Here is a 288,358-nt window from a genome sequence, read left to right as displayed (position 1 = left end):
CAGCTTCTCCGCTTCCTTTTGGGGAAACAGCTGCAGAGGATGTTTGGAGTCGAGAGGGCTTAGCTCGCATCCAGACACTCTCAAGATGGTTTCAAGGATTAAGGGACTTTTCTTAAAGCCCTGAGGACTGCAGAGTGTGAAAATGTTTGAGCAGTCAAGTCGCGAGAAGAAAGCCAAAGCCTGCAGCTACTGGCAACTTTCGAAAAAAAAACTTGTAATGGTAGTTATAGCAAAATGTAAAACCAATTTCACAACAAAAAATGAATTTTCAACACCAGAAAAATGCTCTATTCAAGTGCTGGTCTGTGTGACAGGAGTGAATGTTGCTCTCAATTGTAGCCTGAAGCCAAAAAGTGTATAACTTAAAGGCTATGTGCACTTTTCCTCCCTAGAGTCAAATATTTGAGTACACTTCAGACACTTTCTCACAGCAGAAGGAAGGTTTCTATGTGATAAATATCCTACCTGATCTCCACGCTTAAGGCCAACTTCTGCTGCCTTGCTCCCGGGCTCCACGGCATCGATGAAGACGCGGAAACCTTTCTCCTGACCTCCGAGGAGGGTGAAGGCCAGCGGAGAGTCCCTGGACGGCTTGGTCAGCGTCACCAGCCGCGGCTTGGCTTTAGCAGCACACGCTATGTTTAACAGTCTGAGGTGCCCACACATTTTCTGGAAGACAAAGAGGACACAGATGTAAGGAAAGTGCAATACATGGCATATTTGAAGTACATTTATTGAGTAATTAATGTGTAGGTTTTTTATACTTACTTCTTTCTCCAGATTGTTTTCAAACTCTTCCAGAAATTGAGTCATGGCAAGGTCACCCTCAAAGTCATTGAAGTGATTGTTTACCCACAGCAAGACTACCCGTGTAACCTGGAGGGATCACATGATCAGCACGGGTCAATAAACTGTTTACTGGTGGATTGATAGTTCATGCATTATATAGTTAACATCTGGACCTAAAATGTTTATGGTTCATGGAATATCTTTGCTAATGTGTGCCGGAGTACCTTTATTTTCATGCAAGCTATCAATTACTCAATGTGTGTGTTTTCAGGATATACACTCCATTTTTTCTTTACATCAGATATTCTATCAATCATTAATATTTGAGTTATGTCATCAGTTCATGAAGATTATCTCCCGTACCTTGTCCCTGAGGCTGGGGTCGTGGAACCACTCCAGGAGCTTCCTGCCCACGACCATGGGGCTGGAGAGGAAGGTCCTGTAGGTCAACAGGAAGTCCTCGATGTAGGTGGGGTCCACTACTGAGTGTTCCTCCACCAGGTGCATGGTGAGACGCTCCGATGTGCCCTGAGATTCAAAATAATGGTTTTATTTCTTTAGATTCCTTTTATTGTCACTACACAGAGTACAGCGGCATTCCCGATGGTGCAATCACACATAACGGACAGTATAAGTATCATTTTGATAATACAAGCTAGTGACTGTAAATTGGACCTATGATACATTGAACAGTACGCTTACAAAACAATACAACATTACCATACAAATACAAGAACAATACGTTCAAGGCAGTAACGAATGTAAAAAAGTCAATAAGTAACTTATTGCAAATGTATTTATCGGTGCAGTTGATGATTACAAAACAAAAAATAAATATGTGTTCTATAAAAAACAATCTTTCAAGCAAATTGGCGAGTACGTATCTGTTAGAATATCTAGCTGTCATTATTTGGTTGGCTGTTGAGTGACACTCCAATTTTAAATGGAAAATGTGAATTTGCTGAGCCTTGACGTGTTACCTTGATGACGATGTGTCCTTTCCTGGTGCCGGTTCGGTCTAGCTCGCGGTGCTCCTTCACCATGACGATCTCCCCTTCCTCCTCCACCTTCTGCATGTTCTTCTCCACCTGGTTGAGGATGCAGCAGTAGTCCTGCTGGGCTATGCACACAAACTGGAGCAGAGTGATAAAACACAGAGTTAGAGACGGGATGGAACATTTGACACAAACTATATGTATCCTACATGCTTTACAGTATTGGAGTTGTGTATAGTTTAAACATGTATATTACTGAAACAACATCTTCATTAATGGAAAATGACTACAACCGATAGATTACAAATGTATTCTACATAGCAACTAAACGATTGATGAATTATGAAAACAATGGCTTTTGCTGATTGGGATGAAACACTTTCTAATCCCAACCACTGAGTTCATCTCCTGACGATTAAATGGACAAATCAGTGTGTGTACTTTCACTACTCAGCACTGTTTTCCCATTGAACACATGATGCCAATAACGTGATCTTGCTCTTTAGATATTCTATTTCAAAATGGTTGTTGCTCACATTTAAGGGGAAGCCCTCGCCAAAAGCAAATTATAATATCATGAGTGCAAACATTGTCTGCATACACTGGATCACAGTGGGATTTAATATCATAAGATATACGACTTTGCCCACTGAGATGCAGATGAAATGGACTTTCTAACTGTGTGGTACCGTGCAGGATCGTTACGCTCCTACCTGGCAGTCGTCCACCTTGGTCTTCATCACGCCCTTCATGTACTCCTTCTCCATGGTGGGTGACACCCCGAAGCTGTTCCCCATACACAGGATCTCTGTGCGGCCCTCGGGGTACGTCACCTCCACCGAGCCGTTCAGGATCACCGACCACGAGTCCAGCTGGAGCGCAAACACAACATTATATTAGAACAAAGAACAGAATCAGTTCAGTTTTATTCCCAACAGCTGGTGTCACTTAACGAGTCAAAGTTATTTATCACAAAGAACCAGATGCACTAACTAGAACGGGACAGATGGTTTTTACTTCCCTTAGAGTGATACAGAAAAACAGGGATTGTTTAGAGCGGTCCTGCAAAACACGACTAGAATATGAAGATGACACTCGAAGCACGGCTACGAGAGAGAGTGAACTATAACTATTACTTATACTCTATACTTTACTTAAAGTACAATTTTAAGGTACTTTACATTCATAATTTCCAGTCTCTGATTGGTTATACTTCTACTCAACTACAATTAAGAGGCACATATTGTACTTTTTATTATATATTTGACAACATAATTTACTCATTACTTTTTAAAAATGGTTAGAGACCGCTCTATCTTTATATTCAAGTGATATAATATAAATATTCAGAAAAGGATATTTTTAATAATTGTACTTAATGTATATTTTGAAGCTTGTACTTTCACTTTAGTAACATTTTGAATGCAGGCATTTTACATGTGGCAGAGTATTTCTAAAATAGGGTATTACTATTTTGACTATAGTAAAATATTTGAGTACTTTGTCCACCTCTGGTTACAGGTAACACGTGCTTTATTGAAGTGGATAAATATCTAATTTCTTATCCTTTTGAGTATAATATAAAATAAGGATGTTTTGATGAATTCCTGAATAGCTGACATTTCACAGATTCCCCTCTTTCCCCCCGACAGCAACAATATGCTCGCTGAACCCTGCATTCTCTGTGACCGGACATTTACTGAAGTAGCTTTAAAGGAAAGGTCTGCTCTCTATTGTTGAGTGCATCATAGAAAGAAAAAAAAAAGCCAAATCGTCTTGAATGAAATTCCTGTCGTGTCTTGCCCAGACCGAGAGAGAATAAGTGATGCCTGCTTTAGTCGCCTGAGGGACTCTACATCAGGCCTGGCACTACAATGCGGGTTGTCAAGCATTCACATTTAATAGAGCAGATTAAATGGAAGATGAACGATTTGCTGGCGTGAAGGGGTGAGACTAGGGTTGAGTTCCCCGAGAGACACGAACACATATATAAATATAACTCAAGGCAAGTCACACGACAGGGCTTATGTTAGGGCTGCTCGATTATGGCAAAACTCATAATCTCGATTATTTGGGTCAATAATTGATATCACGATTATTAAAAACGATTATCCATTTACTTTGAAAACATCAATTTATTGGAGAAACAAAATTTGAACAGTATGTTTTTAACAGTTTATTACCCGAACTTTAAGTATAATTCAACTGAAAAACCAAAAAAAATAATGGTTTTATTTCGATTACGTTGTTTTCGTAATCGTTGCAAGCCATAATCGTAATTGCGATTAAAATACGATTAATTGAGCAGCCCTAGCTTATGTGTGCATGCACCAACACACACCTCCTCTCCATCATTGAGAACGATGGTGCCGGCGCGCTCCACCACAGCAAACACCATGACGGCGCACAGCTCCCTCCTCACTGACATCGTCATGTTGGCGAACGCTGGCAGCTGATGCATGAACTCCAGTAATTGCTCTGCACAGAGGAGAGACACAGAGGAAGTGAAGGACGATGAGAAATAATAAGAGTCTTAATACACAGAGGAGAGAAAGAGCACAGGCAGCCCTCAGTTTGAGCCAAGAAGGCACGAGCATCAACACGGATAATCACTACAGTGAAAGCCAACAGAGGAATCATTATCTGGTGCACATAAAACCAAATATCAATCCCATTGATATACACTTTCAAGGCGAGCCAGGAATAATCGCTGACTCCTCACTCAATGACCTCTGTTATTAAGTACACTGCTCCAAACAAAACTTCTCAGTTACTTTGGAGTTGGAAAAGGCTTGTGTGAGACAAAGGTGACTCGCTGTCAAAAACACATTGACAGTTTTGTTACTGCATATTTGTTTCATTAGCTCATAACAAAACAGTACAAATCAACAGCTTTACATTCCTTAATTTTCATTCACGGTGATTTCAATGATGTATTATATTTATATCAAAAAGGTATTTTATCATTCTCCAGGAAGTAACCATGCAGATGTCATTTTCTTTACATAGTTTGCAGCATTGAAATAAATATGCTTAAGGTTGCAAATGCAGTTATTCATTATCTGTATATAGGTCTCAACTTTAATAGACTTTTTCCTTTTATCTACACTGTATCTTTGCTGCTGATTTGCTATTAAATGTCCCTGCTGCAGGACATATGAAGGATTCCTGATTCTGATGATCTCAGTAACTGCTTTTGTCTTCACTTATTCAATCAGAAATAACTTGAAAAACAACCACCAATATCTTGTTTTATTTGACCTACAAACGATGTATTTGGTTCACTATTGATTATGACAAAGAAAGCTTCACATGCAATGTCTGTCGTTTTTGCTGACTCGATGAATCAATTATTCACATACTCGTTACTCAGGATAATCCGTGGATTTCACAGTGAGCAGTTTTCACAGTGACATGTTCTCTCAGTAGAAAGTTATTTTAATGAAAACTGTCACAGTGAGATTTGTGGAACAAAGAGCGCATCCCAAAAGACAAGTTGCTGTTCATTTCTTTCTTCTCAAATGTTGTATCCATTGTTTCAAGCTGCATATACTCAATTATTTATCCTGTCCTTTGTACTGGAGCGGTGGCACATATTTCAAAGCAGGCACGGCACATCAAACCAAAACTTCTGTACTGTATATGTGCACGGTTAGAAAGTAAGAAAGAATGCTGGGTATTTCGGTGAAGAGCATTAATAGTCGGTATTTCACTGGGTGTGTCGCCGAGGAAAAAGCTATATGTTATATATATATATAATGTAGGGCGCGAGACATTCTGCAGCACCCTACATTGGGGTCTAAAGTAGGAAAATACCCCTTTCTCTTCTTCTACTAACCAAAGCAGCCGTCTGGCGTTCTGGCTGACCTGTGCTTGGCATGGCAACAGCCTCGTGTGTGAAGCTGCGGATGCTCTGAAACTTTAATGTGCTGGGAGAGGTGAGGCGAGAGGATGTGCCGGAGTGACCTAGAAAAGCCTGGCGGCGAAGGGAGGGGTGTACCGCGGGGGGATCAGCGGGAGGGAGGGGGGGAGAACGGTTGGCACTCTGAGCATCATCCTCCCCCAGTCCACATCTGTAGCTCTGACCGTGTGAGCTTGTTTTCCTATCATTATCATTGGAGTTGAGTCATAGCTTTACGGGATATGATACTGCAGGCTTGATGAGGCTTTCAGAATGATTTGAAAGCGTACATCTCAAATGAGAGCGAAACAGGCTTCAGAGAAATGGAGATTTATGGTGACCGATTAAAAGAAAAAAGGAGGAGGGTGTGGCTTTTACACTGCGCTGAATTCATCTCAAATTGGGACAAGGAGAACTGTCCCAGCTGGGAAGAACACCGCCGGTGCAGATATCTTTAAAAAACACATTTTCAGGCATGCACAAAAAATAGATTGGGTGTTTTTAAAGGAAACACCGCATGGCAAACTAACTATAGTGCTACTGGAAAGCCTCATATAAACACTGTTGTTCGTGTTTTTTTCAGGTGCTCACCTATGTCATCGTCAGTTCTGTCCATGGGGTCTTTCTCCAGACAGTCCCGCACGATGTCCCTACTCATGAGGGGGTCCGACGCTCGCTCGATGTCCTCCTCATCGTCGTCTTCCTCGGAGTCCACAGCGGTCTCTGGCAAGCCGCTGAGGTCCATGTCGCCTTGTTCGTTTTCTGTGGCCTAGAAACAGCAAACACAAAAGAAAGGAGTCAGACATCTGAGATCAAAGTTCATCAAGGTGAGGGATTCGTTTTTTTCCATTCAACATCAGCAGTTGGGAAAACTACAGTCAATACACATATCAGCAAAGATCAGACGTCAATCTGTAGCCACGGCTTGGAGTGAGTCACTGAAGCACGTACAAACAATGCTCGGACAAACAATGCTTCAGATTGTCAGATAGACGCCTGAAAAGTGAATATAATAATGGGAGTTGCTGACTAAGCCAGTGAGCCAACTCGTGTTCATTTCAGAGAAAACACATTTGTAAACAGCCAAAAACAACAACTCAGTTTTAGAACGACAAAGAAACTGAGATCTCATATGCAAACACACTCACATTGCTGAAATCATTATACAGTACACACATCTGCTGTAACACTTCCAACAGATAGCATAAATAAAAAAAGACCCTCTGTAAATCTGTTGCAGATTTGACCCAGTTATTGAAATGCATTGTACGTGTTCAGTACCACAGTGAGAGAGAAAGACAGGCGTCAACACTGCACACCACAAAGTGTGCTATGCACAGTAACAAGCTCATTATCTCCCAACTTTCCTCTCCTCTCGCTCCCCTCAGCAAACTCCACAGCCTGCCTCGAAGTCACATCCTGTTCTTTGAAAGCACAAGATGAAATGTGTGCGGAGATGAGGACAATTAACCGAGATGAGGAGCGAAATAAATAACTTGTGCAGGAGTGATACTAACCGAGTCCCTCTGCAATCATCAAAGGAACCATTTCTTTAAACGACAGAAGGGCCGTATCGCCTGGTTCCTGCAACACGGCATTAACCAAAGCGGTTGAAGAAAGTACAACAAAGCATGAGTCGAGCTGCACCGCCACAGGGCAACATGACAACCTTCTCACCTGAATATAACGCCCAACGTCAAGCTTCTTAACAGAAAGAGAAGAAAATGTTGCCTTTACAAACTGTCCGCAAAATCCCAGAGCCAGACGCATCTTCACCTCCCAGTCTGGCAGCCTGCTTTTAATTTCTCAGAGCGCAGAGTCCAGGTCCTTCACAGAAACCCCTACATGATTTCCCCTCAAACGCCATGTGCAAAAGACTCATCAATGATTCACGCCAGTGTCTGAGTGGCCATCAGGGCGTCACCGGTGCACACGCCCTGATGGGTGGAGCCAAAGATCACAGAATAAGTAAGTATACAATACAAGCATCGCATCTTATCTCAAAATATAATAGGTGGATGCAGTGAAATAGTGTTAAAATGGCTGGGATAAACACTGACTTCAAAGGTGTGAACATGGAGGGACCTCTTACATACATTTGAATAGTATTCCCTGAGCACCCTTTGTCCCGAAACTACAGAGAGTTACATATTCATGTCCCATTTTCCACAGACGGACAGAGGACACTGTAGACAGGTTCACCACACAGCCAGTTTAATAGGAAACTGAAATGAGGTTTTGTATTTTCCTTCTAAACAGTATCATCTATAACACGCGGGCTGCATATACAGGTGTTGTATCTGTGCACAGGCTCGTTCTCGTGTCATATATGCATCAAAAATCCATGAATGTGCAGTAGGCATTACAAGACAGTGTGCAAGTCAGGTGTTGTTAATATTTCATCAGGGCTATTCTTGGATCAATGCTTACAAAGTCCTTCTGAAGGACCAACTTCATGATTTATTCAGAAAACAGAGCGCCATGTTGTCAGTGACGAGAGAGAATTGTGGAGATTAGAGCAGCTGTGGGGACTGGTGGTTAAACTATGTAACGCTCCTCATTAATAATCTGCCTCACCGATATGCACACTAACTCGAAAATTAAAACATAACCGCGTCATTATTTGTGCCGTCGACTCCCTGTGGTCTCAAGTGAAAAGACAAGGGCTCTGTTTTTTCAGAAAACACCTCCAGTGAAGACCACACACATTGCTCTTCTTCTACTAGGACACACACATAGTTTGAAACCCTGCAGGGTGCTAAGCTAACTGAAGCTAATGTGTAAAGTTGCCTAAAGCAAACAGTTAGGGGAGTCATGTGGGGACCCCAGGACAGTAAGAGTAACGCAAATCCTTTTCTACATTCTTAATGTTTAGGCATTTAGATTTGGTGTGCTGGTTATTAGTAGTCTAAAAGTTAGGGAGGGGGATCGTGAGAAGAAGCCCTGAATCCTGACTGATAAAAGTAAAAGTAAAAGAATATAAAACAAACTATATTTAATGTCTTCATCCTCATTACAGAAGTAGTGCTGCAGCAACTGCAAGCAAGATCAATCAGAGAGGGCAGGAGATGATTCAAAGGAGAGGGAAATGGAAACATTATGTATCATAGCCCACAGACACAGTAATACAACAAAAGTGACAAGGTCCTAAGCAAAAATAAACTGCTTTTTTAAATGAATATATTTTAAATGATCGTTTGATTTAGTTACCAGCCAAAAATAAATCTTTAAGATGAAAATACCAAGTTATACTGCAAATCCTCAAATGTGGGGTTATCATGGCAGCAAACGTTATGCGTCCTTTTGAAACACCTCTGAAATCACTCAAACCATTCAAAGACACTTGCATACCGATCCTTTAATAGGTACGACAGTTGTAGCCAAAGCACACAGTAAGCCACCAGTGAGCCGCGCTGAGGAGTTTGATCACAAGAGAAGGAGCGATAATGACATTGAGATTGATACACAAGTGAAGGCAAGGTGTTCGAGCAAGGTGTCGGGGTATACATAGCACTGAGAGAGAGAGAGAGAGAGAGAGAGAGAGAGAGAGAGAGAGAGAGAGAGAGAGAGAGAGAGAGAGAGAGAGAGAGAGCAGGTGCTGCTACAGGTAGATTAAAGGCTGTTAGAGTGGGGATCCAGCGAAGGAGGGTTGAGAGACTAGGAAGGAAACCACACAGTGTGTTTCAGAGAAAGTGAAATCAAGAGACACACTGAGCAGATGGCTGTAAGAGCGAGATCACAGAGCGAGGACAGAAGAGCCACACACACACACACACACACACACACACACACACACACACACACACACACACACACACACACACACACACACACACACACACACACACACACACACACACACACACACACACACACACCACACACACACACACACACACACACACACACACACACACACACACACACACACACACACACACACACACACACACCAAAGTGACTCTGACTGCCGCCCCTGTGCACAGTCACACAAATAGGAGCACAGCAGGTGACAGCGTGACGAGCCAATAGGGTGCGCACTGTGTGTTAAGAGGATTATTCGCAGGGTTTGGGGCACGTTCGCAGTCATGAGGTGTGTGTATGTTCATTTGGTCTTATTAACCACCTGAGGAAAGGGTAAGGTTGCTCAAATATGTGTACATCTTATTTATTCACTTAAATTATATTTATTAAAAGCTCCTTAGAACACAAGATGGTGTGTCTCATCTCCCTGGGAGGGCTGTCTTTCTGCTTTGAGATGCTGAGAGCAGAGCTGGAGGCCGGATGGAGGCGGGACCACCCGTTGAGAAGTGACAACGTCCTATTAGTGTCTCAGAGAGTCTGCCAAGCGTTTACTTTCTTTCCAGAATGTTTGTGTCCTACTTAATGAGACTGACCTGTGTTCCCAGAGGTATTTTTGTCATTTCAGCAAGGAGAGTCTCACCATCTTGGAATAATATGAGCTGGGCTTTAGTTCAACCTTCTTACTTAAAGTGGACCTATCATGCTATAATTGAAACATATATTGTAGGGCCATACCTATATAAAACATGTCTGTGAAGTTTTTTTTTCAAAATACCAAACAGATCATGCATTTTAGCCATGCCTCATTTCGCTCCATTTGCTTTTTTCCAGCCCTGTTTTTGCAAGGGCTGATTCTGTGACTACAGCGCCACTTACAGGCCTGGCATATGTACTACAGCGTCTCCAGCGCTTTCGAACGGTCTCTCATTCCCCTGATAGGTGGAGAGTTGCCCATATAGGCGGAGCACCCCTTTTCTGACATCAGGAAAATTCAAATAATAATCAGCTCCGTTGCAGCCCCGTTTTGAGAGATTTGGGTATGGAGGAAAAGAGAGCGGGTTGTGTTTTCTGACACTTGGTGAGTTCCCTGACACACCGGGGACACATATTCATGTATAAAAGACGTACAAAACTGCATTTTGCATGATAGGTCCCCTTTAATTTATCCACAAAAATAAGGTTAGAAACATCAGTGTTTTTATTTAATGTCCTTGGTAACGTGGCTTAGTTAGTGTCTGTGTAAATATATATAATACATATTTTATTATAGAAATCTAAAGCTAGCAGCTTGTTAGCTTAGCATTAGCACAAAGACTGGACAAGGCTCAGTGCAATGCTAACAAAATGTCCTATTAGCAGCACTACAGCTAATTTATAAGCAAGCTATATTTAGTCGGTTTAATTTGTAATGTTAAATGTTGATGTATCTCAGATAACCTAAGCTAAGCCAAACCGTTGTTGACAGAGGATTAATTTGTACTCTACAGACATGAGTAAAATCAAATGTACTTCCAGCTAGATACGTATGGAAATAAAATCAGCCAGAGAACGACGACCTTAGCCAGTTTATTCTCACATAAACTAACACACCTACTGCACTATTTATCCATGGGGGGGTCCAACCTGGGGATCCAGCCCCAATGGGGGGGCGTCCTTACCTGATAAATGTCTGACAGGCTGCTGCTTCCAGAGTCGCTGGTGATACTACATCCTGAGTGGCTGGAGGACACGCGGGTCACCTGTGGGTGCAAGCCGTCGGCCAGGTGAAGTCTGCTGAAGTCTGCGGGGAGCTGCACGTACACGGACACACACACACACAACATACACACAGATGGTCAGTATCAGCCAGCTCTGCAGCCACCGCTGGGGACTCGCGCTAACACTCGCGCTGGACGCTAGCCAAGTAGAGACACACTCAGCGACCTTCATTTTGTGTGAAGATATATTAGGTACTACATGGAAGTTATTATATTTCCCTTCGTTTATTACTCATTTGAAAGTGGACAAAGAGTCATTTTGATTAACTAAACAGTGTTTTTTTAAAGATTATATTGTATTTTTTGCCTTGGGTTTATACACAGACTCCTACTAATATTGTCCCTTTAATTATAATTAGAAAATACACTCATATTAGAGAAGATTGTCTTTACTCCACAGCTGTGATAATGCAATGTTAACGGAACAAAAGAATAACAATTAGTCCCACCGCAAGAGCTCAACTCTACATATAATTGATTATCAAAGCAAAGAAGATGTTAATTAAATCATCGGACTTACTAAGAATCAGAAGCTTTTATCAAGTTGAACACAAAATAGGAGCGAATAAAAAATGTAAAGGCATTATATGTCATCTAACATGTCTCCTTAAAGTCTTATTGTCGAAGTGAGATAATAACAATTCAAATGACATATTGCAGCTCCTAATACTTGTGTAATCAGTGGAACTTCTTAATATGAAGATATAAACCAAAAGGAAGCGCTGCCTACATCAAGGATGAAATACCCTCATTAAAGAAACTCTCATAACCTAAATAAGCACGAGGCAGTAATGGGGGAAGCCCCTCTGAGTTATTCATAGTGTATAAAGTAACAGAAAGCTGTGCTGTAATTAGCCACAGTGTACATGAGCCAACCCACTTTCTCTATGCAGATGACCCTACAATGTCAAATAGATCAGAAAGAAACCCCCTGCTGGTGGTTTACGATGATTAGAAGAACAAACTTAATGTAAACAACCATGTTTGAGGGTTATTTGAAGTACTGTATTTATATGTAGAGTAATAAAGGCCAACTATATTTTTTTTATAAGAGTATTTTCCACTTTTTCTGTTTTATATAATTAAAAGTTGGCGTTATGACTGTTTAAAACAAGGACATGTTTAACTATTTCCTGACACATTATCGACAAAGTGCTTATCACTTAACTGAGAACAAAATCCCCAAAATATAACAGTTATATTTAGTTAGTAAAATCAACATTTTAAAGAGGTTATAGGTACTTTTTCCACCTTCATTTAAATGATTAAATTAACCCTCCTGTTGTCTTCTTTACTACTTTGACACATTTCCCGCTCTTATGTGCCCATCCCCCAATATGGATCACACCTGGCACACGCAATACATGTTCAAAGTCTATTCTTTGTATATTTACTGCAGTTTTTCATGTACCAGTAGTCTGATACAATATGTACAGTTTGAAAGAGTGTTAAATGAAATTTGGTGATGATTAACGGTGTTTGTGTTAATGTAATAGCAGTTAAAACAGGACCGGTCAAATTTTACCGCGAACACCAAAGTAAGGGGGGGGGGAACGAAGACAATAGGAGGGTTAAATCATACCCATAATGATATTATTATTATTATTATTATTATTATTATGACTTAATCTCAGTATTAAGCTGTCTAAAGTCTCATATTAAATATAATAATGTGGTATCTGTAAATATTATGGTTAACATGTCATTTAAATGAATTAAATATGTGGTTTTATGTGCAGAACATAGTGTTGTCAAATGAAGCTCATGACATCTGACTGGAAAGCCACAGGGTGAATTATGAATTTAATCAAACTGTGTCAACCGGTTCATAGAGCCTATATATGTGAATATTTCATGGCTAAATGTTTTATTTACAAATATATATTTGATACTCAGCAGGGATACGGCCCAGAGCCACTTTACACTCGACTTCTGGCTGCAGCGGATCATCAATATTAAATTCTTTACACCCTAAAAGTCAAATGTGGCTGATTTATCTGGGTTGCTGCATTCATCATATGATATCAGAGAGTGAGTTCAACAGTATATTTACAGGCTGTTTGATTTCAGATCGTGGATCGTATAAAAGGATTTTGACTTATTTGAAATGTTTCTTCTAGATAGCAAAAACTTAACCCAGCTCTGATAGTAGATAAAAGCCAGACTATAAATGTCATTCGAAAATACTGAACTCTTCTCCAATAAATCCTGATTTGACACAGGAAAGATTGTGCAGTCAGTAGCCAGGCTTTTAAAATGTCCTAACGGAGGTAATTAGTTTCTCTGAAGAAAAGTCATCTGGGTGTCAGTGTCATCTGCGTCCAAATGCACTTACGCTGTAAATAACAACACTGCCTCAGATATTCCGTTTTTTGGGGAAAACAGACTCAACAGCGGCGACACTATGAAGTCTCACTTGGATGACAAATGGAACAGATCGGAGAGAAAACACATCTCGGGAAGTTAATTTGCAAGTCAATGGGTTTGAGGCATGATCTGCTCTTGAGCGAGAGAACGTCACAGCTTCTGAAGCGCTCGTCGGTTTAATTAAAAGAGCTTTGGAAAAATGGGGGGGGGGGGGGGGGTGGGGGGGGGGGGGGGGGGGAAGTGTTTTTGCTGGGAGAGATATCACAGAGAAAGTAGTAACAAAAATCTCAATATTCATGATTTTCCCTTTGAGAGAGAAAACTGAAGAGGTGTAGTGGCACTGAATTGATTTGGAAGAAGGTGTGACGAGATATTTGGAGAGCTTTCTGAAGAAGATAAAATAAGACTCACAAAGTGTCACTGACAGAGAGTGAGAGGCAGCTCCTGCAGCCCTGAGGTGTGATGTGACTTCACTGTGTCAAAGATTGCGATCACTTTTAATTATCTGCCTGGCTGCACTAACCAAAATGGTCGACCGGAGGGCCAGTCAGTCAGTCCCCCCCCCCCCTCCTCGTCTGAACGCCTCCAGCTGACTTCCCTGTTATTATTACCGGCCGGGCATTATTGTGTGAGGGTGACCAATCTCTTTGTCTGTGTGTAACTGCGGTGATAAAGCCTCATCACATTTCCTTCTGATGACTTTCGGGAGCAAAAGAGATTATGGTGCGGTTTATCACGGTCTGTTTGAGCTACGACTCACAATTTATATGTATTACTGGACATCAGTAAGCCCGCTGTGGCTTTGAGGCTTCATCTTTATTGGGAGAGGGACTACTAAAGCATTATTGGGTTTGTTGACAATAACACAAGTATTGAATAGCAGCGTTATCCCTTGTGGATAAAGAAGAATAAAGACTACCCTCCTGCACAATGAAAAAACAAACCTCAACGTCAATAAAATAGCTAATTTATTAACATATTTTAAACAATTTGGGTGCACTTTCAATGATTATAAGTGCACTGTGGGTTAAATTAATTAAACATTCTCATTATTGAGAGTACAATACGTGGTCATGTTGACTGTGAAGCCATATCGACTTGGTCTACATGTCAATAATAATATTCCCACTGGTTTCCACAACCAGCCAGAAAGGTCCCACCTCCTCCAAACAAATGAACGACAAACCCCACCCCCTTTAAGAGGGAGAGATAAAGGGAGGGCAGGGAAGCAGGATAAAGGGAGAGGATAATAAACACCTAATCCTTTCTCTCCACTCATTTAGGTCATCTGTCTGTCGCCCAATAAGCCAGGGTCCATTCAGTCTATAAGCATGTGGGCCAATGACCTCCTGCCAATGGCATGCAAGAGACTGAGCAAAGGAGGATGCCAGTACAATAATAATGACACACAGTCATGACTATTTTCCAATCTGCAGGACAAGGACACGCGTGTTCAGTGCGTCATTAACCCCGATCCAACTGGAGAGCACGCTTTTGTTTAAATCTATGAGTGATACGCTCACAATCAACCATAGCATTAACATGTGATCATGCTCCTACCTTGTCAGCCTTTCTGCACAGCTATGCTCCGAAATCAGTGCTCTCTGGCGACCGAATGAAGCGAGCTCTGCAGAACCGCGAGCCGAAATACGTACAATCAGCTGTCACCGGAGGATTAGGAAGCTCGAGCCACAACACTCCCCTCTGCCTACATGTGAGCAGATGTGGCGCTCCCTTAAATTACACTGTAGACCTAATGACCTAGATTGCTGGGTGGAAGCCCTTGGTGGCTCTCAATCTCTTTACTGCCTTCATATGCTGGGGGGGAATCTGTGCTGCTGCACTACATGTCCAATATTGGGGTTGGACAAGCTCCGACAAGCAACCATGGATGGTGTAAAAAAAATATTGAGATGTTTGAAAAACACCTTCGCCTTTGCACTGAAGGGAGTAACAATTCAATTGTTGGTTTACAAGGTTTGAATTATTGAGCAAAACATAATACCACAATGATTTCCAGAATCAAGCAGATAAAAGCGCCTGACGCTCTGCTGCTACTTGTGGGCTCAACTCTATCAACTTGTTAAGAAATGGAGATCTGCCAATGTCGGAAGGCTGAAGGATAGCAGAAACATCCCAGAATCTCCCATGTCCATGGTGGCAGCGTCTCTCTTTCCTGAGCCCATCGGATCAAGAGATTAAAACCCCTTTTGGCGGGGGTGTCTGATGAAATGGGCCTGATATGCTCTCTGGGCTTTCCCCTCCAGTGGCAGCTCCACCAGTCAGGGCCACAGAAACCAGCAGTCAGACACGAGAGGATGATTACCTACGATGGGGTATGCAGTCCACTAAATACTATCTTGCTATGTTATAATAATTGTTGTACCAGATGTACTTGAAGTAAGCTTTTCCTGCCTAACGAAGGTTGGTGGATGTGCGACAAATCTCCAGAAAGTGTGTTTGTTTACTTTGTGTTTATATCAAATCATGTTTTTAGCATGGTTCTAAAGAACTGTGTTAAATTATTGGCAGAGAGAAGGGTCTTAGTTAGTTGCCCCTTGTCACCATATATATTTGATTTGTTATCCAAGCCCAGCACAGCTAACACATTAGCACTGATGTCTTTTTACGTACACTATTTCAATTAAATGCTCAAAGATATGCATCATAGGCCAAGCAATCAACGCAAGATAAAGCAATATATGTTCATAAAAACCTAATACATCAAGTGTACTATGAAGAGGAACGTCAACGTGTGCCTTGTTGCAGTAAAGATAAAATGCAGAATGGAAATGGAAGGTCTCTAGGGGAAAGATAAGCAAATGGGGAATTACACTATGTGGCAGCCACTGGTCATGAGCTGGTGATGCTATTACTGTAATACGATCCGCTGGCTGATATTGACTCTACCCATGGTGGGTTTCCTGCTGGGCTAAATAAACATTTGTTTAAGCCTCTATTAGTATGATAAAAACATTAAAAAAAACCTATGAAGAGCCAGGCAGAACGGATACAGATGGAAAGGGAGATCTGTCCCTTTAAAATAATAGACAGCGTTATTAAGTTATGCCTTGAATACAGCAGCTAACGTACACATGCTGAAAGACCTTTATACAATGAGGTCATCTTGATATTTCACTAATGTTATCAAGGTTTGATCAAATGTACTTTAACTTGCTGGCTTATGTGCTTTCTTCGTCTAATTCTGAGGGGCCTGTTGGTCGGGCTTTCAGGATATTGAAGCTGTGGAAATGATTTGAATGCGTATAAGTGTTGAATTAGCATACAAGCTACTTCAGGAAACGTGCTGTTTTGCTATTCCTTGTCAAAGGTTTTTACCATATGATACGTATCTTAGGATATTCTTTAGCATGTAGTGGCTACTCATTGGCTGAGTGCTTGTGCTAGTTTTCTAGAAAACCAGTCAAATCAATGCTTAATGACCAACTTAAAGAAAGTATTACTAAATGAAACCGCACATACTGAAGACTAGATTATTACAATCATACTGTATGGGGGGTCCTTCCTACAACCTCAAGAGTTGTAAGGGGAAATATTACTATCCACATCTGATAATAGGCTTTGGGTACATATTGCAAATACAAATCACCATAGAATTTATACGCATAACATCTTTAAACACAATGTTAAAATCAGATGGTTAAATATGCATATTCTACGGTGTTGTAATAAAAGAAACCTCTAAGAAAGAGATTCTTAGAAGACCAGGAACCCATGAAGGCCTCTGAGAAAAGCTGCACACACAAAGAGGGTAAGATATGTCATAAAACATGGCACATCTGACTATCCTAGGAATATTAAGATGATTCTTCATGCATCATCTTTCCTGTGCAACCGTCCATCAGGATGCTTTACAGCCCTGCCTCTGAGTGTGTGTGTGTGTGTGTGTGTGTGTGTGGTCTCGACGTGTGAGTGATGCCAGCAGCGCTGACAGCAGATCAATCCGTTCACCATTCAAGTTCAGATCAGCTCAGCCCTCCGTCTGCAGGACCTGCCTCCAGCACCACGGACAGCGCCACCATCTGCAGCCTCAACACACCAGACTACTTCAGCTGGTGAGGCTAAAAACACTAAATATGCCTCAAACATATCAACTGTCTGTCGACTTTCTGTTTTAAAGCCACATATGTTTGCATCATGAAAGTGCTTTCAGGTAAAAAGAGCTCCTAGGGGGTTAATAGGTGGGGTAACTGCATTTAGGGGAAGCTTCATCGCTGCACACATGACATCACCTCCTATTAAAGCCCCCTGATATATTACTTATACAGATTTATCTCCAATGCATATATATATTCGACACCTGGTGTGATTAATTTAACAGGCTCATCTTAGGACCTACAATCACATATTGTCATCGGAGTGCGTCGTAAAACATAACGAGGGCGCAGATGTTGGTCGTTAAACATACAAACATGTGTACCGCTGGATGTGTGTGTGCCAAGGGAGAAAGCATTATCCATGATGAATATGCACGCGTCAATAAGATGATAAGTGTGATTATTAGCCACATATTAACCTGGTTGTCGTATTTGTTTTCATTTCTAAACAAAACTAGTTTTTTACGAGAATGAACTACGCCTATTTGATCGATAGTGTGTGTGCGTGTGTCTGCGTGCGTGAATGACAGCAAGCACATGGCGGCCGTTTCTAGTTCAACACACTGACACACATCTTTGACTCGGTATTAACCAGCCTCTGTCCTTGGCCTGCCCGGCGTTCATTCATCTTGTGGAGGCTCGATAGAAATCCGATGCCCATGCCGGTAATCATATCTAGAGGGTCATAAATGAAGGGGGGGGGGGGGGTAAGATAAAATAAAAAAAGACGGAGCGAAGCCGTCGATAGGCTACTTACCGGGGTTTTATCTTGCTGGCTCGGGACTCCATTGCTGTCTGATGCCGCTAATGGTTTCATACTGAACAAATGTGGCTATAATCTAGCATCCCCGGACCGGCTATGCTTCAGAGCGGAGCCCCATCTTCCTCCAAGCCGCCTGCCCTCCCCCTCCCTCGGCTTGACAGTGTTGGGAGTATCCGCTGTTCCCTGGCCTGATTACACTCTCCAAAGCAACACCAGACACACAGCCTCCCCGCTGCTTCCCACAGAAATATCTCAGAGCAGAAAAAAATATCCTTTTTTTATCCAAGCAACGGCAGGTTTTTCTCTCCGCGCTCTTGACAATCACATCTCCAGCCGGAGAGCAGCGCCGATAATAAAGCCAAAAGAAAAGAAAAAGATGAGAAAAATGGCTGACAACACTTTCACTCACGTTTGCTCTCTCCGCCTTTCTCCCCTCCTTCTCCCGAAAGTAAAAACACGGGGAAAAAACGCGCGCATACAAACGCCTTTATGCACCATTAGATGATGTGAAGACCGAGGCGCCTCCACCGGGTAACGTTAGAGCCAGCGGTTTGTTTGTAAGGGGGGGGCGGGTGTGTGTGTATGTGTGTCAGAGGGGGGGGGGGGGGGGGGGGGGAGTAGTGGGGAGTAAGGACCTCCTCCCTGCCAGACAGTGATGCTGTAAGAGCAGAAACACTGTGGCTGTGCCCCGAGTGCAGACAGAGAGATGAAAAGAAGGGCGGATGAGAATAAAATGTAAGTGAAGAGGAGGAGGAGGATAAAAGAGATAAAGACACAAAGCGCAGGAGAGAGGTGGGAGGAAGAGATTCAGATATGGTAGATGGAGATGGATGGAGGGGCACATCAGTGCGGGTATAATGCCATTATCACGCTCACTTCGGCACAAGACCGAGGCTGCAGCCGGTTGGCATAGTAACGCAGTGAAGGAAAGCTATTTCCTGGGCGGGGAGACAGAAGCACTTCCTCTGGAGAGAGTGAGTAAGAGACAGATGCAGGAAGAAGGGAGTATAGCATCATGTGATAAGAGGAGTAACATATGTAAACACTAGAGGGGAGAGAGAAAAGAGGAGAGGCAGTTACGGAGGGAGACAGAGAGAGGAGTAAAAGACGGGGAGAGAGTATAGTATAATGTGTTGAGAGAAATAGTTGAATATGTACACAGAAGACGAAAGGAGTAAAAGAGGGATAATCTGTAACTATTATGATACTCATTCAATCGTTTCCAATGCAACATATTCTCTGATTCCAGCCTTTCTAAAATAGAGGATTTGCTTCTTTCCTTTTAATATTCCATTGCAAATGTGATATGTTTGGGTTATTGGGAAAAAACAAGATATTTGAACATGTCACACTCGTCTCTGGGAAGTTATGATGAACGAATAACCGATAAACCAGACCACTGAGGTGCACATTGTTCAATAAGGACAATAGTCGTTGCAGCCCAAACTGGCAGCAATGATGTCACTGTCACTCAGCTGGTGTAGCCATGGCAACTGTGAGCACAAGCCTCCTCCCCCCCCCCCCCCCTACACACCCTCCAGGGCTTTCAGTTGCTGTGGCGACGGAAGCAGAGACATGGCAAAATGGAGGGTAGGCGTGCGTGTGTGTGTGTGTGTGTGTGTGTGTGTGTGTGTGTGTGTGTGTGTGTGTGTAGTGTGTACAAGAGCAGGGACAGTAGAAGTGGCAATAGACTTCCACTTCACCTTCACTCAGCTGTAGTGCAAAGAGCAGCAGCGTCACCAACCAATAAACAACATGCATCTTGGCTTTGTGAGAGCAAGAAGGACAAATATAGTGTGTGTGTGTGTGTGTGTGTGTGTGTGTGTGTGTGTGTGTGTGTGTGTGTGTGTGTGTGTGTGTGTGTGTGTGTGTGTGTGTGTGTGTGCTCAGGTGGCAGGGCATGCCTCTTGAGACTCTGGATGTGGGATGCACAGCAGGGCCGGTATGAAGTCCCCTGAGACAGAGACATGAGGACATCACAGGGAACAATGGGGGGTTTAAAGGAGACACGGAGACAATAGAGCGGCTGCAGTTCATATTCACATCGCTCAATAATCAGCAGTTCACTTCACAACCAAGACACACCAATGAATTGATGAATACCAACTAGAGCTGTCATCATTGACGCATCATAGCAAATTGTCACACCCTAAAACATTTGCTGTCATTTTGTTGTCATGTCATTTTTCTAAAATGTTGACAATTATTTTCTGCTGTCTTTTTAAATTGCTGTTATTTTCTTGTCATTTTTTTGTTTGGAAAAATCAGGTCAATTCCTTCTAGTGCAAATAAATAAATACTTTACAGTTTAAGAAATATAAACAATTGTTTTAGTATTAAAGCATCTATTCCTACTACTACGATGACAATTTGTCACGTTTAAAAAAATCTCAAAAGTGACTGAAATTAGCTTTTTTTAAATATATTTCATATTTTATATACTTTTTTGATTGTATATTCATCAAATATAGCTTAAAAGACAAACAATAGTGATAATAATGCTAATAATGGGCAGCTCTACGTGATGTATATTCATGCGCGAGCATCGAGATGCAGAATCTCAACAACATCTGGCTGTAATTTTGCAAAGAAATGTACAGAAAACAGCATTCAAACTCCCACAAAGATACAACTAAATGTGATTATTGCACAAAAAACAATAATCCAATCAAACCAATGAAGCATTCGACACAGATGTTTCGATGTATGCAGACGACTAAGGCTGGACCTTTTTGTTGTTCTGAATATAAAGAGCTTGGCTGCTCTCCCTCAGACAAAGCCCAGAAAGCAGCGCACTGCTTACTGGTTTGTTGGAGCCGCTCCAGTCAAAGTACTGGGGGAGCTGAGTGGGAGGGGGGGGGGGGGGCTGGAGACCCGGTATGACATCACCTCTCCCGCCGCCAGCCATGATGTAATGTATCACAACAACAAAAAAGCTCAGGTGCTTCTCTGTGCAGCCCGTTCATTAACATCTCAAACAAACGCTTTGGGGGGGGGGGGCATCATTACATCAGCGGCAATGGGGTGGCGTCTGGGGGATATCAGACCTTCCTGCCCAACCCCCCCCCACTCTTAAAGCTTTGAACTAACAAGCCAATAATCTCTCTTTTTACTGACTAATCACAAGCTAAAGGGAGCGAGGCAGGGGAGCATCGATCGTACAGGAGTGCGACAGTGACGTGAAACACACCAATGAGAATAACAATAATGCACTGGTGCTCAATAGCTGTGTGCTAAATGCATGAGTTGGAGAGAGGGGGGGGGGGGGGGGTCCTCTGCCATTTGTAAACAGTCTGTGAACCCTGCGTGGCTTCAATTGTTCCATGCATGTGTAGGGTTGGCCATGTCGTGGTGTTTGACTTGCTGGTGCGTAACATTAGAGCCATAAAAACCTCATTACGCTGCAGGATGAAACACCCGTGCACCCACACATGATACACACACACACACACACACACACACACACACACACACACACACACACACACACACACACACACACACACACACACACACACACACACACACACACACACACACACACACACACACACACACACACACACACACACACACACACACACACACACACACACACACACACACACACACACACACACACACACACACACACACACACACACACACACACACACACACACACACACACACACACACACACACACAATGCTTCAAGGGTGATAACAGAGAAACTCATTACATGGAAACATCTGCCATCCGCCTCCTTTAACTCCTTAATTCAAGTCTTTGGAATGTAATATTCTGAGGAAAATACAGTGCAAGGAAATCAGTTCACATTTCAAGCATTTTGATTAAATAAGAGCAGAGCAGCACACAACCAGCAGAGCGATGTCATAACACAGCTGAGATCAAAACAGTATTTTAGCATGGACAAAAAAGCCTGAATAAAAACACTCTGAAATACGTCAGACAAATTCTCCCGCAAAGAAGCCGACACACTCGGTCACATCTGAACCGCATGTCTGAGGCCCATTTCCTCACCCAGTATTTCAGTTCCTCACCCACATGTTGGTCATCATTAATATGCCTCATACACAGCTCAAAAGCAAGATACCACAGTTGGGTTTAATGATGGATTGGCAGATGATGTATACACAGAGTGGAGAAATGCTTTGGTGTTCTCTTTAAACTCACATTGATCAGAATTATATATATATAAGTCTTTGCAGCAAGAACACAGCGGTCTGACGTCTGATATCACGGTTAAAGTGATTAAAAGCATGTGTTACATGTAGCTCTGGGTGTGGTGTGGATAAAGGTGATTTTCTTTACACTTTAAGAACTGGTGGCAAGTCTATTTCTGTAAGTCTTTAACATATTGTCAGAATTATGCAGAGAAATAAAAAATATATATACTTTTCTTACAACGGCACTGTAGGTTCGAGCAAAAGTAACCCAAACAAAAACACATGTTATATTTGTTAGGGACATCTTTAAGCTGTATATTATGAATATTCGGGGCACTGAGTATGCACAGTATTATATATGGGAAACATGAAGTACAGTAAGTTCATGCAAATGAAGAGATATGTCACCAAGTGTAACTAAAGCATGCATTTTATGGATCGAAGATGAACGAGATATATAGGTCACGAACACACAGGTCATTCTTGATGGTAGGATCCATACAGTTTTGGTCTTCTCATGGGACGATGACAACGAGTGAAAAAGCCTGCTTCTTAATGGAATTTGATTGTGATGCATAGGAGATTTTTTTTACCCAAGAGACATTAGGGAAACAAAAACATAATCTGACAGCGTGTAGAAACAACCAGCCAGAATCTAACTAACTAAATAAAAAATACAAACTCAATCATCACCAGACAATAAAACACCTAGACCTTCCTTGACTTGCAATGAGAGAGCATGTCGTTTTTCAGTATTTCACTCGGGAATACGCAACCTGGCTATTATAGGATCAAACTCGACATGCTCTGATGTATTGATCCGTGTCCATCTCTGCTCCCTGCATGTGTGTGAGAGCCAGCAGCAGCAGGAAGAGGAAACACAGCCCTCCTGCCTGCCAGCTCGCTGCATTAATCCTTGAAGTCGGTCCCATTACGACGGCTCTAAATAGCATTGATATAACGAGGAAGATGATCTAATAAAGAGACTACATTTTCGTAGCTGCTACAGCCCCTGGGATTATTTCATTTAGCGTCACCTGCACGCTGCTCTGGAAATCATTTGGCAGAAACACAGGCAGCCAGGCTCGTTTCAAAGATCACACTTGTAGGTTCAGGGGGGGCGAAACATCTGCGTGCCCCTGCACCCGCTGCAAGGTGCATCAATCAGAATGAAAAGTGGAGCTCTTGGAGAATAAGTGGCAAAGTAAGATTGTTGGCAAGTGAGTGGGATGATGAGTAGCTAGATGCTTCCGGATAGAGTTATAGACTAACTTATGAACTGGAAGTATTTAGCAATGCTAGTGGGGCTGTGGAGGAGTAGTCAGCGACTGGAACAGAGTTTCTCATTCATGTTTCTTGCACAATGTTCCCATGTATCTGCTTTACATATCAGAAAGGAAATGTGAGCTGAATGGTAACACCAGCTTCTCACATCGACAATGCTACTGTTTTGCAGGTAACATTTTAAGTGGGACACAAATATCCCTTGCGAATTTCACAGGAATCCATTCATTAGCTAACATATTTAGATGGGACAAAGTGAAGAACATACCCATGCTAAAGTCTTCTAAAAGCACAACTGGGTTAAGTCAAACTAAATGTTGTTTCTATTCCTGAAGATATGTGGCCAATGGAGACAAAATGACATTATTGTAAGATTTGCGTCGCCTCTCAAACACCATACATGATGAAACCCAATCACACGAGAGGCTTTTTCCCACAAACAAAAGCCTCATTGAGCCAGAATGTAATGTGTCAAAGTCTCTTAACCCTTGTGTTGTGTTCGAAAGCTGTTACCGTTCGTGGTGTTCGCGGGTCAATTTGGACCCATGATTTATTTCAGTCCAAAACACTCAAAAAGAATGACTATCATTCAATATAGTTTTAACTTATTATGCATTCATAACCGTACAATCCTGTTGTAATGTTATGGCCCAAAACACATTACACCACATAGTGCAAACGTGCATGTGTGTGTTCAGGTTCAAGTGTTAGTGTACATATACTTTGAGAAAGGTCGAGTTCCCGTGGGGGGAGGGGGGCAGAGGGAGGGGAGACCAGGTGCATGTTGCGAAAAATTATTGTTACAGTGGATGAAGGGGGGGCGGGGGAGGGGTGTCTAAAGTCAAAGATGAATCTTGATTGGGCCAAATTTGACCTCGAGTCACCCACAACAATTCTGCTGGGTCTCCCCAGACCCGAACACCAAATGATACACTTTTCTTTTAAGAGACCTTCAGACTTGGCTAAAATTGTCCAAATCAGTTTTGTAGTGTTTATATAGCTGTTGTGGAGGATATCATGAAGCCTTGTTCCGATAAAAAAAACTAGAGCGTAGTTATTATATCATTGTAACTTGAAACGGGTCACGGGGGACCCGAACACAACATAAGGGTTAAATACACAACCACGAAGGCAACATGTAATATCAGACTAAAATAACAACTCCTTATTGCAAAAATATCCATTGTCTTTTTAGACAATAGAGTCTTTCTTCAGGTTTGAAACTGCTTCTGAAGATGAACTTGATGGAAGGTGCTTTCAGGTACAAATGGATATCTGGTTGAGCAATAACAGCTCATGTAGAATCTGATGTGTTCATTGATTTCCTCTTTTACAGCTCAACACTTGACGTCAGAGCACGGTACATCATGGCCAATATGTTTTAGAGAAATCATATATAATCTGTGTTCAAGACTACCGTTTCAAACTGAACCACCAAACCACTGATTACAGCCTCTCATGTTCTTAATCTTTCTCTACATTAAGATGCATCCATCAGCCAACATGAAGCAAGACAGTTCTACAAATCTTATTTTTAGACTCATACAAACATATTTGAACCCTTACTTTACCAGCAGAAAGAGACTTGGTAATAATACAAGTATCTCCTCCATCATCCACTATTGTCTAACAGCTGCTCAACACTGAACAGATCCAACAGCTCCGCTCAGAGAGATTTTGATCATGACACAAACAACAAAAACAGCGTACTTTGTTATCCGCCCCATGCAGGCTCATTACCATCCAAATAAATGTCATCTGTCAAGCCCTTTTTGAAAATACTCAGCTTTGAAAAAAGTCTTTGAATGTCAAAACTGACATGAAAAGCAAATCAAATGTCAGTAAGCGTGTTCTGTAACAGCGGTTGAGAAATGAACCACAGCCGGTTTGTAAATGAGTGGCTGGTGTTTCCGTCATTTGCACAAGGCACGCTTTTCATCTGCGTTATCTAGTGTGAGCACTCCCAAAAGTATCTTTCTATTTCCGTCAAAGTCTGATATTTGGCTATGAATAACTACAAACACACATTTCACTTTTATTATCTGCGCAGGGAAAGAGACAATTGGCTGCTCCATTCAACAAACAAAGAAAAACACACTAAAACTGGAATTTTGTTGATCTTTTTTTACATTGTTCACCAATTTTAATAATCTAAAAGCCAAAATAGTTAGTCATGTTGTCATTTTATTGATTGATTCGTCTGTCATTTCTACGCAAAATGCCAATCATTCACTGCTTCCAGCTTATTGAAACCACAGCTCATTTATAATAGTTGTGTTTCTCACACACACACACACACACACACACACACACACACACACACACACACACACACACACACACACACACACACACACACACACACACACACACACACACACACACACACACACACACACACACACACACACACACACACACACACACACACACACACACACACACACACACACACACACACACACACACACACACACACACACACACACACACACACACACACACACACACACACACACACACACACACACACACACACACACACACACACACACACACACACACACACACACAACACACACACACACACACACACACACACACACACACACACACACACACACACACACACACACGTTGAAATGCAGGAGGTGTACAATGAACCGAGCGGTCGCTACACAATGTCTTTTGAAAACTGCAGCTTTTGTATCCGTGCACAGCTGAAGCGGAGCAGCTTGTCACAAAGGACGGCTCTAAAAATAGGCGCTTGGCTTTTTCTGCGGGCGAGATTGGCAGGTTGGTTCTCTCCGCTCTCCTTTTTCTCCCCAGGTCTGACTGCTCAACACCTTGAGCTCTGATCTTTTTCCAACCTCTCTCGTCGTCTTGCATTTCTGCTTGGACACAGCTGTGGTGAAATACTGAGATGTGATATAAATCCTCCAGGAGGGGGAACAGTGATACTATGTTTACATGCCGCACACATGGCAGATTCATCTTTAAATAATACTTATTGCATTTCATTATAAGTTAACACTTTAACGTTACCATCAGTAAGGCAAGACCCAACAGAACCACACAGCAGGGATAATACAAATAATCCATGAAGCAGAAAGACAGTCAATACCATTATGAAGCCCATCAGCCGGGAGGCACAGTGTTTGAGATATGATGCACCGCCTCAATCGGCTAAATTGTCCCCATTATCTCAGTTTACGGGCCCATAAGCTGCAGCAGAGCGATGTTTATCATTTCTCTGTCGTCACTCGGGGACGTGATGAAGTCCATTTTCGACCGAGCATGCTCAATCTTTAGATCAAAAGCAGGATAATGTGTGTGGAAGCAAAAAAAATAGCAATTTTCTCAGTGTTCAACAGAATTCAGTTCATGATGCTGTTGTGGTAATGCAGTGCGAGTGCTTCCCTCTTCCTCTTTATCAGCACACACACCAACACATGGAAGGTATTCATTAAGGGAGGCTACAGATACAACACATGGAGGAGAGGAGGTAGATACAACCCAGCAGCAGGAGCACCAACACAGACAGCTAGAGAACACACACTCACAGACACAGCTAACACATCATTGTTAATAGATAGAGTACCTGGGGTTTATTGCATCCCTGGGAGCCAGGTTAAAGGAGAAAGCCATGAAAAGAAGCAGAGGAGATGAAAGTTATCAAAGGTGCCACTTGCCAGTCGAGGATGTGAGAAAAAGCAGGTGAAAGCATCACAAGAGGTGTTACGATCGAGCGCTCTGCACCAAGCCGAGAGAAAAGTCAACGTTAGACAGAGTGTGATGTGAAATGTTTATCGTATAAAGATTCCTAAAACTTGCTGTGAGAATAGAAAAGACATACCCTATGGCAGATTCAACTTGTTTTAATGTTTCAAGTGTATTTGTACAGACATGCAAAAGACTATCTCCTCCGTTTTGCAAAATACTCTTTCATTGTTCAGGGTCTCAGCAGATTAATGCATTTTCAAGGTGAGATTTCAACTTTCTCATTGCCAAGGACAGGTAGGGAACACAAACACACACACATTATTATTCTGGCTCACACACACATCCTTTCTTTCGGCATGCCTGCAGATTGCTGAGCACTCCTGAATCTCCTCATTACCACTGCGGGACATCTTTAACCTCTAAAGAGACAATACGACTCCAATTATAAGGTGCTATGTGTTGTGGTTTTAAACACCATGTTATCTATTTTTAAATTAACTTTAAAACCGTTGGCACAATTAGCTCAAACACATAGTAGGGGCTTGGACTGTGAGCCGTAGGGTCGGCGGTTCAAGTCCCCGAACAGACCTAAATATGGAGTGTGGACTGCTACTTGGAGATGTTCCAGTTCACCTCCTGCCCTGCCGTGGTGCCCTTGAGCAAGGCACCGGACAACCCCCTTCGCCCCCCCCTACTCCCATTTCTCCCCGGGCGCTGTACAATAGCTGCCCACTGGCTCCTTGTACTAGTATGGGTTAAATGCAGAGGCCAAATGTCACTGTGTGTGCTGTGTGCTCTGCATGTGTGACTGACCACTAAAGAGGGGTTTCATCCCTCCCATTCTATCTATTCTATCTAGTAGCATGGTGGAGACGCTCTGAGCGTTCAATGTATGTATCTTAATATATAATCATAAACTTATCCTGTTTTCTACATTAAATGAAATAATGGCCAATGGTTATCAAAGCAGAGATTTCTAGATTGAAGAAAAGATACTTGAATTCAAACTCACATAAAGCAAGACAGCAGCAGTTTAAACTGATAATAGAAATGCTACGCCTCACAGGCAGGACGAGCTACCTCTATATAACGTATTATTGAATAACACAGCTAGATATTTTGGGAAATAAAAGTAGATGAGAAGCAATACGATAATAAACTGCAGCCAGAAGCCAGTTAGCTTAGCGTAGCACAAATAATGGAAACAGCTCAGACCTGTAAAACAAATGATTACTTTTACATCTTCCTAGGAATTGAAAAAGAAAAACATGATTTAGAGTGGTTTCCTTTCATACCCTTGGACAGTCTGTTTTTCATGTCTTTACACTAAGATTAACTAGTTTGTTAATGGCTCCAGTTAAATATGGTATATCGATCTTCTCATTTAACTGGCAGTAACATCTTATGAGTGTTTTTCCCAACATATTGAGCATGTTATTCAATAGCTAGCGAGTGGTATACATCTTGTCGCCTAGCACGAAACACAATAAGTGCTTCTCATGTTGTTTTGATGTACACTTTGTTAATTGCAAATTTGATACAAATGGAGTTCATTTCTAAGCCCTAAGATCAGGTAAGCTTAGATACAATGGGTCTTACGTTCATATGAAAAGAAGCTTTGCTATACATACACAGTACAACCCTGTGGAGACTGGCGATCTTACCTTTCAATTATGTTGGTTTCTCAGAGTCGTCTCTAACTTAACATTGTATATCTATGAGTTTCCAACATAATTCCTCACAAGAGAAAGTGATTCTTGTCTGCAATAAGTCCCCTTTCATATATAACTTAAGGCAATTAAGGAGTATTCAGGAGATGAGTGAGCAATGCCAGTGTCAAGGGCACTCCAGCAGAGCCAGGGTCGCTAATGGGCACGTTGGCGTTAGCGGGGATTAAACATGTGACCTTCTGATTACAGGCCGGCCTCGCTAACCACCGGGCTGCCGGGTGGAGGGAAGGAGTAAAAGGACTATTGATTGTCTGACTTCTGCTGCTTGTGTAATTATAGAACAGCTGTTTGGAGCCTTGAATGCCCTACTGGACGCCGAGTAAACCCAGAAGGGGGAATATTACTCAGAGTTTGGATCTGAGGAGGAGTCTTAAAGCAAGCAGAGGAGAGGGGGAATGGAGGACAAAGGGTAGAGGAGATTTTGGATATTATCATAATTTGTGATGGATAAAATCAGGAGTGTAGCGTTCAGTAAACATGAGGCCGCCACATCAACATTTCATTTCAAACTGAGTGACAGGACAAAGACATTAAGGGAGTAAATCATCGTGTGTGTGTGTGTGTGTGTGTGTGTGTGTGTGTGTGTGTGTGTGTGTGTGTGTGTGTGTGTGTGTGTGTGTGTGTGTGTGTGTGTGTTGCCAGAAATAACTGGTGTCCATCCTAAACAAGGCGCCCAAGTGTAAAGGCGCTGCTCTGAGCACACAGGAGAGACATGTGTTGAATTATAAACACTGTCCTCTTTCACCGCCCTGATTCATACAGGACACTACTACGGAAACTAAATATATTTGTACACGTCGTAATCCTTTAAATAATGTACATCTTTGCTTCTAATGGGGACAAAATACAAATTTAAGCTCAAACTGACAGCTCTGTTCCTTTTTCAGGCTTTTAGATGAGACATCCCTCTAGTCAAATGTGACAATATATATCCCTTTTTACAAGAAGAAGAGCAAGAGAAGGCATATGTAGATGATTGGGATTATGTTAATGTGATATCGAAGAGAAAAACATCTTACATTATACGTTAAATCAAAAGCTTTCAATGTTTAATGGTAGCTGCGGTCTTTGACTCTGAGAATAAATCTGACAAGTGCGTAAGAAGTGAAGCCAAGAACTGTCATCCTATACCTCAGAAATATCGCACCGGTCAGTCTGTTCCGCTCTTTGGGAAGAACACTAATGCACGCTCCGACACAAGAGGCCTGCTTTATTGTAATGAGGCACAAACAAGACAGAAGCTTAGGTACAACTTCTGACCCGAGTTGTGCATAAACTTAAATCACATTGACAACACTGATTGACAGAGGGTGGGTGTTGTGCTCATTGACTGATGTTAACCCAAATGCCAAAAACAACTCAAAGACAATTAACAATGTTGAGTGCAGGATTAAAATGGGGTATACTCTTCCTGTGCCAAAGTGACATCAATATATATGTTACAATACTTTAGGAGTTGTTTTTAAGGCATTCTATGGGAATGCTAAGTCTTACATCCACATTTGTATTAGACTATCCCTCAACCACTTCGATGTCACCCTTACATGATATAGACAGGATGGATATTTTAGTCAATATTAATAGTGAAAATGACATCATGCTTTGTTAGAAAGTAGCTGACATGAGCACAAATAAAAAAGGAAATGAAAGTAACATTTTCTCTCTCATTCATCAAAATGGACAGATGACCTAAGGGTATACTTAAAAAAAAAGAAAACTAGAATTAAATTGCCCTCCCTAACCTCTCAGCTAGTATCATTTAAATCTCTCTGTATGTCCTTTAATGGTGAGGCTACTTTTACATGTTACTTGTTAGACGCTTTTATCCAAAGCGACTTACATACTCAATACTGTGGAAAATCCCCACAGGAGCAATTTGGGGTGAAGTGTCTCAGGGACACAACAACATGCTGACTGCAGTGGGGTTTGAACCTGTGATCCCCTGATCCCAACACCAACGCACTAGACCACTGCCCCACAGTCTCCCTCTCTCTACTTAAACTAACTGTTATGAAACGCTGCTACATTAATCAAGACTGATTGTTTCCTTATCTAACATACATGATATTCTCTTTCAAGTGTTAGTAATTATTAAACAGATCATGAGTACTCAAGACCAGACTCATTATGTACACGTTCCAGAAATAACTTGCATTTAGTTTGAACCCTGAGAGCGAGTATAGGGGCCGGGGTGTGTGTGTGTGTGTGTGTGTGTGTGTGTGTGTGTGTGTGTGTGTGTGTGTGTGTGTGTGTGTGTGTGTGTGTGTGTGTGTGTGTGTGTGTGTGTGTGTGTCAGCACTCGCAGTGGGAGTTCCCTTGCTGGGTTACAATTACATTTATATTTTAGGGTGTTAAGCCGGCACTCCAGAGCCGCTCACAATGACTGAGCATGCTGTGTGTGTTGCTCAAGAACACACAGCTGTTTACACACACTCTGCGCTCTACAGGGATCGAACCCACGACCTTGGCGTTAAAGAACAATCTCTCACGAACAATGAAGGCCACTCAGAGCATAAGCTATTTCAGGGTTTGATGCATTACTGAGGATGAGTGCTTGGCATTGGTATGTCATGTCTCATCGACTCACGAAGCAGCACTAAGTCGTTAAATAAAATGTTTTACACTTTCCAATAACAATAATCACATCTGAAACAACATAATCGTCAAACAGCTAACCATTTAGCATGTCTCTTTAATGGCTTTTGACTTAGTGGTAGGAATAACTGCAGTAAAGCTCTAATCACGTCATTAAAACGCTGAATGTTAGTAATTAAGGTCTTCAAATGCAGCAAAGTTAAGTGGTGAAAGCATATCTCCTTAAGTACTTTATCAAATATGCAGCATTGTTACCGAATACACCACCAACAGTATCATTATAACCACTTTAACAGCTACTAACAATAAAATGCTACCTATGCTTCAGTTATAATTAAATATAAAAATATATAACTCTTACAGAAGCATCATTAGTACATTTCATTTGGAGATATTTTCCTGGATAGTACTATTTTATAATACAGTTGTACTGGTATAGTAGTGTTTTGAGCCCGGGTGTGAATAGTTTGACTGGAATAAAAGACCGTCATCCATCACTGCAGAAAAGTATCATGTTCTTCCAGCATCATCTTGTCTGTAACAAAGTCAAATCCACTATTTGAGATAAAAAAATAACTTAATAACGAGTCTGCCGCATTATATTAACCAGCAGAAATGAAATAACAATTTGATAAGTGATTAAAAGTCAGTTATCAAATCACTGGTTCCAGACTTGTGGACCAAACAATCAAAAACAAAGTGATTATTAATACAAATAATCATCTCAGCCCTAAGTTACACAGACTTTCTCACATTTAAAGAGCTTTGAAACCTCATGATAAGTGGCGTGTTTTCGTAGCTCGCCTTCCCCTTCACAGGAGTGACTAAGCTGAATAAAAACCTTGCCTGCCGGAGAGATCTCCTTCCTTCAATCCCCAAGTTTCTCCTCGGTGCATTTCTCACCTCATAAATACGCCTCGGGGTAGGATGGAGGAAAAAACTGAGCGGTGCCTGGCATTCTGAATGCAGGCGATTAGCGTGCTATGTCAGCTTATAGCATCCGCCCAGATTCAGCTTCTCTGTGGCTCTGTCAGAAGCAGAGGAAGCGGCGCGCTGCACTCTTGTTAAGTTAGCTCCCTTCCCTTTACTGTACTTCTAAGTGCACTCGAGCACAGCCCATTTGGGATTGCTGGTTGCCATGGCATCCCTCCATCCTTCCCACAGGAGCGGTACTACAGTGAGGAGAGGAGACGTCGGGCCATGCGAAAGTTCAGTGCAGTCCTTTGAAACGAAAACACAGCGAGGCTAAATTTAGGAATCAGGGTGGGGCTGAGGGGAGGACGACTCTTGCCGCATTTTCCCTTTTTAAGCGCGAGTGTTTCACAGTGGCAGAAACCCCCGTGGGAACGTCAGGAATGAGGAGAATGCAGGAAATACTGTGTGTAACTAATGCATGCTGGGTATATGCATCATTAAAATGCAGCATTTAAATGTATGTATGTATGTGACGGGACTACGGATGGAAATTAGCTCAAAGCTCAAATCCGGGTCATTTACATTTGAAAGCATTATTTTGTTTAAAATGTTCATTAATGTGCATTGTCCCGGTTCAAATACACGATTAAATGAAATGAAAATGAAAATGTTTTGCTTCCTATTCCCAGGGAAAGAAAGGAAAGAGGAGAGAGCCTGGTAACTCCTCCTCTGCTGGAGTCAAATCCTTTCACAGTTAGTCAAAACTACTACAAACCATATTCCAGTTTTCCACTATCCTCAGAAATAAAGAGTTTGGTCATCTGTCCAGCATTTAAAACACTGAAACAGCATTTCATTAGAAGATTTGTTGTATTATAAGAACCGTTACAGGCATCTCTACTGTTATGTAAATGAGGGCTTATAAGAATAGAACAGCTGTAAGACTTGTAAAAGTAGGCACTATCAGACTCCCACATTGTTGTTTTTGTCTCATATCTCTGTTCTTCCTCGTCCATTTTTACTTTCTACGTTGTTTTTATGAAAAAAGACAACAATGAAATCACCAAGTGTGGGGGAAACTTCTGAAGCAATCGGAGTCAGGACTCAGAGACACGAGGAGAGCTGGAGCTTTGATGGCAAACACTGACGGTTAATTTGGAGCTTCGGCCGGACACATGTCACGGGCCACGAGTTGATCACACGGTTGAGATGCCACAATCAATTCTGAAGAGCCCTCCTGTAGCTCCAGGTTTTAACTAGTTCAGAGTGTAATAATCAACATTCTTCAATAGATAGACTAAACAGCTGAGGACACTGAATCACATTTGTTGTCGCTTATGGCTCGAGGTCATCTACACCCCGAGAAGGATGTGTTCCAAGTGTCCCACAACAATAACTATCTCTGACTGAGAGTTGCCCGGTCACAAACTGGTAACATGAACAATATGCTAGGGCAGCCCCTCCTTAAGGGGGATAGCGGCTGCTCAAGGTTGGTCAGCTGCGTCAGAGGGCGAAGGAGGACATGCAGGGCAAATTATTCCCCAACACCAAGTACTGTAATTTTTCCTAATCTCGAGGTGGGAAGCCTCTCCATGACAAATCACTACTATTTGACTACAGTACTTCCTCTTCTCTTAGTTAAATGATCATCAAATGGCAACACTCATTTCAGAAAACGATTCTCCAGGACACAGTTTACCTGGATACAAGGGACTATAACTATTTGCAGCTGGAATTTGCTGAAAGATATCAACGTAATGTCATCATGTATGTGTTGTGGTGCAAACGCTGAACATCAAAGCCCAAAGACATCTTGAAAAAACAGCTGACAACCATCAGAAGCACAAACACACATGATCAAAGACACACACATACAGCACAGAATAACTTCACACATTCAACACAGGAGCGTAGATCGACACACTGAAGCCAGCGGAAGCTACCAGCATTGGTGTAGCAGCTTCAGTTGTGCATAGGATGGGTAAAACAACAATTAAACACCACAGGGGAAACAGCTCAGAGCAAAGATTAGGAAAACAGGCTCGACATCACACAGACGGGGACAAGGGGGGCCTTTTTTCCCCGGGACACAAGACACCAAAACACAACAACCACGGGTCAGCTCGGGCCAGCAGAGAACACACAGAGTTGTTGTAACAGGGAACACACACATTCTGCTACCATCTGAAGCACAGCGGGCTCAGAAGCGGAGATTGACACAGGAACTAGAGCAACACACTGCGGTCCTCTGCAGCGAGGGGGGGGGGGAACACGAGCGCAACTCACCGTGTGATACCCCCGGGCTATGGGCGGCTTTCCGGTGGGATACGGATCCACGGTGTCGATGATCGTCTGCCGCTCCCCTTTCTGGTTGATCTTCCGGAAGCGCCGACGGGACTGTCTGTGCGAGGCTTGTCGCTGAAAGTACTCCTCATTTTCATCCATATAGTCCACCTGGAGAAGATAGTGAGGAAGTGAGAGTCTTCATTTTCATTCACGCTCTTCCTCTTTCAAAACACACACTCAGAAGCCTAGAAAAACCCCACCCTCCTATACTCCATCTCTGATTCCTCCCACCACCACCTCTTCCTCCTCCTCTTCCCTGCCTCCCGCTCCTCTCATTGCGTACAAATAGAAGTGTGTGTGGGCTGCTCGATGCACACCTACGTCAAAGGGTGCTCACAATGCAAAAAGAGAGACGGAGGGAGGAAGAGAGGGAGGAATCTGGAGAGATGGGGATTTAAGTGATTGACAATACTTTGATAAACAGAGATGGAGTAAAAGACAACTTTCCTCCCTGCCTCTGCTTAAAGTATCCACAATGAAATGACAAAATCCATGTTTGTATTTGTATTGAATCAAAAGGGGCAAAAATAACATGTTCTAAGTGGAAACTAGCTTAGGATACCCCAACATAACAGGCAGTGAAGTTATATTCAACAGTTTTCTAAAGTGTTTTCGGGATAAATGGGACCACTTTGTCGCCGGGCGGATTGAGGGTCACGCTGGAACGACATATTTAAGTTGTTCCTTCTTCTTGGACTCATTCCTCCTCCCGCTCTCAATCGCTGCGGCTTCACATTTCACAGCACTCAGCCTTTGGGATTACACCACCGAAATCTCCCGCTGCCGTACCAACTGCTGCCATGACAACGGCAGGGGAGCCGAGTGTGAGTGAGCGCATAAGTGTGATTGTGTGTCTAATTGCAAATGTGGGCAATGTGTGTGTGTGTGTGTGTGTGTGTGTGTGTGTGTGTGTGTGTGTGTGTGTGTACAGTACGGACACGTGACTGGCTTATTTTTCTTTTGACGTCTCTTTGCTCGTGTTTGGAACAGCATCTTCCTCTCTGTGCGTCTATTTCCCAGCAGAAACCCTCCTCAGTAATTACAGGGCGGGCTGGCACCTATTATAGAAAAAGGGGTAAGGCCAGAGAGTGTCTGCAGCGAGCGGAGCAAAGGGTGTTATTACCGAGGGGTTTGACAGTGTCTGATACAGGCTAGGTTAACACAAGCCCCCCCATCTACAGACACACAGCAATTGACAGGATGTGCTGTGGCTGCAGCAGTGTCGTTATTATATACTATCAAGCAAGCGTTATGTCTTGAAAAAAGATAGCAAGGCGGAGTATTTGTGTGTTCTATAAATTGTGGAGAGTAAGATGCATGTGTGATTTTACGGTGGTAGTTTAACATGAAAGAACTGAATCCACATTAGTACTTTAGCGTTGGCAAAAGGGTCCGTTAGCAATGAGAATGGCGTCACGACGAATTAGCTTAATGTACCAGATTTTGCGTTGTTTTCTGGCTTAAGTTGTCAAAACATTTGCACAGCTTTGATCACTGCCCCCTCAACACACCTTGTATGCAACAACATAGGCATTATGTTATCCCTATATGTTCCTCTTTCAAGATGGATCGGATTTGTTTAAGTTATGATAATTGTAAGTGTTCACAAATCGATGATATTTATTCTGCTTATACTGTGTATTTGTGAGGATCATTCTCAACCATTCAGTTTGTAAGTGTGGAAGAGGATGATTTTAAATAGTATAAAGGTTAGATAGGACAAGCATTTCCCTGGAGATATAACAATTAGATGCTTAATCATTTAGTTGATCAAAAGAAAAACAATATGCTATACTTTATCAATAATCATATATCTGAATGTAGCTTCTTTGTTCTGAAGATTGGCTGCTTTTAGCTGTCCTGTGATTTCAAACTAAATATTTCTAGGTGTTTTTACTGTTGTTTGGGGGACGCTGTGGCGCAGTGGGTTAGTGTGTTGGTGTTCAACAGGTTCAAAACTTACTGCATGTCGTTGTGTCCCTGGGCAAGACACTCCACCCCAAATTGCTTCTGTGGGGATTGTCCACAGTATTAAGTATGTAAGTTGCTTTGGATAAAAGCGTCTAACAAGTGACATGTAATATTGTTTGAACTAAACAGGCTTTAGCAAATTGGGATGGACATTTTCTCTATTTTCTAACTTTTTTGTACAGATTTTTTGAGGCAACCAGTGCCTTATCTACGTGACAGTGTTGAAAGGGGGAGACAATATGCAATGCATTGATTGATGGGGAAAATGATCTTTAAATTTCAGTTCTATGTGTCCCTGGGATTTGAAAATCCTTCATACCAAGTGACATGATCTCCTCACAGGGAAAAATACCAGTAGTATTCTGCATTAAAAGTAATTTAAAATAACTGAAGAAGGCTTTCTGAGGAAAAAAGGGAAACGTCTTGAAATAAAACTCTGATCCAGTTCAGATTCAACTCTCTAAAGTTGCTCTCCTGTCAGTTTTTAGCCTGCATTTGTAATCGTTTCACCATCTGACTTAGTGTGTCATCTTATAAACAGTTAGTATACTTTAGATTTATTTTCTCGCAGCACAGCAGCTGTTTTGAATTTGCACAAAGATGATTTTGTCTGTAGCGTGCCGCTGCCCTTTAGCACCAACTCCTCATCAGAGCTGCATCTGTCGTGATGTGCCGGCCTCAGACTGTTCTGCTGAACAGATGAATGAGACGGGAATGATTTGTTCTAGACAACTTCCAATGTGAGCCAACTTTTTGATTCGCCATAAAACTGGGTCAGCGCTGGAGCTGGTCTCCATTAAAGGCAGTTAAATTCAGCTGTGCTTTAAGGCTGCGATGAAATGTCAATAAGAGGCACTTTGTACAGAACATCACAGGATCTATGATTCACAAAGGTACAGCTCATCCTTAACACAAGAAGGAATTCACAATCAATAATTATTCAGTGTGATAACATCAGAGGCAACTGCTGGTTTACATTAAAGCCAGAATAAGGGTTTTAGATGACAGGTTAATGCAATGTACTTCTTTGGATATAAAGTTCCAGATGACATTGTAAAGGCAGCAAGGAACACTTTGCTTTCAAAAATACGAAAGAGGTGTTAGGATGTGGTTTATACAATGATAGATAATTATCATTTGGGTGTGAAAAGCCTGGATACAAATAAAAATGACTGTTCTATTAAGCGTTTTTGACACTTGTGTGCTAAAAGTGTGAATAATGGGACTCACCACAATCATCTCTGAGGGTTCCAGGACGATGCACTCACATCCACGTCGCAGGCTGCCTGCTGATCGCTTCCCAAAACTGAAGGGAAAAAATAAATGAAAAACATGATTAGAAAAACATGAATTAAGACGTCAATGTCAGTTAAGAGCGGAGCAGTTCAATATGACTTACACTCAGTAAATGTATGTTTCTTTAGAGTTTGAATCTAAAGAGGACAGACAGATCCTTTACCGTCTATAGGTGAGTCTCTGCATGACATTTTAAATGTGTAGCAGGGATTTCGGGATAAAATGTTGAACAGAGCCACATTGAATGGACAGTTCCTCCTTTCAGCGAGACCACTCCCACGTGAAGGGAAACACTCGCCTCTGGAAAAGTCCACTCTCATGACGTCACCGTTTTTACAGTACAAATCTCTTCTAATGAAGGAGAGGGAAGCCGGGGAGTATTAAAAGCAGCGGAGACCAAAATGTCTCAAAGAAGGGCAGCAGCCATGGAAAGTCTGAGCAAGAGGAGATCCAACGTGTGGGTTTGGTGAAGAACGCAGCCTTTGTCCAGCAGCCTTCTCCATGCACACACACAAGGACTTCCTTGTTTGTTAGATTTACCATCTTTGGTTCAGAATATGACCCATAATTCAGTGGTTTGCTGATCATTTTAAAAGATAAACTCAAGTGACTCAAATAGGAACAGACAGCTGTCGAGTTTTTTATTTTTTTATTTAGAGTGACCAGCAGTGAGTGAGACATTTATCTTTAAAATGAACATTGAGGCAAGTGGCCTGGAGGCTTAAACATTTTCATTTATTTAAAGTGTTTTACAGCTGTAAGCATTATCACACATACAATGGAACAAGCAATGCAACAATAGCCTCTGGGAACATTATACAACTTTTTCATTTTCATCAAATAGCTTATCAAGTAATTGAGAAAATAACAAATTGATTAATTATTAAACAACTGTTTCAATTTATATTGAGTTTTATTTATCAATTATTTTAAGTCTTTGTTTCATTAGCCTTTTCTTGTTTTGTTACATTATCTAATTTGGCGTGCAACTATTTAATGCAATTTGTGGATGTCATGTTGTGCTCTGACAAGTTGCTTATAGTTGTCTTTTAAAAAGACAATTAATTTAGTAAATAAGCATTTGATAATAATACAACATTGTAATCCTCATTTTTAGAATAATCTATTGCAGTAACTTGCTTGCTTTTTGTTTGTATTCATGAACTGGGCCTTTAGAAGCAGACCTCACTGCTGTGTGGCTAAAAAGTGCTCCGTGCTAACAGTGGAGTGGGCAGTGAGTCTTAAGGGGCCGACACACCAAACTGACAACAAAGAACACGTCCCGACGGAACCCGACTGTTGTGTCGCCTCGCGTCTCTGCGTCTTGGCCAACCGTCGCACTGGAACACACCGCAAAGACTTCAGCCGACGGCCAAGTAGCACGTACGAACTGCGCATGCGTGAGTGTCAATAACTCTCCTTACCAGCAGGTGGCGGTAGTGTGTGTTCGTCATTCAAAAGAGGCAACTGGAAGACGCATTGATAACCGAGAGAAGAAGAACAGACTGCGTGATATAAACAAACAACAAATAGCGTACGTTCCATTTTCACTGTACATCGAGAAGCTCACGGGGCTTTCCCGAACCTGAGTCGAGAGCTGGAGTTAAATGAAATCTCAGATTTGCCTTCTTGATAGTTTGTTTGGGTCCCTCACTTTCGTTTAGCTTCTCATGCACTGATTCGCTAGCTGAACAGCCAATCAGAGTCATTTCTTTGGCCGACGGCCTTTAGCCGACAGCCTCCCGATTCAACATGTTGAATCGGCGGCGGAAGGTGTCGGCACGGCCGAAAAGACACGACTGGGCGGGACACACCAATCTGAGTAGGGCGACAGGACGCTCATCGACGGCCAGACACCTATCGACATCGTGGTGTGTAAGGACCTTTAGTGTAGTGCAACCTGCATGGAGGTTGTGAAGGTGGCAGCTCTCATCAATCACACCGACATGTTCAGACCTCAAGCGCAGCGTGGTGTAAATACTGTGGAGGCCGGGCTTGTGGCTACATGTTGGGGGTTCTGCGTGGTCAGACAGGTATTAACACCAGCCCACTGCAAAGAAATGCCGATACTCCACCTGCCACTTTGACAAAGAGCTAAAATTATCATTGCGGACCCTTTTATTTTCTAAAAAGTGGTGTTTAGCTTGCTCTGCTTTTCTCTTTCTGCCTCCCTTCACAGTGAAGCCTTTGTTGGGTTGTTGAGTTTTTTCCTCTATTGTCAGCCTTTCTGTTGTTTCTCTGCCAGGGCTGCACTTTTACTTGACTAATTTGTCAACTTTCTGATGGCTGTTAAACAACAGTTTGTCAGAAGAGTCCACACGATAATTGCTGCTGAGAAGCATAAACTCTATCAAAGACTATACTCTAGTCTAGTGACAGGACAAAGAGAGCTCAGTGCATACGGGCAGTTATGAGGTAAATGCTGATGGCTGCTGTTTGCTTTGCCTGAGTTTCAGTTTAATGCTTTTTACTCTGCTCGTATCCCCGACATACGCACAAGCCTGAATCCCACCACGGGGCCAAAACAGAGCTTCAGCTTGCAGAGCTTACTCAGTATTTTCTCTCATAAGAAGACAAACGTTGTAATTATTTTGCAACTGCGAAGATGATTTGTCAGCTGGGCAGCGGCTTCACAGAATGGAGAGCATTTGATCTGCTTTCACAGACATTTGGAGTCGGTACCAGCTTTGGATCCCGTTGAGCCTCCCTTGGCTCGCTCTGCTTTGGTGAATGATGTGATGGCAGCCCATTACGCGTCACCAAACACGTTAGGCCACTAAATGCAAACACCAAAGTGACATGTTCAATCATGTCCCTCCATTACATTCCTGACATTATTAATCCGACCCTCCATTTTGAAGGAGGTGAATGCCAGTGGCAACGTGAGATATTAAAGAAGGGATTATGGAAGTGGAGAGTGAGGGGGCGGGAGGCTTTTCTAACACAAACGTGTCTTGTTTGGAGATTAAAGACTCCACTGCTCTATGATTAGTGCTGAACAAATATCAAGTAGATCTGCTGTGTGGGTGAATTGGTATCAGACATTTCATATGAAAATAAACATTTGATTATTCTACTAAATGCTTGGTTGGATGGGGATCTTTTTTGACCTAAAGCAAATATTGAATTTTCATTAGCTCTACTTATGATGCCAAAGTGTGTGTGCACAATTTTCTCGCTATTTATAATTCAGCGCTTAGGAATTCTGGTTCACAAGTTTGATATGAAGTTTGTGCGTTTTTCCCCTGAGAACTAGAGTGTGTGCTGGCTGACATACTTACAAAACCAGATAAGCCAAAGATAGGAAATGTGCCAGATGGCTGAACAGGTATGCAACTCATTTATAACAGAGAACAGCACTGAGCAAACATTATCGCTACACAAAAATGCTGTTTTATGTGCTGCGTTGTTTTATATATGAAAAATCTTCACAATACTTAACTTTGTTGTCACTTCAATTTACCCTGCAGAAGCTATCACAACTACAACAGACAACATAAGGTACATACATACATAACGTTGTAACATATCTTGAGAGTAAAACCCTAAAATCCCTCATCAAAGAAGAAACAAGCCACACATTTTAAATGACTACGTTTGCATTTTAAGAAGTATGTTATATGATGTTCCAAATTACTTTTTGTACCGCAGCGAAAAGCCACTTTAAAGTCAAATTGGAGTTTCCTTAATGATCAGTGTCTGACTTTTAAATAACATTGAAAACATCCAAGTGATAATCATGACTGGGAAACATATTCAAATTGTGACTGATCTGAAACACAGACAACTTTCCCATACCATAATGGTGATGAAACTCTCCCTTTAAAGGGCGGTTTTGACCATAATGCAATGGGGTGGGTTAGCACCTGTTACTCAAATACAACAAGGTAACATGATCATATTTTTTCTGTCGGCATTAGAAAAATATATTTGCAGGAATGTCTTCTTTGAGAGCCTGAATTGGTGTTTCAATTAACATTACTTTCTATCAATTAAACTTCCTTTGCAGGCACAGTATAATATGAAAATGTTATATCACAAGTGTCCTGGCCTAAAGTATTGGTTGGTTCAAAACATCATCCCAATAATCCAAATGCTTAAATCTCCTTAAATGGTAGCATCATTGTTGTTAGTGATAATCCCTTTTTAGTGAAAAATAAACTGATTAATTTACACAAGTTAATCACAATTAAATCTTATATTGTCCTATCCCATTCCTATTTGCATAGATCATTTCAAACAAGCTGTTTAACAAGTTAGTAGCCAGATAGTATAGTGCTCTCTTTTCGTGTTTTAAAGGCTACAATGCAGTAATGTGTTATCAATATTGTAGCGTTTTAAACAATGAGATCGTGAGTAATGTGGACATAATGGCTGAGTTGGTAAATAATAAAACAGTAATGATAAGGTAAATTACGTTAAGGTAGTTGTCTAAATACATTGGGATATTCGATGTTTCTCCATATTGCTCAGCCCTATCACTATCCTTTGTATATGTGCTGTATCAGTATCAGACAATGTGCATGAGCTGGTTTCAGACAGGCTGCCAGCATTTCATTTTAAAATGAGACCCTGAAGCTCTGTCTCAGTGGACTGACTGACGTCTCCCCTCCCTCAGCGGCCTTGCATTCCCCTCCCGTTACACAACGAGGCCGGGGCGTCTGGAATGTCATTCCACATGCATCACCAGCCTTTCACTCTGCGAGCCCCGCAGCCCCCCGCCAAAGCCTCAGATCCACTCTGGACCAGTGCGTAAAAACCCTAATCTGCACCCCTGGTCTGAGCTGGAGGAGGAGGGTGGCGGGAAGGAGGCTCCGTACTCTGTTAATCCGTTTAACTGAGTAAGTGGTGAGAGGGAACACCGGCTTTTTTAACCCACCAGATCCTTAAGAAGGACAAAGATTAAACTCTGTGGTTATGCAAGAGATTAGACTCAGAGAGAAGCGGAGGTCATGGCAGAAGAGAGAGGATGTCTCGATGAAAACAGCGTCCAGGATTGAAGGGTTTACCAACATCCCCTCTGAGCTGCAGCTGACCATCCACCCACCTCAGAAACATAAACAGAATTCCTCATATCACACACTCACACCCTGAACCTTTGCCCTAACACTTCTGAAATAGAAGCTGACACCGATGCCAAGAATGTGCGAATGACTCCTGACTTTAGCTTCCCAAAATACAACTTCACTGGCATCTTACCGGCAAAGAGAGAAGGGCACTGACGCAGAGTTTTAAAGAGAGAGTGACTAGGCTCAAAACTTTTCCAACACTTATAAATCAATCAGCTACACCTGCCTCTAAAGCATTTCTCGCACATTCTCCCCACAGCAGGAGCTCTATTTTTGTTTTGTTTTCAAAGAGCACACACCCCTTTTATTGGCGGCACACGCTGCACACCGACAAGATCCAAAATAACATCAAAGTCGTGTTTAGCATTCCCGACGTGAAGCTTTTACTGCAACCAGCTCCCGTCTCTGAGACGAGACAGATTTTTTACTTACAGCCAAAAACACAGGAGTTTCTCAGCACAGCTTTTAAAGAGCCAGATACAGGAGGAGTAAAGTCTGGACACTCACCCCGACTCTCCAAACTGCTCCCGGAGTGACACCGCCAACAGATAAGATATAAGATCCTTTCTTCCCAAATATCCCCCCGCTGTTAGTCCACAGTGAGCATGGTCCAGACACTTTGCTGCGACTGCGGCATATCGTCCTGCGCACACCCAAGTGTTGCTGACTGAGAACAGGAGTGTGTGGCTCAGAAAGTGTGTGTGTGGATCAGCTTCAGCCCAAAGGCTCTGCCCCCTTTCTCTCTCCCCTCTTGCTCTCTCTGTGCAATGTAGTGCGTTGACTACAGCACGCATTCCAGCGTACGACTCAATTTCTGCTACTGAGGTGTGTGTGTGTGTGTGTGTGTGTGTGTGTGTGTGTGTGTGTGTGTGTGTGTGTGTGTGTTTTGGAGGGGTTGAAAGCACATGTCCTCCTTTCAAAGTGAGTCATGAACATATTTACTCATGACTTCTGAAGAACTAAATGAAGTTTGTAATTTTTGAATCAACTGAAATGTCTTTATAATAATGAGTCATTTTTTTGTAACTTAAAGAAGACAAGTCCAGCTGATCGTTCACACAAAATAAAACTATCAGCATACTTTCCAATTAAAGTCACGCCTGTCGAAGATAAAAAGAAAATTTAAAAATAGTTCCCATAGATCTCTTTCAGATTTGGAGGCCATCTAGCTACCTTGTTCTTACCGAGTTTAAAGGCAACTTCATACATGTTTAGATGATTGACCATAGTTTGTTTGAGGAAGCTCAAAACACAGCTCACAGGATGTAATGAGTAGGTAGCATCCAGGAAGAGGGATTAGGCTTTACATTTCTTAACTTAAATAAACATTACTATGGAAACTCTTCCCGAACGCTAATTGAAGAGTTGTTGATTGAACATAATTGTGTTTCACTTATGTCCAAACTTTCTATAAAAGCGGTGGGAAGCAAAACGGGCACAACAGACTTCTGACTTCTATTCTTTAATTAGCTCCAACAATCCTGGATCCTAGAATTCCCACAATGCAACTTGATAGCTTAATTGAACAGCTCTGTCAAATACTTGAAATGCTTTCAAACTCATTGGCCCCAATTTATAAATTGCAGAATTTCTATTAAAAAAAAATAACCAAAGCTAAAATAACCCTGACGACTCACAAACAAAACAGAAGACATTATTAGTTGTACATGAGAAAAGCTCATAACAAAACTGACCTCTGACCTCTCTTTAAAGGAGCCTAGTTGCATATAATTCGATGTCAGTACCATTGATTGTTTTTACAGAGTGAGCCAGTGAAATGTGTCAATGGCCTTATTACTCAGGTACCAGCACCCATGTGAGTTGGCAACAACAAGCTATTTTTAAATGTTTTTATCTCAAAAGAGGTAAACTATTATCAAGGCCTGCGTCACACAATCAGTTTTGAAACGTGATTATAGACATATTTCATAACCTCTTCGGTTTTTCTGTCTGAGAAGCAAAAAAAAACAACATTTGCAGTTATAGGAAGTTCTGTTTTTATCCTTGTGAGGAGTAAAAATAACCTGAAATAAGTGAAAGTAATGTTATTTTATCCATTTAAGGAGTGGAAATCAAGTCTGTTATCGTCTGTCAGCTTCCACAGAGCACAGTGTATGAGAAATACTGAAAAGGGAAGAGTGAGATCTGTGTTTGCGTGATTACAGAATAAATTATAGCTGGATCACTTTGTCATCTACAGTCACAGATGAGTCTCTCTGGGCTGCTGCAGGCTGTCAACACATGAGTTGATGCTTTACTGACCTTTCTCCCAGCAGTTCACACAAACAAAAACGATGAGGGCGACATTCCTCGGTTAACTTGAACCCCGGCTGCCGATCTGAGCTGATTCAGTTGAGAGTTGTGGTTCTGGGAGCCAATATAAGGCGGGTTATCAGGAAACTGTTCGGAGAATGACCGGAGGTTCAATCCTGACAGCAGCCAGCTGATAGTGGTAATTAATGTAGGCAGCAGGGAGGAGGGAGGAGGGGAAGTTAAAAACTGACTGAGGTTAATAAAGTGTATCATTGTGGAAGTAACGAGTTCCACTCTGTGGGATGTTGAAACTGCAGCTACAAATATTTCAACATGTTCATTACAGTGTGGTTAATAATGATCCATTCACATTTATGTTGCCGAGTCGCTACTACTCACATGCTTTAACAAAATACAGTTCAGTCCAATTGATAAAAAAAATGGCTAAAAAGTTGCAGAGAACTAGAGTTGCAGCATCAACACATCTCATCATAGATATATCGATTTTTTTTTTTATAATAACAAGTGACTGACTCATACACAAATGTTGACGAATTTTAAATGCAGAAAACCACACTTATTTTAAATCAACTTAAACATTCACCAGCTACTTAGTAATTATTTATCTAATATATCATTCCAATAACTTGTATAGACTCGTATTGCACTATTCCACTTTTTTTTAAAGAAAAAACATTTTTCTTTTTGTATTACTTTTAATATAATATATTTTAATATTGGTTACTAGTGTCTGCTTATCTGTATTATTGTGTTGCATTATTGGAGAAGCCTGTGACCTAAGAACGACATAATTACTCTGTAGCTATGTTAGTTTGACAATAAAGAACCTTGAACCTTGAGAGGCCTTATTATACATGTTGGGGTTTTAACTTTCCTGTAGTGTGTTGTATAGGTTTGTGTGCATGTTAATGGTCTGCAAAGGCTAGAATCCCAAAGTTCCCTCGAGTGGGAGTTTATGCAACAACATATATCTTGACTTACGTGTCAGATATGTTTTGCCTCATTTTACCTAGTTAGACAGCCTCATGTTCTGTGACATATGCCAACAGGAGCACAGTGTGTTCTTAAACTGTAAAACATGGTCAAGTTAAAGAGTCATGATACCTTATTTAACTTCATCGCACAGAAAGCAGACCAAATCAATCATACGGCTTCTTGAGTCACCCTGTGCACACATTTGAATGTATACAAAGCACAAATAGTATGCAAAAGACAAAAGCTACCTTCAATCAAAAAGGACTATGAATGATTCAAGCTTCGTTCATAAAACTGTTATCACATACATAAACATTTGTTGTCGATGCTGCAAGGTGGAACAGTAAATGTGCTTCTGGATGCTTTACTGGTGTGAGCAACAAAAGATGGCGGGCAGCGATTGGCTCGAGTCCAACAATACTCAATAATGATTCATTATCATGTAGCCTGACCCTGGTGTGATTGACAGATTTCCTTTAATCACTTGTTTTACACAGCACGTGTTTATACATGCTTTAAATCTGTGCCACACGCTTTACTAAGATGTATTTATGTGGGTTGTATTTGATTTCACGCTGGCCTCTGGGTTAAATAAAGCACACAGCTCCTTCACTGAGTCACTCCTCTTCCCCTGGATCACATCTCACTACAGCGACCTCCGAGGGGAAGCAAGCAGAGCGAGAGAGAAGCACTGAGTGAACGATGGAGGCGTATCAGGTTTTCAACCGTGTTGCCAGAGCAGATATGAGAAGCCATTTCTGGGTAGGGCCTGTCTGAAACCCAATTCCAGCACATCTTTAAAAGCTTCAGGAAGTCCCGCTGGACTCCATTCAGTTCCTCGTGTCACAACCAATTTCCGCTTCCAGCCATTTTGTCCTCGCTATCTTTGTCGCTATGGCCATTATGAAAGATTGGCAGAAAACAATTCCAAGTATGAAGGAAGAACATGTTGAAAAATAAACTGAAAGAGACGTCTGGTAGTTTTGAGATGATACAATAGTGAAGGCTGTGAATGTTGGAAAAGTCTCAACGTGTAATAAACCAGTCAAAATTCAAACATGTCACTTCTGTGAAAACAATGGAACACCTGTTGGAGCAGAAGTGTGACGGATATGCCTTCTGCTGTGACTTCACATGGCTTCCAGTTCAATTGAATGCATTGTGCTGGTTTCAGACAGGCTGCCAGCATCTCATTTCCAAACGACACCCTGAAGCCCTGTCTCAGTGGACTGACTGACTTTAAAAAAAAAGTGTTGAGCACTGTTGTTTGAAAAACTGTCATACAACCACTGTTCAATAATGAGTGATGTTAATGCTGATTGTGCTGGTTTCAGACAGGCTGCCAGCATCTCATTTCCAAACGACACCCTGAAGCTCTGTCTCAGGGTGTCTGTATTACAATGCAGAAGACCATGACAAATGTAATCAGAATGTGTCCTTTTGAATGTTAAAATGGACCTATCATGCTATTTATAGGCAATAGCATAGGTCTCAGATATATTAAAATATATAAAACACACATGTCTATGAAGTGTTTTGTTAAAAATACCAAACAGATCACCCATTCTAGCCATGCCTCATATCCCTCTATTTCACTTCCTGTTTCAAAAGTGCTGATTTGGGGTATAAAGCTTTAAAAAATAAAATATTGATAAAAAAAGGAGAGGGCTGAGCTGCCGTGATGAAACGCCATATCATGGATTATCAAGGATTATTTCTGAAACAGTATGGAGCTCAAAGGCTTTCTCTCTTGCCGGTTATACCACAAGGTGAGTTCCTTTTCATTTCCTGCTTCTTCACACACATGCTCTCCAGTACAGGTTAGCTCTGAGTGTTAGCGATGCTAATGTAAACATGCACCGACCATATTACGTCCAAAACAGTCGGGCATTGTTTCTGATAGCAACGTTTCTGATAGGGCCGTGGGTATAAAGCCAGCCTACATTTCCGATATTATGTCATATCGGACGCAAATCTGGATCAGCTCTATTGTAACCCCGTTATTAGAGATTTGGGTACGGAAGAAAAAAGAGAGAGGGTTTTATTTTCTGACGCTGCGTGAGTTCCCTGACACACCGGGGACACATTTTTATGTATAAAATACATCAAAAAGTGCATTTTGCATGATAGGTCCCCTTTAAAAAAAATTATTTTCATCCCCAGGGTTATGCAGTAGATGTTGTTTTTTTCTCTCTGGGGCTGGCAGAGCTAAGATTATAGTACCCTGCAAGACTGAGTTTAATGAGTCTTTAAATGTGCAAGCTGTGCAGTGTTCACATACTCCACGATGGTTAGGTTTAGGCCATTACAACTATTTGGTTAGGATGTATTTTGTAAAGATTGGAGAACAAAAAATCATGTAAGAATCAGGAGTGTTAAATTGTCAATCGCATCGTCAGAATCACCGTTCATTACAATGTTACGAAAAGAGCACAGTCATGATTAAAGGCAAGTTTTGATAAATGTTGGATACGGGATGTCAACATTGTACGCCCCACCAAACATCCTGCATCCTGCTAAAACAACACCATGTTACTTCGACCTCTGCTTCTGAGAGAGGAAGGTCGATATGCATCACAAGAGGTCATGGAAAATACAAAAGTTCACGAGGCAGTTACAAAATGTACATACAGTGCAGCCTCAGTGAATACATTCAAATAAAGGTTACATAGACTTCTAACTTTTGGTGGGAAGTAACTAAGTACATTTACTTACTTATCCAAGCACATATGGTACCTGTGTAATTTTACTCCACAAATGTTCTAATGGAAATAATGTACTTTAAACTTCACTACATTTATTTTACAGCTTTAGTTACTGTATAATCAATGCAGGATTTCCACTTGTAATGGAATATTTTGAAAGTATATTATTAGTACTTTTACTTAAATAAAATATCTGAATACTTTCTCCAGCACGGCTTCAAACTGATATACATGTCTTCAATCAGTTTGCATCTTGTTTTACTATGTAAAGTTATCCTGCTTTATATTGAGGTTTTTGCTAATATCATGCTCAATGTACATTTCGTGCATCATGTGTTTAATTTCATGCAGTGACATAAACAGGACAGTCTTGTGCAGTCCAGAAAAAGTGAGCTAATTATAAAGCATACAGTATGGTCTCATGCAGCAGGGTGGACAGGCTGCCTTGCAACTTATGCTTAGTAAACATTTTCAGAGCCCTCTCGTCCCCTGTGACTGCGGCCAGGCATTAGCTTTAATCTGCCAATACCTGCAAATCCCCGGCATCCCACACACATTCTCACCTTGGCAGAACTGAAAAGGTTATATTTAAGAGAGGAGCAGCTTTGTGGCACATTTCCGATCAAGGCTTTACATTTTGAATGCCGCCCACGTTCGTGTGAATCTGGAGAATGACCGCGGCCGACCCACCTCCCCCCCCCACACAGATCTGCTCCGAGAGCTAAAGTGCCGGCCCGAGTGGCCCGTAGGTGTGTGTTATGCAAGACTAATGGATGAAGAGATCATTGTATTCAAGACGCCCACAGTGATGGTTCATGTAACAGATCCGCTTGTGAAATCACAGCTTTTTAACATTTGGGTATTGGCTCTGGAGGTGCTGATCACTGCTGAGAGATCGAGAGGACAACATGCATCTTAAGTCCTCTAAAAGGTGTCATGGGTCATTAATATGCATGATGGGAGATGACCGTGTTGCAGTCAATCATGTGTTTCTTGGCAAACCCACTTTTTTTCCTTTTAAAGGGGATGTAAATATAAGTAAATCATGATGTTTAGAGTGATTATAGACACAATAAGAATATATTTTCCCTTTAATAATGATGAAAAAAACAATCAAAGTAACTCCGGGTTGCCTCAACCATACAAATGGTTTACTTTAAGCCCCTTTGTTCAGCATATAGAATCAATATCACACTTAAATATAATTGAATGCAACTAAAATGGTATTTTGAAGTATTTGAATCATTGTTTATGTACAGTAGTTGCAATTATAGCTTGTCACATTATTTGACTATATTTCCTGTATAATGGATAATCAGTTTTTTAACCAGCCTACACTTGCCCACAGGCGGACACGTTTATATCTACTTACAACTACGTTAAACTGTGTTATAAGCTAATTATTAGATCTTTATATACTGCTTATAAATGCTCAAAAGGGTGACATAATTGTTTTCCAATCAAAGACTTTTAATTGAAAGGTTCAGGTAAAAACTTCTGGTGTTATAATTTCTTAACGCTTTCTAAAGTGTTGGTAAAATGTATTTTTATAGTAGTAAATGTGTTCCGATGTAACATGTTTAAGCTTAATTGGAACATATTTCCTACAGAAGTTTGCTAACAGGACGTGTTGCTGCTCCTCGGGTTATTTCCACACTTTCCTGGGGAGCTGAGCATTTGCTTTGCTGTTTACTGTATACGGTATCTAAGCTCTCTTTTAACAAGTTTGCAGTGAATGTAATGATATTTTTACTTATTTATTTTCATGAATACATCTGCTCAATAGGAGAGATGTGTGTGGATGTGTGCAGCAGGTCAGCAGAGGAGCTTGTAATGCGGACTGCTGAGAGATGTGAGACTGCTTTGTTTTCTACAATTGCAGGTATTTGGTTTATAAGTGGCTGTTTTCCTGCTGCAACTCTTTGTTACTTAAGTGTGTGTTTTATGCTTCTTCCTTTATGTCCTCTTGTTCAGAAGTTTTCCCTTTGGCAGGCAAAGAGAGTATTTATGCTCCTGTGAAAGCCGAAACCATTTATGGTGCCTTTCAAAAAATGTAAGACATTAGCCCAATAGGCGCATTCACACTGCGGTACTTTTCCCACAAAGGTTCATGTGAACTCTTTTATCGCGTTCACACCAAAAAGAGCCGGTACTAAAATTAGTTCATGTGAACCTTTTTACCCCCTCGAAAGTCCCTGCTAGAGAGCAGGGACTTTCGAGCGGCTCTTTTGTGAGAAAAGAGCTATATTTCTGATTGGCTGAGCGGATTGCAAACCACGCCCCGCAAAACTCCCAAAAAGTTTTGTGAAGTCGCCATTTTATTATCCTCGCATTAGCATTATTAGCATTAGCATTAGCCCAGCGCAGAAACGCAGAGACTAACTTATGGCAACAGAAAATAAAACATGGGAGCGGTGGAGATGAGGAGGTGTCGGCGTTCTGGCGATTTACTCGGAAGGCTTCAGTAGAAGCTGCTGGGAGTCCCAGCAGCTTCTACTGAAGCCAGTCCCCAACTCCAGGGACTTCCGGCCGGGGACTTTGGGCGGCAGTAAACGCCTTGAAGTGGTTTGCGGCCTGCCAGTAAACCCAAAGCAGAAGAAGAAGAAGAAGTGACGTCAGCGGCTTCATTTGCCTAATCCACCCCCACGGACTTTTTCCAGTGTGAACGCGATCTGTACTTAGTTCATGAGAACTAAAGAGTTCTCATGAACTAAGTTCACATGAACCTTTGTGGGAAAAGTACCGCAGTGTGAATGCGCCTAATGTCTTTTCTTACCTGAGATAAGCAACTAGACTTATGGGAGTGGGATATCAGTTGTGCAAAATGAAATCCGGTGAAAATATTGGCTGCATGAAATATATATATGTTACTTTTCCAAATCATCATCAATATAGTTGGCAGCAGCGTTCACTTTCTCTTCTTCTGATAAAAAAGGAGTTATCAGATTAAAGCATTACATTTACATTACATTACATTGCATTTAGCTGACGCTTTTGTCCAAAGCGACTTACAATAAGTACATTCGACCAGGAAGACACAACCTTGAAGAAAACAGAATCATATAAGTATATCAGGTTTCATAGAGCCAAACATTTCAAGTGCTACTCAACTGGCTTTAGGTAATCCAGTCCTTTATTGGTATAAAAGTGCTTCGTTAATCGTTCTAACGCTCGAAGTGGAGTCGAAAGAGATGAGTTTTCAGTTTGCGCCGGAAGATGTGCAAGCTATTTGCCGTCCTGATGTCAATGGGGAGCTCATTCCACCATCTTGGAGCCAGGATAGCAAACCCACGTGTTTTCGCCGATGGGAACTTGGGTCCCCCTCGCAGCGAGGGCGCAGCGAGTCGTTTGGCTGATGCAGAGCGTAGTGCACGCGCTGGGGTGTACGGTTTAACCATGTCCTGGATGTAGGAAGGGCCAGATCCATTCGCAGCATGGTAAGCAAGTACCAGTGTCTTGAAGTGGATTCTAGCAGTTACCGGAAGCCAGTGAAGGGAGCGGAGGAGCGGAGTGGTGTGGGAGTATTTAGGAAGGTTGAAGACCAGACGAGCCGCTGCATTCTGGATGAGCTGCAGAGGTCGGATGGCACATGCAGGTAGACCAGCCAGGAGGGAGTTGCAGTAGTCTAGGCGTGAGATGACGAGAGCCTGGACCAGAACCTGAGTCGCTTTCTGAGTCAGCTGGGGACGTATCTTCCTGATGTTGTAAAGCGTGTATCTGCAGCAGCGGGTTGTAGCAGCGATGTTTGCAGTGAAGGACAGGTTGTTATCTAGGGTCACACCCAGATTCCTTGCTGTCTGAGTCGGGGAAACAACTGAGGTGCCGATGTTGATTGTCAGGTCAAGAGTTGGACAATCTTTTCCCGGGAGGAAGAGCAGCTCAGTCTTGTCAAGGTTGAGCTTGAGGTGGTGAGCAGACATCCACTGAGAGATGTCAGCTAGACAAGCAGAGATGCGTGCGACGACCTGGGTCTCTGAGCGGGGAAAGGACAGAATTAATTGGGTGTCGTCAGCGTAGCAGTGGTAAGAAAAACCATGCGGGCTAATGACTGATCCGAGCGAGTTTGTGTACAAGGAGAAGAGGAGGGGACCCGAGGAGCCCCGGCTACACGAGGACGATGACGAAAACGAAAACGGACCGCAATCGTTATCAAAAAGTCTTCCGTCCACACGCAACAAGCAACAGAAGTGCGTCCGTTCACACGAGACCGCTCGAAAGCGCTAGAGACGCTATAGTACATATGCCAGGCCAGTAAGTGGCGCTGTACTCCTGCACAAAAGCAGCAAAGAAGACTTCCCTCGCATGGTTGCCATGGTTGCCCTTCTGTTTATTCCCCGCTGTGGACGCTCTGGCTCTTTTTCTCCCTCCCGGAGGCAAGCGTTTGCTCCTGCTGTAATTCTCTCCGGTAGTTCACCAGCAGATGAAAAACACCCACCTCTCCGCCTCTTCCAAGGGACGAGGGGACCTTGCGGCAGTTTTTTTTTTCGCCGGTCAACATGTCCGTTAAAGTTTAAATCTTCCCGACACAATTAGAAAAGTGCCGGTCAGAGGTCTTCTTTGTTATTTATTGAACTTTAAAATAACGGGGCGAGGCGGGGCTATGGCTTTATCGTTATCAGGAAATTATCGTATAGGTGTAGACACGGAGCTGTTTGCCCCCCCAGAGCGTTTCGTTTGCAGATCTACCCACCTTGGGACCCGTTATCGTTATCGTTTTCTGCGTTTCCATGTCGGCCTCGTGTGGCCAAACCGTCTATCTGATAGTGAACTGTAGCAGATACGACCGTTATCGTCCTCGTTTAGCCGGGGCTTTACACTTCTGAGACAAGCAGGAGTGCCATTTGTTACTTGAACTCTGCAAACAATGTTTTAAAAGCCAATTTGAAAAGGAAACACTCCTGTTTACTCCTGGATAAGAGCATGGCGATAAGAGGGGAAATACAATTTATTTGAGATAGTAAACATTTAAATTAGCTCTCTCTTGGCAGTCTAAGATTAGCTCTTTATCTCCCCGTGAGACTGCTCTAAATTGGTTGTTGTTTCTCTCATGATTGTGCCAAGATCAACACAAACAACCCTGAGCCAAAATGGCCGATGCTCCTACCTGCTTCTGGGCAGGAACATGGACTCCTTGATGAAGACGGAGCCGGACAGCAGGATGTACCAGCAGCTCCCGACGTCGTCAGGGCTGGAGACACAAAGAGAAACACAATGAGGACAAATAATCACAGATTGCAGCAGAGATGGAGAAAATGCACTTAATCTGAGTTGAGTGAGGAATGTCTAAAGTTGGCAAGATGCAAGCCTAAATGTTCATCTCATCTATTTTGAGTATTAAATATGAACTCCTTTACGATTGTATTACATTTCGAAATACATCTTAGTAATGTAACGCAATCTTCATACTGTTACATCGTCTTAATTTCTGGTTTCCTTACACTTTTATGGTAATTATATGGTATATTGGAAACACAAAACAGTGTATGTGCAGGCCATGATACACACCGAACAACACTTAGTTTATTTATTGTTCAGTCAATTCCTAGAAAGTGTATCAAGAATTATGATAAGATTATTCATTTAAATATTGTTTTAAGCAAAAATGACAAGAGGACACTGGTTAAGGCTTATCAAATGTGAATGTCTACTAGAATGATTGGTTCTTTATGATTGTAAACCGAATATTTTTACACACATCCACTTGTATTTTGTGAAATGTTGATGAGCATCTTTGCTTATTATCTGACAAAACAGTATCTTTAAATGCAGAAAACCAGAGGATGTAACAATAATGCAATCCTCATTTATTGCAACCCAAATCTCTTTAATGGTGAGATGTTTTCTTTGTTATTGTCTTGCCCTACATGCGGACGCGCAAGTGCTGCGATGAAATGCATCAGTAATGAGAGATTTGATCACAGTGCCAAATACAGTGCACTTCTTAAAAACAAAGTATAAAGCAGAACACATGAGAAAGAAAATCACAGATAGAGAGGGAGAACTACAAATGAACCGAGGAATCATCAGTCATCCTCCCACACCCCGCTCAAACACAGACGAGGAAATTGGGCCTGGCAGACTCCGTAAACTCAGACTGACCTCCGCATTATGCTGCTGGCTGTCAGCTTCTTACAACATGACGAGTAAACAATCACATGTACACACTTCCACCACACTTCAGCAGCACTTTTGCCGATTTAATTTGGCGACCTTTTTTCAGGTTTTAGGGCATTATAGTGAGCCAGAAGCCTTATTAGGAAACATCAAAGACTCTTCTGAGGGGATAAACAACCCTGTCAGCGTTAATAAAGCACGCTGGTATTTAATAAATAATTTGTTTGGTTTATTTAAATGTATCTGTTTCATTACTTGCTCGTGTAGCTTATCTCAGGACTTGCATGTGTACCAGAGGGATTCAAAAGAGTTAATCTGACATGGCTGAGATTCAGAGTCTCCTCTGCTCTGAACATGCAGGATTACAGAGAGGTCATGTATGTTAACCTGCGGGAAAGCAAACAAATTGCTCTGTACACGGATAAAGAGGTTAATGCTTTCTTTCAAACACAACATATGCACTCTGTGAGCAGATCAGGTCAGATGTCACAGAGTGAACTGCTGGTGTTACACCAACACGCTCTGCAGTTTACCCACATGTTCTGCATGTCGGTAAATAACGTGTGATTTCTTCTTATTTCTTTAGACAAATAAATATATTGTTAACCAAAATAGGCTATATACAAAAATATTTCCAGCCACCGAACCCTCCAAAACATTTTAATAAATACAAAGTCAAAATAATACACATAAATGCTAAAAATCTAAATTATGTAATGCACATGAAAATCTCTTGAAAGGATTTAACGCTCAGTTACAAAGCTGGTTTACAAGAAGCTTTATATTATCTGGTCACATCTGTCGTACTTTCTCTACTAGGTTGCTCCAAGTTAATAGTAAAAGGATCATTTCTCCAAGGCAGGACATTGAGAGAAATTCTTTAAACACCGACTGATAGAACGTTTTCTGGGTTTGGTTCAATCGATGAATACTGTATGTTTCAATTCAAACCATGGATGTATAATAAGAACTGGATACAGCGTGGGAGGCGGGGCCTGGTTCATTCCTATGAGAGTTGCTCATTGGCGCATGAAGACAAAATGGCCCAACTTTTGAGAGAGCGAAACGTCACGAAAGTAATCATATAATCCGTTCTTTTTGTGCATCCATGGGTAAAGGTAAAACGCACGTAGTACTGAACACGTCACATGAACGTGCCGTGCGGCGCGGTCCCGTGGGTTAGATACGCGTTTATAATGCCGAAGAAAATAACTTTCAGAATAACGTTATTAGCACATTTTACAACTCGAGGACCGAATTTTTTTAATAAGGGCTATACAAACGTTTATACTGGGTAGTTAATTTAGTTTAAAAACAATTATCGTCTCTTTCCCAATATTAGTCAATGGGAAAAAGTATTTCCGGGCCCAGCGACTGATACGGAAGTGTGGTACCGCCGTGTGGCCACAACGAATATTTTCCTCAGAGTCCGGCGCACTTCCTGGGGGCTTGATTCAAACAGAGAAAAAATAATAAATAATATTTGTTTTTCTTGTTATTTGCGAGAGTTGAACAAATAAGGAGTATGTGTTTTAACTTCAAATCAGATTCATTGTGATTTCAACCTATCTTGGTTGTCGAACATCAACCATGCCCCCCTCTTACAGTAAAGAGGAAGAAGAAACCGAGAGAGGGAAGTATTCTCATGACCCATAATACCATCATTCTCCAGTGCTGGGAATTTAACATGAGTTTCGGCTGTGGTGGACAAAAATAGCCCCGTCAGTAATGAAAACTGCTCTCATTTTGCTCTGATGATTCGTAACAACTTTGGCTGAATTATGACTGTTTAAAGAGCTAGTATCTTCAGGCAGAACAAGCAAGTCACTTCAAACTGTTTGAGTCTTTATACGTAATTAAGCTAGGCTAACTGTCTGCTAAATATATTTACAGTATATATTAGGGCTGCACGATATACCGTGTCGTGACGATAATCGCGATATGCGCATGAGCGATGTATTCACATCATTTTTTTCTCGAGTGCGCTAGAATTTGAAAATACACAACCGGAAAAAATCTGCCCCTTCCTTCAGACTTCCTCACAGAGCCCCTCCTCCAACACACACGAACGCACACATGACCAATGAGGGCACGAGATAAGTTTGTGCCCAGATGGAAGGCTGACAGGCAGGTAGGCCATCCAGTTACTTTAGCCGGGCCGGCTCAGATGATTGGTCGTGCTTTTTACAGCGCTACGGCTTCCACAGATGAAATATTTTTATGTATTTATTGTCAAAGCATTTAATATATTCATTGCTATCGGGAAAGTGTTTCTGAAGTGAATTACCTACCCCAACTTTAAGTAGGCAAATTGACTCAAACACGTCATGTTACAATTATTTTGCTGCTTGCTACAAAAGGAAAACTTGCGAGGCTCTCATGTCAGGCGTACTTGAGTGAGTGACATGCAGGCTCTGCATGCACAGCAAACCACAATCAAATCTCCAAAGCAAACGGACCCGGTGATTACAGGTAAAAACACTGAATAAAGTAGTTTCATGTGTTTCTCAGCGCTGCTAACCGAGCTAGCTCAGCGTGTTGCTCTGATAACTTAAGATCCAGACGTCCGTGACTAAAATCCTTCATCCGGTTATATATAGTTAGAAAAAATACCAATTGTATAGCATTAAAGTTCAAGAAAGGATGGTTTGCGGACAAAAGAAACTGTCTTTTCTTCAATTCCTGTATTTTTTCATATCTTAATATATATCGCAAGGGGTAGTAGGCCTATATATAGTAAAGAGCTATCCAACTTCTCATAACTCAAGGTGAGAAAGTGTATTTCCGTAATATTGAACTACTTCTAAAATGGTAGAGGAAGAATCTTAAATGATTTTAAAAAGACAGAAAAAATAGAAACATTTGCAGTGTTGTCAGCGTGCTGCATCAGTTCAGCTTCACTTGATGGTGTGAAAACCCGCAATTATATTAACTATGAAAGCCAAGCATCGATTCAACTGGATGTTTCTCTTTGTGAAGCTTTCCTCTAAAAAAGGTGTATTTCCCTCGTCAAAGAGGAAGAAAAAAAGCATCCGCTCATCAAGCTGAAATCAGACGCTGTACTTAAAGGTGCTTTGGTGTTAATAAGGCAGCAGCTTGTGTGATTATCACAGAACATTTACACTTGGTCTGAGTGAGACTTTTTAATTGACACCAAGCGGAAAAAAATCAATGAGGAGTCAGACGTCAGCGAACTGGTTTTTGCTTACAGAAAGGTAAAGGTTGGGCAAGCTTATTTTACACAGACACATATATTCACACCCGGCACCGCCGTGCTGACTGAGTTTCTTTTCCTAATCACTGAGAACAAAGTCTCCCGCCTCCTTGCTCCTCTTCCTCCTACTCTCCGCACTTTTCTTGAAGAACTAATGAGGCTGCAGACAGCACACCCTACTGACACAAAATCCTCCAACAGCGTCCATCCTCCTTCTCCCTAGGCTGATCTCCATCCGCCTCCCTGCAGACCCGCTCCATCATCTCATGGTTCTGCTAGCGTTCAGAGATGACACGAATGAAATGCACAATTATCAATTACTGGCACGCAGATGCACGGAGCGAGGGGAGCACCGCAAATTAGAGGAGGAGAAGGAGGAAGAGAAGATACAACACCAGAAAAGAAGGATGGGAGAATGTTATGCGCCGCGGCAGCTCGACTGAACTGGGTCACGAGTACAGAAAGCGATCGTCAAACGCTAAACATCATCCACCAAAACCCCCCGGGAAGCCTTCAGCAGCGGGGTGTAGGGCTATAGAGAGTATGGAGGCAGTGGGAGGGGGTACAACGATGCAGGAAGGGTTATAGAATCTAAACATTTAAAGAAGTGAGAATAACATTTTCCCTAGAACCAAGAATTATGTTCAGAATGAAATGCCTTTTTCTCCATATGTGAAAATGTGTCACAATTTGCCATGTAGAGATTTGTCAGACAGACCTTTGACCTGTAACACTACATAAACTCTTTCTCATGATGTGTGCACAGGGTTTGGAGAGACATTAACATTGGAAAACCAAAAGAGGAGTCTATGACAACCGCATTCAGTGGCCCAATTTAAACAAGAAGCTAAAAATAAAACCGTTTTAATTTGTTAGTGTTGTGATGTGTCCACCGTGAAACTCTCGAGAGACTCTCAAAGCCACAATGGTGTCGTGACACTATGAAATAAAGCAATTATGCCAGTTTTGCAACCGTCCAATTGTCCTTAAACACATTTGTTTTGTTGGAGAGAAAAAAATCTGCTAAAAAAAGCTCAAGAGGCGGGTGGGAGAGGACAATGTGGATACTGCTTGGTGGGAGAGTGCAGTTGTGCATTTAAAAAAAAAAAAAAACGACATATTTTAAGTGACACTTTATACACTAAAGCTCAGCATCAAACCAGATCAGCATCATAGTCATACCCAAGCACTTCTTTAATTTACTAGACATGACAATAACGACAATCTGGAATAATAGGCATCTTCAGATACAATACAAGGTGACTTTTCTGTCAGTTTAACTCATTGAATTAGCTGTAATTCGAGATGCTGGTCACATAACTGATGTATACATGTCAGCACTGTTCATACGGCATGTCATATTATTATATTAGCTGACATGTCATTAGGATATGATGACTTTTCCGTTTCTATTTCATTTCAACTTCCTGAAGGCCAGACACTTCACACTGTCATGGGATACAGCAACCCATATGCTAATGTTGCTAGGGTTAGGCTAATGTTGCTACATCCAACTAAATACAAAAGGAAACAAGGGTATACTGAAATGTAAAGTCAGAGAACAACTGATATATTTAAACCAGGTGGGTTGCCACACCTCATTGTTGCTCTGGTGATCATTAGATACAGTACGTGTGTATTTTCGTTTCGCCTGGCAACAGCTTGTTTGACCTGACTTTGACATCTTCCTCTTTTAACAATCACTGACTCTCTCTGACTGTAAGGGTAACATGACATTAACACAGAGCGACGTGTGTAGGAGGTTTCATGCAGTTTTCATGAGAACACAGTAAAGTAACAAAAGAAAAGGGAAATATCTCTCAGTTTTTGTTCCTATAACAACAGACATTGAACATTGTTTGATAAGGCGGCTCACATTTACTTGAACGTAAAACTTTAACACTGAAATATACTACTACACAATGACACAGCTTACATTTTAAGACATGCAGGCTTGGCTTTAAATTCATAATTAGCAAGACATAAGAAAACATACAGAAACCGACTGTGTCAAATATACAACTGCAACTAACAATTACTTTCATAGTGGATTGACCTGCGTATTAGTCAAAAACTGTCGAAAAATTGCAATTCTTCCGACATCTTCAAATGTATGCGTTTTGTCAGACCAATGGTTTCAAATCTCAACATATTCAGTCTACTATCATACAAGAAAGAATATGCTGATTCATTTAACTGTCAAATTCACAGTTCTTTCAGCTCTAGTTGAAATATAAATACTTACACAATGTGACTCAGGTGCTCGTTGTTAGAAGAAAAAGGCTCCCAAACAAGCTAATTGTACAAGCTCAAGAGAAAAACTGGAGAAAAAAACACCATCGCATTGCAAATCCATAATCATGGGGTTTCCAGTTGGACCACACAGAGCAGCGGGGGTCGAAGGTCAAGGGTTTCTATGAAAGAGCTGACATGGAAGAGATTAAAGGGCGACCAGAAGGTACTAACCCTCCTCACCAGCCGATGGTGAATGTGCCAGGTCAGCCTCCATCTCAGGGCATTAGCTCTTTAATCTGTGGATGCTCGCACAGCATGGGATGTTTTCATGATATATTGAGTGTGACTGAGTTTGTGTGTGCGTGTGTGTGTGTGTGTGTGTGTGTGTGTGTATGTGTGTGTGTGTGTCAGTACTCTAGCAATCTAGAGCCGCAGGCAGGAGAAATTAGTAGTTTTATAACTATTACCCTTATCCTCCTATCATTGCTGCGGGACTGCCAACTGTCAGGGATAGCTAGTGAAACTGAGAGTGCGCGGGTCATTAACTGGGTCATTTGGAGCGATCGGAGTGCTTTTATCCAACATTACGGGTGTTTGTCGGAGCAGAAAAAACATTTATATAAAGACAGAATTTAGTTATGTGGGAGATTTTCTTCTGGGTGCAGTTTTTATTCTTAATTCATGGGAGGAATATCCAGAAGGAGGGCAGCCAAACTGTGAAATGTGGTTTAATTTGTACTTGAAGTACGGGCAGATATATCAAATCTCAGCCAAAGTCTTTAAAGCTGCGTTACAGTTAAGAGAAATCATTTTCCAAGCTTATTCAAGAGCCCGATGAAATCTACACTGGAAACAATTATTTGAATACCAAATACTTTTTTTAAATGTAAGGCATTAATGCATTGCAGTCGCTGATTTGATAGTAAACTACATTAATCCAGACTGTTGATTGGACAAAAAGTGATTTGGAGTCACAAATACCTCATGTTTAAGGATACCTTGATGGCCATTTTCTTTTCATTTTCAAATTGTTTAAAGACCAAAACATAAATCGGTCATTCAAAACAATATTCAGCAGATCACTAAATACAGGAAAATAACTAATTAGTTGCAGCATTTATAAAATAATGTTCTATGTATGGTCATTTGTGTTTTCTAAGGAGGTGCAGTCATTACTTTTTCATGCAGTGATAAGAGGCATTTGTTTTTGAATATTTTAGGCAGTCAATAACACCCAGTGTTATCTGATTATTTCATCTATTAAAAGGTTGTTCAACTGAATTTCCAGTAAATGTACCTTATCACAAGCAATATTTAGCAACACGGTGAATCACACATACTGTACTCCCACCCATGCTAATATCCTCCCTCAATTTTTTGGTGTCTTCCCTTCCCTTTACTTCCCAGATTAGGTGTATCAACACATTTTACCGCAACACATACAGTATGTCAGACACTTTAGTTATAAGGAAACTCCCTATGAACACAAATGTCCATTTACACATTAAGAAAAACTCTCTAAATGGTTATATTATCCTATATTTAAAAAAGGAAATTATCTATCTTTACAGCCATCTGACATATGACTCAATGTAAGAGCCATACCATTTTTACAACTTCATAGAGATACTACACAATTAAGTTCCCCCATTGACTTTTAAAGCCCTCGTTCGCCTGCAGATTATTGCTGTTGTTGTAAATAGACGGGGAAATGAAGACCGGCTGTTAAAAGCTTGTGTTTTCACCGGGAAGGTTGATTAAGATCTTGCACAAGAGGAAAGTCAATCTGATGTGCTGCTGTTTAACACCCAGCTCTTATCAGGGAGACTTTTAAATGGTTCACACATGCATGCACGCAATCACTCGTACGCATACAAAGACACAACTAGAAACTATGTCAGGACACTTGTAAGAATTAAATGAACCAATAAACCAAGAAGACAATAACCTGCTGTGTTCTGCTTTTGCCTCGAGGGACATTTAGTAAAGTACAGGACGTTTATTTCCTTGTTCTGTGTATATAAGAAGTTCATATATGGAGCAGGTCGATTGCATGTTTGTTCAGAGACAGTTGTCGCTTGTGGATGTGTCGTCACTGTAAGCAGAGACCGCAGATCAATACCCTTCACTGATAAACCAGACAATTACACAAAAACCCATTCAATTATTTTTTAATTACCAAATAAAATAAATGTTTCAGATTCACTGCTCTCCTTCTGCTCACAAGCACACTCATTACTTTGTAATGCTTTATTGCTTTCTCTCATTATCTAATTTTGGATAGTAGTAGATTAAATGACATTTTAAGGTTGTTCCAAATGAACGTTTTACACCTGAACCTTCCATAAAGATATTTGATTGGAGCTCAATATGTGGCGTCATACATCATCCTTAAAATAAATATGGAAACTCACGTTATTTGAATAAAGGGATTCATGAGATTGAATAACTTAATGTAGTTGTTTTGTTTTGTCTTATTTAATGAATATAACTTACAACAAGTCAGTGCGCAAGGCAAGCAGTAGAGCAAGCTTTTTTTTTAATGTAATGCTGAGTAAGGCGTCTGGAGTTCTCGGAAATGTTTCGATCAAAACTATCCTACCAACAACTTGGTATTTTACAATAATAACATAAGTGTAGCTTAATCCTTATCTGCATCTGTTCAGAGATACTGGGTTTCAACAGAATGAAATGAGATGCAAAAAGAAAGCGCAGCATTCGGATGTTGATTTAGAACTCGAGTGTGCACGTAATGAATGACGCTCGGAGGCTTTAAAACATTCAGTAAAGCCCTAATTAATGTCCCTGTTGCAACACTTTGTCAAGGAACACATTAGTGCCAAAGTGCAGCAGACTGCAGAGCAGTGAAGGTGAAGGAGCGTCAGCTGACGCAGCTTTGGCCCATGTGTTGGTCTGAGTGAGGTATTAGACTACGTCCACAGTAAGCTGTCTAAATCTGAAAACACTGCTTACGTGTGAAAATGATGTGCTGCCACTTCAGTGTTTCATTTTCATATTTACATTTTAGAGAGGAATCAGACGAGAACATCCTAGAATGTGCTTTAGTAACAATACCACTAAAAATGCAAATGCAGCTATAAGCTTGGATTTGTGTGTGTGTGTGTGTGTGTGTGTGTGTGTGTGTGTGTGTGTGTGTGTGTGGTCACTGGTCTAAGGGGCCTGAGGGAATCTTGTTGAAACTGGAGTCTATTATGCGACCATAGCTTAATCTGTATTCCTTTTGTTTAATCAGCTCCCACACCACCGATGAGCTTCTAATGAGGTGTTGAACACACAACACACACAACACACAACACACACACACACACACACACACACACACACACACACACACACACACACACACACACACACACACACACACACACACACACACACACACACACACACACACACACACACACACACACACACACACACACACACACACACACACACACACACACACACACACACACACACACACACACACACACACACACACACACACACACACACACACACACACACACACACAGTGGTCCCTTGAGAGGCTGATAACGTTAATTAACCGTCGTAACTCTCACCATGGGTGTTCGAGAGACGTCAACATGTGACAGAAGTCAAACCGTGTGTGTGCTCTGTGCTTACTACAGTTTAAAAAAAAACGTCCTAACACACTCCGAAGCTGTCAGGAATCTGTCAATACAGCTTTCCGATAACATGGACCTTTCACAGCAGCGAGCTCAAAGGAGGAAGCCTTGAACTCCTACTGACTAGCTGGTAGCATCGGAGGAAATGCTTTTAGGAGATTTTATAGCTTCCATTTTTCTTCTAGATTCAATCAGTAGACACTGACTTATTGAATCAAGCTGAGAATAGACTGGAAACCCTACGTTAAAGTAGAGTGGTTGGTTGTGAAAATGATACACACCTTGATAGAGGCATCGAATGACTGCTTCTGTGCTTTATGGACATTTGTTTTCATTAGAGTCACCCCGCTCGCTCTGCTGTGAGGACCCGGACGCCTCATCAATAACTCTGAGTAACGGCCCGGGCTAAAGTGTGCTTTGATCACACAGATTTGAAATATTGTTTCATAGGCCGCACCCTGCTGTTTTTCATGTGTGTCATACGCTGGTAGAGATGTAAGCGATTGACCGTATATCATCCATTTTTCTTTAAACACAGATACACACAGTTACAGGTTTGTGGTACTTACTAGTATAGCACTTCATTGGCCTCATGTCTCTCATAGCGCACCGTCTCACACATTATCCTGCAGGGACAGAGAAGAAGGAGGGGTGGTCAGAAAACAATAGGAGGGGAAATTAAATATGGTTGGTTGGTTTGCAATGTCACAAAAAATAAATAATTGAGATGAATAGACCCAGACATGACTTCAACAAGTAATAAATGCCATCGTTGAGAATTGCAGTCACATGAGTTAGACTAAGGTCAGACAAAAAATACTTGCACTTGACTTTAAAGAGGACATATTGTGCTAGTTTTAAGGTTGTATTAGTATGTATGCCTCCACTATGACATGTTCACATGCTTTAATGTTCAAACATTTTTCTCATACTGCCTGTGCTGCAGCACCCCAGTCTGCTCTGATTGGTTAGCTGGCCGGCTCTATTGTGATTGGTCCACCGCTTAGAGATGTCCCGCCCCTTAGTTTATCAATGCATTAAAGTGTTACCCGATAGAAGCGTGAGTTTTACATAGTGATGTCACAGAAGCAAAGAAATAAGGAGTATTTTATGCAAATATGGCATTACATTTTTCTAGATGTTTGTCATGGAAAGGCAACGTTTCTTTGCATTTGTGAGAATTATCCTTTAAACATGCTTTCAGTTTGGGTCAGAGAGTCATCTATTACATTTTTTTTTGCCCGTTTGATTTATTGTGTTTGTTTGTATTGGTGTTGTTGGCTATCATTTGTCTTTTTTTTAATCAATCATTTTAATTGTTTTTATGCAGCAGTGATGAAAGGTGAAGAGAGTTACTCATCCACTGACAGATTTTGAAGGTATGTTTTTGAATTTTAACAATTAGCTTACAAGACTTGTTTATGCATCTGCTCCCAGAAAGTAAACAAGTGCCATTTATCCCGGTCAGATAGACATACTTTGTGATAAGCTTTCTCTTCCTTAATTAGGCAAAAACTCTCTTTGTGCTTATGCTCTCATTTGTGAAATGCTTTGTTTTCCTTAGGAACAGGATGGATCGAAAGTAATCATAATTTAAAAGTAATATCATTATGCAAACAAGGATTTAACTATGTTTTATGACTATTATTTTAGGGTAAACCATTGTTAAGATGTTTCTAATGACAGATGTCTGATGTGCAAAGCCATTTCTCCTCCCTACATACAAAGTAATCCTCATCAGGCTATCCCAGTGAAACAAGTCAACTTTACAGACAGGCATACAGTAAACAGTAGCTGATTAAAAACACGGAAGGCTTTAAAAACAGCTGGGGGGTGGCCGTCATGTTGCAGCCCCCACCAGTGCACGTCGACGACAGAAAAAGAACAACAATCCCAGCTCTAAAAAACAAGTCGCTGAGAAAAAAGGACTGCAGCGGAAAAACAAGACATTCCTCCCAGACAAAATGTGGAAGAAAAAAGAACTAACATAATCCCATAGTTAGTGGGATCATAGCTGGCTGGGAATTGTATTGTTTTTTTTGTTTGGACAAGCAGAGTTGGCGGGAGTGGAGGATTGGTGTGTGGGACCATGGGGACATTCCTCAGGACCCAGAGGGGGGGGTGATGGGTTTCTGTAGGGTGGGAGGCCTGCGAGGGGTCACACAGAGGAATGTTCCAGCTCGCGGGTCATGTACCGCTACATTGTTCCGTCGCCAGTATAATCCACATGTATGCACACAAGGCATGGAACAGACTTCTGACATACAGTGTTTGGAAAGTCTGCGCCAGACAGAAAAGACCAGAAGGCCGGTGTGGTGACCGGAGAGCAGGGCGGTGTGTTTGGAGGGCAGAGCGGTGTTCACATCAGGGTAGTTTGAGTCAAATGTGAGGTTTTTATGTAAAGACACAAAAGTCCCTTTAGTCTTAATCCAAAAAATCTGTTTCGATAGAGATAGAATCTCAATATGTACCTCAACTTGCCTTTTACTGTCAGAAAGAAAGTCCTGATTGAGATGAACTTCTAACAGAAAGTAAAGAAAAAAAGCAAGAGCTATAACTAGAGCTGAAATGAAATCAAAGATTCAAAGGCTTGATTGTCATATGCACAATAGCTGCAGAATAGTTATTATATAATATAATAATAATAATCAACATCGATCTTATTCGCTGCTTTTGGTGTATTTTGTGGCAGAAGTACAGCGCCACTTACAGGCCCGGCATATGTATGTACTACTGCGTCTCCAGCGTTTGAGCGTTTTCGTGTGGACGGATACGTTTCTTGAGCCGTTTCTGTGTGGACGCACGGAAGACTTTTTTGAAAGAGACTAAGGTTTGTTTTCGTCTCCGTGTGGACGGGGCCATAGAGGGAAGACAATCGCTGTGTTTTCACACCTCAACAGCTCCTTTTGGTGTTAAATTGGTGTTAAATTTATTTAGTTTTACATATCATGGTAATGTATCCACACCTACATAAACCACAGACCTTGTCACTTTGTTATCCAGAAAATATATGGGCCTTACAAGCACAAACATAGTGGACTTTAACATTAATCATGCTTAAAGCGCACCCATCATGCTATTTTTAGGCAATAGCATAGGTCTCAGATATATTAAAATATATAAAAAACATGTCTATGAAGTGTTTTGCTCAAAATACCAAACAGATCACCCATTCTAGCCATGCCTCGTATCCCTCTATTTCACTTCCCGTTTCAAAAGTGCTGATTTTGGGTATAAAGCTTTAAAAAAGAAAAAATTGATAAAAAAAATACTGTCTAAACTAAATGCTGCCGTGATGAAACGCCATATCATGGATTATCAAGGATTATCTCTGAAACAGTATGGAGCTCAAAGGCTTTCTCTCTTGCCGGTTATACCACAAGGTGAGTTCCTTTTCATTTCCTGCTTCTTCACATACATGCTCTCCAGTACAGGTTAGCTCTGAGTGTTAGCGATGCTAATGTAAACACCGACCATATTACGTCCAAAACAGTCGGGCATTGTTTCTAATAGCCACTTTCTGATAGTGCCGTGGGTCCACATTTCCGATATTACGTCATATCGGACGCAAATCTGGATCAGCTCCGCTGTACCCCCGTATTTGGGTACAGAGGAAAAGAGAGAGGGTTTTATTTTCTGACGCTGCGTGAGTTCCCCGACACACCGGGGACACATGTTTATGTATAAAAGACATACAAAAGTGCATTTTGCATGAGAGGTCCCCTTTAAAATATATTTTTAGTGATCAGGAAGATATACTTTTATGTGCGCTAGTCACAGTAACAGCTGGTTCTTTATATTGTATGTCTTTTTAGCAGCATAATTGCTTTTCAGAGAGTGAAATTATTCCAGCCAACGAGTGGCTGCTGGATTAGAAAAGCAGACGACGTTTAGCAGCTCTTGGCTGGCGGCTCCCTGTTAATGCTGCACCCCTGACTACAACCGTTATGGAGCAGACACTGAGGAGTTGTCAGTGATTTAATTTGCATTTGAATTGAATGTGATTAGAATATCAAGCTCTCAATTATGGTTATTAGGTTCCGGTAATGTGTGCAGACACGAACCTCAGCTGGTGCTCCCGCAGGTTGGACAAGGCCTCCATCCCGTGGAGATACGAGTAGACGATCTCCAGGTCCTGAGGAACAGAGGAGAGCTGTTGTTAGACACAGAGGCTTAGAGATAAAGCTTTAAAGCCTCTACAATCAATACTTATATCCGCATTGTATGAAACGACAATGACTTTGTGTGAAACTGCTTCGATAAAACGTCCGAACAATACCAGCTCAGCAACAAAGACAGGGCTAGCAAATACCTGATGAGCATATTGGAAAATGTACCTGCTGAAAAGCAAGATATCTGATTGTAAATAGGCCACTGTTACTGCCACCATTTCCGTGTTAGAAGGTGATCATTATTACAATGTTATGTTTACAACTGGTTGGAAGGAAAACCACGTAGACAAAAGATCAGATTAAGACTTCACTTTTTTGCTGCAACAAAAACACTGTACTTTATATGTCGTAGCTGCTACATTGTACTGCCTTGTGGTAAATGCTTGTATGCTGCTCATGGTCTTTCTGTATATCATGTATTTCTGTTTGCCATGTATATAAATGTTCTGTTCATAAATGTTGTATGTGACGGGACTACGGATGGAAATTAGCTCAAAGTTAAAATCCGGCTCATTTACATTTCAAAGCATTATTTTGTTTAAAATGTTCATTAATGTGCATTGTCCCGGTTCAAATAAACGATTAAATGAAATGGAAATTATTATGTGGTTGCACTGGTTCTTAAAACGCTATTCATTGTGCAGTGGATACACTGGCCACTCACAGGACAGAAACCCATTCACAGACAGTGACGTTGATTTGTGCGACGGAGCATTGGATTAAAAGCAATAAAGCACCTCACAGAAAAAATAAAGGAAGTACACTGCACAACTAACCCCCCCCTTTCAATTACTCCATCAAATGACCCAGTGAGCGACTCTCAGATTGTTTGGCGTGAATCCAAGTCAGAGGTGAAACAAAGTGGCCCTCTCTGAGAGCTGGCAGCCAGTACAGCAACTTCACTGTGTGTGTGCACACTGGGGCACTGAATGTGTGTGTGTGTGTGTGTGTGTGTGTGTGTGTGTGTGTGTGTGTGTGTGTGTGTGTGTGTGTGTGTGTGTGTGTGTGTGTGTGTGTGTGTGTGTGTGTGTGTGTGTGTGTGTGTGTGTGTGTGTTGTGTGTGTGTTGTGTGTCTACTGGGATGTATTTGGAGGTAGATGTGGCGAGAGCACAGCGGACAGGTAACAGAGACTCTGTGTTAAAATCCCCGCCAGACACACACACAGACACACACATGAAACCACACAAAATGCCCACCCTGTGTCTGGGTTATGTTTCTAATGGAAGCAAACACAAACTAATTGAAAATTGTATTCAACTGTTGACCACAAAAGCTGAATAACGCTTTGTGTCTGCTGGTTTGGTGTCATATTAAAAGGAGACATTAATAAAACCACACCAGCGCTAAAAGCCTCAGTATTGTTCGTTTAGGCTGATTTAAAAAATGAACAATTAAAGAATGTCAATGAAATCTTGTTTTAGTCTCAAAATAATCCGTGATTCTGATGCAATATCGTATGCAATAAGACCATTTCTTATAAAACACAAATAGCATACTGAGTCTGGTTAGTTTAATATGTTTTAAAGTGTATCTTAGCATATCACACCCTACAAAGAAAGCATGAAAATCCGTGTAAATCTAATAATCAACCATCATGTGAGACATTACTACTATTTAACATCCTAATGACGCTACACGACTGACTCATGGTCCCTTGACGTCAGCACAAACTCTTCTAGTTATTTGGGTTTGGCCTTTATGGAGCGTACACAGAGAGAAAGGGTCCTCAGGGCCGCCTGGACGTTACATCACAGCGATATTCTCACTAACCATATCCTTATGTTCAGTGTCTGTGGTCAGAAACAGGAGCAGAGGAAATGTTCAGACTCATACTGCCACCTGCTGGGAGACCAGGAACTGCAGCCTGGGTTTACTGGGTTCATTTTGGATAAATGGCTCAGCACAATGAACACTCATGAGACACATTCCTGCTCAACTGCAAGTGGCAATTAAAAGGACAAATCAATTTATAAAAGGTTCAAAAGTATATGCAAACTATAGGAAAGTGAGCAATTACTCAATTATCAAGCTGGTGTTTCAGGTTTATAGTACAGTTTATTAACTTTATGCAGGGGTAGAGATGAAGCATTTTGATCACACTTACTTTATAGTCAGATAATCAACTGGCGACTATGTTGGTATTTATTACTTAGTCATATTTTAAAGCAAAAGTGAAAACAAGCAATTTAAAAGGCATCCAATTGGGATTTTGTGTCCATTATGATGAGCTTTATTTTTGCTATTTTCATATATATTTTAAATCACATGTATTAATTAGTGAGGAATACAATTGGCAAGTATATTCACAATTAATTTAACAGTGGAGACCCTCATTTACAAGCTTTTTTTGGCTGCTACAAACTCTGTCGAAATGGTAATTTATTTGTATCTTAAGGAAGTCATAGAACACTATAATAAAAGTAAACTCACTCTCCCTAAATCTAACCTAGAGCCTAATATGCAACTGTAAAGAAAACAGCACACATACATGAAGTAAAGTATACGGTGTGATACAAAGTGATTAATTTTTGAAATCCAGATCAACTTTCACTAGATGGAAGAAATTCCCTCCTTAAAGGTAGGGTAGGTAATTCACTTCAGAAATACTTGTTATATTCCATGGAATGGCCTACCAGTACCTGCCTGTCAGCCTTCCATCTCGTGCACAAACTTATCTCGTGCCCTCATTGGTCATGTGATCAAGGAAGTCTGAAGGAAGGGGCAGATTTGTTTCGGCTGCGTACTTTCAAATTGTAGCGCACTCGAGCTGGTTTCTCCATTCTTACTACCCTACCTAGCAGCAGGCATATAACAATGCAGACAGAAGGTCACCACTAGATGGCAGTGTTGCAGGTTTATTTTTTCCCTTTCCACAGTGACATCACTGTGAATAAAACAGCGCCACTCAAAAGCTGCCTCACAGGGAGAAAAGTATGCGAAACCATCAATTGTGGCTTCAGTCTCAAATATTTCAGATTGACTGTATGGAAAGAATGCAAAGGACCCCATCTTTTCCACTCCCGGGGCCAAGCATGTTCCCGTCTCATTTTCTTTCTTTTTCTCTTTCTGGCCTCTTTAAAGACGGAGCCAAACACAATCACCACAAAGTACACAGAGAGAGAACACAGGACTGTTTTAGGACATGGAACGGATTTTCAAATAACAACAAAATCGTCACAATTTAACTGAAAATTCAGCTTTTCTTTACTGGAATCTTTTTTTAAATTTATTCCAAAATAAAAATGTACACTTATACTATTTATTTTGTTGTTATAGTGTATGGTGGAAAGGAGCAGGGAGAAGAAAATCTTATTTTACCTGCCCCTTCAAAAAACTAAATTAAATAACCATAAAAAAGTCAAATAAAAGCAATATTCTTTACAAATACTCTTATTTCAAGTCACTTAAAAAAACAAGTCCTTATATGGACATCAACTCGCATCATCTCACAGCTGATTGTCATGTTTTTCCCTCTTAGTAGAGAGATCAAAAGCAGAGGGTCAATGCTTTCAACATCACTGCCTGCTCCATGTTCATTCACATCTTTCGCTGAGAGCGGTACCAACAGCTTCCCATAGAACACAAACAGGAAGTGAAGCGGGGAGCTGAAACTAGGACATGCTGATGAAGGCTGAAATTGTGCTCATTGTGTGTGTGTGCTGAATAAAGACAAAGCTTGTTCATTTTTTAAAACACTGCTCGCTTTAGGGGGGGGGGGGGGGTAGCTCAAAATCCCAGGCTAAACCAGTAACACCATCTAATCCGTCCTCCATCTTTCTCCAAACTAATCCTTCCAGGAACACAGGTGGCCCCCTCTGATGGAAAAACATACCGAGATGCTGCTCTTGATAAAACCATGTGGACACTTCAAAGCTGTTTGTGCAAAACTGTGAAAGACATTCCTCGCATACCACTTACATACTGTCAACCGTCTTTGTAAGTTTCCCGGGTTATTTCCTCGATGCAACACAACATGTCATCGCTTTACACGTGTACTCGGGACACAGATGGTAGCAGTGCAATGCAGCCAAACAAATGAAGGCATTTCCTCTCCAGTATACAAATGAAAAAGCAGACCCTGTCTTCTTCTGTTCGGGGCACGAAAACACAACAGACGTACTCCCTTTTCCAACCATTATGTTAGGGCCCCCGGAGGGAGAGGGAGCCGTGTTGGGCCCACTGCCAGTCTGTAGAGTGGCAAAGCATTCAGTGGGTAAAGAAAGGTCAAGGAAGTTGTAAAGTTTTCCTGTAAGTTGTTTATTGAGGCTTTTGAGAAAACAGAAGAGCCTCTGGTTTCAGTGTAAACATATTCAGTTTCACACAGAGAAAAGGAAAGATAAGTGAGCCAAAATGATACAAAAATAAACGAATGAACATTGACACAGAGTCTCTTTAAGAATTACAATATGTTCAACACTGTGCATGGCACCAACGATGCTAATGCTTAGGATTAGCTTGGGGTAGGGGCTGCAACTAACTTATTGTTTTCATAATCAAGTCATTTGCCGATTATTTTCTTGATAAGTCCGTTAAGCGGTTAATATATGAAATGGGAAAACATTGCAATCACAATTCCTAATAAGCTAATTCGATGTTTTCAATTAGCTGTTATCTGACCTATGTTATTAACCTTTAAATACTTGATATATTCCCATATATGACAAAGAGAAACAGCAAATAGAAGTGTTTGAGAAGCTGGAACGTATACATTGATTCATATATAATAAAATCAGCTGCCAGATATCTTTGAGTTAACCCTTGTGTTGTGTTCGAAAGCTGTTACCGTCCATGGTGTTCGCGGGTCAATTTTGACCCATGATTTATCTCAGTCCAAAACACTCAAAAAGAATGACCATCATCCAATATAGTTTTAACTACATCATAACTAACTTATTATGCATTCATAACCGTACAATCCTGTTTTTATTTGTATTTTATGGCCCCAAAACACATCACATATTTAAGTAAAACATGTGATTAAATTCACTCATATTTCCTATAGACAGTGGATCATTACGTTATCTGACTACAATAGACTAATATTAGAATACAATCTCCCCCCCAAGAAGTTTTAAATTATTGTTACAGCGGATGAAGGGGGTGGGGGAGGGGTGTCTAAAGACAAAGATGAATCTTGATAGGGCCAAATTTGACCCTGACTCACCCACAACAATTCTGCTGAGTCTCCCCAGACGCGAACACCAAATTATACACTTTTCTTTTTAGCCAAGTTCTTCAGACTTGGGTAAAATGGTCAAAATCTGTTTTGTAGTGTTTATATAGCTGTTGTGGAGGATATCATGAAGCCTTGTTCCGATACAAAAAACTAGAGCGTAGTTATTATATAATTTTAACTTGAAACGGGTCACCCAAACACAACATAAGGGTTAAGCAATGCATGGATTAATCAGCAGATAGCTGCAGCTCTAAATTTAAATCAAATAAAGAATAACTGAATTACATCTGATGTATCATTCTGGCATGTGACATTATCTGCAAATCGGTGATTCAGACACCTAAATGCCTTGTTTGTACCACTAAGATGGGGCTGCAATTGTCATCATTTCCTTTTTCATCAAATAGTTTGTCTATAAAATATATGAATGGTGACGTCTTTAAATGTCTTGTTTAGTCCGACCAACAGCAACATAAATGTATATATATTCAGCTTATAAGTCTGTGTAAAATGGTTGTAAATGCTTACATCATGCACCCTAAACTATGGTAAAGAAGAGCCTCTGCTTTTCTTATCTCCTATCACCACAGTGTCTCTATTTCAGATAGGAAGCTTTTCCTTTCACTGAGCCACAAATGGTCAATCCATGTATTCATCTGTCTCTGGCTGAGTGCAGATAGCAGACCTCTGCTAGCATCCATCAGCCGCTGCAGACAAACATCAAAGAAAGGGGGCTGCAACCTTTCACAAACAATGGCACACTGTGGGAGAATACACAAAGGAGTCTCAGGTGGGGAGGGGAGGAAGGACATTTCTGGTGACCTAAGCATCCTCTGTATCCCATTGATGATGAGATACCAATTATTTCAACACGTCCCTATATCTAGTTTGATTCAACAATAAATTCCACATCCGTCGTAAACAGAAACAGTGGATAGCATCATTATATAGAGCAGTATCTCAACGTTAATGTGTGTCAAGGGACTGAGGTTATGTTTTTATATCCGTATAGGAATGACCGATTAAGTGTTATAACCCCATAAAAGCAGACCCACGATGGCTGCTGCTCTCAGACAGTCCCCCGGTGGAATAAATCAATGATGGTGTCTCCTTTGTCGACAACACGCACATCTCCAGGCGTCTGCATTTGTGCAAGCAAGCCCTCGCTTATTCGACTACTGTCAAGGAAATCCTTCCATTGTGTTATCACAATAATGTTTGTTTCTCTCTGGTCGAGCTGCGAAACTTGTTGTACTTTCACTTTTAAAAATCCAGTATCATTCAAGTCTTTTATGTGGTAATCCCCCACAATTACTATAGGTGGGGGATTTCAGTGTGGACAGTTTCTTTAATGAGCATAATTTAACACTGTTTCATTCTCATTATAAATTGTGTTTGATAATATTAATACAGCACTTTGATTTAGGATATTTGAATATCTTAAGGCACGACTGTTGTCTTTTCCTGGTTTAAAAGGATGCATAAGAGTAAAGTGATGTAATTCCCCAAGTTGTATTTGTCTTAATAAGTCTTTATGTCCACGTTACTGATGATTATTTATAAAGAATAGTCAACCCTACCTACAATATTGTTATCAAGTGGTAGAAAATATTCAATATACTCCATATCGCCCAGTCCTACTTTAACATTATTTGTCAATTGTAAGAATACCCAGTGGTATAAACAAAAACACAGTTGTGATAGGCGTGTGGCGCAGTGGGATAAGTGCGTTGGTGTTGGGATCAGGGGAGCACAGGTTCAAACCCCACTGCAGTCAGCATGTCGTTGTGTCCCTGGGACACTTCACCCCAAATTGCTCGTGTGGGGATTGTCCACAGTATTGAGTATGCAAGTCGCTTTGGATAAAAGCGTCTAACAAGTAACATGTAATGCTACAATTATCAACTTATTTCACTATCAATTTCCTGATCCACTTAAAACAAAACTCTGTATGCAAACTCTATTGCTCGTCTTACAAAGCCGACAGAGAGAGATGAACACAGAGAGTGAGAAACCATCGGGCCTCCTGCTGTGAGGCATATGTACTTCTGTCAGCACAGCCGGGCGACTTGTAAAGAACTGAATGAGTTTTCACACCGAGTAACATCTCACTGGCAATTTGTGAAATTTGACACATTGTCATACTTCCTTCTGTCGGTGCTATGACGTTTGAAGGTTCAAATAAAACAAACTTCGGAGCATGATACACTTTCTATCATCAGTTTCTTGTATTGGAGAACAAATCAACTTTTCCTGGTGTGTAACCAATTTGAGTGGAACAGGAAAGTGCTGATAAAGTGCAGAAAACTCCAGAAAGTCTTGACTCGTCATTGAAAACAGTGCAGTGCAGTATTGACTACTGCAGTTTTCAAGAGGCTGCATTCAGGGAACAAGCTGCATCTTTCGGCTCATTACACCCTCACTGTCTAAGATGCTTACGACCTTGATCCCCGGCATTGAGAGAAGGAATGGCCGCTCTGATCACGGCACTTTGCGCGGGTGGGGGGTTAGTTGTCGTTCTGTTTCAGAAAATAGCTACGAAACGCACAAATGAATCCCCCGCGACTTGGGAGCGAGGACGACCTAGTTTTACAACAATTGCTCACTTGTCACTGCGGGGGAGCTTTTCGCTGCGTACCTTCACCCTCTGAACTCTACTGTGGCCGCTTCAAGGTTATAATCAAACAATGAGGCGTGGTATGCAGAAAAAAAAAGCTCATTAGGGGGGCATAAGCATGATTAAAGAGATCCAAGGATCATTTCTGTTTGAACTGTGGACGTGTGGTCTTTCTATAAGGACATTCTAATGCCTACTTTTCATTTTAAAGCTAATAACATGTTTCTATGGAAACAAATTCAGCCGTGTGTAATTAGTAAATCATATGTGGTTATTAAATCAGTCATTCATACAATTGTGAGCAGCCCCACAACACGCCGTGATCCAGAACGTTTCCTTTTGAAGTTTTGACCTTTCCAGGTTTGCCTTTCTACGCCACCGACCCCTCGTTCAGCCGTGCGCCGGTATTCCTGGATCCTGTTACCGTGACAGCGGAGGGGCCGTCTTGTGTGTCAGGCCGGGGTGAGGCTTGCATTCCTCAGATGACACTGCCTAGATAATGTCTCAGTGTCCATGCACACACACACCCACACACACGAGGCTCAAAGAGGCCATAGTGGCCGTGCCTCCCACCCCCTGCTGAGCTAACCTATGGAAGGTATGGCATACCAAGTGGAGGAGCCATGTGGGTCAACTATAAAGGACCGTGCATCTTGGGGGTCTGCAGGGACACAGGCAAGGTTGCAACTAATGACTATTTTAACAATCAAATTGTTCTTTCTAAAAAAAACACAATTCAACATTCTGGAACCTTGACACCTTTAAAGCACAAGTTACTCAGTTTACAATCGTATAAGAAAAAGCAGACATTACTTTAATATAGGAAACAATTATTGCTTGTGTGAACCTTTTATCATTTGTTAAATATAGACACTTATTATTCAGCATAAAAAAAATCTAACAGATAAACCAAAAATAGTTTGGTCCAGAAATGATATACATGTACGTGGTCAATAAAAGGTACACTCCACTTGAAATGATTACTCAATTATTGATTACTGATTTGTCGACCAACAGACAAGGAATACAATTAAAATACTTTTTTTATAAATTATTAAGGGATCTGTAACTTTCAAGCAAAAACCCCAAAACGTCTTTATTACTAGCTTCTCAGTTGGGATCATTTGATCCTTTTGTATTTCCTTCATGACAAATTGTAATTTAGTTTTGACAGGCGGTTAGACGAAACAAGTCATCTCAAGATGTCACCTTTGGGTATAGAAAATTGCAATGGTGACTATTTTCTAACATTTCATAGGTCACAATTAAGAAATGAAACCATCAGGAATGGGGCCATTATTTACCTGACAGCACATCAAAGCACACTGTCCCCAAGGTCCTCCCCAGGTTCATTAGGTGGAACTTCTAAATGTCATTTTCATTTCAAAAAGAAATAACCACAAAGGCCACACTGGACTTTACATGAAATGGAATGTCAGTCCTATCAACGTGGGGCAATTATTAAAGAGCATAAGGCTGGAATAACACTCTAAATTGAGTGTTTAAGTGTAATGAAGTGCAGTGTGTGAGGAGGTGAACAGCCTGCAGCCGCGTAGCGAGGGTAAACAGACAACTGGGAGTCAGACAGCTTGTGTTGAAGGTTAGAAGGTCATGTTGCCTACGGTGCAATATCTGCTAATGGCAATATATTGCATTATATTGTCTGTTCAGCACAAACGCCGCAGTGTGTCTGTATCCTCGTCCACCGCCCCCCTGAAGCAGACAAAACAGCAGCAACAGCAGTTTATCCCAAATGTGCACAACATTCATCACACACCTCAGGGGGGCGGCAGCATGAAGTTCCACCGCGTGCCACTGTGTGCATGTCTGTCTCTGTTTGTGTTAATATCGGTGTGTGCATTCCCTTGCCTTTGTTTGTACATTCCCCGTGTTAACAGGGTGGTCAGCAGCTGGGCTTGAATCTCTATTGACAGAGAGTGTGGGATCTGCTGGGTATTTGTATCCATTAGCTTGTGTGAGAGAGCAGGTGGAGGCTTTGTGGGCTACAACAAGGTCACACGGTGACGAGAGCGAGCGCTACGCCGCTAACTGTGAACGTCCCGGCCACATGTCGAGGTCTGAGCGACCGATTTTACAAAGACACAGCACGTGATGATAGTAAAGAGCTTTTCAGTCTCTTTTCTAAAACACTACATTAATTCCTTGGGACAGAAACGTGAACTGAAGGAAATCCTTCAGAGACCTCAAGTGTCATCAAATCTGGTTTTCATGCTGCTCACTGCAATTTATTTATATCTTGATGTGATGAAGAAAAGCATCAAGTATGTGTCTAAATCCTTTTGGAAAATTAACACAAATCTCCAATGTTTTGCCACCAGTAGGACTACTTTAAAACCGTAATGAATGAAGTTGGCACATAGTACACAAAGCTAATTAGCAGTCTTATTAGCATTAGGCACTTGGTGTTAGCCTAACAAGTTAAGCTAGCAGAGCACATGGCTCTGTCTCCTTCTTCATCAGATGCTGATTTAAGTGCTGCACAAACAATCACACATCCACTGCCACCTGCTCAGAAGGGTTTCAGAAGAAGATGGGAGTCTTCTGTGTCTACAGGAAGACGTCTAATGCAACCAGACCGCCTCCACTTTCACTTCTACACCTGCTTGATATAATGTATTGAGTAGAATTACACCTCTGAATGATTGTTGAAGTGGCTGTTGGAGGGGAACAACGTCGCAGTCACAGACAGAATTTAAAGGCACTTGGGAACGGCCATTTATTTCCCACCATGCTCAGGGCATAGTTACTGGCTGGAACAGGACTCAGGGAGGCATGTGAACGAGCTTAACAGCACCTACTTGAGCTGCCTGCCAATATAAAACCATCAAGAACCAAAACACACTCGGCCTCTTGAAGCATGCAAAGTAGTTGCATGCTAGACTGCAGAAGTAGCAGCAGATAGTGATTTATATGACTAAGTATTTTGTAGGCATTGTGCAGGAATTCAAGAGGATGTTGTTGAACAAAAAGTCTGCATGCCAATTTGTCTTAGCAGTAGGCATGTCCAAATGTAGGCTAAGGGTTAAGTGACCTCTTCAACCCATCTGCTTTGATCAGAGCTGCAACACAGATGCTGCTTTGGATGCATGTGTGTATCTTTAGTGCCACTTCAGAAGATACAATTGAGCAACCACACATCCAGCAGCTCCTTCTCAAGATAAAAACTGTGATAACTAAAGAGTCGGCGTGAGTATCATCGTGGCATGACGAGATATACGGTATCTTTCGCATGATAGGAATGTGTCGAGAAAAACATATTGCTTCCTATCTCACACTGATGGCAGGATGATAGTAAATCAGCACAAGCTAGTAAAAAACTACGCTTTTTTTTTCCAGGTGAGAACGTTTCACAATCCTCTTGCTGCACTAGGGCCCCCTGCCTTATCTCTGATGTGACGCAGACCCCTTCCTATCAGTGGTGATGGGAGGAAAAAGGCCTCTCTATTTCCGCAGAGTAACACAAATACCTGAGTCACTCTTGTACCTGAGGAGGAGAGTTGCTCTAAGTTACGGGGTAAGAGAGGAAATTATTTATGAGGAGAATGAAGTGGTCAGCACTAAGGGAGAGCTGCATTGTGCGCAGAACACTTTATTAATTCACTTAATAACAACAGTGTGATGTATAGAAAGAACGGCACAAGGGGAATAAGGGTGGTTTATTGCTTTGAGTATATGTACTGATTACTAATGCAGTAAACACAGTGAGGACACAATGCTGCACTCGCTGCTGTCCTTGAGGGTAAAAACAAGTTGTAAGAGTTTACTTTCCTGCATCCGTATGGTGCCATTTTATCTACATATTAGTGAGGCCACACTGATAGAGGATGTCACAGCGATCTAATTAACACTGAATAATATTTGCTGACTAGGTCACACCCCATAATACCAGGGTGCTGTCACATAGGGCAATAAGTCAAAGCTATCAACGGCTTTACAAGAATAAATTAAAGGATCGTGGATTAAACTGTGTGTGTGTGATGAGGAGATTTAAGTTGCTCTGATGCACCTGGTCACTGTTTGGTGCTCTGCTGCAGATAGTGTAAACTGGGTTTTTAGCTGCCTCCTTTTTGACCGCATGCTGTTCCCAAAAACAACGTTTATCAAGGAAGACACTGAACCAAAACAGTCACGTTGGGATTCGGAGAGTTAAACAATAAACTGAACCTCGCTATAAAGGTCAGTAAATCCTAGAGGATCTAGATTCAGGTCATAACTATCTATACTACTATATTCATCGCTATGAGTGACCCTTTGTCATTTGATACATAGCTTTTATAAAAATATTGATTTAAGTTGCTTTAAAAGGTGGAGTAGGCCTACCTGCCTGTCAGCCTTCCATCTGTGCACAAACTTATCTCGTGCCCTCATTGGTCATGTGCGCGTTTGTGTGTGTTGGAGGAGGGGCTCTGTAAGGAAGTCTGAAGGAACGTGCAGATTTTTTTCGGTTGCATACTTTCAAATTCTCGCGCACTCGAGCTCGTTTTCTCCATTCTTACCTACCCTACCTTTAAGTACAACTTTAAATATGAAATTAGTCAACTGTTCACGTCTACCTCGAACAAATCCCGGTGGTTTAGAAATCTTTAGTTTCTTTCTTCACCTTTCCATTTTGTTATCGCCAAAGTGCAATTAATCATGTACCCATCAGCTTTAAAACAGTTTGTTTTTGGATCTAATAAGTTAACAGTGAGATCCTTTATTCGTCTGGACAGACAAAAGACAACATTTTACACCAAATTATATGACAACCGCAGCTCTGACCACAGCCTCATTCAGAGCCAGCCACCGTACCAACTATAAGCACAGCCTGAGAGAAACATACTGCATCTACTACTGGTCTGCACAATTAATAATAATTATTCCTGTGTTAGGGTGTGAGTTTAGAAATGTAGCAATAAAGCAGTTACAAAAAACACACAAGATAGAGTGCTGTATTTCCACTGCATGGTAAACCAAAACCTAACTCCATTCTACTCTTTATTTTTAGGTTACCCATTAACAAAAGTCCTGGTAATATGTGCTACTTTTTTTTGGTACCACCTCATTCAAGGTTTGCAGATAGTAAAATAATCCAGTATCAGAAGGTGGAGTTAAAACATTGTAGATCACCGATTGGTCAGAGAAAAACGTGACACAGGACATCATACCTTTACCAAGCTGTATTTAAATAGCCAAGCTACCATCGATACTGTGTTTTGTTTTGTTCACTCAGAGAAGTGTTTGGTTGCCATTGAAATGATTCAGCAAGTCACGGCAGTTCCACGTGGCATAGTAACAGTAATCATCTGATAACCCTATCCCTACACTGAGGATGTACTATCCCTGAGCAAAACAAAGTATGTCATCTTGGGAATAATAAATGTTTCTCTTCTACTACAATGTGTTGAAAGCTGGTGCAATGACGCTTCACAATGATTAAAGGGGACAGTAGAAACAAAAAAATGAAGACTAATCATCATGATATGTTGGTAAGACCACAGTATTTATTTTAGCCATACAGTAAACAGGCAGCCACAACAATTGCTCAAAATTCAACGGTGGACTCAACCGATACTGGACACAAAGAGATCTCTCAGCTCCGTCATTGAACCTCATCGTAGCAGGTCTGTCCTCCGGGAACAAAGCCAACTGTCCGGCCAAATGAAACCCGCTCCATCTCGCTCAAACAAAGGCCTCAAAGAGGTGCAGCGCAACCATCACAAAGTTACGCAACATCATATAAAAGGTCAATTCATCATGGGAGCTCAAAGGGAAAACAAGGAGCAAAGGCAAGGGTGGAGAAAGTGGGGATGTGCTTTAAATCTTCCTGGGGCTTGCTTGGTGGCCTAAATGATCCAAAAATGCTATCTTCCCCCCTTTCTTCTGGCCAATTAACTTAAAGCTAAAGGCTTGAGGAGAGCTACTAATGAAATCCCCCCAGAGCTCCACAATGGGCGAAATAACACAGATTCCCAACTCTGCCTGGGTTCAATATTAAGCTGTGACTGCATCCATTTGATCGGTTCCCTTGGCCATTAATCCCATTGAAATATTTATGGAATTCCATAATCAATCTTTTTAAATCTGTGCTGCTTTCTCCTATGGGTTTCTGCACCAAGTAATTGCAGCATTACAATGCTCCTCTGGTTGCTAGGGAACAACCAGAGAAACCCTTTCAATACGAGGACTGCTTTCACAGGAGCCAGATTTCTCTTTGGGCCTCAAGGCCACACACTCTCTGGTCACCACAGGGACATTGGAGTTTGTTTTCTGGTTTGAAATCGTGTGTACAATCTGCTGTTACCAAGGGTGGAGAAAATGATGTTTTTCAAAAAGTTTCAGTGTAAAACAGTCTAGGGCTGCTCAATTAATCGTATTTTAAATCGCGATTACGATTATGGCTTGCAACGATTACGAAAACAACGTAATCGAAATAAAACGATTATTTTTTTATAATTATTTTTTTTTTTTTCAGTTGAATTATACTTAAAGTTCAGTGTAATCAACTGTTAAAAAATGGATGTTTTCAAAGTCAATGAATAATCACATTTAATAATCGCAATTACAATTATTGACCCAAATAATCGAGATCATTATTTTGGCCATAATCGAGCAGCCCTAAAACAGTCCCAGAGTGAAAGATGCAAGACATTGAGATAATGTTAACATATGTTGTCATGTCTGAAATATATCCTTTGTAAAAAATGTGCAGGTTTGTCCCTCTCAACTTGTACGTAAGCATGTACTAATCAGATGCTTTTGAGATTTTTGTTCCCATAAATGTGATGGTTTTCGTACCAAAACACCTCCACATCCTATTTTTTTAAGAAAAGGATGTGGACATCTTCTAATCATACAATGAAAAATGAAGAAATATTACCCATATGTCCATTATAAACTACAATCCTACTGCATTACACATGCAATTAGTATAGGCAAGTAACTTCATTTGCCACGTCAAAACAGGTGCAGGCGACCGAATTCAAACATGTTTCTTAATTAGAGATGACTTACTGTTTCCAATCTGGCAAAGTGGCACAGCAAATTCCTTAACTACTTTAAATGCAACCTTGGCAGTGGCAGTGGTCTCATGTTTGGAGAGGTTCCAGAGGATCTCTATCGGCACATGAACAGCATGTTCCCTCTGAGCTGGGAGCCAGCCAGCAGTCTTTGTTGGTATCGAGACAACATTGTCATCCTTGCTCTTTCATCATTTGCCATCACAATAGATGGGGATGGGGATGGGGATGGGGATGGGGAAGGGGATGGGGATGGGGATGGGGGGAGGTTGACCGCCTGCATGTGATAGGTGTGACTCCTCACCTTTTTGTATCAAAGGCTGTGAATGTCAAGCTGTGAATATTGCATCTAAAAGGGGACAACAACACTGTTGTGTTTTCCAAAGCAAGTGACAAAAATCCATTTGGTTAATGTGAGCTGATGATGTATCTGTTGAGCTGCCAGTTAAGGTCAGAACAGCGACTAAGAGATAGCGGGAAGTGAGAGCTACTTAAGCATATAAGGACAGATTCTCCTGCGGGAAAGTCATGTATAATCACTTCAAGTACACATTAATATCAGTTCTGAGTAAAGTGCAGTAGAGAGATCTTGAAGGACTGCGGAGAGTAGCACGACTCAGTAATTCATGACAGTGTTCTCGTGCATCTGAACCACATCGGTGCGCCCGGCTCGTCTCGTCTTGAATGGAAGTTTCCTGTTTACAGAGTTGCCTTATGATCCACCCAAGGCCTTTCACTCCACTCAGACTAAAATAGACCTAAGCTCCAGACAGACGGGGACTTCAGCCTATATCCTGAGGATGTTTTACAAAAGAAACATGGCGACCCATTGTGATTGTTATCTTTGGATAACAAGCTTGTCCCAAGTTAAGGTTTTCCCTTTCCTTGGCATCGCTTTTTCTACTCTTAAGGATACATGCCGCAGTTGTTTTTCCCTTACCGTGTCCTTCAACTTTTATTATGATCTTATTTATCTTGGTTCAATCTTCTTTAGTTTTGCAATAAACTGTAATGCAATTTGTATTTGCTAGTTACCGTTTGAGATGTATGGTGTTGTTGCCTGTATGTGGTAATTTTCTTTCAGAAAAATTAACCCATTTAAATGTCTTCAAAGTGCATGATCACAAATATAAAAAAGGGCCGTTTTGCCGAGCACTTGCAAGGTATTACATGACATTCCTATTAACAGCAAGTGTTAAAAATGTTAAACTTCTGAAATGTGGTTATTTTTAATGCAATTAGTTATACTGCTCCATAACATATATCTAGATGTTAGATTGTAACTCATGTGTTTTGGGGCTATAATAAAAGTCTTTGTTTAAAGACTTGGCATGAGTACAACTGCAGTTGGTACAATCTAACTAAAACAGCCATTCCCAGTGCAGCGACAAAATAATTGGTGTGATTTTAAGTGTTTTTGACAAGCAGAAGCTGGAAGTAACAGGCAGTCATTGTGTTGGGTCTGCACCACACTTGCAGCCGGGCCTATAGGGAAGCATGCATGAACGGCCTGCATCTTTCCCTCCAATTATAATCAAATACAGTCTTCATATCGCGCAATAATAAAAAAGCCACAGGCAGTCAGGCCTAACAGGTGGGCAGAGCGACAAAAGCATCACATGAACGCTGTCCCAATGTGAGTCACATATCTCGTGTGACATTTAACAGCACTTACAGACAGTGCTAAGTAAAATATACCGTAGAACATGGCACAATGAATATCCACATGGTGACAAATGTGTTTAAACAATTGTGTTAATCTGTCATAGGTCAATACTGCCAAGTCCACTCATGTTTTTCCACAAAATGATTGAATGACAAAACAACCATGAACAATGTAACCTTTAAAAGACTTTAAAATCCCTCTGAAAAATTTGTTTAACAATGTGTGAGTGGTAGTTTACTTTTCTTTTAATGGCAGTAAACTGAAATATTTGTATTCTCTAAGCGTAAAAAATGTGACATTTACAAAAGAGCTATACATTTGACGACTCATATTTGTATTATTAGAATGCTAAGCAAGAACAAAAGCCAAACTTAATTACGACAAAATAAAAAGCCACTGTCAAATTATTGTAACGTGTAAATTTAGGAACTTTTGTCAGTTACAATGGACTCATTTCCACTGAATGAGAAACACTTGAAAATGTAGATTTTTTTGGGGAGAAAATCTTTCCGTCAGCAGCCATTATTCTCTGTCCTAGGGTTGTATCATGTCTCATCATCTCAAATGTTCACGTCCCACATATACAGCAGTGTCTGATGCATCGGCAGTGATGAGCGACGCTTAACAACTAGTCACTTTTAACACAGAATCACATTAGCAATATGTATGATGCAATGATGATAGTCCATTTGATTCAATAATGCAGTGAAATGTCCCACTTTATTATGAAAATGTGGAGCTAAACACATGACTCAATCACAAATACTGCTATAAGGAGACTGCGCACACATTAGCCTCTCATGGGGTATTGTGTAAGCCTTTTCTTGAATGATTAATGTAAAGGGTTTGCTCTCAGCAGGAGCAGTTTGAGTGCGACGGAAATATCGGGCCATATGGGAAAACGCCTGGCAGAGGATGGCACTTTGAGGTCAACCGAGGCAATGTGTCAATTAGCCCGGTCAAGGTCTGAGGCGCCGGTGGACTAACGACGTTTAATAAATTATGCCGGGCTGTAACTGACATCACAGTATTTAGAGAGGAATTAGTGCTCGAATGGTGAGAGAACGAACACCACAATGTCACCAGAGTGAAATAAATGTCAAGTGGGCTAAAGGGCAAGGTTGCATCACAGAAATAAACGTGTTTCCACAGACCTTTCCTAGAGGTTGGATCATGAAAGATCTGGAAACACACACACACACACACAAGCTATCTGGTTTAAGAGAAGGATAGATCATCCCGATAATGTCAGACTGGCACCCAAGCGGTCTGAATGGTAACTGTTGTTTCAGTTCAAGCTAAGATAATTATCCCCTTCTTCCAAAAAGCACGAAGCAGGGGAGAAACTGTCAAACATTCCAGAGAGAATCAGATTACGTCCAGACCTTGGGTAATGAACCAACATTTTCCCTGATGGGCAACGGAGGGACAGAGGGCTGCAGAGTGGGAAACGTGACTAGCCGCAGGTTAGACAAACCCCCAGGGACCAATTACAAAGATAACGTTTCAACAAGACACCGATCTGCACCACTGTGTGCAGGAAGTGGAACAACAGCAGTCCTAATCACCGATTTATAAATGGGGGAAACATTGTTATAAGGGGCTATTTTCCCGGCTGTCCAACATGCTGCATGTTCCTACCTGCAGAACTCAATGTGCTGCTGCAGCAGTTTTCACTTTTGAGACAAGCACCCATTAGCAAAGACAGATGTTTCTGCTCAAACTTGCATTGTAATGAATCACCTCTTTTAGCTCTCAATGTGCGTTATCACCTGCCTACCACCACCACAGCTGTTAATAAACCACGGTTTGCACGAGGCATGACGGGACATATTAGGATCAAAGGTCCATCCGGCAAACAGTGGTATGAGTCAACATCACAGCTTGACACTGAGTCCTCAAAAACAAAAAAGTTAAATGATCCATTAAGTCAAAGATGCCTGTGAATAATGTGACTGATAATGTTATCAAACGTCTCCCATGATCCCCCACTTTCCCTTTACACACCAGCCCTACTCTGAAGTGTGCTTACACTGAACGGGGCGGTTCACTTTGCATACAGACACACCATTGGCTGGTGGGAGGAGATCACCTTTGTGGCTTCAATCTTAACAAGTGTGGCAATAAACCAATGTGTGAGTGAAACATCAACATAGCAGAAAGGAGGGGGAAGGAAAATGAAAAACAACACTACACATGTTTTGAATATTTGCAGGTGCATTAATATCTTAAGGGACTAGATTTGCAGCATTGGCAGAAACATAGAAACGGATACATGAGCAGCAAAATTACTTTAAGTGCAGTGGTGGAAGCTACCAATACCTCGCTGATGAATATTTGAAAGTCTTAGGTGAGCAGTCCCCCAGAGCATGGTGTTAATGAAGCTGGCTCTCTTTGCTGCAACTGGACAGATGCATAGAGCCACGATGCTAATGAAGCTGGCTCTGGTTAGGATGCAGATATACAGCGCTAATGCCTGATGAAACTCATAGTGAAAAAGTCTGCAATCTACGCATGAAAGCATTCATTTCTCCCTCTTTCCTCCCACAATGAAAGATTGAAAACATTCATTTTGTAAAAGGCTGTAAGCTCTCACTTATTAATCCTCATGTTAAATCTCCAAACACAATAGCATTATAATTGTGGGTATAAGCAGCCTTAGCAACAGCAGCAGTCATTCTGTGCCATTGTTACAAATACTGTAAACAAGTGTTAGCTGCGTGGTGAAGCCGTGTACTGCATGGGATTTAGAGATCGCTAATCACACAAATTAATCAGCTCTCCATCTGATCCACTGCATGTCTGAGCAGTGCCCCAAGAGGGAGGATTATACAGCAGATTGTTCACCAGAGTGAGCATGTAGTGCGTGGGACTAGGGGAAAATACAAATGCACCCAAAGAGGCTGCTTGTTGTTTACATCATTGACCATTTACCAGTATAGATTACAGAAAATGTATGCAGCATGTTTTTTCTTTATCGATCTTTTCTTGTAATGTGTCTTCCAAAAAGCTGGAATTTCCAACATCTCCTTTAGGAATGAAGCTCTTAACCAGTTGAGCCCCGAGCCTGTTTTTCAGGCCTCAGGCTCAAAAAGGACATTCCCAGAACAATTGACTATATCTTCACTTCTAAAAGGGGTAAATTAATAATCTTTTTTCTCAAAGCAATGATAAACCTGTGAGTTGGATGTAGAAAAGTCAAAATCAATATAGAACTTTTTTATTTTAAAGTAAATCCAGATTGAACATCGTAAAAAAAAATGTAATTATAGTGTCCGTCCAAAAAAAACCAACATTACTTATAGTGAAAACCACTGTGATGTCTGGTTTTGCTTCCCATGTCATGAATTCTGATCGCTCAGTGGTGATACTTATATGTCTGGAATCTGTGGAATCTCAGCTTGCTAATCAATATCTTGTTTGTGCAGATACGATAAGTAATAAGGGTATTTTACCTTGAGTTCTGTGCTAATTGCGTTAGCATTTTTTCGCTCAGGGCTAATTCTGAGCCTTTGTTATTACCCTTTTGTTTCGTTTAGCTAAACATGGTTAATATTGTCTAAAAGCTGAGTTTCTTCCCAATAAGTGAGTATGAGACATTCATAGTTTATTAAATGTTAAGAAGCCCTCAGATGCTGTTTCTTGATGTTGTGTTTTGCCCCCTCCCGCGGGGCCATGGGGTTTAACTGGTTAATGACAGCTGCAGGATGTAGCGTAACTCAATAGCAGTCGTGTAAATATCGCACGTCAGGAATGGTTTATTCTCTAAGCTCTGCAAGCAGCCAAGTGGGTCTCGGGCTAAGTTATGTAAAGACTGTGGTCGCTCGGTGGGATGAGGTCTACTGCCTTCTGCTGGGAAGGCCAATGGAATTTCTGGAGCCTTGAATCCAGAGCTGTTTTTCTTTGCTTTAAAAATATCTCAAGGAATGCGAAACATAAGGAACTCAAACATGCCTTTGACTTTATAATGTGTGGGATTCAGTGGCATGTACAGTGTGACCCTGCAGGCACTGTCCTGTTTCATCAGAAAATGTAAAGATCTGGGGGCATGTCATGCATCATGCAGACCGCCAAAGGGACCAGAGGTTTCAATCTAAACTGCACTAAAAGTGTACATGCAATCAAAACTAAAAGGGCATTCTTTCTCTATTTATAATCTTGCAAACGTACAGGAACGGAAGCTTCAACCCGATAAATGAAAGAAACTACAACATGAATCACACAACCTGGAGTGAGCCCTACATGTTGAAGATCAGAATATAAAAGCAGAAAGAAGAAAGCAGCTCAAAAGCCAGCATAGGGGTTCTCGATACACTTTTTTTTTTTTTTTATATAAACGGTGTTACTTCCTCTCCTCACCCTCTATTGTTTGAAAGGGAACACTGGTATGATTCTGCTGAAGGGTTTCATGTATACTCTTGCAAACTTGGCAAAATCACATACTTCCTCCTGAGGAAGTATCCGCCTTAAAAGCTTGTATTGTTTGGCAGTGAATTATTTTACACACACCTCAGAACACCTCATCTTAAGTTACTTCCACCGCAGGCACAGTTAAAACACATTTCACAACTATCTTGTCTTCTCAGCTCAACTTACAGGTTCACTGACAGTTCCTCGGTTATTATGTGATTTCTCTAAAAGAGAGAATGGTCTCTAAATGTTGCTTGGAGAAAACGGTAGCCGTGTGTGCCCTATTTTCTAAAACCTCAAATACCTGGAAAGATGAATAATTAAAGAGAGTAATCATTAGGTGCAGCCCTTCATTTCTAAAACAGGACTTAATGAGAAACTCTATTGAGTAGACAAAGCTCTCCTTATTCCAGTAGCCTCAATAGACCAGCATGCAATGCAGCCACCGATCCTCCCTGCAGATTTATAGTGCCATTCATATATGGAGTAAAATCAAGCAAGGAGGATGATATCCCAACTAAAACAACTCTAACGCAGCGTCCACACGGCGGCGTGCGTTGAAGCTTGCCGGTGGGCATGTCTGAAGCTCGACCAACAACCAATCACATGAATCTCCCGCCCCGGACACACAAGCACGCGGTTTGATTGGCTAGAGCTTGTACTGCCTTTTTATTTTTTACCTACTTGTTTGCCTGTCCTTGTTTGTCTACCCTCCCTCATACTGTAAAGCGTCTTTGAGTTGTGAAAAGCGCTATCTAAATAAAAAGCATTATTATTATTATTATATGATTTGATTGGCTGACGCTTCCGTCGAAGCTTCAAAAGTTGAACATTGCTCAACTTTTGAAGCGAGCAACACGAGCAAAGCGAAGGAACCACAATGCAGTTCAGCAAATCGTGACGTCACAGCATTCAAAGTGAATGGGCAGAAGCTTTGAAGCTTCAACGCACGTCGCCGTGTGGACGGGCCGTAAACCTATTTACTCAAACAACATCTGATTGTGGAAAACACAAGGAAACAAAGAATATTTACTTCAGAGTGTCTCAATCTCGGATGATTGAGACACTCTGCCCCTCCATGTGTGGTCGGCCCAGACCCTAGGGGTTTTAAATCTACACTTAAAACTCACTTCTTCTAATCAGAGCGGAGCACGACTCCTGACATTCCCCTGTGTGTGATCTTTATTTTTGTTGTTGTAATTTGTTGTCTTCTGCTTGCTATTGTGTTTTTATTGCATGTACAGCACTTTGGCTCGACCAAACTTTTTCTTTTTTATGTGTTATATAAATAAAACTTGATTTGATTTGATGGTGAAAAAGAATGTGACGTTTTAAACTACATCTATATTTCACGATTAAATATCAACCTACCTTATTCATCATCAGTATCAACATATCACAGCGGTAGAAATACTGCCGACATTGAAGCGCCTCGGCTTGGTTTTGTCCTCCGCTTCTGGTAAATCAAGCTTTGTGGGGTGAAGCCGCAGTTTGTTTAACTTACTCCAATCTCAGTGGTGCATTTAAACACAAACTACACCAGGATTGGTCTTTTCATTATTAGATTTCAGGGAGTCACAGGCACACAAACATCCTGCTGTATTCTAGTTTCTGGAATGCAAATGACTCCCAGCTTGTTTTTCACCACGATGTGACATTTATCCGTTCAATTAAACTGTAAAACAACTATGAATGCCATCTTCCTGCAGTAAAGGGGCCTCTCATATCATTTCAGATTCAACCTTTTCATCAGTTGCTCCCTGTACAGTCATAACAGTGGAGAATCGATCATTTTAATACAATATTCAATACCTTTTATGGCTCTACTGACCAGTGCTTTATTGCCATTACAATATGATGAGTGGAAATAAAAGCGTGATTCAAACGAGCCAATCAGGAGCTTTGCTGGTCTTCTGTGTGTGTGGGTATGTCGGTGCATTTGTTTCCTTTTCCCCTTCCTGAAAATCTTCCCCTGTATTTAAACGGGGAGGAATACGTCACTGTGACCGCGCTGAGTGTAACCACATCAGCCTGCACTCAGCCTCCACTTTAAACACTAGAATAACATGTGACATCACTTTACTTCTTGAAGGTTTGTACTGCAGAGCGCAAGCAAAATGGCAAAGGCAGCGCCTACATTTACATAATGGACGGGAGTTTTTGTGAGAGTAACAAAACCCAGGGTTGCCTGGGAAAATTACAGCATAACGACTCGAGTAGAAACAAATCTGTCCTGCCTCTTGAGCAATCTGGACTGTTTTTAAAATAGGTTCACATGCCTCTAACGCCCAGACACAAATAGGAAGACAGTCACTAAACAACACCCAGATCCAGAAAAGGAAAACAGGTTGTGGGGTTAAAGAGGTTTTGTTGTCAGGTCATTCTTCTGTTAGGAAAGCATCTTGACGCTTTTCCTCTTCCTGCTGCTCACACAGGACAGGATGCTGAGAGAGAGCAGCTCTGTGCCCATCAGTCATTTTACAACCTGAAGTAACTATTAACATGTCAGTATAGGGCTGCTCAATTAATCGTATTTTAATCGCTATTACGATTTTGGCGTGCTACGATTATGAAAACAACGTAATCGAAACAAAACGATTATTTTTGTATTGGTTTTTCAGTTGAATTATACTTCAAGTTCAGGGTAGTCAACTGTTAAAACATACTGTTCACTTTTTTTTCTCTCCAATAAATGTGTGTTTTCAAAGTAAATGGATAATCGTTTTTTAATAATCATGATATCAATTATTGACCCAAATAATCGAGGTTATGATTTTTGCCATAATCGAGCAGCCCTATGTCAGTATTTATAGTTTCAGTGCAAGTTAATATTGTTTTTATCTACAGCCAAAAAAAATTAAACTAAATGTGATTAAAAGTGGCAAAAAGCTACTTTCTCATATTGAAATGCAATATCGCCCAATTGCCCATTAAATGTCACTTTTGCTGGAAGTATGAATCTAGCATTTACTTATTTAAATGCAAGGAGATGTATGCATTAAGCAAACTGACTTTTTGTATAAAACACAGATTATTTGCTGTAATGAAAATTGCAGGTATTTCCCAGTTTCATCTTAAGTTAAGTGAATACTGTGTTCCTTTAGAATATTTTTAAAACAAATACCTTTTTACTAGGTCTGTTATGCTTGGCTCTTATATGTTTCTATTGAATGTTGTTCTGTGAGGCCACGGTTGTTGAAAAGGATTTGTTTATTTGAATGTTTGCTATTTTAGCTGGACCATTTAAGTCCTCACCGTTTGTATTTGAGTTTGAGTAACGACGGGTTAACGGCCTGGAAATTCAGATTTATTTTTCTCCCCAACAAGTCACTGAGGTCAAGAATATCCGGCCTAGATGGATTTGTTTTCACTCTCGTTCAGTACGGTCACCGCAGGCTTGTGCTGATCTCCTGTGAATAATATGTGGAAACAAAGTAGGCAGCTTGTCCCTGCAGATATGTGACTGTGAAGCCGGGTCACCTCAGCAGAGGACTGTTGTTGTTTGTGGCCTTTAGCTTCAACACCTGGCCAAACAAGAGGAGAGAGGACTGTTCTTAGTGCACATCAACACACACGCTAAAAGACAAAGGACTTACCTGTGCAGGTTTGTGTTCCTATAAGACTACAGAAAGTGATTTGAGACATTAATTACTGATTAAGTTGTTTCATAATCATGGTTCCTTATGACCCACAGTTAAATAAACTAATGCTGCATCTACAAATACGGTTCAAATCAGTTCAGTTTCGCCCAATGGACGACAGAAATGACAGCACATTTGCAGTCATAAATCAAATAAGGGACAACATGAACCAGCATTTCTCAAAGCACGCAGCACACACTATTCCAAGTGAAAAACAGAGTTCAAAGCGGAGTTTGGACGGCAACTAGCCCGACCCCCACCTCGTGACCTGACAAACAAACATGTCAGAGATACCACTTTCACACACACAGTCCTTACGTCACGGTTGATAGCGAACAAGCATTCTAGGGAAGAAACTATCATTAATGTTGGATTTGTTTAATAGCCAAACATTAATTTTCAGATTTAGAAAGAGGGTTTATTATTACAGATTATTTTATTCTGACTGACAGTCCAAATTGCTAAGGAAAGGAAAGGAACGCTTAAAATGTCAAGGTATGTTTGCAATGCTGTGGTGTCTAACAGAATCCACGGCCATATCTTTGATTGATTGAGTTAGAGGATCTGATAAACATGAGTGTGCGCTGCCTAAATATAGACTCATACTATCCGAGGCAGTTTCTCTGTCACTGTGTCGCCTGCAAATCTGATCATGTGTCCGATCTCCTGCAGTCTTTCTGAACAGAGAATACAAAGACCTCCCTAAGGGGAGACAGTGGGGAGAAGCTCTTTCAGATAAAACCCCCATGAACCCTCAGTGGATTGAGTCCACAATGATGAAATCCATTATCTGAACAGCACCATTGGGTAGAGATGTCTTTGTCTAAAGAATGTTGTAGTTGCACTGTCACGAATGTCTGTAATTACCCACAGTCATTTACTTTGAATGTGTAATACAGTGTGATACTGTACATGATGCTGCATTGTGGGAATATTAGCACTTTAAAACCATACTGTAATATTACAGCAATACTGTAATGTTACCATAGTGCTGCTGCATTGTGGGAATATTATCCTTTGGCGGGAAATGTAAACAGCACTTTAAAACTATACTGTAATATTACAGCAATACACAAATCATTGTAGTCATGATTAAAACGATTTTTGTTGAATAATAGATGTATACATTTTACAGATCTGAAAAAGGAGGTAAAGTCTAAAGGTCAAATATGTTGCTGAACTAACTCAATTGAAACCCCAAACCACAATACATGTTTAAAATGCTGATTTATTAAACGGGATGTTATAACCCCGAGATTTATGATTTAATTTCAAGATAAAAAATTAATTAGAAATTAAATTGCCATGCATGTTATCATATTTCATATCAGAACTGCAAAACTGTGCAGCGGTGCATTACAGAGCCCCCTCTGCGCTCCTGAATATCAGATTGCCTGCTTTGTACGCCGAGAGAAAAACACACTGCACTCCCAGTTACAGTCCAAATCCATGCAGAGGAAACTGACAAAACCAGTGTGAACACTAGCTGTCAAGTGGGCAGAAATTGAACCTGTCATGTGACAATAGGGCGAGGCAGAGGGTCAATCCCACTGTGGTCAGACTGGAGAGATAAAGACGGATCCTGCTAACCGTTAGCTAATCCCGACGGAGAGGCCCTGCCAACACCATTAGGATAAACAGAGTCAGGCACCACGGTCGCTAGACACTTGAAAAGAACACCGGAGAAGGTGCTGCTATTGAAAAACAACCACACAGTCACAATATATTCAACACCATGAAGATTAAAGTCGAAAAGACGTTGTTATTATGAACATGTCTCCTTGGTTTTACTGCAGAACAATCACAGAAGACAGGAATGTACTGCTTTTCAAAGCCAGGGCAAAAAGACTTATAGGGCAATATATTGATATTACATGGATATTGTAATATGAGACAAGATATCGTCTTAGGTTTTAAAGGCTGAATTACAGTTTAGTGATGGCATGTCCTTTTGGAATTGCGATTGTTTCTCTTTATCCACTAAGAAAGCACATAAAGTCAACCATAAAGTGTCATTGCAAATGAGTTTTTTAGTCAAAAGATATTGTGATATTTGGATGCAGTCGTGCATGTCTTTTTAGGGTACTAGACTTTTCGTGAAGGATTTTGAAACTCATTTAGTCAGTGTTCAAACTGTCCTAGTCTCCTCTCCATTCATTAATCATAGTTTCAAAGACTTCCTGATATAAATGTTATGCATATTGATACATCCTTGGTTCATACCATGTGTGCTCCAAGCCTCAGTATCTATAAATCAGATTATGTTCTAGATTAGAAATTCCGTCATGTTTGGAAAGTCTCACTAAAAGCATTCAGGCGTAGAAGACAGTGAAAGCCATGTGGATGTAATTGTCTCAGGATGTGCAGGTTTTATCACATGTCAGTTCTGAATCACATCCTCACTCATCTCAACAATAAAGAACACTGATAGGCTATTTCTAATTATTTAAAGGAACATATCATCAACACTACAACTATTTCCAACTGAGAAAATCACCAATTTGGCGGGAAACTAATCACATATGTAACTTCCACAACTGAATAAAATACAAGCAATTTCTTGTAAATCAATCAAAAATAAATTGGCAAATAACAAATGAGAATTAAAAAAAAAATGAATTCAGTCAAATTTCTCCCGGGCGACAACACGAACAAATAAGTTAATGTGAGGATTTGCTCAATCATATAATAATTGATTGATTGTGTTGAAGATTTTACTTTTATGACATTCCTTTTGGCCCAAAGAAGCTTTGAGGGGCATTTTTGTTTCATTTTGTATTTGATGGACACACGTGAGAATTTAAACTTCAGATTCATCAGAAATGATAACAAACCTTCAGACCTTAAACAGACTATAATGCTTTTAGATGAGCATTGCTATTACTGATGCCAACCAAATTCTTAGTGTCTCTGTTTCCATAACCATTATGGAATCTGCCACCGGTACAAATTATAGCCTGCACAAAGCTGTAAAGACCATGGGCTTGTACTGTTAACAAGCCGACGATGACACCATAATCGTTTCCTCAATGTCAAATAGACAGGCAGGCGGCTGTGCCACTAACTGTAGCCCACACTGGTTTAAGTGGTGGCCGATCGACTGTCCATTGTGTGTAAAGCCATGCTGAACATGCAGTGAAAGCAGGGCTCAAATAAAATGATTCCATCTCCACAACTAACCTGGATTTAGTGCATGTATCTGTAGCTGTTTATTGGAGGTCATGCAAAATGAGGTGCGTGTCTGTGAAACCACAGGATTGTAATGTTCAGAAGATAAATAACTCCACACAGAAACCTGATGTATAATGGGGACGGGACATTGTGCTCAGCTTTCAATTGTTGTCAACTAATTTCATTCTGCCCGTTGCATCTACACTGTCCCCTTTGCTGTAACACTGTGGGACAGAAAGGATGTCAGATTGTTTTCCTGAAAAACAAGAAATAAGAAAATACTATTTAATTATTTTTCACAGAACTTAATTAGACCAATTATGTGGTTCAGTAAATGCCAAAACTATACTAAAACTACCCCAAAGATAGTCTTAACCCCGACGACTTTCAAATGTGTGCAAAACCTTTTGATACAAATAATGAAGGGTAGGGTCTGTTTTTGGTATGCTAGTAAAGGCTATTAGCTAGGTTTGGATTAGCCTGTGTCTCTCATAAAAGCTACGTATTCACCATTTGTATGAATCATTTTTTTTGCACCAGCAAGTTTGGACTGCTTTTTACAACCTGCACACGTCTAAAATGCTAAAAGCAGGATGCACAAACACACTGCTGCAAGATTATCTTAGATTCCCACCAAGGCTCCAGCTCCTGTTATGTTAAGTAGTCTTGATTATCTCTGCTGATAGAGGGTTTAGCGGGATGTAGCCATACGTAACCCTTAATGACAACAGTTGCACACAGAAACACACTGTTGCAGGATGTACATACAATGTTGCAATGCCGTAAAGTAGCAGCACACCGCATACGAGCACTTTTACACCACATTCCATTAGTATAATACATCATTTCTTCTGACCTGTTGCGTCCTTTCAGCCGGATTCATCATCACAGCCTGCCGAAAGCTGTTATCCACATAGGACGCCATTGTTTTGGAAGACACCGTCTGCAGGATATTGAATTTCTTATCCTGTATAAGTGTTTATGAATATCCAGAGCCACGGATATAAACAAAATAAATGCCCCCCCCTCCCCTCCCCTTGCTGTCTTGGCTGTATTCTTGTCGCTTGTGATCCCAATGCTAGCGGATAAGCTGGGAGTGCCAGGCCACGACTGGAGCCAGACAGCCGACAGTCTCCTCGGGGTGTCTGTCTCTCTGTGCCCGAAACCGGCTGCCAACACCCGTCCCACCGGGAGGAAACTTCTCACAAAGCCGCAGCTCAAACTGTCTCTTTGGAGTTATTTTCTTAGTGCAGAAAATGTCCCTTTATCCAAGCCAGCGTTCATGAAAGCCATTCCTTGTCTCTTCAGCATTCTGCTAGCGACGGAAAGAAATTACGCACCAGCAAACACAAAAAAGTATGCTAACCGAAACTGCTAACCTGTCAGTAATACACCTAAGTCCATTTTGAGAGGTAGACCCGAGAGCACTCACTGAGAAATCCCATTATTTTAGCATTTTTAATGGAGCTAAAAGTGGAGATAGGTCCGCCGCCGCTGTGCTCTGTTGTATGCCACCATGGTGACTGACACAGCGGGGTAAAGCCGGACACAGTTTACGGTTAAACTTCCTGTAAAGATGTTCAAAATAAAACTCCAACGTGTTTGACGGTAATACAAAGAGACAATGAAAAGGACGCTGTATTTAGGGAGGGGTCTGAGGTAAATTAATATTCAGGTTATTGTTTTAGCTCCTCAAAATTGATTTATCTCTGCAATATAATTTCCTCTGCATGCATCAATAAATTCCCCGAGCTTGCAGTTTGTTATTGTTTTTTTAATGTATTTGTATTTTTTGTATGTCTTGTATATGTATATTTCATTGTTTGAGGAACCTGTGATCCAGGTTTTTCATTGCACCACTACACTGCAGCTCTGCATGACGTTAACAATCTTTACATGTTTGAATCTTTAAACCTTGAATAAAGCAAAATGTCATAATGAATGCATAACTATTGCTTTTTGTATTACATTAAATAGCCTATCAGATTACCTCCAAAAACTCAAATCAAAATCAAGGACAGATGCTCATTTTACAGTAGACGTCGATACGGCATGAAAGGCAGCTGTCCCTTCTGTGCACCGAGCATTATGATCTGTAGTACATTCCAATATTTAATTAGCTCAAAGCTCTTGATTCAGTGACTCCAAGGCAATACTGTCATTATATTTGCTTATTATATTGCTCGGTGTTCTCAATGAACTCATATCTTATTTTTAAGGCATAATCATTCCATTTCCTGTCCAGCTGTTGCTTTCTGTGTTTGACTTGACGGCGGTGTAGACACAAGGGGCGGCTCATGGGCGAGTCCATTTCACAAAAAAAGAAAAATGGAACAAAAGTAGGAATGGGAAGGGGGAGTGGAGTGTGGATAAGTGATGCTCTGCAACCACCTAGTGACCCAATGAGGTAATACACATTGATATGACTACAACTATGCATGCGATAATTATGTCTTTAAAAGAAAAACTAGTAATAGGCCTACTTATGCATTTTATCAAGATAAGATAACCGAATATCTTATAAATGTCCTTGCCGAGTTAATTGCATGTAAACTCATTATTGTGTGCCACAGACAAACACACTTTAATTGTACGGATAAACAATTCTGGCAGCTTTTTATCTCTATTTGTATCCACATCAATTATTTTTTAAATAACTCCACGACATCATAAGATAATGACACATACACTAAAGTGTTTCCACAGGGTTTTAAATGTAAGATTGTATTTTTTTAATCCCAGATGGAAAATGTAAAGCAGCTCAGGAAGGACACAAGAAGAATAAATACTTGTATTAATCCAGAGGCTAAGAAATAAGAAAACAGATGAATAGATACATACATAATTAATACACTATAATACCTTTGACTTACACGTGTTTAGGTCCAGGTATGAAAACACACAATGATATAACAAAATGTTTATTGTTGGGAGTGGCCTTCCCAAGGAGCTCCACAGAGTTTCTATACAATTTCACTTAATAAAAGTGAAACAAGTTATCAAATGAAGATCTCATAAAAAAAGCCCTAACTCTGTGTGATTTGTTTAAAAAGATACAAAGACACAGTCAAAAAGACACATTTATTGCGGATTAGCCATTACCAAAATACAGCTTTCCCCACTTTCCCCAGAAACAAATAAATGCCGTAGGACAGACATTTTGTAATGCATTGGTTTTAGTCTGGAGTTCTGTCAAACCACAAAAGGCATTCTTAGCTCAATGGTTGCGTGTCTGGGATGAAGTTAACATAATGATGATCCCATCATTGGGGAGGGGGGAGTGCCTTCTCCCAAGCTTTGTCTGAGGGAAATCTCACAGTCTGAGAATATGAATAGCCACAGACCAAGGCTATTTAGAATGCAGTTAATATAATGGGATTGTTCGCTATACTAAAAATAAAAGAGAGCTCTCTGATAAGATGTATGCAGTATTTATTCCTTTATCAATCTATTTCATTAAGTAATAGAGAGTAAATGTACATTAAAAGTGACATATATTTCATTAAGCTTGATCCAAAACCACTTAACTGGAAGAATCCTGCAAGTGCATTAGCTTCAAATAAGCGTATGGAAGTGTTTTCTTTTTTCAAATAGACATGCTTCAATAGCAGAAGCATACCGTTTTTATGATGTAACTAGGACACAACCAGTGACACCATGACAACCACTGGTTGCATGACAACCGACCATGACCCCATGGACAGAGCAGACCGCTGGGCTCGAGTTATCCCCAGAGGGCCCATTATATAGATGTATGTACAGACTGTAACTAAACTAAACAATGATGAAAAACAGTGAGGCAGCTGCAGGAGGGCCACAGCCTGGACAGAGGATGATCTTTACAGGTAGGAGAAACACGGAGAGCATGCACCTTTATTAGGTCGGTATTTTACAGTGCATTAGAGGAAGTAGATAGTGTGTATACAAAAAAAGCTGTCATTGATGTCATGACCACAATAGGATATTAGAGGGAATATTGTTAGACTGCCATACCCAGTTTACAGTAAGTTTGAAGACCTTCTTTTCAAACAATTCAAGGTCCAAAACGTATGGTCAATATCCAAGAAGTCATATTTTACTTTTGTTCTCATATCTTTTCTATATTTTTAGCAGCTCTCAATGTTCATGGCAAAGAAAATCTGAGAATAAGACATTGAAATGAACAAAGAAACACAAAAAGGGAACAAAAAGAAGATTTCAGGATATGAAAACTTGGTGGGATACTGCACACAGTTATGTAGATTTTTGTCAGTGTTCATGTGTCTGCTTACACTAATTGAAAAGTAAACCAGAGAGAGTGCATGTTTTAAAGAAAATACATTGATGCACTCTTTTTTCTTTCTTTCTTACACATATGTGACTGTAGAACCGTAACTGCGAGTAAAGGGTTAGGTTCATTTGGATATGTGTTCTTCTTTCCTCACATGTCCACTGTTTCTAACCAGGCCCAGATGGAATTGGAGACTACCGGCCGAGATCAAATTATTTCCCCCGGTACATCGGTGTGGGCGCCTCCTCAGCAGAGGCCACAGGTGACCTCAGGTACCTGTGCCGAGGTGCCACACATGCCCCCCCTCCCATGCCCAGGCAGGGCTATGTGGGGGAGGTGGGCTGGGGCCTGCAGTACAACCAGCTGCTGAACAGTGGGACGCTGCTCAGCAACATGCAAATTAAGGTACGGCTAAATCCACCATATGTGTCTTATGCAAATGACATGAAGAAGCATTATACTTCAGTTGTGCCACAAGGTCAGCATGACTTTGAGAATGGTTAAATATGATGCTGTATGCAGGACTGTAATTAATGCCTGGATAAACAGTAGAACAATACATCATTTCTGGATGACATTTAATGATTTTTGTTCATCACTCTATCTTTTCTCAACCGGGAATGTGCCTCTCCACTTTGGTTGTCAAAACTTAAAGAGTTATGATAAAGAAAACAGGAATAAATTAAACTAAACTGTCCTTCTTTCTGACAGAAAACTGAGTTACGGACAGCGTTGGAGGACAGAGTGTCTCACAGGTTCCAGAGCAGTCAGTAAGACAGCATTTGTAACATTGCACACGTTGACTTTCTCAGAATCGTATTACATGTGTGTGTGCTGTGTCGAATGGATAAGTGCGACCATCTCAGGTTTGCACTGCGTTGAGTGACTGCATTGTGGGTTATCTGCTTCCACATCCATAATGCAACACTTCCACTTTTGCAGGAACACACACCGCCTCAGGCAAACCATAATACATCAGCCAGAGAGACATGGACCCCACAAACACAAAAACTACCTGACAAAACACAAACATAACAACTCAAAACAATTTGAAAAAAACTATTATTTTCTTAAATAACCCAAACATAGCACAATTAAAACAGGATAATTCATTCTGTTTTGAAAGGGACCTTACGCTCATTTTCAAACAACAGTAATATCCAATTCAACTGTATTGTCATTGCACTAGTAACAAACTGCAATATGTGGATATTGCCTATAAATGTTGAATGCATCTCCTCTAACAAAATTCCATATATATTAGGGATGTAACGATATATCGAATATCGCGATATCACGTTAAATAAATGTCTCAATACCGTCGTGAGACTGACAAAATATATATATTTTAATATATATATATATTTTTTAAACCTTTATTCAACCAGATGGTCCCATTGAGATCATCAATCTCTTTTTCAAGGGAGACCTGTCCAACATGGCAGCAAGTAGGTTACAACATGAACAATAAAGGACATCGTATTTACAGGGCTACATGTACATACCTAGAGACATTGACAAGTACCAACAGTATATTTATATCTCGCCCTGTCAATGAGCCTCACCTTCTTGGCAAACACTGTATTGTTTTTTAAGTGGTGGAGAGACAATGCACAGTTTTACCCACTGCTGTCACCCATGGCCAAAGCATATCTCTCTGTCCCAACATCAGTACCAAGCAAGAGAGTTTTTTCCACAGCAGGGGATATTGTAAACACCCAAACATCCCAGCTTCTACCTGGAAATGTGGACTTGCTTATATTCCTAAAAGATAACCTTGATGATGGTGAGTGAGTGAGTTAGAGTTGAGTTACTTGAAAAACTAAAGTGAAACTTGATTTATTCTATTGCAGGGTCTGATTATTATATTTTTGACACTTTAAAATACTACCATCCTACTAAAATGCTGTACAAATCAGATTTATTATTTAATAAAGAAAAACAATTCAAGTAAAAAAAAAGAAATAATAATAATTAAAAGAAAAAAAATTCACATTTTTTTTCTTTATTTTTCAATATCGCGATAAATATCGTACTGTCGACTTTTTATCGCGATATTATCATACCGTGAGTTTTTGGTATCGTTACATCCCTAATATATATTAATTTGGATGTGACTAGCGTCCTTAATGTTGCTTTAGCTGCAGGCTTTGTTGCCATTGTCCCATCGAATCACAGAGACTTGAATAATCTATGCAAAGGTGCATTGAAGCAGGTCTGGAAGTCCTTTGACAAACTAAGAACTTACTCAGTCGTTAAATTAATTTCTCATCCTGTGTATGTGTATCAATGTTTCATTATTCAGTCATTTTGTTTGTCTATCTGTAATGAGCACAAGAGAGTAATGGAACCTCCAGATACTGCCAGGTTATGGATTCTTATTTTAGTGTCTGCATAAAGGGTTACTTCACCTCCAAAATGACCATTTGAATATTCATTACTCACATCGTATTACCTTAAAGAAACGCCTTTACAGTAAAGAAAGAAAATTAAAGTATACATAGGCTGCGTTTAACAGGCATTAGACTTCAATGGGTAAAACATGTTTGTACTCTCTAGATAAGACCAGATTCATTTTTTTAAATACCAAATACTATCTCTTAGATTTTGAGACAAGTAATATATGGAGTTACAGCAAAGGTATCATGTGTTTGGAAATAATAACAAGGCTCAGATATGTTCTGATGTATAAGAGAAGAACACAAATGAGGATATACTTTTAATGTCCCACTTGATATGCAGGCACAGCAACTTGTTAAAATGAAAAGAGATCCCACTGATGATAAGAGAAGAAAGTGATGAAGGCAACCAGCCCCAGCTTATACAGCTACTTATCCCATAGCAACTCTTGTGCAAAAGGAGCCGCCTGCTTCAAAGTGTTGGAGATGGTTGTGTGAGGATGTTTTATCAACAGCATGTGTCACAAAGGCTGCTTCATCCTAGCAATATACCCCGAAAGTATGCAGAGCCACACACAGCTACTCGAGGCGAAAACTTAAAGATATGGTCTGATAAATGATTTCCCCGGGGCTGGCATTGTGGGAGGTTGCAGCAATACTTCTGCTGCTAGTGATAGGAGAGACTGAAAGTGATACCAAGGCGCTCAAACCCAGCCAGTTCCTCTATAGCAGGGGTGTCAAACTCAATTTCATCGCGGGCTACATTAGCATTAAGGTCGCACTCAAAGGGCCGGTTGTAACTATATAAATATACATATATAATATATATATATAAAATAATGTATTATATTACATTATTACCTCTGAATTGGATTATTATCGGATAGAATAATGACTTAGTAATTAACTACGTCTGAAAGCAGAAGTCTAGGGCAAATAATTGCAAGTCTCTTCAGTGCGCATGTCAGAAAACGAGATGCATTGTGGGACATGTAGTTTATGGGCAACCTGTTTCTGTAAAGTGACATGTAACCGTATAATAAACGTATTATATTCTTTGCAAGCTCTTGCAGGGCCAAATAAAATGAAGTCGCGGGTCGGATTTGGCCCCCGGGCCTTGAGTTTGAGACCCCTGCTCTATAGAATGGAGGATGTCGATCTTCTTTCGACCGAAAAACTATTTAGATGGCAAGATGAATGTCTTTCCTCGACTAGGGAGACTCTCTTGTTGTTATGCCGCCTCATCTACATTGGCATCATAGTGCATTATAATTTATCAAACGAAACATTTCACACTTCTTATTGTTCTCTGAATAAATCTTTTACATTGAGCTTATTACAGTCAAGAATAAATAACAAACGTATGGTTTACGAAGAACAAAATGTCAGCAGATACAAACGAAATGACCCTAAAGAGACACCGAATGACCAAAAAGAGACAAAAAACAATCCAAAAAGACATAAAGTGATCTAAACTAGTACTAAAAAACACTAAGGAGACACAGAAGGACACTAAAGATATACACACAAGTACACTAAAGAGTAGAATAGACACAAAACAAGCTCAGCCTGCTATCAAAATATGTGATTACATTTACTTTTGCAATTTCTAAATGTCTTATCTAAAAGAACATATTTAGACTGGAAACGTTTCCTTTATCAGTCAGTCAGGATAAAGCTTTTTACAGTTAGCCCGCATGAGGATTGAGAACTGAGTGTATGGGACATTTAAGACTAAAAGGAATGTATCACCTTAACAAGTGATTCAAAACATATTAGCTCACAGTATCTCTCTTGCAAATCAATAGGTTGTTCATAACTCTTGGGTGTATTTTGAACAACTAAATGACTCTATAGGGACTTCCTTCTTCTTTAATATCTGATAGAACATTAAACAGATTGAAGAAATAACACGCCCTGTAGGTACATTACATTACATTACATTACATTGCATTTAGCTGACGCTTTTGTCCAAAGCGACTTACAATAAGTACATTCGACCAGGAAGACACAACCTTGAAGAAAACAGAATCATATAAGTATATCAGGTTTCATAGAGCCAAACATTTCAAGTGCTACTCAACTGGCTTTAGGTAATCCAGTCCTTTATTGGTATAAAAGTGCTTCGTTAATCGTTCTAACGCTCGAAGTGGAGTCGAAACATCCCATCACATTACATTACGTTACATTACATGTTGTTTGTTAGACCCTTTTATCCAAAGCGATTTATTCAGTACTGTGGACAATCTCCACCGGAGCAAGTTGGGGTGAAGTGTCTTGCCCAGGGACACAACGACATGCTGACTTCAGTGAGACTCAAACTTGCTATCCTCTGATTCGAAGTCCAGCACACTACCCACTGAGCCAAGGAACAGCCGCCTCAAAAATTCAGGAGTTGGACGGTATTCTGTACTCATGTTGACCACCCTCCCAAGTCACACACATGGCATCTTACCTCACACCACACTTCGCTCTGCCATGCTGGGAGGCGAACCAGCAACCCTCTGGTTGTTACACAGTCAATTTCCCTGAGTAAAATGGACTCAAATTGAAGAAAATGTGACTCTAAAAATATTACATTTGGTCCCAACCTATATAGAGTAAAATGTACTCTTTGTTCAGAGTTGTATTTTTACAGTTCATTTTACTCTATTATGTGCTTAGATTTGACTCTGCTTGATGGTTATTTACTCTATGTAGTGTATATTAAAAACAACTCTACTGCCATTTTACTCATAATAGAAGGTCATTTTACTCACAAATGAACGTCATTTCACTCCAAATAGAAGGTAATTTTACTTCAAATAGAAGGTCATTTTACTCAGAATAGAATAAATGAACCATAATGATCTTTATAATGAAAAAGGTCAATAAACCAAAGCGCTTAAATAACACGAGTGGGCGTGTGTGAAGCTGACCATTGAGCGGCCCGACCAAGCAAGGAGGCAGAGGCAGAGAGTTAAAATACAACCCGTGTGGGCATTTATTCATCGCTGTAGTTCATGATACACAGCCTCAATATGACTGTCTCACGTGAACACAGTCACCAGCAACAAGGACCTCACACACTAACAGGAAAACAGAACCTAAATACACACAGGACTAATCAAACCAACAAGACACAGGTGAGGGGGGAGGAGAAACACAGGGCACCAGGTGAACACAATCACCAGCAACAGACAAGATGGGAGGGGGAACACTTTTCAAACTACAACAGGAAACAGAGACAGACAAAGTAAAACATAGACAGATCGTGACAAATAGATGCATACATGACATAGATTCACATGCTTCCTGTGCAATGTTTTAGCGTGGAACAAAGTAATATACTTCGCCAATAATGAAGCTATATAATATAAGAGACCGAGACCTACGGCCCCAGAGATCACCTCCGTTACAGCGTGGTCATGGTTTGACTCCAATAGAATTGACTCTGCATTTTTTATCGCACTCTAGAAGCTATGAGTAATAAATACACTCCAAAATGATTAAATATCACTATTTCAGAGCAAAATAGTAATTACTCTGGAAAAAATACTCACCAATATTTCCTGTGTAGGCATCCATTTACCCCTTCAGCCAAAGACACCAGTACACATGTTGGTCATTGATGGATCTCGCCTCATTCATTTATATTACCGTGTCTATTTGTTTCCTCCCAGGAAAAACATGATGGATTACTCACTGCGAGTCAACACACAGTTCCATTAAGAGATTCAGACCTAACCGCAGCTGGCTTCTACGACCCAGGAGGACCTGGCTCTTAATAAGATGCGTCAAGTTTGATTAAAAATACTTTTAATCTCAGTAACATCAGGACTTTTCACCAGTTTCATTTCGCAGACCAATATTAAATCCAAGACTCATACTTTTCTTGCACGACTCTCACGTTAAGTTCAGTTAAACTTATTGTAGTTTCAGTACATCTGACAATGTAAACTGGCAAAAACAAGGGTTGAATGTTTGTCTATGTTTTGCCGATGTGCTCGAAGTAGTATTACATATCAGATGTGGCACTGCTTCCTAAAACAGATGATTCTTCTCTCCAACAATAACAGTATTGTTTATCAGAGGCACCTCTCAGAGCATCACAGATATATACTTGTTATTGTCTGTATGAGAAGCACCAGGTAATCCATCCCCACAGCTAAAGTAATCATATCCACTTATGTCTGGTGTAGATAACCGAGCAAATTCTGAGCCACATCAGAAAATCACCAATTTTCAAATAAAGAGCCAGAGACAGATATCCATATCTCGAGGTAGGCTGCAATTTGCAGACAATCCCATCTTCAATAGGCTGGGCTCAGTCTGAAGACTGCCTGAAGGCAAGTTGTGATTGCATTTTGTTGAGACGGAACATTGTATGCATTAACAAGAAAAGGTGTATCCCAGAAGGCTGAGTCGAAATCATCATAAACAAGAAGTGGATCCATAGGGGCTGCAGTTAATCCAGGACGCCTAAATCTGTTTTTCACTATTGGTCTAATCATATGGTTTGTTCGAAAAATGATGTCTTGTGGACAATAAACAAAGTAATATTCACTTATTGCATGTTTAATAAGTCTATACATTAGGTTAAACAAATTGTTTTTGACTCCAGTCATTCATCCAGTGTTTACAAGTAGGAGCAAATATCATCAGGTTAATTAAGAAAAGATCGTTGTGTGCATCATCTGTTTTTTTCATGCATTGAAATCACTGGATTAGCCACAATTAACTTTGTAGTGCCTGGTTTATAGTGTGAATAGCCCATTTATGTAATTGTGAATTTGTTCATTGCAATATATTGATGATATAGTAAATATTACGACAAGATACGAAAATACTTTAATGGTAAGATCAAGTCTGACATTTGACTTGCATCACAGCAGCTCCATGTGTAACATCAACATACACAAATGTCAAGACACAATACATGAAAAACAAACAACAAACATTTAACACATCACAATCACTCAATGACCCTTTAGCGTGCATTTGATCTGGGATTGACATAGTCTTACTGCAATTGAGGAAATGGTTAATGATCAATTTAAAATTGCAACTATTAACACTACTAGTAACAGTACAAGTCCACCGTAAAAAGTAAATTAAAGTGAAACTTAATATGAATTGTATTCTGCATTAGGCTACCGGAAGTTTCATTGAAAACCACATGCGTGCTCGCATGACAAAATGTTCCAAATATGCCATTTTTACATCAAAATGGCATATTTGGAAAAACAATTCTACTATTTGTGTTCTTGTATATCTGAATTTGTAACCCAAACAAACGCAGTAATGTATTTCGTTTCCTATCAATACTTGGAAATCCTGCAATGCACTTTTAACAGAATACCTTTAATTTGAAATGCGCTCAGCGGAAGTCATTGACTCCGCTGCTTCAGTACGCCGGCCGGAATTAGCCAAGTTAGCCGAAACAAGTGTCAGAAATCGCCCTGTCTTTAACATGTCTCACCCAGTACCATCTGAAAAGCCTGCGAACTCCGAAAACCCTCGTGTCTTCTTTGATGTAGACATTGGCGGAGAAAGAGGTCAGCCCATTTTCATTTTAATATTATTTAACAGCTTTTTTCTAAGGAGTAGTTTCACAATTGTCGTTAGCATTTGTTAGCTTAGCACAACTAGCTGTGGTGACTTGTAGAAACGGATGTATGCTAGTAGCTGCAAGAACAATAAACGTAACAGTTTACAGATGAAACACTCTCTAAAAATCGACATAAGTAGCTCGGTAATATTTAATATGAGCTAGCATGAACTTTGAATAAGATGACTGGTATTTAGAAAGCGAGATAGTGTATGAACCACGTGTGGTTGTGTTGTCTAGAATGACTGGTAAATGTAGCTTTTCTCAGCACTAGCTTTCCTGTTATACCACTGTAAGATAGCGTTATAGTCATATCAGTATGTTGTGTTTTATCATGCATGTAGGTAGCTTCATTCTAGCTCAAGTGTATTATCAAACTGGTTGCAGCCAACACATTAAAAACACCATTGAAGATACCTTTTACTTTAGCAAGAGCAGTAGCGGTTCTAGCTTTATGTGAGGGGCTCATTTAATGTGGCAAAAAAATACTTTTAGTTCAGTATAACAAGTATAGAGCACAATACATCGCCATATAACAACACGATTGGTATTTCAGTTACATAATGTGTGTTCATAACAATTAAAACACATAACCAGCAGCACCAGCACAATGATCACTGCAACACTATCACAAAGGGCCCCCTGTGGTTATAATGGAAACATATAATACATATGAATCTGAAATGGGCCTCTGCATAATGAGTACTTTTAGTTCCTTAAGTACTTGAGTAACATTTTGAATGGAGGACTTTATTCCTACACGATGTTAGTTCTACTTTTTTACTAAAAACCAACATATTCTGGTAAATGTAGTCTTTCTTAAAGTCAAGTTAGTGAAGTAAAGAAATGTTATAGTTTTAAAGTATTTGATAACTTAGTGCAGACTATACTGTAAGTTGTTTAGTCAATTACAATCTGTATTTTATTGTAACACTGCACTAATGTATTTATTTCTGTCCACAGCTGGCCGACTTGTTCTGGAGCTTTTTGCTGATATCGTCCCCAAAACTGCTGAAAACTTCCGGGCGCTCTGCACTGGAGAGAAAGGCATTGGCAAATCAACTGGAAAGCCTCTGCACTTCAAAGGATGCCCCTTCCACAGAAGTAAAATAGCCTTCCCAGCTGCACATCATGTGACATTTCAGATTGGAGGACAGGGCACTTTGGAACTTTAGTACACTCAGACATGTGAAAGTAGCTTTAAAGGACATCCAATGCATTAGGCGCTTTCACACGAAGTACTTTGCCGTACTTCGTTCCCAGAACTCTTTATTTCTGATGAACTAAAGAGCAGATCGCGTTCACACCGGAATAAGTTCCTGAGGGAGGATTAGGCAAATGACGCCGCTGACGTCACTTCTTCTTCTTCTGCTTTGGGTTTACTGGCAGGCCGCAAACAACTTCACGGCGTATACTGCCACCCGAAGTCCCCGGCCGGAAGTCCCCGGAGTTGGGGACTGGCTTCAGTAGAAGCTGCTGGGAGTCCCAGCAGCTTCTACTGAAGCCTTCCGAGTAAATCGCCAGAATACCGACACCTCCTCATCTCCACCACTCCCATGTTTTATTTTGTGTTGCCATAAGTTAGTCTTTCTCCGTTGGTGCGCTGGGCTAAAGCTAATGCTAATAATGCTAATGCCAGCAAATACAATGGCGGCTTCACAAAACTTTTCCGAGTTTTACTGGGCGTGGTTTGCAATCCGCTCAGCCAATCAGAAATGGGAACCTTTTTCTCCCATGAAAGTACCTGCTCTCCAGCAGGGACTGAAAAGGGGGTGAAAAGGTTCTCATGAACTAAGTTCTAGTTCCGGATTTTTTTGGTGTGAACACAACATTTCAAGAACTATCGGAACTATACTGGGAAAAGTACTCTATTTGGAGAATCTGTATTTCCTTTCTTATTATATCGAGAACAAGTAAAACTCAATTTTATAAGGAAGTCACAATAATGGAAAGTTGAACCGACAGGAAGCTGCTGCATATTGTCAAATAGGCACTTATTCATGCACATTATGGGACAGTATAGTATTTAGAATGGGTAGTAACTAACATGGTACTTGAAGTTTTAGGGAGCTATACATTCTACTGAAAATTAATCTGGCTATAAATTTGCTTTTGGCAGTCATCAAGAAATTCATGATCCAAGGAGGTGACTTCTCCAACCAGAATGGCACCGGGGGAGAGAGCATCTACGGAGAGAAGTTTGAGGATGAAAACTTCCACTACATTGTAAGTGACTTATCACCAGAATCCCCATTATCTGGGTTCACCACTGTAATACTTAGAGGGGTCTGTACTATTCCCCATCACTCTCATTTGAACTTTATTTAGTATTTTGGATATTAAACACTGCACATATGTCTCTAGGTTGGAGTATGCAGGGATCTTTTTTGCATATCTCTCTTAGTCTTCCTTATCTATTGTACAAAAAAAAAAAGGCATACAAATTAGTGAGTTTTTAAACTAACAGAAATAATCAAACACTCCTATCTTTTTTTTTTTTTTCTGTGTTTGAGAGTTACCTATCTTTTGCTTTTGTAATCATTTCCCTTTGTCTTTGCAGCATGACAAACCGGGTCTGCTCAGCATGGCCAACTCCGGGCCAGACACCAACGGCTCTCAGTTCTTCATCACCACCGTGGCCACTCCTCACTTAGATGGGAAGCATGTCGTCTTCGGACAGGTGCTAAAAGGGATGGGAATAGTCAAACTGCTGGAGTCACTCGACACCACGGAGGACGCCCCTGAAAAGGTACATTGTTTTAGTTAAAAATATATAAAGTTCAGCCTCCCGCCACTATGCCTGTCTGTCAGAGTGACTGAGTATAATCCAGTGGACGCTAAGATTGACCCGGCTTTAGGAAACAGGGATGCCCGAAAACAATGGACAACTTTGTGCCGAAAAGACCGGAACAAATAAATAAAAAATAAATAAATATATATATAGTATTTCCAAAATAATAACATTTGACAAAGCTGCCAATGCATACCTTTTGAAGACACTTGTTTTAACACCATGGTGAACTTGGTGTTCCTTCCAAGTGTGCTTTAGTTCGATTTTCTTTCTTCCATGTGAAGAAAAAAATCTTTAAATTGAAAATCTGCAGAGCACCTGGTTCAAATACAGAATGAGATATTAAAAAGAACGGTTTATAAATGTCAACGTTTTTCTTTTTTTGTAATATATTTTTTATTGACATTTGGCATCAAACCAGGGGGTCCGCGGGGTCTTACAAAGTATTAAAAGTTGATAAATCAATTTAGCGAAAATTAAGGCTATTAAACGGCATTTTCCAAGGTGTTACATTTTGTAGCTTGTTTTCAATAAGTATCTAAATGGTCCAAAGAGGTTGTATTCTATAGTCTGCCTGAATGTAATCATGGCGTAGGTGTGTAGTGTGATTCTGTGTAGTTTATTGATGGCATCCCGTTGGGTTTGACGTCATCTGAACAGGACATCGCACGCTCACTGCTTGATAGCGCGCGAAGGTCCGTTTACGCCGGTTGTTAAGCAACATCGTTATGGGGAAATGCAAGTCTGCGTCCAACTGGTTGGAAGATAAGGAGGAAGGACAATCAATACTGTATATAGTCAATGTGAGGTAAAGTGTGTCGCCAAGGTAACCGGTTAAAACTCAAAGTGGCGATGAGGTCTTAAAATGTATGGAAAGGGTCTTAAAAGGTCTTACATTTGACTTCAGGAGTCCTGCAGATACCCGGCAAACAATTAGTGTTTTCTCAATACATAGTAATTGTACATCTTAAGTTTGTCTGTCCGAAATGCCTTTTTCTTTTTTTGCACAAAGATCAAATAAAAACAGTAAAAAGTACGAACATTATGGAGTGATCAGGACTTCTGGCCGATGAGGTTTTACGAAATCAGTCCACTTTCTCCATCGTGACACAGATAGTTCCAGTTTGTGATTGACAGATGACGTTATCCTCTCCATTTTGTAAATGTCCATTGTAACATCCCACATAACGGTTTTAAATCCATAAACCCCAGCTCCCAAGCATGCATTGATATTGAAACGATGTTCCCTCACGTGACATGGGTTCATGACACTTTTCCGTCTAAAACTTCTGCTGATGTGTCCCTTTGCAGCCGTGCGTGATTGGAGACTGCGGCGAGCATAAGGAGGGGGACAGCTGGGGCGCGGAGTCAAGCGACGGATCAGGAGACACCCACCCTGAATTCCCAGAGGACTCCGACGTTGACTTTAAAGATGTGAGTATCGTGGGGTCTTTGATCTTCAAGGACACAGGTACACTCTGCCAGATCGGATCGGATGGCTCTGAGGGTCCCCGTTAAAGGCTTTTTGGGAAAAGTGCCTTATCCAAAATCAGATGGGAAAATGAATATTGAGATCCACGACGTGTTGGGCTTAACAAATACATTCAAGGGCTTGTCCCCAAAACGAGGGTTAATGGATTATTTCCACATCTCTCTTTGATTTGACCTCAAAGTGAAGTAGACTCAACGTTTTGTTTTTCTGTCCCGTCTCATTACGACTCTGTTTTCTTTCTCTTTGCTCTCAGGTGGACAAAGTTCTGTCTCTGGCTGAGGACGTTAAAAATATTGGAAACAACCTTTTCAAGAGTCAAGACTGGAAAGGTGCAATCAACAAGTATAGCAAGGCTCTCAGGTAATACACTGTGTGTGTGTGTGTGTGTGTGTGTGTGTGTGTGTGTGTGTTCCCAGTTGTCCCGCATTGCTATAAAAATGAACTTGAATCTCATGTGTTGCTACTGAAGACATGACTTTAAAAATGAGTCACAGGTATAAACATTAAATTGTAAAATGGCAGTGAATTCCTAAAGCCTTTGGCCACTATATTTTATAGCAAGCTTAGTCAAATTAGAGTAAAAAGCATTTGTTTAGGGATTATTTTTAGCCCCTGATTAGTGTATTAAAAAACCCCAAAAGTGCCGAGGATTATAGTTTGCTTTTCCAGGGTATTTTTGATTGGATTTGTTGCCATTAAGAAAAATATAGAACATGCCTTTAAACAGAAATGGTTATGTTTTCAGAGCTAAATCTGCTAAAGGAAGTGTGCTTCTTACATTTAAATACACTATCCACATGAAACAAGAAGAACCAACTGGAGGAATAGTGAGCAGAAATGACTTTGTGAATATGCATGCATATCTGCTGCTGGTGTCTCCCTAACCATGAGTGTGTGTTTGTCCCTGTGCAGGTACATGGAGGTGAGTGGAGATCTGCTGGAGGCGGGGGTGCAGAAGAAGCTGCAGCCCACTGCCCTCAGCTGCTTCCTCAACACCGCCGCCTGCTATCTGAAGATGGAGCAGTGGCAGGACGCTCAGGACAGCTGCAACGAGGTACAGTTGTTAAAGAGCGGTGAATCATTTGTTTTAACTGCAATATATCAAGTTTCAAGGATTTTATTGTCATTCGAACATAGCTACAGTGTAGTTATGACAAAGAAAAGAAAATATGATAGAGTAGTCTATATACAAGTAATTGGAATATTAATATATATAAGTTGCAAACAGATGAATGTTATGGATGTTCTTTCAAAAGTTCAGGTGTTTAACATTCTTAAGGCCTGTGGGATGAATCTGTCCCAGAGTGAAACTGATGAAACTATCCATTTACTACCTCCACAAAGGACATGGGGATTATGGTGTGTTTTATGGTCTGTTTGTTTGTCAGTAAGATGACAAAAAAACGACTGGCCTACGGAACTACTTCTTCAGTTTTCACTATCGGTAATATTGCCATATAGGGCATTAAAGGTGGGGTAGGTACATTTCTTCAGAAACACTTGGTCATGTGTGTGTTGGAGGAGGGGCTCTGTAAGGAAGTCTGAAGGAAGGGGCAGATTTTTTTCAGCTGCGTACTTTCAAATTCTAGCGCACTCGAGCGGGTGTCTCCATTAGGGTTAGGGTTACCTTTAAGCCTGCCTTTTTCAGAGTGTCCTTCTACGAGTATTATCTTTAAAGTTGACTTAATTTTTTTTCTCGAATGATAAAATCAACTTCGCAGAAATATGATTCAATGCACTTAAACATTTTGTTGCCTGGAGCCCACCTGCCTAATACGTTTTGGGGGAAGTATAATGAAGATTTAATATATAAAATAACTTGAATGGCAAAAATGTAATAGAACATTCAAGGAGGATCATTTCGGATGTTTTTCTGTTGTGTCTCACAGGCTCTCGGGCTGGACCAGGCGAGCACTAAGGCACTCTTCCGGAGGGCCCAGTCCTGGCAGGGGTTGAAGGAGAACAGCCAAGCCATGGTAACACATACACACACACACACACACGCACACACAGGATTAAAATAGCAGTTAAAAATGAAGATATCCTGCCCACTGACAGTTGAAAATGTACACAATGATGTATGTCTAAAAATATGGATTACTTGGTGTACAGCTTTACTAGCAACGGTTCTGTAATGTATCGTAGGTCTTTTTGGCATTGGGTGAGAACAATGCTCATTTCTTTCATTATGACATGCCCTGGTTTATACGAGATAAAACAGAATGCATTGGTTTTGCAGACAGTAATTATACGGGGGCATTCTGAGGTCACATTGACTCCCCCAATTGTTTTCTTCTCCTTTCAGATTGATCTGAAGAAAGCGCACGCAGTAGCTCCAGAAGACAAAGGTGGGGAATCAACATTTGTCTGTCTCTTCAGTCTTGATCAATTCCAAGAATGATGCAAACAATGTGCCGCCGTCTCCCACATTTTGCATATTTGTTTTGACATTTCATGCATATTCACGTGTATTATTCAAATTTAGTATGCGAGCTCATGAAGAAAAATAGTCCTAGGACCGCAAGAAAACATCCTGTCCTGATTTGATTTGATTGAGGGAATGAAGTAGCTGTGTTCTGTCTGAGCAGCATGCGACCGAAACATCATTATCTCAGGGTAGTTGCTCAAGAATAACAAACTTAGGAGTATGGCTGTATTCACTTCCTAGACTGAGAGGATTTGTCAAGCCAACAAAAGCCTGTGTACCCATTTTTTAAAAGAAAATACCTATTATTTATCTACTTTGATCTGAGAGTGACTCACGATAAAATGCTATCAGACGGTTGTTAAATGCAAGTACTTCACATAAACACAATGGCTGAGTCATTGTGATTTATCTTCCTCAAACAGTGTTTCAAGTTCTAAAGGAACTGAATATATTCCTTTTTATTAATGTGGCTATGTTCAATATTTACAGTTAAGCAGCTTAATGTATGGCTTTCTTTAGAGATAGATTGATGGGAGGACCAGGGCTCTCGACTAACTTTTTTTCACCATCCTCCCGAAATCCAATCTAAGCCGTTCCGAAATTAATGTGGACCGTCCCGAATTTAAAATATTAGTTTTTCTACATTATCATTAGTTAAAATCATTCAAAGTGACCTTTAACATCAATAAAACATCATACAAATCTAGATGATCATTCATCAACCTTTTTATTTGAGGAAATCAGTCAAACACAGAAACAAAGCCCAAATATATTTAAAAAACGAGAAAGTTACTCTAATATTGAATCCAATCAAGTCCCATCCAACACACTGTCCTGAAGACAGAACCCAGAGTAACCAGGATGAAACAGTCAGGAGACCTTTACAAAGTGCCCCGCCCCCTCGCACAGACGCCTGGATTGGAAAGATCGAAAATACATCGGACGCATTTTGTAGTCTTATTGCATATTAGAAACGGAGTTGGCGAAACTAAAACTGCGATATAATGTTTATGTAGCAATAAGACGTATATTTTTTAAATGTCTCCAGTACCATAACGTCGGAGCTTAACGGTACCACGTTCTTTAATAATTCCGGCCCGGGGCCCGTTTGATACCGGGGCTCGGTACCCATCCTACATGGGGAGAGGCGCGGCATATTGCTAAGGACTGAATGCGATGGAGAGTTCTCATTATTCGCGGACAGCTGTGCCGCTGGCTGTCGGTATACTACTCTCTCTGTGTGTGTGTGTGTATTTCGCGGGTTGCTAAATGTTTTGTGTGTGTTTGTTGACAAGGAGGTTTAATAACTGTGTGCTACACAAAACGTGCAGTCGGTTTCATTTTCATCGGCGTTCGCAGGGTATTTTTATTTTAACTCTCGTCCCAACTTTTTTTTTTATCCTCCCCGACCCTATTTTTTTCGACGACGGGACGCCCCTAAGCTCGAGCCCTGGGGAGGACATTGCCGCCAGAAAGTCATCTTGTATCATACTGTTAGATACGAGTTAGGGGAACAATTTGGAAGTGTTTCAACCCCCTAATATCTCAAAGCTGAGTGTACTGGGTGAAATTGAGCTCTTTGCAAATCTGCAGCTCCTTTCTGATATTTGAAGCAGCAGTTTATCGGCTGTTTGGAGATGTGTAAAAGCGAGCGATAAGTACGATTTACGCTCTCAATGTGCCTTAAAAAAAAATACTCCCCTCTGTCTCTCTCTTCACCCCTGTCTCTCCCCCATCTGTCTCTCCCCCCATCTGTATTTAAACGTGATGTGCAAAATGATTGCAAAGGTGAAAAGCAATGTTTGAAATCCCAGCACCAAAGATGAAACATAAGTCACTTTGATTTGTTGATCTAATCCAAAGTGTTTTCTTTTGGCAGCTATCAGCAAAGAGTTGAAGAGAGTTCAGCTGATTATCCAGCTGGAGAAGGAGAAGGAGAAGAAAATCTATGCCAAAATGTTTGCGTAAATACCTCGCCTAATGCAATGAATTCTCTTTCGCAACGTTTATCGATATTTGAATTCATGTGTGCGTGTGGAGCTGCACTCGGTCTGTCAGCAGGTGAAGTGTTTTCAGTTTGCAGGTCTGTTCATGTTTTCAAGCTGCCACATCTCAGCGTCTGTGTTGTTTTAAGGGAATAACTGTTGTAAGCTTCGACCTGTCTTAATACTGACACGTGTCCTCACTGTAATGAATAGTTTGAGCGTTAGTCTGATGCATGGCTGACTCCACTGCTCTGAAAAAGTGGGTTAACATCTATCACCGGCCCTCGTTCCAGGGAGTTCAGCAAAGCATTTACTGTATATGTTGTTTAGTTTCACGCTAAGGATTTTTGATACAGTGCCGTTAGCCACACAACCTACATCAACCTGTCTATTTATGTTTTTTACAGAGAATAAAACAAAAAGGACAAGAAGTCAAGTGCTTTATTCATTAGTGTGATATCATCGAATGATTTTATGTACAATACTGAGCAGATCAAATGCTGTCCAAATATTCCTGGAATAAATGCTGAATAAACCTGAATTTGAGAGCTGCTTGTTCATTTACAGAGGAAATATATTATTAGTTTGTTGGGTACCTCGTTTTAAAACACAATACGCACTTTCACACCGGAATACTTGTTCCGATAGTTCCTGGGATTTTACGTTCACACCAAAAAGAGAACTTGGTTCATGAGAACTTTCCCCCCCCTTTTCAGTCCCTGCTAGAGAGCTGGTTCTTTCCTGGGGAGAAAAAAGTTCCAATTGCTGATTGAATGGACAAATTGCAAACCACGCCCCGTAAAACTGAAAGGTTTTGTGAAGCCGCCATTGTATTTGCTGGAATTAGCATTATTAGCATTAGCCCCGCGCACCAACGGAGAGAGACTAACTTATGGCAACACAAAAGAAAACATGGGAGCGGTGGAGTCGCGTTCTGCCGATTTCTCGGAAGACTCCCCAACTCCGGGGACTTGGGGTGGCAGTATACGCCGTGAAGTTGTTTGCGGCCTGCCAGTAACCCCAAGCAGAAGAAGAAGAAGTGACGCCAGCGGCTTCATTTGCGTAATCTTCAGTCAGGGGACTTATTCCTGTGTGAACGCGATCTGCTCTTAGTTCCATGGGGGAACTAAGTGCTGGGATGTGAAAGCGGCTAAAGATCCACTTTATTGTAAAACTACTTTAAAATGCCCATATTGTTTTATAGCCGTTATGAAGCAACTGCAACGTTTGATCAAAGCTCAGTTTAATGGTCCTGTTTGGATGGATTTCACAACCAATGCCACATTTTAAATGTAATATAACTGCATAAATTAAGGATTTCTATGACAAAAAAGGCATTCATATTTCTAATATCCTTGCTTTTTGCAGATTTAATTTTTCATACCTTTTAAACCCAGTTATGTATTTACTTCCTGTTCCATAATTAGGCACATTCACCATCGCTGGCAAGTACTGCAGCCCTGGATGATACTTTACAGTCATCTTTCTAGACAAAAAAGGTTAAAAAAAACACGATGTTCACATCCCGTTGTAGGCTGGCCCTCCTCCGCCCTCAGGCACCACCCAGTTGATGTTCTGGCTCGGGTCCTTGATGTCACACGTCTTACAGTGGACACAGTTCTGAGCATTAATCTGAAGCCTCATCCCATCTCCAGTTTCCAGGGGAACATACTCGTACACACCTGGGGGGGAAGTAATGTAGTTAGATCGACAAATACAGAGAAAGACTGAAATATTCACGTTAGTTTGTGTCCCATAATCCCCTCTGTTTCAAAAGGGCTGATTCTCTGTGTTACTTTAGATGAGAATAAGGAGCCCCTCCCCACGCCCCTCAGAGAGATTTGGTTAAAAAGAACACAATAGTGCTCTAGGAGGAGATTCAGGTGATAAGGTGGGGGGGGGGGTTACCTTGGTTGCTGATTGGCTAATGGTTACACAAGACAACACATCGTTATGACATCATAAAGTGGCCAAAATCTGATCAGCTCATTTTCAGACAGGTTTTTATAGAAATGGATCAAAAAGAGAGAATCTTTTTTCCTGAAACTCTCAGCATCTCTTTCCACAGAGGGGACACATGTTGATGAAGAAGAGACGTGAAGAAGTGGATTTTGCATAATAGGTGACCTTCAAGGGAGTTATCAAATACTAATGACAATTTGCCCTTTTTAAAAGGTCAATACATTTCTGTTTTCATGATGCCAGGAATCAGAAGAACATACTTATTTCACTGAACATAAGTATCCTAAACCATGCTTACTGTAAGATGTAATAATTGTATTTATTTTACAAATACTTGCAATTGACCGTCAGGAACAATAAAACCATATAGTGTGAGAACTCTCAGCAGCAGCAGCGTGATGTGGACACAGCTGAGTTTCATCTTTTTAAAGCAGCCCTATTCTACTTGTTGGGGGTTTCCCTTTCCTGTAGGGTGTTATAAAGGTTGTTGTGCATGTGCAGTAAGTGGTCTGCAGGGCTAACTTCCCAAAGTTCCCTCCAACACACAGATATTAACCTGAAAATGAGCATAACCGGACCCCTTTAATGATTAAAACAATTGTCTCGATGTATTTTGTATTAAAAAGGTTTACAGGAATATAACCGGCTCTCATACGGCTGTGGATATTGATTGCATCATTGGTAAACGCTGCTCTCTTTTATACAGCCTAGTTATCTAATTATGCATAAAACTAGAGGTGCATTGTGTAGAGAAGTTAATTATATTAAAGAGACATTAATCTATAAAAGTCATTAAAACCGAAGCGCTTTATAAACACTATGCAGGTTAATTACCTACAGATTAGCCTGATGCTGGGTGGCGCACGACATGTGACTCTAAAGGAGGTTAATTAAATCAGGGATGAAACAGTGATCAAATCCTTTAGACTCTAAAGGGAGAGTATAATATTTAACGTTTATTTCATGTTAAAGGGATCAGCTGTCCCAAATTGCTGCTGCCAGAAAACAACAATGTCATTATTATAAAAGTTATTAACCTGAGAGTTTCTGCACTAAGTGCTTCCTGTTTTATTCCCACTCCCTCAGCTCTTTGTCACAAAGCATCTCTCTGCAGAGGCTTCTTCACCCCATGCTGCACATCATTAGGTTTTCACAGCGTTCAGAGAGAAAACCAGGTGTCTTTGTCCTCATCTGGAGACCTTGGATAAACCCGGTAAACACGTAAAGCTCAAATGTTTTTGATTTTTTGTTAACAACAATCAGCAGGTGTTCCACTTCAGTAGTTTCAGAAGAGCAGGGTGCGAGTGAGAGCTGTCATCTTCCCTTTACAAGCTTCAAGAATGTATTTATCGTGTGGTTTTGGAAATAAAAGTTTCATATTCTGAAAGCCAAGACTTAGTTTATTTAAAATCAAACAAAACACAGAACCCCGAAAAATATTTTTTTACGCAAATCCACGTTTATTTTGAAATGAGCCGTTGCGACTTCCGACGGGTCACATATGTGTGTGTATATATACATATTTGCACACATATTTTTATAAACATTTGTTTTTATATTTGGGATTGTGGGAAACGGTATTTTGTCTGTCTGTACACACAAACTGGAAGATTGACAATAAAGTTGACTTTGACTTATATGTATGTATATTGTGGTGTCAGTGTTACCTGCGGGGCAGAAGCGCTGCTCCGGCCCGTCGTAGATGGCCAGGTTCCTCTCCACCGGGACGCTGTCGTTCTTCAGGGTGAGGTGGGCGGGCTGGTCCCCCTCGTGGTTGGTGCCGCTCAGAGCCACAGAGGAGAGCAGGTCGAAGCTTATCTTCCCGTCGGGCTTGGGGTATTCGATGGGGGTGCACTCTTTAGCTGGTTTCAACTGGTCGGCGTCGAGGCCTGAGAGAGATGGAGCACTGCTGTTACCAAATGTGGATTTCCTCTGATAAACAACAGCATTAGAAATCTACACTGCTCCACTGCATGTGTGATATCCTTCATACATTCAAGTAAGGTCACTACACTGAGCTGGTGGTTCTTATAATGAAGTGTTGTAAAGGTTTGACTAAAGTTGCTGGGGTTGAGTCAAACTCTACAAAGGGTACATGTTACCGACGGGAAAACATACAGCACATGTCCCTCTTAACCAGTTCAATATTTCTGTATTTGTTACCTAGTAAATTAATACATTTGAACAAAAACACACAACATGTCTCTTTAAATGCAGACACAATAATATATTCTATAGTTGAATGATCAGTGAGTCCTATGTGAGTGAAAGGGTTTACGCAATATATATATAGTTCATGAAAAATAGTCCAACAAAAATAATATAATCCACAAAACTCCGTTCCAGGTTTTCTTAATCCAGTCCACGGTTATTCCAAAGCAATAATCCACACACCTAGAAGCAGCTGAAACTGGTTCTTTGCAATAAAGTTGTATAAAATAGACACAATTCAGGATAAGAAAACCCTCCATGTTTATTCTACTTTACTGCTGCCTTTGTCTCTTCATTACAGTAACTCTATCAAACAAGGACTATTTGACCACTGAGTGAAAATGTCCCGTTTGTAATTACTGCTTAATGTTCATTCATTTTTTATGTAATTTGTTGTTTAAAAATCTTTTTTTTTATTCGTTTATTCATGTAATAGCACTTGTTGCTGCTGTTTGGGCCAGGATTCCCCCTGAATCTAAATGTGAATTGTCCTGAGAAAACAAAGGAAAATACATTTCCTCTTAATATTTGTATTGTATGCTCCTTGTATGTGAAAACCTTTGTAGCAGTTAAGCTTTTGTATTATCTGCTACAACTTTCTGAGACTATAAACCTCTGATACAGGGGTTTTCAAAGTGTGGGAAGGTGAGCCTCCCCTCAGAGAACATAAGAACAGCCGCACCCCCCCTCCCAATTATTATTGCTATTATTATTATTATTATTGTTGTTGTTGCTATAATGCAGGGGTATTATTATCCAGTGGAATGCCCCTACCTACTGGCCTAGTTAAATCAAAGTGGCTGGGCAGTGGAGTTTTACTCACCGTCTTATTTGACTTTCTCAGGACGTAAAACTGTTTTTTGGGGGCAGACCCCCACAAAGAAAAAAAAATATTTACACACGTAAGGTCATCATCTTAACAGTTCTTTATGCTTATCGAGTCGTCCGTGAGCAGAGCATCAAGTTGGCATGTCTATAACAGCTGAATGCGGCGATTACCATCTTGTTCAGCAAAACGCCTCAGACTTATTAAGATCTAAAGCTTTAGTGCGTTTTGATTCGATGCTGAGTACAGCCAAACTTGACAGTCTCTTCTCTGTCATTGTAGACCACAAATACCTCATTCCTTCCGTCTACTTGGGTCCGAATCATAGACTGTATATATAAAAGGTCAGAATGTCCGAATGCGCCGTCCCGTTCAAATGAAATCGCCGCCAATCACATTTCCTCGCTCGCACCGGGGGAGGGGTTACAAGGCTTGCGTCTTGTGCTGCATTCACTTGCACTCGGACATTAGGGATTTTCTCTCATAAATGTCCGATGAGCCACAACTTTTATTTAAAAAACAAAGCTGCCAACTGGGGTGGCAAGGCTATTTTTAGGGGGGCAGTTTCCACCCCATGCCACCCCGGTAGATCCGCCCCTGCTTTTGATTCAAGTCCATGCGGAAAACCGGCACTCTCACAGGTAGGCGGAGGTGAAGGGAATGAGCACTTTTACAGCCTTTTTGGCGAGGTGGGGGAACTCGGTCTCCACAGACAGCCAAGTGGCGTTTTCTGCCAGACGCCGTCTCCTCTTTCACTTTAGGTAACTTCACAAAAAATCGATCCATGTTGCCGCTCGCATAAAGTTAGCTGAAGTTAACTAGCTAGATTTAACTGTTTCTCGTTATTTCTTTCTCACGCTGCGCCTCCCCTGAAGCTCTCTGGCGCCCCCCAGGGGAGGCGCGCCTCACACTTTGAAAACCGCTGCTCTGATACATGAGCTTTCTTGTAAGTAAGGATTATAAATTTTTCTACAATTAGTCCTCCTTTGTGAACTATTAGGCCACATCCGTAGGAATATGATGAACACTGTGCTACTCACCAGCGTGTTTGAGCGTCCACGGCTCCTTTCCTCTGCAGATCCAGTAGAAGACCCCGGTGTAGACCATGCCCCCGTACAGACCAAAGTAATTGTGGAAGGACGGCCGGATGTTTCTGACTGCATACAGCTCTTTCCACACCCACGACTTCTTCAAGCTCTCAGCGTACTCAGGTACATGGAGGCCTTGGGAGGATTCAAATGAAGAAATTACACACACACATTGAACGAATGTCCTCGCTGTTGTCATGCTAACCTTTCCTGCACATTTGTAGCACAAAGCCTTGAAGAATAGGGCCTTAACCAGTGAAGGTTTACAAAATAATGACTATTTCAACAGGGATTTCAAGCTTAACATTTTGCATTAGAAGGAATAATCCCTATACAATATTGTGGATTTTTTTTTTACGACACCTTTTTGTGGTAAAAACACTCTGCTGTTACATTTTGAGAAACATTAAATTGCATCAAACTCAATAAAACTGGAATGGTAGCAGACGTTTTAGGGGCGGATAACTTCAAACTCTGGCGCATGAAAGCAATACTATCTGGACAACACAAGACCACTGCAGGTAATGAAGTTATTCGGGTAAATATAACCTTAAAGATATAATTATTCATCAGTTTTTCTCTTCCTGACTATCGACCATTTGCATTTGAGTCCATTCTTATTTGTCATGAGCTAGAGAGAATGAACACAATCATGTAAAACATGACGTTAACTATTAAAAAGGATAATTGAAGTGGAGTATAATGAGATTCATAGTCAGTGATTTAGCTGCAGTAGATGGCGCTCCCAGTTTGGAAAAGCTGACATAAGCATGGGTAAAACAAACCGCTTTAAAAAGACCCTATACTTAGAATAAAGGGAACATGATCTGCTTACTAAGCTCTGTTCAAAGCAACCAGCTTTATTTTTAACAGAACACAGGAGTGCTTTGTGCCTCGATTGGTGAGTTTCTTTGTGTACTGTACTGCTATTCATCTTTTGAGAGCCGACTGCAATCGACAGTAAATAATTCTCTGATTACAGATAACCTCATACGAACTATCCCTTTGAGCAAATAAGTCACCGCAGCTCCACCAAGATGGATCATATCGATCTTTTTAGAATGATTCTTGAAGCTGTTCCCACTGACATTTTTACAGCCATTACAGTTCTTTTTATTGATGTAGCTGCAAGAGTGTGTCCCATGTGCAGCCTCTGTTTAGTTCTCAAGTGGCTTGGAAAACTCATTGTAAAGAAGTTATTGCCTGACCTTTTATAGCTTACAAATGCTGTGCTACCTGACATCCTACTACTCCTCCATCACCATCTGGTACGCCGCAGCCACAGCCAAGGAAAAGGGCAGGCTGCAGCGGGTCATCCGCTCTGCAGAGAAGGTGATCGGCTGTAATCTGCCATCCCTCCAAGACCTGCCCGCCTCCAGAACCCTGAGGCGGGCAGGGAAGATAGTGGCAGACCCCTCCCACCCTGGACACAAACTGTTCACCCCCCTCCCCTCTGGCAGGAGGCTGCGCTCCATCAGGACCAAAACCTCTCGCCACCTGAACAGTTTCTTCCCCTCCGCTACCGGCCTCTTAAACAAGGCCCGGCCCCCCCCACTGACACTTTACCTCTGCCACAACGTATTCTCTATATGCATTACATTAATGCACACAATGTTCATACTGCACATATTTCTTGTTTCATATCCTATAATTCATTCATAGCATTCTATTTCCATGTAAATTACAGCTTTATTGCTATTTAACTATATTTTATTACGGAGTCCTTATGGATTTTTTGTTTTATATTTGATGTATGCACCATGACATCAAGTCAATGTCCTCGTATGTGTGAACCTCCCTGGCAATAAACCTGATTCTGATCCGACCTGATATGACCCAGCGGTGTTGCAGTGTGTACGGTTATGTAACTTCAGAGAGCCTGTATAGACCCGTTTCTGGGTTTTAACTCACTTTAACCTCGGTACCTGAAATGAGATGCACACAGGTACTGCTGCCACCATCATGATTATTAATGGGGTTCACATTTTGTACCTAACGTCTCTGACTCCGGGTTCTCTGCTGTGATTTTAGGGAAAATGGCCTCAGCAGCCAGCATGCCGCTCTTCATGGCCGTGTGGGTGCCTTTGATCTTCGGGACATTCATGAAGCCAGGGCTGCAGCCTATCAGTAAACCTCCTGGGAAGGTCAGCTTTGGGATTGACTGGAGAGAGGAAGAGGAGAGAGGAAGAGGAGAGAGTTCATGTCGTTTTTCATTTTTTAAACAATGTATTTATTGGTTTTTACAATTTTTACAACACAATAACGACGTAGCATATACATGACAAATACATCATTACAAAGCAAAGCGAACAAAAACATGACAAAAAACAAAAACAGCTGAGTCTCAAACACACATTACACTATTCACATCTTAAACTGCACTGTAACTTTTATCCATGTATTTTTTCTTTTAATGTTTATTTTATTTTTAAATGCCATTTTCTTAATGTCTTTCGTTTTTTGTAAAGCACTTTGAATTGCCTTGTGTTGAAAGGTGCTATAAGCCTTGCCTTGCCTTGCCACACGCTTTTATCCAAAGCGACTTACATACTCAATACTGTGGGCAATCCCCACAGGAGCAATTTGGGGTGAAGTCTCTTGCCCAGGGCACAACTACATGCTGACTGCAGTGGGGTTTGAACCTGTGACCCCCTGATCCGAACACCAACGCACTAACCCCTCCCTTATAGGTGGTTACAGGAGTATCACATGTATTATGTATTATGAATTTATGATTACAGGAGTTTCATGAGGTTCCTTTAACAATAACAGCCGACAATTCAGGTCCAAGGAAATGTAAGCAAGGCTGCCAGATTGGATAGAAGTGGTCAGATTGGGCATGTAAAACATTTGAGAGATATTCCAGGGGAACCAACTCATAATGTTGAGCCAGCCTTTGAGAGATGGGACCTGATCCTTAGTTTTAATGGAGGACTTTCATTTGTATCGCACAGGTGATTCTTTATAGAGGCCATATTCCACGGCCTGCCTCCTTAATTCTGAAGTACTAAAACCACCGGTCGTAACCTTCAGTCTCACGAACGTTACATCTTCAGTGAATGTCCTTTTGAAACCTCTTGCACGCTCCTCCTGGTGTGAGCCACAGTCACCTTGAAGTGGATTATTTTGAAAGAAGCCATATTTTACGAACAAGATGAAGGATGTTTTGACACTGAATGAAAGGTTCTTGTTACTTATCAATGCTTATCTATCATTTGATGTAAGTTGTTGTTTGTTTCAGACACTTTTTATGCTGTTAATTATGAAATAATCTTGGAAAACTAAATCTTTTTAATATATTGATTGTAACACCAAATGTCATTCTTTTTTTACGATAACCTTTTGTGACATTTTTATTATCCAATTTAACTTTCCAAAATCCTAAGAATGCTCGATGTGAAAGTATTTAACAGCAACAATATGTCTGTAGATTTACTAGAATGTCCACAAAGCAAGTATCGCATGTGAACTGAAAAAGGCACTTGATATACGTAAACATATTCAATTAAAAAACAATATCTTAAGAAAACAGATGGTCATTTCTTATATTAATTTCTGACAAAAGATTGATGGATTCAATCCAGTCATCCACTTTCCAGAAGGTGATCTGAATTGTGAACGTTTTGCACGCCGGTTTCCATCAACTCAGAAATGTATTGAAAATCACCTGCAGTTGATTTCACAAACCTTATTTTCTCAGTCAGTTTGTTCAAGTTTCATCTTTAAATCCTTTCTATAAACAAACTATTACAACTAGTAATAGCCTTTTCTCATGTTTTTTTTTTAAATATATAGTTCCCTCCACACACACCTGTATGTAAAGTGTGGCTCTGTCAAACTGTATTTCGGCCGGTTGGTGTGTTTAAGTTACCTCTAATATAATCTTCTTTTTTTGTATAATTGTATTTTTCTAACAGGATGAGTGAGGGTTTAATCACATTGCATTCCAGATTTCATGACACCAAGAAATTCATTGGCAACACAATTTAACTGAGATAGTACCAATTAATACTTCATCCCCACTGACCAAACCAGAGCTCCTTCATGGTTGCTGTTTTTGAATTTCGCTGTACGTAAAGTTTATATTATTGTCTGGGTGTTTCTCAATGTCGAGGACGCTTCCTTGGTAGGACATGTCTTCCGAGTAACTTGTTTCAGAAGCGAGGCAAGAATCCTTCCTAGCCTCGGAAAACGAAGAATGGTGGAACAGGCTAACAGGTCTGCGTCATATGCGAGGCCCCGCCTTAAATCGAGCGCGATTTCCGCCAAAGCTTTGGAAATTAGTCCGTGCGCAAAGCATTGTGGGGATTTTAAGACCGTGGAGGATACTCATGTGCAGCCTCGAAATGTCTTGCTACGAAGGAAGCCGGGCTCGGTAGAATTCCAAGTATCCTGGACATTGGAACAGTCCTTCGGCTGGGACTCGATGACGTAGCATCCTTGAAATAGTGGCTCTGGAGCATCCTTCCTTGACATTGAGAAACACCCCCTGTGTCTTATGTGATTCAAGGTCACAGTGGAAGTAAGGTTGTTTTAGGTAGTCCAGACTTCCTTCTCCACGTCATGCTGGAGGACCCTGAGGAGTCCCAGGACAGAGGGGACAGTAAATCCCTAAAGCCTGTTTGGGGTCAGCTGCGGGGTCTCCTCCCTGTTGGACTCCACTGGAAGGAATCCAGCAGCAGCACCTCAGCTGACCTTCAATGTGACTGAGCAGCTGCTGTGCTTACTTCTAATATTATTCACAAAAATCATATTACCATTTTTTACATATCTACATTTTTAGATGAATAATGAAACTACTCAAAAACAGATCCAAAACAGTCCTAAAATAACACCACGTTTTTCCTATATCCAACATTCTAATAAGGACACTTCTAAATGTATTCTTTGTCTATACTACTTGGCTCGGATTTCTTTGTATAACCATATTTGTAATCTTTAATCTTGCGCAGTAATAATGCATATCTTAGTGATCAGAGTGTGTTATCGGTCCTTTTCTAAAAAACGTTTCGTTATTAAAATAGAGTAAAAACTAAATAAGGCAGATTGATGAAACACCAGATTCCAACAGATTGAAAAAAATGACTTACAAGGCCTTGATGTTTACATTTATGAACCAATTTCTGTTGTAATCATGCTGTAACAACGACGACTTGTTTGCAGAGTAAATTAGATTGTAAATGAAGAATCAGCTAATGGTTTTAATTAAATATGAAAGTAGGAATGCATTTAATCAATCCGTAAATAGAAGTGTTTCATTGAGTCATGCAGAACAGTCTTCCATCCGTTACAGTTTTTTTTAACTGACAGTGTTTATTTTGGCAGCTATTTTATGTTTAGTCAGAAATCCCAGTGTTAGTCCACACGTCGTTTTTCTGGCAAACACTGGCCAGGCGCAGGGGAGCACTTCATCCCAGTGTTTTTGATCTTTCATGAAAACAACATATTGACAACATATCAAGGCTTCGTTGTTCCCTGATGTATAATAGACTAACATTGCCACTTTGCTTTTTATGATCCATTTCCGGCTCCTATCCATTTGTCTGACATCCTTTTTTTCCGGCATGAGCACCGACTGGAGGATACTTGCTCTCATACTCTGTCAGAATGAGCCTGTCAGCACTCACTCTGTCAGCATTAGGGCGAGGAGGAGGGCCATCAGCAGGAGAGCAGTTTGCTACTTGAAGCAATATTGCATCAATACACAGAGAGGCTAAGTTCTGACTATTATATTAATAATTAATAGTGGAAATACATGTACTTTTTCGGTAAGAATAGCTTTTATAGTCCACTAGATGGTGCCGAGATTTTATTTGACGAGGTCATCAGCATTGGCAGGAAGTTGGTCAAAACAAAAAGAACATCATTGGATTAAAAAGATGTTGACATTTTTGAAGTTGAAAAAAGTTAATAAGTTGCAGTATATGTTTTCCCAATACTCAGCATATGACAAACAGTTTAGTCAAGCAATAATATCTCATTGTTACTTAAAAGGTCCCCTATTATACTTTTTTCATCAATATATTATAGGTCTCAGATACCTTGGTTGCTGATTGGCTAATGGTAACACAAGCCAAACAAAATCGTTATGACATCACAAAGTAGCCAAAATCTGATCAGCTCATTTTCAGACAGGTTTTTATAGAAATGGATCAGGACAAAAAGTGAGAGAATCTTTTTCCTGAAACTTTCAGAATCTCTTTCCACAGAGGACACACATGTTGATGTAGAAGAGACATGAAAAAGTGGATTTTGCATAATAGGTGACCTTTAAGTATCTAAATAATTTTGTATAGCGGGGCCCTACCTGTATCCCTCCTTCGTTCAGAGCCCTGGCTCCATATCCGATCCTGGTGCCACCCTCCAGCGTGGGAGCCACGGAGGGATGATGCTTCCAGCGCTGGAACTCCCTGAAGGGGCTCAGGTAAGGGTTGGAGTAGTCCAGACCAATCTGGAGTAGGAAACACATATACATTACATTTAGCTGAGGCCTTTATCCAAAGCAACTGACATAAGTGCAATCAACTATGAAGATACTAGCTCAGAACTTGCAGGTATATACGCTTCAAATGATCAAGACCATTGTCAGTGCATTCGTCTTAATGGACCTTTTGTATACGTTGTATGGCCAGGGTGCACTTGAAACTAAACAAAGTGGGTTTTCAGCCAACAACGTCAAATGTGTGAACTTAGTCTAAATCAATTAATTGAAAACAGGTTACCTATTGTGGCTTTTAAAATATTAATAATTTAGTTTTTCTATTTAATCTAGTGTTGCCATCAATCTAGACAAGATTTACACTCTTGGTATTGACGCTACAAATCAAGCTTTAATCCACCTTAATGTCTCTACAGCTTAAATTAAAAATCACAGTTAATATAAAAATCCAGAGAGGACTTAAACTGTCTTCATATACTGTAGCTACGAACATCACATTGCAAAACAAGGTCAACAACCTCTGTCACGTTGTGATGCATAACAAAAGAAGATTGTCTTTCAGTGGCACTGGGAGAATGGTATGAATATGAAATTGTTGCCGAGTTCCAAAGTTAGGAGAATCTGCAAAAAGCGTTGGCCGCCACCGTGTCCATGTGTGCAGATGCATAAGCAAGAAGATTTAAAGCTGTAATAACTGTCAGGGGTGGTGCTTCTGAATTTACAAAATTGAGAATTGTTTATTAACTCAATGTCTATTTTGTTGTTTAGAGGTATTGTGAGCAGACTAAAACTAAGCAAACATGCTATTTTTCAACTGAGCTATATGTAACTATGATAATCTACGGTATATTTGCATCTGGACATCACAGTGAATTGCAAATAAGCAATCATGGATTTATTTATTGCCCCTCTGTAGGATACATAAGATTCAGTGATAATAGAATGCCACCCACGACTCGACTATTTATTCAGAACCGTGGGTTGCTTTTTTGTTGCCTGCATGACATCCAGCTGTCACACATGTTTACATCACTGTCAGGATGTCCAAAGCCTCTCACCACAAAGCCCAGCGCCACCAGCGGCTCTCCTTCGTCCAGGTGATACAGGAAGGACCCTCCGTATGTGTTTCTGTTCAGGGGCCAACCCACAGAGTGCTCCACTCTGCCCGGCCTCCACTTCTTCTTGTCAATCGCCCACACCTACAGGAGCAGAGAGGTCAAACGTCATCAATAAGCAGAGGATTCCTCTAACACAGGGGTCTCCAACCTTTCTTCATCTGAGAGCTACTTTGAAAAAATGAAAGTGGCCAAGAGCTACTTGCATCACATCGCTTACATTTATTCATATAGCACTCATCGGTTGAATTAAACTACTTTTGTACACGTGTGAAATTGCAATACCTAAAGCTTATCACAAATCTTAACTTCACATCAAGGTCCAAGAAAACGAACATTTCTCACATATTATTATGGCCCACATAGTAATTACTGACAATTCACATAAATGTCCTTAATCACCACCTGACAAGCATTGTATGCACTTATAAGTGCATTCACTCTTTTTTACAGTTATCGAGATGAATGGCACTGCATGGAGTCCACCATAGAGGTGTATGCTGGACCCACTTAGGTTCACTCTAATAGAGTCACTTACATGTTCATTAGTCAGTCTTGTTCTGTATTTAGATTTCATGACATTCATGTCAGAAAAAGCTGCTTCACAAAGGTCTGTAGAACAGAACCAAATAAAGCAGTATGTTCAGTGCTGCTTGGTGAATGTTCTTATCGGTTTCTGGGTCTACAAGGCTCCAGAAATGTTGAGAGTTTTGCTGAGACTTAAGCTGAACATGATTTTGGAGATTTATAACCTCCATCTCCACAGGATTGACACTGAACAGTTCAGCCATCTTTTTCATCTTCTTCTTCGTCTTGACATTACATTATAAACCATAATAAATCTGTATGGTCTAGCCTCCCTATATCTGTGTGTGAAATTGTTCCATCTTCAAAAACTAATACTTCTGCAGTCTAGCAACGGTCTTCTGTTAAAAAAAAGGATACTGAATGTCCTGAATGTGGCATCACAAACATGACTTAAGTCTGAACACAGCAGACAACAGGAGTATTTACAACAGCATTATACAAACAAAAATACTGCATGTGGGTGCACACTTACATTCTCTCACAAATCCCATGAATGTATGAGACTAAGTTAGCGTCATCATATCTCAATCAGTGATTAAGTGAATAATAAAGTTTCTATCGGGTCACTATCAGCCTGTCACTCATTATTTTCAGGGAGGGGGCGGGGTTTGCAGTGGTGTTTTCTCCTGGAGGCCAAGGGAAGCCAGGCTTCCCCTGTTTTTTCGGTGTAGTTATTTATAATTTTAATAAATAAAAACACTTCGTTTAGTTTCGGAAATTCTTTGTTGTGTGTTGCTGCCGGCCCGTCTCTCCCCCATTCTCATTGAGTATTTTACAAAGAGTGAAACAGCGCCCCTCTAGATGTTATGGTGAAACAGTAGATTGCACTCACTGTTGCGAGAGGAGGCCAGCCGAAATTGGCTTCCCTTGGTGAAAAAGAAATGGAGAGATTGACCAATCAGATGAGGCTCACGTGATGCCCCTGCCAACCTGTGATTAGTCAGGGCCATGCCAAGGGAAGCCAGAGGCGGCTGGCTTCCCTTGCCTCACAATCCAATCAAATCGCATCAACTTAGTGTTGCAGTGACGCGCCCTAAAACCCGGAAGTAAGCTGCGCTCGACTTCCCTCGACAGAAAGCAATGGGATTTCTCCATAGGATTTTGGAAAATAGCTTGAAATAAGGTCAGTGGAAAACGAACCTGTTAGATAAATGCACGTTGTGTTCAGTCGGATAATATCCACATGTCTACCCTACTTTTATAATTTTCAAATCATAAATCTAATCGATAGAAGATAGATAGCGTCACTGCACCACTCTCACCGCCGTTAGAAAGTAGCAAGCAACTGAAGCAAGTGCAATTATGGAGGGTGGAGATTTGGAGTATTTCATCAAAAGTAATTGTACTAAACTTCCGCTACAGCAGCAACAACAAATACAATCTGATGACAGGCTAATGCCCAAACTGGAGCTGTGTACATAGAGGAAAAAAGGAGCGAATCGGACGTAAAACGTTAAAGGGCTCCTGATTTATGTTTGTGAATTAATGCTTATTAGAGTTTGGGCTGGAGAGTGCGTGCGGACCTGTCGGTTAGATAACAGGTGTGTGTAAGTCCTGCATCTGTATGATACAAATGTGTGTAAAATGATACCGGGTGCTGTAATCACTCATCTGGTTACGTTATTACATTGACCACCACACCCCCGACCCAAAAGAAAGGACGTATTATTGGCTTCCCCTAATTGTTTTCCCCACGCCACGCTACTGGGGGTTTGGAGGAACGAAGAGGAGACGGTGATCGCGGAAGCTTTCCTCCTGCCTTCACAAACTTTACACAAGTATTTATCAACTGACAATAGCAAGAGGATATTCATACTCTGCAATCCAAGACTTGATCAAATCCACCAAAAACCTGACATGACGATAACGAGTGTTTTTCAAAAAACATAAATCCCTCCCTGTGTCTCTGAGCCGCAGCGACAGGGCCTGATTCAGAGCGGGTCATTCTGCTGTTGGTTCTGGACTGGTGTTGGTGGAGAAAGCAGTGCCGCTGTCACGTCTGTTCCTTGATCTCTGCGTCACGGACCAATTTTATATTCGTGTGACAGAAACAAATTCTAAAATAAAAAAACGTTATTGTCCAGCCGCGGCCGAAAAATCAAGAAGCAACCTACGCTATAATCGATAATCGAGCGGCGAGCTACTGAAAAGCTCGACGTGTTGGAGAGCCCTGCCACTATCAAGTCTAAACGTTCCAACTGACACAGACTATCTTCGTCTTTACTGTAAAAGAGCGAAAGTGCCTTTTTACTAGCAGGGTATATGCAGGAATCCTGAAGTCAAATGTAAAACCTTTTAAGACCTTTTTTAAGACCCTTTCCATACATTTCAAGACCTCATCGCCTCACATTCACTATATACAGTATTGATTGTCCTTCCTCCTTATTTTCCAACCATTTGGACGCAAACTTGCATTTCCCCATAACGATGTTGTTTAACAACCGGTGTAAACGGAGCTTCGGGCGCTATCAAGCAGTGAGCGCGCGATGTCCTGTTCAGATGACGTCAAACCCAACGGGATGCCATAAATAAACTACACAGAATCACACTACACACCTACGCAATGATTACATTCAGGCACACTGTAGAATACAACCTCTTTGGACAATTTAGATACTTATTGAAAACAAGCTACAAAATGTAATACCTTGGAAAATGCAGTTTAATAGTCTTAATTTTCGCTAAATTGATTTATCAACTTTTAATACTTTTTAAGATTATGTTTTCTTGTGCAAGAAAGCATGACTTCACATCAGATTGTGTACACATCATTGAATATCTTGAGTAGAGATATTATTATTGTGATGGAAAACAAGGGATGGAAAGCATTGATGACTGTGAAGGGAGATGCTGCTGATATTTGACAAACTGAAGGATTATTTGACGTATTCGGCCGGAGAATTGACAATGCGAACAGTACACAGAGAAGTGTTCATGCTTTCTGCCACTATCGGTTCTGCTGAAGTCTCTCCAGGTCTGCATACTTAAAGGATTCAAAACATGTCCACAGTAAAAACAGAGGAGCCACCTGAACATTAGGATGGACAGATCAACTCTGTTATTATCTGCCTGGTGTGACCTATACCTACTTAAATGATTCATAATATGAATAAGACATTCTTATATCAAAATATGTACAAAGTCTCATGTTTCAATAATATGTTGTTTATATATGAATATATAGGAAGTTACTAAAGTACATCCAGGACATGGTTAAACCGTACACCCCAGCGCGTGCACTACGCTCTGCATCAGCCAAACGACTCGCTGCGCCCTCGGGGGACCCAAGTTCCCATCGGCAAAAACACGTGGGTTTGCTATCCTGGCTCCAAGATGGTGGAATGAGCTCCCCATTGACATCAGGACGGCAGATAGCTTGCACATCTTCCGGCGCAGACTGAAAACTCATCTCTTTCGACTCCACTTCGAACGATAGAACTATTAACAAAGCACTTTTATACTAATAAAGGACTGGCTTATCTAAAGCCAGTTGAGTAGCACTTGAAATGTTTGGCTCTATGAAACCTGATGTACTTTATGATTCTGTTTTCTTCAAGGTTGTGTCTTCCTGGTCGAATGTACTTATTGTAAGTCGCTTTGGATAAAAGCGCCAGCTAAATGTAATGTAATGTAAAAAATGACCAAACACAAATGACCACTTTTATCTGGTCAGGATCTACTTTAGTAATTAGGAATGATTAGTAAGACTGGACTAGGGGAAACTAAATTCAGGCCACAAACAGAGTAGCTTTATGTGGGCGGTATGTATGTTATTTACCTCTTTCAGTCCGATGGCGTAGGTCTGGGGTTCACAGTTCTCACGCAGGTTGAATTGCTTGTAAAGCTGTTTGGCCAAGTGGCCGTGACAGCCCTCTCCAAACAACGTGACTTTAGCATGGAGCTCCATTCCTCTCTCAAATACATCCTGGAGCAAAGCAGTAGTAGAAATTGATTGGTTAGTGCGGTAAAAATCTAATCACCGCTTTTTATGTAGAGCAAAATAACAGTTTGTATAATAGGACAGAATAAAACAAACATCAGCTGAACAAAAGCAAACCTTATTAGAACCGAAGGAGAAGGAACTACTTTTCCCAAGTTCAATAAGAACGAATTTATGGACTAAAATTGATGTAATCATAATAATTACAACCTGATTAGAATGACATGCTGTGTAATGCCCTACAGTGAACAATTGACTTTTTCAAAGGAATGGTGCCTCTTTAAAAGGAACAATGTATTTCCTTTGAAGCAACATACACACGGCTACATCTATACTGGATAAAAGGCAATTCTTCATGCTTGATAGATCAAAACAAGTGCGTGTGTTCCTGTTGTTGTTTTTGTGCTTTAAATCCTTTCAAAGAGCAGGATGTATCCAAGCGTGATATCTTTCAATTGTAAAGAATGGCCTCTCTAAATGAAGTTTTCATTTGACAATTAAGTGGCAACAAAGGGGATTAGAATCTTAAAAAGTTTACCATATTAAAAGTTGTACGGCACTAACCTTCGGCGAGCCGTCCTTGGCGATGCCCACATCATTGGTGGCGATTCCTTTTACACTTCCATCCTCGTGAAACAAAACCTTGACAAAAAGTGAATACAGATGGAAGATTAACACACTTAAATCATGTTAAATATTAAAATGACTGAGCGAGCACAAAAAGGGGTATTGATGACTGGGTTGTATACATTTGAGAAACAACAATATACACAGGGCTGCACATAACTGGTGTGCAGGTGCGCATGCGCACCCACCGCCAAAAAAGGAGCACCGGATCATTTGAAAAAAGCGCATTTGGGCACCAACATTGAGAGAGAGGGAGATGAGAGAAGAGAGAGATAGAAAAGAGAGAAGAGAGATATTTGCGAGTTGCATAAGAACTGGTAAGATAGCAGGGTTTCCCACACAGACTTTACTTGGGGGGGCCGCCCAGGTATTAACGGCCGCCAAAGTATAATTCGCGAGCCATTTAGGTTTAATTGTTTGAATCCGTCCACGGGCACGACGGCATCTGCGATCCCTCGCTGTACCCCTCGCTATCGCGTGAAGGGTCTGCTTTATGCGCTCCGCACAGTAACACTGCTGCGTGCTCACTAGCGCACCTCCCCCCCTGTTCATAAAGTCAAGTACCCCTCAAAAGGTCCGGTTTATTTCATTTTAAGGATGCGCACCAAGCAACATCTCCAGGTGCTCCTTTGCGAACCAGGGCAAAACCCCTGAATATACATGTCCACCTAGAATCAGCTGTAAACAAAGTGTATATGTAAACCTGAAACAACCTGGCTTGTTGTCTACCACAGAACAAATATGGAAGGTCCCTGTGGAGTTTGATCTTTATTATAGCACCTGCTACATTCAGGCCATTTGCTTCAACAGTAAACATGTTCTCCCCAGGTTTGGTTATATGTGTATTTCTAATCTAGTTTGAATCAGTTTTTAACATTTATAATGTATGCAATAGACTCATAGTAGGTTCACAGTACGTTAACATCATTAATGTAAACATATTTTAAGTCTAAGCATTTTTTATAATGCCCGTGAGCCAGAACATTATTTTAATCAGCTTTGCACTAGCTTTGAGAATATTACGAATGAATATGAATTTAATCTTGTAATGAATCCGTTTATTTTACACCCTCTGTCCTTAGACCCTCACATCAAACCTCTGGGAGAGAGACAGAGGAAGAATCCCTCTCCCAAGACTGACAGACGTGCAATAGTTGTCGTGTGAGTAAATCAAAAAGATAATACATGTATAACACAGACAGTCCAAATTCAATGTGCAAAATGTGTCTCTCTATAAGAAGATGTATCCAGATGGATGACAACAATAAGGCCAGTGGCGAGATAGTGTTTCATTGACAAATAATTGACACTACCATAGTCAACAAACAGTATATTTTGAGAAAGGCAGTATGAATGAAGGAAGTCTTAAAATAGGTAATTCAATTGAAAAGTGGTTTGAAAGGTCAAAGATGGGTTCGGGTAACAGTAGAACAGGGGCAAATGAGTTGTCTGCGGATGCAAAATGATTGAAAGAGAAGGATGAAAGGAACATCAAAAGGTTAGAAAACTGTCAAAAGAACTCTCATTTCACGGGAAGACTAGGGGTGGAGGAACGAGAGAATTTAGTTTGGGGTGTTGTCAAATATCTGGAACAAACTCCCAGAAACCTGCAGGTCCGCTGCAACTCTGACTACTTCTAAATCCAGACTGAAGACTTTCTTTTTGCCGCTACTTTTAATAGAACTATTCACATCTTACACTGCACCGTCACTTTTATTCATGTTCCTGTGTTATTCATGTCTAATTATCTTTGATTTTTAATGTTTCTAATGTGTGTTATGCTCTTAATGCCTTTCATTTTTGCAAAGCACTTTGAATTGCCTTGTGTTGAAAAGTGCTTTATAAATAAACTTGCCTTGAATAAAATAGAAATGGATATTTGTATCACATGCAAATTGCTTGACAGTACATGACAGAAACTCCTAATGTCTCACCTCAGATGCAGCGTATCCAGGGTAGATCTCCACTCCCAGCTCCTCCGCCTGCTCCCCCAGCCAGCGCACAAAGTTCCCCAGCCTCACAATGTAGTTCCCATGATTCACCATGGGAAGACCTACATGGTGTTACATACATCTCAGTCAACAACCCCGAAGAATTCAAAAGGGGAATTATTTCCACCTTTCTGTCAACATACAAGTTTGAAATGCGCCAACCCCCTTTGACTATATTCAGCCCAATGTTGCATCATCGCACTGAAATGAATGAATAAATCTCTCTTTTCTCCCGGTGGTAAATAATAGATACATTTACAAATGACGTTGTGATTTCTTTATCAATAACACACACGACCTCTGAGGGGCAGAACCTGTTACCGCCTTGTCAGTTCAGTGACAAGGCTTACAAAGTGAAAGATGTTTTATTCAAATAAGAATACAATTGTTTTTTTACCTGGCAAAATGGGGATAGGGATTCTGTGTTTCTCCGTTAAAAGGCTGAACACATCTTCTGTCACTGGAGTGTTCAGCGGTGCCTGAGGTAAGAGCACAATGTGTTGTTGAGATTTTGACTTCATTGGATTTATTAGCAGCCTTGACAGAGAACCTGGAATTGTTTTCACCTTGTAAGTTTGTGTGTGGGACGTTATAGCAGGAGTTTATGTGTATGTGCATATGGTCAGATGTTGTTATTGTTATAGTGTTGCACTCACAAACATCTACTATGTGTATTTGAGTTAGAAGACTACAGGGTTTTTCTCATCCATTGTACAGCTGAGCCTCAGAGTGTTTGAGCCCTGCCTAAGCGGTATGAATGTAAAACAAAGTGGAGAGCATCTGGAAAACTCAGTGATTTATCAATACAATGCTCACGCCCTGCTTAAGCACTGCTAACTAGTGCAAATGACAACGACTCATCTGTCAATCCCATGCCTGACGAAATTATGTATTATCATGATCCTCAGCAATCTCCTTTTTTAAAATAACTTCTGAAATGTTTTTATTTTTTATTTGTAAATGAATATATTTGATGAAACATATTTAAAACAAAATTGAACATTTTGGGGTATATACTAAAATAATAATTGAAGTTATTGTTTCGTCCTTAAAATGTTGAATAATGTTGAAATACCCCTCAGCACCAATCGTCGTATGTACTTGTGAATGTGATTAACGCCAAGTAGCGACTGAATTGAAAATAGGGATATTGAATATAAAACGTGGTGTATTGAAATAACATTTACGCAGTTTATTTAACTTATTATAGTATAATTGTTTTGGGGATTATCAACATTGACATTTAAATAATAGTCTTACAACCTGTATTGCTACAAGTACAGTATGTGTAGCTATGTTACATATAGCATTGCAGTCAAAGAGTGACACTATATATACGACAATAAGAACAACAAATTGAAGCACATGATGTAAACATAGAACTTTTTTCTTTTTTATTCGACACTCACCCCTCGCTCCTTCCAATCAGGAATGAGTTCGCTGAGGGCGGAGGGCTCCAGACAGGCTCCTGAGAGGGTGTGTGCCCCGATCTGAGAGGCTTTCTCCACGAGGCACACTCGCAGCTCCTTCTCTTGCTCGTTGGCTAGCTGCTTCAGACGAATGGCTGCAGAAAGACCGGCTGGGCCCCCGCCTACTATCACCACATCGGCCTCGTCTGCAAACCTCTCCATTTCGATACCTGGGACCATAAGAATAATGATAATAAAGCTTTATTTATACAACACATGCCGCTCAAAGTGCTTTACAAAATGACACATCACAAGTTCAAAACAAACAACAAGAAATTCCCCTCAGATTATTTGTTAAGAACTTTAAAAAAGGTACATGTAGCTAAATATAATATTGTATCAGGTTAATAGACACAAGGAGGTAAAATGCATGATAATACAGATACAATAAAATAAATAATGGTTTCTTTCTGACTTGATTAAGAATCAAGAGACGCCAGTGCATTTTCATTCAGATATTTTAAAAGGGTAACGCAGCACAGTGTCGAACAACTGGCAAAGCCTTTCACCAAAACAAAGAGTACAAGTATAATTGCAGGTGAGTTACCTTTAATGGTTTTCAAAACAAAGATAAGAGGTTATTAATGCGTCACAATGTGATACGTGACATATTTCACAAGAAGAATAAGAACCACTGCTCAGGATACGTGATAACGTTTCGAATATTGTGATTACAATATGACTTGTTATAAATAAACAGATACTGAAGTGTACTGTTGAGTAGTTCTGCTGCCTTCAGTGCTAAAACAATACTGCTTCAAAGTGTAGGAAATGATTACCAGCAGTGCAGCTTCTTATCTAGTAATAATGCTTGCTTTCAACTGACATGATAAGAAGATTCCAGAGTGTAATATTGGAGTCTTTTGCAATGCGTTTATCATGCAAATTGAAAGTAGTTGGATCAGTCAAATCACTGCAAATCCACACAAATATGTTTCACTAAATATTACTATAGGCAACAATTAGGAAACTGTCAAAGTGTAAAGCAGGTTGAACTTCTTGTTGTCATCCATGTCTAACTGGCTTAATTCAGTATATTGCAGGAATATCACCGTAATCTTATTTTATGTAGAGTAAAGGTGAACACACATCATTTATACTCCTGTAGTTATATGAACACCCGTTACATATATCTTGAGTTAAAACCAAATCACAAATATATCTCTTGACAAGTACCTACAGTTCGCATAGAGATGGTCATTGGTAGACTGTGTTGCTTAAGACAGACACAAGAAGATCAACCCTCTTTCTTTGGATAGTGCAGAGGCTGGCTTACCTTCCCATCTTGGATCCTTGTCCCGAGAATGGATAGTGTAGTGTGTGGTGATGGGGGGTGTTGTTACTGAAGAGGAAGCCCGTCTGTTTATGGTTGTGTACTGCTGAGGGGCAGCATGCTCTAGTTGGACAGTCTTCAATGCCCTGATACACCTGTGAGCTGCAAGAGAGAGAAAACAGAGCTTCAAGTCAAGACCAGCTGAAACTAGTAGTGCATGTTGTTTGTACTATCTAGTGTACTAACTGGTTGAGTTCAACCTGATCTGGTTCCTAAGTGATAAAACACAAATGCAATATATTGGATACATGACAAATAAATGCAAGCTTTAGGTAGGTTGCACAATGTAGTAAGGGTGATTTTTAAACCATAAAACCTGTACAGACATATGAAAAATCATACTGGTAGCTAATGTAGATAAAATGACAAGCAGCTGTCACACTAAGGTTGCAACAGGAGCACCATGATAGCTAGTAGTTTAGTCAGTAAACTAAGCTAAGCTCATTTCAAAGTGTAATGCTGCACATAAACATCTGCCTTATGCCGAAAAACACTTTAAATAACTTTCAAAACAGTAACAAATGACTAACAATACCATTTAGTTTCTGAAAAAGGGTAAATGGTTTCCATAACCAAGGACAAGGACACTGTTCAAGTGACCTAAATATTGATTCAACTTTCACCTATATTTTAGCTTGATGCTAACATTAGAATATTGGACTGTTAACGCTAGCATGTGAGGAAAACAAAACAAACTAGTGCACAAATGAACAAAGCACCTGATAAAACAGGCAGTAGTATGTATATAAATCATTTGTAGCATATTGAAAGAGTGTCGGTGAAAAGTTTCTACAGCAGGCTCGCACTGTGTTAGCTAACTATCCATTAGATTACGTACCTTTAGCAGCTGAATATCTGCTAGCTGGAAACATGATGTGACAGATAGCGTACGCTGACCAGACACCAGCAGTTTTCCCTTTCTTTCTTTAAATCAGTAGAGGTGAAGTGTCCCCTCTGTCAGTGAACAGTTTGTGTAACACTCCCGTTAGGCAAATAAATGTGAGCCTTATAAAACACGTCTCATAACACAGACGTTTGAGAGCGTCAAAAGCTGCGCGGAATGGCAACTGCGCAATAGTAGATCTGTACAACACACTCCCTGTCTAGGTGATAGTAGATCTGTACAACACACTCCCTGTCCAGGTGATAGTAGATCTGTACAACACACTCCCTGTCCAGGTGATAGTAGATCTGTACAACACACTCCCTGTCTAGGTGATAGTAGATCTGTACAACACACTCCCTGTCCAGGTGATAGTAGATCTGTACTACACACTCCCTGTCCAGGTGATGGTAGATCTGTACAACACACTCCCTGTCCAGGTGATGGTAGATCTGTACAACACACTCCCTGTCCAGGTGATGGTAGATCTGTACAACACACTCCCTGTCCAGGTGATAGTAGATCTGTACAACACACTCCCTGTCCAGGTGATAGTAGATCTGTACAACACACTCCCTGTCCAGGTGATAGTAGATCTGTACAACACACTCCCTGTCCAGGTGATGGTAGATCTGTACAACACACTCCCTGTCCAGGTGATAGTAGATCTGTACAACACACTCCCTGTCTAGGTGATAGTAGATCTGTACAACACACTCCCTGTCCAGGTGATAGTAGATCTGTACAACACACTCCCTGTCCAGGTGATGGTAGATCTGTACAACACACTCCCTGTCCAGGTGATAGTAGATCTGTACAACACACTCCCTGTCCAGGTGATGGTAGATCTGTACAACACACTCCCTGTCCAGGTGATAGTAGATCTGTACAACACACTCCCTGTCCAGGTGATAGTAGATCTGTACAACACACTCCCTGTCCAGGTGATGGTAGATCTGTACAACACACTCCCTGTCCAGGTGATGGTAGATCTGTACAACACACTCCCTGTCCAGGTGATAGTAGATCTGTACAACACACTCCCTGTCCAGGTGATGGTAGATCTGTACAACACACTCCCTGTCCAGGTGATAGTAGATCTGTACAACACACTCCCTGTCCAGGTGATAGTAGATCTGTACAACACACTCCCTGTCCAGGTGATGGTAGATCTGTACAACACACTCCCTGTCCAGGTGATAGTAGATCTGTACAACACACTCCCTGTCCAGGTGATAGTAGATCTGTACAACACACTCCCTGTCCAGGTGATGGTAGATCTGTACAACACACTCCCTGTCCAGGTGATGGTAGATCTGTACAACACACTCCCTGTCCAGGTGATAGTAGATCTGTACAACACACTCCCTGTCCAGGTGATAGTAGATCTGTACAACACACTCCCTGTCCAGGTGATGGTAGATCTGTACAACACACTCCCTGTCCAGGTGATGGTAGATCTGTACAACACACTCCCTGTCCAGGTGATGGTAGATCTGTGTTGAACACGTTTAGAAGTCAGCTGTTGTTTTTCAATCGTCCCAGGCCACTTCACACAGGGTTTAGAAAAGACCGTACACGTAGAAACCATAGTTAACAATCGGTGGATAAAAAGATGATATAATATCCGAAGATAACATATATTTTAGTTAAAGGAAATTATAGAACAATGTAGAAATACTTTGTTACAAGTATAAGTCCTGTATTCACTTTTTTTGCGAAAAACTGTACTGCACATTCATTTACTACAGGTGTTCAAAAAGGGCACACCTCTTTTCATTTAATGTTAGTGCTTCTTCCTTTTTTATATTCATATTTGTATTAAAATCCGCCAGTTTTATATTAGAGTATTTAGGTTTTTAATACCGCTTATATTATGGGACCTAGTGACTCCAAATGAATGCAGCATTGCATTACTACAAAGAAGACGCACCTCTATTGTATTTTAGTGCTTCTTCCATATTGATTAAACATTGTTGAAAATAATGTATTTCTTTTAAATACACATTAATATCTTTAATCGTATGTATCTTTAGTAATATCTTTATGTAATGTTATTGCATAATACATATTTTTCTCATATTATACAGCCCTGGTAGTGTCACTTTAACCCTTCTTCTTTAACAATTGCGAAGTACTTTTATGTCAACCTATGAGAGAAACTATGTCAATGCCCAAACGAATAGGATGAATAACCAATGCAATTCAAATAAATAAGTCAACAAGCAGAAGCATGTATATTTACTATCCACATGTCAAGAAAAACAAAAAAGTACATACAAGGACACCAAACAACAAAAATAAATTGCAACATTTTAAGAACATGTCTTCCCGTCAACATGTAATGCATGTCTGCAGATATTATCAACATATCTCAACGGTTGGTTCTGTCTATTCAGCATGTACATTATGGGATTGTAACGTAAATACAAGTGGCATTTACAACTAATTTATTCTCTAATAGTATTTTTGTTATACATTCATACATTTACAATGTCATTTACAACATCAATTAAAAGGTACATTTCCACAGGAAACAGTAATTCATTGAACAAGGTATATACAGGAGAGTTCATGAATGTCTTCACTTGAGATCAGTGTAGAAACTGTGCTGTGTGGTGGTTTGTTGAGTCAAGTTCAAACCCCAGACCAGCTGGGAAATGTTCTTTTACCCAAGTTAATTACATTATTTGTTGAACATACTTGACATTTGTCATTCAATACATTCAATATTTCCATACATAAAATGTTTGGTGGCAGAGGCAACAGAGAGCGTCCATCCTTCCTCAGGGTCTGGAGGAAGGCAATAAACAATTACAATGAACTTGCTGAAGTTTAAAAAACAAATGCCAGTTGAGGTCAGTTTGACTATATTAGAAAATGTTACTGTCCATTACATGACATAACATTTTATTTTTTCTTCTCAATACTTGCAACACAGTGTAAAACAGACAATAACAACACACACACAATACAGTATGGGGCAGGTAAATACATATACATATACGTTTCTGCTAAACAGTAGCAGTGCTTTTCTGTGTATGTTTAATTGTATGTGTGTGTGTGTGTGTGTGTGTGTGTGTGTGTGTGTGTGTGTGTGTGTGTGTGTGTGTGAGTGAGTGGGGGGAAAGGAGGTATTATAATATATTAAGACAGAGCAGAGGGCACATTTTCCTGGCCTTAAGCCCCCAGACAGATGGCCGCATCTGGCATGATGAGTGAAGGGCTGGAGAGTAAATCTTGGGTTGTCAAGACATGACTTTCCAGATTTGAAATATCAATAATGAACTTAAACACTCAACATATTCAAAGTATTTTGATTTGGATTAAATCCTTTTTCTATCGTCACATCATGCACAGCACATCACACACAGTAAAATGTAGACTTTGCATTTACTTGGTTCGGGGACTTGAACCAACAGACTGCGCTACTATATCATTCAACATCTAATGAGTCTTGCCCACAGAGGCGCTATACAATGCTTATTAAGAGTTGTAGTCGATCCTAACTAATACTTTTATGATTTATCACCATTATAAATTCAGCAGTGATATATCTTTTTGAAGCCGATTTCTTCATTACAGGAGCTGTAGTGCTACATGCTCTGTCTTCATCCATTTCTGTGATGGCTGCTGCTTGGGCAATACAATGGGATTTACAAAGATAATAATGAATACTAATGATGTATAATCACAAGGGATACATCTGTTCACAGATCTGGGACTGAATAATTACTGAGATCAATGAACATGAATCACGTTTAATCTGTTTAGGTGACTCTTTGATAATTATACACAAACAGATACATGCTAATCGTCACCCACATTGTTTGCTTGTGTTTGTGTGTGTGTTGGGGTGTGTGTGAGTGGCACTTTTTCGTCCTTTGAGCACACTGACAGCACTGTATGCTTCTTCGGTATTTGTTGTGTGCATGTGGTGATGACATTGTATCCATCGTTGGTATTTTCCACAGGTGTGAGCTTGGCTATCGTGGCGGTAGTTTCCAGCAGGTGACCCGTGGTGGGGCCATTGCTGTTTTCCTGCAGGGGCCACATTTCCTGCCATGTTAGAGATGGATGTTGAGCTGGGTGGCCGCTGAGCAGAGGCCTCCTCTGCCTGTAGTTTGCCCATACCTGCAGAATAGTCTCTTTGAAAGGCCGTGTGGTCAGCGTGTAAAGGATGGGGTTTAGGGCGCTGTTAATGGGCAGAATAAATATGACCACCCAGGAACTGATGGTACCTTCAGAGACAGAAAACACAAGTACAGAGCTGTTAAAAAGTAAAGTTTAAAGATGATTAGGTGGACATTGTTATGAATTGGGAGGCAACTTCAACACAAGACCTTTTATCAAACCCATTTGTATATTAAATGAAAATCCCCTTTATCCCTACAGGGGACCTAATTAGGGAGCCACAGCTCAGCAGGTTATTTATATAATGGATTATGCACAACACTAATGGCTCATTTGGGTATACAAACTGCTCAAAGGTGGCTCAGTAAAGCACTGTTTATAAAGTCATTACAAAACTTCAAAAACAATCCACAACTTAGTGGGAATACCTGCTTGACCACTTTGAAGTGTAAACAGACAATTAACTTACGAGACAAACTCAACCGAATGTCTCTCTTCGGATCTGCCTGTAAACTTGAAAGGAGGCTCTTAATAGTGTGCACTTTATTTCTGTCTCTTGCAGTTTTGTCATAGCAAAACAGTTCAGCAGAAGTGATAACGATAGGGGGAACTATTTGCACAGGAATCAACAGCCGATAAGTGGTTAAGCGGAGACATTGTTATGGCCATTTCAAAGCTTTTTACCCAATGTAACTCTTGGGATTTAATCACACTACGGCTGTCGTTACTGCACAAAATATGCAAGCTACAAACTTTTCTGAGCCACTTCTCTAGCCTACTGAGGCAAGGCAAGTTTATTTATATAGCACAATTCAACACAAGGCAATTCAAAGTGCTTTACAAAAATGAAAGACATTAATAGCATTTAAGAAACATATGATATCTAAAAACACTAATTTAAAAGCAAAGATACATCACAGTACAGTGCAGTGTGAGATACACACATCTGAACCAAACTCCCTTTGGAAAATTATAATCTGACCCCATGGTACCTTTTACTTTTCGCCGAAACTATTCCTCTTTTTTATTTTTAAATGCACATAGTTAAGTTTACCTTGTCTTTCTAGGACTTGTTTGGTATCCTCCGTGAACCAGGGTCTTGAAACCAAAGCTAATTCCTGTACCCCATGGTACCTTTTGAGTTTTCGCCAAAACTATTCCTCTTTTCTTTAAATGCACATTAGTTAAGTTTAAGTTGTCTTTTCTAGGACTTTTTTGGTGTCCTCCGCGAACCAGGGTCTTGAAACCAAAACGGCACACGTAGGGGACTTCAACCCCAATAATGACTTTAACTACCTTTGGGCGTACTCAGCACAAGGCAATTCAAAGTGCTTTACAAAAATGAGGTGTGTTTTTAATATCTACACTTTCATCTGAGCATTCCTATAAAAGTTAACGTTTTACTGTACCAGGAATCTCCACCTGCAGCAGCGACAGGATCTTGAGAATGAAGATGGGGATCCAGCAAAGGGAGTCAGTGATGACGATAGAGAAGAACCTCTTGGCGATGGTCACCTCTTTCTTGATGTGGTTGCTGTATTTGGTGGTTTGAGTCCCTGTTCTCTGGATGTTATAGAACATGCTTGCATAGGATAAAACAATGATGAGAAACGCCACCAAGTTGAGACCTGCGGAGAGATGTTCACTTAGTTTCTTTGCAATGCAATTAGAAAAGCTCATATGTCCACTGTGGCTGAACAATAACAACAAAACAGCCAATAATCTGCAAAATAATACAGATATTGTCACTGGATAATGAGACAGTTGGTACAAAAAGCTTCAGTGAGAAGTGAAGAAATCAACAAGCAAACAAGGGGAATTGCAAGAATAAATCCTCACCCAGGAAAATGACGATGGAATAAACATGAGCCCAAGCTGTCTCTGGCTGCTCAGAGTGAAGCGGGAAGCAAACTCCATTGGTGCCGTAGAAGTTGCGAAACAGCCCCTTGCAGACCAGCGGCAGAAGGGCAATGATAAAGCCGAACACCCATATCCCGAGAAGGATGGTGACAGTTCGTCTCCAGCCAGGCGTCAGGTACTGGAAAGGGTACACGATGCAGATGTATTTCTCCAGAGTGAGGTAAGTGAGGAGAAGGACGGACACCTCGGTGGACAGCATGGCCAAAGATCCGATGACCTGACACTGACTGCTGTCCATCCAGGCCTGAGCGTGCCGGTTGTACTCGCCGCGGTACTTCAGATCATACGCGCCAATCATGAAGAGGTAGATGCCCATCAGCCCGTCTGCGCCTGTGGAAAGCAAAGCTGTAATTTACTATTCAGAAGAAGAGTAAAGATGTGTGTTTATCTAGCGTGCTATAAGAGGCTAAAACACAATGTGACTGATTACCCCTTGACAGGCCCGGTTCCAGAACAAAATGACTCGGGGTGCATCTGAGATTAGAGAGGGTGCAGTGGTAAAGTGCTATTTTTATAAGTGGGGAGTGGGCTTAACACCCTCTAGGGGGGTCCTCACCTCCTCTAGGGGGGTCCGGGGGCATGCTCTCCCGGGAAGATTTTTTTTTTAAATATTGAAGTTAAAAGCATCAATCTGGTGCACTTTGAGAGCAACATGAAGAGATCTATGGATTGGATACATCTCAACACCCATATGAAACAGAACTATACACAGATTTACTTTTTCTTTATGGATATTTTACAAACCACTCCCCTTTTAAGACTGAAATGTCTACATGCATAGCAGAAGATGGCATCTTTTTTACGGGAATATTCCAGCCTATCTCTGTTTTGAAACCATGAGCTGCAAAATGAGCGCCTTACCCCACTGTACAGGCGAGTTGGGTACTTTTTTAAATATACCTGGGCAGGCTCTGTTTTGCCGAGGTCCTCTGGCACTTGCGGGCCGCCGAGGGGTGGCGGTGTTTGGGGCAACGAAGACGGCTGCGGCTGCTCCACCTCCGTGGGCGAGGCGGGCAAAGCCGGCGAGTCGGGCGGGAGGACGTTAGTGTCCACGACAGTGGCCGCGGGAAACGTAATGTCCCCATGATCTGAACTGTTATTACCTGCAGTAGATGCAGTGTTACTGCTGGCGATAAGGGCTGGTTGTTTTAACCATTTTCTGATGTCCATCATTGACTGCCGTGTAAGCACCTTGCAGATGATGAACGCTCAGAGGAGACTCGGCACGTCACATCTGCACGCCATAGGACCCTGACCAAGCGTCGCTCCTGGACGTTCAGGGAGTGAGACTGTGTTGGCACAGGTCACGCACACCTGACATAATAACGTTACTTAGGCTACCGTTTAAATTGACCAAATAAATGCAGCAGACAATGTTATTTAACCACAATTACAATTTATTTCAACTATATTCTTCTTCTTCTTATTACTATTATTATTATTATTATATATGTGATATCTTTCACTTTTTTCTCACTTTTAATAAAAAAAGTTTTTAAACATTTCAATTTTTCTCCAGATTAAGCTGTTTCCAGTCTTTATGATTATGCTCAACAAGTAAATTGTAAAACTAAATATTATCCTGTGAATAAATATATAATAATATATGACCACAAATCATACAATAAAGTTGGATAATAGTTTTTTACCTACCATGTTGATATTTTCAGTATGGATAGTTGTACACTCGGCAGTTATCTCTGGGCTTTTTATGTTACATCTCATGGAAAACATGTGTTTCATTGACTGTTAGCAAAGCTCAACAAAGCACACATAAATCCCGATCCCATGTTTTATACTTTTTCTTTGTCCTCTTTTAAATCCATCACAATAGTTTGAGGACCTTTTTTTAAAGTGCTGGTTGGACTTATTACTGTAATCCTCAGAGGAATTCACCAATGCTTCATCAGTCACTCCTTGATGTTATTAATACTAAATGAAATAACTTAAACCCGCTGAGAGTGAGTCATTTGATATGGAAACCCACCAATGCTCTTCAAAGAGATGTTTATTTTACACACAGTGAATATATATATATATATATTTATATATATATTTATTTAGACATTAAAGACTCCCTGATAGTTTTTATCTTAATATTGGTCATGTGAAAATTAAATGGCACAGCAGGGAGGAAGCTTTGTTGTGCTAAACATGAATGTGGCAGCTGAGAAATGCCATCCAAAAACAACGTTCTTCCTGTGGCTGCAATTATAATAGTTATTTAATTAAACAATAAACATGTAAAACATTTGCCCCCTTGCTGACTCAATTTGGTCCTCTGTGAGATGGACTTTTTTAAGAAAGATAATAAATAAGCCATCTGAATGAAAATGAAAGGTGACATTGGCAGGGAACAATGTGAAAAAGGTGTGAAAGGGTAAAGCCCAACATAACATAAAGTGACAAGTTAATTTCACAACAAAGAAAGAATAATTATTTCAAATTAATTGAATTGGCTTTTAAACAACATTACCAGCTGACCTTTACTCTATCTGTTTGTACTTTCTTTATCATTTCTTTGTTTGCAGACTCAATTTGTTCCACACCTTTAATAACTGGATTAACCCTTATGTTGTGTTCGGGTCTCCCGTGACCCGTCTCAAGTTAAAATTATATAATAACTACGCTCTAGTTTTTTGTATCGGAACAAGGCTTCATGATATCCTCCACAACAGCTATATAAACACTACTAAACTGATTTTGACCATTTTAGCCAAGTCTGAAGGTCTCTAAAAAAAAAGTGTATCATTTGGTGTTCGGGTCTGGGGAGACCCAGCAGAATTGTTGTGGGTGACTCGAGGTCAAATTTGGCCCAATCAAGATTCATCTTTGACTTTAGAGACCCCTCCCCCGCCCCCTTCATCCACTGTAACAATCATTGTTCGCAACATGCACCTGGTCTCCCCGCCCTCTGGCCCCCCTCCCCCCACGGGGACTCAACCTTTCTCAAAGTATATGTACACTGAACCTGAACACACACATGCACGTGTGCACTAGTAGTGTAATGTGTTTTGGGGCCATACAATTACAACAGGATTCTACGGTTAGTTATGATGTAGTTCAAACAATATTGGATGATACTCATTATTTTTGTGTGTTTTGGACTGAAATAAATCATTGGTCAAAATTGACCCGCGAACATCATGAACAGTAACAGCTCTCGAACACAACACAAGGGTTAAAAACAACTTCCAGATATGCCCTGCCTCCACAGAGAGTCATATTCCACTGTTGTTACAAAAATGCAAATAATGAAATTACGTGAAAATATTTGGCTTGTGTTATTGACCTTTTTGTTTTTCCTGGATCTCAGCTATCGGCATTAGTGTGCTACTGAAAACAATCCCCACTGACATTTTAGTAACAAACTTCCTAAAGGTTGAGGTAGAAAGCCCCAAAATGACATAATGAATAACGCCTGTCTTCCTCTGCTTGGCTGTGGTAGTAGCAGGAAAGAAAGCAGATATCAGATAACATAGAACTTCTGCTTTGCATATTCTGAGCGCTTTGATCTGAGCTGCTTTGAGACTTATGGTAAGTTCATTGATCCTTTATATTTGACTCGGAGATCTGAAACGCCAGCTACAGTAAAGTATTATTACGAACATTCATTTCCCATATATCTTGGTATATTTTCTCTTTGATGAAATTCTCATATGAATAATAACCATACAGGCATTGTACCCTTTTTTTTTTTTACACATGCATAGAGCCATTCAGTGAATCCTAGCAGCCTGTTCCATAAAGATGGATTTGCTTGTTCTATGTTCTCTTCACCGACATGCTGCCATGATTTCAATTTCCTCCTGTGACTTAAGGAAATAAGAATCTAACATGGGTGTCAAACTCAAGGCCTGGAAGCCAAATCTGGCCCCTGACCTCATTTTATGCGGCCTGCAAGAGCTTGCAAAGAATATTATATAAAATACAATTGGTGTAATTGTTAAATTTTTGCTTTCAATTATTTGCCCTAGACCTCTGCTTTCAGACGTAGTTATTACCAGAACTGATAATAATCCAATGCAGAGCCAATAATGTAATATAATACATTATGTAATATATATTATATATTTATATATGTATATTTATATAGAGAAGCCAAGACTGTGCAAAGCTGTCATCAAGGCAAAAGGGGGGTCATTTGAAGAATCTCAAATATAAATTATATTCTGGATTTTTTAACACTTTTTTGTTTTGTTCATGTGTTCTTTTATAGTTTTGATGTCTTTAGTATTAATCTACAATGTAGAAAAGTATTACAATACATAAAAACCTTCAATAGTTTTAAAGGCCAACTCAAAGAATGGTTGAGAAACAAACAGACACTAAATGCACTTTAACACAGGGGTATCTCCTCTTGCACTTTAGGTATCTCTTGTATCTCCTCTTGCACTTTAGGTATCTCTTGTATCTCCTCTTGCACTTTAGGTATCTCTTGTATCTCCTCTTGAACTTTAGGTATCTCTTGTATCTCCTCTTGAACTTTAGGTATCTCTTGTATCTCCTCTTGCACTTTAGGTATCTCTTGTATCTCCTCTTGAACTTTAGGTATCTCTTGTATCTCCTCTTGAACTTTAGGTATCTCTTGTATCTCCTCTTGCACTTTAGGTATCTCTTGTATCTCCTCTTGAACTTTAGGTATCTCTTGTATCTCCTCTTGAACTTTAGGTATCTCTTGTATCTCCTCTTGCACTTTAGGTATCTCTTGTATCTCCTCTTGAACTTTAGGTATCTCTTGTATCTCCTCTTGCACTTTACATGTCGTTGCTGCTATATTCACAGCACACTGAGATGTGTCACTAATTGTAAAGCACTTACACATCACTGTACACTGTATATACTAAGGCAGGTTTGCCATCACTTACTGTACGGAGGCTCAGTCATTGGTACACGTTTATTTATAAAGCTTTGTTGGGTAAACTCCCGTATTATATCTGCTCTCTGATAACACAGAGAGTTGCAAGCAGCTATTGTCTGAGATCGCATGATGTAGTATTGTTAGATGTACCAAGAGCAAGGACTGTCTTAGGTAAGACAGCTTTTATGTGCACAGCTCCACTTGCTTGGAACAATCTACAGCTACAATTGAAACTGAGCAATTGTATTCCTCTGAATGTTTTTAAAGCTAGTCTAAGTGAAATGCTCTTTGAGACTATGGGTATTTGTAAATGTTGATAAGTATGTAAATGTAGCTTGTAAATATGTTGTATGATATCCTCTATTGTTTTATGTTGTCTTATGTTTCATGTGGAACCTAATTGCTGCAGGTCTCCCTTGAAAAAGAGATCTATGATCTCAATGGGACCAATCTGGTTAAATAAAGGTTTGAAATGAAATGAAATGATATTGTATTGCCATGTCATAAATACTTGTGCTGCTCTTGCTCTTTTGCACTTTTTGCATATCATGTATTTTGTTTTTGCTATGTTTGTAAAATGTAATTTTTAGGGCCGGGACTCGATTAAAAAAATTAATCTAATTAATTAGAGGCTTTGTAATTAATTAATCGAAATTAATCGCATTTTTAATCACATATAAATATTTGACCTGAGAACAGTGAGAAGCAATTTTTTTCACATGGATTTTAGTATACCATTAGGCGCATTCACACCGCAGTACTTTTCCCACAAAGGTTCATGAGAACTCTTTGAACCTGGGGGTGGATTAGGCAAATGAAGCCGCCGACGTCACTTCTTCTTCTTCTGCTTTGGGTTTACTGGCAGGCAGCAAACCACTTCACGTCGTATACTGCCGCCCAAAGTCCCCGGCCGGAAGTCCCCGGAGTTGGGGACTGGCTTCAGTAGAAGCTGCTGGGAGTCCCAGCAGCTTCTACTGAAGCCTTCCGAGTAAATCGCCAGAACGCCGACACCTCCTCATCTCCACCACTCCCATGTTTTATTTTGTGTTGCCATAAGTTAGACTCTCTGCGTTTCTGCGCTGGGCTAATGCTAACAATGCTAATGCGAGGATAATAAAATGGCGGCTTCACAAAACTTTTTGGGAGTTTTACGGGGCGTGGTTTGCAATCCGCCCAGCGAATCAGAAATATAGCTCTTTTCTCACAAGAGAGCCGCACGAAAGTCCCTGCTCTCTAGCAGCTCTCTGCTCTCTAGCAGGGACTTTCGTGGGGGTAAAAAGGTTCTCATGAACTCATTTTAGTACCGGCTCTTTTTGGTGTGAACGCGATAAAAGAGGCTAACGTCCACGCTAGCTTCCACGCTAGCTGCTATATGTTTTGCATTGAGGTGATACTTGAGGCTGGATGTGCTGCGGTGATATGCGAATTCCTTTTTGCATAATTTGCACACAACCGTGCTCTTATCGACGCTTCCATCCGTCCGTTTTTTAAAACAACATTTCCCACTGTTGTTCACTGTGGTTTGTTGTTGTCTGAAGTCATGAACGTTAGTTGGTGCTCCAGTATAATCGGTACGCCTGAAACTCATCCAGTGAAAAACGTTCCGCGGTGCAAAAATAAGTGCGATTAAAATGCGTTAATTTTTTTAACGCGTTAATTTTTGTGTAATTAATTAATCTTAATTAACGCGTTAAAGTCCCGGCCCTAGTAATTTTCTTAAATGTTTTATGTGAGGGACTGCGGATGGAAATGAGCTCAAAGCTAAATCTGGCACTGTTACGCTTGACGCATTTTAACGTTTGAAGTGTTCATTATTGTGCATTGTCCCTACCAAATAAACGATTAAATGAAAATGAAATAAATGAATGAGAAGGTGTGTCCAAAGTTTTGACTGGTACTGTGTATTTATATAGTTACAACCGGCCCCTGAGTGTAACCATAATGCTGATGTGGCCCGCGATGAAATTGAGTTTGACACCCCTGCCTTAGATGATTGCAGTTTATATTAAACCACTACCTGTGCAGTGTCCATGCCAATTCTCAAATTCTCATCTTTACATCATTTCCGTACAAAAATCAGTAGTGAGACAGGAGCAATTGTACAACTGTGCATTGTAAAGCAATCATCTCCAGAATCTCCTTTTTTTATATATTTATAAGAGAACTCTGCAGAAGAAGAAGCCCTTTGATCACTCACCCCTTCATCCCCATCTGAATGCCACCGCATATCTAAGAAGAAGATAGGGTTGCATATCTAAATATCACACTCACACATTTCTAATATGCCAAGGCGTTCATGTCAAGGGGTTTTTGAAAGTTTATTGTGAGTTTATGCCATAAAAAAAGTAATCAATGAACAAGCTATATTTCAAAACTATACATAAACTTGGTGCATCTACATTACTGTTTATTATCTGGTGGAAGAGTCGGGAAAGTGCGATCATTTATCACTGACGGTAATCGTTGAGCGGTTTGTGCAGGAATCAGTTCTTGGAGTATGTAAATATTTGTATTGAGATGTTTATTTTGGACTGAGATTTTATTATGTTTGCATTTAGTCTTATTCATGAGGGTGTTTAACTTTGTGTGTAATATACAATATGTGAGGAAACGCACTGATAAGCACATTTCAAACTCATTTCAATTTCAAAAAGCTTGGACCTCTTTTAACTTCCCAAGAAGAAAAGTTGTTTTGCAGAATTTGTCACTTTTACACCAGGTCTATAAACATAGAGAGGTGCTTGCAATTGATGAATAGTGCAAACAGTTATCTATCGTATTTTGAGCAGTTAATACTACATCTTCTTCCTCCTAATGACTTGTAATGTCGTCACTTCATGGTGAACGTAAAGAATATTATGATATAAGTAAAAAGCTTCTACACATCCATGCTTTAAATCACGTGTCAAACTCAAGGCCCGGGGGCCAAATCAGGCCCGTGGTGGATTTAATTTCGGCCCGCAGGATCATTTCTAATTACTATTAGATCTGGCCCGCCGGTATATTGCACGCACACCTTCACTCCATCCTGAGGGTCTCCTCTGCTCAGAGCCTGACCCCAAACATTGATGAACTTGCACCCAAGATGAGATGCTAAGTATCTGCTTGAACTAGCATCACAGAGCAGCACACTGGGTTTCCATGGATGTTTCCTCTTGCACTTTCTCTCTCACGACAACAGGGCATGTTTGGTTTCTCTTTGAGGGAAATAGTTTTGTTGAAGCTGTTGTTGGCCTGTGGAGAAATGTAATCATAAGAAATGACTCTGGAAAAGCTGCAGATAGAGCCATAAGAAATTAATGCAACTGATTATTTAATGTTTAATGTTGTTTTTATAGGCAATCATTTAAGCTTTGTTAGTTCCAGGTTTAATATGTGCAATAAGTTCATTTCAATACGTTTTGCAATAAACATTGAACCAGTCCGGCCCTCGACTAGTACCCATTTTTTAATGTTGGCCCACTGTGTATTTGAGTTTGACCCCCCTGGTTTAAATGAAGCGTGACTTACAGCAGAGGGAAATGATGCACATGGCATGGAGTTTGTTCTCTGATCGGATGTAGGAGCGCATGCAGATGACGAAGATATTGCCGAAGCATGTGGTGGCGGAGACGACCCAAACGAAGACCCTCAGCACGATGTTGGCCAGCAGGTCCTCGAAGGACGAGATGCCGTCTGTGTTGGGTTTGCAGCTGCGCACGTGAGGAGCGTAGCCGCAGTACTGGAACTTCTTGAAGTAGCTGTGAAAGCAGATCAAAGAAGATGATCAAGTTACATGAACATCAAGAACACGAGGGAGTCTATTTATTTACAGCTGCAAGGTTTTCTTTTTGTTTTGTTTTACCACCAAGCGTGCATTCGTACAGCACTCTGGTCTGGAGGTTTTAAATTGCTTTATAAATAAAGCTGTATTGTACAGGGTTATTCTTTTTTCATAAACTGAGACAGTAGGAAAGTTGTCTGATTTTTTTTTTTGTATTTGGGATTTGTTTTGATTTAAAGCGAGGGGAGCATCTGTTCTTGGGGTTTGAAGGTAGTGCACTTAATCAAAAAAAGCTATTTCGATTAACATGCTTCTCTTTGATTTGTAGTGTACTGTATTTTGCAATTACTTTGGGACATCTGATGAATACCTTCACCTCCACTGGTACAACAAAGCGGAATACAAAGCCATTTATGGTTCTAACAGAAGCTGCATGTTGTTCATCGTTGGATCTGTCATTAGCCCGCATGGTTTTTCTTACCACTGCTACGCTGACGACACCCAATTAATTCTGTCCTTTCCCCGCTCAGAGACCCAGGTCGTCGCACGCATCTCTGCTTGTCTAGTTGACATCTCTCAGTGGATGTCTGCTCACCACCTCAAGCTCAACCTTGACAAGACTGAGCTGCTCTTCCTCCCGGGAAAAGATTGTCCCACTCTTGACCTAACAATCAACATCGGCACCTCAGTTGTTTCCCCGACTCAGACTGCAAGGAATCTGGGTGTGACCCTAGATAACAACCTGTCCTTCACTGCAAACATTGCTGCTACAACCCGTTGCTGCAGATACACGCTTTACAACATCAGGAAGATACGTCCCCAGCTGACACAGAAAGCGACTCAGGTTCTGGTCCAGGCTCTCGTCATCTCACGCCTAGACTACTGCAACTCCCTCCTGGCTGGTCTACCTGCATGTGCCATCCGACCTCTGCAGCTCATCCAGAATGCAGCGGCTCGTCTGGTCTTCAACCTTCCTACATGTTCCCACACCACTCCGCTCCTCCGCTCCCTTCACTGGCTTCCGGTAACTGCTAGAATCCACTTCAAGACACTGGTACTTGCGTACCATGCTGCGAATGGATCTGGCCCTTCGTACATCCAGGACATGGTTAAACCGTACACCCCAGCGCGTGCACTCCGCTCTGCATCAACCAAACGACTCGTTGCGCCCTCGCTGCGAGGGGGACCCAAGTTCCCATCGGCGAAAACACGTGGGTTTGCTGTCCTGGCTCCAAGATGGTGGAATGAGCTCCCCATTGACATCAGGACGGCAGATAGCTTGCACATCTTCCGGCGCAAACTGAAAACTCATCTCTTTCGACTCCACTTCGAGCGATAGAACTATTAACGAAGCACTTTTATACTAATAAAGGACTGGCTTACCTAAAGCCAGTTGAGTAGCACTTGAAATGTTTGGCTCTATGAAACCTGATGTACTTATATGATTCTGTTTTCTTCAAGGTTGTGTCTTCCTGGTCGAATGTACTTATTGTAAGTCGCTTTGGACAAAAGCGTCAGCTAAATGCAATGTAATGTTGTTCACAATGGCAATATTGACATGCTAATGCTAAGTAGGAAAAGTTAACCACGGTCACCATTTTAGTTTACAGCTTAGCAGGCTGTCATTTACTTTTAGCTCGACAAACATAGCAGAGGCTGATATGAATATATATCGATTTTTTATTTTACAGCAAAACAAACTATCCTACTGAATCATGAATGAAACTATGGAAGAAAAGGCCTGGAGGAGGTTCAATGATTGTTTGCAATGCTGGAAGAGCCTTTATTTTTTCTCCATTACATCCCTGGCTAGAGGTGCATGTGCATCTTCAGCTGTTATACACACAGAGACCATGGATTACATTAAGCCTGACTTAATCATATCCCAGTTGGAAGAGAACCCTGACAATCTCGATAAGGCTTGTTGTTGGACTATCCACAAGGAATATGGTGCGAATCAGCATGACAGTCAAGGCCAAATGAGGTTTAGCAGTACAACAATGACAATGGAGTACTTACATATGAGTCAAGTATTTGAGAGGTTCGAACATCCTCCGTTGTATGTTTCCAATTTCGATCCCTTCTATGCTCCTGGAGAGTATGAATAGATATATATTCAGTCAGGATCCACTCACACAGACACATTTAGCTTTATGGATTTATAGCTAAAAGAGTTTTCAGAAGCACAAAAGCTGTCCTCTAATAGCTTTTCAAGGACTTGTGTGAACATTTCACATTGTACAGGTTCATCACCGATGTGTTTCTGTTCATGCTCTTCTGCAACTTTAAGCATGTGAGCTGAATGACTCAAATCAAGCACAAAGGGGTCCTTATATGCTAATGTCCAGGTTTATATTTGTATTGTGTGCCTCTACTTTGCCTCTACTAATGTAATGCTCAAAAATCTCTTTATTATTCTCATACTGCCTGTGCTGCAGCACCTCTTTTCCCCCTCTGTCTGAAACCAGAGCCCAGTCTGAGCCCTATCATGTACAATGTGTTGGAGCGCTAGCCAATATAAGCACAAGTCACAGTGTTACTAGGTGATGTCACTGTGTTACAGGAAGTAAGCAAAGTAGTCCAATAGAGGTTTTTTCAGACAACAGGGAAGGCAAATCCCCCAAAAGCATAAAAGGGCCTCTTTATTTTCTCTTGCAGGAGACGTTTGGTGTATACTTACAATGACTTCAGTTTATGCAACTTGTCAAAGTGGTCGACTTGGAGCTCCATGATGGGATTATATGATATATTCCTAAAAGATAAAAGAAAACATTCAATTACATAATGTCGAAATCATTTCCATTTACCTAACAAGTGTCAACGTTGTCTATGCAAGTGGGTGGTTGCTTTTAACTACCATTATCATGAAGTATTATCCCTAGCATTACTTCCTTGTATTTAAAGGTCCCCTATTTTACTGTTTTTCATCAATATATTACAGGTCTCAGATATATACAAACATGTCTGAAGAGTTTGGCTCCAAACACCAAACAGATCATTGCAGCATTACCCATAATCCCCTCTGTTTTAGCCCTGTTTCAAAAGTGCTGATTCTTTGTCTGTTACTTTAGATGAGAATAAGGAGCCCCTCCCCGCCCCTCTGAGAGATATCTGGTTAAAAATAACTCAATGGAGCTCTAGGAGGAGATTCAGGTGATAAGGTGTGTGTGGGGGGGGGGGGTTACCTTGGTTGGTGATTGGCTAATGGTTACACAAGCCACAAAAATCGTTATGACATCATAAATTGGCCAAAATCTGATCAGCTCATTTTCAGACAGGTTTTTATATAAATGGATCAGGACAATAAGAGAGAGAATCTTTTTTCCTGAAACTTTCAGAAGCTCTTTACACAGAGGGGACACATGTTGATGTAGAAGAGACATGAAGAAGTGGATTTTGCATAATAGGTGACCTTCAAGTCCTGGTTTTTGTTCAGTCTTTGTTGGATACTCGTTTGTCTTACATCAGGAAGTTCTGTTCGGTCCTGGTTAGCCCTGTTTTGCCTTTGCCTTGGACCACGCCTTTAAATAAAGGTATCTTTCTGTTATTCGCTCCTGTCTTCGTGTTTGGGTCCACATTTCTCCGCTACATGTGACAGCCACAACTGGTGCATGTTCATGAAGCTGTGTCCTTGCAATATTTATCGTTACCTTGTTACACACCCACCGCATTGTTGACATTCAGTGCATTAACTGCCTGTCAAGCGTCAATTCTGTAGAATTTCATTGAATAATGCAAATGGTCTATTTTTGTACGTTTGTTTTCTCAGAAATAGGCATGTAGAGTATTTTCAAGCTGTTATTATCTCTCTAAAGTATGTTTTAAAATGCAGGGGTGTTAGATTCAGATATAACCTCAGAACGAGGGATTCAGAAGAACAAATGTAGCAGGTCATCCAATTTATCTGAATGATAACAGCTTTGTTATTAGCTGTCTTTAGGAAAGACAGTGGCTTCTTATTGTGAAACAAGAAGCAAGAAAATGCAATGTGTTGGAGTAATCTATCAAAGAGTACTTTCTTGTCTAATTATAACATTAAAAACCATCTGCATTAATCTGTAATGAAGTAATGGTAATTTCTTAACAGCATCAACATATAAACCCTAATACATATTCATGTTATTGCTAAGGTATACACAACTGTACATCCTAGAGCATTTGTGTAAATATAACTCACAGTTGGAGTAAATCCCCGAGTAAAACAAAGAGATTAGGAGGGATCGCCTCCAGTCTGTTGTTCGATAGGTCCCTGCGCCCCGAGACAAATCCACAATGGTTTCAGGGGAAAAAAGCAAGCAATACATATTTATGAGTGGGTATCCGACAGATCATAACAAAAATAATCCAATCTCTGAAACTTTTTACAATGTACAGAGAAAGGATTTATAAAGATACACAATAAAAACATTCAAACCTCAATAACTTTATAAAGTAATTCAGCTTTTTGAGGCACCGACGATTTTCATTAATCACAAAACATGAACTTGCTTTATTCAGTTGTGGGTTATATGTAAATGGAGCCTTTGTCTTTCTTAGTAAAGAAATATAATGAAAATACTAAAACCCACAATATGTAAATTGATCTCAATATACTTTGCAACTAATTCAGATTAACTGTAGCCCTCACCCCCAACTCATGTATTTCTACTGATGAAACACATCTTTAAAACGTGTCGCATACATACATAGACAATGTTAAAAAAAAGTGCACATAATTCACCAAGACGTTACTCATTGGTTTTATGGACTATATTTTTGAAACCATAAGTTTGGCATTTTGGGTGTCACCATCTTCAAATGACACAAAATAGTGGAACTACCGTAATTTTCGGACTATAAAGCGCACCTGCATATAAACCGCAGCAGCTAAATTGAATGATGTGTAGGCTACATATATAAGCCGCACTGGACGATAAGCCGTAGGTGTTTTAATGTTTAATTACCATATGTAAGGGTTCGTGCACAGAGGGGATTGTCGGGAAAGAGATGGCTGTTTGAGGAAGCTCCCATTTATTAACATTTCAACAAACAAGTTGCATATTTGCATAACGTATTCAAGTGTTACCATTTAGTGCAATAGTAACAACAGAACATGTACTGTGCTGTGTAAACTGTACTGTATCACATAGCGTTTCAGACACACAAACTTTTCAACTTTCAAACTTAAACGGTGCGCTCCCAGCGCACGTACCGGCAGGGTTTGTGCATGAAAACTTCCTTTGCACAAACTGTCTCGCTCTCGTAATGTCTGTCTGTCTGTCTTGCTCTCGTTCTGTCTCTCGTACCACTCTCGGTTCCACTTTTACTTTGGCGCGCTACCTGTCTCACTCTTTTCCGGCCTCCAGCTTTTCCTGCTGGAGCCCGCCGCTTAAAGGTGGCGGGCGCGGACCGGTCATAGAGCCCATAGTGTTAAAGGTGGTGGACTGTAACCTGTAAAATCCATAGATTTAGGAGGTTCCCTAGTGGCCGTTAGCTGTAAAAATCCATAGATTAGCCGCACCGTTATATAAACCGCAGGGTCGAAAAATGGGAAAAAAGGCGCGGTTTATAGTCCGAAAATTACGGTAAATTAAACGGAAAACTGAACAAGAAAATTCATGGATACTAAAATGTTACATATAACTTTCAGGACCTAAACAAATGTGAAATGGTTAAAGTTGTAAGGCGTAGTTGTAACACCTAAACTGGAAAACACTGCGGAGGTCAAACATATGCTTTATAGTCTATTTTCCTCTAACTGGGACCATCAGTTACAAAATAACCTCATGCTTTATTGACGACGACTTCAAACCAGTAATTAGAACCATCAAAGGATCAGGTAAATGTTGAATGGGGCAACACATCTAGTAAGAGTAGGGTCATTTTCTCATAGACCTCTATACAAATGGAGTTCTCTTGGAGGAGCAGGATGCAGGATTTAGGCATAGCCATTGGCTTCACAAATTGGTCACAAAAGTATTTGTTCGTACTTTTCTAAAAACAGAAGGGCATTGTAGTTTTAAGGTGATGTTACTCATACAGAGTAAATACGAATTTAATTATAAAAATATTTCCTGTTGCAAATCCTGTGCTCAGAGATGTGTTAATGGCACAGAGGAATGTTTTATTTTCATCAGGCTTTGGCCACAACTGTCTAAAAGGATTTACTGATTGTTGGTTTTGTTCTTTTCATGGGATTTTTTGTTGGCAACAATAAAGTTAATTTGGGTATTTGAGGTTTAGATTATTGTGAATAACTCCTAAAGCGCTGTCTATCACTCATCTGTTACTCTCTATAAGACAAACACAGACAGATGCTAATTGTTTATCAGGTACATTTTAAGCATTTCTGATCCAATGTATGTGAGTTTCAAAGATATTGACTAGTGTTTTTGGTAGCAGAAGTCCAATTTGATGTGGTTTAATTAAGACATGTTATCTATGAAAAATCTCATGTCAAGATCTCAGGAGGCAAAAACAGTCAAAATCAATAAAGATTTTCAGAAGAGCTGTTAAGACTCATGAGGCTTTTAATGGCTAAAATAAAACGATTTGAACGACTAAACAGTAAATCCCATACAATGAAAAAAACAAAACAAAGAAAGGGAACTTTGCAAAGATCACAGAGGAATCATCAAAGGTAGGAAGTAAAGAGCTGTGACACTTGTGTACCTCTGTTCGTGAGAAAGTCAGAAACAAGAACTGAAGAGTGGAATGCATTGAAGTACATAAAAGAAAAACATCAATACAGAATAAAAACACATATGTTCAAGGTTATACTACAACTAGACATTCCTTACTAATATGGTGGCAACACTGTATCATGACATAAAGCCAGCCATATATGTAAAATATAAAAAATAAAACAAACAATAAGGGGAAAGTATGTTAAAAACGACTCAGATTATGTTCAATTAACTGGGCGAATAATTGTCATTGGCCATCTCGGTCAAAGTCCGCAGTAGTTTTCTTGAAAGTGCCTGGACTTAGTCATTTATAGTCATTTTAAAAGTAACCGCAAATATACTGCATATAGTTTTACTGTGTAACTGTACGAGTTGAAATACATTTCTTAAACCTTTAAAGGAATCATCTTTTAGTTTCTGAGATATTGTCTACAACAATTTACCACTAACTGATGGAAATACCAGAGGGAATGCTAATTAGTGCTTACATTGAAAGTGGTTCCTCCTCTGGGAAACATGAATGCTTTTCCAGAATGCACCAAATTGTGTGTATATTTAAAAAAAAACTACATTAAAGACTCACTTCTTCTCTCTGGCCTTCTAGTCAGAGCGGAGTACGACTTTCCTTGTGTTTGATTTTTATATTTGCTGTTGTAAATTATTGTTTTCTGTTTGCTATTGTAGAAAAGTGTTTGTATTACATGTACAGCACTTTGGCTCGACCACAAATCGTTTTTAAATGTGCTATATAAATAAAACATGATTTGATTTGATTTGAAATATATATTTTTTCAATATCACTTTTTTTTTGGCTCTTACCTTTTTGGTTTATATTTGGGATTGTCACAAGTCGAAAAGTGTCAGGTTTGCTAACAAACAGCAACATTCGACTTCTGGAGACCATAGATATTCATAAACAATCAAACAAAGACCCAATCCGTAGATTATAAAAAACAGGTCAGGTCTGTTAACAAAGCAGACCTGACCTGAGGGAAAAGTTAGGCAAGTGGTAATTTTGAAGACTAACCAACATACTGTAAACCTTAGGCACCTAGCTCACATATACGTCTACAATCTGCCAAGTTTAAATGTTGCTGAAACAAAGTTTTGGACAAATCCTCCCACACTAACTAAAACACAAAACAAAGCAAAGACAGAAATGACCGCCCCCAGGCCTCACAGCTAACAGGGCACAGGAGAACAAATGGTCTTCATTAACAAAACAACATGCGTTTGATCATTCAAGCCATTCTAAATGTGAGCTCGTTAAACTTGTGTTTTTGAATGGTATCAGTTGTTGCTTGTAGCTATTTATAATTTTGTACTGCTTATAAGAAAGCTCAAATACTTTTTAAAAGCACAGGCTATAAATGATAACATGGTGCCCTAAAGTAAAATATTAAGCAGAAATTGAATTATTACGAAATATCCACAAAAATGTCTCTTTACGATGCATTTATTGCTTTTTTCCCCTAACTGTTCATTTCATTATCTTCCGCAGCTCTCTAGTCACTATGTGTAGCACACCTTAAGAATAAGCAGCACTAAATTGCATATTGCATTTTGGCTGAATCTTCAAAGTCATGTTATTTGTTTCTTCAAAGTGTGTTTGCTCAATAAAAAAAAAAAATGAACTTACAATTCTCCAAGCCTTGGGAGGACTGAGAAAGCTTGCTCGTGTATGTGGCTGATCCTGTTCTGCTGTAAAACCCTGGGGAAAGACAATACATACAAAAAAAGGATCATATGACTACTTTTTAAACTTTTTAATTAGAACTGCCAGCATTGAGTCCATGCATAAGCCTAATAATATGTTAACGGAGGCTGATTTGAAATCTCATAGGAATTCAGGCAAAAGTGTTAAAGGGGACCTATCATGCAAAATGCACTTTTTGATGTATTTTATACATAAAAATGTGTCCCCGGTGTGTCGGGGAACTCACGCAGCGTCATAAAATAAAACCCTCTCTTTTCCTCCGTACCCAAATCTCTAAAAACGGGGCTACAACGGAGCTGATCCAGATTTGCGTCCGATATGACATAATATCGGAAATGTAGGCTGGCTTTACACCCACGGCCCTATCAGAAACGTTGCTATCAGAAACAATGCCCGACTGTTTTGGACGTAATATGGTCGGTGTTTACATTAGCATCGCTAACACTCACAGCTAACCTGTACTGGAGAGCATGTGTGTGAAGAAGCAGGAAATCAAAAGGACCTCACCTTGTGGTATAACCGGTAAGAGAGAAAGCCTTTGAGCTCCATACTGTTTCAGAAATAATCCTTGATAATCCATGATATGGCGTTTCATCACGGCAGCATTTAGTTTAGACAGTAGCTGCCGGCCCCTCCTTTTTTTAATCACATTTTTTTTTTTTAAAGCTTTATACCCCAAATCAGCACTTTTGAAACAGGAAGTGAAATAGAGGGATACGAGGCATGGCTAGAATGGGTGATCTGTTTGGTATTTTGAGCAAAACACTTCATAGACATGTTTTTTATATATTTGTATATATCTGAGACCTATGCTATTGCCTAAAAATAGCATGATAGGTGACCTTTAATATTAAAGCTAAATCTTTGCCTGCGTCATGCGTTATGTAAATATCTACTTACAGAACTGTCAGCATACTGCATGAGGAGAAAGACACATTTCCAATGGTTTCAATGAGATTTCCCTCCAAATCCCTGCAAGAAGGGTAATGAAAGGCACACACATGAAATATTAGACACATACCATACACACAAAGACAGGGAAAAAATCATCAAAATACATGCCACATTTTTGACAAGACATCTCATGATTTCTTGACATGTTACTTACAGCCAGTTCAAAATGGGCATTTCCCGACATATGTCATCCAGCTTTGTCAAAGAGTTGTTCAACAAAACTCTGTCGATCAGGGAGACACAATGAAATGACGTGAGGCACAGGAGGAACACTCATTCAGTTCAACAAAGGCTTTTAATAGCAGAACATTTGATGGTTTGATAATAGACCACACAAAGAAAACTAAGAACTAAGAACTCACAGTAAAACGAGCGAGTTCAGTCCTGAGAAGGTCATGGAGGATATTTGATGGATATTATTATTTTCTAAGATCCTGAAACAAGAAAACACAAGATACAGTTTCAGCCTCATTCGCAGAGTATTGATTCGGATGAAACGGCATTAATAAAGATTTGGATGAAGTATTACCCAAGTGCAATACAAAGAAAACAATGCAAGGGAAGAAAATAGGAATTATTCATCATAAAACTGGACTCCTCAGCCTATGGCAAAGCAATATTTACAGTACATAAAGTAAAGAATCCTATTGCAGAACTTTCTTTCAGTAGAGAAGAAACATACAACCACTCCAGCTTGTGCAGGTCCTTGAAAACCCCCGGCTTCAGGATGGAGATGCTGTTGTAGCTCAGATACCTGAGAGAAGAGAGATGAGTTTGGAAGATAAGAGGATGCTCGAAAGGAAACCATGCATCCTTCTTTTATTGCTTTGATCAGAGAGGCAGACAGTGTCTATACTTTCAAGAGTGCGCTGAATAACTTCCTTTTATTAAAGCCTATAGAGCTGGTTTCAGATTATGCTTGTCCTCCTGGGTCCTAATCTTATTTTATATTTTATTGTATTTTTAATCTTTTTGTTCTCATTGTATTTGTATTTTATACAATCGTGTCTTTTAATTATTTTCCTGTAATTGTATTTATCTTTTAGCAGTCAGTCATGTTTGGTAATATTTAAAGAGACAAATGTGTTTTGTGATATTGGGCTATATAAATAAACTTCGATTTATACTATCAGGTATTGCAATTGAATTTCATACTTACACTTTTAATAATATATGTGCATCAAATCAAGTTGTATCTAATAGTTTGTCTTTGTATTAGCTAGAATCATACTTATATTTATTTGTAGTGATATTTATGTGCACTTCTATTCTGTTTACATCTTAAAATGTTTTTATTTCTTAACATTTATGCAAAAATAAGTGATATAAACTCAAATACATTTCCCTTTTCCTCCCCCACGCACCCACTCTGTTGAAATGAAGTATTTCCTGTAACGGAAATGAAATGTGATGCGTTTACAATTCCAGTGCTACCACCATTTATTTGAGTGTAAACAGAGTAAAATCACAGCAATTACAGAGCCATATACTGTATGGCAATACTATAGGCTAAACTGGCAATAGAAAGAGAGCCACTTACACAAAGCCATACGATGTATATTTTATATGTATTAGTCCCTTAGCATTACATTTTTGTTCCTTAATAAAATGTATGCTATTCAAACTGAGAAGTTATATATAGAGGGAAGATTACAGTCGGCTCACCATGGTGCTATGTTCCCATGGTGCCTGATATCTAAAAATGGTTCTGTTTTAACTACCATTATGGAACTTCCCGCTGATATGACATTTAAGTTGAACTCATCAGCCCTCTCGCTCCCTATGTGGCATCTGATTGTCCTTTCTGCTCTCTGTAATTTGGCATATCATTTCAGCCAGAGATGCTTTCACCAAGTAATTTACTATTTATAGTAAGTGGTTACGCAGGAAGTACGAAAAAAGGCTCTGCTCTCCGAAGAAGCTCTCAGAAAATTAGAGCAGCAATGAGGATTGTACTTGAAGTACTAACTAATTTACCCTTAATAAAAAATATTGTACATTGTATACGTCAACGGTAATATGCTAAATAAGGAGGCGGTCGGTGTAATGATGCAACAGCATACTAATTTGCTGTTACATTTTATTATACAGCCCTCAAATTATACATTTGTCTCAGGGGGCTTTAGAGTGTCTACAGCGTATGGAACCCTCAGACCGTCGCAGCGTACAACAAAAACTCTCAAGAAACCAGACAATTCATTGGGAAAAAATGGAAGAAACCTTGGACGGACTCTTCTTCCTGGACGGAAACAAGGGCAACATATGTTGTGGTTATGGATAAAAAAATAAAAATAAGATACAACATAGGAAATCCAAATGATAAAACAAATGATTATGTGAACATAATATATATAAAAAACATGGATCGAAGACGATGCCAATAAGTCTATACTTCCCTACTTTCAGTGGTGAGGTTGTACCTGTACACACACAGAATAATGTAGTGTAGTATCATTAATGTAGCTCTAACCAAGTTAAAAGGAAAGCAAGCCAATGTATTTCTTAGAAAAACATTTAAAAAGCCAAAGTAGTGCGCGGTTTGAAGTGAACATGGTCTACTACAGGGGTGTCAAACTCAAGGCCCGGGGGCCAAATCCGGCCGGCCACTTCATTGTATGTGGCCCACATATAATATGCACAGTGTGCATCTGGACCGGGTGACGATATTACCTATTGACGCAGCAACCACTGTAAGTTATATTCTTGTTTAATTAGACTTCTCTGTTTCATTTATTCTACTCTGTATAATTGTTCTGTAGTTATTGTAGCTAAAACGGCGCTTTTGAGAGATTTTAAATCTCAGATCTGCTCAGGCGAAACCTGCTACACAGGTCTCAGTAGGGGCACTCAAGCCTGCATTACAATATAGGCAGGGCCAGTCTACTGTCGCCCATCAGCTGTAGAGAGTTAACTAATTAGAGGGGCGTGGCCCCACAGCTGTGAGAACTCAGCAATCAGGCGTCCATTTTAGGTAGCTCTTTCCTGGAGCGTCAGACAGCCGAAGACTGACAAAGACATTAGAGTCCTGCGGGAGTAAGACTGACAAAGACATTAGAGTCCTGCGGGAGTCACGAGGGAGGCAAAGAGGAGGCAAATCCTACTCTGATTGAGCTGGTGTCTTATTTCTCTTTTCTTTAGTTTTCTAGCACCTCATGCTATAATCATGTGTATTTTCTCCATTCCTGTTCATGTGTCTTCTCGCAATTATCACTGGCCCCGTGTATCTCCTAATCGCTATAACCGGCCTGCTCTCATCTATCCCAAATGCTCCACTGAGATCCAACATCTAGTTTCAGGTGGCCTGAATATGTGTAACCCATCCTATATATATATTACTGATATGTGATGGGTCCAGGCTCAAGGGCGTATGGCACTCTTAACTCTTTCCAGGACATGTCGGGGCCCTGCCTGCCAGTAGCTTTGCCGATATCTGTGTTGATAGGTAATAGATTAAGAGCGGTGAATCATAGAAACAGGAAGCGCTCAAATGTTTGTGTGAGTGTATCTAATTTAGCAGTGATTCCATGTCAGCCACAGCTTGTTACAAAAAACATGACTGATAGTGTGTTTAACAAACTTAAACTAGCTTTATTAAATGTCAGGTCTTTGGCAGGAAAAACATTTTTAATCAATGATTTTATCACTGAGCACAATCTCGATTTTATGTTTTTAACAGAAACTTGGATTGAACAAAATAACAGTGCAGCTGTTCTTATCGAATCAACCCCTCCCAACTTTAGTTTTATGAGTCAGGAAAGAATGCATAAGAAAGGGGGTGGAGTTGCTATTCTGTTCAATGATTCCCTTCAATGCAGGAAGAAGACATCTTATGGAAACTTTGATTCTTTTGAATATGTGGCCCTTCAACTGAAATGCTCCTCTCGAGCTCTGTTCCTAAATATCTATAGACCACCCAAATACTGTGCAAGCTTTTTTGATGACTTTACTGAACTGCTGTCTATAGTGTGTATTGACTTTGACCGTCTAGTCATTGTTGGTGATTTTAACATCCATGTTGACAACCCCCAGGACAGAGGGGCAAAATAACTGTTTTGTGTTCTTGATAGCTATGGACTGACTCAGCATGTGACGGAGCCCACGCACAATAAGGGGCACACTCTGGACTTAATTATCTCAAAGGGTCTGAATATCTCTAAGGTTGTGGTGACTGATGTTGCATTCTCTGACCATTCCTGTGTTTTCTTTGAGAGCTCTATTTCTGTTCACAAAAATGTTCAAAAAGAGGTAACCACAAAGCGATATTTAACTGAAAATACTAGGGAAATGTTTACTCAGAATTTTTGAATATCTCTAAGGTTGTGGTGACTGATGTTGCACTCTCTGACCATTCCTGTGTTTTCTTTGAGAGCTCTATTTCTGTTCACAAAAATGTTCAAAAAGAGGTAACCACAAAGCGATATTTAACTGAAAATACTAGGGAAATGTTTACTCAGAATTTTTCTTCCACACTTGCCCCTGCCAACATCTCAGTAAATGAGCTAGTAGATCATTTTAATTCAAAAATTAAAAATGTTATAGATGCCATTGCTCCAACTAAGGTAAAGGAAGTGTCTGGCAAGAAAATATCTCCATGGAGAAAGGCCATGAGCGTGAAAACAGAAAAAAGAGAATGTCGAAAAGCTGAACGCAGGTGGCGAAAAACAAATCTCCAGGTTCACTTTGAAATCTATAAAGAGAGACTTGGCCTTTATAATTTGGAATTGAAAAACGCACGACAATCGTTCTTCTCTGACATCATTACCAAAAACAAAAACAACGCACGTGCCTTGTTTGCTACCGTCGACAGACTAACTAACCCCCCAGTGTCATTAGCCTCTGAATTTATATCCACCAGGGCGTGCAATGATTTTGCCTTCTTCACTGACAAAATTCAGAAAATCAGACAAGCAGTCAGTGCCTCTGCATCAGGAACAGCAAATGTGTTGTCTCTGTGTCCACTTAACATCAATTCAAACACCATGACACAATTCCATCAGATTAATGATAAAAACCTAGAGGACATTATTCAACTTCTGAAATCCTCCTCCTGCTGCCTTGATATTATTCCAACAGGATTTTTCAAAGATGTTTTTCCTTGCATGGCCTCAGATCTACTTCATATAGTAAACAAATCTCTTCACTCAGGTATTTTTCCACAGGCCCTGAAAACTGCAGTCATTAAACCGCTCTTAAAAAAGAATAATCTAGATGCTTCAGTGATGAACAATTACAGGCCCATATCAAACCTCCCATTTCTAGGTAAAATCATTGAAAAAGTTGTTTTTCAACAGTTGAGTAATTTCTTGCATTTAAATAACTGTTTTGATGTGTTCCAGTCAGGCTTTCGTCCAAACCACAGCACTGAGACTGCTCTTGTAAAGCTCTTCAATGACATCCACTTAAACACAGACAGTGGCAGAACTTCAGTGTTAGTATTATTAGATCTCAGTGCTGCGTTTGACACTGTTGACCACAGCATATTACTAGACCGACTGGAGAACTGGGTGGGACTTTCGGAAACAGTTCTGAATTGGTTTGAATCCTACTTAAAGGACAGAAACAACTTTGTTTCTATAGGTAAATACACATCTGAGTTGACAAATATGATATGTGGGGTTCCTCAAGGCTCCATCTTGGGGCCTCTTCTCTTTAACATCTACATGCTACCACTGGCTCAGATAATGAAGAACAACAAAATAAGTTACCATAGCTATGCAGATGACACACACATTTACGTAACAATTTCACCAGGAGACTATGCTCCAATTCAAACACTGAGTAAGTGCATTGAACAAATCAATGACTGGATGTGTCAAAACTTTCTCCAATTAAACAAAGATAAAACTGAGGTAATGGTTTTTGGAGCCAAGGCAGAACGTATAAAAGTTAAAAGTTAGCGCTGAGCTTCAGTCTGCAATGTTCAAAACAACAGATAAAGCCAGAAATCTAGGTGTAGTCATGGACTCTGACCTGAGTTTCAACAGTCACATTAAAACAGTTACTAAATCAGCCTACTATCACCTAAAGAATATATCTAGGATTAAAAGACTAATGTCACAGCAGGATTTGGAAAAACTTGTCCATGCTTTTATCTTCAGTAGACTCGACTACTGCAATGGTGTCTTCACAGGTCTCACTAAAAAATCTATTAGAAAGCTGCAGCTGATTCAGAACGCCGCTGCTCGAGTCCTCACTGACACTAAGAAAGTGGATCACATCACTCCTGTTCTGAAGTCTTTACACTGGCTTCCTGTGTGTCAAAGAATAGATTTCAAAATACTGCTGCTGGTTTATAAAGCACTGAATGGTTTAGGCCCAAAATACATTTCTGACCTCCTGCTAAATTATGAACCATCCAGATCTCTCAGGTCTTCAGGGACTGGTCAGCTTTCTGTCCCCAGAGTCAGAACTAAACATGGTAAAGTAGCGTTCAGTTATTATGCTCCAAATATCTGGAACAAACTCCCAGAAACCTGCAGGTCCGCTACAACTCTGACTACTTTTAAATCCAGGCTGAAGACTTTTCTTTTTGTCGCTGCTTTTAATTGAACTATTCATATCTTAGACTGCACTGTAACTTTTATCCATGTATTTTTTCTTTTAATGTTTATTTTATTAGCTTTTCTTTTTAATGACTGATTTTAAATGCCATTTTCTTAATCTCTTTCATTTTTTGTAAAGCACTTTGAATTGCCTTGTGTTGAAAAGTGCTATATAAATAAACTTGCCTTGCCTTGCCTTGCCTTGCCTGTGGAATTGCCAGTCAGCTGTTCCTAAGGCTGACTTCATCTCTGGCTACGCCTCCCTGCAGTCTCTGGATTTCCTTGCTCTCACTGAGACGTGGATTACTCCATTCAACACATCCACCCCAGCAGCTCTCTCCACAGCATATTCCTTCTCCCATACACCCAGACCAACTGGCAGAGGAGGTGGCACTGGTCTCCTGCTCTCTCCCAAATGGAGCTTTTCCCTCTTCAAGCTACCTAACTTCACTCCTTCCACCTTTGAATTCCATGCCGTCACAGTAACCCATCCTATACAATTGACCATTGTTGTTCTCTACCGTCCACCAGGCGCCTTGGGGGACTTCTTGGAGGAATTAGATAATCTCCTCTCACACATCCCTGAAACTGGCCCTCCCGCTGTACTTCTCGGAGACTTCAACCTCCAGACAGGGAAGATAGACAAACTAACATCTCTGTTAACCGCCTTTGCTTTCTCACTGTCTCCGTCCCCACCGACTCATAAAGCTGGCAATGTCCTCGATCTCATATTCTCAAGGAACTGCGCTACTTCTAACCTCTCTGTAAACCCGCTCCACACATCCGATCACTTCTTCATTTCATTCTCTCTACCCCTTTCCAAACATAACAAACTAATCTCTTCTCATCCTAAACCTGTCCGCCGTAACCTTCGTTCCCTCTCCCCCACTACCTTTGTCTCATCGGTGCTCTCAGCCCTCCCTTCCTCGGACTCGTTCCAACTACTACCTCCAAACTCTGCTGCAAAAACTCTCCTCTCTACTCTCTCATCCTCTCTGGAATCTCTCTGTCCTCTCACATCTCGGCAGGCTCGTCAGTCCCCTCCTGCTCCCTGGCTAAATGATGCACTGCGTGCTAATAGAACCGTCCTTAGGGCAGCAGAGCGGAAACGGTGGAAATCCAAACACCGTGACGACCTCCTAACCTATCAGGCTCTCCTCTCCTCTTTCTCGGCTTCGATCTCTCAGGCAAAAAACACTTTCTTTCAAGATAAGATCCAATCTTCCTATTCCAATCCTAAAAAACTATTTTCCATCTTCTCCACCCTCTTGGACCCTCCCAAAGCCCCTCCCCCCTCCTCCCTTCTGTCAAGCGACTTTGTTACCCACTTTGAAAAAAAGGTTGATGATATTCGCTCTTCTTTTTCTGACTCACCTTTACTCACCGCTGGGTCACCAGACCCTCCTTCCACCAACACACTGACCTCCTTTTCCCCTCTCTCTCCAAGTGAGGTTCTTACCCTCATTACCTCTGCCCGCCCTACCACCTGTCCTCTGGACCCCATCCCTTCAAACCTCCTTCAGACTATCGCTCCTGATATTCTACCGTTTCTCACCCATTTCATCAACACTTCTCTAACTTCTGGTCACTTTCCAAACAGTCTCAAGGAGGCAAGAGTAAACCCTCTCCTAAAGAAACCCACTCTCAACCCGTCAGATGTTATAAACTACAGGCCTGTCTCTCTACTCCCGTTCCTGTCTAAATCACTTGAACGCGCTGTCTTTAAACAACTCTCCTGTTATCTCCATCAGAACAACCTTCTGGATCCGCACCAGTCTGGTTTCAAGGCAGGTCACTCCACATAAACTGCCCTCATTGCTGTCACTGAGGAACTGCACACTGCTAAAGCAGCCTCCCTCTCCTCTGTCATCATCCTTTTGGACCTGTCTGCTGCATTCGACAGGGTGAATCATCAGATCCTCCTTCGCACGCTCCAAAAACTTGGAGTTTCAGGCTCTGCACTTTCCCTCCTCACCTCATACCTCAAAGACCGTACCTACAGGGTGACTTGGAGAGGGTCTGAGTCCGACCCTTGTCAATTAACTACAGGGGTCCCTCAGGGCTCTGTTCTTGGTCCCCTCCTCTTCTCCGTGTACACAAACTTGCTCGGATCAGTCATTAGCCCACATGGTTTTTCATACCACTGCTACGCTGACGACACCCAATTAATTCTGTCCTTTCCCCGCTCAGAGACCCAGGTCGTCGCACGCATCTCTGCTTGTCTAGCTGACATCTCTCAGTGGATGTCTGCTCATCACCTCAAGCTCAACATTGACAAGACTGAACTGCTTTTCCTTCCGGGAAAAGATTGTCCCACTCTTGACCTAACAATCAACATCGGCACCTCAGTTGTTTCCCCGACTCAGACTGCAAGGAATCTGGGTGTGATCCTAGATAACAACCTGTCCTTCACTGCAAACATCGCTGCTACAACCCGTTGCTGCAGATACACGCTTTACAACATCAGGAGGATACGTCCCCAGCTGACCCAGAAAGCCACTCAGGTTCTGGTCCAGGCTCTCGTCATCTCACGCCTAGACTACTGCAACTCCCTCCTGGCTGGTCTACCTGCATGTGCCATCCGACCTCTGCAGCTCACCCAGAATGCAGCGGCTCGTCTGGTCTTCAACCTTCCTACATTTTCCCACACCACTCCGCTCCTCCGCTCCCTTCACTGGCTTCCGGTAACTGCTAGAATCCACTTCAAGACACTGGTACTTGCTTACCATGCTGCGAATGGATCTGGCCCTTCGTACATCCAGGACATGGTTAAACCGTACACCCCAGCGCGTGCACTACGCTCTGCATCAGCCAAACGACTCGTTGCGCCCTCGCTGCGAGGGGGACCCAAGTTCCCATCAGCAAAAACACGTGGGTTTGCTGTCCTGGCTCCAAGATGGTGGAATGAGCTCCCCATTGACATCAGGACGGCAGATAGCTTGCACATCTTCCGGCGCAAACTGAAAACTCATCTCTTTCGACTCCACTTCGAGCGATAGAACTATTAACGAAGCACTTATATACTAATAAAGGACTGGCTTATCTAAAGCCAGTTGAGTAGCACTTGAAATGTTTGGCTCTATGAAACCTGATGTACTTATATGATTCTGTTTTCTTCAAGGTTGTGTCTTCCTGGTCGAATGTACTTATTGTAAGTCGCTTTGGATAAAAGCGTCAGCTAAATGCAATGTAATATATAATAAACGTATTATATTCTTTGCAAGCGCTTGCTTGCAAAGAATATAATACGTTTATTATAAGGTTACATGCCGCTTTACATGAGCACGTTGCCCATAAACTACATGTCCCACAATGCATCTCATTTTGAAGAGACTTGCAATTATTATTATCTATGTATATTTATATAGTCTTAAAGTTACCACCGGCCCTTTGAGTGCAACCATAATTCTAATGACACCCCTGGTCTACTACATCGTTTATAAAGGTATTATAACTGAATATAATAAAAATGTACAAACTTACAGTCTTGTCAGATTATGCAGCCCTCTGAAAGCGTCAGGACTCACATCTTGAATTCTGTTGTATTGAAGATATCTATACATAACACAAAAAAAGCACAAATCAGGTTAAGAATTGACAAAAACAACCGTTTGAGTCTGTTGGTTTTATACAAAAAAAGACATACACAATGATACATTTGGTATTTGAGTGAGGGTTAAAACCAAGAGAAGAGAAATAAGTATCTTCTACCAGAACATCCTGGTTTGTTTAAGACCAATCTTCTTTTATTGCACATACTGAGAGCTCAACAAACTCCCACTGACAGCTGTGTCTTGTCTCTTTGTGTATTTTTCACACCTGGCGATTCATTTATTTATGCATATTTTCAGGGACTTTTTCAATCAGGTTAAACTTTCAGAGGAATGACAGCCTGGCTGTTAAGATCTGTCTGTGTTGTGTTTTGTCTTTGGTTTCCTGTTTTGTTTTGAAGGGTGTTCATCTCCTGTTTTGCCTGTTTTCCCTCCCTGATTACCCGATTGTGTGCACCTGGTGTCCCTGTGTTTTCTCCTCCCTCCTCACCTGTGTCTTGTTTGTATGATTAGTCTTGTGTGTATTTAAGTTCTGGTTTTTCTGTCTTTGTCGGTTCGTCTTGTGTTATGACCTGGTCTTCGGTGAGTGTTCTGTTCTGTCTTTGTTTATAGTATAGCCTTGAAATAAAAGAGTTATTTTTGACACTTGAATCTGCATTTGGGTCCTGCTTCCTGCACACACCGTAACACTGGCACCGCCAAATGGTTCCTGGCGAGGGGTCAGACCTATTCTCCTGCCACCTCAGTGTGCGAGGTTGATAAACAACTTAAGTCGGCAAAGAATACATGCAAGCAGAGGAGGAAAATGGTTCCTTTAAGCATTCCCAGCAGTCCCTGTAGCTTTTATTAGGCATGTCAGCTTTGTAGTTGTGAAACTCGTCTGTTGTATTGTCACTCAAAGGTTATTTTCTCCGCTCTTTGGTGTCACGTGAAGCCATTAAGCTTTACTGAATGAAATGTGTAGGCTCACATGATAGCTGAAAAGGTCCTTTAAATGGACAATAAAGAAGACTGAATAAAGGGAAATAAATAAACAAAAGAAGATAGAAAATTGGCAAAATAAAATGTAATGAAGCAATATATTGGGTAACACTTTATTTTGACAGTCCATAGTTAACACTCTATAACTCATCAGTTGACATTTAGTAGCATGTCAACAGTGCATCAGTTGACATTCAACAGCACCGTTCAAACCGACAAGTAACTAAGCATTAGTTGATGATCAACAGATAAGCAACTTTAGAGTTTAGTTGCTTATCTGTTGATCATCAACTAATGCTTAGTTACTTGTCGGTTTGAACGGTGCTGTTGAATGTCAACTGATGCACTGTTGACATGCTACTAAATGTCAACTGATGAGTTATAGAGTGTTAACTATGGACTGTCAAAATAAAGTGTTACCATATATTGTTATTAATATGCAATCCATAATTCATGTTATACTCACAGTTTCTGTAGGCTTTTGTACTTAAAGAATATGTTTGCCTTAAGCTTCTGGAGCTGATTCCTTTGAAGGGACCTAAAGGAAAGAAAGGGTCACATCAGATTTTCATGATGATTCAGTTCTGCTGCATTTGAACAGCCGACCAGCTCATCCCTCATCCCCGCTATTATTTAACATGTTGGTTTAAATTATGCTATAACGTTTTTCATTCATGGGGTTTTCAAGACTTTCAAGGATCAATTGTCCTATTCAACATTAACATAATACCCTCAACTTTCATTATGTAAAAAATGACACCAATTTGCTGTACCTTTCCCCCCTCTCTAAGTGATGAGTATTATTCTCATTTTAAACTATACTGTATATGTCGGTACCCTTAGTATTAAACACAACTAAACTGACAATCAGTGGAATTCCTACATCTCAATATCAAATGACGTTATATTTGTCGGAGTGTTCATGTATTATTGTTAGAAATAACAATAGTCTATACTTTTCCCCTTGTTATTCCATTTTCATACAAAGACAAGCTATTATATATTCACAACTTTGAATAGATTATCACATCCTAACAAAGCTTACACATTGAAATACCAACAAAAACAATCACAGTCAGTCAATAACATGACACACAATGGCCTCCTGGTCTTTTTAATTCCATGTTATCATCTCAAAGGGACCCAGAGTAACCATTTGATTCAGCTGTCGATTCCAAAGCTTTTAACAGATTAAAGGCTAATGTGTTGGGACTGCGTACATTTTATTTCTGTTAACTCTGTCTCCGAGGGCTCGCAGTTCTTTAACTCTGTATTTGTTTGCTGATTGATAATCGACTCCATTTGGTCCACTTCTGTCGCAACACTTAATGTACTCGGAGGAGTTTTTGCACATTGGGCACATCAAGGCTGTACATTGGCAATAATCCGACAAAATGAAACGTATTAAGATACAGGGGGCTACACATTCAATATATTGTGATGCATTGCAATACTGTAAGGATTATCATTTTTCATTTTTGAAAGTAAAATGTTCATAATATAAAGACCACATAAATTATAATAATAAATTACATTTGAAACATTTTGGCCAGCTAACCAATCAGAGCAGACTGGGCTTCAGACAGAGGGCGAAAAGAGGAGCTGCAGCATTTGAACATGTAAGCATGTCACAGTATAAGCACAAAATACAAATAAGAACTTAGATATGTGTACAATATGTCCTCTTTAAACCTGCATCACATACACATCTTCTTCCCTTCTTTTATTGCTGCATTATAAGGTGCATCAGTGGCAGCGCCAGGGTATGGCTGGGGTAGGCTCAGGGTTGGGAGGGTTACTTTGTAAATGTAATCAGTTACTGATTACTGAATACATGGCTCTGAAAGTAATCCGAATACAGTTCCAGTTACGTGTCTTAAAAAACGTAATCAGATTACTTTTAGATTACTTTTGGATTACTTCTTTTTCCATAACAGATGGATATGTTTTGGTGAACAGGAGACACAAAAACAAAGGAAACTGAACGTGTTTTTACTGTTTTAATGGCTTATCAAGAGCACAACTGAAACATAACATCTGAAACGATGTAACAACATAAACTTGTTGGGGATGCAGCTTAAGATGTGAGGAGTGAGGGACATGGCTTAGAACGGGCGTGTCGCCTTCTTTCCTGCCAGTGCTGGCAGGACATGAATTCAAATGTCGAACTCGGACTTCATTTTAAGGACATTTCGGCCAGGGGTGTATTTTTGTTTAAGCACCGGATTTGCAAAACAGGTGCACCAGTCTGCCTTGATCTATGAATTCATGTCCGTGACACTCACAGTATCTGCTGCCCACAGCTGTTTTATAGAAGGAAAACCTCCTTCACTTCATGAAATCTCTGCAGCACCAGGAGGCAGCGGGAGGGTTAACTCAGCCTCTGAGAAGACGAGCGCGCCGTGCCTTTCACACACCGTCTTCACTGTTTACCTTCAGAATCATTAGAAAGGCTAAAGAGCGGTGTGGCTGATGTGTTTTACACACACACACACACACACACACACACACACACACACACACACACACACACACACACACACACACACACACACACACACACACACACACACACACACACACACACACACACACACACACACACACACACACACACACACACACACACACACACACACACACACACACACACACACACACACACACACACACACACACACACACACACACACACACACACACACACACACACACACACACACACACACACACACACACACACACACACACACACACACACACACACACACACACACACACACACACGATTTAAACGCAGACTTGTGTTCCTCCATGTTTCGTTGTTATCGTTTCACTGAGCGGACCCGCCCCTTTTTTTAAAAAACGCTCCCTTTTTTGGTCCATCTGCGGCGGTAATAGGTTTTGTGGGCTGTGATGATTCGGCTGTACCTTTAATAATGAATATTAAATGTTGTGAGGAAATCTTTCCACCAATAATTCCAATAAGTAATCCAAAATGTATTCACTTCAGGTTTACGAAAGTATGTAATCAGGTTACTCGTTTTTCAAATGTAACGCGAGATGAATACAGTTACTTGATTTTTGTATTCTGATTACGTAACGCCGTTACATGTATTCCGTTACAACCCAACACTGGGTAGGCTACACCATTCGGGCTAGAAGAGGGGTGCAAGGAATAGTCTAAGTAGTGGGTAGTAGTAGTTTTATACAGTAAAGGTGTAGAAATTCTCTTGCGTTATAATATCAGCGCGGCTGCGGTCAGATCAAAATGCCTCCGAATGCAATTTGAATAGACCTACAGCCAATCAGAGCAACGAAACATTGGGTCTGCGTCATGCCCTTTATATATATATATAGTCTATGGCATGGGTCGGCAACAGGCGGCATTGTTGGCCCGCCAGCAATACTATTTGGCCCGTAATTTTGAGAATCAAAAATAAAATATTATTTTGAGATTTTTTTTTTTTTTTTTTACAACATAGGACCGAGAGTCGCACATCAGGGTTTCTGTTAGCCGGTAATTACCAGTTTTTATCTGGTAAAATTCATTAAAAACCAGTAAATTAAAAACCTGCTGGTCAAAATGTCTGGTAATAATTAGGGATGCTCCGATCGATCGGCCGCCAGTCATTATCGGCTGATATTCACTCTTAATAGTTTGATCGGTGCTCTCTATAAAGGCCGATCAGGAGAGCTGGATCTGATCGATATGGACATAAACGCGAGGGAAGTATAACCGGACCTGAGGTGGAACGCTCTTCCCACAACTGTAAAGGAAAGTAAAACTATACTTACCTTCAAAACCTCTCTTAAAGAGCACCTTCGGGGGAGAGCATTGCAAAACTGGCCCCGGTAATGGTACAAATCTCAACCTGTCGTTCAATGGACAGCTTCCCCCCCCCCATCTATGTATATACTCGCATTTTAGACTCTAACTGTATATCTGTAGACTTGGTATGTCTTAAATGTCCGGTTAGGATGTATTTGAACGAAATCTAAAATGAAAATTGTAAATAAGCAATCTGTATGTAAAAAACCACCTGAATGTAAATTGTAAATAAGCCATCTGTATGTAAAATATGTCTTATATGTCTTAAATGACATGATGAATTGGAAATGGGGGACCCTGATGTAAACAAGACGAAAGTCTTTCTCTGGTCTGCATCCCCTTAACAATTGTATGTTTTGAGCTGTACTGTACTGTACCCAATATACAAGCTGTTAATAAACTTTTCAATCAATCAATCAATGAGAGAGAGATCAGATCAGCTGCTGCATAATCACCTGAAGCCCCGCCCACTGTTTAGCGAGCTGCATGAGAAACTGACAGGCTGTCAGGAGAGAGAGGGAGGGAGAGGGAAAAAGAGAGGATCCGTTTCTCCCGTGTTATTATTCAAAGTTAATGTAAACTTTTGAATAATGTACTTCATCTACTACAAGTAGTTTGTTTGAATGTAATAATTATGTTGTTTGTTGTTTGTGGAATCATTTATTGAAAAATGAATCTGAACTTTTCGATCTGTAACGATTATAAACTGAAGCGATATAAAAATGACTCCCATTAACTGAGTTTTAAACATCAGCATATCCTGTCATAGTCCGGTGATTACCTGCTAACGGAAACTCTGCTACACCATTCTTATTATTATTATTGAAACATGACCGGTAAGTTTCAAATTTGTCCGGTAAAATAAATTCTGTCCCGATATATCAGCTTACATTCATAATGTCAGCGGAGGGAGGGAAGCGGCGCTGTGGAAGAGCAGAGTGGCGAGGGAGAGCTGTCATCTTCCCTTTACAAGCTTCAAACATGTATTTATCGTGTGATTTTGGAAATAAAAGTTTCATATTCTGAAAGCCAAGACTTTGTTTATTTAAAATCAAACAAAACACCGGAACCCCGAAAAACTATTTTTTTACGCAAATCCACGTTTATTTTGAAATGAGCCGTTGCGACTTCCGATTGATTTCGATAGAGCGGGTCACATATGGCAAATGTGTGGTTGTGGGGAACCAGGTCAATTAAAGTACTTATTTAACTATTAAATACATTGAGTTTGAGTAAAATACTTGGTTACTGATTAATTTAGGTTATAATATATTAAATTGCAAAGCAAAACATGCTGTAATTTATTTATTTTGTCCTTTGATATTTTTTAAAGGTTTTCAACCTGAAAGAATCCTAATGTGTCCTTGAAAAGTTGAAATAAAGAAAAGGAAAAAGGATTCCAGTTGTCCCTCAAGCCTCTAAAATGTGGGGAAACACTCAAATAAATGCCAAAAACCCAGAGAACTTGACAATACTTATCAGAATAAAAGTATGTTAAATAACACTGCTACCTAGTTAATAACTCTACTTTACTCAGTGGAGGCTCGTCCATTGAGGAAAGGGAGGAACATCCTCCCTACAATTTCAGAGAAAAATTAACTTTGAAGAGAACAATAAATACATCTCAATTTAAAAGATAAGTATGTTAAAATACAGATAATAGCCCTGGCTTTGGGACTGAAATGGGGCTAGAGAGGACGAGCCTCCCTTTGGGCGGGTCTAGCCAGAGGCTCTGGATTGGGCGCCTATATCATCAGTGAACCAATCAGCGGATCTGACTGCGCATCAGAGTGTTGATGGGGAGGGTTATCAGCATTAGAGTTTTTTCGGAACCGGGGAACAGGGGCGCTGCGCCCTCTTTCCAAAATCAATTCCTTGAATTAGGCTTTGATTATGTTCTGGCCCGCCATCTTGTGGCTCAGCAAACAATTGGCCCAAGGCCAAACTTACTTGCCTACCCCTGGTCTATGGTCATGCCTTACTGATTGAGATCAATCGGAACTGCCATTCAGTATCCCCATTGGATCTTCAACGTGTACTATCTCTACTAACTAACGTCACGTTCACAGTGATCCCTTTTTATTTACAACAAGACAAATGTGACATTTTATTTCATACAGTTCCATTTTGATTGAGACAGGGAAATAATCTAAACCTCCCGCGTGGCATTTCACTGTCAAGGGGGGCGATATAGCGTGTATGTAATTACATTGCAAATACTGACTTGAGCCCCACCACTGCATGGGTTAGCCCTACCATAGATTACCCAACAAAAATACTCTGGCGCCGCCATTGAGGTGCATTAACACACTGATCTTCAGCATTAACCTAGGGGACTTCATACAGCTGTTGCTCTTTTAATTTATGGACATGGTTGGTTCCAAACAACCTCAAACTGCACTTTTAATTTCCAACACGTCACGCAATTTGACTCTAGCAGCCCTGAAGACAGTAAATCATTAACCAGCAACATTAAGGCGACAGAAATCCATAGTACAGCACTCTAAAATAACAGACTTATTGTTCATCCTTGAAGCCAACCCTACAGTCAATCAGGACATGTCTATTGTGATCAGCTAAGAAAATATATGACATAAGCACTCTCATTTTTTGGGTCAATTCAGTGAAGATATTTTCTACTGTAGCAAATCCGTTCCTTTCACGTTAGACTGAATGCAGACACAATTTAGCTCAAAGGTCACACAGATAATCTACAGTATAATGTAACTACAGGGAAATTGTTTTGAAGCAGATTTACAGCTGTCTGAGACTTGACTGTTATACCTAAAGTAAAAGTTTATAATTCCTTTATTTATATTTTCATTGTGTTAACTCATAAAGCACCTTACTCATTCATTTCACTTTGACTCTTTCCATCACTCACTCTTTGAAATGAAGAAATCCCAAGAGTAAAAAGACCGCAGTCATGGCGCCATGAATGGAAATATCTAGCTAAAAAAATGTGATCCACTTGCAAATGAGTCACATTCCACTCAATAGGATGAAAGGAAATATGAGTCACTTTATGGAATTTCATTACTTCAGTCAATTACTCAAAGAAAACACTTTAATAAACAGGCGTTATGTGAATCACTTTCTATACACTGAAGTTGTCTAAAGTCTTGATAGCAAAAAATGATGAGATTGTTTTGATTGAAACATGAGTTTCTTCCGTTTCCATTTATTAAAATGTTTCCAGATCTGATAATAAGTAATGCAATATTTCATCCTTAAAGGTGGGGTATGTAATTTTGGAGAAACCAGCTCGAGTGCGCTAGAATTTGAAAATACACAACCGAAAAAAATCTGCCCCTTCCTTCAGACTTCCTTACAGAGCCCCTCCTCCAACACACACAAACGCGCACATGACCAATGAGGGCACGAGATAAGTTTGTGCACAGATGGAAGGCTGACAGGCAGGTAGGCCATCCAGTTACTTTAGCCGGGCCGGCTCAGATGATTGGTCATGTATTTATTGTCAAAGCATTTAATATATTCATTGCTATCGGGATATTAAGAGCATTCCATGGAATATAACAAAAAGTGTTTCTGAAATAAATTTCATACCCCACCTTTAAGCAATTTCTCTATTTCAAATAATGCCATCCTAAACCTACATATAAATATAATAGCATTTGGCGTAGGCATTCATCTTTCCAAAAGGCAGAAAACCTTTTGATAATGGTGACTGTGATATTTGCCATTGGGACACGATACGAGCAAACTTTCTAATGTCATCTACTGGCCAATAACTCACACTGACAGTACATTAACTTCTCAAAGGGTACTGATTCTTAACCACCAATCCCACCAGACCACCACCAGGACATAAATAGGCATTTTATCCAGCTGTTTTGTTATCTACCCCGAACCATGTTGCCTGAACAAAAAACTCCAAACTGTGTATATTGTCCTCGGTGGAAGTGTCCTAAAAACAATGTGTTTCTAAATCAAAATAAGGATGGATAACAAAAGTATTCTTGGTCAGCGGCATTCAAAAAGATTGACAGCAACTTTGAACATGTCAAGGCAGTGAAGTTTAAAGGGGAGAAAAAAGTGAGCTGAATAAAAAGTATTACACGACTCCAAAAGGACATAAAACAAATGATGCGACAGAGCAGACACTTTGTAAGAGATAATGAGGACAGGCCAACCTGCGATGTAATGGCTTTAATATTTCAGGACACATAAAATGACTCGTAACCACTGAAAACTGTAATGTTCTTTCATGAAACATTGACAAACGTTGTAATAGCTTTAGGATTAAATGTCCTTGTCTGATACATACTGGAAAATCATTTGAAAATAATTAAATCCTCAGAGAAAGTGGCTCCACAGATGTACTGTAGGTATGTGCGTAAATGCTTGTTCCTACAACACTTTCAAGGACATAAGCGAATCGTTAAGTGAGTGTGAGGGGATTGATGTAGTTCCTGAGACTAATCTGTAATTCTGGCTTCAAGTGAGTCCATATTTTGGCTTGCTGTCGTGGGAGACACAAGCCAGGGATGGAGGCTTCCTTTGGATTGATTGAGCTTCAAGATAATGAAAATACAAGTGGGTTATTTTCTACTCACATCATGGTGACATTGACCGCCACCGCTGGGATGTCTCGAAGCTGCGCGCCGTCACAGTCCAGCTCCAGGTCTCGGCACTTGCAGAGCTCAGGAACGACTCCCAGCACTGGAGAGAGAAAGGGGAAACATTAGAGGAGATGTCAATCATGCACTGCCAAACTGTCAAGAAAGATGGATGGCCATATATCCTGCTGGAAGGGAACGTATGTCCTGAGATTTTAAAATAATGAAAGCAGAATGTATTAAGAGTGACTTTGAGGATGAACACAGGTTGGTGAATAACAAGGTGTCTCAATATTGCTTATTAAATATTCCTGAGTTAAACGAGCTTTAATTATACTTCATTAATTGCCAGTTAAGAGATGCAGGTGTGATGAATTGGAGCAGATTGTTTACATCCTGGCTTAAATGAAAGAAAATTAGGTTTTTAATGAAAGACGACACTTTGAAAGGAAAACTTATAATTTATCAAGAAAACTACAAGTGATATTTAATTTCTCCTCCAGGTAAGATTGAGAAATGAAATAATAAAACAATCTGATTGGTTCAAATCCCTTGAGCCACTCGTCCCAACAGGAAAGAAGGATCATGTGCAAAAAAAGCACAATTCCCTACACAGTATTTGCTCCAGATATTGAAGTAGTGCTCTGGTACACTACATATTAAAGTGTGTGAAGATAAAACATGGGCAAACCCAGGGGACAGTTCCTAACTTAGGCATTTGTATTGTAATGCAGGACAATGAAAATGCTCAGAATAAGAATTGAACACAATGCCATGAGAGTTCGTGGAAACAACCATAACAAGGTGGATGTAAGAATCACATATGTTTGAAATCTTTGCAATGCTGCATAAAAATATCATAGGCTTGTGAAGCCCTGTGCTAATGTATTGCAACATAGCAACAACAGCCGAAGAAAAGAAACCTAAGTGGTATAGTGAGTGATTTTCCTAAAAGCATATGTTCACAGGTTGTCGACAAGCTGAGTAATCAGCATGAATGGAGTGATGTTGTTATGTGATGGACTCAATGGTGATCACTGTGAATGTGCTGTGGATACATAACGTTTTTTTCCCCATCAAGCGACAAACTGAGCCTTGCTTTGATTCAAAAAGAACAAAACACTGGCTGTCCTGAGGGAATTATTTGTGCTCAATAAAAGCTGCTATCACACTGACAGTGTGACATTAGTTGCCACCACTGGAATGTCTGGAAGATGTGCTCCGTCACAGTCTAACTCCAGGTCTCAGCACTGGAGAGATGGAGGGGTGAGGGATGGGACACCATTAGGAGACGTCAATCAAACGAAGTTTCAAGACAGGAGCTTTTTGAAACAATCACACCATCATAGTCCTGCTGGAAGAGAGTGTAACTCCTGAGATTAAAGGAGGAGAGGAAATGATTTAGACAGAAATAAAAGAGGGATAAACAAAGGTTGGGAATACTTAAGAGAAGAACAAAGTCTCTCAAGACTGCTTATGTTAGTACCTGGGTTAAGATAGCTTTGATTTTGTCTAATCAAATCCAAGTTTAGAGACGAAAGATGTGTTGAAACGGAGCCAACAAGATCGTTTAACCAGGCATCCTGGCAAAGCAAATTACATTTAGGGACAAAGTAAGCCACAAAAAGCAAGTTAAGGCTCCCCTCTGATGGGAACACTGTGAAAGGGGATGTTTTTAAAGTCACTAATGCTTTAGATGAAAGGATTTGAGCCGGTCCAACGGCAGTAAAAGTCCAGGTATTGTTTGATTTATGGATATTGGCTTAAGCACAGTTCACTATGAACCGTTTTCTCAAAGTATGAATACTGATTATTGCACCCAATTTGCACTTTATTAAAAAAACAGGGGCAGTCTCCTGACATTAATGTGCATCAACAATGCAGAGCACACAGAGGTAATGTAACAAAAACAGTTTATATAGCACAGATATAAAAACAGAGTTTACTACTTGCCTTAAAGGACAAAGCAATTTAAAAGCAGGATACAAGGCAATATAACAGGAAGAGAGGCCAAACAAAAGTGAAGGATAAATCAACACATGAAGACAAATGATGCAAAGACATAGCGGAGATTAGACAATAAAGAAATGTACAATTTTATGAAAACATTTCAATAAAAGGAACAAAACAATCAAAAGAAAACATCACACGTCTTTGAAAGAGGGCTTTAAGAAGTGGTTCAAAAGAGGTAACTGTTTCCACCGGCCTTACGTCCTCAGGCAGGTCGTTCCAACGCATAGGAGACCAGATGGCTGTAGTTCAACTTCATATTGAAACCTCCACTTCAAAGCAGCCAGAAGGACACTAACTGAGGATCTAATGCTGGGAAGTGGCCCATAGTGCTCAATAAATCCTGCTATGGCTTGGATTCAGACTGATCCATGCGTTCAAGGTGGTCTAAATCAATCCTAAAGCCAACATTATCCAACAGTTTCAGACAGCCAATATTGTGCTTTTTTTTAACTTTGCATGTGCATCACACACATTCTCATTCATTGAAAGAACGCAATATCCTTTTGACAGAAAGGTCATTTACGTTTGAGGATAAAGATCACTGAGAACAAGACAAAAACAAATCAACCTACATTAGAGTCTCTTGAGTTCTGCAGCAACCCCAGCAGACATTAATGCTTAATGGCTTTTTTATTCTGGTGTGCAGGACCTTGCACATGCTCAAACATCAGCAGACATTATAATAATATTGTGATTTCATGGAAATAAGAATGAAATGAGTTGAGGTCCTTGTTGTATGAATCATGCTTCCATATTTTTGTACATCTTCTTTAGCTCTGCAAAAAATAACACTCTTTTTCCGAGACATTTACGAAGTTTCAAGCTTGATTCTGAGAAACTGAGTAAAAGGAATACAGATAAAAACTACTTCAGTTATTATCGTCCATATTAAAACCATTCACATCACAGTTATATTAATCTGTAAACTAAGTAAGTGGGTACATTCATTAGATATATTAACATGAATCTCACATTCAGTGTAGCAAATTAAGCCCCTATTTGATTTGTATCTGTAGCCCTGGGCTGGTCACAATATATACATTTACATGTTAATCATAACAAGAAACACTATGAAATACGTCTGAAACATCATTTACAGTACAATGGGAGCCAGAGCCTTTTCTTATCAAGCTCCACATTTGTGGAATCAGCTTCCAGTTTGTGTTCGGGCGGCAGACACCCTATCCGTTTTTAAGAGTGCGCTTAAGACCTTCCTTTTTGATAAAGCTTATAGTTAGGGCTGATTAGATTCAGCCCCTAGTTTTGCTGATATAGGCTTAGTTTGTCGGGGGACATCTTACTTCTTCCTTCTCTCTGTCTATACCTGTGTACACTCATGTTCCGATTAACCCAGCTTCCCCAAATGTCTTTCTTTTTGGTGTCTATATACGCCGGGATCCGGAGTCATGGATGATCCTGCGCTCCTCTGTCCTGGATCGCGAGCCCTGGATCTTGAGTCGTGGCTGTGGTCCTGGATCATAGGTCCTGGATGGATATCCTCGTGGATTCATCTTCCTATTATACACACATGCATTTCCAAAGATTTGGACTACCTATGTTGCAAATGTATTATCTTTTCAATTTACACACGGCATCTATTGCACGTCTGTCCGTCCTAGGAGAGGGATCCCTCCTCTGTTGCTCTCCCTGAGGTTTCTCCCATGTTCCCTTTAAACTGTGGGTTTTCTTTGGAAGTTTTTCCTTGTACGATGTGAGGGTCTAAGGACAGAGGGTGTCGTATTGTCATACTGATATTTTGTACAAACTGTAAAGTCCACTGAGACAAATGTAACATTTGTGATATTGGGCTATATAAATAAACATTGATTGATTGATTGATTGATTTAGCCATGTGAATCCAGCACAACCTGTACAAGCAGTTATTTCTTTATTTGATGCAAAATGTGATAGATGACTCCTGATTTAGGCTGATGCTACAATTATTTCAAATGAAAGGCTGAACTTTTAAGAGAAGGAAATTGGTTTACCTAGCCAGTCTTCACAACCAACCACTCAGGGTCACCAGGGCATGACCCCTCACCTGCTTCCCACCCACAACTGTACATGATAATCAGAGATGGGGTCATTACCAGTCTATGGTCGTTACTCAAAAAAAGTTATATTACATATTACTTCGTTACTCTCTACATAAAGTAACTCATTACTTTACTCGTTACTTTACTCGTTACTTTACATTACTTTTGCGTTACTCGGCAACAGCCTATAGCCACAACTTAAAACTTAGGCCTACATTTGCACACATATAACAATGACTATTGCAATAAGGAAGACATAACACAAGTCCTTAATACAATAGGCTACCACAAGCTAACAGTCGGTGAAAACCTAAAGAGCATTTCAAGATTTCACCATTGTGCAAATTGCAACATTTCCTCTACTATAAAGGATGCTACAAGCCTGTCCATCTCTGCTTTGGTTACCGGTTCAAATTCTAGTTGTTGCTGCTTCGGAGTCGGCACTCGGCACACTCAACATCCTCACTCTGGGTTCGGGGGTCCTTAGCTATTAGCTTCACGTTAGCATGTTGTCTTTGCAGGTGCTTGTTGATGTTTGACGTTGTGTTTGCAGCAGTGGATAAAAGCTTCTGGCCTGGACACAGTTTGCACCTCACCGTCACATTCCTGTCCTTTCTTCAGACGAACTCAAAATAATGGGCATTTTTATTTGTATTTAACCTTTATTTAACCAGATAAAAGCATTGAGATAGAATCTCATGGCATACCTGCACCCCTCGAAAGTTATCGCTGTTGATGATGACTCAGCCATGTTTATGCACTGCATGTGGACGCGCAAGTCGCGCAAATGTTAGGCCTACGTAAATATAAACCTGCGGGGGGAAACCCCTCGTGTCTGTCAAAGGGAGAATCTAGTACATCTTTAGGTTAGTAGGCTAACTGTAGTGTGACTGAATTTATAAAAGTGAAGTAACGCGTGTCGGGCAATGTTAGTAACTGTAGTGTGATTACTGCATTTATAAAAGCAACGCGACTAACGGCCCGTCTACACTCCAGGCGTCAAAAAATGCTTTCAACGCTTCGCCCATTCATTTGAATGGGGTGACGTAGGATATTTTCAAACTTTGCCGAACTGCATTGTGGGTAGCATGGCAAGGCATCGCGAGCGTCTATCGGCGTCAAAAGTTGAACAATGTTCAACTTTTGAGGCTCGATGCTTGCTCGAAGCTGGCGTCAGCCAATGAAATCCCGTTTTTGCAATTCCCGCCAGTACAAGCGCTAGCCAATCAAACCGCGTGCAAGCTGGGAGAGCCGGACCGCAGTTCATTTCCTCATATTCCAAACGAGAAATTACGGTAGCAAATCACCCGGTTCTTTCCGACCAGACTATTTACCGGGATACAAACCGGAGGAACCAGGCATGGAGGGAGGTGGCAGAGACAGTGGGTGAAACTGGTAGGTTTTCGTCTGTTTGGGGATTTTATATCCAGTTTACTTCGTTTTAACATTGCTATTGCTTTGTATGTCGGGGGCAGGAGATTCATGTGATTGGTTGTTGGTCGCGTTGCTCGCAAAAAAATCACCAAGCTTCAGACACGCCCAGCTTCAAGATTTTTTTATGCCTGTAGTGTAGACGGGCCGTTACGCTACTCCGTTACCGACAAATGTAATATTATTACAGTCCAACTCTGGTGGTAATACACCCGGTTGAATCAGAACTGCTGCTGGTGATCAAAAGGCTTTTGAGCAACCCTTTGAGTTTCTGTGAATCGGAAAATACTGCAGGACAGCACTGAAATCAAGGACAAGTTATCAGCCAATGCCATAACAGCTTTGATTTATTTAGAGTGGGTGTTATTTTGCAGTCGAGGAACAGAATACTTACAGCACATATGGGACTTTGTTCCAGTGTTGTAGCTGGGCATCCCAAAATACTTGTCGAAAAGATGTGGCCATCCATTATTATCCCCTGAAAGAAGAAAAGACAAACAAAGACATCGATTACAACCCAGAATTTGTCCTTTAAAACACAACATCTTTCATTAAGTATACTTTAAAAACGTATAAATGTTTCACTTTGTCAGAAACAGTTTGTCTTGTAGCTCGCTCTTTGATGATACACATTTCCACCCACACATAAACAAAGATCTGTGATAAAGGTCACTGTTGCTATGATGGCAGCATGTTTCCTTAGTGCTTCTCTTCTGATGAGTGAAACACAGTCCCATGACACACTCTGATGTTCTCACTCTTCACATGAACGACTATGTGCAACATTGTTCATGCCTTCAAGAACAAATGGTAAACATGTCATTTGAAACATATTTAATCAAGTTGCATAACTCTATATGACGCACTTCGACTGCGACATTCAGACCGTCTATAAACCCTTTTGAATTTCCAAAGAAGTCAGGCAACTTGTATTAAAAACAAGGGGTGTACAAAAGTACTGATTGAGCAGAAACCAACACTTAGTCTGAGCAAACTTGAAGGTTGTGAGTTAAGATTGTTTCAAGATGTTAACTCAACTTGAAATGTCTCAACAATCCAAATTGGAACAAAAATAATTGCCTAAATATTTACTCAAATGTTGAGTTATTTACCAAAAAAACGATTTCCTCAACATGTCATTAGATGTCACAAACTAGGCTAGCATTACGGGTACAACAACCTGCAGAGAAATCATTATTTTAACCATGAGGTGTCTTACTCCCAGGACAGTACAGAAGCAACTCAGCTTTCACTTGAATCCCTGCGAGACTTTGATGTAGCGTTTGAGGAAATCGGACCAAACTGCTTGTGAGAACCATTTATCCTGCCCGGGCAGACTTGCAAAACATCCAAGTTCTGTTTCCACTCTCCTCCAAAGTGATTTTCCGACTATCCGTCACCTTTTTCTTCAGCCAGGAAATAATCCTTAGTCACTGTGCTGCTGCTGTTTTTCTGGTAACTGCTGAGGAAGACTGTGAGATGTGAATGACATTTTTTTTTAAATACACCTTGAGTTAATATCCCTTACTGTATCTAAGGTAAATTATGAACTTCACGCTCAACTCTAAATGTCTTGCTTTGTTCAAACAACAATTAAAATCCTGATTATACTAAACGTATATTCTAAGATATCAATCAGTTTGAGGTCATACTGTAGAAGATCATTTAATGGGCCCTGTAATGCACATTTTCAGATTCATATTTGTAGTAAGTGCTTCAACTATTTGATTTGATTTATTTCGGATGTATAAAACAATAATACAAAAAATATAACATGAGAATTATTATACAATACAAAATGATTCAGTGTCAAATTGATATACACAATATTACTGATTATAAATTATGTATAAATAAATAATCTACTTAATTACACATCTGAAAAGTGTGACACGTTTACATGTTCAAAATGTTCTTTAAAAACAGATGACACAATTCTTTATCTTTCTACAAAACTTAAATGTAAGGTTAGTTAACATTTCTTGATGCACAATTTTTTTTTACATTTTTGTTAACGAATAATGCTTTAAAAAAGTGGTAACGCTTTATGGTAAGGGTACATAAATCATCATGAATTCATGCATGACTTAATGCATGAATTAATTCATGTACTTCATGAACTATCAGTAATGTACAAGGATTAATAGTATCTCCTTTATGACTTAATGCAGGAACAATACCTTAATTAATGCATCAACTAAGGAATCTCAATCCTCATGACTTCTGAGTTATTAATGATGTTCATGTCTTCTTCATATAGATCTGCAGTTAAAGTGTCAGGCCAAAAAACTGACCAGTCACAGCAATTCCAAGTGTTGTAATCATGATTAACTAAGCATTATTTTGTCATTACTTCATCATGTTTGTGCCCCTTCAAATCAAGTGGTGACCCGGTCTGTCGGTCACAGCAGTGCATGTATTCTGTTGAATTCAAAGTGTTGTAATCTTGATTAACTATCAATAATTTGGTGGCTTTGGGGAAACCGAACTGAGAAACTTTTGAAAGAACATCTTACAGTTATAGAATGGACTTACTGGCTTGGAAACAGGCATAAGAAAGGACCTCTCGGTCGTTGACTGAAGTACATTCGGGTCATGTTTCCCTGATTGAACCACCAAGAGCTCACTGACTTCAGATATGAAGAAGATGGACGTTTCAAGATAGCCCCTGTTCGTGCCTCACATCTATTATCATTACGTATGAGTCAGGTGTTTTTTTCTGAAAGATAAATCCCTGATGATCTATATGCAAGTAATTTCAGTGCATTTTAGCTGATGTGGTCGAGTTAAAATCACAAATAATTCAACAATATAAACATGGTATGGTTTACTATTAACTTCACTATTGCCATGTATCTTGTGTCTTTGCCGAAAAATGTTATTGCTTTCTTACGTGACATGATATGTGAAAATGTGATCTTGTTGGCTTTGGATTATAAATTATAATCCAAATGGTTTAAATCTTAAATGGGTTGTGAGCTTTAAGATAATACTGTATGATACAGTCAGTTTTTTGGCCTGTCACATTAGCGGCAGATCTATATGAAGAAGACATGAACATCATTAATAACTCAGAAGTCATGATGATTGAGATTCCTTAGTTGATGCATTAATTACGGTATTGTTCCTGCATTAAGTCATGCATGATGTAATATTAATCCTTGTACATTACTGATAGTTCATGAAGTACTACATGAATTAATTCATGCTTTTCCATGCATGAATTCATGATGACTCATGTACCCTTACCACAAAGTGTTACCATAAAAGTAACTTAGACAAATGGTGCCCAGTGTAAATGACACCTATGGAAGCAACTCAACTTAAATCCCTAGATGTTAACGGTATGTCCACACAGCAGCGTTCAAAAAATCTTCCAACGCTTCTGCCCATTCACTTTGAATGGGGTGACGTCACTTTGCCTCACTTTTCGCCAAACTGCATTGTGGGAAGCAAAACGGAGATTTCCAGGCATCTCAGGATTCAAAAGTTGAGCAATGTTCAACTTTTGAATCTTATGAAGCTTTCGGTGCAGAGCCCTAGAGATACTAATACTATTAGTATCTTGAGGCTCTGTTTCGGTGGAAGCGTCAGCCAATCAAATCATATGCCAGTACAAGCTCTAGCCAATCAAACCGCTGCTTGTGCACCAGGGGCGGGAGATTCATGTGATTGGTTGTTGGTCGAGCTTCAGACACGCCCGCCGGCAAGCTTTTGCCGCTGTGTGGACATACCGTGGAGTGTTTGAGGCAGTCACAATAAACTGCTGTGAGGACTCTGTTTTGTGCAGACCTGCCACACATCCAGATTCCAGAAAAGACTCCTCACAAGTTTCCAACTATCCATCAACTCTAGACAACGGTGCTGTTAGATACTGTATCTTGCAACCTCTGCCAATAAATAATCCGTATGTCTCTGTGCTGCTTCTGCTTCTCAGGCAACGGTCATTTCAAAATACATTAGCCAGCCATTTCATTCTCTCATCTGTAAATGATTCTGTGCAACGAGGCAGTCATTAAAGGGGCCCCATTTATAGGTTTTGTGTATGCAAAGGCTAAAATCCCAAGGTTCCCTCCAGAGGGAGTTTTTCTTTCTTTGAACATTAAAGCAGGTAAACATGTCACAGAAGAGACACAAAATCTAAATATTTCCTTTTCAATGAAAAATATACACCGACAGGCTGAGCAAGCCAGCTTCTTAAGCGGCTGCACAATTAATAAACCCATGATTTGACTCAAAATATGGATTTAGAATGATTTTATTGATTTAAAAATGACGTATTGCTACCGCTAATACAATAATAGTCTTTTTCATGGCGTACCAACAAATTGAACTGCGGCAACAGCAACGTAACCTAGAACGACCGCAGCTATGAGCGTGGTTTTCTGTAACTGTCAAGGTCTGTTTACATTTGCTTTTCCAGTAACCAGTCTTAAAACACAGCCAGAGCCCATTTCTTGTTGCGGTTCGAGTTTTCTTCCCATCTGTCTGCTTCTGGTGACTTCTCTGACCTCCAGCACTCTATCTTTTAACCGTGTCCTTCTCTTGGGCTTTTCTTTTCATCTTATCATGAATCCAAAGTTTAGTGCTCTCCACAAATATAAAAATGAACATATAAAAAAAGTATTCAATGGTATTTTCTGATTGAGAAAGCAAATGTTTGTTGTCCAAAGCTGATTTTAAAGTTACCGGACTTCTTTCTGCGGATTGATATTACTGTGTACATAGTGTAGTCCTGTGCAACGGTCTGTTCACCTTGCAGGGTGACATAACAACAACAAAAAAATCAATCACTAAAGCTAAAAGACTGTCTTTGCTCATAATATTCAGGTTTCCACTGTCAATATAACCACACTGGTAATGACTATTATGACTATATAACACCTCTTATCAGACCCCACAGGAAAGGGTTTCCTGTCATCCTTAACACATGTAGCTTTTGGATTATTAACTTGTTAGATGAATAGTTATGTGTTGAAATATACATTACAAAATCATTACTGTTTAAAATATTATGCTTAATATATCAATATATATATCATAATATATGTCAGCTATATATGAATCATTCAGATTCACAACTCATGGTGAAGTGCAAAGATATCACCCCAAGATTCCTGTGAAGTAGCTCACAAGGAGAGTGTATTGATAATGGAGCAGCGCTGATTGGACATTCAGTACATTATAATTATTTCCTGAAATGTCTATTAAATGTGGGGTAGGTAAGTTTGAGAAACCGGCTTGAGATACACTTTTTGTTATATTCCATGGAATGCTCTTAACATCCAGATAGCAATGAATATTTTAAGTGCTTTGACAACAAACCCATGAAAAAATAATTTCATCTGTGGAAGCTGTAATACTGTAAAAAGCAGTGTTGTGCTAGTTACTGAAAACCAGTAACTAGTTACCATTACTAATTACTTCATTTCAAAAGTAACTCAGTTACTTTACTGATTACTTACACCCAAAAGTAATGCGTTACTGTGACGTTTTAGTTACTTAACAAATGGCTCCCATTAATGCCCTTATAGCCTTCATTTCAGTAGCCTACTGTTATTGCATTGGAGAATAATCTGTTGATCAACTTGACATGCATTATATGCAATCTGGATTGCATCGATATTAGCTGGCTTTCTATTTTTGTATATTCTTTCTCCAGGTAGTTGGACAAAGTTTTCCGTCCCATATGCCGTGTGCCGCCCGGACATGGTATCATGCTAACTAGCTCCCTGAAAGCGGGTGACTCCACTGTAGCAATAGCCTGCATGTGTTCTACAACATACCGTGCAATGGCTTTATCGACTTTTCCCTGGCTAGCAGTCCCTTGGTTAAAATCCAGCCGCTGTTGCTTAGGTGGAGGTGGAGTGGCGTCGGCTGAGTCTCTGTGGTCTTAGCTAGCTTCGTCCCAGCATGTTGTTTTTGCAGATGTTTTAAGAGATTTGAATTACTGGTTTGGGCAGTAGATAGGCTCTTTGACCCGCCAGGACACAACTTACATTTAACTAAAACTTTCTTTTCTTTGTGCTCGACAAAAGTGAAATAGTGAGAATATCTCCAGGTGGAGAAACTAGACTTGAGCTCCGCCGCCGCCATGATAGTCTTGTTAGTAAACAACACAAACACGCCCACAGACGGTTTCCGCATGTGACACAGGAAGTATCTAAGTACATTTACTCAAGTACTGTACTTAAGTACAGTTCTCATCTCTGTTCGCCTGGCTGTTGACTATATAAAAACGCAGTAACGGAGTAACGCACCATGTAGTAACGGTAACTGAGTTACTGAATTTAAAAAGTAATGCGTTATAGTACTAGTTACTCAAAATTACGGCGTCACAGTAACGCGTTAGTTTGTAACGCGTTAGTCCCAGCACTGAAAAAGCACGACCAATCATCTGAGTCGGCTAAAATAACTGGATGGCATACCTGCCTGTCAGCCTTCCATCTGGCACAAACTTATCTCGTGCCCTCATTGGTCATGTGCGCGTTCGTGTGTGTTGGAGGAGGGGCTCTGTAAGGAAGTGGCAGATTTGTTCCGGCTGTGTATTTTCAAATTCTAGCGCACTCGAGCTGGTTTCTCCAAAATTACCTACCCCACCTTTAAGGGATAATCTTTCCTTATTTCCAAGGGTTCAGTTTGGTGACCAGGTTACTTTTCTGGAGAGAAACTATGTAAGTTTAATTAATTGTTTTATTTGTTGTAAAGAGAATAAGGGTTTTGTTTACCGCAGCATTAACGCATTTATCTTCAATATAAAAACTAGCTCTGTCAAGGATGTGCGAAAGAGAAACTCCCTCTGGAGGGAAAAACAGGGAATTTTAGCCTTTGCAGGCTATTTACACACACAAACAAACCTATAACACACTACATGAAAGGGAAAACCTCAAAAAGCACAATAGGGCCTCTTTAACATGCTGATGAGTGGCAGAAATAACGATTACAATGTTTACTATATGGTGTTTTAGTGCAAAAACTAAGTTCAGCTGAGGCGGAATGCCAATAATGTTGTAGGGCTATGATCAAAAAGCAAAGTATTATATACATTAACATTTTGAATACATGTTTGCCTCAGATCACATGAAAGGATCTCTAATGTTTCATCATGAGAGGAAGATAGATATATACTAATTTCATGAAGATTCCTCTAATTCTTTTAAAATAATAATACCTTCATAAATGTGGTATTCATGACGGCAAAGGATATCCAAAGTCATTGGCAGTCACCGTCTAAAACGTGTGCTGCATTTGTAATAAATAAACTAACTCTGTTTCAGGGAAATCTACCGATGTTCTAGAACTTGGAGCTTATCCAAATTGCTGAGTAGCTGGAAGAGCCTCTTAGAATCGGTGCCAGAAGCCGTGTGAAGCTTCTAATCATTTGCACTGTGGCCTGACAAAAAATACAATACAGACCCCAAATAAGTGAGATGCCAATTCAAACTGGAATCATTTATACATGCTTTCTGTGTGTTACTCTCTGTTGGATGTCTATTAACAGAGCAGACAACGTCACTTTTGTTCAGGAACAACACCACAGAAGATGTTTGGTATTATTACAAATCCCGGAATAATACAAGCTAACACAAGTGATTAGGTCTTACAGTTAGATCAATGATTTGTGGTTTACTTGGTCCCCAGGATACAACCAAAATGTGTGTTGGTTGGATATAATATATTTATAATAATGTAAGAACAAGTATTTTTCCCCTAAACACACTAAATTGTGTTATATATATTTATCAGTTATTTTCAAAATCCACACAAACTATTATTCCCTTAAGCATAAATCTAATCCACGCCTCAAAAAAAATAATATAATTAAAGTTTGTCTTTATTTCCTTTTTCATTAACAGTTGCCAAGAACACCAAGAGCAAATACCAGGATTTTAGTTTACATTAAAACAAAGTTAAGTGCGTGAACTGCAAATGTATCAAAGAAGCAGACTTGACAAGCAATAAGACATTTAAAAGGCTCTTTTTTAAGACTGATGGCATTGTGCTCACTCCACACAAAATGTTCAGTTGTTACAAAAGGAGGAGAGAGTGTTTGTGTCTTCATTTGGCCAGCCTTTTGTTGTCTTCTCCGAGTTGAAATTGTCAGTTATTTGGTTGCTTTGTTTCCTGTTTTATTTTAAAAGTTCAGTCTCCTCATGAGTAATGGCCATTTCTCAATGTGTTTTCGTCTGTACTTGTAAAATCATATAGCCCAAGTACTTTCCCAGCACATCATTTTGCACCTGGCCAAAAACGGTTTACATTTTCAGGACCTATTTCACCAAAAACGATTTGGATGGTCGTTTTGTTTTACAATTTTGTATGTAAACTAACACACTGCTTTATGGTATGCTTAGTGCCAAATCAGCAAATGTGAGTGCAAAATTAAAATGACCTTTTTAACCCTCCTATTGTCTTCGTTCCCCCCCCCTTACTTTGGTGTTCGCGGTCAAGTTTGACCGGTCCTGTTTTAACTACTATTATATTAACACAAAAAACATTAATCATCACCAAATTTCATTTAACACCCTTTCAAACTGTACATATTGTATCAGACTACTGGTACACAAGAAAAACTGCAGTAAATATACAAAGAATAGACACTGAACATGTATTGCGTGTGCCAGCTGTGATCCATGTGGGGGGATGGTCACATAAGGGGGGGACACACACATCGAGAGTATGTGTGTGTGCGTGTGTGTGTGTGTGTGTTTTATCTGATCCGGATGGTTACTACTTCCTTTTCTTTATGGCGGTCATGTTTGACCGGGAACACCATGGGTGTTACAAAGTTGACTAAATCATCCAAAATTCAAAGAAAGTGGTGATCAGCAATTTTATATGTTCAAATGTCTACTGTGAAGGATATCATGAAGCCTTAATGCAATCGAAAGTAAAACAAAAAGGTTATGATTGATGAAAGTAGTACATCGGTCAGATTTGACCCGAAGACAACAGGAGGGTTAAGCATCAGGATGTTAATCGTAATTGTTAAAATGTTAACATGCTGAAGTAACATCAGCTGTACAGAGCTTCTTGCATGAAAAAAAGCTGTTATGTATAGCCCATGTTTATAAAAAAAGACTTTATACACATCTTTGAAATCATTAATGTAATGTATTCCTCGTAAAAGCGTACAGAATGCATTTAGCAATACTAAACACTTTGAGGTTTGTCATCAAAGCTTCAGTGGAAAGACAGTTGGGGCATTGAAACCTTGCCGTCATGCACTGTCCATACTTCAAAAAGGGGGTAGGAGGCGTCTCGAACATTTGCCGCAGTGTGGGTATGTAATGCAAATCTCACAAAGCGCAGTTGCCATGAATTCCATGAACTCCATCAGCTTTGTTACAAAGAAAGCACTCATGGCCCAAATTGATAAGCTTCCAATGGGTGTGTATGTGTTCGGATATAGGACACAGAAGTTTCAAACAGTGAGCAAAGAGAGAGACATCAAGACACTCTTTCTAGTTAATAACAATGAGTAAAACAAATGTGATGGAGAAATCAAAATGTGTGTCTAGGCCATTACAATGTCTCGTCAAAAACAGCATGTTCAAAAGCAAAATACCGAGTGGGAAAATATAAACTGTAAAAAATGGAGTTTGGATGTTTCGCCTCTTTTCTCTGTGTGCTCTGATTTGATAAGCTGTGACCTATTTGCCACGGAAAACCACAAGCCTGAAATAAAGTTGGAAGTGAGTTCAATATTGACATGATGTTATCTGTCCTTTTCCCCTGGTGGTGCTGGTTTTTGATCATGTCAGTTTTTATGTTGTCGAGGCTAATTGGACTCAACCATCTCCTGATGAATAATGAGGTCTTTGAAGCATGTATCCCTTTTAAGACAAGTTCCCGTTTGATCATGATATTGACAGCTTCCTGGATCTAATATTGAATTTCATATTGACTGATGTTGTCATTAATGCCTCTTTATTTATCTCTGCAACTTGATTATAAAATAGCATCGACGAAAGCCCTGATCATTAAATCCTGCATTCAGAACTTGTTTCGATTATTGATTTGAATCTAGTTTCATTCTGACTGAAGCAGCGATAATGTGTTATTTTGTGAAAAACGACATGCTTCTATTTGATGCCTTTATGTGATCAAATTCTGAAGTAAAAAAACAAAACAAAGGATGGAGTTTGATTCAATTGCATACATCCACGTTACATTTAAAACGATACAAACACACATAATAACAACGCATGAATTGAGAATGTAAAGACAATGTGAATGCTTAAGAGGTTAGTTGTGTTTAAGAACTTGCAGGGAATACCACCGGGATCAGCAGGTCTTCTTGGCGTTACTGAGATATATTGTGAGTTTCAGCTCAATGTTTAGCTGTTCGGTCCACGACTTTATCTTTGTTGGCACACTCACCTGTAGCAGTAAACTCTGCCAAACGCTTCCTGCTCCAAACAGCAGACACATTAAGCGACTAGCTGGTGAAATAAATAGAGCATTATCTAAAGTGCCAGAAATGTCCCTCAGGTGTTGGTGTAGAGCAGGGGTGTCCAAACTTTTTCCACCGAGGGCCACATACAGAAAATTATACGAAGGGCTGGGTCGCTCACTAGAGGTGAGCTATATTGCGTCATAAGTTCAGTTATAAGTCAGCAACATCAATCTAATGTAGGTAAGTTATGCTTAATACTTGAATATGCTTTAAGAAAAACAGCAGCCTACATCACAGCTCTCAAAAGAGGTTTCATTTATTTTGTTAGCAGCTCATTCCTTAAAACAGGAGCCTCAGATTGCTTAGGAAAATAGGAATGGTTTATTTCAAGCTTGTTATGAAAAGGAGTTATTGGTATTTTTGCTTATCAACTTAGATTTGATAGAACACGTTTTCAACTTGAATTGACTGAATTAGTTTGAAGAGTGGGCTTCTTAACACATGAATACTTACATATTTTAGAAGTACAAGACAAGCACAAGTTTCATTTTTGGGCCTTACTCCATTATACTTTTTGAATTAGTTGAATCTTGCAACCTGAATCTCGGGCCGCATTTGGCCCCCGGGCCGTAGTTTGGTAGAGCCAAAACAGGGTTAACACTAGGCTTATATGTATCAGGTGGAGAGAAACACGACACAAAATGAGCGGTGAAGCTGCTCAGTAACTTGCTGGATCTGTAAATAAAATGTCTGCCAGTTTGCCATGTCACACATTTAACGTTTATCCAAAGTGACTTACATTCATCTTCATTTGTAGACACCTGGAGAGCAGTTCAGTGATATCTTCCCCAAGCACACATCAATAAGTTGATCGAAGGGGCAGGGGACCAACCCTCTGATTAATATAAGCCACATTTTTCACTAAACCAGTTGACCATATCAACTTGAGAGTGGTGTTTTTTTATGTTCATCTGTCAGTTGTTGAACTATTATATTGAAAGGAGCATATGACGGTGTAGGGATGACGCATTTTTGAAGCCAAATGATATGCTTAAAGCGCTACTTTGACAAAAAGCAATGGGATGCTTCCTTTGGATTTTGGAATATTGTAGAAAATAATCTTTGTGGCAAAGAACATTTATGATACTTACACGTTTTGTTCAGCAGGATAATCTCCACATATTGACACCACCTTGGTTACTTTTATAAATAAATCACCAACAGTAAAAAAGCTAATGTTAGGCTTTAAAGACACATTTCTGCACCACTCTTTTTAGACAGGATCATAGCGATGGTGTGTGAGTCGATCAACTTTTGTCTCTTTGGAGTTGCTCACCACCACCATCACAGTCAGAGCTTATGTTTTGTTGCAGTTATCCAGTCTCCTGAAGTCAATTAGGATGAAGTGTCAATGAGGTCTCTTGGTCATGTCTGCAAATACTAAATCAGACAAAAAATGATTGCAAGAGGGTTTCCATTTAATCCTTTGTGGGTTGTTTACACCTTGATGTCTCAAAAGAGTCATTGAGCTCACCTCAGTGTCGCCTCTGATATGTCGGTAAAATGGTGTTATTAACTCACATGATGGGTGTACTTCATGTTGAAGCAGGCACCTAAGAAACCAATTTGAGGTATGAAAATCAATGTTATTTAAGCCTGTTTTTAATTATTTGTGTACAGATCACACCTAATCCAGTGCAAACAGACATGCCACACAATTTCAAAAAAAGGCGACATAAGGACACTGAAAGGAAGCCTTATTTTCTGCAGGAATATGTGTCACAACAAATCACTGGAAAACAAACTAAAGGGTGATGGATCCCTTCACCATCATGCTAAGATAGTGCACAAAATCACTGTGTGCACTATAGTGTCTAAAAGCCAACAGCAGCTCAAAGAGAATCCGAAGATACACCTGAAAACAACAAACGGAGGAGAAAATAATGCTCTTGAAGCAACAGACAAAGAAAAAAGCTCTTCCATCCTAAAGGACATACACTCAAATCCCCTATAATAGAAATCTCTAGACTGCATTGCCCTCTGATTGGACAGGCTTACCCTCTTGTGTCTCTGTCCAAAGCACTGCACATATTGTACAATGGCTGGAACATCAAACAACATTTTGCTTTTCGACAGGATGAAGGATGTTTAGTGCAACTTCAACATCAAGCTGAACATTTGTTAATGATAATGGTGGCAGAAACGGCATTGTTCTTGTATTGCTGGGCTACTTGGCACTAAAACATTTACTGAATTACCCCTTTTAACATAGCCTTGTTTGGATGCTTCACCTACATACAGTTCCGATTTTAAAGATGTATGTTTTTGCATTTGACATAACGAGATTGGTTTTAGGACGAGGACTAAAATGTGTGCCAATAGTTAACTGTTAACTTTCTCACATCCGATAAAGAGCACAAAGGAGCTGATAAAGATAATAGTGAATAAACTGTGGCCCCTGCTTCTGGCCCCTTTGTTCAGCCTCAAATAACTCTTCTTTTACATTTGAACACATCTGTAACGTTTTGTAACTGCATTGTGCTATCCGCTTTAATAGCCGTCTCCAGGAGCACATGATGTCACACACAAACGATCACAAAGTGAAAACAAAACTAGCTTTGCTATCGTTGCTAGTAATACAAGTGTATGATCTCTTGTCCTTGGATATAATGCGGCAGAGAGCAGATAAACACATGTATTTGTTACACACTACAGAGCAATGCTGGTATAATAATAATAATAATAATAATAATAAATGATATTTCTATAGCGCCTTTCAAGGGACCCAAGGTCGCTGTACATGGCGGACAAACAAAACAAACAGACATTACTTTCATTTTACGAGTCTGTGTGTCATCATGGAAAAATGTGCTCCTGGATTCTGTTACTGTAGCAGGAACTGCGACAGAAGAGGTTTTAAACAATTCTCAGATGTTTATACTTCTGTCTGTTTTGCAAGATGCAGCTTTACAGGTTTGTAGTTTTCATGTTATCATGCCCCTGGCAGGATTTGGCATCCCGGCTGGTGTGATCCCAACCCCAAAGGCAGTTTCTAGTTAGTTGGTTTTGGAAAGGTTGAAAATAAACCACCACCAGTGTGGAGAAAGACTTGCTGTGCCTAGCAAAGGTCGACCTTTCGAGGGAGTAACGGTGAAGTTCATCGGAGAAAGCAAATGACAGAATTCATAGATTGTTTTCTTTCTATCCATAAATTAAATCTTCAAAGTTGTTGGGTGGCAGTTATCTACAGTTATGAAAGCCACGCATGGTTAAGAGCCCACACAGAGGAACCCAATCTTTTTACAATTATTCATCAGTTATTTCCAGTCAAGAGTGTAATTAGAACTGGAAGAAAACCATAGATCATTCCACGGTTTGATAAACTTTGCAATTATCAGAAGTTCACAGTCACTTTGAACTATGGCTTCAAAGAAAGATTAATTTGCGACTAATTTCATTGTGATAACGCACAAAAGTTAGCACAAACAGACTGAGCTCTAATGAATCCAATAATTGAAAAGAAGTGAGAAAAGTTACAGTTCTGTGGGAACAATGTGATTTAGCCTGCCGCTATTTGAAGTCAAACTCAAAGAGATACAGATAACTTTCCTGAAGTCTCACAGACAGGACTTATAATATATATATATATTTCTGATAACAACCCTTCCTTCACCTATTTGGCAGTGACTTAAACTAGGTAGGATTAGTGTTCACACTCTTCTGTGTCCTGGAACACTTTGGTGCGCATTTTCATAAAATTGACCCACGTCAGATCTATAAATAATAATACATCATCTCAGACAATAGATATGATTGCTCCTGGCAGCATCCTAAACAGATAATGTTCCTGTCTATTACACACAGACCAATTGTAGCTTTCAATATCCTGTTCGTGTTCATTCAAAACATCTGATAGCTCAGTGGTTAGAGCTGGATTTCAGGAAATGTCATCCCCCTCTATCTCCCCCACAAAACAATCCTATCATTCACTAGCTGGGAAGCCAAGGGGAAGTAAGGTAGTTGTTAGGACAGAGTAGCAGCTGTGTTTTTTTTAAGGGGCAGCTAAAGACTCACCTTTTCTGACAGGCTTTTGGGGCGTTGGAGGTGAGTTTGTAACTGTGGTGTTTTATCCTATCTGTTACTTGCTGTGTTCTATGCCTTTTATTCTACATTTTATAGTTGTATGTTGTATTGTATTGTCTGTAAAGCACGTTGTACATTCGTATAGAGAAGGGTGCTGTATAAATAAAGTTTGACTTACTTTCTTACAAGGACCCAAAGAAATTACATTACATTACATGTCACTTGTTAGACGCTTTTATCCAAAGCGACTAACATACTCAATACTGTGGGCAATCCCCACAGGAGCAATTTGGGGTAAAGTGCCTTGCCCAGGGACACAACGACATGCTGACTGCAGTGGGGTTTGAACCTGTGACCCCTGATCCCAACACATACACACAACCCACTGTGCCACACACCTCCCTTGTTCTGGTATTCTCAAGGGTAAACATATGATCAATGGGCCACAAAGCGAAATATGTCCATTTGAATTGGGCTAGAGAGCTATTGCTATTACTATTGAGCTATGCTCAATACTTTGCAGTAGATATTGGCCACAGTAAATTCCACTCACAGGCCCCACAATAGTGATGAGGGTGCAGACAACATGAGCCGACAAAGTCCCTGACATGCATTGAGTGTCCATGGTTTGATTCCGGACCTTTCTTCTGCATATCATTCCTTTCACTTCTTTCTTTCGCCACTGCATTTCTTTTAAATAAAGCCATCAAATTACCAAAAAAAGTATCTTAAAGAAGGAAGGATGTAACGGAGTGCAGGGGAATTGAACAACTCCTGTCTGCCGAGTGGGCCGAGGCGAGTGGGAGCACTTACGTCAAAGACACATCCAACCTTGCCTTTGCACCGCCATACTTTATTATATTACATGCAGGAGAAAGCTTTTGTGAATGCTACACTGGAACAAAGTTGGATAAATCAACTCTGAGAAAAACACATCATCGGCTTTAATTCTGCACAATGGGCTTGAAGTGACGCAAATGTGTTCAACAATACGACCTGGAAATGTCAACTGTTTGGTTCGCCTCATTCTTCATTGAACTTAATCTTCTCTAGGAGGATTACCTGTGTCACACCAACAAACTGAAGCAAGCGCAGTAAGAACAAAGAGTGGGTGTTGAAAAAGATGGACTCAAAGAGCTGAGGTTTTGCACTCAAGCCGTTTTCATACATTGAGCTTAATCCACAAATGTTCCTGAAATTGTTTCTGTCCAGGTTTGTTGGAGTTGATATGCCATACAAGGGCAGAGAGGCACATTTGAATTCTGCACATCATTTGTTTGGAGCAATACTAGAAAAAGTGTACAATGGAAAGTAATGCGGCTCCACATCATATGCACGAGGAAGCACTCGCACACGTGGACGCATGGCACGATACACACATAGGCTACAGAGAACATCTGCTTTTATTAATACTGATAACATTTTTGGATATCCCTCAGAATGTATTTTCCGACCTATAAATATAATGATTATAAAGTTCCTGATTACATCAACATCTCATATCAAAACATTAGATCACCCTTATATTTTAAATATTGACTGTATAAAAGGGTCCCAACAAGCAGCACAGTCCATTTGAGGCATACTGAGCAAATGATTCATCTTAGTCTGCTTTTTGTTTGCATCATTGATTTGTAATTGTTTGCAATAATGAAAACACACTTAATGAAGCAACAATAGAAGTGACTATGATCACAATGTTATTTAACACTTATTTAAATCACAAACGAGACTAAGCAGAGGCCCTAAACCAATCACTAGCCTCACAACTGATTGTAATGTAATGGTAAAGAATACAAACATACTTTATCAGCAGACATTCAATTTGCACTAATGTCCTTTTGGCAACATATCACACACATAGGCCCAAATGCACAAACAGGACCTATACACATTACTGGAGAGGTGTCAGAGGAAATCAAATCAAGTTTTATTTATATAGAACATTTATAAACGATTTTTGGTCGAGCCAAAGTGCTGTACATATAATAAAAATAGCCTACAGTAGAGACACTTTACAGCAAATACAACAGCACAGATTGTTCAGAATATCAGTATGAGAAAAACGACACCCTCTATCCTTAGACCCTCACATCAAGGAAGAAGGCTGCCATGGCCCCCCGAGCATTTGGGGGTTTGGTGCCTTGACAAGTACAATTCAGCAGTGCCAAGGAGGTGAATCGGCAACTCTCCACTAACCAGTCCATATGTACTTGGTCCAATAAGGACTTGAACAGGCGACCCTCTGGTTCCCAAGCCAAGTCCCAACAGACTGAGGTCCTGCCATGTTAAACTTGTTATTCAGAGCACACATTTCTGATGTGTTTGTTTGCATTAATATCTGCTCGTTGCTCTGACATTGACACATGTATGCAATGCAATGTCTGCAATGCAAGCATGTTGCAAAGCAGACAGCTAAACACACAATGAAATACAGTGAGTTTACTCCGGTAACTCAATAAAGTCCACTCCAAAGCAACAAACAATGGTGGTTCCTTTGAAAGATTATACGCATTCAGTTCATTGCTTTGGATAACCAGCCAATTATTGAGATAGACAACATCATTTTCTACAAGGTATTTTATCTGATGTAATATTTGTTTGTCAGATTTGAGGACAACAAGAGGCAAATCGGCAACTCTCTAGCAACCAGTCCATTCATCTTCTTATTACAGACACATGCATTTCCTAACATTCGGTCTATGTGCTGTAAAATGTATTATCTCTTTGATTTACACACGGCATCTATTGCACGTCTGTCCGTCCTGGGAGAGGGATCCCTCCTCCGTTGCTCTCCCTGAGGTTTCTCCCATGTTCCCCTCAAACTGTGGGTTTTCTCTGGAAGTTTTTCCTTGTACGATGTGAGGGTCTAAGGATAGAGGGTGTCGTTTTTCTCATACTGATATTCTGAACAATCTGTGCTGTAAAGTGTCTCTACTGTAGGCTATTTTTATTATATGTACAGCACTTTGGCTCGACCAAAAATCGTTTATAAATGTGCTATATAAATAAAACTTGATTTGATTTTGATTTGATATCTGTTCTCCTTGGTCCAATCGGGACTTGAACAGGCGACCCTCTGGTTCCCAAGCCAAGTCCCTACAGACTGAGCTCCTGCCACCAAAAACGTGTTATTCAGAGCATATTTTCTGATATGGGCATTTGTGTGCATTCATATCCCCTTTCATCGCTCTGACAGTCATAGGTTTATGATGACAAGATGGTGTAAGATGTATTATTTTAGTATTGTATCATCCTCCCAGCGAACTATATCAACAGTGCTTTCTTCTCAACATACTTTCATCCTCCTCACTTTGGGTGTGTGTGAAGTATTCTTTTTCTCAGCAAATCCCTGGGTAAAAAACAACATTTCATTTCATCTTTAATACAATGTGTTTGCCTTTGATATCCTGCAAACAGCTGATGTAGATACAGCGTTGAAAAACCCTTCAAATCCTGACCTAAAATGGAGGTTGAGATATGTAAGCCAGAGCTGGTATAGTTTGGTGACAATGTTAAGAAAATATTTATCCTAAGTGTAAGTATAAGTCAGTAGTAACATTAACAAAGCTATTTTTAAAGATCCATGAGATTTTGCATCGAAACGTGTGAGCGCAGAAACTAAAACGAAATGTCATGTAGGGCCGGCCGCCCCAGACATAGCTGTCATTCTGTGATTGTCGCTGCATGTATGATTAATCAATGTTTTCTAAAACATAATAACTTTTTGCTAAAGCCATTTGTTTGGGGCCAACAGTGTTATTTTCTATGTTTTCATTATCTTTGTTGGGCTTGTGCAATATGTCTTGCAATGTATAAATCACACAAACTCACACATAACACAACATAAATCAATTAGACGTTACTTTAAAAAAAAGGCACCACAGTAATCAGGTCAAGGTCAGGGTTCAAACTTAGGCTGGAGCCACACGAGGACGATAACGCAAACGGACCTAAATGGATATCAAAAAAGTCTTCCGTCCACACGCAATAGGCACCAGAAACGTGTCCGTTCACACAAGACCGCTCGAAAGCGCTGGAGACGCTGTAGTACATATGGCGGGCCTATAAGTGGCGCTGTACTCCTGCCACAAAAGCAGCGAAGAAGACATCCTGCGCATGGTTGCCATGGTTGCCCTTCTGTTTATTCTCCGCTCTGGCTCTTTTTCTCCATCCCCCTCCGCCTCTTCCAAGGGACGAGGGGACCATGCGGCAGAGTTTCAGTTAGATTTATTTTCGCCGGTCAACATGTCCGTTAAAGTTTAAATCTTCCGGACACAATTAGAAAAGTGCCGGTCAGAGGTCTTCTTTGTTATTTATTGAGCTTTAAAACAAATTGATAACGACTCTATATAACAATAAAAAAACGGAGCCTCTCTTTTCCTCCCCCTCTTCTGACAGCACAGCAGCTGATCTCTGAGCAGGAGACGTGGGAGAGGCGGGGCTATTGCTTCACCGTTATCAGGAAATTATCGTATAGGTGTAAACACGGAGCCGTTTGCCCCCCCAGAGCGTTTTGTTCGCAGATCTACCCACCTTGGGACCCGTTATCGCTATCTGCGTTTCCATGTCGGCCTCGTGTGGCCGAACAGTCTATCTGATAGAGAGCTGTAGCGGATATGACCGTTATCGTCCTCGTGGGGCCTTAAAGTAGTAAAATGATATTATGATTCTGGCCTATCAAGGCATGTTTTAAATAATGAGTATTGGGCATATTGAGAATACGCCTAAGACTTATCCTTTGTTTTACATCAGCAGTAAATGGACTTGGAGCACAATTGGAAAACAAAAGTAGTCCAACAGCCACTTGTAATGTCTGCAATGCAAGCATGTTGCAAGGTAGACACCTACAAACATAATGACATATAGTGAGTTTACTCAGGTAACACAATAAAGTCCACATCAAAGCAACAAACAATGGTGGATTGTCTTTCTATGCATTGAATTCATTGCTTTGGAACACCAGCCAATCATTGAGATAGAGAATACAAATGTTTACAAGGTCTTTTATCAGATGTGATATGTATGGCTGGATGTGATATGTATGGCTGAAATAGGCACCGTTTTTACTGTTACCTTCTTAGAAGACAAGGTTGAGCTCAATAACACGTCAAGCCTATCCCACATCTCTCCGAAACATACGCTGCGCCACCTAAATGTGTGTCTACTGAGGGAGGCCTGATTTGAGATATTAAGTCGATATAATGATAACTAAGTCAATATAATGAGATATTAAGTCAATATAATGAGATAACTAAGTCAATATAATGAGATATTAAAGGTGGGGTAGGTAAGTTTCAGAAACCGGCTCGAGTGCACGAACATTTGAAAGTACACAGCCGAAAAGAATCCGCCCCTTCCTTCAGACTTCCTTACAGAGCACCTCCTCCAACACACATGAACGCGCATGACGTCAGCAGACTGGTGAAAGTGGCCGCCTGCTGCTGCAATGCACGCCCATTGACGGCACGAGATACATTTGTGCGTGCACGAGATGGAAGGCTGACAGACAGGACGCTAAACGGATTGGTTGTACTTTTTACAGTATTACGGCTTCCACAGATGACATTTTTTTATGGATTTCTTGTCAAAGCACTTAAGATATTCATTGCTATCGGGATGTTAAGAGCATTCCATGGAATATAACAAAAAGTGTATCTCGAGCCGGTTTCTCAAACTTACCTACCCCACCTTTAAGTCAATATAATGAGATAGTAAGTCATTATAATGAGATAGCTAAGTCATTATAATGACTTACAGGATTTTTTTTTCCTGTGGCGCAAACAGGCTTCCATAGATATGTGATTGCTTAGCCTCACTGCAAAATGGATTGACTCCACTTTCGATTTAAATTGTGCAAAAGGCAAGGCAAGGCAAGTTTATTTATATAGCACTTTCCAACACAAGGCAATTCAAAGTGCTTTACAAAAAATGAAAGAGATTAAGAAAATGGCATTTAAAATCAGTCATTAAAAAGAAAAGCTAATAAAATAAACATTAAAAGAAAAAATACATGGATAAAAGTTACAGTGCAATTAAACATTAAAAGAAAAAGTACATGGATAAAAGTTACAGTGCAGTCTAAGATATGAATAGTTCAATTAAAAGCAGCGACAAAAAGAAAAGTCTTCAGCCTGGATTTAAAAGTAGTCAGAGTTGCAGCGGACCTGCAGGTTTCTGGGAGTTTGTTCCAGATATTTGGAGCATAATAACTGAACGCTGCTTTCCCATGTTTAGTTCTGACTCTGGGGACAGAAAGCTGACCAGTCCCTGAAGACCTGAGAGATCTGGATGGTTCATAATTTAGCAGGAGGTCAGAAATGTATTTTGGGCCTAAACCATTCAGTGCTTTATAAACCAGCAGCAGTATTTTGAAATCTATTCTTTGACACACAGGAAGCCAGTGTAAAGACTTCAGAACTGGAGTGATGTGATCCACTTTCTTAGTGTTAGTGAGGACTCGAGCAGCAGCGTTCTGAATTAGCTGCAGCTTCCTAATAGATTTTTTAGTGAGACCTGTGAAGAGGTTAATGCATGTTCGTCAGTTTCACGGGTCTCATACCACCAGAGCATGTAAAACAGGCTATTGAGAAGCAGTGGCGTTTTCTCCCGGAGGCCAAGGGAAGCCAGGCTTCCCCTGTTTTTTCGGATTGTAGTTATAATTTAAATAAATAAATAAAAACACTTTGTTTTGTTTCGATAATTCTCCTTTGCTGTGTGTTGCTCCCGGCCCGTCTCTCCCCCATTCTCATTGAGTATTTTACAAAGAGTGAAACAAACAGCGCCCCTCTAGATGTTATGGTGAAACAGTAGATTGCACTCACTGTTGCGAGAGGAGGCCAGCCGAATCTGGCTTCCCTTGGTGAAAAAAATGGAGGGATTGACCAATCAGATGAGGCTCACGTGATGCCCCTGCCAACCTGTGATTGGTCAGGGCCATGCCAAGGGAAGCCAGAGGCACTGCAACTTAGTGTTGCAGTGACGCATCCTAAAATCCGGAAGTAAGCTGCTCTCGGTTTCCCTCAAGCAATGGGAGTTCTCCATAGGATTTTGGAAAATAGCTCGAAATAAGGTCAGTGGATAACGAACCTGTTAGATAAATGCAAGTTGTGTTCAGTCGGATAATATCCACATGTCTACCCTACTTTTATAATTTTCGAATCATAAATCTAATCGATAGAAGATAGATAGCGTCACTGCATCACTCTCACCGCCGTTAGAAAGTAGCAAGCAACTGAAGCAAGTGCAATTATGGAGGGTGGAGATTTGGAGTATTTCATCAAAAGTAATTGTACTAAACTTCCACTACAGCAGCAACAACAAATACAATCTGATGACAGGCCGATGCCCAAACTGGATCTGTGTACAGCGAGGAAAAAAGGAGCGAATCGGACGTAAAACGTTAAAGGTCTCCTGATTTAGTTTGTGAATGAATGCTTATTAGAGTTTGGGCTGGAGAGTGCGTGCGGACCTGTCGGTTAGATAACAGGTGTGTGTAAGTCCTGCATCTGATAAAAATGTGTGTAAAATGATAGCGGGTGCTGTAATCACTCATCTGGTTACGTTATTACATTGACCACCACACCCCCGACCCAAAAGAAAGGACGTATTATTGGCTTCCCCTAATTTTTTCCCCACGCCACGCTACTGTTGAGAAGATGCTGAACACTTACGGCTCGTCCACACTACAGTGTCGACAGCTTCAATCTGCCCATTCACTGTGAATGGGGTGACGTCACGTTGCCTCGCTTTTTCGCCGAACTGAATTGTGGGTAGCATAGCGGTCCGTCTCCGGCATCAGAAGTTGAACAACCAATCACATGAATCTCCCGCCCCCGACATACAAAGCAAAAAACCCCGGCGATTTTATGGGAGCAATATATATATAAACTCCCCAAACAGGCGAAAACCTACCAGTTTCACCCACTGTCTCTGCTACCTCCCTCCATGCCTGGTTCCTTCGGTTTGTATCCCGGTAGGTGAAGAGGGTCTGCTCATACAAAACCGGGTGATTTGCTACGGCGATAATTAGTTTCTCCTCCATCTTTTTTTGAAATATAGAAATGAACGGCGGGATATCTCTCCCAGCTTAGACGCGGTTTGATTGGCTACAGCTTGAGCTGTCAGATTTTCCGAAACGGGATTTGATTGGCTGGCGCTGGCTACTCCGGCGTCTCCGGCGTCAGATTCAGACGCCGGAGATGGCGGAGACGGACCGCTATGCTACCCACAATTCAGTTCGGCGAAAAAGCGAGGCAACGTGACGTCACCCCATTCAAAGTGAATGGGAAGATTGAAGCTGTCGACGCTGTAGTGTGGACGGGCCGTTAGGAAAAAGGCAAGCAACTAAATCATGTCATTTAGTTGAACCAATATGAAAAAAAAGAATGATAAGTGGGTAAAAGGCGTGAGCTGCATGATGCACCTGCTCCAGCTGATTGTACATATGGGACTACTTGTGAAGTAAATACAAATCAACAAAGCAGAGGCAAAAAAAAAAGTAAGGAAAATGAAGATTACCATCAATGAATAGGATATCATTCATCCAACCATAAGAATATATATAATGATGACCTCACCTACTTTTTCCATCTCTGTTTTTTGTTTCTATTCCATACATTTCATTTCAAATATGCTCACAAGGGTCTACTTTCTCAGTGCAGCATCAAAAGTATAATAGCTCATTTAAGGAAGATAGTGGTACAAAAGGTAGCATTCACCACCTTCCTTTCAAACCACATCGATATGAGAATGCGAGTCAAGCGCCTACAGCAATGTATGCAAGATGGAACAGAAAACACTGCATAGTGCACAGCTCTCTTGAGCAGAAGAGGTCTCTTGGAGTCCTTTCAACGGTGCAGCCTTCCAGTTACACAGTGGACACTAATGGAGAAGATGGTGGATATTTCAGCTCCCTATGAAGAACTGATGAAGGAAGTAAGTGCTGATGTTATCAATGCGAAAATGGACCTCAAACGGTTTCTTTCATCAGAGCATAGCACTGATATGGGTTATAAGATGATGCAAAGTACTCTACAAAAGGCAGTGAGTGGAAAGAAGCTTCCACCAGGCAAAATGTACCTTTTTGAAAGCGTTGATAGGTTATTTTGCTTTAAAAAGGAATCATATGGCATGTCTTCAGTATAAATCATTTAGGCCTTGTTTTCTTTTTATATTTTAAATGCAGGTTTTGTATTAACTTTTAAACGTTTATTTTGTTGTAGTTTTATTTTATGCTAATTGTCACGAGACATGTCTCCATGCTTTAATGCTCAAAAAGGTCATTATTTTTCTCATACTGCCTTAACTGCAGCACTCTTTTCACCCTCTGTCTGAAACCAGAGACCAGTCTGGCCGTGATTGTTCATTCGCTAAAGTTGTAAAGCCCCTTAGCCTACCAAGTATAATGTGTTGGAGTACTAGCCAATAGAAGCGCAAGTGTTACATAGTGATGTTTTACAGAAATAAACAAAGGAGTCCAATGGAGGGGTTTAAGGCGGGTGGGAGAGAAACTCCTTCTGGAGGAAACTTTGGGATTTTTACATTTTACAGACAATATTGTACATGCAGGGAAATCATATAACACACAGGAAAGGGTAAAGCCCTAAAGGGTCTTTTTAATGTTCTCCCTAGTTTTTTTTTCCTTTCAAATAACTCACAAATCTGCTATGGAGGCTCTCACTGAAGAGGTGGAGAAGACGAGAGGATCAAAAGACAGAGATTGTACAAAAGGCACCATGTCAAAACACAGCACGCAGCAGCCATGGCAGTGTGTTTTATGATATCTTAAAAGAGAGTTAGACAGAGACAGGGTCTGTGAGCATCTCTTCAATCGTTTTTCTCAGGTGCTCCGTTACATCAGAGCAAACAACCCACTGCTGTATTGGAGAGTATATGCTGCAATCAATGGTCTCCGTGTCCTCTTCAAGGGTTGACAGCTTTAAAGTCTCTACAGTCTATGGTGCAGTATCATACCTCATTGATGAGAATATTTCCGACAGCCCACTAACAGCAGAGATGGGAATTTTTCTCAAAAGGAGCATTCACTTCATAATAAGTGTAAAGTTTTGATGACTGAATTAGAGTGAGGAAAACTACATGCTCCAATAACACCACTTTAAGGTCTTCCTGCATATCAAAAGAGTACATTTAGATTGTGTTATTTTAAAATGTAGATTTTAATAATGCTCCAGTAAGAAGAAACGTTATTAAAAGGTCCCATGTCATGGCCATTGCTACTGATCATAATTCCATTGTTGAGGTCTACTAGAATAGATTTATAATGTGCAATTTTACAAACTCACATTGGTTTCTCATACAGCGTCTCTGTATAGTATGTGTATTCACTCTCTGTCCTAAACGGCTTGTTGGAGCTCCTGGGACAGGTAATAACCGGAAAAGCAGGACATGGGACCTTTAAATGTTGCAGTTGTTCTCAGACAGTTTGTGCTGCTTGCCTCAGTTTAATGTAGTAAAAATAAAAGCTTATTTAAAAAAAAATAAGCTTCTGAATGTCAGACTGCGCTCAATGCAAGAAAGTGGGATTGAGTTCAGGAAATAGCCTGGCCTTTGGGAGTGTGACGCTGGTTCATGCTAAAAATATTTTTTCTATAACTGATGAATCTACTGGAGTCAATAACTGCATCAAAGCTGTTTTTCTGAATGTTTCACAATGGATAAAGGACAACATTGATATAAAAAATAAGCATTGACAGTTTTTTCTTTATTCGTGATGTCTTGTGAGTAGATATACAATTCGGTTTAGTTTTCAGTATAGAGAGTCAGTCATATTTTCAATGGCCTTTTTTTACATTGTGCATTGTTTACATCCATGTTTGCCAGCTTGCTGTCCTTTTCTTTTTAGGCGCACTGATACGCCTTCTCCACATTACTGTTGTAATGTGGTTAAGTGTTACAAGTTTCTTTGATAGGGGCATGTCTTAATGTGTGGGCACATTTCAAACTAAACAGGGAACCATTAGTATATAAAAAAGGACTTCTTTTACAACCCATTTAGCACCAAAAAGTAAATCAAATGAAATGTCCAAAAATAAAACCAAACCAGACATACTTCTTAACTTTGTCTTTGAGTTGTACACTGTATGCACATTTTACATTCAAAAGAACACTTTTCTTTTTGGTTTACCAGGCAACATTGCTTTAGTTTATCTGAAAAAAGGCATACCCATAATGGCAATGAACACTCAAAGGATGACTTGGTTTATTTCAACTGTACATGAATCTTGGCACTTAGTGACAGCCCTGAAGGGGGCAGGAGGATATTTCTGGTTTAAGGAAGCTTATGCTTTAAGTCCTTTTTCCTATGCTTGTTATATTTGGATTCTGCACTGTATATTTATGTAAAAACCGTTTTGGACATCCTCAAGTCATTCAACAAAACATTGTGTTTTCTATGATTTCTGTAAAAGCCCATTTTGTTTTCAGATTAAGTCTTTTATCACATTTCCCCAATCATTGTCTTGATTTGTTTACACACACTAGCTCACAATGCTCTGATCTTCAGTACATATGGAACCAGTAACAATGGAAACTGATACATGGGCTTCAAAGGAACATGGCCATTATGTTGGAAATGTATAGACCACAAGAAGGGAAGATAAAACGTGTCGCTTTCAAAGTGTGTGCAATTGTGCTTGTTTTCCAATGAACTGTAACGGTTTATACAAGGTTGGTCTCTCATTTCCAGGAATGGCTATAGATTTTTACTGGAAGACATTGTGTTTATTTTCTGTGTTTGCTTTGATATCGTAGATGACACATAAAAAGCCTGAAAGTGGCCATGGATCAATAGCTTATTGACCGGATAATGATGTATGGCTGAGAAGATTTCAAGGTACTGGCTTTATTTCAAGCCAAAATGGGTTTCAACGTAGGTGTGTTGTCTCAAGGGTCAGGGTTACATTGAAGACTCCTCTGAACATAGTGATTATGCAGAAACAGGAACAATTGTGCAATGCTTAGAGTCAGAGGTGAAATGTCTGTAAACGTTTATGTCCTGCACTGAGATGACACAGTATTAAGGTTTATGACTATCCATTTCAGTTAATATGGCCAACTGTGTCTCCTCTGTCTTATTGCTGCTACCTTCATGGTTCAGTGATACCCATGTTGTCTTTTCTGACCAAGTGTGCAAGTGAGGGCCGGGGGACTGTTCAGGAAGACAACAACAGTGAAATGTTAGTAACAGTCCACTGAGTGTGAACATGATACAGCTCCTCTCACACTGCACAGCTACTGAAGCCCACCAACAAATTAGAGGTATCAGCTGAAGCATGAAATGACATATTTTTGACTCTGAAACAACAAATCGGATATAATTTGAGCAGGAAAGCGCAGGAAAAAGAATACTGATTTATAGAGTTTCTGAGATAAAGAAAGGACAATTGCTTTTTTTGTGTCCGTATGCCTGCTGCACATCAGTCAAGCAAAACTCTGCTCTGAGGTTCATATTGTGAGAAAAACAGACTCCTGAAAGTAATTTCCTCCAACCACAACAACATCCATAACCCAAGCACCACATAAACCTCAAACTAAGATCATTGGTGGAACAACGGAAGATACATAGGCCAATCATGTAAGAGATCACACCAATCTACAACAAGCAATACACAATAAATCGAGTCTGCGAGATGTGTTATCCTATCTTTACCTCACCTACCATCTGTCTGGATGAGAGTTTGGAGTTGTTCAGCACCAATATACTTTCTATCTGTGGCTCTCACCTCCTTCAGTGCAGTGAAAGCCACCCTGACAGAAAGCAAAATAATGGGTTGTTACTCTGTGGGCAGATCTGAGGTCTCTGGTGGTCAGCGGGGCAGAGAGGAAGAGCAAGCTCAAGGCAGTCACATATAACATCTTCACCCATGGGGAGTGTGTGCAGGACAAGATGTTTTCTGAGAGGTGGTAAACGAGAGATGGCTGCATTATTTGGCTGTCCCCTGTGCATTGTATCTAAAACACACAAACTTGTTGGGTTGTGTTTCAGGAAGAAACAAAGTTGTTAAGAGCAATTCAGACTCACCTTAAAACAAATTATCTTTGTTTTCCCCCCCTTACTTTGGTGTTCGCGGTCAATTTTGACCGGTCCTGTTGTAACTGCTATTATATTAAGGGAGGGATATTTAATATTAGATATTTAAGGGAGGCCTGTGGTGCAGTGGGTTGTGAGTTGGTATTCGGATCAGGAGGTCACAGGTTCAAACCCCACTGCAGTCAGCATGTCGTTGTGTCCCTGGGCAAGACACTTCACCCCAAATTGCTCCTGTGGGGATTGCCCACAGTATTGAGTATGTAAGTCGCTTTGGATAAAAGCGTCAAACAAGTGACATGTAATGTAATGTAATATTAACACAAAAACCATCAATCATCACCACATTTCATTTAACACCCTTTCAAACTGTACATATTGTATCAGACTACTGGTATACATGAAAAACTGCAGTACATATACAAAGAATAGACACTGAACATGTATTGCGTGTGCCAGGTGTGATCCATATGGGGGGATGGGCACATAAGAGCGGGAAATGTATGAAATTGTTCTGTGTGTGGGGGTAAGTGTGTGTGTGTTTGTGAGTGCCAGGTGTTATTCACATGGGGGGATTGGGCACATAAGGGGACACACACACATCTAGAGTATACTAAGTTGACTAAATCATCCAAAATTCAATGAAAGTGGTGATCAGCAATTGTTTATGTTCAAATGTCTACTGTATGTAGTGCCTCTACTGTGACATGTCTTCATGCTTTAATGTTCAAAAAGCTCTTTATTTTTCTCATACTGCCTGTGCTGCAGCACCTATTTTCACCCTCTGTCTGAAACCAGAGTCCAGTCTGCTCTGATTGGTCAACTGTTTGGTTATGTCCCGCCCCTTAGCCTACCAAGTATACAATGTTGTGGAACGCTAGCCAATAGAAGCACAAGTGTTACCCTTTTATAAAGTAAACAAAAGGAGTCCAATGGAGGCGTTTCAGACAGAGGAGTGTTTAGGAGAGAAACTCCCTCTGGAGGGATCTTTGGGATTTAAGTCTTTGCAGACCATTTACAGGAAAGGGAAAACACTAAAAAGCTTAGTTGGGCCCCTTTAGAACAAACTAGACCTAATTAACAACAAAACACTAGAGAGACAAAGTGGGTCAAATGGAAAAACTCTGAGAATGTTTCATTTTAAATAAAATTGCTAGCTAAATGCAATCTAATGTAATGCAATATTATGAAGCCATTCAAACTGATATTATATGTTTGAGAATGATATTTTGTTTAGTGTAATTGCCTCAGGTTGTTCTGAGGTGAAAGGTTTTGAACATTTCATAAATTCACCGACACAGGATGCAGTACCACTTTACAATAAGAGAACCCTTATAAAGGATTCATAAAGGGTTTATAATTATGTTATAAATTAGGTTGCAAACACTTTATTAATCATTAAGAACCATTTATAAACCAGTTCTAACATAGTTTTCATACATCAACACAGGCTCACTATTTGGCATGATGACTAAGCCTTACATTGGCTACTTAGCGAGAATCAACTCAGTGAGCAACAGATACCAAGGATGCTGGCTGATGAAGAAGAAGAAGTAAGCTAAGTAGCCAATATAAGACTTAGCAGTACAGATAAATGTGGGCTCACTATTTGGCAAGCAACCGGTCACAGTTGCCCTGTTTATCTCATGTCTTATAAAAGCTTATTAAAGATTTATAAAGTGTTCACAACCTAATGAATAAATGAATTACAAACTATTCGTAAACCCTTTATGAGGGTAGTCTTATTGTAAAGTGGTACCCAGGATGCTTCCTATTCACAAGCTGAAGGCTACACATTGATTTGTTATCAAACTAAGCGTAACAGCATATAGTTCACACACACACACACACACACACACACACACACACACACACACACACACACACACACACACACACACACACACACACACACACACACACCACACACACACACACACACACACACACACACACACACACACACACACACACACCAATGAAAGCCCCGATCAAGAGGAGTTCTTGATATTGAGGTTTTATTCATTTAAATTTGCGCTGAGAAATAGACGCAACATTGGTTGTTGTTGACTGTGACACATTGCACTGGATACTTACATTTACTTTCTTGTCATTATTATTATTTCTTGTTTAATGGTACATTACATGTGCCTTTGATGTCATATCAAATCAAGGAAAAACAAATACGATCTACTCCAGAGGACGTGGTCATATAGCAGGGGTAACTGGGGTCTGATTTATAAGACTGTGAGCAGGATTAACGTGAAAAGGTTGCATAGGGCTTAAACCGGGAAATTGCTTAGTGCAAAAAATATTCTGATTGAATTACAGTGCGAAATCACAATCATCTCTCAATGTGACGTACCTTTGCGAAGCTTTATGTCACGCCCACAGTTGCCTATAAATAGTCAGTAAAACTGCCTTTATTATTATTCCTTTATACTGACTGCATGAGGGATCGTTATCTAAAAAAATGAAAGTTCACGCAGTGGGAAATACAAATTCTTGCTGGGAAGGTGGAAAACAGGTAAATAATCATGTTTGGTGGACACAGTGTGGACATTACTTCAAGAGTCACGCTGGTGGACGCTGTGAAAGCTGCTGCCTCAGAAGGTCAGACACGTCACCATAGTAACAACGTGCTCCAAAAAGGTGGTGGACAAAGAACACACATTTACAACGCCCCTTGATAGGAAACTGTGAGCAATTATCAGGGAATCTCTGCTGAGTCCTCAAGACAGAGGAGGATACAGGCGTGTAAGACAATGACTCACACAACATCATTTATCCTCCATAATTAAAAGTTATAAACCCAATGTATTGACATTTATGTACAAAAACAATTGGGCTTTAGTCACAAACTAGTTATATTTATTTCTCTGCTGCATGTTGTTCCAGCTGTCAACCATCTGTGAGAGCCCGGCTTTGCACCTCGCACTGTATGTCTCAGAGCTCCAGCAGCGACTCCATTAAGAAATGAAATGGAAAAATGTGACATAAGCTGCACAATGTGACAAATAAAGGGTGTTATTTGTTTCCATACTTCTCCTCCAGTTTTACTAGCGACATCCAGTCAATTGAGTTTGTCATAAATCACAAACTTTGCTAAGACCAAAGGTTCTGAGCCTAATTTACACCCAGAACAGACTTTCTTGAAATTGACCTTCTTATGGATTTTGTAATTTAATCTATAATATGTCCTCTGCAGACGCTTCTTTGTGCATCTTTACAAACTTCCAGGACACTTGCCTTTCAGTTACTTATCAGTTAGAGACCTGCAGAAAAGCACAATGAATGCTAGCAATACTGATTAGTATCGGGTAATTTGGCCAATCGGATCTTTTGTTTTATGTCTTTACTCCTCAAGCTTTAATGCACAGCAAGCAACACAAGTTTAAATCTCAAACCTTTTCTGAGTCTTTTCAACCACACTGAGCTTCTGTGAGAAGAGCCTGAGCCGCTGTAGTATGAAAGTTTTTTCCTGGGATTCACCATTTCAGCTTTCACAGAGGACAAAACAGATAGTCCATAATGACACTGGAATTGCGAGAAAAAACAACAAAAGTAGATTCATAATTTAGCCCACACAAAAGATGTACAGGCAACATAATACAGTGTGTTCAGTTTACTCAGACGAAGGCTGCACTGAAGCAAAAAGCGCTGGAGGACACTTTAAAAACAGAAGAGATATTCTGTTGCGACAGCAACAATGGCAAAAAGCTTACAGAGACGGTTTGTTGTTTTATATACAGTAAAGCAGACATTAATAATGGTATGCTTTTACATGTGCTCCACACGATTGGATGTACTTTAAAAGCAATTTAGATGTGTTGCAGATAAGAACGATGTTTTATGTAACATTAAAAGGAGATTATATTTTGAATTGGTCGTTTTTTGGCTTATTTTGCAAAGTTGTAAAGTCTGCTCTCTCGTCAGCACAGCAGCGATAACATCTGACTCAGCGTCATGTCAGTTTAATTTGCGAGACTGATTCAGTATCTCTGTGTGGAATTATTGGCTGATAAAGCAGCGCTATAGCTACAGTATATATACTTTATTTCAGTTAAGCATACTTTGCAAATATACCCACGCCCTTGATAGCAGGAATACCACCACTGGGTCCAATTAGATTTAAGAAATGTTACATCAAATCAGCCACTGCTGGGATAAAATATTACCATCTTCACGTTCTGTGAAAACATGAGGGAGTGTTTGTGCTGATGGAAAGTACTGTTTTTAAAAACTTTTATTGAGTCTATTTGTGCGTTCAACTTAAAGCCACACAATGGTGGAAAATGAATGAATTTCTGCTGTATATTGTAAATACATGTGTAATTGTGTCTTTCAGAATGCTGAAGCCCTGCTAAAATACGCAGATTCTGCCAGCGTCCATGAAGAGCCTCAGGGGTACATATTAAATAGACTGATTGGGGCACAATTACATCATTGATTTTTTAATCACTGTTTACTGTTGTGGTATTATGTTTTATTACACCTTTATTTAACCAGGTGGTCCCATTGAGATCACAGATCTTTTTCAAGGGAGACCTGTCCAACATGGCAGCAAGTAGATTACAACATGAGCATAAAACAACACACAAAAGGACATCGCATTTAAAGGGCTAAATGTACACTGCGTCAGGCCGTTGTGTCCTTGGGCAAGACACTTCACCCGGATTTGCTCCTGTGGGTATTGTCCACAGTACATGTATAATACCAATGTGTACTTGTAAAAGCGCCTCGATGACCTCGAGGCGTGAAGATGGACGGTGTGGCGCAGTGCGCTGTGCAATGATCATCAGATCAAGGGGTGAAACCCGCCGCTGCTGCGTCTGTAAAGCCGGTGTGTCCTTCGGCAAGACACTTCACCTGAACTTGCTCCTGTGGGTATTGTCCACAGTATCTGACCATTGCATGTATGATATATGTGTAATGTGTGTATATGTAAAGCGCTTTGAGTCATTGAAAAAGCGCTATAATAAATGTAAGGAATTATTATTATACCTAGAGACATTGACAAGTACCAACAGTATCAATTATCATTGCACCTATAGAAGCTTTGAAAACAGGCATGTAAATAAACATACTAAAATGAATCACGTCTGAGGAAAGGGGGCTCATTAATCTGCCATAACTTCTTTCAGACTGTTGTGGCAGATTAATTAACCCCCTTTCCTCAGGGGGGTCTGTGGGACATTTATTTCCTTCCAGCCATGTTCACAATATAGCACAGGTGTTTTTTGTCCCTGATGTTCAGGTAACCTTACCAAGCCATTGTAGAAAGAGCAAGAAGAGATGCATACAGTACAATACCCGGGTGTAAATAGCTACAGGGCTTAAGATAAGATGTGCCTTTATACATCCACCATAGGGGAATTACAATTTGACGCAGCAGCACAAGGGAATGAAGTTATCAAATAGACATTTCTATAAATACCTATACATCCAAAACAGTATCTAATGTGACATCCGGGTGTAAATAGCATTGTTAGCTACGGACACCCTGGTGTAAATAGTATCTGCCATATATTAATCTGAAAACTTTTCTTCACTACAAAATTATCCTGTGGTGACACAAATTGTAGCTAAGTAAGCCATTTACACATTTGCTATCTTAAAACACGAAACACCCCAAGCTTTACACATACATAAGTGTCTTGTGATCAATTAAATAACAAAGACCTTAGGCCTATGACATAATGTATGTCTTTACAAAGTACTCTTTAATTCAATTCAATTCAAAACCTTTATTTATCCAGGTGAAATCCCATTGAGATCAATGATCTCTTTTTCAAGGGAGACCTGCAGCAGTAGGTTCCACAAGAAGACATAAAAACATAAACAACAGAACAACAAAAGGACATCATACAGCAAAATGTACAGGGATTACAATTTACATATCTAACCACATGTACAGGTACCAACAGCATCTGATTTTGTAGCATCCAACTGAGCTTTAAAAACATGTAGTGGTACTAGCTTGGTAATTGTCCATTCTTTTTGCAGACTGTTCCATGTTAGTGGAGCTGCACATCTAAAAGCTTTCTTCCCTAAGACAGTCCTAGCACTTGGCACATTTAATAAAACCACAGCATGCGATCTCAGGTAATAAGTACTTTCAATTCGCAGAGAGATCAGGGAGCAGATATAAGATGGTAGTTTATCCAACATAGCTTTGTAAATGAAAAAGTACCAGTGACTGAGCCTCCGTACAGTAAGTGATGGCATAACCGCCTTGGTATACAGGGTACAGTGATGCGTAAGTGCTTTACAATTTGTCAAAAATCTCAGTGCACTGTGATACGCAGCATCTAACTTGCTCAGGTAGGTAGGCAGGTGCATTCATATATATCAAATCACCATAATCCAGCACAGGTAAAAAGGTCACAGTGACTAGCCTTTTCCTGGCCTCAAGCGAGAAACAGGACTTATTTCTGTAAAATAAACCTAGCCTAACCCTCAGCTTTTTAAGCAGGTTATTGACATGAAGTTTAAAAGTGAGACAATCATCAAGCCAGATACCGATAAGATAAGTATTTGTAACAGGTAACCACTTCAAGTTGTATTCCTTGCGTAGTTACAATATCCAAAGCAGGGTCTGGTGTATTTTTCGCTTTAGAAAAGAGCATTACCTTGGTTTTATCCACATTTAAAAGAAGCTTAAGCTCAGAGAGCTGAGCCTGAATAATGTAATGCTCTTTTCTAAAGCGAAAAATACACCAGAGCCTGCTTTGGATATTGTAACTACGCAATCGAAAAAAACAAAGTTCACGCTGAAGGCGTTGGAAGGTGAGCCTCTGAATAGAGCAGCAGGATGAATTCACCCAGCCCTGAATTTGCCATCATCTCTGTAAACAGGATAGTGCTCGACACATAACACATTTCCCTGCGCACTACTCCTCATTGTTATCCTGCTTCCACACCAACGCTTCAGATCGCAAAATAGAGGGAAGGAAAACTAGAGATGAGAAAACCAGATCACACATTTGCAAAATATTACTAGCTAATGTTCTTAAAGGTCCCCTATATTATACTGTTTTTCATCAATATATTATAGGTCTCAGATATATACGAACATCTCTCTGAAGTGTTTGGCTCCAAACACCAAACAGATCATTGCAGCATCCCATAATCCCCTCTGTTTCAGCCCTGTTTCAAAAGTGCTGATTCTCTGTCTGTTACTTTAGATCAGGGGTGCCCAGCCAACCAGTCGATCGCGATCTATAAAATAATCTTACTGTGCCAGAACAATGCACTTGAACGCATCAAAGCTTTGTGATTGGCATGACCCCATGTATCGGGGCGTGGCTGGTGGGCAGTGGGCACTAGTTAGCTGACGTTGTCCGTGTCAAACAGGAGTGACAGTCCGCACACACACAAGACCGCAATTATGGCAGAAGCAAAAAAGCCCAAAATATATAATTTTCACTCCGAGTGGGAGGACGATTATTTTTTTATCTATTCCAATTCAAAGTCCATCTGTCTCATCTGCAATGCGAGCGTGGCTTTACCGAAGAAGGGTAATTTAGGAGCGGCATTTCAAAACAGTGCACACAAACGCTACGAGACGGAATTCCCTCCTAATTCTGCCCTACGCTCCAAAAGGGGAGGGACCTGAAAGGACAGCTAAATACACAGCAGTCTACTACTCTTACTGTTTAACATTTTGGGTTACTTGATGTTACTTCATGTTAAGGCTAATAAAAATGACAAAGCTAAGACTGTAATGTCTAGCTGGCAATGTCCTTGATCTCATATTCTCAAGGAACTGCGCTACTTCTAACCTCTCTGTAAACCCGCTCCACACATCCGATCACTTCTTCATTTCATTCTCTCTATCCCTTTCCAAACATAACAAACTAATCTCTTCTCATCCTACACTTGTCCGCCGTAACCTTCGCTCCCTCTCCCCCTCTAACTTTGCCTCGTCGGTGCTCTCAGCCCTCCCTTCCTCTGATTCGTTCCAACTACTGCCTCCAAACTCTGCTGCAGAAACTCTCCTCTCTACTCTCTCATCCACTCTGGACTCGCTCTGTCCTCTCACATCTCGGCAGGCTCGTCAGTCCCCTCCTGCTCCCTGGCTAAATGATGCACTGCGTGCTAATAGAACCGTCCTTAGGGCAGCAGAGCGGAAATGGTGGAAATCCAAACACCGTGACGACCTCCTAACCTATCAAGCTCTCCTCTCCTCTTTCTCTGCTTCGATCTCTCAGGCAAAAAGCACTTTCTTTCAAGATAAGATCCAATCTTCCTATTCCAATCCTAAAAAACTATTTTCCATCTTCTCCACCCTCTTGGACCCTCCAAAAGCTCCTCCCCCCTCCTCACTTCTGTCAAGCGACTTTGTTACCCACTTTGAAAAAAAGGTTGATGATATTCGCTCTTCTTTTTCTGACTCACCTTTACTCACCGCTGGGTCACCAGACCCTCCTTCCACCAACACACTAACCTCCTTTTCCCCTCTCTCTCCAAGTGAGGTTCTTACCCTCATTACCTCTGCCCGCCCTACCACCTGTCCTCTGGACCCTATCCCTTCAAACCTCCTTCAGACTATCGCTCCTGATATTCTACCGTTTCTCACCCATTTCATCAACACTTCTCTAACTTCTGGTCACTTTCCAAACAGTCTCAAGGAGGCAAGAGTAAACCCTCTCCTAAAGAAACCCACTCTCAACCCGTCTGATGTTATAAACTACAGGCCTGTCTCTCTCCTCCCGTTCCTGTCTAAATCACTTGAACGCGCTGTCTTTAAACAACTCTCCTGTTATCTCCATCAGAACAACCTTCTGGATCCGCACCAGTCTGGTTTCAAGGCAGGTCACTCCACAGAAACTGCTCTCATTGCTGTCACGGAGGAACTGCACACTGCCAAAACTGCATCCCTCTCCTCTGTCATCATCCTGTTGGACCTGTCTGCTGCATTCGACACGGTGAATCATCAGATCCTCCTTCGCACTCTCCAGAAACTTGGAGTTTCAGGCTCTGCACTTTCCCTCCTCACCTCATACCTGAAAGACCGTACCTACAGGGTGACTTGGAGAGGGTCTGAGTCCGACCCTTGTCAATTAACTACGGGGGTCCCTCAGGGCTCTGTTCTTGGTCCCCTCCTCTTCTCCCTGTACACAAACTCGCTCGGATCAGTCATTAGCCCGCATGGTTTTTCTTACCACTGCTACGCTGACGACACCCAATTAATCCTGTCCTTTCCCCGCTCAGAGACCCAGGTCGTCGCACGCATCTCTGCTTGTCTAGCTGACATCTCTCAGTGGATGTCTGCTCACCACCTCAAGCTCAACCTTGACAAGACTGAGCTGCTCTTCCTCCCGGGAAAAGATTGTCCAACTCTTGACCTGACAATCAACATCGGCACCTCAGTTGTTTCCCCGACTCAGACTGCAAGGAATCTGGGTGTGACCCTAGATAACAGCCTGTCCTTCACTGCAAACATCGCTGCTACAACCCGTTGCTGCAGATACACGCTTTACAACATCAGGAAGATACGTCCCCAGCTGACTCAGAAAGCGACTCAGGTTCTGGTCCAGGCTCTCGTCATCTCACGCCTAGACTACTGCAACTCCCTCCTGGCTGGTCTACCTGCATGTGCCATCCGACCTCTGCAGCTCATCCAGAATGCAGCGGCTCGTCTGGTCTTCAACCTTCCTAAATTCTCCCACACCACTCCGCTCCTCCGCTCCCTTCACTGGCTTCCGGTAACTGCTAGAATCCACTTCAAGACACTGGTACTTGCTTACCATGCTGCGAATGGATCTGGCCCTTCCTACATCCAGGACATGGTTAAACCGTACACCCCAGCGCGTGCACTACGCTCTGCATCAGCCAAACGACTCGTTGCGCCCTCGCTGCGAGGGGGACCCAAGTTCCCATCGGCGAAAACACGTGGGTTTGCTGTCCTGGCTCCAAGATGGTGGAATGAGCTCCCCATTGACATCAGGACGGCAGATAGCTTGCACATCTTCCGGCGCAAACTGAAAACTCATCTCTTTCAACTCCACTTCGAGCGTTAGAACTATTAACGAAGCACTTTTATACTAATAAAGGACTGGCTTACCTAAAGCCAGTTGAGTAGCACTTGAAATGTTTGGCTCTATGAAACCTGATTTACTTATATGATTCTGTTTTCTTCAAGGTTGTGTCTTCCTGGTCGAATGTACTTATTGTAAGTCGCTTTGGATAAAAGCGTCAGCTAAATGCAATGTAATGCTAACTGACGTGCTTGCTACTAGCTAGGGAAGCGAAATAACGAGCAATTGCTGGTATGATTACGACCTGGTACTAAGCACACAGGCATCTTGTTAAAGTTATCTTATCTTAGCTATCTCTTATATTTAGCGGGGGAAAACAATTGTGACATCAGTTATGACATCAATTACGCGACTGGGATTTGTAGTCTTTCTAGTTGCGAATTTTTCAGTCTTATATTTCAACAGTTTTACGACAAACTGACTTTTTTGACATGGAAATGATTTTTTAAGATTGACAAACATCATGTGTAATTCGTGGCACAATTCAAACGGGATGGAAAGATACGTTTTCTCTCTCCATTGACGCTGCCGATTCGACATGTTGAATCGGGAGGCTGTCGGCTAAAGGCCGTCGGCCAAATAAATCACTCCGATTGGCTGTTCATTTAAGCGAATTAGTGCATGAGAAGCGAAACGGAAGTGAGGGACCCAAACAAACTATTAAGAAGGCAAATCTGAGATTTTGTTTAACTCCAGCTCTCGACACAGGTTCGGGAAAGCCCCATGAGCTTCTCGCTGTACAGTGAAAATGGAACGCACACGCTATTTGTCGTTTGTTTATATCACGCAGTCTGTTCTTCTCTCGGTGTATCACGCAGTCTGTCTTCCGGTTGTTGCCTCTTTTGAATGACGAATACACACTATCGCCGCCTGCTGGTAAGGAGAGTTATTGGCACTCACGCATGCGCAGTTCGTACGTGCAACTTGGCTGAAGTCTTTGCGGTGTGTTCCAGTGCGAAACATGGCCAAGACGCAGGCGACGTGAGGCGGCGTGAGGTGACGTGAGGCGACGTTCCGTCGGGACGTGTTCTTTGGTGTCAGTTTGGTGTGTAAGGACCTAAGTATCAAACATAAAAGTATGCAATGGGCGGCAGAATTCCCGCTATAATATCCATGTGTCTGTGTTATGTTTTCGCCTTGTTTGTGTGTTTGAGGAGGATTGCAGAAAAACTTTATTTTCATGGTGATGCATAGGCAAAGGAGGAAACAATTTCATTTTGGAGCAGATCATTATCAAAGGCAGATAATATCATTATTTTTCACTTTGGTTAAGATTGCAATATAGGGTGAATGTGTTCAGCCTTGAAGCATTATAAGGCCTTAGGACTGTTCACTGTACCATGCATAGTTATCCTACTGGGGTAACTATGCATGGAAACCAATCAAGTGTTTGTAATCAAGACGTCTTCCTCAAATATGGAATAAAGGACTGACTGGTTACTAGAGGTAACAAAATGGCGATTCAGGCTATCCAATCGCACCCACGACACTTGTATCTGTTCTGTCTAAACCTTTCACCAGATTTGAAGTCCTAAAGTGGGACATGATTTGTTTTGTTCTCACCCCTGAGGCAGGCTGCTATTTTCATCAGCAGTGAATGATTAGGGAGCGATGTGGTATGAGAGATCTGCTCTATTTAAATGTTTTTAAATCCTCCAAAATGTAGGAATCGAAAAACCATAGAACCACTTTGAAAATGAAATAAATATTCTTGCTCAATACCTCACCAAAATGTAGTTTAATGGATCTGTGTGACTGAATAAGGAGCAAACATTTATTCAGCAAATTAGTTTATGTCTGGTTTAATTCTGAGGTTTAAGATATTTGAGCTACTTGGTAGTTTGTCCCATCCCTACTTAATCGATTGACGATTTTATCTTCAACACTTTTCCAAAGGGCCTGATGACTTGCTGAGAGATGCTTGAAAGGGCAGTGACAGTCAACGGTCACAAGAGCATTTAATCAGTGTCCCTTAAACTTTAAAAGGCGAGCACTGAGTTTTTCCTGACAAGATTGATCACAGCAAAGCCCCATTTGCAGAGAAAACCGTTTTCAAAGTTGAGAAAAAGTTCAATTTGTTAATCTCCTATAACTAAATTCAAGAAAAGTTAGACTTTTTATTTTCCCTCGAATGTATTCATTGCATTTCAATTCAAACGTTTTTCGGGGTTAACATTTAAAAAACGATTTTCAAATGTTATTTCTGCTGAGTAATAAATAAAAAGTGAGTAATGAAATGAATAAATAATACCCAAGCACTGAGAAGGGCTATTGATGGAGGACAAGCTGTCAAGAAGCAACCAGTAGAGTATAAAAGTTCTCATTCTCACATTAAAAAGGAATTGCAGAATCATTATTATTAATCATTACTCCCATCCTCAAGAAACCCGGTCTGGATCCCTCCTCCCTCAGTAATTACTGCCCCATCTCCAACCTCCCCTTTCTCTCAAAAACAATAGAATGTATCATCTCCAAACAACTCCACCGCCATCTCCAAACCAACCAGCTTTTTGAACCCCTTCAGTCTGGTTTTCGTCCCCACCACATCAGAGAAACGGCACTCATCAAAGTCCTCAATGACCTCCTCACCTCTGCTGACACCGGTTCCCTCAACATCCTCATCCTCCTCGACCTGAGTGCAGCCTTCGATACCGTGAGCCACACCATCCTGCTTACCCGACTCCAGGATATCGGTATCGAAGGTACTGCACTCAGGTAGTTCCAGTCCATACCTCTCTGACAGATCCCCCTTTATCTCCCTCAACAACCACTCCTCTGCCACAGCTTCAGTTACCCAAGGTGTTCCCCAAGGTTCAGTACTCGGCCCCCTCCTCTTCATCATCTACATCCTCCCCCTTGGTCAGATTCTCCGCCAATACAACCTGGACTTTCACTGTTACGCTGACGACACACAGATTTACCTCAGCACCAAATCCCCCCACAACCCCCCCCCTCATCCACATCGAATCCTGTCTGACTGTAATAAAATCCTGGATGCAACACAACTTCCTCAAACTCAACAGCAATACAACTGAACACCTCCTCATCGGCTCCAAATCCACCCTCAGCAAAACCCTCAACCTGACACTCACCATTGATGGCACCCCTGTTTCCCCCTCCACCCAGGCACGCAACCTTGGCGTTATATTTGACCCCACCCTCTCCCTCTCCCTCGAGCCCCACATTCGTCAAGTTGTAAAAACCTAATTTTTCCACCTCCGCAATATTGCCAAACTCCGTCCCTCTCTCACCCGCCTTGACTATTGCAACTCACTCCTCTACGGCATCAGCACTACATCCCTCAATAGACTCCAGCGTGTCCAGCACGCAGCCGCCAGACTCCTCACCCACACCAAATCATGGCATCACATCGCCCCGGTCCTCAAATAACTCCACTGGCTCCCCGTTTCACACTGCATCCACTACAAACTCCTGGTCCTCACTTTCAAAGCCCTCCACCATCTGGCCTCCCCCTACCTCACTGACCTCCTCATCCTCTACCAACCACCCCGGTCCCTCAGATCCACCTCAGCCGGTTTGCTTTCCATCCCCAAGGCCAAACTCCGGAGCTCCGGGGACAGAGCCTTCTCTGTGGCAGCCCCGAAGCTCTGGAACTCCCTCCCCCAAGACCTCCGTGAGTCTGAGTCCCTCACCCTGTTCCAGTCCCGCCTCAAAACCCACCTCTTCAACTCTGTATATCCATAAGCCCCCCCCCTCTCAACCAACTTCCTCCTGACAGCTTTTCTGTTTTGTTTTGTTTCTTTGTTTCTTTTTTGTTTTGTTTTTGTTTTGTTTGTCTACCCTCCTTCCCAAATGTAAAGCGTCTTTGGGTTCAAGAAAAGCGCTATACAAATATAATTCATTATTATTATCCCATTAATATCAATCATTTGTTGTGTTGTATTATATTACAAGTTTCCTAGAATATTCAGTTAAATGTCCTTTATGCAAATGTGACTTTAAGGGTACTAATGACCTTTTAATGGCCACTTGGGCAGTGCAGCAAACAGCATTCATATTTTATCGACTTGTAAACCTATTATGGTGAATAATTGATATGTTTTGAGGTGTGAATGTGAAAAGAGAGCATTACTCACAGTAACTCCCGAATGAATAACTAAATGTGGAAAACAAACAGTAGATTTTGTACAAATCAAGAATATACATTAGTATTCCTTTGATGTCGGGTATATGCCCCCCAGATGTATACAAGCCAAACACTAACTGCCATTTCAGCTTTGCTTTGTTCACCACCAACTTTGGAGGAAAAACATGGCTCTTTAGTCCCTTACGCTCCACAATGATCAACAGCTGCAAACACTGGTTGGGGGCTGGACAGATGGTGCAGTGTGTTTTTACAGCTTTGTTTCCCCCAAAAAACTGCTGTCTGCTACTGGAAACAAAGCTGATGAGAGCCATGAGAGTAAATCACAACCCTGAAGTTGCAGTCACAAAAACCGAAACAATTAGCTAAACGATATGCAACACTGAGCAGATCTGCAGTTGCGGGTAAGTGAACTTGAAGTAAGTTTATTACATCTTTGTGGGAGGTGGACAAATACTGAGGATCTTGTTGCGATAGTATAGTAGTCATTTCTTAAATATGAGGACATTGTGGGGTTTTCCCATGATTTATTCATAAAGGTTTATTCAGTCACATTTCAGAATTATTGCCAGTGTTGACCGTTTTGCAACAGCCAGCTGCCGCAGGCTGATTTCATCCACAAACTCATCCCCCACATGTATTCCCTACAAGGGAGTCACAGCCATTTAGTGAAGTTATGTCACTGGTGTGCTTTTTTTACGGACAACAAGGGGAGTGAAACGTGGGTAAACATTCATATATGCATGCCGCAGGTGGTAGTGACATCAGTGGATGATTAAGGGGACCACATGAATGCTAGCTGTTGTTCCTTCTCTGCGTGGGAGCGTTACTACAGCTGGGTTTACAAAATGTATTTCATTCATAATTAAAATGCAGCAGGTACAAGTGGAACAAAAAGTCCCATTAACATTTAAATAAAATGCTGTGGTTTAACACTCAGTTTGTTCTTATTTCATATCAGTGGCGTAATGCTTCAGATGGCTGGAGACAGGAACATGTTCTCTGGTGATATAAAAAGCAGTGAAATGGTTCCATCTTTATAAGACTAACGTAAACCATCGGTACCTACTGACACAAAACCGACATCCGATCACAATCCTTCCTGCGAGATGACTAAATTTGGCCCGGCAAATGGACAGAAGTGAACTGCCATTTTTTATAGTTTGACAGCTCTTTTATCAGCTGTACCTTTTTCAGTACAGCAGCAATGATTGATTATCGCCTCCTGAAAATAGATTAGGAAATGAGTAATTTTTTGCCTGTTTTCTCAAACTGGAAATCAGCAGTGTGAGGAGACTTCAGTAATTAAATATGTTAGAAGTGGAGGTCTTTGGATGGAAATAAATGTAGTTTTGTCAACAATACGTTGTCATAACAATGTCCTTAGAATCAGAGAGCTAATGTCAGTATAATTATAATGATGTATTTTTGGTCAACCTTCATAAATTCAGTATCTAAAATGAATACGTTAGTTCAACAAGTTAAAAAGTCCTGAGAGGGGGATGCTTGATAGCTCAGTGGTTAGAGCTGGCGGATCCTATGCAGTGTGCGCTGCCAACTACGCAGGTTTGACTCCTGAGACCTCGGAAAATGCTATACAACGTCATCCCCTCTACCCCTTTTCACCTCTGTATCTATAATAAAATGCACAGTCTGAAAAAAAAAACTGAGAGGTCTAGTAGACTCCTGCACTGGGTTTACTACTTGGGTAAACCACAAGAAAAAGTAAAAAAATATAATGTGAAAATGATATTATATAATAAGAATAAGAGTGGTAAAAAATGGTAAAATGGTAATAAATGGTATAAAAAAAAATCTGAAATGTAATAATATTAGAATTGCATATTCATCTTTACTAAGATAATTGAACAGACTCTATAAAAGCTCACATGACGTTATGAAGAGCAATTCTGGTACCCTTTGCTTAACTGTGACAGATGTGCTAAAAAATAAACAGGATTTTGGCATGTTGAGTGTTACAAATGAGCTGCAATGATCTACTATCAAGGCGAGAAAAACAAGTGAACATATTCCATAAAAAACATGGCTCATTCAATCTGTGTTCTATTCACATTGTTAGCGTGTGTGCATTGATCGATTTTGGGACCATGTCAAATTTGTGCAAGATGCAGTCAAAACATTACAGTTGTGTAATTGAGATTAAAATGAATGAAGTAGAAAACAAAATGAAGATTGAGTTTAGTCAATGATACCACCTTCATCTCAACCCACAATTTGTTTAATAAATTAACTTATTTATTTATCAGGCACATGTAGTATCCTGATGAATAAGGGTTTTATATATACTGCCTATACCAGCAAAAAGTTATAAGTCTTTTTAATTACGCCCCGAACTCTGAGGCCCACCATAAGGAAAAAATAGCATATAGTTAAACACTGATCAATGAGTATAAAGAGGGCGTCTGTTAGAGATACACTGGATGTATACTGTACAATAACTTATATTGCAAAAACCACTATAGGGGCCGGAATATATTATAAAGTAAATGTAAACTTAATAGACCTAGTTTATGTTTAGTGCTTTTCCAGTCTTTGCAAACTCGAAAAACACTTTTACAAATCAGCACTCACCCGTGTACACACATTCATAGAGGCAGAGGCTACCAATGGAGACTAACCTTCATTTACATTCACTGCAAGCGCTGGGTTTGAACCACCACACATTCATTTACCGACTCAAAAATGAATTGGATTTTGTTTAAAAAGGTAATCTTTAAAGTGTCCATTTCAAAACTTAAGATTTTCCGAGTGTCATCTATTTTTTTGCTGGTAAATCGCAGGTGTAGGCATCAAGTTTCACTGCACATTGAACGAGTAGAAAAAAAATTAATTACCACAGTTCTCCTCATCCGCTTGATTCCCACAGTCATCGATGCCGTTGCAGTGCAGGAGCTGAGGCAGGCACACGGTCAGGTTGCCACAGGGGAAATATCCAAGGGGGCACGTCTCTTTTTCCTCGCTGATATTGAATGCTGTAAACAAAGCAAAAGATTCAGACGTTTGATTGGGAATGCAAAATACCTGCCACTTGTGTATATATGGAGAGCCCTTGTCTAAGATGTCCTATGGCAACTTGTGCTTTATCTCAGAGTCTTTATTATGAAGAGGCATTGAACAAACAGTACATATGAACATACTGTATGTGGAGAATGTAGGACATTTGCTATTAAAAAGGTGGCGGAGGAAAGGATTAATTCCCTCATTACACCCCATCTTCATTATAAATATTCCTTATTCATGCACCATTGTGAGTGTGTGTTATGCATGTGGTGCACAATACAGGACAAGGATAAGACACATGCAGATTATTCAGTCAGCCTGTATGACATACCTGAACTGGACCTAATTAAGAAGAGAATATTATTTATGATAATATCTACTCGGCACTTACAGCAGCCTGGCATCATGCTAAATTATAGATGTATCATCTCATTATGTCGCAACAGGACCTCTCACAATTCCTTAGTCTTTGTCCTTCATTAGGGAATAACGATAATGCGTTTTATCCCGTCATTTGTCATTTACTCTGAATCTTTTTATCGATAGTTAAATATACAGTAGGTCAATCTTATTTGGTGCAAAATAAACACATTTATTACTTTATTTATACATGCATTCAGCTTTTAAGCTTTCAGGTAGCAGTATCAAAGAGCTCAGGATGCTTCTTCCACGCTGAGCTGCTCAATGACTTGTCAGGTGTTTGGTATTGTTGGCTAAATAAACACAGATGCTCTTTATACAACATGTATTCAAAGGCAATACAAAATTCATCATCCTGCTGCGCCCCGTTTGACTGTACGACCCGCATCAGACTCAAAATACTAATAGCTGCTTTTAACCTCCGTGTCAACAGCTCTTTCCAGCGAATATGCAGATATAATGAAAAGTGTTTTTTCTGCACCGTTCACTTGTGTCTCCACTCTCCAGGTATAAGTATTAACAACTCAGTCGTCAATCAACAACCTATACAAAACTATAATTTGGTTATCACTCTTTTTGAAAACACATTATGAGATGTCACTTACCAAAAGGATTTACAAAATGTGTCACAAAACCTGTTCTGATTGTACATTTTATTTTTCAATTAATATCAGACTGTTTTAATGCAGTCCACATTTCTCAAGTGATATTATTATGAATTAAAGCACAAGAGATCCATTGAGTGTTTTTAGTCATGCAGCACATTTACAATGGTGAGGCGACAGTGAAGTGCTTCCACTTTAGCTGTGAAACTGCAACCTGACAGAAAGCATACTGATGAATCACACTAAAGCCAGATGGTAAACATGTTAGAAGAAGTCATTTTTATAGAAAAAATGTCAAATAACCAACCATTTCCTGGATAATTAACTCCTAAAGTATTGCCAAATGTGACATTATTTTTAACTCCTAATGCATCATGCACTGTTGCCTCTCCTTATCAGCCTCTGTTTGGCCATCTCAGCATATTGAATCAGGGGATGAGGCTGTCAGTGATGGTGGGCTGTCTAAGTGGATGTCCAGCAAATCATTGTTTCCATCCATTTACTGTGGGAAATGGAAGAAACCTCTCAACCACCAACATAATACGATTTGTTTTTGTTATTTTGTTGTGACATTATAATTAACTCCTAAAGTATTGGCAAATGTGACATTATTTTATGAAAACACATCCTTTTATGTGAACAATGCCTGCCACTAAATCACCAAATCAAATTACTATACTCAAAGGAACTCCTTTACAGCATATAAGTTCCGGCTTTGACAAGCATTGTGTCATTAAAGATCAGTGCAAATATGTAGCCTGTGAGAGATATAAGGCTATAGTGTCATATGAATCATCCCTATAGATGTGGCCCATTGTTGAATGTCCTTGATTATGCTTGCCAGTCAAAGTATAACCTTTTCAGCTGTAATGTACACTATTTTCTACTGACGTAAAGGTTTCCACTCTCAACCAGCCACTGTGTTCTGGGGACCAGAAAGACTATAAAGCGATTAGACTTGAAATTTAAAAAAGGATGTCTTGGATCATTGCATTTAACGGCTCCTGCTGTTCAGCGTGTTGAAAAGAAAAACTCTCAAACAATAAATGTTTCACAGGAGCAGGACAGATTCAACATATAAAATTCATATCACATCTCATGTCGTGCCTTCTTTAGTGATGCTTCAAACAGAGTATTCCCATACAGCACATATACAAGATACTTTTTTTCTCCAATTTGTAGCACCACAGTTCAATTTGTGTTATTGCATGTGAGGTATATGGACTGCATGCATTTATATTTAGCTTTTCCCTTCTGAACTACCCTTCAAAGCCCTTTTACATATACAAATCATGGTCATCCATTCATACAGAATACACGTTGCAATCTGCTTGGGAAACACAACATTCACACACAGCTGGCCATTGGGAGAAACCTGAGAATAAGTATCTTGCCTATAGGCTGAACGATTAATCGATTTTAAATCGAAATCGCGATTTTAAATGATGCGATTGTCAAATCGCAAAGCCTGCGATTTTTTTAAACTTTTTTTTTACATTTGTTTTTGTTTTTCTTGTGTGTCAGTCATCCAATCAGGAGTGCTGTGCTCCACATGTACCAGCCATTGTTAACCAATCAGAAGTGGCCCATGATAGAAGGTGATTGACAGATTGATCCAATCACCTGCCAAGTATCTTTGAAAGTGCCTGCCCTTTCCAAATGGCTTCCAATGGAGCTTTAGATGCTTTGGTGAAACAAACCATCTGGGTCAGGTTAGCAATGCTCCATCACCTGTTTCTATTACAGGGTGAATCTTAAACTGAAGCTTGACTTTAAAGCAACCCAACGGAGGTTTCATGTAAGTTTAGTTATTTCACTTGTAGCTCGGGCTGCGGGGGTGCTAGAGACGGGAGCACGTTGATGCGACCTTCCTACCCGAAGATATGGCCGCATTTTACAATAAACTTCCGTTGGGTCACTTAAAAACAAATATCGCAAATCGAATCGCAATCGCAATATTTGTCAGAAAAATCGCAATTAGATTTTTTTCCCAAAATCGTGCAGCCCTAATCTTGCCCCAAGGACACATCGAAATGTAGGCTGCATGTAGGCTGGGATTGAACCTCCAAACTTCCAATTGGCAGACAACCAGCCACAGACTGAGACATTCTTAAATCAACCAGAGACAGAAAAAGTCTCATTTATATTTCAAATAAACCACTCAACTTGAAAGTTTATATTTGCTCTGCTCCTGAAGACACAAAAGGTTTCCTTTTTTAAATAGCTTAATTGGATAGAATGTGAATTTTTTTTTTTAAATGTGCCTGATGCACCAAGCACTCAACTTTCTTCAGACGTCGGGCGTTGTTGGGCCACCAGTTTAATTTTGGTCCTGTTGCCTCTATGCTGAAAAGTGCATACAAAAACCTTCTTAAATAAAAACACAATCGCATGAAATGCTTTGATTATTCAGGTAAAAGTTGCACTCAAACACTGTAAAGAAACAGCAGAAGGCCAGCCAACTACCGACACGCATGCAAGTTAAGTTGTGTGCATGTGGATTAGGAAAGATTCATGTATTCATGATTTAACAAATCATAAAAAGATTAACAGAACTAAATATTTGGTCATTGCTTTTTGGTCTTCACCCACTAAAGACCAGCCAAAAACCTATTTACTCCACTAGTTATAAATCTTTCTAGGGATATAAAACAAGAGTCTGTCTGGTCTGATAACAAAAAAAAATCGGATTATGTTGGTGGTTGAGAGGTTTCTTCCATTTTCCACAGTAAATGGATGGAGACAATGATTTGCTGGACACCCACTTAGACAGCCCACCATCCCTGACAGCCTCTGCCACTGATTCAATACGCTGAGTTGGCCAATCAGAGGCTGATAAGGAGCGCTGAGAGGCAGCAGTGCGGGATGCATAACATAAACCACAGGCTCTACACATCCTGGTGACAGACCAACAGATCTTTAGGGCATTACTGTTTGAGCTGAAACATTTCCTATCTTCTGTTGACTGTGACAACATGAAATATATAATCTTATTTGGTCGGTTTTTCCTGCAGAAGATCCATTTTCCACAAGGTAGCACAGGAGCGCAGGTTATGACTTTGAATATTTTGCTTTAGCTAAAATGCATGCAGTTATGCGACATATATATTCCCATCTTTGCCTTACAGTAGCATGAGGGCATCAGCAGTTTCAACCTCAATGCACAAAGCCAAGCTGTTTTACAGCCAAACTAAACAGTATCTTTATCACACAGATTATTTGAAAGATGAGTTGATTCATTCTTGGTAAAGATACAGTTTCTCAAGGTCCACAGTGATGTCTTTACATGTAAATGACTTGTTTTGTCCATCGTAAACCCACATATATACACTTTAATATGATATAAAACAGAGATAGGTGGGAAATCTCCATATTTACATTACGAGGTTGAAAACGAGGAATTACTTAATAGTTGGCTGGTTAGGGCTTTTCACATATTAAACTATTCTACTCCTCTTTGTATCACTATTACAGTTTCAAAGCTCCAATAAAAGTAATCTTGTAAATTGGGTTTTCAGCTTTTCTCAGGATTCAAAACTCTATACTCTATTCGGTCTATAGGCTATGCTGTAAAATGTATTATCTCTTCGATTTACACACGGCATCTATTGCACGTCTGTCCGTCCTGGGAGAGGGATCCCTCCTCTGTTGCTCTCCCTGAGGTTTCTCCCATTTTTTTCCTTAAACTGTGGGTTTTTCTCTGGAAGTTTTTCCTTGTACGATGTGAGGGTCTAAGGATAGAGGGTGTCGTTTTTCTCAACAATCTGTGCTGTTGTATTTGCTGTAAAGTGTCTCTACTGTAGGCTATTTTTATTATATGGACAGCACTTTGGCTCGACCAAAAATCGTTTATAAATGTGCTATATAAATAAAACTTGATTTGATTTGATTTCATATATTTCAGGGCATATCTTGCAATGGAGTTATTGTGCACATTAGTGTGTCAGCCGAAGTGCCAAAACTCGGTTTATGAAGACAAAACACACGCACTGGATTAAACTATTTTGCTCTATGGACTAAAAGCTATATTGTGACCTGAAAGACTCTTGATAAGTCTGTCTGACCCAGAAAAAGAGCTTCTGCCAGTTTAAATTTAGTGTGGATACTTTGTTATTCCTCCAGGCTTCACACAGACTTGAATCCTTGCCGTTGCAGAAAGCATACAGAACTACATTACAGTGTCCGATAAGAGATTGCAAATGTACTGTTAAAGGGGAAAAAAAGCTTATTAAAAAGGCTTTAAGGCGGCAAGACATCTACCACTGACATGAGGAGATTCACAGCACTACAGAGCCCCCTATCACAAACAGGGGACAAACCACAAAGAACCAGTATTGTTCAACATGAGTGAAACAGGAATACTGTGCACCTTTAAATCCACAAACTCATGGTATTATAAGAGAATAATTGGGAAATGCCTCCCACTATTTCCAATCTCTTCCACTCACGATAATTTAGCAATTTATAGGCGGTTTCTAGCCTACTTAGTGGGTGGCAGATTGCATTGAAAATATCAATACGGCTCCCTTATGTGTTGAACCCAATACAATAACACAGAGATTATAAATGATATCCTGCTGATACAGTGACACACACAACATCTATCAAAATCATACAAGAACACGTCCTCTCTTTCTTAAAGAGATCAAATGTCAGATCAAGTCACTGGGATAACCTCCTAGTTAGGAAAGCAAATGTTTTGTAAATTGTGTGCAAAAGAGCATATATGATTGATGAGGGCACAATATGTTCACAAGACACTGAAGATTCAAATACTTTATGAATTAGTTATTTATTGAACTTACCAGACACCCCGTACGCGAATATCACAGCCACATAAACTTGCATGGTTCCTCGTGAAGTTTTATTGAGAACCGCGTTGGTGGATCAATATGTTCTCAATGGTTGTCCAAAGTGTTTACAAATAACACCAAAAAGTTTGTTTGCCCGCAGATCAAACGCGCGGTAGGAGCGCAGACTGTATTTAGGGTTGGAGCTCCTGCAGGAGGACCTGTAGCCACTTCGCAAGGTCGAGTCGGTCTGCACCCGGTCCTACAGAGAGGAAGGTCTGAGGAATCACTTTCCATCGTCTGACGCACGATCTGCAGCAGCAGCAGCAGCAGCAGCACAGGTGCAGCGCGCTCAGAGGGGTGGAGGGAGAGAAACAGAGGGGGAGGATTCAATCTGGGACTCTGCAGAAGAGGGAAATCCATGCTCCAAATGAAACGCGACACTAATTTGCTGCTCATCAAATTCCATGCTGATCTCGTTCATTATATGCGTGTTGTTGTATACACTCGCCAGGTGATATAGATATAGCAAATCAATTCTCCCCATGTGGGTTTAAAGGCTGGTGCATTCAGGGGCGTCGCAAACTATCTCTTCAAACTCAGAACAGCTGTCATGTTTTATTTTTCAAGACAATAAAAGGTCGAGATTTTCTTTCCAGTGCAAAACATTTAAATCTTCAAAGTAAACAGTGAGTCCAGAGGATGTTATCAGTTTATGTTCGAGTTCACATAAAAAGGCTTGCTCCCAGGCAGGGGCTTTGATCTGACAAGCCTGAAAATCGGATTCCCAGTCTTTACTGGCTCATCTTTTTTCCTCCTCACACAATAGCAATATGTTCTCCCCATATAATCAGCCTTTATGTAACCTAAGTGCAGAGCAACTCTCACACAGTTACAGGGCAATACAAAGTTAAGAATTCTTAAAGGGTTCGAGCTGAATCAATCAATATTTTATACAATGGATTCAGTTATCAAATGTCACTGTTTTGGTTTACTTGTGTTGATCGCAGGTGGTCAAACAGCACACAAACGTTGTAAACAACCAGCTGGTTAAGCACTTAGCAGCTGAAAAGAAATACATTTTCATCAAGAGTTTGTTAAGAAAGACGAAGTAAACAGAGATAAACTTTGGACTTACACTTGTCAATGCAATACATGACTCACAAAACAACATTATGAGGAGGTCACACTGTGACAATAGAGGCAAGTTTACTTCAACTTATAATAATTAAGTAAATGCTGATTGTAATGACCACAGCACAATGAAACCATTAGTATTTGCATCAAGGTTGTGGTTTAATAGACTTTTTGCTTAGTAAAGTTCCTCATTAAGTGAAATGACCCAAATGTGTCAGTCATGATTAGAGCTGTTTGGATTCTCTGGATGATAAAGAAATTAGCTTTAATGCTTCCTTTGTTTCCCACTGTTCTCTACACTACAGGCGTCAAAAAATGCTTTCAACGCTTCGCCCATTCATTTGAATGGGGTGACGTAGGATATTTTCAAACTTCGCAAACAAAATCCGCATCTAAAGATAGCCTACGTTATTTTCCCCTGTGCAATTCCAGTCTCACATCTCACAGCACATCGTCATTAACAAATACCGGAAACAGACCGAAAACATTTAAAAAATAAAATAATACTTTATTCCGAGTGTGCTTGCTTTTCTCTTTGAAAGTCATCACATAACGGCATTGTAATACACGGTTCGGCTGCATTAAATATCACATATCTGCCGTAGTTCTGTATTTATAGAGCCCTGATGAGAAGACTTCTAGACAAACATGAGGAACTGAAAACGTGACGTGGATCATAAATATATCAGCCATTAAACAACATCTTACATTTCTTTTCACACAATACGTCTCCTTGCAGTATCAACACTAATTCGGCTGACTTTTATATTTCATCCAATTGGTAGATAGGCTGTATTTACACCATAAAGGTGCACAGCTGATATAAAGGGACACCTAGTGGTTAAAGCATGTTATTGAATTTCATTATTTGTATTATTAGATATTAATAGGATCCCTATAAAGCATATGCATTACTCGTTATTCTCTACTAATAGTTAATTGAAGACTGTGTATAATGACTATTTTGCACATCCCTTTCAATATTTCAAGATTTTCTAAGGTTTATTGACATCTCATATAGGCCTACACAACTATGGTGTAGTTCTGCATTGAATGAAAAACTTGGGTCGCAGGTTCCTCAATAGTGCATTACAAGACATCTATCAATATTTGTGCATACCTCCAGCAATGTTAACTATGTTGAAGCACTTATTTTAACTGATATTATACATAATGTATTATACTCTTATAAGATGTATGTAGATATTTCATCTCCGGCCTTGTCAGGTATTGAACAATCAATAAATAAAGAACACAGAATTGTTAAATATGAAACACAGAATTTGTGTGATTATACTAAATGATTTACAAATAAACACCACTGCATATTTACAACTGTTACACATGCTGATGTAACGCAAATGTTCCAACTTGGGATCAATAAAGTATATCTTATCTTAAGCTGATCGATGGCTACTGCCATATTTGCAAAATTTGCCTCTGAACCTTAACAAGTGCATGTTTCAGGCTTATCAATTAATGTAATGTAATGTTATCAATTAACAACAGGGGTCACAAACATAAGACCAGCTGTTAAATAAAGCTCTTCTGACCTTAGCTGGCATGTGTGTATATATATTGATGCTGCCCATTATGAGCACAAGCAATTTTCACCCATTTATTAATTATATGTTTTAAATTTGAGTGTTTCCTATCCCCTAAACCTCCAGGGATGTACACAGTTTAATACTGGCAACTTCTTATTATGGGAAATACGAAAACGTCTTTTAAAACTACAACTCCCAGTAGAGATGTGCCATAGATATAGAACATGTTGCGAAACAGAATAGCCAGCATGTGTAGTTCTGGGGACGGGGTGGGGGAGGGGGGGACGCGGTGGACCCGTTCAAATCCAGTTTTGGACAGTCTGCCGTGGTTCCATCCCATTTCAAGTGCTGTTCGAGAATCGGCGTAACCCTCGGAGCACACTCTCCAATCACAGAGCTTGAGGACTATCACAGGGTTTGTCAAACAGAGCACATGGTGTAGTCCAAACGATAGCTGGGGATTCTGGGTAGTGTAGTGTCTTCTGCCATCCTTTACTCCGAAACAATATTTGTTTCTTCGAATCGAAGGGGAAAAATACAAAAGCATTGCACACAATTTAAACCAATCAATGTTGTGTAATTAACAAGGATAATCTGGTGTTTTTTAGTCGATGAGTAGTGCAGATATCACTGTAAAATCAATCGACAGTAAGGGGAATACTTACTTCTGGGTGTACAATTCTCCGTTATCCAATGGGAATGGACGCTCACATTGCCTTTAAGGGCAGCCGACACAAACGAATGCCGTGCTTCCATGAGCGTCAAATCCCGCCGCAGATGGGAATACATTGCAATCAGTTGAAAGCTATTTGCGTCCCTTTATGACGCTGAAGGAGCCTAGGAGCGTCACAACTGGATGCCACGGACACTGACCAAACGTCGCTCCTGGACGCTTAGGGAGTGAGAATGTGTTGGAATACACAGGGCACTTGTTAACACATCATTTGACACATCATTATATTTGCGTTGTGTGTATGTGCAGTAGTGCTGTAGCGACGCGTCGACGCGTCGCCACCATAGACTGTATATATGGTCGCCACACACACGTGGGTCACTCAAAGCAACAAGCAGTTCGCAATCGCACTTCTAACACAATGGAGACTGAAACGGCTATCACCTCCTCCTCACAGGATTGCGCACGAAGCCCTCAAACGAAAACATCTCGCCCTAGGTCTTCAAAAGCATGGGAATATTTTTAAGTTAGTCCAAAACGCAAAGATATTTATATATTTATATCTCACTGAGACTGCTGCTTGACCGGAAGCAGCAGCTAGCTGTGGTGGCAACCATTAGCAGCTAGCATTTGCTCTCCGATTTTTACATAAAAATGGAATTATGGATTATAAATTCAATAATTTGTTTATACATAGACGTTAAAAACCTATGGATTAACCGATTCAGCCGCGTTTTTTTCTCATTTTAATGCCATTGAACACGTATTTTGATCAGATTGACAGCTACGGCGGTGAGACGATCTCCCTAGAAGCTCTGTGAAGGTACGTGTTGTGATGACTGTATTTGCTTCCCCTGTCGCGAGTCCGGATCACTCAGTGATGATACTATGTACCTACATAATCTGTGGAGTCTCAGCTTTAATCGGATATCTTGTATGTGCAGCTACGATAAGTAATAAGGGTACTTTTATCTTGAGTTCTGTGCCAATTCCGTTAGCATTTTTCGCTCAGGGGTCATTTAGATAGCATTTTAGTTTGCTTCTTATGAGACTTGTGTTTTGTTTTGGTAAACATGGTTTGTATCGTCAGTTAGCTGAGATTATTTCCGTTAATCTGGTATAACACATTAATAGGTTCTTAAATATTAAGATCCCCTGAGACACAGTATCGTGAACAACATTTTTTTTACATTACGTTTTTTTTACATTACGTTTTTTATGAATTGAACAACAGAAAAATAATCGTTCGATTAGTCGACTAATCGATCAAATAATCGCCCGATTAATCGTTTTCAAAATAATCGTTTCCCCCCAGCACTAATGTGCAGTTGGATTCTCTTTGCGCCGCAGTTCTCTTTTCTAAGTTCTGGTGTATTCAGCTTCCTAGCTTTTACTATGCAATTGTGTCTGGAACTGGGTACAATCCATCGATGCTGGGCACCGTTCATTCCTATGAGAGTTGCTCAGTGGCGCAGGACGCCCACAATCAAGAGACTGAATATTCAAAAAGTACCCATTTCTGGGCCCATAGAGCATGCACAATTGAATGTTTCATAAGCCTTGCCTCCTAGACCCTATCAATTTAAATAAGGGCTATAAAAGTGTTTCTTCTAGGTGAAAAAATAAAAAATACGCTGTTCACAGACATCTCCTTCCCAATATAGGTCAATGGAACAATGTATTTTTGGCATTGTTCGGCCACTACGAAAATTCGGCCGCTACGAAAATTTGCTTCAACAGTAGGCGCAACAAGTCTTGGGGACTTGGTACAATCTCACAAGAAAACAAAGTCCTGATTTACGGCACAAAGTAGTATTTCTACTATTACCGATCCAAAACAGCAAAAAGTTAGTGCTTTTGTTTTCCTGGTACAGTACCTATCTTGAGCTATTGTTTGCTATCCCAAGTTTGCAATGAGAATCAATGTCAGTTATTTGAAGTTGATGTCCCTAGTAGCAAAAATAGTAGTCGCTGTGACAAACAAAATGACTGCTGAATTGAAAATGCTGTGTGTCCTGTGTTATTGAGGGTTGCTTGGCTGAGACTAATGGAGCGTCCACACTACAGCTTCAAAAAAAGCTTGGAGCTGGGCGTGTCTGAAGCTTGGGGATTTTATTCGAGCAACGCGACCAACAACCAATCACATGAATCTCCCGCCCCCGACATACAAAGCAAAAAACCCCGGGGATTTTATGCGAGCAATATATATATATATAAACTCCCCAAACAGGCGAAAACCTACCAGTTTCACCCACTGTCTCTGCCACCTCCCTCCATGCCTGGTTCCTCCGGTTTGTATCCCGGTAGGTGAAGAGGGTCTGCTCATACAAAACCGGGTGATTTGCTATGGCGATAAATAGTTTCTCCTCCATCTTTTTTTGAAATATAGAAATCAACGGCGGGATATCTCTCCCAGCTTAGACACGGTTTGATTGGCTAGCGCTTGAGCTGTCAGATTTTCAGAAACGGGATTTGATTGACTGGCGCTGGCTACTCCGGCGTCAGAAGTTGAACATTGTTCAACTTCTGACGCCGGAGACGAACCGCTATGCTAACCACAATTCAGTTCGGCGAAAAGCGAGGCAACGTGACGTCACCCCATTCAAAGTGAATGGGCAGACGCGTTGGAAACTGTTTTTGAAGCTGTCGAAGCTGTAGTGTGGACGGCCCGTAAGGAAAGCCACCAGTTGTCTTTGTGACAACAACAATACCACTTGGACACACTAGGGGGAAAAGTGGAAACGTTGTCACTTCAAAGGTGCCAGTGTATGAAGATTACAGTATATAGAAACAGTGGTCTCCGGAGAAGGGGCTATTCTATAAGACAAGCCCAGAAAAGGCAACACAGTCATTAAAAAGGCTAAACACTAAAAAGGTACAGTGCAATAATTATTGGATTTTATTCAAAAGCAGAGGCAAAAAGAGATGTCTTCAACCTTGATTTAAAGATCACCTATGCAAAATTCACTTTTTCATGTATTTTATACAAAAATATGTGTCCCCTCTGTGTAAAAAGATTCTGAAAGTTTCAGGAACAAAACCCCACTCTCTTTTTGTCCCGATCCATTTAAAAAACTGTCTGAAAATAAGCCGATCAGATTTTGGCCACTTTATGATGTCATAACGATTTTTTGGCTTGTGCAATCATTAGCCAATCACCAACCAAGGTAACCCCCCAGCCCCCCCCCCCCCCCCCACCTTATCACCTGAATCTCCTCCTAGAGCACCATTGTGTTATTTTTAACCAAATATCTCTCAGAGGGGCGTGAGGAGCAGGAGGAGATTCGGGGCTTAGCCCAGAATTTTGAAGTTGTTGAGCTGTGAACTTGCCGCATAACGCAGACTCTTCACGCTGACGAAGGATCCCTTCTTCTTCAGGGCAGGGAAGGCTAAGCAGTATGCAGGCTACTGTCCCGCAGCTGCTGCCTCTCTGTTGGTACTGCACATTACTCACGAGACGTTAACAAAATAATTGCTTCAAGTGAAACATTCAGGGCTTTCAGAAAACAGCCGGGGCTTGAGCCCAAGTAGCCACCCCCTAGCGCCGCCACTGGTGGGGAGTGGCTCCTTATTTTGATCTTAAGTAACAGACAGAGAATCAGCAATTTTGTATACCTATGTAGACCTATAATATATTGATGAAAAACAGTATAATAGGGGACCTTTAACCCTTGTATTGTGTTCGGGTCTGTGGGACCCGTTTTCATTATTTAGCTAAAGAGAAATTGTATGATAAATATTTTTTTCAGACCCACACTCAATGGCCGTGGCTCATTTTCTGTGAAGAACATATATCAGAACACATTTTCAATGACCACCCACTGTACACTACACATTTACATTACATTACATTATACCCTTGACTAAGAGTATATAAGTGAATCAAAAAAATTGAACATTTAAGCTTACAATATATACCAATAGTGCGACTTGATAATTGCAATAAAGGAATTTTCGTTTATGACACACAGATGTGCCATAAACATATGAAGGGCAAATCCTTGGTTAAGCATGTGTTCACACCTGTCTGCTCTCACATTCCCGCGGGAACCAATCTTTATTTTTTTCACACTCTATCCCAGCTGCAAATTTGGGGACGAGACACAATAAATAAAGCTTCGCCAGTTTGGGTCCTTATCACAACTGATCAAGGTGGCCAAAAGATTCTCTGCTCAGAGGGCCTTGCAAATCATTTTGGAAGAGAGAGAACCATTTGATGATGATGTAGAGGAAGAGGAAGAGGTTTCAGAATGTGAGGATCACATTTCTGAGAATTCTGAGTCAGACAGTGACTTTGAAGAAGAGGATGAGATTGAGAATCAGATAGTTACAAAAAAAAGACGAGCCACAGGACCAGCCGGTCAGCAGGCAAAAAAACAAGTAGCACTTTAATGTGATTTAACAAATGTAAAAGGACAAATGTTAACCATATATTACATTTCATTTAGCTGACGCTTTAATCCAAAGCGACTTAAGCAAAGTGCATTCGACCAAGAAGATACAAACTTGAAGAAAACAGAATCATATAAGTACATTAGATTTCATCGAGCCAAACCCTTTTAAGTGTTACTCCACACACTTTAGATAAGCCAGTCCTTTGTTAGTATATAAGTGCTTTGTTAGTATGTAAGTGCTTTGTTAGTATGTAAGTGCTTAGTTAGTATATAAGTGCTTATTATTATTTATTTATTTTATTTTATTTTATTGCTCGAAGTGGAGTCGAAAGAGAAGAGTTTTCAGTATATATATATATATATATATATATATAGTGGGGCAAAAAAGTATTTAGTCAGCCTGCACCAATTGTGCAAGTTCTCCCACTTAAAAAGATGAGAGAGGCCTGTAATTTTCATCCTAGGTACACTTCAACTATGAGAGACAGAATGGGGGGAAAGAATCCAGGAAATCACATTGTAGGATTTTTAATTAATTAATTGGTAAATTCCTCGGTAAAATAAGTATTTGGTCACCTACAAACAAACAAGATTTCTGGCTATCACAGACCTGTAACTTCTTCTTTAAGAGCCTCCTCTGTCCTCCACTCGTTAACTGTATTAATGGCACCTGTTTAAACTCGTTATCAGTATAAAAGACACCTGTCCACAACCTCAAACAGTCACACTCCAAACTCCACTATGGCCAAGACCAAAGAGCTGTCAAAGGACACCAGAAACAAAATTGTAGACCTGCACCAGGCTGGGAAGACTGAATCTGCAATAGGTAAGCAGCTTGGTGTGAAGAAATCAACTGTGGGAGCAATTATTAGAAAATGGAAGACATATAAGACCACTGATAATCTCCCTCGATCTGGGGCTCCACGTAAGATCTCACCCCGTGGGGTCAAAATGATCACAAGAACGGTGAGCAAAAATCCCAGAATCACACGGGGGGACCTAGTCAATGACCTGCAGAGAGCTGGGACCAAAGTAACAAAGGCTAACATCAGTAACACACTACGCCGCCAGGGACTCAAATCCTGCAGTGCCAGACGTGTCCCCCTGCTTAAGCCAGTACATGTCCAGGCCCGTCTGAAGTTTGCTAGAAAGCATTTAGATGATCCAGAAGAGGATTGGGAGAATGTCATATGGTCAGATGAAACCAAAATAGAACTTTTTGGTAAAAACTCAACTAGACGTGTTTGGAGGAGAAAGAATGCTGAGTTACATCCAAAGAACACCATACCTACTGTGAAACATGGGGGTGGAAACATCATGCTTTGGGGCTGTTTTTCTGCAAAGGGACCAGGACGACTGATCCGTGTAAAGGAAATAATGAATGGGGCCATGTATCGTGAGATTTTGAGTGACAACCTCCTTCCATCAGCAAGGGCATTGAAGATGAAACGTGGCTGGGTCTTTCAGCATGACAATAATCCCAAACACACCGCCCGGGCAACGAAGAAGTGGCTTCGTAAGAAGCATTTCAAGGTCCTGGAGTGGCCTAGACAGTCTCCAGATCTCAACCCCATAGAAAATCTTTGGAGGGAGTTGAAAGTCTGTGTTGCCCAGCGACAGCCCCAAAACATCACTGCTCTAGAGGAGATCTGCATGGAGGAATGGGCCAAAATACCAGCAACAGTGTGTGAAAACCTTGTGAAGACTTACAGAAAACGTTTGACCTCTGTCATTGCCAACAAAGGGTATATAACAAAGTATTGAGATTAACTTTTGTTATTGACCAAATACTTATTTTCCACCATAATTTGCAAATAAATTCTTTAAAAATCAGACAATGTGATTTTCTGGATTTTTTTTTCTAATTTTGTCTCTCATAGTTGAGGTATACCTAGGATGAAAATTACAGGCCTCTCTCATCTTTTTAAGTGGGAGAACTTGCACAATTGGTGGCTGACTAAATACTTGTTTGCCCCACTGTATATATATACTGTTTATATTGCTTGTAATTGAGATGAAGTAAACATCTGTTGAGTATTTTAATATAAAATAGTTTGATTGTGTTGAATTGAAGCCCAAAAAGGCAGCGGGTCCACCAGACCCACAAACATTGGCTGAGTAACAAACATATGAACACCACACAAGGGTTAAAAGAATTGAGAGTTGCAGATCAGCTGAAAGCATGAAACTGAATGGAGCATAAATCCTGAACGCTGCCTCCCCATGATAGTTTTGACACTGGGTAAGAATGCAGATAGTCTCAGAAGACTTGAGAGTTATGGATGGTTCATAATGTACCAGAAGATTTGAAATGTATTTTGGGTCTAAAACATTATGTGCTTTAAAAACCAACACATGACAGATGGGAATTTAATAGTAAACAGATTGATCACTAAGTGGATGCACTACGTAATGCCAGTGTTTAGCGCACCACAGAAAATAAATACAATTACTAGAAAATTGCTTCCAAGAGGGCTTCTCGTTGTAAAAAGTGAGTGCTCAAATGCACAGAGATCCTGAGGCTATGTGTCTCTGAGGGAATCGGACTGTCAAGATAAAATCAATTATCTATTTCTAGTGAAAACACAGGCAAATCAAAACTGTCAGGTTGTTCATTTTGAACTGCCATGCCTTAATGTATGAGAGTAATAGATATCATAGAGAATCATATTTACATACGCATCTTCCCCGGGATGTTTCATTGGAATGCATTGCTAGGCAACAGCCTGCGTCCATGTTTACCTCCTTTGAGCTGATGTCATTTACATAGATTGCAACATGGGACCCTTAATTATATTGTATATTATATTATATATATATATATATATATATATATATATATATATATTGTACATAATATAGAAACAAATTAAATGGTATGCAGTGTTGTACACCTAATCTCAGTATTTCACTTATCAATATTTGGTCCACATTGACAGATTACCTCTTAAATGCTCTTACATTACATACAAAATGTATAATGTAAAACCATAATAATGAAAAACTGCAAGATCCATTCTGTATAACGAGAACTTTTACTTTTAAAACTTGAAGTATATTTAGTTGATAATACGTCTGTACTTTATATTATTCTTAAAGGGCCCATGTCATGCTTTTCCGGTTATTACCCGTCCCCTTGTGTGTTATGAAGGTTTTTATGCATGTAAAGGGTCTGTAGATTAAAAAACCCTCAAAGTACACCCTGTAGCGGGTACAATTCTAACACAGAAAATACCTGTCTATGCTGCCCCAGAACGCTTCGTTGGAGATTTCTCAGTTTCCATTGTTTGCTTCCTGGTTTCTGTGATGTGTGAATACCCAAATCAACAACAAATGACCGGATTGGCCCAAATGGACCAATCCGGGGAGCACCTCACACACCAGGATCCCTTGGCTAACTAACAGGGAGTCCCCATTGACTTGCATAGAGCTCCCTGAACGCTGGTAATAGATGAGTTGGGATGACGGAGAAATGCTCTCCGCAGACCCATTCTCACAGCGTTACAAACCTTTTTCTTTCTCAATATCAAGCCACACTTATTGTTTTTACTTCGGCTGTGAGTGTTTGTGTGTGCTCAGGATGAGTTTCGCTTGTTCTCGCTGTATTGCCGACCCGGAAACCTGTCCGCTCCTGGCAGCAGCTCGCAACGTCCCGACCAATCAGAGCACACTGGGCTCAAAGGGATGGGGGGGGGGGGCAGGAGCTCCAACAAGCCGTTTAAGACAGAGAGTGAATACCTGGTGAATACACATACTTTACAGAGATGCTGTATGAGAAACCAATGTGAGTTTGGAAAATTGCACAATTGAAATCTATTCTAGACCTCAACAATGGAAATATGATTAGTAGAAATGGCCATGACATGGGACCTTCAAATGAGATAATGTGCAGAATGTACTTCAACATTTGTAATTTAAGTACATTTGAATGCTAATAGGATCTGAGTACTTCTTCCAAAATTGCCTCTTAACAGATAAAACAGTTTAAGAGCTTTTTTGGAGGTTGAAAATATTGAAAGGCTTGGCTTCACAACATTACATGTTTGTTTTTTCGTGGTTTATAGTTGCTGAAAAGCCTCAGATTGTCAGATCATTAGATAAAAACAAGGCCTGTGGGCGCTTGGCAGCCTACTGGAGCTTGTAATGTTTTGGCAGCCAGTGGATCACTTGAATTACCCCACTGTAGGCATCCTCAAACACATCTTTAAATCATTTTCTCTGTTCTTGGAAAAGAGGATTGTGTATTTATTTTTGGGTTTAGCTTGTTGAGTGTCCCTCTGTGTTTTCTTTCGGAGAATTCATGAAGAGCTCTGATCGGACAGATTCAAGGAGAGAGGACGAAATCTAGATCTGAGTGATGAAAGATGAAGAGAGCTGATTATTACATGTCTCCTGAATAATGTCAACTTAATTTGGCTCAATGTAACCCAGAAATGTCAAGTAGCGTCGCCCTTTCGATCGGGGCATCAGATCAGACCATCATAAGCGTTTATGCAAAGGGCAGTTTGGAAAATAAATATTTTATATTTTTAAATGGGAGGACTTTGTTTGATCCGAAGTTCCTTAAAGGATTCTTATTTATTTCAAATAATTGTAATCCAACATGTGACCTCTGCAGAGCACTGGTAAAAATGTTTAAGCACAATCCCCCCCTAAAGCAGCATTTCCATTTTCTCCTTAATAAACGTTTGTTTCTCACAACAGTGTTTAAAGGTAAAATAAATTAAGAATAACTGCATACTCATAAAGGCCGATAAAAGATGAAGAAACATCTCATATATAAATTAAAAAAAATACAATCTAATAAAAGTAACGAGAGAAGACACATGGGTCGTATATACTGCCTTTAAAACTGACTACCAAATAACATTGGAATTAGCAGTCTGACATTGAAGGTGTAACAATTATGTGCACAAGATGATAAAAAAGTGACTTGCCTTTGGTGATTAGACCCTTTGAGAAACATGTATCTTAAGGTGGAGGTGTAGCTGTAGGTAGGATGGAAACATGGACACTGGCGATGATGATGATGATGATGATGGAGATGAGATGAAGAGGACCTCTGATGAGCTTATCAGGATAAGCTCATCAGAGGTCCTCTTCATCTCATCTCCATCATCATGGAGGTGGATCAGGCGGAGGAGGGACGCCTGCAGCCATGATGCCTGAAATGACAGCTGACTGCAAGAGAGAGGAGGACACATTTTAAGATTGAATGCAGCACAATGATTGGCTGTTGGAGATTGTGGCAAAATGTGGTTGGTTAACTAAAAGAGTGGTGCCCATGATTAGCCTAGAGCTGGGCACAGTAGGTTATTTCTGATTGAAATTGCACTGAACATCATTAAGAGACGTTCATATAGCAACCATATATAAACCCATGTATACATGGGGTTTCAGGCATAACATAAAATTAGAAATTGGAGAGGGAGTCCCTTTAAAAAAACATTAAAGTGTGATTGGTACAACTTGTCTGCTGTCAGTATTGCTAATAAATTCTACATTTTGTGTTAAAATGTTCTGAAAAGCCCAGAAACAGAACAATTATTAATCATTCAGACATGGAAGAAGTCATGGGAAGATTCATTTGAGAGTGAAATTATTCTTACTGCACAGCTCTTTGCATTTCAATGCATGTGCAGTCATTGTTTTTCTTCTTTGTCTTCTTTTTTAAAATTCACAGCACTGGAAAATATGGCTTTTTCCTCCTGAAAGTGCTGACTGTACAGGATGGTTTACAGAAACAGATGGAAATTGCTTTGCTACTGCATAAACCTTTTGTGGAGCTCATTTAAAAAAAAAAAAGTTTCTATAATTGATAATACTTTACTTCCACTTCCGATGCACAGCAATACCAACAATTTGGATAAGCCAAATTCATGTAATTTGAATAATTAGTAATGTTGCATGGATAATAGAACCAGGGAATTGTATACCATGTGTATACCCTTGAAGACATACTGGTATACTTACTAGCCAATCTATTCTTTTCAAATTATAATTGAAAAAAACCTAGGGCCGTTTTTACTTGACATTTTCAGTGACAGCTAATGATTTCCCCGGAAGTTTTTCCTTGTACGATGTGAGGGTCTAAGGATAGAGGGTGTCGTTTTTTCTCAAACTGATATTCTGAACAATCTGTGCTGTTGTATTTGCTGTAAAGTGTCTCTACTGTAGGCTATTTTTATTATATGTACAGCACTTTGGCTCGACCAAAAATCGTTTATAAATGTGCTATATAAATAAAACTTGATTTGATTTGATAGCTATCAGCTGAGATTGACATTTAATTGAGATTTAAATGTAGATTTTATTAAATATCTCAGAGCATGATTCAATATATGCACATGGGCCATGGGGTTCCTTATTAAATCTTTGTATGAGGTCATTTATAAAAGTGTAGATCCCAATAGGTCAATGCCGCACATATACACTGTAGAAAACAATAGAACAAACATTCAAATTGTAATTCTGATCCGAAAGATTGCATTCAATCTTCTCCTAAAATCAGCCTTGACACACAGTTCCATCTGATCTGTTATAATCCATAGAAACAGCCTTTTTTTTGGGTGGCACTAATCTGAATAAAGCTCCAGATGTCCATCTTCTAATGTGTGCGAACTGCAAAGGCATTTAGTTATGGAAATCATTCTTGGCAGGATACTTTTAGCAATCATTATCCAACTAATATAAATCTAGGAATAGATATTAGCATGAGGCAGATTATTGAACTGGATCAATCTCATGAATCACAGAACCGAGTTGTGCCCACTTGCTCTGCAACTTCAGCCAGAGGCAGCACGTCCTCACTACAAGAAGAGCGCATCAAAAGGAAATACTTTATGTTGTGAATGTATAACTATACAGGCTTATTATTGTGCTCCTGCAGCAGGCTGCCCAGCTAGACATTTTTGGTTCTAAAAACATTCTGAGAATATTACCATTCATTGTTCTAGGAATGTTTTCAGCAGGAAGTTTTCTTTTGGTTCCCAAAATGTTCTTCTGAAAGGTAGGATGACGTTCTCTAAAAGCATTCTTAAAATGCTTGGTAATAACCTTTTTCAAATGTTTTTGATAAAATTGTTAGAACATTATGCCCTACTATTCTTAAAACGTTTTCAGCTGCAAGTTAGATTTGTTTATGTTGCCAGAATGTTATTATTTTAGAGTAGGATAACGAGCTTTATCGTTCCGATTTATCAGAAGCCTTTTCTTTTTTTTAAAATGCGACCAGCAGCTAGTACCAGTCACTGTCGGTGTCACATGTACTGCAGGGGACCCAGAATCAGACTCGGAATCAGCTGGTGAAAGTAACATTTGTTTATTAGAAAAGGGGAGCTGGGAGTGGAGGTTGGTTATGGCGGCAGTGGGAAACATTTGTTCCAGGGTGTAGTGATGTTGCGTATTGCGCCGAGGCGTCGGAGTGTGTGTCGAGTAATCCCCGAAGCTTTTTGTGAAGCATGTATCGAGGCTTGTATCGTTTTGGGCCAGTGACTTCACCGATGACAAACGAAGCCTCACTGCCTGTCAATACCACTTGACTGCTTCAGAAAGTGATTCAGCACGGTTGAACCACAATGCTCATATTACCCATGGATGTATAATAAGAACGATATTACCCCTCCTGTACCCGGGCCCGGTGACACGATGGAATTAAGAGAGCTCAGACCCTCACCTATAGCCTATAGAGGTCGGAACATGTCATAACTTATACGTATAAATAAATAAAAGCATAAATAAAAGTAGGAATACAAATATAAATACATGAATAAATACAGGAATAATTACGATTCAGTGTTTTCAGTCAGATTTATTGTGTGGGCTGTGGCTCAGCTGGAAAGCAGTTGACTCACAACCGCAAGGTCCCTAGTTCAACGATTCGTCAATACGTTTATTTTTATAAAAGCTACAGCTAAATGAGATAATGTAGTTAATAAATGTATTCTTTGATATGGTTTAGCCTTTCTCAGGCTACAACATGGTTAAGTTTACGAATATTAATACAAATCCCTCTTTGCAATGTTTACCAGCCTCCTTATAGGCTTTTCAATCACAATCATTAAACTAGAATAAACACAATATTGTTAACATGAAAATATGATTTAATGTTCGTTGTTTAGAGCTATTCTAAGGCATTACTCATTGGGAACTCGGCGGGCCCGGCGCCACGAGGGGGAAAAAGGGGGCATTGCCCCCTCAGTTGTATTATTTGCCCCCTCACTTTGAGCATCATTCATCCATCAAAAAGTACAATAAATGTCACAATTATTAAATAACTTTAAATAATTATTTTCCCCAATACACGTTACTATGTTTAGATCAGATATGTGGGCAGTCAGTCAAGCAACGTGTAAAAAAGCCTCAACCCCAAGTGAGCTTACAGTAGTCTTAATGTTAGCGTGTGTGCTTAGCTGTAAACACCAAAACGTCCCCGTTTTCCGGGCAGAGTCCCCGTTTTTGGTGGCTGGTACCCGGTTGAAACTCCCGAAAATGTTCCCGTTTTTGAACGTGCGTTAAAAAAAAATAAAGCAAGGTGAAATCAAATGTTACATGTCAGTAAAAACAGAGTAACAGTGTTGTGCCTGTTTGTAGCATTAGCGTATTTCTTCTTCTTCTATTACTTCTTCTTCTTTAATGGCGAATCGCTTCCACTTGGAGCATATATCGCCACCTACTGTTGATTTATTACATGTTTATATTAAATCCTTGTCCTCACACCAGTGTGTATGAGGAACTTGAAGATCAGCTTGTTTACTTCATTTCTTGTTTTACTTTCGTATATTGACTTGAAATCCATGTCCTTGATGTTATGTTTTTCCATTGGAGTTTTCAGAATGAGTCTTTGTCTGTTATAATCCGGGCAGCTAAAAAATACATGATGTAATTTTTCTCCCCAATTTTCGGCACCCCCGATGGGTTGATGCGCCCTTAGCATTCGCCAATACTGCCTATGCCAAGGGCCGTCCCTGGCGAAAACAATATGACATCAACAAAAAATAAAACAGACAACTACAGATAGCACCACACATGATGGTTACTTATTATTTAGGGCTGCAATGCCAGTATGGATCAGGTTTCTGCCAAAGCGAGCCCTTTTACTATATAATAATATGTTATGCATTATATCAACCGTATTGTTACAATGAGCGACGTCCAGTGACGGATTTTGGAACATTGATTTGATTTTTCTCATGGCAGTTAGACTCTAGAGACAAACCAGGGGACTTTATTTGTAATCTGTGTCTGTCCATTTGGTGTAGTGTTTTACAATATTACATTTGGTTTATATATTAGTCACTTTCTTATGAAATGCCAGGTTTTAGGCCTTGATTTGAACATTCAATCATGAAAATAAAAAATCAACCAGATTAATGTTTCTTTAATCCTGACCTGACTAGAGGTAATTAAATCTGTATAGGAAGACGAGAGGGATAGAGCAGAAAAGGTTATGGTATAATTACAGAGCCTGTCAATTTATAAATTGAGGAAATCAATGTTAGTCTGTTAACCAAAGTGCAGCCATCTAATAATGTACTATCTGTTATTAAAGATCAGAGGAAAATAACAGAACGAGAGGGGTCAATCCGTATAAAAAATAAAGAAGCAAAGAGATTGTAGAGCAGTGAGAAGGAAAAAAGCTTGGTGTGTCAATTCATTACATTGCCAGTATTTTTCGTTGTTGTGAAAAAAAATCGCCCCCTCGGATTTTTTAACAGCCCCCTCGGTCATTTCATCCTGGAGCCGGGCCTGGAACTCGGTATGAGAGAGCACACTGTTGAGATGTCAAATCTGCCTGTATTACACACTTTGACCAACAGGGGGGTTTGTGTTCAAATGAAGTCCATGAGATGAACCCTTTTGCGAACCAATTGGCTGGAAAGCTTCAAAGCTTCATAAGGCTTCATCTCGCCATCACTACCAGGGTGAGTAGAGAGGCCTGTCTGGTCTTGGGAGTGTGGAAGGCCTTGGATTCCTCCTGGGGGAGACATACAAATGAGTGTGAGGCAAAAGTAGGCAAAGTTGTCAAAGAATATGCTGGCAAAAAGCTAGAGCGACAAGCAACAAACCGTTGGCAACGATCCGGCAGGGAATGAGTGCAGGCTGCAGTCTTTCATAGTGTGGCTGATGAGCAGGTTGCAGGTGTGGTTGAGATTGCTCCCAGCCGTGTAGAGCAGACCAGCAGACTGTGTTTCTACACACAGTAGAAACAAACACATACAAACACACTAACAGGGGTTTCAGGGACGGGCAGTGACAGTCGGTCCGTTCTTCTATATGTCTGTCAGTCTCAAATCTAAAGGGTGCAATAACGATGTTCTAACAATGTTATCAAACACATCTTAAGAAGGTTATCACCTAACATTTCAAGAACATTTTTAAAGAACGTTATCCTACCTTTCAGAAGAACATTCTGGGAACCAAAATAAAACGTCCCGCTGAAAACATTCCTAGAACAATGAATGGTAACATTCTCAGAATCTTTTTAGAGCCAAAAATGTCTATCTGGGAACTCACACATGCCACCGGGAACATGCAATATCTGCTTACAGCTTATCATGAATTACGTGCTTGTTTGTTTTTTTCAAAAGGAAAATATGGTGACATCAGATTTTTTAAAACATCCTTTTCAAACAAATGCAACAAGTTTGTTTTTTAAAGCGCTCTAGAAATAAATCGCAGGAACGTTTTATAAAAACATAATAACCTCCTGAAAACATTTTCAGAATGTTTCTTGGAGAATGTTCTTCATTTCTTTCTTTCTTTCTTTCAGTCTTTATTTCGAACAGATTAAAAAATAACAAATGTGAAAAACAGAATACCGTATTGTTATAATACAGTATTTATCCACATTCATGGTAATATTTGTATATTCAACAAAAAAAAGTCTTCATATTAATAATAATAATAAATCATATGTGTCCGAAAGGGAGTAGGAGGAAGCAAATGCTTATCAATTCCCACCCCTTACTTGATCAATGATTGTCCTTTAAATCATTATGCAAGTTATTCCTACTTAGATTTACATTTATACATACATATACAATAATTGCTCATCTTCAATCACCTTTCTTCATTCTCATATTTTTCCAAAAAAGTGTTTCTGTACATCCTTTTAAACTGAATTATGCTTGTGCTTTGTTTTAACTCCTGCTCCAAACCATTCCATAAAATCACCCCATAGATTGTTAAACTCATACTTCAACCCGGAGAGACGTGATGTAAGAATTACATATTTATTGTTTACACGTCATATGAATGAAATGATTGCCATGATAGTACAACAGGAGAATGTAATGGTGTTTGGCGATTAGGCCCCCGGTTTGCAGGATAATCATTCAGGAGGGAAAGCACCGCTCCGATGAAATCCCCGGGGTCTAGACACTGGTGGTGGTGATGAGTAGGTGAGACCAGTCTGAAGGAGGAAGGTTTAGCTTTGTCCTGAAGGAGACGGGAGGCGAGAGGGGTGGAGGCGGGTTGCGTGTGATCATCTGCAATGACAACTGACAGGGAGGAAGAGCAGGTATTTAAGGCATTTAGCATGTGCAGCGATTGGCTGCTGAGGCATGACGCCCTCATATTTAATGAGGGGGGAAGGGAGCCATAGAGTGACGTGTGAGTGACTCGAGTTAGGTCTTCCTTATTGAACTTGCGCTAAAGCTTTCATTTCAACCCGGAGAGACGTGATGTAAGAATTACATATTTATTGTTTACACGTCATATGAATGAAATGATTGCCATGATAGTACAACAGGAGAATGTAATGGTGTTTGGCGATTAGGCCCCCGGTTTGCAGGATAATCATTCAGGAGGGAAAGCACCGCTCCGATGAAATCCCCAAAACCAGTGAAGTATGAATACTGAGATGAACTGAGTTGCTTACCTTGTGGGGTGACTGGTGATCTGGGGAGGAGAGATAATAGATTAACACGTATATGAGCGACACTGTGCCGGAATCACTGCCGGAGCTTACTGGTCATGCTGAGACTCTGACTGCCGAAATCAGTGCCGGTCTTATCTGAAAACGACCTGCGGGTCGCATGCCTGGCCAGCAGGGCTTGACTACGCCGAGGAGCGAGCGGTTTCGTTTTGTAACGGTGGCCCAACGTCCACGACACCGAAGTGTACGGTAGCCTTCCGCTACGACACCGAAGTGTACGGTGGCCTTCCGCCACGCCTGACTTCGCAGGCTATATATATATATATATATATATATTTCTCTTTATTCTTTTTCCTTTGTTTTGTAACTGACACCGAAGTGTACGGTGGCCTTCCGCCACGCCTGACTTCGCAGGCTATATATATATATTTCTCTTTATTCTTTTTCCTTTGTTTTGTAACTGACACCGAAGTGTACGGTAGCCTTCCGCTACGACACCGAAGTGTACGGTGGCCTTCCGCCACGCCTGACTTCGCAGGCTATATATATATATATATATTTTTCTTTATTTCTTTTTCCTTTGTTTTGTAACTGACACCGAAGTGTACGGTGGCCTTCCGCCACGCCTGACTTCGCAGGTTATATATATATATATATGTATCTTTTTTTCTTTACTCTTTGTTTTGTAACTGACACCGAAGTGTACGGTAGCCTTCCGCTACGACACCGAAGTGTACGGTGGCCTTCCGCCACGCCTGACTTCGCAGGCTATATATATATTTTTTCTTTACTCTTCATTTCTTTTCCTTTGTTTTGTAACTGGCACCGAAGTGTACGGTGGCCTTCCGCCACGCCTGACTTCGCAGGCTATATATATATATATATATATATATATATATATATATATATATATATATATATATATATATATCTTTACTCTTTCTTTATTTCCTTTGTTTTGTAACTGACACCAGAGTGTACGGTGGCCCGAGTCCACGCGGACTGCAGGAAATACATTTTACACTGATGCGTTTGAGCAAGGCCTGGGAATGAAATACCTGTGTGCCGGAGATGAAGCCCATTACCTGTAGTTGCGGCGTGAGACGAGACATTATTCCCTGTGGGCGGGGCCCGCGGAATTAGGACAGGAATGCAGTTTTGAATATCGGGAACCTTAGTGAGACATGTATACTTGTGAATGTGTTTGAGCCACCACCAGTTATATGTATAACTACCATAGTTGTTAGGGTCTGAGAGATCTTTGGGAAGCCCGTACGGCGCTGATGTCCGGACGAATGAAGGTTGTGAAGGCGGAGGAGGACCACCGTCCTAGTTGTTGTAGGGATGAGGTAGAGAGACCTTGATTAGCAGCAGAGGTGGCTGCACCTATCCTGAAGGAATGCCCGGGTATGATATGGGTGATAGGCTGGATTTAGTGAGAACTTGCTTGGGTAGAAATTGACGGGGCCATGACCCTGCGAACCACTCTCCCTGGAAGAAACCCCCCAAAACCCATGGATGGGCGGCATCCGTGAAGACCTCATTGAGTCAGAGGAACGCACGAGGCCATCGTAAATAAAGTAATTCCGTTCCAGTGGGCGAGCAGGAGGGACCAGAACCGAAGGTCTGAACGGCAGCCTTCGTCTAAGAAAACGCAGTCATGGAGGTTGTCGACCGCTGATGCTGCGTCCAGGAGGCGGGAGATGAATGAGCACCCCTGGGGGATGACGTGCATGGCGAAGTTGAGGTGTCCGAGAAGGGAGAGCAACTGTTGTTTTGTGATAACTTGTTGCTCGCAGTATGACTTGGTGATGTCCTGGATGCGCTGCGATTTGTCGGAGGGGAGAGACGCCTTCATGTCTATGGAGTCGAGGATGATGCCTAAGAACTCTAAGCGTGTGACGGGACCTAACGTTTTCTCTTTGGAGAGAGGGACACCTCACTCCTGAAGCAGTGTTTAAGCTTGGCCGGTGAGATCCCTGAGCTGTCCTGTGGCGGGTTTATGGGGAGGAAGTCGTCCGGTAGGTGAAGGACGGAGGGGATTCTGACGATGTTCAGCAGGATCCAATGGAGCGCTTCCGAGAAGGAATTGAAGATGCAGGGGCTGCTTCTGCACCCGAAGGTCGTGCGAACGCGAAGATAGAGTTTGGACTCCCACTTAATACCGAACAAGTTCCACTGAGACGGATGAATGGGGATGATTTGAAGGCATCGGTAATGTCCGCTTTGGAGAGCCGAGCTCCGTGCCCTGTGAACTTGATCATCTTTATTGCATTATCCACTGAGGCATGGTGAAGGGAGAACTGATCTGGAGGGATGATGCTATTGACGCTGCAGAATGGGCCGGAGCAGGGAGCGGACAGATCGAAAATCAGCCTTTTATTTACGTGTGGCTATTCCGATGGGATTTGAACGGAACACTGAGAAGGGGGAGGAGCTAAAAGGACCGATTATATATATCCTTTGAGAAGTTCTTTGTCGATGAGCTGGGAAACTGTGTTGGGTTCTTTAGCGGCTGTAAGTTTCTTGCTACGAAAGTCACTGTGGGAGATGGGAGGGCTCCTACCCTGAAGCCTTGGGAGAGCCCTGACGGGAGATAGTCAACGAACACGGAATCTGTAGATAGCGCAGCTGCTAGCTGAGGGATGTTAATGGGAGTGGAGGGGTGATATTCCAGAATGTTTTTTTTTTTTTTTTTTTTTTTTATGTTTCTGGCGCAGAGCCACTGTGACGGCCCGTCCACACGGTGGCGTGCGTTACAGATTCCGACGCTTCTGCCCATTCACTTTGAATGGGGTGACGTCACTTTTAGTAGAACTGTATTTTGGGAAGCGACGTGGAGCGTTTGCTGGCGTTGCTCGCTTCAAAAAGTTGAGCAATGTTCAACTTTTGGCGCCTCGGCAGAAGCGTCAGCCAATGAAGTCCCGTTTATGCAAATCTGCCGGTACAAGCGCTAGCCAATCAGACCGCGTGTATGTTGGGAGAGACTACGCAGGTAATTCCTCATATTCCAAAAATGTGAGGGAAAATTCATTATAGCGGTAGTGAATCACCCGGTGCTGTATGATCAGTCTCTGTTCATCTACCGGGATACAAACCAGAGGAGCGAGGCATGGAGGGAGGAGGCAGGGACAGTGGGTGAAACTGGTAGGTTTTCGCCTGTTGGGGATTTTTTTTTCCTTTCCAGTTTACTTAGTTTTAACATTGCTATTGCTTTGTGTGTCGGGGGCAAGAGATTCATGTGATTGGTTGTTGCTGCTGTGCGGACCGTAGCGTAGGCAGAAATGTACTTTAGGGTGGGCCTGTAAAAATATAGGGTGGGCCAGATTTTCTTCTGCGCATCGGAAACTAACCACGATCCCGCCGGTACCGGTGGCAGATTACTTTTAGAATACTTCCTTTCCTCTTCTTTTTCTTCTTTCCTCCTCTTCTTTTTATCTTTTCTCCTTTTCCTCTTCTTTCTATCTTTTCCTTTCTTCTTTCTCTTTAGAATACTTTCTTTTCCATAACAGATGGGTATGTTTTGGTGAACGGGAGACACGTATTTTACTGTTTTAATGGCTTATGAAGAGCACGAACACGACATTTTAGTGTCATTCTTGACAGCTCTCTCATCTGCACCGTACATAAAAAGAAAAACTCACCCAGACTGCATTCTTTGTACTGTCTTAAAACCTTTCCTTGGAAAAGTGTATGCATTGTAAGGTGTCCTTGGGTGCTTTGAAAGGCGCCCCTAAATAGAATACATTATCGTTATTTATTATCTGAAACGATGTAATCACTTTTTAAAACTTTTCCCAGTTACTTGCCCCATGCATTCCGCAGCAGCAGGCCATTCAGTTAGATTTGATCCCGTTATGAATGTCATAATTTCGACAATACATAAATGCTACATAAACGTTATCTTCCACGTTTTATCTAAACATCTCCGTTTCTACCTTCCAATATGTTTTGAAAGAGAACTCTCTCTCTCTCTCTCATCTGCGTGCGGGGCGGGGCCTCACGGACACGCTACATCTCTCGCTCGCAGATACGCTGCATCGCTGTGCACACGGTTCTGCCGGTAATGAATATTACATTGTGAGGAAACTTTCCACCAATAATTCCAATAAGTATTCACTTCAGGTTTACGAAAGTAACTGCACTCAGTTTACTCGTTTTTTCAAATGTAACGCCAGCTGAATGTACTGATTTTTTTTTTTTTTTCTTTCTTTTTCTTCCGATTACGTAACACCGTTACATGTATTCCGTTACGACCCAACCCTGTGTAAGGGTCGAGTGCAAACGTTTTCGTTAAAAACTAGTACCTGAGTGCAACGGAAGTTGAAGCTCCTGTGGCGGAGTCTTCCAGAGCCTGGAGGCGAGCATCGATAGCTATCATGGAGCTAGCCAGGGATTGCAGGGAGCCGGCCGCGCTACTCTCCATAGGGGTGTGTGACGCTCCCGGACTGGCGAGCCTGAGAAGGGGTGGATTTTTTGGAGGGGGACGGGATCCTGGAGGGCTCGACTTCCTGCCCTTTTTTTTACCTCCGCGGCTGCGGCCTCGTCCTGCTCTCTGGGAAGCTGGCTGGAGCTGCTGCCCCGGACTGGGGAGCTACGCTGGAGACCTGGTCCGAGAGCTATCGCCGCTGAGAGAGAGTGAGGCCTGGGGCTGTGGGAAAGCCCTGCTGCAGGAGCCGGGCGATGAGGAAGTCTTCCTCTGTTGATAAGCCGCTGTGGGGAGCCGAACCGGGATCGGAGACTTCCAGAGAAGGTTCGTGTTCCGAATTGTCCGAGTTGGACATCTTGAGCTAGTTGTTTCTTACGGTTTTTTCTCACGAGAAGCAGTATTGTATTGCAACTACCATTGCGTGTGATCATCTGCAATGACAACTGACAGGGAGGAAGAGCAGGTATTTAAGGCATTTAGCATGTGCAGCGATTGGCTGCTGAGGCATGACGCCCTCATATTTAATGAGGGGGGAAGGGAGCCATAGAGTGACGTGTGAGTGACTCGAGTTAGGTCTTCCTTATTGAACTTGCGCTAAAGCTTTCATTTCTCAGAGTTGTTCTGACCTTGAGTTGTTTAAAATGTAGATTTCCTCTCAAATGATACCCACCCTCTCTGTCTACGAACAATGTTTTTAATTTCCTAGGAAGTAGATTATGTCTGGCTCTGTACATGATTTGTGCCGTTTTAAATTTAACCAGATCAATGAACTTCAATATGTGTGACTTCAAAAATAATACATTAGTGTGTTCAAGATATCCAACATTATTGATAACTCTTATAGCCCTTTTTTGTAATGTGCATAACGGCTGTAGGTTGGTTTTGTACGCGTTTCCCCAAATCTCCACACAATAAATCAGATATGGCAATATTAGTGTGTTATATAGAGTATGCAATGAGTTATAGTCCAGAATGTGTCTGGCTTTTCCCAATATTGCGATAGTTTTAGCCAGTTTTGCTTTTACGAGTGATATGAGGTTTCCAGCTGATTTTGTGGTCTAAAACCACACCAAGGAACTTAATTTCATATACTCTTTCTATGTGTATGTTATCTAGTATTAATTGTATCTGTGGATTTGTTATATGTTTTCCAAATAACATAATCTTTGTTTTGCTTATATTTAATGATAATTTGTTTGTGTCAAACCAATGTTTTACTTTAATCATTTCTGCTGTTATCACTTCCATTAGCTCTTTCAAATTGTCACCGGAACAAAACATATTAGTGTCATCTGCAAATAAAATAAATTTCAATATATTTGATACTCTGCAAATGTCGTTGATGTATATTATGAACAGCTTTGGACCCAACACGGACCCCTGAGGTACTCCACAAGTTATGTTCATGTATTCTGATTTATGTTCACCAATTTCAACAAATTGTTGTCTGTTGCTTAAATAATCTCTCGTTTAATCCCACCCCTCTGATGCCATACCGTTCCAGTTTTATCAGTAAAATCTTGTGATCTATGGTGTCAAATGCTTTTTGTAGGTCTATAAATATTCCCACTGCTTGTTTTTTATTGTCCATGCAGTTTGCTATTTCCTCACTTAATTCCATTAGTGCCATAGATGTTGATCTATCTTTCCTGAATCCATATTGACTGTCGTCCAAAAGCTGATGTGTTTCTATGAAACTGTCAAGTCTTTTTGTAAAAAGCTTTTCAAGGATCTTGGAAAATTGAGAGAGCAATGAAACAGATCTGTAATTTGTGTAATGGTGTTTATCCCCAGTTTTATATAATGGTATAACTTTTGCTATTTTCATTTTATTTTGGAATTTACCAGATTGAAAAGACAAGTTAAAGAGATGAGTCAATGGTTCTGGAATTTCTTCAATAATGTTTTTTACTATAATCATATCAATATTATTCCAATCGGTCGAGGATTTGCTTTTACATTTTCGCACAGTATCGATGATTTATTTTTCTTCGACTGGTGTGAGGAAGAAAGAGCTATTGTTTTCATTCCAAAGGTCCGTATCTTCCCCTTTAGTTGTTTCTACGGTTTACATTTTTTCTGCCAGATCTGGCCCCACATTTACAAAGAATTCATTAAAACCATTAACCACATCTTCTGTATTATTAATAACATTATTTTTGTCCACAAAAAACTCAGGGTAACCAGAGCTTTTTGCTCCATTTCTAATGACACTATTTAATACTTTCCATAAACCTTTCATATTATTCTTATTATTCTCTAATATTTTATTATAGTATTCTTTTTTACATATCCTCAGAATATGGGTTAATTTATTCTTATATCTTTTATATTTATTTTCTGCTTCTGAAGTTCTATATTTTATGAATTGTCTATATAGTGTATTTTTCTTTTTGCAGGCATTGTTGAGGCCATTAGTGATCCATGCACTGTGAGTTTGATTGTGTCTCTCTCTGCATTGTTTCACAGGACAGTTTTTGTCATAAAGTGCTTTAAAGATGTTTAGAAATTCATCATAGGCCTTGTCAATATCGTCTCTCTCATATACTACCCTCCAATTCTGCTTTAGTAAATCATTCTTAAATGCAATTATGTTATCTTCAGTTCTCAATCTTTTGTATTTGAAATGGCTGGCGACTTTCGGTTTCTTAGAACTGCAGTGATAGACAATAAAAACAGGTAAATTATCACTTACTGTATGTCACTATATAATAGTCCGCCTACTGTATTGTTTTCCATAATGTTCGTGAATATGTTGTCTATTAATGTAGCAGAATGAGAAGTGATTCTACTAGGTCTGGTAATTTTAGGATACAAACCGATACTGTACAATGTATTGATGAAGTGTTCTGTCATTTTATGCTTATTTGGATTCAACAGGTCAATATTGTAATCCCCACAGATAAACATAATTTGTCGTAATGATTTAGTAAACATGTTGTCTACCCTATCTGTAAATGTGTCAATACAGGTTCCAGGAGCTCTGTATATACAACTCACAACAACATTTTTAGACTTTTCCATACACATTTCTACTGTAACACATTCAAACAAATCGTCAACAGCTGTTGTCATGCTCTCCACAACCTTATAGTTCATTCCTTTATCCACATAGATTACACCCCCTCCACTCTTATTCCTTCCGTTTGTATAATTCAGTTCGTAGCCATCCATCTCAAAGTCCACACCTTTCTCAGTACTGATCCAGGTCTCTGATATTGCTATTATGTTGAATGGGTTCTTAAACTGACTTAGATATTCTTTAATGTTGAGGAAGTTGGCATATAGGCTTCTGCTATTGAAGTGGATAATTGATTATGTTCTCTTCTGATTGACACGTTACATTTAATTGCTCTTCTGTGAAATAGTTGCAGCTGTTGTTGATATTGTTCAGTAAGTTGTTTCCCGGATCAATGTCATTTTCCATGTCCTGTGCTTTATGCTCTGTATATGCAAAAGTTTCTAGTCTTGATGGAGATATGTGTATATTATCTGGAATTGTCATGGTAGTGTTTGATTTTCGTTACCTTGTCTGATTTCTTTCATTGGTATTTTTCCAGTTCCTCCAGGTCCCTGATGATTAACACTTTGGCTTGTTCTGGTGATCCGTTAAGCTTGATGAAGATTTTGCAGTTTGCAGTCCATGTTGATTGTATTTTTTGCTGTTTTCTCAGGAATCGGGCCTTTCTGGCGATCTCAGCATTTCTTTTAGTGAGGTGTTCATTCATATATACATCCGAGCCCTTAAGCCGTCTTCCCTGTTTCAGAAGTTCAGTTTTATGTTTTCTGTTGGCAAACCTTATTATTATTGCCGGTTTGTCAGTTTTATTTCTCCGTGGTAGCGGGTGACAGGCCTCGATGTTATCGCTGTCAATCTCTATTCCCTTGGTGTTGAGGAAGGCCGTCACCTGTAGCTCCACAGATGTAGCATTCTCCTCGCTTGTGTCCCCTCCGATCATCCTCGTCGCTGCCCGAGCGTATGAGCGGGGTTTCGTCTCCAGTCCATTTGTTATCATGTAACATTGAGGGAATGTTTTATACAAGAACATATGTAATGTGGAAACCCCAACAACGTCCAAAAAACATCCTTAGAATGTTGCAAGCAAAACGTTCCACCTTTGCTAACATATCACATTAAAGGAACGTTTTATAAAAAAAGTTTCTGTCATCTCAGGCCTTAATAACATTCTGAAAACATCATCTGAATGTTGCAGTTAAAACGTTATGTCTTAGTTAACCTTAAACATTATAGGAACATTATTTGAAATAATAAACATCCTAAAAAGGTTCTTTGAACATCAGATTAAAACGTTTCTTTAAAACATTATTAGAACCTGTAACGTTAGCCAAAGTTGTGAGAACGTTCCGCGCTAGCTGGGTGTGAGAGGGAATTTCCCCTCAGGGTTATGAAAAACAAAATAATCACTCAAACTGCTTTGGAGGAACAAATGGCTTCACAGCAGAGTATTCCTCATCTAGTGAATCAAAATAAGTGAACACACAAAAGACAGCTAAATAAAAAATCCACTCCTCTGTACATTTTACATTTATATATTCTGTCTAATATTTAATATTCCATCTGTCACATACTGATGTAAATATAATACCTTGCTAATATCTTGTTATTGTTAATTTGTAAATTCAACATGTATATTTTCTACTTTCTTGTCTTTTAATTTGTATTGTACAATGCCATGTGTTTTTATTTTTGCTGCAACACAAACATTTCCCAAATTGGGATCAATAAAGTTCTATCATATCTTATCTCAGGGGTGTCAAACTCAATTTCATCGCGGGCCACATTCACATAAAGGTTGCACTCAAAGGGCCGGTTGTAACTATATAAACATATAATATATATATAAAATAATGTATTATATTACATTATTGCCTCTGAATTTGATTACTATCGGATAGGATAATAACTTAGTAATTAACTACGTCTGAAAGCAGAGGTTCAGGGCAAATAATTGCAAGTCTCTTCAGTGTATGTCACAAAACGAGATGCATTGTGGGACATGTAGTTTATGGGCAACCTGCTTCTGTAAAGTGGCATGTAACCGTATAATAAACGTATTATATTCTTTGCAAGCTCTTGCAGGGCCACATCAAATGAAGTCGCGGGCCGGATTTGGCCCCCGTGCCTTGAGTTTGAGACCCCTGTCTTATCTTATCTTATCTCTAATGCACAACAAAATGCAACAATTGTCCATATTGCTTGGAATTTGATCGATTGCGTTTGTTATTCTATCTCCCATTTGTGTGAATCGTTCTTGGGTTTCTTGAAATGCGCTATAAAAATCTAAATTATTATTATTATCATTTATATTGCAGCTTAAAAGTGAGCAGAATCATGTGTCAAGTAAGTAATATATTGTATAGCACCTTTTGAAACACAGGCAAGGACTGCTTTGCAGTCATAAATATGAATAAGAGACCTTGGTTAGATGAACTGAGTGGCCTCGAGTTGGAATGATGTTATAGGAGATCGGAAATGTTTTAATGGGCAACACCATAGGGTTTTGTTAGTAGCAGTGTCTTGTAGTCTTCTCTGTATTTTCTATGCTATACTTTTTGCAATGTATTACTGCTATTACTGGCTGCTAGTTGATTTACTTGTATATGCTACTTATTTTTTCCGAGGTGGTGTACTTTTATTAGATGTGTTTGCCTCTTTTATTCAATATATCAGCCCTATTTTATTTTTGCCTTATATCTGCACTGTGCTTTTGCTGTTGTATAACGCTGTAAATGTATCTCCTGTAGGACAAATAAAGGATTTTTGATTTATGTGGAGCCAGTGAGGGTTGGTGTGATGTGGGATCTATGATTGGATTTTGTTAACAGCTGTTTGGCTTAAACAGGAGAGAACATTGTGCAACTCGATTTTGACAGGAAAGCAACTGGAGACTTCTAGAATTGTGTGAGTAACATTCTGTTTTTAGACTTTCAGTGTGTGTACTCTGCAGGCGCGCCGGATTCATTTTAGAAGTGGGGGGGGGCAAAAAAAGTGCGTGTGTATGGCCCAATCCCAAACCACGCCCTACACACACTCCCCCTCCGTGACGGAGTGAACTCCGTGGAGTGACACATGAGGCCTCCTGTCAGATGGAGGGAGTAAATACAGCAGCAAGCTTTGGGACAAACTCCCCTCTCTCCGGCAGAAACAGGAAATGCCGTAACTGTATAGGCCTAACAACGGTTTCAAATCAGCATCTCTTTGACAAAAAATGTAAATGAATAACTCGAATAAAACTCAAAACATCTTTAATTGTGTTACTTTTTTGTAAAGCTCTTTTAGTTTTAAACCTGATGTTTATAAGCTTCTTAGTTTTTGCAATAGTCTGTAAATATACACAACTTTATAATAAAATGCACACATTTACCTTTTTCTAGACTAAACACAGGTATGATCCTAAGTTAAACAAATATGAGGTTATCATGAGGTTGTTAACATCGCAATTTATCACTATCGTTTAGTGGTTTTGCAAAGAATTAACCACTCTCTGTTTTTGTACCATTCCGCATTGAAGTACCTTCTCTTTGCTCAAATAATCTACTAGCGGTCTCCTTTTTTCCGATAGTTAGCTGTACAGCTTTACCCGCCTCAATGTCCCAACAACAAACCTCCATGCAGTCGGAACCAGCCTGTTTCGGTTCAACGACGGCGGCGGTTTTGACAGTTTCTGCGGCCGCAGAGGTGCTGCTTTTGGGTTCATCTGGCTTCGCTGTTTCTATGATTGATGAAGGTCCAGGCTCCGGACATGTGGATGTCAGGGATGTGACCTTCCAGTTGTTACATTTAAGTTTAGATTGACTGTATTTAGTTTTCTTCTGCGCTGGTTCTTCTGACATGTTTGCAAGTGGATATATTATTTCTAGGTTAACGGCTGACACACACAGAACAACGTAACAAATAAAGTAAACAACGTAACAAATAAACAAATCTAAGCTTTTTTATTGGTTGTAATTTACATGGATACATTTGAATGGTGTGACAATGTCCTATTGATTGGGTTAAAATGTACATATTCTTCCTGTTATGTCTGCCTGCTTTATTTTACCTAATGCAAAGTGACGAAATCAGTCGCATTGACCCGAAGACACATTTTGATTCCTAGCTTTCTAATGATATCAGGATTGTTTTTGTACTCCAAATATTAACAGCTAGTCTAGGCTTAGCAAGAACATCTTACAATTGCAATATTATACAGTTAGTCTGCTACGTTCTGTCATTCATTGTAGCTGGCATGAAAACAATGTTTTTCATAACATCTCTAGGTTAGAGCTTCTAGCTTAGCTTATTAATGGTAGCTCGGTAGAATACACGAACGGCAACTGTAATTACTGACCGTACGGTTAAATCACCCGGAGTATACTGTCTGAGTATTTCGTGTGTGTTTGCAGACATTCTCCTGCTATGAGATACATGTAAGGCCATGTGCTAACATCGGTGTTGAGGTCTGGGAATGCTAGGTAGCCCTCGTGTTTACCTCGGTAGCATAGCATTAGCATAGCATTTACAGAGTCGTGGTAGATACATTGTTTGTTTTAAACAGAATAAATACACAAACCACAATGAATACTTACAGGTTGTGTACCCGAATCTCCCGCTGGTCCAAACAAAGTAGGAACAGCATCGTCCTCCAATATCAGCTTTACAGCAAGTCCGAAGCTAAGGTCCGTGAAATGCCGCGCACACACAACAGTACCGGCTGGTAAATCAGCTGGAACAGTGTTAAAAAGGAATGTCAACCACTGACTTCGTCGTGGTTCTGCCTTCGGTACTGCAAACATTGTGGATTTCTCCACACAATACAGGCAACAGACCCTCCGCGACATGACTGGATAGAGCTTTGAAAAGAAGCAGGTTTTACGACACTTAATATGGTCGGCTGGCAGAGGAAGTGACGTCACGCGGTGCAGCTACGTCACGCGGGGCAGGAAGTAAACAATGGAAACTGAGAAATCTCCAACGAGGCTTTTGGGGGAGGTATTTTCTGTGTTAGAGTTTACTCGCTACAGGATGTACTTTGAGGGTTTTGACTTTGCAGACTGTTTACATGCATAAAAACCTTCATAACACACAAGGGGATGGGCAATAACCGGAAAAGCATGACATGGGACCTTTAAGCAAAATATGTCACATGAAGATATTTTCGTTTGGATTACTGCACTCACGAGAAACACCGGCTGTTGTTATGCCTGCTGTGACGTTCAATTACTCCGTTCTCCGCTTGTAATTATGCCGAAGCTTCAAAGTTGTAGGCCTATTTATCATCTAAATTTGCCGAAACAAGTTTAATATTCTAAAAACCAAGACTTTGCTTATTTGAAATCAGATAAAAACAAACTGTAACGGACCCTGCCGTGTTATCTATGATTACTACACCTTACATTCATAATTTTCAGCGGGAGGGAGGGGGGGGGGGCGGCACTGAGGAACAGCAGAGTGGCGAGAGCTGTCATCTTCTCTTTACAAGCTTCAAACATGCCTGTAGCTAGTGAGATTGTATATAACAATCAAAAATAACAAAATATACACAGCTAGATCAGATCACGTTTTAGATGCGACTTTAGAGTAGAGGGGAATTATTGAAACGGGATTTGTACAGTTTTCCGCGGCACAGTTTCATGGAAACACATCAGCTTTTGGATGACAGTCAATATGGATTCAGGAAAGATAGATCAACATCTATGGCACTAATGGAATTAAGTGAGGAAATAGCAAACTGCATGGACAATAAAAAACAAGCAGTGGGAATATTTATAGACTTACAAAAAGCATTTGACACCATAGATCACAATATTTTACTGATAAAACTGGAACGGTATGGCATCAGAGGGGTGGGATTAAACTGGGTGAGAGATTATTTAAACAACAGACAACAATTTGTTGAAATTGGTGAACATAAATCAGAATACATGAACATAACTTGTGGAGTACCTCAGGGGTCCGTGTTGGGTCCAAAGCTGTTCATAATATACATCAACGACATTTGCAGAGTATCAAATATATTGAAATCTATTTTATTTGCAGATGACACTAATATGTTTTGTTCCGGTGACAATTTGAAAGAGCTAATGGAAGTGATAACAGCAGAAATGATTAAAGTAAAACATTGGTTTGACACAAAAAATTATCATTATCATAAGCAAAACAAGATTATGTTATTTGGAAAACATAAAACAAATCCACAGATACAATTAATACTAGATAACATACACATAGAAAGAGTATATGAAATTAAGTTCCTTGGTGTGGTTTTAGACCACAATATCAGCTGGAAACCTCATATCACTCATATAAAAGCAAAACTGGCTAAAACTATCGCAATATTGGGAAAAGCCGGATACATTCTGGACTATAACTCATTGCATACTCTATATAACACACTAATATTGCCATATCTGATTTACTGTGTGGAGATTTGGGGAAACACGTACAAAACCAATACAGCCGTTATGCACATTACAAAAAAGGCTATAAGAGTTATCAATAATGTTGGATATCTTGAACACACTAATGTATTATTTTTGAAGTCACACATATTGAAGTTCATTGATCTGGTTAAATTTAAAACGGCACAAATCATGTACAGAGCCAGACATAATCTACTTCCTAGGAAATTAAAAACATTGTTCATAGACAGAGAGGGTGGGTATCATTTGAGAGGAAATCTACATTTTAAACAACTCAAGGTCAGAACAACTCTGAGAAGTATGAGTTTAACAATCTGTGGGGTGATTTTATGGAATGGTTTGGAGCAGGAGTTAAAACAAAGCACAAGCATAATTCAGTTTAAAAGGATGTACAGAAACACTTTTTTGGAAAAATATGAGAATGAAGAAAGGTGATTGAAGATGAAATTATTGTATATGTATGTATACATGTAAATCTAAGTAGGAATAACTTGCATAATGATTTAAAGGACAATCATTGATCAAGTAAGGGGTGAGAATTAATAAGCATTTGCTTCCTCCTACTCCCTTTCGGACAAATATGATTTATTATTATTAATATGAAGACTTTTTTTGTTGAATATACAAATATTACCATGCATGTGGATAAATACTGTATTATAACAATACGGTATTCTGTTTTAAACATTTGTTATTTTTTATTTATTATTTTTTAATCTGTTCGAAATAAAGACTGAAAAAAAAAAAATAGAAAAAAAAAATCTGCTGCTGCGAAAACGTGGGGCAGGGCTGAAAAGTGGGGGGGCCAATGGCCCCCTTGCCCCCCCACTTCCGGCGCCCTTGGTACTATCTTCTCATCCTGCACCTGTCCGCCGTAACCTTCGTTCCCTCTCCCCCTCTACCTTTGCCTCATCGGTGCTCTCAGCCCTCCCTTCCTCGGACTCGTTCCAACTACTACCTCCAAACTCTGCTGCAGAAACTCTCCTCTCTACTCTCTCATCCTCTCTAGACTCTCTCTGTCCTCTCACATCTCGGCAGGCTCGTCAGTTCCCTCCTGCTCCCTGGCTAAATGATGCACTGCGTGCTAATAGAACCGTCCTTCGGGCAGCAGAGCGGAAATGGTGGAAATCCAAACACCGTGACGACCTCCTAACCTATCAGGCTCTCCTCTCCTCTTTCTCTGCTTCGATCTCTCAGGCAAAAAGCACTTTCTTTCAAGATAAGATCCAATCTTCCTATTCCAATCCCAAAAAACTATTTTCCATCTTCTCCTCCCTCCTGGACCCCCCCAAAGCCCCTTCCCCCTCCTCCCTTCTGTCAAGCGACTTTGTTAACCACTTTGAAAAAAAGGTTGATGATATTCGCTCTTCTTTTTCTGACTCACCTCTACTCACCGCTGGGTCACCAGACCCTCCTTTCACCCACACACTGACCTCCTTTTCCCCTCTCTCTCCAAGTGAGGTTCTTACCCTCATTACCTCTGCCCACCCTACCACCTGTCCTCTGGACCCTATCCCTTCAAACCTCCTTCAGACTATCGCTCCTGATATTCTACCGTTTCTCACCCATTTCATCAACACTTCTCTAACTTCTGGTCACTTTCCAAACAGTCTCAAGGAGGCAAGAGTAAACCCTCTCCTAAAGAAACCCACTCTCAACCCGTCTGATGTTATAAACTACAGGCCTGTCTCTCTCCTCCCGTTCCTGTCTAAAACACTTGAACGCGCCGTCTTTAAACAACTCTCCTGCTATCTCCATCAGAACAACCTTCTGGATCCGCACCAGTCTGGTTTCAAGGCAGGTCACTCCACAGAAACTGCCCTCCTTGCTGTCACTGAGGAACTGCACACGGCTAAAGCAGCCTCCCTCTCCTCTGTCATCATCCTTTTGGACCTGTCTGCTGCATTCGACAGGGTGAATCATCAGATCCTCCTTCGCACTCTCCAAGAACTTGGAGTTTCAGGCTCTGCACTTTCCCTCCTCACCTCATACCTCAAAGACCGCACCTACAGGGTTACTTGGAGAGGGTCCGAGTCCGACTCTTGTCAATTAACTACAGGTGTCCCTCAGGGCTCTGTTCTTGGTCCCCTCCTCTTCTCCTTGTACACAAACTCGCTCGGATCAGTCATTAGCCCACATGGTTTTTCATACCACTGCTACGCTGACGACACCCAATTAATTCTGTCCTTTCCCCACCCAGGTCGTCGCACGCATCTCTGCTTGTCTAGCTGACATCTCTCAGTGGATGTCTGATCATCACCTCAAGCTCAACCTTGCCAAGACTGAACTGCTTTTCCTTCCGGGAAAAGATTGTCCCACTCTTGACCTAACAATCAACATTGGCACCTCTGTTGTTTCCCCGACTCAGACTGCAAGGAATCTGGGTGTGACCCTAGATAACAACTTGTCCTTCACTGCAAACATCGCTGCTACAACCCGTTGCTGCAGATACACGCTTTACAACATCAGGAGGATGCGTCCCCAGCTGACCCAGAAAGCAACGCAGGTTCTGGTCCAGGCTCTCGTCATCTCACGCCTAGACTACTGCAACTCCCTCCTGGCTAGTCTACCTGCATGTGTCATCCGACCTCTGCAGCTCATCCAGAATGCAGCTGCTCGTCTGGTCTTCAACCTTCCTAAATTCTCCCACACCACGCCGCTCCTCCGCTGCCTTCACTGGCTTCCGATAACTGCTAGAATCCACTTCAAGACAATGGTACTTGCGTACCATGCTGCGAATGGATCTGGCTCTTCCTACATCCAGGACATGGTTAAACCGTACACCCCAGCACATGCACTCCGCTCTGCATCCACCAAACGGCTCGCTGCACCCTCGCTGCGAAGGGGACCCAAGTTCCCATCAGCAAAAACACGTGGGTTTGCTATCCTGGCTCCAAAATGGTGGAATGAGCTCCCCATTGACATCAGGACAGCAGATAGCTTACACACCTTCCGGCGCAGACTGAAAACTCATCTCTTTCGACTCCACTTCGAGCGATAGAACTATTAACAAAGCACTTATATACTAATAAAGGGCTGGCTTATCTAAAGCCAGTTGAGTAGCACTTGAAATGTTTTTGCTCTATGAAGCCTGATGTACTTATATGATTATTTTTTCTTCAAGTTTGTATTTTGTTGGTCGAACGCACTTATTGTAAGTCGCTTTGGATAAAAGCGTCAGCTAAATGCAATGTAATGTAACCTTGCAATTTTCTTGATGTATAAAAATGAGTTATTCTTGATGTTTTGTTGATAGCATTGATTTAATGTGTTGGATCTTGGAGAGTTGGAAGATAAGATAAGATAGATAAGATAGAGCTTTATTGTCTCCCTTAGGAGAAATTTGTCTTGGGCATCGAGATAAACACATAAAACATTCAGGTCAATCAGTCATAGATACAGAACAGAGATTACATATCACATGGCAAAGAAACAAACAAGAAACATACAGGTACAGAACTTTCCCTATTGCACATACATAATCAAATTGCACTTTCCCTATTGCATTCATACATAATCAAATATTGCACTTTTCCCTATTGTATTTATACATAAATCAAATATTGCACTTTTCCCTATTGTATTCATACACAAATCAATATTGCACTTTCCCTATTGCACCTATGCATAGTGTCCGTCAAATTGCACATATCCCTATTGTGTCCATACCTATTTACACATAATGCACTTCCCCTATTTAACCTTCTCGATTGCACAAACTACACTGTAAACATTGCACCTCCCTAACACAGCATAATCACAATTGTTTCTGACTGTTCAGCAGCTTGATTGACAGTGGAATAAAGGAAAACTTATACCTGTTTAATTTACAGTTTCGTAATCTATACCTTCTGCCCTCCGAGGGCAGCAACTCAAACGGAAGAAGCCGTTTTGCATGCTTGTTTGTGTGAAGGGCAACTTATGTTCAAAGGTGGGGGCATGATTCTTTGTCTGATGCAAAGTTGAAGGAGGAATGGAGGTAAGTAACATTTATTCCTCGAAAGAAGATGTATTTTACACAACTGAAGTAGAATAGAATAGAATAGAATATATCTTTATTGTCATCACACATCAGCGCAACGAAATTCAGTTGGCATCTCTCAATGCAATACATAACATAAATAAGAACACATCCATAAAAACAGTAATAAAGCAGAGATAGTAGCAATAATAATCAGGGTCATCATATGCACTTTACCAGAATGTTAAAATATATAAAGCTACAATGTTTAAATATAAATAGTTACTAAAAAAAATATCAGTTGATACTTAATAAATATACAAATAAATAACATGGTATTTTAGGCTGCAGTCTTTGATGGGAAGTAGTGTGTTTGTACTGTATGTGTGCATGTTATAGTGCGTTTAGTGGTTGGACAGGGATGGGAGTGATGGAGGCCACAGCTCTGGGAAAGAAGCTGTTCTTCAGTCTGTTGGTGCGTGCTTTTATTGACCTGAACCGTCTGCCGGATGGCAGCGGTTAGAAAAGTGAGTGGCCGGGGTGTGTGATGTCTCTGATGATACTGCTGGCTTTCTTCTGCAGTCGACTTTTGTAGATGTTATCAAGGTTGGGCAGCTCAGTCCCAACGATGCGCTGAGCAGCCTTCACCACCCGCTGCAGGACCCTCCGCTCCGCGGCTGTGCAGCTGGTGTACCACACAGTTATGCAGTTGGACAGGGTGCTTTCAATGGTCGACCGATAGAAGTTTACCAGCAGTTTTTGTGGAAGCCTGGCCTGTCTTAGTTTCCTCAGGAAAAACAGTCTCTGCTGTGCCTTTTTCACCAGGTTTGAGGTGTTTGAGGTCCAGGTTAATTTATTGGAGATGTTGACTCCAAGAAACCGTAGGTCTTCCACGCTCTCCACTGCTTCTCCATGGATGTGGCGGGGGAGATGGACTTCCTTTTTTGTCCTCCTGAAATCAACAATGAGCTCCTTAGTTTTGGAGGTGTTAAGGACAAGGTTGTGTTCCTTACACCAGTCAGTCAGATGTTCCACCTCGAGCCTGTAGAATATTCAGTTTGCTGACCAGTTTGTGGGGCATGACGGTGTTGAATGCAGAGCTAAAATCCAAAAATAGCATCCTCACATAACTGCCTGGTAATTCCAGATGTGTCAGAGAGGTGTGGAGGGCTGAGTTGATGGCGTCTTCTGTGGAGTGGTTTGGCCTGTAGGCAAACTGATGCTTGTCAAGGTCAGGTGGGATGATTGTTCTGATATGGGCAAGCACCAGTTTCTCAAAACACTTCATGACTATTGGTGTAAGCGCGACTGGGCGATAGTCATTTAGGCACTTCACAGATGTCTTTTTAGGCACTGGAATGATGGTTGAGGATTTGAGGCATGTTGGAACAGTAGCTTGTTGTAATGAGAGGTTGAATATATCAGTAAACACCTCTGTCAGCTGGTCCGCACATGCCTTCAGTACCCGGCCGGGCACTCCGTCTGGGCCTGCAGCTTTGCTAGGTCTGATTTTCCTCAGAGTGGTCCACACCTGATGGTGCTGTAGAACCAGCGTTGTCTCCTCAGCAGTTCTTCAGGACTGCTTCTTAAGCTCTAATCACACTCTCGCAGACTTTTCAGGTGATTCTAAAGTAGATGACAATGTATGTGTGTCGCTTAAGAGGAAAAGATGCCTGTTTTTTTGTTGTTATTACTGTCAGGAAATGTACAACCTAACCCTGGTCCGCCCAGTAGTAGTAGTCAGATCGCTACTCCTGCTGATTTTAAAGCTAGATCTGGGTTGGGTTTCATCCACTTGAATGTGCGCAGTCTGTTAGGTAAACTAGATTTTGTCCATATTTGGGCGAGCTCGACTGACGCTGACGTCATTGTTTTATCAGAAACATGGCTAAATAAATCTATTTTGGCCTCTGACATTGCCTTAAATGGTTATAATGTGTATCGTACCGACTGGCCTAATAAAGGTGGTGGCGTTGCCATTTATGTTAAGAATAAGTTCAGTGTATCCACATTAGTTTCCAAATCTATCAGTAAGCAATTTGAATTTTTAGCCTTAAATATAGAAGTGGCAAAGGGTCAACAGGTCATGGTCGTGGGCTGTTACAGACCCCCCTCAGCTGTCAAAGACTCCTTGTCTTCGCTAGCAAATCTTTTATCGCAGCCAGACTACAAGGAAATAGTGCTACATGGAGATTTTAACTGGGACTGGTTAACTACAGTGTCAGAGGATTTTAAAAACCTTTGTATCTCTTTAAATGTTACTCAGATTGTTGACAGTCCTCGCCCTAATATTAAGTCCCCAAATAAATCCTCCCTAATTGATCTCATTCTAACTAATATTCCCTATAAATACTCAGCTGTGGGAGTATTTGCGAATGATCTGAGTGACCACTGTGTTGTAGCCACAATTAGGGACACAAAAATCCAAAAGGTTAAACCTCGTATTATCATCAAAAGAGACATAAAACATTTTGTGGAGCAGGGTTTTGTACATGATCTGTTTGGGTTTGATTGGGGGAAAATCGATTTCTGTGCTGATGTTGAGACTGCATGGTCTTATTTTTATCTTGGTTTTATGGAAATTATAGATAGACATGCACCCCTGCGTACATTTAGAGTGAAGGGACGAGACAATCCTTGGTTTTCTGCTGAACTGTCTAGTCTCCTTCTTGAGAAAAACAAGGCCTGGGCAAAGGCTAATAAATCAGGGTCAGAGTAATGGCTGCGTTTTAGGCAGCTAAGAAATAGCTTCACTTCACATGTCAAAAGTGCTAAATCTAAGTATTATCTGTCAGTTACCATAAAGAACCTGAACAACCCTAGAAAATTCTGGAAAGCCATAAAATCGATATCCACCGGTGATATCCGTAATGAGCTACCTCCGTGCCTTACCACAGCATCTGGCACTATATCGGATAGGGCTACCATGTTAAATTGTTTTAATGAGCATTTTGTGTCCTCTGTTTCATTCTGTTTCTAATTCTGCTTCTATGAACACCACAGTCGGTGACTCAGAACAATGTGGTCTGGAAAACCCTTTCAGTTTTACTCCTTTTACTGTTGTCACGGCTGCTGCAACAACTGTTGATGTTTTTCGTGAAGTCTTAACTGTAAGAGAATATTTTAATCTGATCTGTTTATAGAGTTTCTTATAGTTTCTTAGATTCTGTGATACTGCAAACATGTGTTTGCAAGTATCAGTCAAAGACTCCTCTGTAAGTTGAGGTCACAGGTCAAACGCTTCTCCCATATCCTGTGGGGGGAAGGTTTCAGGCTTGTCTGCGTTCCCTTGAGACAAGTAGATTATTGTCTCCCATCGGCTATTGATTAGGTAAACGCGGGCTTCTGTGGGCCCGCCTCTCCTTGTGGTGCTAGATGTTTTGTGGCTTTTGGAGCAGAGATAATCATGGTGGACCACGGGACGGTGGGAAACTAAGATGATCTCCCGGCCGTAATATATTAATGTACTGTGTTCAATAAAACTCTCAGTGCTTTGGCTAACGACGGTTCCAGACTCCTTCATTCTACCTCAACATTGCAACAACAGAAGTTTATCTTCACATTAACCAAGCTAGATCCTAAAAAGCCGGCTGGTCCGGACAACGTAGAACCTTTCTTTTTAAAGATAGCTGCAGATTTTATTGCTCCACCTCTTACTACTCTTTTTAACCTCTCCCTCAGCACGAACAAAATCCCAAAAGTATGGAAGTCAGCTTATGTCCTGCCAATACTAAAAGGAGGGGAGGCCACCTTATTAAACAATTATAGACCCATCTCTAAATTGTCAGTTCTGGCTAAGGTTCTTGAACACCTAGTGAGTGAACAAGTAAAGGAGTTTTTATGTACAAATGACATCCTGTCTAAACATCAGTCAGGCTTCAGAAAGCAACATAGCACCATCACTGCCACAATGAAAGTGGTAAATGATATTACAAGTATTTTAGATAATAAGCAGAGTTGTGCAGCTCTATTTGTTGACCTATCCAAAGCTTTTGATACCGTCGATCATCACATTTTGAAGCAGAGGCTGGTCAGTATTGGCATGTCCAGCCATGCAGTAGAGTGGTTTGTGAACTACCTCTCTGAAAGATCCCAATGTGTTCAGTTTGATGGGCTGTCTTCTGAGTGGTTAAACATCACTAATGGTGTACCACAACGTTCAGTTTTAGGTCCACTATTATTCTCTATCCATATTAATAGTTTAGGTGAAAATGTCGAAGGAGCAACCTTACATTTTTATGCGGACAATACCGTTATGTACTGTGCAGGTCCCTCGATTAACGAGGCTGTTGTTAAATTACAGGCTGTTTTTAACATTATTCAGGCTCAGCTCTCTGAGCTTAAGCTTATTTTAAATGTGGATAAAACCAAGGTAATGCTCTTTTCAGGGCTCGCAATTAACGATGTCCCGATGTCCCAGGGACCATAACAATTCCTACTAGGACACAAATCTATTTTGTCTGGGAATATTTCGGGACAGTGAAAACAAAATTAAAAGTAAACTTCAAAATGGGTGTTATTTGCAAAGTCATTGGGCTGTCAAATCATAGAATGCATTCTACATCATCCACTCTGCTGCTGACTGCTGCTAGACTCGCGCCAATGCAACGGTCACAACAGTTAAAAAAAGAAGAAAGAAATGCTGAGGTGGTTGAATAAACAGCCCCCTGATGCAAGCCCCAATTCTGCCGACTCCCGAAACAAAAACATCCCAAGTCCTGGTCATGATGCATCGTCTTCCACTGTGGTAAGTTAGTTGTCTTAAGTGTCAATGTTAGCTAGCGCTAACTAACGCTTAGGGTGAATGAGTGAGAGCAAGATGATTGACATTCATGAATGAAGATAGAAGATCAATGTATATTCCTATAGTACTTTTATTTTTATTTATTTTTTTACCTTTATTTACAAGGGAGACCTGCATCAATTTAGTTCCACATGAAACATAAAACCAACATAAAAACAAACAATAGAGGACATCATATTTACATATTCACCAACACTTACAAACACCCATAGTGTCAGAAAGCATCTTGTGCAGACGTGCCTTAAAAACATTCAGAGAAATAAAATTGCTCAAATTCAAATTGGACTTTAGGCTGTTCCAAGCAAGTGGAGCTGCGCACATAAAAGCTGTCTTACCTAAAACAGTCCTTACTCTTGGTACATCTAACAAGACTACATCCTGCGATCTCAGACAATAGCTGCTTGCAACTTTCTGCTTTACCAGAGAACAGATGTAATACGGGAGTTTGCCCAACATAGCTTTATAAATAAAAGTGTACCAGTGACTGAGCCTCCGTACAGAGAGTGATGGTAAACCTGCCTTGGTATACAGTGTACAGTGATGCGTAAGTGCTTTACAATTTGTGACAAATCTCAGAGCACTGTGATACGCAGCATCTAACTTGCTCAGGTAATTGGCAGGTGCATTCATGTACAACAAATCACCATAGTCCAACACAGGTAAAAAGGTCACAGTGACTAGCCTTTTCCTGGCCTCAAGCGAGAAACAGGACTTGTTTCTGAAAAAGAACCCTAGCCTAACCCTTAGTTTTTTAAGCAGGTTACTGTACTACTGACTTGTGAGGATAACTTGTAATTAGAACTGAAAACAGATACATTTATTAAACTGTATTATGGAACTTCTGTATTTTTATTATCATTCATACCACTTTTATTGCCAGATGGAGGGTTCCGATCATAAAACACAGAGACCATACAGCCATACCATATTGAATTGAAAAATACAAATCAGAATTCTTCAATGTTGACATGACAATGATAAATTAGTCTGGATATTGAGAAACAATAGAAAAACATGTCTTAAAACAACTCTCTTCCCTTCTACTCTAGGAGAGGCAACAGATCAGACTAATATTCATATGTTTAAAAGTATTTTAAACTTACATGGTGGACCAGAGTCTATGGTGTGATGATTAAGTGACAAAAAAGTATCAAATTATATGTATTCTGCATAATTGGGGGGGGCGACGATACAAATTTAAATTTGGGACACTGCTGGTTATATCCGGGACAATACAAAGTAGAATTCGGGACAGTTGTGGGACACTGAGGAAAAAAGTTAATTTCGAGCCCTGGCTCTTTTCTAAAGCTAAAGCTAAAAATACACCAGAGCCTCCTTTGGATATTGTAACTACGCAAGGAATACAACTTGAAGTGGTTACCTGTTACAAATACCTGGGTATCTGGCTTGATGATTGTCTCACTTTTAAATGTCATGTAAATAACCTGCTTAAAAAGCTGAGGGTTAGGCTAGGTTTCTTTTTCAGAAACAAGTCCTGTTTCTCGCTTGAGGCCAGGAAAAGGCTAGTCACTGTGACCTTTTTACCTGTGCTGGATTATGGTGATTTGTTATATATGAATGCACCTGCCAATTACCTGAGCAAGTTAGATGCTGCGTATCACAGTGCACTGAGATTTTTGACAAATTGTAAAGCACTTACGCATCACTGTACCCTGTATACCAAGGCGGTTATGCCATCACTTACTGTACAGAGGCTCAGTCACTGGTACTTTTTCATTTACAAAGCCATGTTGGATAAACTACCATCTTATATCTGCTCCCGGATCTCTCTGCGAATTGAAAGTACTTATTACCTGAGATCGCATGCTGTGGTTTTATTAAATGTGCCAAGTGCTAGGACTGTCTTAGGGAAGAAAGCTTTTAGATGTGCAGCTCCACTAACATGGAACAGTCTGCAAAAATACTGGAAAATTACCAAGCTAGTACCACTACATGTTTTTAAAGCTCGGCTGGATGCTACAAAATCAGATGCTGTTGCATGTGTGGTTAAATATGTAAATTGTAATCCCTGTACATTTTGCTGTATGATGTCCTTTTGTTGTTCTGTTGTTTATGTTTTCTTGTGGAACCTACTGCTGCAGGTCTCCCTTGAAAAATAGATCATTGATCTCAATGGGATTTTACCTGGATAAATAAAGGTTTTGAATTGAATTGAAGGCCCGGGGGCCAAATCCGGCCCGCGACTTCATTTTATGTGGCCCCACAAGAGCTTGCAAATAATATAATAAGTTTATCTTAAACCACATATTCGGCATATATATACATACATGCCGATTTACAGAAGCACGTTGCTCATAAACTACATGTCCCACAATGCATCTCAAATTAGACCTTTTTTCTCAGAATTTGACTTTTTCTTCAAAATATTCATTTTTTCTTAGAATTTGCCTTTTTCTCAGAATCTGACTTTTTTTCCAAAATGTAATTTATTTATTTTTGGCCCTAGACTTCTGCTTTCAGACGTAGTTAATTATGAAGTTATTACCCTATCCAATAATAATCCAATGCAGAGGCAATAATGTAATATAATACATTATTTTATATATATTATATGTATTTTGATATATTCTTATATATACAACTGGCCCTTTGAGTGCAACCATGATGCTAATGTGGCCCGATGAAATTGAGTTTGGCACCCCTGACATAGAGACTGTTTTTTTTACTTCTTGCACCCAATTAGATGTGCCCACGGCCACTGTTATTCTAATCTAACTATTCAAAGTGTATACTTTTTTATATATATATAAATAAATACATAAATATATGACAGATGGAATATTAAATATTGAACAGATTATATAAATGTAAATGTACAATGTGGTTTTATTCCAATAGAAACTATGGAGCAGAGAGTTCTAACACATGTGCAGCCGCTGGTACACGTGATAGACGTCTTTCAAGCAGGTGCAGACTCAAAAGAGATTAAGAAAAGCTTCACAAAGCAATGATGAAAAAACGTGGGCAATAATGGAGTATCCTGCTGTGGACCGCATGTCATGCACTTAAGTTACACTGCAGATGCCACAAGACCCACCTGTCAACGCTGTTCACTCGCCATTAGGGAGCCATAGTTCCCCTCAGACTTTAAAAATAACTTGAACAGCAGTGAGTTGTTTTATTACTGTTATAAACCCCAGCAGGTATGAACTTGTTGCCTTCAACTGGGAGTTAAAGGTCTGAAAAATCCATGATTTAGTCCTTGCTCAAAGTTAATAATTATGGCTGCATTGCTTTTTCTGGTTATGGTAATGAAGGTGATACCGTACAACTCGCCCACACTCGCATGAAGAGAACAATTAGTTGCATCTGTGTCTCAGCAAATGCATTAAAATGGCCTTGAAAATCTGATGTAAATACTACAAATGTAGACAGGCCCAGTGGCGTTTCTATATGTACAAAAGTGGTGGGGCACAAAAACGTAGATGTCTATAAGCTTCTCCAGTGAGGTTCATGGCTGGTGAGGCACTGGCACTGACTCTTCAGGATTACAAATATTATATTTTGAGCTAAATCAAAATATAATATTATTTTCAAAAGCTTTTTTAGTCCGATGCTTCGATTAATTTTAAACAGACAGTTAAACAGAAGGATATACCCAAAAAATGTAATTTTATCATTTATATATTGAATTGTTCTCTCTTAGTAAGATCCCATTTTCAATAAAATTGCGGTCTTACCTTGACTTGAAGATGAAGTCCATTTGCCTATCCTTCTGGACAAAAATCTCCATTCCTTTTTGTAAAAGTCCTCCTTATCTTTCAATAATTTCAAAAGTCTATCATAAATCTAATCGATAGATTTATGATTCGAAAATTATAAAAGTAGGGTAGACATGTGGATATCTAACAGCTACGTTTCCCACAGATCTTATTTTGAGCTATTTTCTAAAATCCTATGGAGAAATCTCATTGCTTTTTTGTGGAGCCCCCAGGAAGTGCGCCGGACTCAGATGAAAATATTCGTGGTGGCCAAACGGCGGTACTACACTTCCGTTTGGTTGCCAGGCCCGGAAACACTTTTTCCCATTGACTTACATGGGGAAAGAGTGGTCTGTAAATCGTTTGATAATTTTTTTTAAACTACCCAGTATGAACACTTGTATAGCCCTTATTAAAAACATTCGTTCCTCAAGTTGTAAAAATGTGCTAATAACGTTATTCTGAGAGTTATTTCCCTCTGCATTATGAACGCGCATCTAACCCACGGGACCGCGCCGCCCGGCACATTCATGTTACGTGTTCAGCACTACATGCGTTTATCTTTACCCATGGATGCACAATAAAAACGGACCCATATCGCCTTACTGCCATCCCACGGAGCTGTAATAATGGATATATTGCACGTTTGCTGTAATTCATCATTTGTAAAATATTATACTACATGGGCTGTATGATTAAATCTTGTACCGTAAATGTTGTATTAAATAAAGTTAATATTACCAACGTTAGATTAACGTCCCTGTAGCTTCTTATTGCACTAAGAAGCTTATTGCACTGTATATATATATATATATATAGTGCAATAATAATTTC

The 288,358-nt window shown here is 40.4% G+C and overlaps 5 protein-coding genes and 1 non-coding gene across 7 annotated transcripts in view; 3 read left to right on the top strand and 3 right to left on the bottom strand.

The window, feature by feature from the left end:
• The window catches only part of rapgef2 (Rap guanine nucleotide exchange factor (GEF) 2), a 119,660-nt gene extending 21,496 nt beyond the window's left edge, over nt 1-98,164 (bottom strand). Inside the window, 14 exon segments of the mRNA XM_034227598.1 lie at nt 466-669; nt 769-876; nt 1,153-1,317; nt 1,770-1,922; nt 2,498-2,656; nt 4,126-4,262; nt 6,277-6,454; nt 11,148-11,279; nt 35,197-35,364; nt 38,458-38,533; nt 54,651-54,734; nt 65,332-65,388; nt 68,827-68,897; nt 97,492-98,164. Of these exon segments, the coding sequence (XP_034083489.1) occupies nt 466-669; nt 769-876; nt 1,153-1,317; nt 1,770-1,922; nt 2,498-2,656; nt 4,126-4,262; nt 6,277-6,454; nt 11,148-11,279; nt 35,197-35,364; nt 38,458-38,533; nt 54,651-54,734; nt 65,332-65,388; nt 68,827-68,897; nt 97,492-97,560 (1,761 nt within the window). The 5' untranslated portion in view covers nt 97,561-98,164.
• Nucleotides 98,165-100,419: 2,255 nt separating this feature from the next.
• Nucleotides 100,420-101,679, top strand: LOC117553622 (uncharacterized protein C4orf45 homolog). Its single transcript, XM_034227641.1, has 3 exons — nt 100,420-100,480; nt 101,081-101,310; nt 101,617-101,679. The coding sequence occupies exons 1-3, from the start codon at nt 100,420-100,422 to the stop codon at nt 101,677-101,679; spliced, it is 354 nt and encodes a 117-aa protein (XP_034083532.1).
• A 6,999-nt stretch (nt 101,680-108,678) lies between these two features.
• Nucleotides 108,679-118,131, top strand: ppid (peptidylprolyl isomerase D). The gene is made up of 10 exons (XM_034227603.1): nt 108,679-108,841; nt 109,858-109,998; nt 111,014-111,120; nt 111,455-111,643; nt 112,997-113,119; nt 113,431-113,537; nt 114,090-114,231; nt 115,067-115,153; nt 115,483-115,525; nt 117,485-118,131. The coding sequence occupies exons 1-10, from the start codon at nt 108,757-108,759 to the stop codon at nt 117,571-117,573; spliced, it is 1,113 nt and encodes a 370-aa protein (XP_034083494.1). The 5' UTR covers nt 108,679-108,756; the 3' UTR covers nt 117,574-118,131.
• LOC117553630 lies at nt 111,682-111,809 on the top strand. Its single transcript, XR_004570173.1, has one exon. It is a non-coding gene; the product is annotated as a small nucleolar RNA SNORA65 (small nucleolar RNA).
• etfdh (electron transfer flavoprotein dehydrogenase) lies at nt 118,018-142,227 on the bottom strand. Its single transcript, XM_034227602.1, has 13 exons — nt 142,018-142,227; nt 141,123-141,281; nt 139,787-140,016; nt 138,775-138,856; nt 138,321-138,439; nt 136,324-136,401; nt 135,598-135,744; nt 131,175-131,315; nt 129,985-130,128; nt 125,670-125,838; nt 123,630-123,812; nt 121,220-121,441; nt 118,018-119,272 (listed from the first exon to the last, which is right to left on the bottom strand). Exons 1-13 carry the CDS (start codon nt 142,049-142,051, stop codon nt 119,109-119,111), a joined length of 1,872 nt encoding a protein of 623 aa, XP_034083493.1. The 5' UTR covers nt 142,052-142,227; the 3' UTR covers nt 118,018-119,108.
• Nucleotides 142,228-144,317: 2,090 nt separating this feature from the next.
• rxfp1 (relaxin family peptide receptor 1) lies at nt 144,318-241,846 on the bottom strand. 2 transcript variants are annotated; one of them, XM_034227599.1, is made up of 18 exons: nt 241,572-241,846; nt 235,576-235,713; nt 191,437-191,520; nt 185,560-185,665; nt 177,617-177,688; nt 176,102-176,173; nt 166,759-166,830; nt 166,439-166,510; nt 166,231-166,299; nt 166,023-166,094; nt 165,045-165,116; nt 160,918-160,989; nt 159,421-159,492; nt 158,760-158,831; nt 156,488-156,717; nt 148,036-148,446; nt 147,606-147,824; nt 144,318-146,303 (listed from the first exon to the last, which is right to left on the bottom strand). In XM_034227599.1, exons 1-18 carry the CDS (start codon nt 241,612-241,614, stop codon nt 145,873-145,875), a joined length of 2,379 nt encoding a protein of 792 aa, XP_034083490.1. In that variant the 5' UTR covers nt 241,615-241,846; the 3' UTR covers nt 144,318-145,872. The 2 variants fall into 2 exon arrangements, with proteins under 2 accessions (XP_034083490.1, XP_034083491.1); XM_034227600.1 differs by lacking the exons at nt 235,576-235,713; nt 241,572-241,846 and adding an exon at nt 196,829-196,867.
• Nucleotides 241,847-288,358: the final 46,512 nt, after the last annotated feature.

This window comes from Gymnodraco acuticeps, unplaced genomic scaffold (genome assembly GCF_902827175.1).
Source record: "Gymnodraco acuticeps unplaced genomic scaffold, fGymAcu1.1, whole genome shotgun sequence".
Taxonomy (NCBI): Eukaryota; Metazoa; Chordata; class Actinopteri; order Perciformes; family Bathydraconidae; genus Gymnodraco; species Gymnodraco acuticeps.
This window is presented reverse-complemented; position numbering and strand designations above follow the sequence as displayed.

Bases quoted from the DNA above. Each gene is read 5' to 3' on its own strand.
- ppid (XM_034227603.1), top strand. From the start codon at position 108,757: ATGTCTCACCCAGTACCATCTGAAAAGCCTGCGAACTCCGAAAACCCT. The intron at 114,232-115,066 runs GTACAGTTGTTA...TGTGTCTCACAG, and splicing joins CTCAGGACAGCTGCAACGAG to GCTCTCGGGCTGGACCAGGC. The intron at 115,154-115,482 runs GTAACACATACA...TTCTCCTTTCAG, and splicing joins AGGAGAACAGCCAAGCCATG to ATTGATCTGAAGAAAGCGCA.
- LOC117553622 (XM_034227641.1), top strand. From the start codon at position 100,420: ATGAAAAACAGTGAGGCAGCTGCAGGAGGGCCACAGCCTGGACAGAGG. The intron at 100,481-101,080 runs GTAGGAGAAACA...GTTTCTAACCAG, and splicing joins ACAGAGGATGATCTTTACAG to GCCCAGATGGAATTGGAGAC. The intron at 101,311-101,616 runs GTACGGCTAAAT...TCTTTCTGACAG, and splicing joins TCAGCAACATGCAAATTAAG to AAAACTGAGTTACGGACAGC.
- etfdh (XM_034227602.1), bottom strand. From the start codon at position 142,051: ATGTTTCCAGCTAGCAGATATTCAGCTGCTAAAG. The intron at 141,282-142,017 runs GTACGTAATCTA...TCTCTCTTGCAG, and splicing joins CAGATATTCAGCTGCTAAAG to CTCACAGGTGTATCAGGGCA. The intron at 138,440-138,774 runs GTAAAAAAACAA...AACACCATGTAG, and splicing joins CCCTATCCCCATTTTGCCAG to GTCTTCCCATGGTGAATCAT.
- rxfp1 (XM_034227599.1), bottom strand. From the start codon at position 241,614: ATGCAAGTTTATGTGGCTGTGATATTCGCGTACGGGGTGTCTG. The intron at 176,174-177,616 runs GTGAGTATAACA...TGTTATGTATAG, and splicing joins TACAAAAGCCTACAGAAACT to ATATCTTCAATACAACAGAA. The intron at 160,990-165,044 runs GTAAGTTCATTT...CTCGGGGCGCAG, and splicing joins CTCCCAAGGCTTGGAGAATT to GGACCTATCGAACAACAGAC.